The 288,358-nt window shown below is 47.6% G+C and overlaps 2 protein-coding genes and 1 long non-coding RNA gene across 6 annotated transcripts; 2 read left to right on the forward strand and 1 right to left on the reverse strand.

Moving 5' to 3' along the window:
• Positions 1-116,077: 116,077 nt before the first annotated feature.
• LOC134970410 (uncharacterized) lies at positions 116,078-183,025 on the reverse strand. Its single transcript, XR_010189772.1, has 3 exons — positions 182,912-183,025; positions 153,771-153,913; positions 116,078-116,365 (listed from the first exon to the last, which is right to left on the reverse strand). It is a non-coding gene; the product is annotated as an uncharacterized LOC134970410 (long non-coding RNA).
• On the forward strand, positions 140,621-167,501 carry PSMA1 (proteasome 20S subunit alpha 1). 4 transcript variants are annotated; one of them, XM_063946482.1, is made up of 10 exons: positions 140,621-140,749; positions 153,402-153,446; positions 155,653-155,754; positions 158,298-158,401; positions 158,635-158,723; positions 158,880-158,950; positions 159,710-159,839; positions 159,938-160,017; positions 160,755-160,859; positions 167,236-167,501. In XM_063946482.1, exons 1-10 carry the CDS (start codon positions 140,747-140,749, stop codon positions 167,293-167,295), a joined length of 789 nt encoding a protein of 262 aa, XP_063802552.1. In that variant the 5' UTR covers positions 140,621-140,746; the 3' UTR covers positions 167,296-167,501. The 4 variants fall into 4 exon arrangements, with proteins under 4 accessions (XP_063802552.1, XP_063802551.1, XP_063802550.1 ...); XM_063946481.1 differs by lacking the exon at positions 140,621-140,749 and adding an exon at positions 153,180-153,204; XM_063946480.1 differs by lacking the exon at positions 140,621-140,749 and adding an exon at positions 153,192-153,214.
• A 19,420-nt stretch (positions 183,026-202,445) lies between the features above and the next one.
• COPB1 (COPI coat complex subunit beta 1) lies at positions 202,446-225,577 on the forward strand. Its single transcript, XM_063946483.1, has 22 exons — positions 202,446-202,546; positions 203,231-203,377; positions 204,169-204,398; positions 205,865-206,034; positions 206,171-206,285; positions 208,811-208,903; positions 209,517-209,654; positions 210,903-211,022; positions 212,000-212,107; positions 212,531-212,677; positions 213,270-213,415; positions 213,645-213,741; positions 213,824-213,984; positions 215,917-216,037; positions 216,533-216,760; positions 217,045-217,224; positions 217,955-218,099; positions 221,100-221,219; positions 221,410-221,555; positions 221,758-221,847; positions 224,516-224,671; positions 225,292-225,577. The coding sequence occupies exons 2-22, from the start codon at positions 203,287-203,289 to the stop codon at positions 225,349-225,351; spliced, it is 2,862 nt and encodes a 953-aa protein (XP_063802553.1). The 5' UTR covers positions 202,446-202,546; positions 203,231-203,286; the 3' UTR covers positions 225,352-225,577.
• The last annotated feature ends 62,781 nt before the right edge of the window (positions 225,578-288,358 follow it).

Raw genomic sequence — 288,358 nt, forward strand, 5'->3', positions numbered from 1 at the left:
AAACCTAGCGGGAAAACAATGGCGACCGCACCACCACCACCATATATTGTTGGGGAGAAAATGGCTACAGGCAATGATACATTGGTACAGAATAGAAGTGTAATTGCAGAATGTACTAACGCTAACCCTTGCCAGTTGTACCCTGTTTTAAATTCTCCCCAGGACTGCGAACAAGAAGATGAGCCCAGCACGATATCGGCACTCTCTCTAGCAGCCACCATACAAGACACTCAGGTGGGCACGGCCCAACCAGCAAGAGCAGTAGTCAGGCCCCCTAGTGGAGGGATAAGTGAGCTCGTGTCCACAGGTAAGTACGGTACCGTACATTATGCAGAAACCATAGCACCTCACATTGTAGAGTCAAATCAAAATGATGTAATTGAATTAAATCCTGTCAGGGTGATCGAGTCCCCAATGGGAAGACTGACGCTCAGGGAGTAACTCCCGTCAGGAACATTGCCATGCATTGTCCCTGGTCCCGGACAGAATTAAGGTCAATTATGTCAGAATTTCCCGATCCCAGAAAAGATCTAGTCGCATGCCAGAGGTTCATTAAAGAGTTAGGTAATGCCTCCGAACCCACAAACAAAGATTGGCGAACAGTGCTACGGGTATGCTTACCCTCAAATATTGACCCCGCGAAATTTATAACTGATTGCAACTTAGACGCAGAAGTACCTCTCACTGATGAATACACTCAGGAGACTGTACGACAAATCAATCTGCAATTAGGAATATATTTCCCTACTGTTGTTAAGTGGAGTAAAATCTTTTCCATAAGACAAAAGGAAGGTGAAACGGCATCCGAATATTTCCATCGAGCACTGCAGGAAATGGCTAGATACACTGGGATCGAGGACATTAGAGACAATGTACATCACAGGGAGGTAGCTGTTTCAGTATTAATGGACGGGTTGAAGGAGGCACTCAGAACAAGGGTACAGACCTCTCTACCAAACTGGAGAGGTATCTCGGTGGCTGCATTGAGAGAGTCCGCTATCGAGCATGATAGGAACATCATTAAACACAGGGAGTCACAGGGGGAAAAACTGATGACGGTAAGTATACAGGCCCTTACTGCAAAACCCCATCAGCCGAAAACCTGGACCCCTGTTGTTTGGGACAGACCTAGAACATGTTACACTTGTAGGAAGGAAGGGCATTTTGCCAAAGACTGTAGGAGTAGTAGAGCGCATAGCCAAGATAGACCCCTAGACAGAGAATACGAACCACACCACTACTCACATAATTGGGATCAGGGACCACATAGGAGAAGTTACGAGCAACATGCACGGGAAACCGGGAAACAAGGAGGTACCCACCAAGGAGAGATGGGCAGACCTCCGAAAATTCTCAGCTACCTCCCCCACATATCGTAGCTGCCAATGCGCTGCGGGAGGGTCTCACCACACAATAATGGTTGGGCCACACCTGTAGTCTGCAGCCAGTGAAGTTGATTGTTAGCCTTGGTAGTGAACCTGAGGTCACGGTTGATGTAGCTGGTGTACCATTACCTTTTCTTGTAGATACAGGGGCAGCCAGGTCAGTGCTAAATTCGACTGTAGGTATAAAAACCACGGGTAAAACAATTTCGGCAATGGGAGTAACAGGAACGGTGCAACACTACCCTTTGAGTAGACCGGCAGAGATTACGATAGGGCCCCTGCAGACCAAACACTCTTTTCTGCTGGCTGCATCGGCTCCGACTAATCTGCTCGGCAGAGATTTATTGTGTAAAATGCGGTGTGTCATATATTGTACTCCTGAGGGTGTCTTCTTGGATATACCCGAGAATCACGTTCAAGAAGTGCAAGATATACTAGACACCCCTCAAAGGCTAATGTCGCACTCTGCTGTTATAGACAAGTGTCCATCAAAGGTAGAGGAAATGATCTCACAAATACCGGGTTCCCTTTGGACCAAAGATGGACAAGACACTGGATTGATGGCGAATGTAGCTACAGTAGTAGTACAAGTAAAAGATGGTAGGATAGCTCCAAAAATCCCTCAGTATCCTCTGAAGCCAGAGGTGGAATTAGGAGTGTACCCAGTCATAGAGCGCTTGCTACAACAGGGCATCCTAGTCAGGACGTCCAGCACTGCCAATACTCCCATCTTCCCTGTGAAAAAGAGTGGGGGGAGGGGTTACAGGCTAGTGCAGGATCTAAGGGGGATAAACAAGATAGTTGAGAGCCAATTCCCTGTAGTGCCCAATCCAGCTGTCATCCTCATGCAAATTCCCCCTACTGCAAAATTTTTCACTGTTATTGACCTCTGTTCTGCTTTCTTTTCTGTCCCTCTGCACCCTGACAGCCAATACTTGTTTGCATTTACATACAGGGGAGTACAGTACACCTGGACTCGTCTTCCCCAAGGCTTCATTGACAGCCCGAGTATTTTCTCCCAGGCCTTGCATGACAGTTTACAATCCTTTCAACCTGAGAGTGGATCAGTACTAATACAGTATGTCGATGACTTATTGTTGTGTTCTGACTCACTCGAATCATCCTTGAAAGACACGAAACAGCTTCTGTTTCATCTTTCCCAAACGGGACACAAGGTTTCAAAGGATAAGTTGCAGTTGTACCGGACCAGGGTAAAATATTTGGGACATTGCTTGACTCAAGGACTTAGACACCTCACCGCTGATAGAATACAGGCAATTCGCGACATGACTCTGCCACAAACGCAACAACAGATCTGCACTTTCCTTGGAATGTGTGGGTACTGCCAAAACTGATTTCCAGGGTTCTTTATACTGGCTTTACCTTTGCAAGAAATGGTCTCTTCAAACAAACCTGAACGGGTCTCACACACAGATGTGTCCGAACTGGCCTTTGAGAGACTCAAACAGTGCCTATCACAGGCACCTGCATTAGGTATGCCAGATTATGGGAAGCCCTTTGAATTATACGGTACAGAAGTGCTGGGTGCGCAGCAGGAGTTTTAACCCAGAGACATGGTAATGCCAGCAGGCCGGTAGCTTACTAAAGTGCACAGTTGGACACCGTAGCGCTGTTTCTCCCCACATGCTTGCGAAGTGTTGCAGCGATAGCTTTGCTAGTAAGTAAAAGCGAAGACGTAGTGTTAGGACACAACCTGACCATCCATACACCTCATGCTGTATCAGCCTTACTGAACTCCGCCCAAACCAGACATGTCTCGTCCGCGTGGTTTACAAGGTGGGAATTATCACTGATGGCCACTGTAAACATCACCATTAAGAGATGCAGCGCACTAAATCCTGCACTTACTTGCCAAGTGTGCCTGGACAGGCACAAAGGGTGGAGGATGAGAATGATGGTGAAGGAGGATTTAGTGCAGACACTGATACGCATGACTGTATGGAATACCTGAATCAGACTTTCACTGCGAGACCTGACATTAGTGACAACCCACTGGAAGTCGTAGATTTTACCTTTTACCCTGATGGTAGTTGCCACAGACAGATGGACTCGGGAGACTTGTGCACTGGGTACGCAGTTGTAGACGACAGAGGTATCATAGAAGCTGAACCCCTGGGCCCACCGCACTCAGCACAAGTTGCTGAGCTGGTCGCCCTAACCAGAGCGTGTGAATTGGCCAAGGGTAAGTCAGCCAATATATACACAGATTCTAGGTATGCCTTTGGAGTAGTGCATGATTTCGGGGCCCTATGGCACCTCAGAAATTTCATGACGGCAGCTGGCACACCTGTAGCGCATGCGTCCCACATAAAAAGGCTCCTAACAGCGATACAGGAACCAGACAGAGTGGCTGTTATCAAGTGTAAAGCACATACTTACAACCAAGACCCAATTTCACTTGGTAACAGCCGGGCAGACGAAGCTGCTAAATCAGCAGCCAGCACCCCCATACAAACGAACATCACATCACTGATGACATTTAACATGATCAATACACAACTATTAATTGAAATGCAAGATTTGTGTTCTTCACAGGAAAGGGCAGTCTGGAGGTCAAAGGGATATGGCGAGGAACCCTCGGGACTGTGGACAGGTGGACAAGGTAAGCCAGTAGCCCCCAGAGCATATCTTCCAAGCTTAGCTGAGGCGGCACACGGTCTGACTCATCTGGGTAAAGAGGGTATGTGTAAGCTGGTGAGAGCCTACTGGTGTGCGCCAGGATTCTCTTCTCATGCAGGTAAGAGAGCAATGACATGTTTTACTTGCTTGAGGAAGAATATTGGAAAGTCAATACCAACAGAGCCATCCCATATCCCTCCGACAGACGGTCCTTTTCAGGTAATACAAATCGATTTCATACAGTTACCACCCTGTAGGAATTTAAAATATGTGTTAGTTTGTATTGACGTATTTTCAAATTGGGTAGAAGCGTTCCCTGCTGCCACAAATACTGCTACGTTCACTGCAAAGAAAATTGTGCAGGAATTTGTGTGTAAATATGGTATCCCTAAAATAATTGAAAGTGATAGGGGTACCCATTTTACAGTTGAAGTCTTTCAGGTCATGTGCAAGCTGATGGGAATTAATAGCAAGCTGCATACTCCGTACCGTCCACAGGCAAGTGCAAAGGTGGAGAGAGCGAATAGCACTATTAAGAACAAGCTGAGCAAATTAATGGTTGAAACTGGATTGTCATGGCCAGAAGCTTTGCCACTAGTGTTGTACAGCATCAGAACCACTCCCAGGTCTCCCCTTAACCTATCACCCTTTGAAATTCTTTTTGGTCGACAACATCATGTAATGATAGACCCCCAGGATGATTTGAAATGTAATAATGAAGTGACTGTGAAATATTTGGTTGGGATGAGCCAGCAGCTGAGAAATCAACAAAGAAATTTAAAGCTGGTGATTCCTGACCTACCGAACAGTAATTGTCATGACATTGAACCTGGGGATTATGTGATGATTCGAAATTTCTTACGCTCAGGTTGCCTCATAGACAGGTGGGAAGGACCATATCAAGTCTTGTTAACCAGCACAACAGCATTGAAAGTCGCCGAAAGAGAGACGTGGATCCACTCGTCCCACTGCAAGAAGGTCACTGACCCGGAGAGAGAACTCATGACAAAGAGCAGAGTGTAGAGAATCTCGTATCACTGGAGTGTCTGTTCCGGGAAAGTTGAGAGGCAGGACTGTTGAAAGGCATCTGAGCACAGAGAGTAACAAGAGCTAGAACGGTTGTCGTACCACTTTCTTTTTTCACCTCCCCCTACATTTTTCCTTTCTTTTCTCCTTCTTATTTTCCTCCTTTCCCCTAACGAAATGGATCGATCACAATAGACTGCGTTTCGGGTTCTGTTAGTAATTCTGGTTTTGATAAGGACAGTTTGTTTTGGTAAGAGTCCCAGAGAGGTCGAGCAGGGATCTGGAATGGGTTCTGATGGCAAGTACGAATTTGTAGGATCTCAGGATCAGCACATCATTTTGGTAAAGGCTGGCATCAGTAAGCGCTCTGGTAGTCAAGGAGCTCGGAGTCACTGTGAGGGGTTATTGTCTGATGAATATTGTATTTGTAGGAATTGTGAGAATATAGTTGAGGATGGGTGCATCCAGAGATGTCAGTCCAACCTTAATATCAACATGGACCGGCATCCGTTGAGTGATTACCACTCACTAGTGGGTAAGGTCTTAAACCAGACAGAATGCTGGGTGTGCTCACAGGTACCTCAAGGTCAGAGCAAGTCAGGATTAGTACCATACCCTTTAGCAATAGATGAGGTACTCGAATTACGGGGTGGGAGACCAGTGGACAAGAAATTTAATATTTCTAGGCCCCCTAGTTTGAAGCTCAACCAGTATCATGTAGATAGATCCTTATTATGTTTTAATATTTCCAATTTCCCGAAAACCGGGAAATTGGGAAGTGATGTGGAATAACCAGACACTGACCTTTTCACACACAGCTGATAGGATACCCATAGACTCTGAACTTGTACGCCAAATAGCCAACAGTGGGAGGTATTTTCGGTATAGGTATACTCGTGGAAGCAAGACCATGTGGGTTGGAAAAGTATCACCAGGGTATTGTGCTCATATCATCCAGCCCGATACTTGTACTGAGCAGATGGGAGAACTAGGGATGGGTTTCTTTACTTGGAAAGTTTGTAATATGGTGATGTTATATTTTGTCCCCTATGTTCTCCCAGATGATGCCTATTTCATATGTGGGAGGAAGGCGTACAAGTGGCTTGCCCCGAGCTCAGAGGGATTGTGTTATATTGGGAGAGTACTGCCAGAGGTCATGACCATAACCCATGATAAGATGAAAGACGTTCACCGCAGTGCTCAGGCTCCTTATACTCATGCTCACTATGAACACATCGTCAAGAGACACCTCATAGATAGGACAGAGCACGCAGCCTCTGATTGATCCACGAATCCACCGGGATTCAATTCCTTCTCGCATTAGACATCACCCGTACTGCCAGAGGAATTATAAATTATAGGTATATCCATGCTCTAGCGAGCTTGTTAGATAATATCACTGAGATGTATGATGACACCTTCAGGTATACGGGAAGTGAGTTACAAGCTTACAAGAAGGAACTGATTCAGCACAGGATGGTCCTAAATTATATCACAGCCATGACAGGTGGGTACTGTGTTACTCTGGCAACTCAATATGGTGTGAAGTGCTGTACGTATATTACAAACAGCACTGATGACCCAACGGAGATTATCGATCAAAAGATGGACGATATCTTACAGTTGAATTGGGAGTTCAGGAGGAAACACAACCTTACCTTGGCGACTGTGAGTAATGAACTGACCAGCTGGGTCTCATAGTTGAACCCACGAAATTGGTTCTCAGGTTTAGGAGAGTGGGCTCAAAATGTTATTATGAGTGTAGGGAAATTTCTCCTTTGTATCCTGGGAGTCGTCATAATTATTGGTTTGATATTTAGGTGTGTTCGAATTCTGACGCTGCGCAAGCACGGCACAAAATTGATGAGTCTAAGGAGCAAGAGCGCTGTTATAGCAGCAGCTTTAATTTATGACCCATCCATGGAGACAGTGTTATGATTAGGATTGTAAATTAATTTCATGGCCTGTATCTTTCACCCGTTTCTCTTGTGTTTCCCCCTCTGCCCAGATACATCCATCCGGAAAAGACATCTGCCCTACCCAAAATGTTTATGTGAATGTATTTTAGATATGAGTCTTATCTTCATCTCTGCAACCTCCAGTTAATAGCACACATAGTCGACAGGTGATATCCACATGTACTAGCACTCACATATGTCTCCCCTCCGTGTATCATCAACTAAATGTGCACCCCATTTGTTGGAACAATCCGACAAGAGCTCGGTAGTGTTTGTTGGCCCATTTACAGACCCTTAGTACGGGTTGAGAAGGATTTAATGTATACTTCGCAATACCTCGAAGCTTATTTAGAACATATACGGCACGATGATACATGCCCCTCAGACACGGATTCATACATACATGCTTTTTACTATCCCACTAGGTTATACATTTCCTACCTACCACTCTCTCCCGACTATCCAAACTTCTGTAGATATTGTGTAGATATTTTTCTGTTTAGTGATTAGATAGTGGCAGTTATTGGTGACTGCCAAAGGGTGGACTGTCAAAGTCGAAAAATATTGCAGTACACACATCACGTACAAACTACACACAGATGGCCTCTGCGCGTGTACTTGTTCTGCCGTGCGTGCACATATCCGCAATTTGCGTATGGTCGCTCCCGCGGTCCTGTGCATCAGCGCGTGGTATGGGTATTTACGGTAGAGTTTGTGAACGCATGGAGAGCTATCAAAACACATTACATATTTAATCCAAATAGTGCACAATGTACACATAGTCCCCCTGCACCACATATGAAATTAACAGCAGTTTAAATGGTTTCAGAACAAAGGGATTCGCCTTTACAGAATAGGAGGGGACAGAACAAGGTCATAAGGTGGTGTTTGGTATCCAGCTGTAGGGTATTTTAAGGGTAACATTCCGGAGTTGGTGTGAGGAAGATCGCATGTTCCTGCGGATAGTTATGTGCAGAAGCAGAATATAGATATAAACTGTATTTACTGTACATTATGTATGCGGCGGGAATCCAGAGGAGACCACCCACAAGAGCAGTTGGGAAAGACATCGCCTACCTATTCAAACCGACCTATGACCTCTCCTGTACTGTAAATGTGCATCCCTGTGTCCAATGGACAAAGAGATTACAGTATCTATTGTATTGCTTTTTGGAAGAATTGTATAAAGAGAGCTGCTGCTGGCCTGGTCAGACACAAGACTCACAAAGTTATCTATTTGATGACCGAGGACCGGACCGGGAAGCGCAAGCGAATCTACTCAAGTATGTACCATTGAATGTAGCCATTTACTCTGTTATATTGTATTGTATTATTTGTATTGTAACCCCCTTTCAGCAATAATCCACTGTGGTGTCGGAACCCAGCGGTAAAATCACAATTGGTGTCGTGTCTTCATTGCCCTGCTAAGGTTTAAAGTGTTTTATCATTGCATTGCATTACTGTGAAGGTTTAAAGTGTATCTCTGGGTGTGTGCGCGCTGTGTGTACTTTGTACCCCCATCGCAGCGTTTGTACGCTAAGTCCGTACAGTGATACGGGACTCCGTACGCAAACAGTGTATAAAGTACGTAGCATCTGTACTAAGTTTAGCGGCCGCAGCGGCTCCATGGTAAAGTACATTCTAAGTGTGTATAAGGTATAGCTTTCATTCCTGTAAGATAATCAACATTATCACCTCCTACGGCACCTTGGGATCTTAACGTGATGTTGCAGTTCCTGCAGTCAGATTAGTTCGAGCCTTTACAGGAGGTTGAGATCAAGTTTCTCACTTGGAAGGCGGTCACACTGTTGGCATTAGCTTCGGCTAGGCGTGTGTCTGAATTGGGGGCATTGTCCTGCAAGAGCCCCTACTTGATTTTCCATGAAGATAGAGCTGAGTTTAGGACGCGTCAGCAGTTTCTTCCAAAGGTTGTGTCGGCTTTTCATCTCAACCAACCTATTGTGGTGCCAGTGGCTACTGACTCCTCACTTACCTCAAAGTCCTTGGATGTTGTGAGGGCTTTGAGGATTTATGTGAAGAGGACTTCACGATACAGAAAGTCGGACTCTCTGTTTGTCCTTTATGATCCCAACAAGATTGGGTGTCCTGCTTCTAAGCAGACGATCTCTCGCTGGATCAGGTTCACTATCCAGCATGCTTATTCTACGGCAGGCTTGCCGTGTCCAAAATCTGTTACGGCCCACTCTACTCATAAAGTGGGTTCTTCCTGGGCGGCTGCCCGGCGTGTTTCGGCTTTATAGCTTTGCCGAGTGGCTACTTGGTCGGGGTCGAACACGTTCGCTAAGTTCTACAAGTTCGATACTTTGGCCTCTGAGTACCTAAAGTTTGGTCAATCAGTTCTGCAGGAGCCTCCGCGGTCTCCCTCCCGTACTGGGAGCTTTGGTATATAACCATGGTACTAATGTGGACCCCAGCATCCTCTAGGACGTAAGAGAAAATAGGATTTTAATTACCTACCGGTAAATCGTTTTCTCTTAGTCCGTAGAGGATGCTGGATGCCCACCCAGCGCTTCGTTTCCTGCTGTTTTTACTTGATTCAGTACTGCCTTGTTACTTGGTTGAGTACTGCTTTATTACTTGGTTAAGTAATATTCTTCAGCTGTTGCTGATTTTTCAAGCTGGTTAGCTTGGTTTGCCTTGTATGTGTGAGCTGGTGTGAATCTCACCACTATCCGTGTATTTCCTTCTCTTGAAGTATGTCTGTCTCCTCGGGCACAGTTTCTAGACTGAGTCTGGTAGGAGGGGCATAGAGGGAGGAGCCAGCCTACACTATTAAACTCTTAAAGTGCCCATGGCTCCTAGTGGACCCATCTATATCCCCATGGTACTAATGTGGACCCCAGCATCCTCTACGGACTACGAGAAAAGGATTTACCGGTAGGTAATTAAAATCCTATTTTTAAGTACACATAATACATTAAAATACACCAATCATTGGGTATTGAATTACTACACTATGAGCCTCTTCCTGTTCTGTGGTTTTATATTTTTTATGTACATTGCTGGCTGGGTTCTTTCAGGAAGAGTAGCTTTTTCATCTATATTTCTCTAACGTTCTAGTGGATGCTGGGGACTCCGTAAGGACCATGGGGAATAGACGGGCTCTGCAGGAGACTGGGCACTCTAAGAAAGATTTAGTACTACTGGTGTGCACTGGCTCCTCCCTCTATGCCCCTTCTCCAGACCTCAGTTAGAATCTGTGCCCGGAAGGAGCTGGGTGCATTTTAGTGAGCTCTCCTGAGGTTGCTATTAAGAAAGTATTTAAGATAGGTTTTTTATTTTCAGAGAGCTTCTGCTGGCAACAGACTCTCTGCTACGTGGGACTGAGGGGAGAGAAGCAAACCTACTAACTGCGGCTAGGTTGCGCTTCTTAGGCTACTGGACACCATTAGCTCCAGAGGGATCGAACACAGGAACTTAACCTTGGTCGTCCGTTCCCGGAGCCGCGCCGCCGTCCCCCTCGCAGAGCCAGAAGACAAAAGCCGGCGGGTTGAAGCAAGAAGACGTCAAAATCGGCGGCAGAAGACTCCTGTCTTCACATGAGGTAGCGCACAGCACTGCAGCTGTGCGCAATTGCTCCCACACTAACCCACACACTCCGGTCACTGTAGGGTGCAGGGCGCAGGGGGGGGGGGGGCGCCCTGGGCAGCAATTGAGTACCTCCTGGCAAAAAGCAGCATATATACAGCTGGGCACTGTAATATGCATGAGCCCCCGCCATTATTTTTACACAGAAACGCAGGACAGAAGCCCGCCGCTGAGGGGGCGGGGCTTCTTCCTCAGCACTCACCAGCGCCATTTTCTCTCCACAGCTCCGCTGAAAGGAAGCTCCCCAGGCTCTCCCCTGCAGACTCACGGTAGAAAGAGGGTGAAAAAGAGAGGGGTGGCACATAAATTTGGCGTAAAAACAATATATACAGCAGCTACTGGGTTAACACTAAGTTACTGTGTGATTCATGGGTCATATAGCGCTGGAGTGTGTGCTGGCATACTCTCTCTCTGTCTCTCCAAAGGGCCTTGTGGGGGTTCTGTCCTCATATAGAGCATCTCCTGTGTGTGTGGTGTGTCGGTACGTGTGTGTCGACATGTCTGAGGTAAAAGGCTCCCCTAAGGAAGAGATAGAGCAAATATGTGTGTGTGAGGGTGTCTCCGTCGACAACGCCGACACCTGTTTGGATATGTGTAAGTGCTAAGGTGAATTTATTGCACAAAAGATTAGAGAACAGACAGGAAATCTACCCATGTCTGTCCCTATGGCGCAGAGACCTTCAGAGTCTCTCAATGCTCACTATCCAAAATAATAAACACTGATATCGACACGGAGTTTGACTCCAGTCAACTACGATAATGCAAAGTGACAGCCAAAATGGCAGAGAAGTATTCAATATATGATTATTGTAATAAAAGATGATTTGCATATCACTGATGACTCATTGGCCCTGACACAAGGGTACACATAAATTTCCTTCCTCTCATGAGGAAAAAGAGCAGGAATCTCCAGACAAGAGACTGCAGCTTCCCACAAAGAATTCTCAGGCAATGGGGGTCATTCCGAGTTGTTCGCTCGCAAGCTGCTTTTAGCAGCTTTGCACACGCTAAGCCGCCGCCTACTGGGAGTGAATCTTAGCTTCTTAAAATTGCGAACAAACGAAAGATTCGCAATATTGCGAAAAGATATCTCTGTGCAGTTTCTGAGTAACTTGAGACTTACTCGGCATCTGTGATCAGTTCAGTGCTTGTCGTTCCTGGTTTGACATCACAAACACACCCAGCGTTCGCCCAGACACTCCTCCGTTTCTCCAGCCACTCCCGCGTTTTTCCCAGAAACGGTAGCGTTTTTTCACACACACTCATAAAACGGCCAGTTTCCGCCCAGAAACACCCACTTCCTGTTAATCACATTACGAACACCAGAACGAAGAAAAAACCGTGAGTAAAATTCCTAACTGCATAGCAAATTTACTTGGTGCAGTCGCAGTGCGGACATTGCGCATGCGCACTAAGCGGAAAATCGCTGCGATGCGAAGAAATTTACCGAGCGAACAACTCGGAATGACCCCCAATATCCTTTCCCCACTAGGGCCAGGATGTGATGGGAATCTTCCCCTAGGGTGTCACGTTTGCACAGAAGGTAGCCCTAGCTATTCTCAGGGATCCTGCAGATAGCGTGCGCATTCTGGTACACTACTCAGACCGGCGATTGTGTCGGCATGGGTTTATAGCGCTGGGGCGGCGTGGAGGTACCTTATCAGCAGAAATTGAGACCCTAGTATATATATATATATATATATATATATATATATAGAGAGAGAGAGAGAGAGATATGTATATATATTAAAGATGCTGTCTTAAGAGATATATATAATCAAACATGCCCAAAGAGACATGAGTATACTGGGTCCTAGAGTCAAAGCTATGTTGATTTCTGCTTGACGTGTCCTGTAGAATATGCAATGGACAGATGATGCCAACTTAAGTGGCATATGGAAGGCTGAGGATTGTGTGGAGAAGGGTTCTCGGACCTGGTCTCCACGGCTATAGCTGGTAATTCGGATATTTTGCCTTATATTCCTGCACAGCCTAGGAAAGCACGTCATTATCAAATGCAGCTTTTGGAACAAAGAAACAAGAAAGTCCGAGGTGCGTCCTTTCTTGCCAGAGGCGGGGCAAGAGGAAAGAAGCTGCACAGCACAGCTAGTTCCCAGGAACAGAAGTCCTCCCCGGCCTCTATGAAAATCCACTGCATGTCGCTGGGGCTCCACAGACGGAGCTAGGCCCGGTGGGGGCACGCTTTCGTAAGTTCTGCAACAAGTGGGTTCACTCCCTGTTAGATCCCTGGGAAATAGATATTGTGTCTCAGGGATACAAGCTGGACTTTGAGAAGATGCCTCCTGACTGCCGGCCCTACCGGCTTCCCCCCACGAGAGGGAAACAGGGTTAACTGCAATTCACAAATTGTATCTTCAACAGGTGGTGGTCAAGGTTCCCCTCCTTCGACAAGGAGGGGGTTATTATTCGACCATGTGGTAGTCCCGAAACCAGACGGTTCGGTCAGACCCATATTGAATTTAAATCCCTGAACATATACCTGAAAAGGTTCAAGTTCAAGATGGAACCGCTAAGAGCGGTCGTTACAAGCCTGAAAGGGGGAGTTTTTATCGTGACTCGGGACATAAAGGAGGCATACCTTCATGTCCCCATTTATCCACCTCATCAGGCGTACCTCAGAATTGCGGTACAGGATTGTCATTACCAATTTCAGACGTTGCCGTTTGATCTCTCCACGGCCCCGAGAATATTCACCAAGGTAATGGCGGAAATGATGGTGCTCCTGCGGAAGCAAGGTGTCACTATTATCACGTACTTGGACGATCTCATAAAAGCGAGATCAAGAGAGCAGTGGCTGAACAGCGTATCACTTTCTCTGGAAGTGTAACGGCAACACGGCTGGATTCTATATATTCCAAAGTCGCAGTTGGTTCCTACAGCTCATCTGCCTCTCCTAGGCATGATCCTAGACACAGACCAGAAAAGGGGTTTATCTCCCGATAGAGAGAGCTCAGGCGCTCGTGACACTGGTCAGGAATCTATTAAAACCAAAACAGGTGTCAGTGCATCACTGCACTCGAGTCCTGGGAAGGATGGTGGCATCATACGAGGCCATTCCTTTCGGCAGGTTCCATGAGAGGACCTTCTAATGGGACTTACTGGACAAAGTGGTCCGGATCACATCTTTAGATGCATCAGTTAATCACCCTATCCCCCGGGGCCAGGGTGTCTCTTCTGTGGTGGCTGCAGAGTACTCACCTTCTCGAGGGCCGCAGGTTCGGCATTCAGGACTGGGTCCTGGTGACCACGGATGCAAGCCTCCGAGGGTGGGGGGCAGTCACTCAGGGAAGAAGTTTCCAAGGGCTGTGGTCAAGTCAGGAGACTTGCCTTCACATCAATATCCTGGAACTAAGGGCCATATACAACGCCCTAAGTCAAGCGGAGACCCTGCTTCGCAACCAATCAGTGCTGATCCAATCAGACAACATCACCGCAGTGGCTCATGTAAACCGCCAAGGCGGCACAAGGAGCAGGGTGGCGAGAAGCCACCAGAATTCTTCGATGGGCGGAGAATCACGTACGAGCACTGTCAGCAGTGTTCATTCCGGGAGTGGACAACTGGAAAGCAGACTTCCTCAGCAGGCACGACCTACACCCGGGAGAGGGGGGACTTCATCAAGAAGTCTTCGCGCAGATTGTGGGTCGGTGGGAACTGCCACACGTGGACATGATGGCATCCCGCCTCAACAAAAAGCTACAGAGGTATTGCGCCAGGTCAAGAGACTCTCAGGCGATAGCTGTAGACGCACTGGTGACACCGTGGATGTTCCAGTCGGTTTATGTGTTTCCTCCTCTTCCTCTCTTACCCAAGGTGCTGAGAATCATAAGGAAAAGAGGAGTGAGAACAATACTCATTGTTCCGGATTGGCCAAGAAGGACTTGGTATCCAGAGCTGCAAGAAATGCTCACAGAGGACCCATGGCCTCTGCCTCTAGGGCAGGATCTATTGCAGCAGGGACCTTGTCTGTTCCAAGACTTACCGCAGCTGCGTTTGACGGCATGGCGGTTGAACGGCGGATACTAGTAGAAAAAAGGGATTCCGGATGAGGTTATTCCTACGCGGATAAAGGCTAGGTAGGACGTGACGGCTAAACATTATCACCATATACGGCGAAAATATGTTGCTGGGTGTGAGGCCAGGAATGCCTCTACAGAGGAATTCCAGCTGGGCCGTTTCCTTCACTTCCTACAGTCGGGAGTGACTTTGGGCCTAAAATTGGGGTCCATTAAGGTCCAGATTTCGGCCCTATCCATTTTCTTTCATAAAAAAACTAGCTTCTCTACCTGAAGTTCAGACGTTTGTAAAGGGAGTGCTGCATATTCAGCCCCCTTTTGTGCCACCAGTGGCACCTTGGGATCTTAACGTGGTGTTGAGTTTCCTGAAATATCACTGGTTTGAGCCACTTAAGACCGCAGAGTTAAAATATCTCACGTGGAAAGTGGTCATGCTATTGGCCTTAGCTTCGGCTAGGCGTGTGTCTGGATTGGCGGCTTTGTCACGTAAAAGCCCCTATCTGGTTTTCCATATGGACAGGGCAGAATTACGGACTCGTCCGCAATTTCTGCCAAAGGTGGTGTCATCTTTTCATTTGAACCAACCTATGGTGGTGCCTGCGGCTACTCGTGACTTGGAGGATTCCAAGTTACTAGATGTAGTCAGGGCTTTGAAGATTTATGTAGCCAGAACGGCTGTAGTCAGGAAAACTGACTCGCTGTTTATCCTGTATGCATCCAACAAGCTGGGTGCTCCTGCTTCAAAGCAAACTATTGCTCGCTGGATCTGTAACACGATTCAGCAGGCTCATTCTGCGGCTGGATTGCCGCCTCCAAAATCAGTAAAAGCCCATTCCACAAGGAAGGTGGGCTCTTCTTGGGCGGCTGCCCGAGGGGTCTCGGCATTACAGCTTTGCCGAGCAGCTACTTGGTCGGGTTCAAACACCTTTGCAAAGTTCTACAAGTTTGATACCCTGGCTGAGGAGGACCTTGTGTTTGCTCATTCGGTGCTGCAGAGTCATCCGCACTCTCCCGCCCGTTTGGGAGCTTTGGTATAATCCCCATGGTCCTTACGGAGTCCCAAGCATCCACTAGGACGTTAGAGAAAATAAGATTTTACTCACCGGTAAATCTATTTCTCGTAGTCCGTAGTGGATGCTGGGCGCCCGTCCCAAGTGCGGACTTTCTGCAATACGTGTATATAGTTATTGCTTAATAAAGGGTTATGTTATGTTGGCATCCGTGGTTGATGCTTTGTTGTTGTTCATACTGTTAACTGGGTATGTTATCACAAGTTATACGGTGTGATTGGTGTGGCTGGTATGAGTCTTACCCTGGATTCCAAAATCCTTTCCTTGTAATGTCAGCTCTTCCGGGCACAGTTTCCTTAACTGAGGTCTGGAGGAGGGGCATAGAGGGAGGAGCCAGTGCACACCAGTAGTACTAAATCTTTCTTAGAGTGCCCAGTCTCCTGCGGAGCCCGTCTATTCCCCATGGTCCTTACGGAGTCCCCAGCATCCACCACGGACTAAGAGAAATAGATTTACCGGTGAGTAAAATCTTATTTTTAATACTCTATATTATTAATAATGGATTGAAGGTTTGTTGCATTTGCCCCTGAGATAGAAATTAAATGCATGAGATAGCAATCTATCTAATAATAAAAGCATATTATTAGAACTGTAGTCAAGAGGCTCTGGGATAAACTCAGATAAATAGTATCTAAGGGGCTAATTCAGACCTGATTGCTTCCGTGCGAAAGGTCTGAACTGCGCATGCTCCGGCGCCGCAGTGCGCCGGCGCATACCAAACAGCCAACGGCTGTCTTAGCCCTGCAATCGCGTCTGCCTGATTGACAGGCAGAAGCGGTCGCTGGGTGGGAGGGGGCGGGCCGGTAAGGGGGCACGATCCGGGCATCGTTGGGGGGGCGGGCCGCATCGGCTGCGTGACGTCACATGCAGCTGCTGCAACTCGAGCAGTGACGAGTAGCTCCTGCCAGCACGCAGTAGCTGTGCAGGCTGGGAGCTACTCTTCCAGTACAAAAGCCTAGCCGCCGTGCAATGCTTTTGTACTTGTGCGGCAGGGCCGGGCCGGACATGCGGGGCGGACAGTTAGGAGCTTGTTTGTTGGTACTTTCCATAAATAGTATATACAAAAAAAACAGTATACAGGGTAATACTCAAATACAGTAAGAGCTACTCCATGCAATATCTGTGCGTAATACAATACAATGGGAACCTGTGACGAGAGCTTCAGGAGCAGGAGTGAAAGTAATAATAGGATTTTGATACCTACCGGTAAATCCTTTTCTCCTAGTCCGTAGAGGATGCTGGGGACGACATCAAGACCATGGGGTATAGACGGGATCCGCAGGAGACATGGGCACTCTAAAGACTTTTCATTGGGTGTGAACTGGCTCCTCCCCTCTATGCCCCTCCTCCAGACCTCAGTTGTAGGAACTGTGCCCAGGGAGACTGACATTTCGAGGGAAAGAATTACTTAAACTAGTGGTGAGATATCTAGCAACTCACACCCTCAACCATGCCGCACACATGGCATTCAACATAACACACGCCAACAGGCATGAACCAATTGCAGCAACATGCTGAAACCAAGATAACACAACTTGTGTAACTGTAATAACTAAACTGCAGGTAAAGTACGCACTGGGACGGGCGCCCAGCATGCTCTATGGACACAAGAATCAGTGTCCGTGTCGGTATCAGTATTCACAATATTCGCAAATGGTCTCTTATGTGACCCAGAGGGGTCGCCTGCGGATGGAAGAACAGAGCCCTGAAAAATCACATCTTCCACAGATTTTCTCCAGCACTCAGCATGAGATTCAGACTTATCTAATATCCTATTGATGTGATGCATACTATCACGTATTTCTTTCACCTATGCAGGCTCTTGGTGCGCCGGCAGCGCCACCACGTTACACTTCTGTGTCCCTAAAATGGTTTCCTCCGGGGAAGAACTCCCTGCCTCAGACATGTCTTACAGATGTGTACAACACACACACACACACACTGGGACTTAAAGGGGACAGACACACAGTAAAATCTGTCAGAGGGACACAGTTTAGGAGCAGCCAGTTCACAACCCCAGCGCCAGTATCTAATGCCTGTGAACACAGAATGCCCACCGACATGCAGCGCATTTTACACAGTAAAACACACTTGTAAAGCACCAAATTCGCTTGTGCACCCCCCCCCCCTCTGTTTTGCACCCTGATACTTGTAGTCAGAAGTGAAGGAGGACCAGCGATTTCTCTGCAGCCTGAGGAGAGAGAACATGGCACTGAGCAGTGTGCTGGTTGCCTGAGGAAGAAGCTCCGCCCTCTTTACCTCAGAAACTTTTCATAATATTTATACTGGCGGGGGTAGGGCTGTGCCTGGGCATCTTATCGGCATCGTACGTGTACAAAGCAGATCGGTGCTGGGCGATGGATTTAACGAAGAATCCATTCGCACAGCAGATCGCAAGAAGATTGACAGGAAGAAGGCGTTTATGGGTGTCAACTGACCGTTGTCAGGGAGTGGTTGGAAAAATGCAGGCGTGTCCAAGCGTTTGCAGAGCGGGTGTCTGACATCAATTCCGGGACCGGACAGGCTGAAGTGATCGTAAGCGGCTGAGTAAGTTCAGACCTACCCAGAAACTGCACAAACTGTTTTTGTACCGCTCGGCTGCCCAAGCATTTGGACACTTGCAAAGCGAAAATACACTCCCCCATAGGTGGCGACTATATTCTGATCGCAGCGCTGCAAAAAGTAGCTAGCGCGCAATCAACTCGGAATGACCCCCCATGTCTTTTCAGTCAGGAAACAACTTTCTCTGCTAGTTGTAACCACAATTGTAGATGCCCAGCGGCTGACCAGAAATTGGGTAAGTGGGCACTGCCAGTTTCTGTGTGACAGATGGGAGGTCAACGCATGTTCTTAAATAAAATCTACGGAAGTGTACACTGGGGCACAGACATGTATAATGATCCCAAGCACTGCTATAGGCAGGAATATAGCTTGGAGGAGAAGGGACACCTACAATTTTTTGATTGGCTCCAGTAATGCCTGGTTATGCCCTGAAGTCACATTTTTAGGCATATGCATTTCCAGCTGGACCCAGGAACTGGAGTAAGGTCTCATAAACTTCTTTTCTTGGCCGCGTTCATAAAAAGGATGATTTTGGAGCGCCCTTTGTTATGCACATGGCCAGGGCCGGACTGGGACCAAAAATAGGCCCTGGCATTTTTGAAGCACACAGGCCCACCTCGGTGTCAGCATCTGACTCCTCCCCTTACTATTCCCGACTCCTCCTACTTCTTAGTCTATGCTCTTACAAATATAATGAATATTATAACAACATACAAGTGTACATCATTCTGTATTAAAATACACACAACCATTGGTTGAAGTGGAAACGTTGAAGTGGGGGTATGGAAAAATAAAGGTTGTAACTAAGCGCGCACGCTCCAGAAAAGGGGCGTGGACACGCACGCGCCCCATTCACTAGAATAAGAGCGTCTGTGTGCACTCCCGGCGGGGCTAAGCGGTGACCAATCAGACAGAGAGTGTCCCATAGAGGTACTGTGTGCGCGCGCCGAAGGCGCTTGTGCGCCGAAAATATGGGTGTGGACAATTAAAATGGGACGTGATACACAGACATATGCCCCCAATAGTGCCAGATCCACAATTGCCCCCACAGTGCCAGGTATACAAATGCCCCCACAGTGCCAGCCAGTTGCCCCCACAGTGCCAGGTATACAAATGCCCCCACAGTGCCAGCCAGTTGCCCCCACAGTGCCAGGTATACAAATGCCCCCACAGTGCCAGGTAAACAATTGCCCCCACAGTGCCAGGTATACAAATGCCCCCACAGTGCCAGCCAATTGCCCTCACAGTGCCAGGTATACAAATGCCCCCACAGTGCCAGGTAAACAATTGCCCCCACAGTGCCAGCCAATTACCCCCACAGTGCCAGGTATACAAATGCCCCCACAGTGCCAGGTAAACAATTGCCCTCACAGTGCCAGCTAATTGCCCCCACAGTGCCAGGTATACAAATGTCCCCACAGTGCCAGGTAAACAATTGCCCCCACAGTGCCAGCCAATTGCCCCCACAGCAGTGCTGCAGCTGCTTACCGCTGCTGCTGCTCCTCAGGCTGGGGTGTGACTGAGGCTGTCAGGAGCTGAGAGTGCGCCAGCACGGCTATGTCTGACGGCGTGTAGCGGACTTCAAACCAGCCGCCGGTTCGTGAGCCAATCAGAGCTCATGGACCGGCAGCGGCGGCTCCTGATTGGCTGCCGGTCCGTGAGCTCTGATTGGCTCACGTACCGGCGGCTGGTTTGAAGTCCACTATACGCCACCAGACATAGCCGCGCTGGCGCGCTCTCCTCCCCTGACAGCTGAGACACGCTGCCGCCGGACTGAGCGGCAGTGTGTCTCAGTGAGCTCTGGACCGGCCCACGTGGCCATCGGCCCTTCTGGCATTCGCCAGAAGTGCCAGATGGCCAGTCCGGCCCTGCACATGGCAGACATTTGCACGAGATGAAATGGTCTGTGCACCAGCATACAGTATTTTGTGCCATGTATACAACCTTTAATGACCCATGATGGAATTATTACAAGATTGTTCGTCAGGGTCACAAGTCTTGCTGTAGGCACATTTACACAGAGCTAAGATCTCCCTCGTTACCTCTCGCCATAGACTGCAACTTCAGTTCCAGACAGATGTGAAGCTCAGGTTAAATAGAAAATCGTTTGAAGTCAGCCATGTGTTTTCCCCGCAGCCCTAGCAGTGCAGCCAGCTGGATGTCATAAGTAAAGGTTCCTCCTGTTCTTCATTTGTACTCTAGCATAGAAGTATATAGCAATGGGGAGACTGCCCACAGCATAATAAACATCTGAGGAATTTATTTGCTCCAACAAGCTGAAACCACAGTTACAATAGATTGGATGACCTACGCATAAGTTAATATTTATTTATTAACAGTTTCTTATATAACGCAGCAAATTCTGGTGCGCTTTACAACTGGATATTGGTTAATGGAAGAAACGTCTACAGCAGGGATGGAGGCAGGGGGCACAGCAGAGGATGGGGGGGACACAGCAGAGGATGGAGGCGGGGGGCACAGCAGAGGATGGGGGCGGGGGGCACAGCAGAGGATGGGGGGGACACAGCAGAGGATGGGGGCGGGGGGCACAGCAGAGGATGGGGGCGGGGGGCACAGCAGAGGATGGGGGGGGACAGCAGAGGATGAGGGCGGGGGCACAGCAGAGGATGGGGGCAGGGGGCACAGCAGAGGATGGGGGGGACACAGCAGAGGATGAAGGCGGGGGCACAGCAGAGGATGGGGGGGACACAGCAGGGATGGAGGCGGGGGCACAGCAGAGGATGGGGGCGGGGGGCACAGCAGAGGATGGGGGGGACACAGCAGAGGATGAAGGCGGGGGCACAGCAGAGGATGGGGGCGGGGGCACAGCAGAGGATGGAGGTGGGGGGCACAGCAGATGATGGGGGGGACACAGCAGAGGATGAAGGCGGGGGCACAGTAGAGGATGGGGGCGGGGGGCACAGCAGAGGATGGGGGTGGGGGGCACAGCAGAGGATGCAGGTACACAGCAGGGATGGGTGGCGGGGGGAAAAGAAGAGGATGGGCGGGCTCAGCAAAGGATGGGAGCTGGGGGCACAGTAGAGATGAGGGCAGTGGGCACAGCAGAGAATGGGGGGGCACAGCAAAGGATGGGGTGGGGGCACAATAGAGATGAGGGTGGTGGGCACAGCAGAGAATGGGGGGGCACAGCAAAGGATGGGGGTGGGGGCACAGCAGAAGATTGGGGCACACAGCAGGGATGGGGCGGGGGCACAGGAGAGGATGGGGGGGCTCAGCAAAGGATGGGAGCTGGGGGCACAGCAGAGAATGGGGGGGCACAGCAAAGGATGGGGGCAGGAGGCACAGCAGAGGATGGGGCGGGAGGCACAGCACAGGATGGGGACGGGGGGGGGGCAGATGGGAGTGGGTGAGAATCATTTCATTTTCTACAGATGTTGGGCTAAATGTAATAGCCTGTGAGAAGCCAGAGGTGCAGATCTCTGTGTGAGAATGCCTGTATTTTTAAGGTATCAATCATTTACTAGGCAAAACCAGATTGGTTTTGCCTTGTAAATGATTTCCGCTTTAAAAATACAGGCATATGTGGTTCTAAAACAACAAAGGCCCCCACATTAATGTCCCTAAATAGGTCAATAATAGAATTATTTTCCATGGTGCCCAAGAGTCCTAAGTGTCCTGTTTGGCCACCCACTCAGATGGCAGAATTGCTTTATAAAGCTGTTTGTCTGGAGGGCAGAATTCCCTTGTAGCAGGTGATTATTCTCATATACAATCAGCCCCAGAATATGTCCAGATGCCCACTCTAAAAGAAAGCCAGGTGGTCTTGTTGTAGGACCAGAATTATAATGATCATAGCAATCAAAAAGGAAAAGCAGAAATGTCGGAGATTGTAAACACTCCAACAACGATGGCACCAGCGATGTTTGCAGTAACCGACAGTCTACCCTAGCTACTGTCCACAGATCCATCGAATTGTGGCCCCTGAAGCAGTGGATTTGCTATTGGGAATGCAGCAATGTTCTAAGACACTCCCATTACAAGCCCTTGAAAAGCCCCCCTTTTTGCCATCACTTTGCGTCACCTCCCAGTCTTCACCCTGATTGCAAACCCCTTCTCAGCATGGGTTCACCCGGGTGCAGTAACGGTTTTCAGTACTTTTTGCGCACAAGCTGTAGTAACAAATTGATCAATTCCGGAAACATTGACACTGCGTCCGTCTTTTAATCAGATCCATTATATCACCACCACTGGCATATACAGGTGTGTGCTACACTACAGTGCACACCACCTGCATTAGCCCCATATGTTCTTACACCTGGACATACTGTTGTACATATTGTATGTCTGCAATGTGTGCCTGTTGCATACCTGGGGTCCCGGGCCCTTACAGAGAGGGGCCCCACCCCTGGCTCCTACCACCAATACCTGGAGAGCTGTACCAGTCTGCGCAACAACTGTGAGCTGAAGCCCAGGAAGGACTTCTTAAAACATGCCTTCCCTGTGCATCAGCCCTCTGTTAATCATTCTTGATGGTACGCAACACTTCACCTGTATGTAACATCACAATGCGTGACATCACATAGGGGTGGAGTGGTGCGGTAGAACCCTTTTTTTTTTTGGGTGGGGGGGGGGCTGTCTGTTTTGTCAGTACCGGGCCCCACAATTTCTGATGGAAGCCCTGCCTGCATTAACCCTGTGTTGCCCTGCGCCTGTTTTCTACTGGTTTGTACACCAGTCAGTCTGGAAAAGTTATCTAACATACGGAGTCCATCGCACACATGTTATAGGTTCTGCCTATAACAAGGCCAAAACACCCGCAAATCTGCTAAATCTCACTGCACCAGTCCCCACATTATTGTATCACCTAGGGATGGACATTAAAAACCGATCGTTAGAAACTATCAAAGGGGGTTATGGTTGGAGTGGCTTCCTGCCCCGCCAAGTACCTGCGCATGTGTAAACGGGTCCTGCGACAAGATGCAGGGCAGCAGCAGATTGACAGTGACTAGCAGTCTGTTGCCGCCTGGAGGGAAGGGGGTGGCGACAGCCTTTATTTCCCAAAACAGAGGCTTGTCGCCGCCGTTTACGGGGAGGGTAGAGGCCAAGGATCTCTGTAGGACAGAGATTCCCTGACCTCTGAGACGGCGCGGCTTGACTGTTTAAATTCAGCTGGAAGTGGTATCTGCAGCTCAGCTAAGGTATGTATGCGCAAAGCTCCGGCTGCTTCTGCACATAGTATAACCATCGATGATTATATCATTGTATGATTATAAATGGAATAGCACGACAACTGTTCAGTGCTTCTGATGTCACTCCCTAATATCTCACAGGGGGCTGGATGTATCATGCATCACATATTCTATGTATGCCTGCATTGTGTACCTGTTGCATACCTGCATTAACCCTGTGTTACCCTGCACCTGTTTTCTACACAGCTGGACCAACCAGATCCATATTATTATTGCATCACCGCATTGCAGGATCACACAGCTGGAGCAGACAGCTTTATATTATTATATCACCGCATTGCAGGATCACACAGCTGGAGCAGACAGCTCTATATTATTACATCACCACATTGCAGGATCACACAGCTGGAGCAGACACTCCTATATTATTACATCACCACATTGAGGCATCACACAGCTGGAGCAGCCAGCTCTATATTATTACATCAACACATTACAGGATCACACAGCTGGAGCAGACAGCTCTATATTATTACATCACCCGCATTGCAGCATCTCACAGCTGGAGCAGCCAGCTATATATTATTACATCACCGCATTGCAGGATCACACAGCTGGAGCAGACAGCTCTATATTATTACATCACCCGCATTGCAGGATCACACAGCTGGAGCAGACAGCTTTATATTATTATATCACCGCATTGCAGCATCACACAGCTGGAGCAGCCGGCTCTATATTATTATATCACCCGCATTGCAGGATCACACAGCTGGAGCAGCCAGCTCTATATTATTACATCACCCGCATTGCAGCATCACACAGCTGAAGCAGACACTCCTATATTATTACATCACCGCATTGCCGCATCACACAGCTGGAGCAGGCAGCTCTTTATTATTACATCACCCGCATTGCAGCATCACACAGCTGGAGCAGACAGCTCTATATTATTACATCACCCGCATTGCAGGATCACACAGCTGGAGCAGACAGCTCTATATTATTACATCACCCGCATTGCAGGATCACACAGCTGGAGCAGACAGCTCTATATTATTACATCACCCGCATTGCAGGATCACACAGCTGGAGCAGGTAGCTCTATATTATTATATCACCCGCATTGCAGCATCACACAGCTGGAGCAGACAGCTATATATTATTACATCACCACCACATTGCAGCATCACTGTTAGGCGCCGGGGTCCGCTTGATGGTCTGCGCGGCCCGGCGCCTAGCAACTAGAGACGCCGTGCACGTACAGCCGCCGGCTCCCTAGCAACGCTAGACGCCGGGCGTGCTGAGCCGCACGGACCCTAGCAACGGGGACGCCACTGGCGGACCGCGTTCCCCGTTGCTAGGCTTTAGGAAATTAAGATATTCACCTGCTCTCTGGCCGTGCAGCAAGGCAGCTGCACGGCATTTATTCTAATCAGCCTTTAGCAGCTGATTGGAGGACTCCTTGTTAAATACGCTCCCAGGGCTTCTCACAGACGCCGGTAATAGCTTCCTGCATGCTGCCTTTGTTTGCTGAGAGTCTGTTTCCCGTCCTGCTGTATCCGGTCATTCCAGTCCTCAGAAGTCCGGTATTCGGGAGTTGTCATCTCATCCCAAGAGGTCGTTTGGTTCCCTGGAGTCCTGACTGATCACCGTTTTATATCCAGTGGTGTTCGTGAGTTGCGGCTCTGCCGTGTGTTGCGGCTCAGCCGCTTTACCTTTTATATTTTGTGTTTGGAGCATTTGCGGAGGGTTCCGCTTCCACAAGTCCTCTCTGGTACTCGGCGGTGCCGGGTAGGAGAATTGGACAAGTGGATATTTTGGTTGTCCTTTTCCCTGGCGGTTTCTCCGCACATATTATAGTTTTGAGTTTGCTTAGCCCCTGGCCTGGTTGTTTAGTTAGAGGGCCTCTTGTTATCACCCTGTCTCGGGTTTCCCTTTGTCTCTCATTAAGACCGGGGGGCATCGAAGTTGGGCAGACATAATCCGCCCTTCAAACGCGGCTGCCAAGGGCTCAAGAAACCATAGTCTCGCAGGAGATTTCTGACAACACAGGTGAGACAACAGAGGGGCTATTTTCCTGTCCTGCTCCCTTCCCCAGCATTCCGTTCCAGTGCTCCGGTCCTTGCCATAAGATCTCCTCTGACCAGAGTGCTGGAATCATAACATTGTTACCGGCCATACCAAAACTTAAAATTAAACGGGGTTTAATTTTTTCTCATTCAGTTTTGTGAGAGTTTATCGGCCTCATGAATCCAACAGGTTTAGGGCCAAATCCTGGTCAGCTCTTAGTCAGCCAGATTCAAGAACTTACTCAGATGGTTCAGGATCTTTCTCTTCGGGTGAAGTCGCAGGAAGATCTTTTGCGAGCTTCCCCAAGGGTAGTCCCTGAACCAAAGATGCATTTGCCTGACCGTTTTTCTGGTGATAGAAAAGAGTTTTTTAATTTTAAAGAATCCTGTAAACTTTATTTTCGTTTAAGACCGACTTCCTCGGGTACTGAATCTCAGCGGGTCGGGTGTATTATTTCTTTACTCCAGGGGGATCCTCAGACCTGGGCATTTGGTTTAAGAGCAGAGGATCCGGCATTGTTGTCAGTTGACGCTTTTTTTGAGTCTTTAGGGCTCTTGTATGATGACCCTGATAGAGAGGCGTCCGCTGAAAGTCAGTTGCGCGCTCTCAGACAGGGTAGAAATCCTGCGGAGGTTTATTGTACAGAGTTTCGCCGTTAGTCGAACGACTGTGGCTGGAATGACCCAGCCCTGCGCAGTCAGTTTCGCCTCGGCTTATCAGAGTCTATAAAAGACAGTCTCCTTCAGTACCCCGCTCCTGAGACTCTCGATAAACTCATGGAGCTTTCTATTAAGATTGATCGTCGTCTCAGAGAGCGGAGGGCTGAAAAAGGAGCACCTGTAAGGTCAAGTCCGTGTGTATATTCCATTCCTGAAGACGTAGAGGAGCCCATGCAGATGGGTCTCTCCCGGCTGTCTCCTAAAGAAAGAGCCAGAAGGCAAAATTCTGGTCTTTGTCTGTACTGTGGGGGTAAGGGACATTTTGCTCGTAATTGTCCGAACAAGTCGGGAAACGCTTTGACCAGGTGAATTGTGAGGGGGTTCACCTAGGTCTGCAGCTTATCTCTTTCGAATAACTCCCTTTTAGTCCCAGTTAAAGTTTCCTTTGGCAGCCTCAGTTCTTCGGTGTCGGCTTTTGTTGACAGTGGAGCTGCAGGAAACTTTATGGATTTAACTTGGGCTAAGGCCTTAGGCATTCCTCAGTTACCTTTGGGTAGGTGTGTCACCATGCATGGCTTAGATGGGAGTCCGCTGTCTAATGGGATTATTTCTCTCCGTACACCCCCTGTACTACTTACAGTAGGAGCTCTACATTCCGAGAAAATCGAGTTCTTTCTTACACATTGCCCAGCAGTTCCAGTTGTTCTGGGTCACCCTTGGCTGGCCTTTCATAATCCCACCATTGATTGGCGGTCGGGGGAGATTTCACATTGGGGTACTTTTTGTGATAAGGAATGTATCACGTTTCCAGTCAGAGTAGCAGCTATCATTCCAGAACTTATTCCGGTGGAATACCAGGAGTTTGCTGATGTTTTCTCCAAAGGCAATGCGGACATTCTGCCTCCCCATCGTCCTTATGATTGTGCTATTGAGTTAATTCCTGGTGCCGCATTGCCAAAGGGAAGATTATATGCTTTATCCGGGCCAGAAACTGCGGCTATGAATGATTATGTAAAGGAGAGCCTTGAGAAAGGATTTATTAGACCATCAAAATCTCCTTTAAGTGCAGGCTTCTTCTTTGTGGAGAAAAAGGATGGCTCGCTTAGACCTTGCATTGATTTTAGAGCCCTGAATAAGATCTCAGTTAAAAACACCTATCCTTTGCCGTTGATTTCTGTACTCTTTGATCAGTTACGTTCTGCTGTGATTTTTTCTAAAATTGACCTTAGAGGAGCGTACAACCTCATCCGAATTAAATCTGGAGATGAGTGGAAAACGGCCTTCAGTACTCAGTCGGGTCACTACGAATACCTGGTGATGCCGTTCGGCCTGTCCAATGCTCCGGCAGTTTTTCAAGACCTCATCAAATTTGTGGTCGTTTACTTAGACGACATCCTGATTTTTTCTGAATCAATGGAACAACATGTTACCCAGGTGCGTCTGGTTCTTCAAAAGTTACGTGAGAATCATTTATATGCCAAGCTGGAGAAGTGTGAGTTTCATGTCACGGAAGTATCTTTTTTAGGGTACATAATTTCCACTCAGGGATTTTCCATGGAACCAAAGAAACTCCAGGCCATCCTTAGTTGGGCGCAACCCACCAATTTAAAAGCAATTCAGCGCTTTTTAGGGTTTGCGAATTATTATAGGAGGTTCATTCTTTCTTTTTCTGACCTGGTTGCTCCCATTGTAGCTCTGACAAAGAAAGGAGCGGATCCTACCAACTGGTCGCGTGAAGCTGAGTTGTCCTTCCGGGCCTTGAAACAAGCCTTTGTCTCGGCTCCAGTCCTCAGACATCCTAATCCGGAATTGCCCTTTGTGGTGGAGGTTGATGCCTCGGAGGTTGGAGTGGGGGCTATCCTTTCTCTGAGCGATTGGAAGACCGTCACCTGAACCAAGTCCCACTCTGCTACCAAGCATAGAACCCATTGGATGGAGGATTGCCTTAACTGACAACCAACACAAGCTGCCACCTAACAAGGAACTGCCTTTGCGGACGCTGTTTTCGCTTAATACCTTGCCAATATCGGTGGTAAATATATTTCTTCGAACTGTGTTGTATTACCCTCCTATGGAACTGCTTTGGGACTAATCTTAATGGAACAGGTTTTTTGAATCTTCCAACATCTAATACTAGTATACCTAGTGGGAGTTACGCTCTTTTACATTTACAGGAAATTATTCTTTTTATCAAGTGCACAATATGTTGTATACTAATTTTTGCTCCTTTTAATTAAATTGTGTTGTTTTTATGACCTTCTATTCTCATTTATGACCATTAGCGCTACCTTGTTGTTTTCTTGTGTATAGGGCCTTGAAACAAGCCTTTGTCTCGGCTCCAGTCCTCAGACATCCTAATCCGGAATTGCCCTTTGTGGTGGAGGTTGATGCCTCGGAGGTTGGAGTGGGGGCTATCCTTTCTCAAAAGGATCCGGAGTCTCTGGAGTTACATTAGAGATGAGCGGGTTCGGTTCCTCGGAATCCGAACCCGCCCGAACTTCAGTTTTTTTTACACGGGTCCGAGCGACTCGGATCTTCCCGCCTTGCTCGGTTAACCCGAGCGCGCCCGAACGTCATCATCACGCTGTCGGATTCTTGCGAGGCTCGGATTCTATCGCGAGACTCGGATTCTATATAAGGAGCCGCGCGTCGCCGCCATTTTTCACACGTGCATTGAGATTCATAGGGAGAGGACGTGGCTGGCGTCCTCTCCGTTTATAGAGATTCGAGAAGAGAGTGAGACAGAGAGAGACACAGTAGTAATTTTGGGGAGCATTAGGAGTACTACTACTACTACTAGTACTTGCTGAAGTGATAGAGAGAGATAGTGTGACTGTATTATCTGACTTGTGGGGGAGACACTGACAGTGGGGAGCAGTTAGAGTCTGAGAGCAGGACTCAGGACTCAGGAGTACATATAACGTACAGTGCACACTTTTGCTGCCAGAGTGCCAGCCACACTGCCATTGTTTGTGACCACACTGACCACCAGTATAATATATATTGTGATTGTCTGCTTAGGACTCAGGAGTACTACTTGCGTTGCAAGTTGCTGATAGTGTGACCAGTGACCTGACCACCAGTTTAATAATCACCACCAGTTTATGAGTTTAATATATATATATATATATATATATATATATATATATATATATATATATAATTGTATATAATATATATATAATATTGTATACCACCTAGCACCTACCCGTGTTTTTTTTTTTTTCTTTCTTCTTTATACATACTACTATAGTAGCTTACTGTAGCAGTCTGCGGTGCTGCTGAGCTGACAGTGTCCAGCAGGTCCGTCATCAGTCATTACATAATAAATATATAATATATACCTGTCCGGCTGCAGTACTAGTGATATTATATATACATATATATTGATTTCATCTCATTATCATCCAGTCTATATTATCAGCAGACACAGTACGTTAGTCCACGGCTGTAGCTACCTCTGTGTCGGCACTCGGCAGTCCATCCATAATTGTATACCACCTACCCGTGGTTGTTTTTTTTTTCTTTCTTCTTTATACATACTACTATAGTAGCTTACTGTAGCAGTCTGCGGTGCTGCTGAGCTGACAGTGTCCAGCAGGTCCGTCATCAGTCATTACATAATAAATATATAATATATACCTGTCCGGCTGCAGTACTAGTGATATTATATATACATATATATTGATTTCATCTCATTATCATCCAGTCTATATTATCAGCAGACACAGTACGTTAGTCCACGGCTGTAGCTACCTCTGTGTCGGCACTCGGCAGTCCATCCATAATTGTATACCACCTACCCGTGGTTGTTTTTTTTTTCTTTCTTCTTTATACATACTACTATAGTAGCTTACTGTAGCAGTCTGCGGTGCTGCTGAGCTGACAGTGTCCAGCAGGTCCGTCATCAGTCATTACATAATAAATATATAATATATACCTGTCCGGCTGCAGTACTAGTGATATTATATATACATATATATTGATTTCATCTCATTATCATCCAGTCTATATTATCAGCAGACACAGTACGGTAGTCCACGGCTGTAGCTACCTCTGTGTCGGCACTCGGCAGTCCATCCACAATTGTATACCACCTACCCGTGGTTGTTTTTTTTTTCTTTCTTCTTTATACATACTACTATAGTAGCTTACTGTAGCAGTCTGCGGTGCTGCTGAGCTGACAGTGTCCAGCAGGTCCGTCATCAGTCATTACATAATAAATATATAATATATACCTGTCCGGCTGCAGTACTAGTGATATTATATATACATATATATTGATTTCATCTCATTATCATCCAGTCTATATTATCAGCAGACACAGTACGGTAGTCCACGGCTGTAGCTACCTCTGTGTCGGCACTCGGCAGTCCATCCATAATTGTATACCACCTACCCGTGGTTGTTTTTTTTTTCTTTCTTCTTTATACATACTACTATAGTAGCTTACTGTAGCAGTCTGCGGTGCTGCTGAGCTGACAGTGTCCAGCAGGTCCGTCATCAGTCATTACATAATAAATATATAATATATACCTGTCCGGCTGCAGTACTAGTGATATTATATATACATATATATTGATTTCATCTCATTATCATCCAGTCTATATTATCAGCAGACACAGTACGGTAGTCCACGGCTGTAGCTACCTCTGTGTCGGCACTCGGCAGTCCATCCATAATTGTATACCACCTACCCGTGGTTGTTTTTTTTTTCTTTCTTCTTTATACATACTACTATAGTAGCTTACTGTAGCAGTCTGCGGTGCTGCTGAGCTGACAGTGTCCAGCAGGTCCGTCATCAGTCATTACATAATAAATATATAATATATACCTGTCCGGCTGCAGTACTAGTGATATTATATATACATATATATTGATTTCATCTCATTATCATCCAGTCTATATTATCAGCAGACACAGTACGGTAGTCCACGGCTGTAGCTACCTCTGTGTCGGCACTCGGCAGTCCATCCATAATTGTATACCACCTACCCGTGGTTGTTTTTTTTTTCTTTCTTCTTTATACATACTACTATAGTAGCTTACTGTAGCAGTCTGCGGTGCTGCTGAGCTGACAGTGTCCAGCAGGTCCGTCATCAGTCATTACATAATAAATATATAATATATACCTGTCCGGCGGCAGTACTAGTGATATTATATATACATATATATTGATTTCATCTCATTATCATCCAGTCTATATTATCAGCAGACACAGTACGGTAGTCCACGGCTGTAGCTACCTCTGTGTCGGCACTCGGCAGTCCATCCACAATTGTATACCACCTACCCGTGGTTGTTTTTTTTTTCTTTCTTCTTTATACATACTACTATAGTAGCTTACTGTAGCAGTCTGCGGTGCTGCTGAGCTGACAGTGTCCAGCAGGTCCGTCATCAGTCATTACATAATAAATATATAATATATACCTGTCCGGCTGCAGTACTAGTGATATTATATATACATATATATTGATTTCATCTCATTATCATCCAGTCTATATTATCAGCAGACACAGTACGGTAGTCCACGGCTGTAGCTACCTCTGTGTCGGCACTCGGCAGTCCATCCATAATTGTATACCACCTACCCGTGGTTGTTTTTTTTTTCTTTCTTCTTTATACATACTACTATAGTAGCTTACTGTAGCAGTCTGCGGTGCTGCTGAGCTGACAGTGTCCAGCAGGTCCGTCATCAGTCATTACATAATAAATATATAATATATACCTGTCCGGCTGCAGTACTAGTGATATTATATATACATATATATTGATTTCATCTCATTATCATCCAGTCTATATTATCAGCAGACACAGTACGGTAGTCCACGGCTGTAGCTACCTCTGTGTCGGCACTCGGCAGTCCATCCATAATTGTATACCACCTACCCGTGGTTGTTTTTTTTTTCTTTCTTCTTTATACATACTACTATAGTAGCTTACTGTAGCAGTCTGCGGTGCTGCTGAGCTGACAGTGTCCAGCAGGTCCGTCATCAGTCATTACATAATAAATATATAATATATACCTGTCCGGCTGCAGTACTAGTGATATTATATATACATATATATTGATTTCATCTCATTATCATCCAGTCTATATTATCAGCAGACACAGTACGGTAGTCCACGGCTGTAGCTACCTCTGTGTCGGCACTCGGCAGTCCATCCATAATTGTATACCACCTACCCGTGGTTGTTTTTTTTTTCTTTCTTCTTTATACATACTACTATAGTAGCTTACTGTAGCAGTCTGCGGTGCTGCTGAGCTGACAGTGTCCAGCAGGTCCGTCATCAGTCATTACATAATAAATATATAATATATACCTGTCCGGCGGCAGTACTAGTGATATTATATATACATATATATTGATTTCATCTCATTATCATCCAGTCTATATTATCAGCAGACACAGTACGTTAGTCCACGGCTGTAGCTACTTCTGTGTCGGCACTCGGCAGTCCATCCATAATTGTATACCACCTACCCGTGGTTGTTTTTTTTTTCTTTCTTCTTTATACATACTACTATAGTAGCTTACTGTAGCAGTCTGCGGTGCTGCTGAGCTGACAGTGTCCAGCAGGTCCGTCATCAGTCATTACATAATAAATATATAATATATACCTGTCCGGCTGCAGTACTAGTGATATTATATATACATATATATTGATTTCATCTCATTATCATCCAGTCTATATTAGCAGCAGACACAGTACGGTAGTCCACGGCTGTAGCTACCTCTGTGTCGGCACTCGGCAGTCCATCCATAAGTATACTAGTATCCATCCATCTCCATTGTTTACCTGAGGTGCCTTTTAGTTGTGCCTATTAAAATATGGAGAACAAAAATGTTGAGGTTCCAAAATTAGGGAAAGATCAAGATCCACTTCCACCTCGTGCTGAAGCTGCTGCCACTAGTCATGGCCGAGACGATGAAATGCCAGCAACGTCGTCTGCCAAGGCCGATGCCCAATGTCATAGTACAGAGCATGTAAAATCCAAAACACCAAATATCAGTAAAAAAAGGACTCCAAAACCTAAAATAAAATTGTCGGAGGAGAAGCGTAAACTTGCCAATATGCCATTTACCACACGGAGTGGCAAGGAACGGCTGAGGCCCTGGCCTATGTTCATGGCTAGTGGTTCAGCTTCACATGAGGATGGAAGCACTCAGCCTCTCGCTAGAAAAATGAAAAGACTCAAGCTGGCAAAAGCACCGCAAAGAACTGTGCGTTCTTCGAAATCCCAAATCCACAAGGAGAGTCCAATTGTGTCGGTTGCGATGCCTGACCTTCCCAACACTGGACGTGAAGAGCATGCGCCTTCCACCATTTGCACGCCCCCTGCAAGTGCTGGAAGGTGCACCCGCAGTCCAGTTCCTGATAGTCAGATTGAAGATGTCAGTGTTGAAGTACACCAGGATGAGGAGGATATGGGTGTTGCTGGCGCTGGGGAGGAAATTGACCAGGAGGATTCTGATGGTGAGGTGGTTTGTTTAAGTCAGGCACCCGGGGAGACACCTGTTGTCCGTGGGAGGAATATGGCCATTGACATGCCTGGTGAAAATACCAAAAAAATCAGCTCTTCGGTGTGGAAGTATTTCAACAGAAATGCGGACAACAGGTGTCAAGCCGTGTGTTGCCTTTGTCAAGCTGTAATAAGTAGGGGTAAGGAAGTTAACCACCTCGGAACATCCTCCCTTATACGTCACCTGCAGCGCATTCATAATAAGTCAGTGACAAGTTCAAAAACTTTGGGTGACAGCGGAAGCAGTCCACTGACCAGTAAATCCCTTCCTCTTGTAACCAAGCTCACGCAAACCACCCCACCAACTCCCTCAGTGTCAATTTCCTCCTTACCCAGGAATGCCAATAGTCCTGCAGGCCATGTCACTGGCAATTCTGATGAGTCCTCTCCTGCCTGGGATTCCTCCGATGCATCCTTGAGTGTAATGCCTACTGCTGCTGGCGCTGCTGTTGTTGCTGCTGGGAGTCGATCGTCATCCCAGAGGGGAAGTCGTAAGCCCACTTGTACTACTTCCAGTAAGCAATTGACTGTCCAACAGTCCTTTGCGAGGAAGATGAAATATCACAGCAGTCATCCTGCTGCAAAGCGGATAACTGAGGCCTTGACAACTATGTTGGTGTTAGACGTGCGTCCGGTATCCGCCGTTAGTTCACAGGGAACTAGACAATTTCTTGAGGTAGTGTGCCCCCGTTACCAAATACCATCTAGGTTCCACTTCTCTAGGCAGGCGATACCGAGAATGTACACGGACGTCAGAAAAAGACTCACCAGTGTCCTAAAAAATGCAGTTGTACCCAATGTCCACTTAACCACGGACATGTGGACAAGTGGAGCAGGGCAGGGTCAGGACTATATGACTGTGACAGCCCACTGGGTAGATGTATGGACTCCCGCCGCAAGAACAGCAGCGGCGGCACCAGTAGCAGCATCTCGCAAACGCCAACTCTTTCCTAGGCAGGCTACGCTTTGTATCACCGCTTTCCAGAATACGCACACAGCTGAAAACCTCTTACTGCAACTGAGGAAGATCATCGCGGAATGGCTTACCCCAATTGGACTCTCCTGTGGATTTGTGGCATCGGACAACGCCAGCAATATTGTGTGTGCATTAAATATGGGCAAATTCCAGCACGTCCCATGTTTTGCACATACCTTGAATTTGGTGGTGCAGAATTTTTTAAAAAACGACAGGGGTGTGCAAGAGATGCTGTCGGTGGCCAGAAGAATTGCGGGACACTTTTGGCGTACAGGCACCACGTACAGAAGACTGGAGCACCACCAAAAACAACTGAACCTGCCCTGCCATCATCTGAAGCAAGAAGTGGTAACGAGGTGGAATTCAACCCTCTATATGCTTCAGAGGTTGGAGGAGCAGCAAAAGGCCATTCAAGCCTATACAATTCAGCACGATATAGGAGGTGGAATGCACCTGTCTCAAGCGCAGTGGAGAATGATTTCAACATTGTGCAAGGTTCTGATGCCCTTTGAACTTGCCACACGTGAAGTCAGTTCAGACACTGCCAGCCTGAGTCAGGTCATTCCCCTCATCAGGCTTTTGCAGAAGAAGCTGGAGACATTGAAGGAGGAGCTAACACAGAGCGATTCCGCTAGGCATGTGGGACTTGTGGATGGAGCCCTTAATTCGCTTAACAAGGATTCACGGGTGGTCAATCTGTTGAAATCAGAGCACTACATTTTGGCCACCATGCTCGATCCTAGATTTAAAGCCTACCTTGGATCTCTCTTTCCGGCAGACACAAGTCTGCTGGGGTTCAAAGACCTGCTGGTGAGAAAATTGTCAAGTCAAGCGGAACGCGACCTGTCAACATCTCCTCCTTCACATTCTCCCGCAACTGGGGGTGCGAGGAAAAGGCTCAGAATTCCGAGCCCACCCGCTGGCGGTGATGCAGGGCAGTCTGGAGCGACTGCTGATGCTGACATCTGGTCCGGACTGAAGGACCTGACAACGATTACGGACATGTCGTCTACTGTCACTGCATATGATTCTCTCACCATTGAAAGAATGGTGGAGGATTATATGAGTGACCGCATCCAAGTAGGCACGTCACACAGTCCGTACTTATACCGGCAGGAAAAAGAGGCAATTTGGAGGCCCTTGCACAAACTGGCTTTATTCTACCTAAGTTGCCCTCCCACAAGTGTGTACTCCGAAAGAGTGTTTAGTGCCGCCGCTCACCTTGTCAGCAATCGGCGTACGAGGTTACATCCAGAAAATGTGGAGAAGATGATGTTCATTAAAATGAATTATAATCAATTCCTCCGTGGAGACATTGACCAGCAGCAATTGCCTCCACAAAGTACACAGGGAGCTGAGATGGTGGATTCCAGTGGGGACGAATTGATAATCTGTGAGGAGGGGGATGTACACGGTGATATATCGGAGGATGATGATGAGGTGGACATCTTGCCTCTGTAGAGCCAGTTTGTGCAAGGAGAGATTAATTGCTTCTTTTTTGGTGGGGGTCCAAACCAACCCGTCATTTCAGTCACAGTCGTGTGGCAGACCCTGTCACTGAAATGATGGGTTGGTTAAAGTGTGCATGTCCTGTTTATACAACATAAGGGTGGGTGGGAGGGCCCAAGGACAATTCCATCTTGCACCTCTTTTTTCTTTAATTTTTCTTTGCGTCATGTGCTGTTTGGGGAGTATTTTTTGGAAGGGCCATCCTGCGTGACACTGCAGTGCCACTCCTAGATGGGCCCGGTGTTTGTGTCGGCCACTAGGGTCGCTTATCTTACTCACACAGCTACCTCATTGCGCCTCTTTTTTTCTTTGCGTCATGTGCTGTTTGGGGAGGTTTTTTTGGAAGGGACATCCTGCGTGACACTGCAGTGCCACTCCTAGATGGGCCCGGTGTTTGTGTCGGCCACTAGGGTCGCTTATCTTACTCACACAGCTACCTCATTGCGCCTCTTTTTTTCTTTGCGTCATGTGCTGTTTGGGGAGGGTTTTTTGGAAGGGACATCCTGCGTGACACTGCAGTGCCACTCCTAGATGGGCCCGGTGTTTGTGTCGGACACTAGGGTCGCTTATCTTACTCACACAGCTACCTCATTGCGCCTCTTTTTTTCTTTGCGTCATGTGCTGTTTGGGGAGGGTTTTTTGGAAGGGACATCCTGCGTGACACTGCAGTGCCACTCCTAGATGGGCCCGGTGTTTGTGTCGGCCACTAGGGTCGCTTATCTTACTCACACAGCTACCTCATTGCGCCTCTTTTTTGCTTTGCGTCATGTGCTGTTTGGGGAGGGTTTTTTGGAAGGGACATCCTGCGTGACACTGCAGTGCCACTCCTAGATGGGCCCGGTGTTTGTGTCGGCCACTAGGGTCGCTTATCTTACTCACACAGCTACCTCATTGCGCCTCTTTTTTTCTTTGCGTCATGTGCTGTTTGGGGAGGGTTTTTTGGAAGGGACATCCTGCGTGACACTGCAGTGCCACTCCTAGATGGGCCCGGTGTTTGTGTCGGCCACTAGGGTCGCTTATCTTACTCACACAGCTACCTCATTGCGCCTCTTTTTTTCTTTGCGTCATGTGCTGTTTGGGGAGGGTTTTTTGGAAGGGACATCCTGCGTGACACTGCAGTGCCACTCCTAGATGGGCCCGGTGTTTGTGTCGGCCACTAGGGTCGCTTATCTTACTCACACAGCTACCTCATTGCGCCTCTTTTTTTCTTTGCGTCATGTGCTGTTTGGGGAGGGTTTTTTGGAAGGGACATCCTGCGTGACACTGCAGTGCCACTCCTAGATGGGCCCGGTGTTTGTGTCGGCCACTAGGGTCGCTTATCTTACTCACACAGCTACCTCATTGCGCCTCTTTTTTTCTTTGCGTCATGTGCTGTTTGGGGAGGGTTTTTTGGAAGGGACATCCTGCGTGACACTGCAGTGCCACTCCTAGATGGGCCCGGTGTTTGTGTCGGCCACTAGGGTCGCTTATCTTCCTCACACAGCTACCTCATTGCGCCTCTTTTTTTCTTTGCGTCATGTGCTGTTTGGGGAGGGTTTTTTGGAAGGGACATCCTGCGTGACACTGCAGTGCCACTCCTAGATGGGCCCGGTGTTTGTGTCGGCCACTAGGGTCGCTTATCTTACTCACACAGCTACCTCATTGCGCCTCTTTTTTTCTTTGCGTCATGTGCTGTTTGGGGAGGGTTTTTTGGAAGGGCCATCCTGCGTGACACTGCAGTGCCACTCCTAGATGGGCCAGGTGTTTGTGTCGGCCACTAGGGTCGCTTATCTTACTCACACAGCTACCTCATTGCGCCTCTTTTTTTCTTTGCGTCATGTGCTGTTTGGGGAGGGTTTTTTGGAAGGGACATCCTGCGTGACACTGCAGTGCCACTCCTAGATGGGCCAGGTGTTTGTGTCGGCCACTAGGGTCGCTTAGCTTAGTCATCCAGCGACCTCGGTGCAAATTTTAGGACTAAAAATAATATTGAGAGGTGTGAGGTATTCAGAATAGACTGAAAATGAGTGGAAATTATGGTTTTTGAGGTTAATAATACTTTGGGATCAAAATGACCCCCAAATTCTATGATTTAAGCTGTTTTTTAGTGTTTTTTGAAAAAAACACCCGAATCCAAAACACACCCGAATCCGACAAAAAAAATTCGGTGAGGTTTTGCCAAAACGCGGTCGAACCCAAAACACGGCCGCGGAACCGAACCCAAAACCAAAACACAAAACCCGAAAAATTTCAAGTGCACATCTCTAATTATTACATCACCCGCATTGCAGCTTCACACAGCTGGAGCAGCCAGCTCTATATTACTACATCACCCGCATTGCAGGATCACACAGCTGGAGCAGCCAGCTCTATATTATTACATCACCCGCATTGCAGGATCACACAGCTGGAGCAGACAGCTCTATATTATTACATCACCCGCATTGCAGGATCACACAGCTGGAGCAGACAGCTCTATATTATTGCAGCATCACACAGCTGGAGCAGACAGCTCTATATTATTACATCACCCGCATTGCAGCATGACACAGCTGGAGCAGCCAGCTATATATTATTACATCACCACCACATTGCAGCATCACACAGCTGGAGCATCCAGCTCTATATTATTACATCACTGCATTGCAGCATCACACAGCTGGAGCAGCCAGCTCCATATTATTACATTACCCGCATTGCAGCATCACACAGCTGGAGCAGCCAGCTCTATATTATTACATCACCACATTGCAGGATCACACAGCTGGAGCAGACAGCTCTATATTATTACATTACCCGCATTGTAGTATCACACAGCTGGAGCAGCCAGCTCTATATTATTACATCACCACATTGCAGGATCACACAGCTGGAGCAGACAGCTCTATATTATTACATCACCAGCATTGCAGCATCACACAGCTGGAGCAGCTGGATTTATGTTATTACATCACTGCACTACAGGATCACACAACTGGAGCAGACAGCTCTATATTATTACATCACTGCATTGCAGGATCACACAGCTGGAGCAGCCACCTCCATATTATTACATCACTGCATTGCAGCATCACACAGCTGGAGCAGCCAGCTCTATATTATTACATCACTGCATTGTAGCATCACACAGCTGGAGCAGCCAGCTCTATATTATTACATCACCAGCATTGCAGCATCACACAGCTGGAGCATCCAGCTCTATATTATTACATCACTGCATTGTAGCATCACAAAGCTGGAGCAGCCAGCTCTATATTATTACATCACCACATTGCAGCATCACACAACTGGAGCAGCCAGCTCTATATTATTACATCACTGCATTGTAGCATCACAAAGCTGGAGCAGCCAGCTCTATATTATTACATCACCCGCATTGCAGGATCACACAGCTGGAGCAGACAGCTCTACAGTATATTATTACATCACCCGCATTGCAGGATCACACAGCTGGAGCAGCCGGCTCTATATTATTACATCACCCGCATTGCAGCATCACACAGCTGGAGCAGTCGGCTCTATATTATTACATCACCCGCATTGCAGGATCACACAGCTGGAGCAGGCAGCTCTATATTATTACATCACCCACATTGCAGGATCACACAGCTGGAGCAGCCAGCTCTATATTATTACATCACCACATTGCAGGATCACACAGCAGGAGCAGCCGGCTCTATATTATTACATCACCCGCATTGCAGCATCACACAGCTGGAGCAGTCGGCTCTATATTATTACATCACCCGCATTGCAGGATCACACAGCTGGAGCAGGCAGCTCTATATTATTACATCACCCACATTGCAGGATCACACAGCTGGAGCAGCCAGCTCTATATTATTACATCACCCACATTGCAGGATCACACAGCTGGAGCAGCCAGCTCTATATTATTACATCACTACATTGCAGCATCACACAGCTGGAGCAGACAGCTCTATATTAATACATCACCACATTGCAGCATCACACAGCTGGAGCAGTCGGCTCTATATTATTACATCACCCACATTGCAGGATCACACAGCTGGAGCAGACAGCTCTATATTATTACATCACCCACATTGCAGGATCACACAGCTGGAGCAGCCAGCTCTATATTATTACATCACCCGCATTGCAGGATCACACAGCTGGAGCAGCCAGCTCTATATTATTACATCACCACATTGCAGGATCACACAGCTGGAGCAGCTGGCTCTATATTATTACATCACCCGCATTGCAGCATCACACAGCTGGAGCAGCTGGATTTATGTTATTACATCACTGCACTACAGGATCACACAACTGGAGCAGCCAGCTCTATATTATTACATTACCAGTATTGCAGAATCACACAGCTAGAGCAGCCACTTCCATATTACCACAAGAAAAAAAGCGCTGACAGAATATATTTTAAAATAAATTTATATTTTTATTTAGCTGTTTTAACTTGCTATAGTAAGATATATACTGTTTAAATAGCTCACTGTGAACCAATTACACTAACAATAATTAAAACAATAAAAACAATATTTAATTGTTCTCTAGCTCAATGCATCCTATACCTTTACCAATCATCACAGAAAAAACTGTTATTTAGAAAATACCAGCATGGTGTCATTATACTGTTAATATAACAACCAATTCCTAACCTAATTAACTTGCGGCATGCAGATACTTATATCTTACTAGCAAACAATTATTTAATGCAGATAGTCCATACTTTCAAGATCCAAATTGCTATAGGACCTTTCTTGCCAGGTTTAATTATTTTGCAATTTGCCAAGCAAAAGGAAGATTGTTGATTAGTTTGCCAAGCGTTGAAAAATTAGTATGCAATTCAGTTTGAAACAGTTCCTGTATGTATTTAGCAAATGTTATTTTGAGCATGCAGATAAAGGTGATTAGTATGCAGGATTTTTTATAAGGTGCAATTGCAAATAAGCATGGCCATGCTTTTTTAATAGCAGATAATTTACCGCATCCTCACTGTGGGTAGTATGCTTCCATTCTCTCCCGGCTCTGGTGCTTTAAACCTATGGTATGAGCCTTATCAGGAGTTGTAGCCCGTCCCAGTAGTGTGAGGTATTGCAGCGAATTCTGTCAGTGAGGTCCCACCAAGCAGTTAGATTTGAGACGCGTTTCCCCACCTTACAGGCAGCTCTGTAATTCAGTGGCTTCCTCAGTCAGTGTCCGTACGGCTCTGCCCAGCTGTTTTTATTTCAAAAGACCGCACATGCGCGCTTGCGCCCTCCATTTGCGGTCCATGACTCGCTTTCAGAGTATGATGTGCGGCTGGATGGTAATCGTCATCTAATTTACCCAGCCGCATAGTGTCAAATTTCCAAGATATATTGTTAGCAGTTCCTGCTGCAATCCTTTACTGAAACATCCACTGAATAACAATGTTTCATTACGGGAACACAGTATCTTATTACTTACAGCTCCCTTATAACTTATACTAGGCATGCCGCAATATATAACTTACATTCTTTAATAATTATTACCAGTATATAATCACATATATTACTTCATGGCCCTCATTCTGAGTCGTTCGCTCGGTAATTTTCATCGCATCGCAGTGAAATTCCGCTTAGTACGCATGCGCAATATTCGCACTGCGACTGCGCCAAGTAATTTAACAATGAAGATAGTATTTTTACTCACGGCTTTTTCTTCGCTCCGGCGATCGTAGTGTGATTGACAGGAAATGGGTGTTACTGGGCGGAAACACGGCGTTTTATGGGCGTGTGGATAAAAACGCTACCGTTTCTGGAAAAAACGCGGGAGTGGCTGGAGAAACGGGGGAGTGTCTGGGCGAACGCTGGGTGTGTTTATGACGTCAAACCAGGAACGACAAGCACTGAACTGATCGCAGATGCCGAGTAAGGTTGAAGCTACTCAGAAACTGCTAAGTAGTTTGTAATCGCAATATTGCGAATACATCGGTCGCAATTTTAAGAAGCTAAGATACACTCCCAGTAGGCGGAAGCTTAGCGTGTGTAACTCTGCTAAAATCGCCTTGCGAGCGATCAACTCGGAATGAGGGCCTGTATAAACTGAGCACATTCAAAAAAAAATTAATAACCATAAATGAACACATATACTTAAAAAATAGAAAATAAAAAATGGCTTGCTGTAAATAGCCAATATCCAAAAGGTCCCGTATATATCCCATTCTAATATACATATTTTTATAGTGGGTGATATAGTTCAATTAAATATATTTTAGATTCCTTTGTTCCAAGAGTCAGTATCTTCCGTCACTTATATCTTAAATCAATCTTTTTAATATTAATAATTATTCCATATGATTTATGTGAGTGCTACAATCCATAAATAGCCATTATTTACTATTTTATATGCCATTTAAAAATATGCATGTACATACACATGTATAGAAAGCCCTATTTCCCTATTCTTATCAATTTCCCTACAATATACTCCCTCCTCCAGTTTACTCCCTCCATAATCAATACTGTATATATGTATGACCCCGACAAAATATCCCATATTCTCTACATATAACCAATATAACCGCTAACAGACATTTTCAATATATCAGGCCTATTTAATTAATGTGGTTAAGTTCCACCAGGTCGTTCAGACCATTTGGACATAATGTATTTAGTTGATATATCCAGAATGCCTCACAACGGCATAAGGTGTTAAATCTATCTCCACCACGTGGAGTGATTTTAATTTGCTCAATGCCCATTAGTTTAATATCCTCAATTGCATGTTTTTTACACTGTGCAGTGTGGCTCGACAGTGGGTGGGAACTCAACCCCCTATGTATATTATTACATTATTATTACATTACCCGTATTGCAGAATCACACAGCTAGAGCAGCCACTTCCATATTATTACATAACTACGTTACAGGATCACACAGCTGGAGCAGTCAGCTCGATATTATTACATCACCAGCATTGCAGCATCACACAGCTGGAGCAGACAGCTCTATATTATTACATCACCGCATTGCAGCATCACACAGCTGGAGCAGCCAACTCTATATTATTACATCACCGCATTGCAGCATCACACAGCTGGAGCAGCCAGCTCGATATTATTACATCACCCGCATTGCAGGATCACACAGCTGGAGCAGCTGGCTCTATATTATTACATCACTGAATTGCAGCATCACACAGCTGGAGCAGACAGCTTTATATTATTACATCACCCACATCGCAGGATCACACAGCTGGAGCAGCCAGCTCGATATTATTACATCACCAGCATTGCAGCATCACAGCTGGAGCAGCCAGCTCTATATTATTACATAACCACATTGCAGGATCACACAGCTGGAGCAGGCAGCTCTATATTATTACATCACTCGCATTGCAGGATCACACAGCTGGAGCAGCCAGCTCTATATTATTACATCACCCGCATTGCAGGATCACACAGCTGGAGCAGGCAGCTCTATATTATTACATCACTCGCATTGCAGGATCACACAGCTGGAGCAGGCAGCTCTATATTATTACATCACCCGCATTGCAGCATCACACAGCTGGAGCAGGCAGCTCTATATTATTACATCACTCGCATTGCAGGATCACACAGCTGGAGCAGGCAGCTCTATATTATTACATCACCCGCATTGCAGGATCACACAGCTGGAGCAGGCAGCTCTATATTATTACATCACTCGCATTGCAGGATCACACAGCTGGAGCAGGCAGCTCTATATTATTACATCACCCGCATTGCAGCATCTCACAGCTGGAGCAGGCAGCTCTATATTATTACATCACCCGCATTGCAGCATCACACAGCTGGAGCAGGCAGCTCTATATTATTACATCACCCGCATTGCAGCATCACACAGCTGGAGCAGGCAGCTCTATATTATTACATCACCCGCATTGCAGGATCACACAGCTGGAGCAACCGGCTCTATATTATTACATCACCCGCATTGCAGCATCTCACAGCTGGAGCAGACAGCTCTATATTATTACATCACCCGCATTGCAGCATCACACAGCTGGAGCAGCCAGCTCTATATTAGTACATCACCCGTATTGCAAGGTCACACAGCTGGAGCAGCCAGCTCTATATTATTACATACCCCATGTTGCAGCATCACACGGAGCAGCTGGTTTTATATTATTACATCACCGCATTACAGGATCACACAGCTGGAGCAGCCAGCTTTATATTATTACATCACCACATTGCAAGGTCACACAGCTGAAGCAGCCAGCTCTATATTATTACATCCCCCATGTTGCAGCATCACACGGAGCAGCTGGCTTTATATTATTACATCACCGCATTTCAGCAGCATCACAGCTGGAGCAGACAGCTCTATATTATTACATCACCCGCATTGCAGGATCACACAGCTGGAGCAGCCAGCTCTATATTATTACATCACCGCATTGCAGTATCACACAGCTGGAGCAGCCAGCTCTATATTATTACATCACCACATTGTAGGATCACACAGCTGGAGCAGACAGCTCTATATTATTACATCACCCGCATTGCAGCATCACACAGCTGGAGCAGACAGCTCTATATTATTACATCACCCGCATTGCAGGATCACACAGCTGGAGCAGACACTCCTATATTATTACATCACCGCATTGCAGCATCACACAGCTGGAGCAGCCAGCTCTATATTATTACATCACCACATTGTAGGATCACACAGCTGGAGCAGACAGCTCTATATTATTACATCACCCGCATTGCAGGATCACACAGCTGGAGCAGACACTCCTATATTATTACATCACCGCATTGCAGCATCACACAGCTGGAGCAGCCAGCTCTATATTATTACATCACTACATTGCAGGATCACACAGCTGGAGCAGCCAGCTCTATATTATTACATCACTACATTGCAGGATCACACAGCTGGAGCAGCCAGCTCTATATTATTACATCATCACATTGCAGCATCACACAGCTGGAGCAGACACTCCTATATTATTACATAACCACATTGCAGGATCACACAGCTGGAGCAGCCAGCTCTATATTATTACATCACCACATTGCAGGATCACACAGCAGGAGCAGCCGGCTCTATATTATTACATCACCCGCATTGCAGCATCACACAGCTGGAGCAGGCAGCTCTATATTATTACATCACCCGCATTGCAGCATCACACAGCTGGAGCAGACAGCTCTATATTATTACATCACCCGCATTGCAGGATCACACAGCTGGAGCAGACAGCTCTATATTATTACATCACCATATTGCAGCATCACACAGCTGGAGCAGCCAGCTCTATATTATTACATCACCCGCATTGCAGCATCACACAGCTGGAGCAGACAGCTCTATATTATTACATCACCCGCATTGCAGCATCACACAGCTGGAGCAGACAGCTCTATATTATTACATCACCCGCATTGCAGGATCACACAGCTGGAGCAGCCAGCTCTATATTATTACATCACCGCATTGCAGCATCACACAGCTGGAGCAGCCAGCTCTATATTATTACATCACTACATTGCAGGATCACAAAGCTGGAGCAGACAGCTCTATATTATTACATCACCCGCATTGCAGGATCACACAGCTGGAGCAGACACTCCTATATTATTACATAACCACATTGCAGGATCACACAGCTGGAGCAGCCAGCTCTATATTATTACATCACCCGCATTGCAGGATCACACAGCTGGAGCAGGCAGCTCTATATTTTCTCTATCGTCCTAGTGGATGCTGGGGTTCCTGAAAGGACCATGGGGAATAGCGGCTCCGCAGGAGACAGGGCACAAAAAGTAAAGCTTTTCCAGATCAGGTGGTGTGCACTGGCTCCTCCCCCTATGACCCTCCTCCAGACTCTAGTTAGATTTTTGTGCCCGGCCGAGAAGGGTGCAATCTAGGTGGCTCTCCTAAAGAGCTGCTTAGAAAAAGTTTAGCTTAGGTTTTTTATTTTACAGTGAGTCCTGCTGGCAACAGGATCACTGCAACGAGGGACTGAGGGGAGAAGAAGTGAACTCACCTGCGTGCAGGATGGATTGGCTTCTTGGCTACTGGACATCAGCTCCAGAGGGACGATCACAGGTACAGCCTGGATGGTCACCGGAGCCGCGCCGCCGGCCCCCTTGCAGATGCTGAAGTCAGAAGAGGTCCAGAATCGGCGGCTGAAGACTCCTGCAGTCTTCTAAAGGTAGCGCACAGCACGGCAGCTGTGCGCCATTTTCCTCTCAGCACACTTCACACGCAGTCACTGAGGGTGCAGGGCGCTGGGGGGGGGCGCCCTGGGAGGCAAATGTAACCTATATAAAGGCTAAAAATACCTCACATATAGCCCCCAGAGGCTATATGGAGATATTTAACCCCTGCCTGGATTCACTAAATAGCGGGAGACGAGCCCGCCGGAAAAGGGGCGGGGCCTATCTCCTCAGCACACGGCGCCATTTCCTCTCACAGCTCCGCTGGTCAGGACGGCTCCCAGGTCTCTCCCCTGCACTGCACTACAGAAACAGGGTAAAACAGAGAGGGGGGGCAAATTTATGGCGATATTTTGATATATATAAAGCAGCTATAAGGGAGCACTTATTATAAGGCTATCCCTGTTATATATAGCGCTTTTGGTGTGTGCTGGCAAACTCTCCCTCTGTCTCCCCAAAGGGCTAGTGGGTCCTGTCTTCGTTAGGAGCATTCCCTGTGTGTCTGCTGTGTGTCGGTACGTGTGTGTCGACATGTATGAGGACGATATTGGCGTGGAGGCGGAGCAATTGCCAAATATGAGGATGTCACCCCCTAGGGAGTCGACACCAGAATGGATGCCTTTATTTATGGAACTACGGGATAGTGTCAACACGCTAAAGCAGTCGTTTGACGACATGAGACGGCCGGACAATCAATTAGTGCCTGTCCAGGCGACTCAAACACCGTCAGGGGCTGTGAAACGCCCTTTGCCTCAGTCGGTCGACACAGACCCAGACACAGGCACTGACTCCAGTGGTGACGGTGACGAATCAACCGTATTTTCCAGTAGGGCCACACGTTATATGATTTTGGCAATGAAGGAGGCGTTACATTTAGCTGATACTACAGGTACCACTAAACAGGGTATTATGTGGGGTGTGAAAAAACTACCTATAGTTTTTCCTGAATCAGAAGAATTAAATGACGTGTGTAATGAAGCGTGGGTTGCCCCTGATAAAAAGCTGATAATTTCAAAGAAATTATTGGCATTATACCCTTTCCCGCCAGAGGTTAGGGAGCGCTGGGAAACACCTCCTAGGGTGGACAAGGCGCTAACACGCTTATCTAAACAAGTGGCGTTACCCTCTCCTGAGACGGCCGCACTTAAAGATCCATCAGATAGGAGGATGGAAAATATCCAAAAAAGTATATACACACATGCAGGTGTTATACTACGACCAGCTATAGCGAGTGCGACTGCCTGGATGTGCAGTGCTGGGGTAGTTTGGTCAGAGTCCCTGATTGAAAATATTGATACCCTGGACAGGGACAATATTTTACTGTCGTTAGAACAAATAAAGGATGCATTTCTTTATATGCGTGATGCACAGAGGGATATCTGCACACTGGCATCACGGGTAAGTGCTATGTCCATTTCGGCCAGAAGAGCTTTATGGACGCGACAGTGGACAGGCGATGCGGATTCAAAACGGCATATGGAAGTTTTGCCGTATAAAGGGGAGGAGTTATTTGGAGTCGGTCTATCAGATTTGGTGGCCACGGCTACAGCCGGGAAATCCACCTTTCTACCTCAAGTCACTCCCCAACAGAAAAAGGCACCGACTTTTCAACCGCAGCCCTTTCGTTCCTTTAAAAATAAGAGAGCAAAGGGCTATTCATATCTGCCACGAGGCAGAGGTCGAGGGAAGAGACAGCAACAGGCAGCTCCTTCCCAGGAACAGAAGCCTTCCCCGGCTTCTACAAAAACCTCAGCATGACGCTGGGGCTTCTCAAGCGGACTCGGGGACGGTGGGTGGTCGTCTCAAAAATCACAGCGCGCAGTGGGCTCACTCGCAGGTAGATCCCTGGATCCTGCAGATAATATCTCAGGGGTACAGGTTGGAATTAGAGACAGATCCACCTCGCCGTTTCCTGAAGTCTGCTTTACCAACGTCCCCCTCCGAAAGGGAGACGGTTTTGGAAGCCATTCACAAGCTGTACTCTCAGCAGGTGATAGTCAAGGTACCTCTTCTACAACAAGGGAAGGGGTATTATTCCACTCTTTTTGTGGTACCGAAGCCGGATGGCTCGGCAAGGCCTATTCTAAATCTGAAGTCCTTGAACCTGTACATAAAGAAGTTCAAGTTCAAGATGGAGTCACTCAGAGCAGTGATAGCGAACCTGGAAGAGGGGGACTTTATGGTATCCTTGGACATCAAGGATGCGTATCTCCACGTTCCAATTTACCCCTCACACCAGGGGTACCTCAGGTTCGTTGTACAAAACTGTCACTATCAGTTTCAGACGCTGCCGTTCGGATTGTCCACGGCACCTCGGGTCTTTACAAAGGTAATGGCCGAGATGATGATTCTTCTTCGAAGAAAAGGCATATTAATTATCCCATACTTGGACGATCTCCTAATAAGGGCAAGGTCCAGAGAACAGCTAGAGATGGGATTAGCACTGTCGCAAGAAGTGCTAAAACAGCACGGGTGGATTCTGAATATTCCAAAATCCCAGTTAATGCCGACAACTCGTCTGCTGTTCCTAGGGATGATTCTGGACACGGTTCAGAAAAAGGTTTTTCTCCCGGAGGAAAAAGCCAAGGAGTTATCCGAGCTTGTCAGGAACCTCCTAAAACCAGGAAAGGTGTCTGTACATCAATGCACAAGAGTCCTGGGAAAAATGGTGGCTTCTTACGAAGCAATTCCATTCGGCAGATTCCACGCAAGAATTTTCCAAAGGGATCTGTTGGACAAATGGTCAGGGTCGCATCTTCAGATGCACCTGCGGATAACCCTGTCTCCAAGGACAAGGGTGTCTCTTCTGTGGTGGTTGCAGAGTGCTCATCTATTGGAGGGCCGCAGATTCGGCATACAGGATTGGATCCTGGTGACCACGGACGCCAGCCTGAGAGGCTGGGGAGCAGTCACACAAGGAAGAAACTTCCAGGGAGTATGGACGAGCCTGGAAACGTCTCTTCACTTAAACATTCTGGAACTAAGAGCAATATACAATGCTCTAAGCCAGGCAGAACCTCTGCTTCAGGGAAAACCGGTGTTGATCCAGTCGGACAACATCACGGCAGTCGCCCATGTGAACAGACAGGGCGGCACAAGAAGCAGGAGTGCAATGGCAGAAGCTGCAAGGATTCTTCGCTGGGCAGAGAATCATGTGATAGCACTGTCAGCAGTGTTCATCCCGGGAGTGGACAACTGGGAAGCAGACTTCCTCAGCAGACACGATCTTCACCCGGGAGAGTGGGGACTTCATCCAGAAGTCTTCCACTTGCTGGTAACCCGTTGGGAAAGACCAATGGTGGACATGATGGCGTCTCGCCTCAACAAAAAACTGGACAGGTATTGCGCCAGGTCAAGAGATCCGCAGGCAATAGCTGTGGACGCGCTGGTAACGCCTTGGGTGTACCAGTCGGTGTATGTGTTTCCTCCTCTGCCTCTCATACCAAAAGTATTGAGAATTATACGGCAAAGAGGCGTAAGGACGATACTAGTGGTTCCGGATTGGCCAAGAAGGACTTGGTACCCGGAACTTCAAGAGATGATCACGGAAGATCCGTGGCCTCTACCTCTAAGGAGGGACTTGCTTCAGCAGGGTCCCTGTCTGTTTCAAGACTTACCGCGGCTGCGTTTGACGGCATGGCGATTGAACGCCGGATCCTAAAGGAAAAAGGCATGCCGGAAGAAGTCATTCCTACTTTGATTAAAGCAAGGAAGGAAGTAACCGTGCAACATTATCACCGAATTTGGCGAAAATAGGTTGCGTGGTGCGAAGATCGGAGTGCTCCAACGGAGGAATTTCAACTGGGTCGATTCCTACATTTCCTGCAATCAGGATTGTCTATGGGTCTCAAATTGGGATCTATTAAGGTTCAAATTTCGGCCCTGTCGATTTTCTTTCAAAAAGAATTGGCTTCAGTCCCTGAAGTCCAGACCTTTGTTAAGGGAGTGCTACATATACAGCCTCCTGTGGTGCCTCCAGTGGCACCGTGGGATCTCAATGTGGTTTTGGACTTTCTAAAATCTCATTGGTTTGAACCACTAAAGAAGGTGGATTTGAAATATCTCACATGGAAAGTGACCATGCTTCTAGCCCTGGCTTCGGCCAGGAGAGTGTCAGAACTGGCAGCTTTATCTTACAAAAGCCCATATCTGATTTTCCATTCGGACAGGGCAGAACTGCGGACTCGTCCGCATTTTCTCCCTAAGGTGGTGTCAGCATTTCATCTGAACCAGCCTATTGTAGTGCCTGCGGCTACAAGTGACTTGGAGGACTCCAAGTTACTGGACGTTGTCAGAGCATTAAAAACATATATTGCAAGGACAGCTGGAGTCAGAAAATCTGACTCGTTGTTTATATTGTATGCACCCAACAAGATGGGTGTTCCTGCGTCTAAGCAGACGATTGCTCGTTGGATCTGTAGCACAATCCAACTTGCACATTCTGTGGCAGGCCTGCCACAGCCTAAATCTGTAAAGGCCCACTCCACAAGGAAGGTGGGCTCATCTTGGGCGGCTGCCCGAGGGGTCTCGGCATTACAACTTTGCCGAGCAGCTACGTGGTCAGGGGAGAACACGTTTGTAAAATTTTACAAATTTGATACTCTGGCTAAGGAGGACCTGGAGTTCTCTCATTCGGTGCTGCAGAGTCATCCGCACTCTCCCGCCCGTTTGGGAGCTTTGGTATAATCCCCATGGTCCTTTCAGGAACCCCAGCATCCACTAGGACGATAGAGAAAATAAGATTTTACTTACCGATAAATCTATTTCTCGGAGTCCGTAGTGGATGCTGGGCGCCCATCCCAAGTGCGGATTATCTGCAATAATTGTACATAGTTATTGTTAACTAATTCGGGTTATTGTTGAAGGAAGCCATCTTTCAGAGGCTCCGCTGTTATCATACTGTTAACTGGGTTTAGATCACAAGTTGTACGGTGTGATTGGTGTGGCTGGTATGAGTCTTACCCGGGATTCAAAATCCTCCCTTATTGTGTACGCTCGTCCGGGCACAGTACCTAACTGGAGTCTGGAGGAGGGTCATAGGGGGAGGAGCCAGTGCACACCACCTGATCTGGAAAAGCTTTACTTTTTGTGCCCTGTCTCCTGCGGAGCCGCTATTCCCCATGGTCCTTTCAGGAACCCCAGCATCCACTACGGACTCCGAGAAATAGATTTATCGGTAAGTAAAATCTTATTATTACATCACCCGCATTGCAGCATCACACAGCTGGAGCAGACAGCTCTATATCACCCGCATTGCAGGATCACACAGCTGGAGCAGACAGCTCTATATTATTACATCACCCGCATTGCAGCATCACACAGCTGAAGCAGACAGCTCTATATTATTACATCACCCGCATTGCAGGATCACACAGCTGGAGCAGGCAGCTCTATATTATTACATCACCGCATTGCAGCATCACACAGCATGAGCAGCCAGCTCTATATTATTACATCACCAGCATTGCAGCATCACACAGCTGGAGCAGGTAGCTCTGTATTATTACATCACTCGCATTGCAGGATCACACAGCTGGAGCAGGTAGCTCTGTATTATTACATCACTCGCATTGCAGGATCACACAGCTGGAGCAGCCAGCTCTATATTATTACATCACCGCATTGCAGCATCATACTGCTGGAGCAGACAGCTCTATATTATTACATCACCGCATTGCAGCATCACACAGCTGGAGCAGACAGCTCTATATTATTACATCACCGCATTGCAGCATCACACAGCTGGAGCAGACAGCTCTATATTATTACATCACCACCACATTGCAGCATCACACAGCTGGAGCAGACAGCTCTATATTATTACATCACCACATTGCAGCATCACACAGCTGGAGCAGACAGCTCTATATTATTACATCACCGCATTGCAGCATCACACAGCTGGAGCAGACAGCTCTATATTATTACATCACCACCACATTGCAGCATCACACAGCTGGAGCAGACAGCTCTATATTATTACATCACCACATTGCAGCATCACACAGCTGGAGCAGACAGCTCTATATTATTACATCACCACCACATTGCAGCATCACACAGCTGGAGCAGACAGCTCTATATTATTACATCACCGCATTGCAGCATCACACAGCTGGAGCAGACAGCTCTATATTATTACATCACCACCACATTGCAGCATCACACAGCTGGAGCAGACAGCTCTATATTATTACATCACCGCATTGCAGCATCACACAGCTGGAGCAGACAGCTCTATATTATTACATCACCACCACATTGTAGGATCACACAGCTGGAGCAGACAGCTCTATATTATTACATCACCGCATTGCAGCATCACACAGCTGGAGCAGACAGCTCTATATTATTACATCACCGCATTGCAGCATCACACAGCTGGAGCAGACACTCCTATATTATTACATCACCCGCATTGCAGTATCACACAGCTGGAGCAGACAGCTCTATATTATTACATCACCCGCATTGCAGCATCACACAGCTGGAGCAGACAGCTCTATATTATTACATCACCACCACATTGCAGCATCACACAGCTGGAGCAGACAGCTTTATATTGTTACATCACCCACATTGCAGGATCACACAGCTGGAGCAGCCAGCTCTATATTATTACATCACCCGCATTGCAGGATCACACAGCTGGAGCAGCCAGCTCTATATTATTACATCACCCGCATTGCAGGATCACACAGCTGGAGCAGCCAGCTCTATATTATTACATCACCCGCATTGCAGGATCACACAGCTGGAGCAGCCAGCTCTATATTATTACATCGCCGCATTGCAGGATCACACAGCTGGAGCAGCCAGCTCTATATTATTACATCACCACATTGCAGGATCACACAGCTGGAGCAGGTAGCTCTGTATTATTACATCACCGCATTGCAGCATCACACAGCTGGAGCAGACAGCTCTATATTATTACATCACCACCACATTGCAGCATCACACAGCTGGAGCAGACAGCTTTATATTGTTACATCACCCACATTGCAGGATCACACAGCTGGAGCAGCCAGCTCTTTATTATTACATCACCCGCATTGCAGGATCACACAGCTGGAGCAGCCAGCTCTATATTATTACATCACCCGCATTGCAGGATCACACAGCTGGAGCAGACAGCTCTATATTATTACATCACCACCACATTGCAGCATCACACAGCTGGAGCAGACAGCTTTATATTGTTACATCACCCACATTGCAGGATCACACAGCTGGAGCAGCCAGCTCTATATTATTACATCACCCGCATTGCAGGATCACACAGCTGGAGCAGCCAGCTCTATATTATTACATCACCCGCATTGCAGGATCACACAGCTGGAGCAGCCAGCTCTATATTATTACATCACCCGCATTGCAGGATCACACAGCTGGAGCAGCCAGCTCTATATTATTACATCACCACATTGCAGGATCACACAGCTGGAGCAGCCAGCTCTATATTATTACATCACCACATTGCAGGATCACACAGCTGGAGCAGGTAGCTCTGTATTATTACATCACTCGCATTGCAGGATCACACAGCTGGAGCAGACAGCTCTATATTATTACATCACCACCACATTGCAGCATCACACAGCTGGAGCAGACAGCTTTATATTGTTACATCACCCACATTGCAGGATCACACAGCTGGAGCAGCCAGCTCTATATTATTACATCACCCGCATTGCAGGATCACACAGCTGGAGCAGCCAGCTCTATATTATTACATCACCCGCATTGCAGGATCACACAGCTGGAGCAGCCAGCTCTATATTATTACATCACCCGCATTGCAGGATCACACAGCTGGAGCAGCCAGCTCTATATTATTACATCACCACATTGCAGGATCACACAGCTGGAGCAGGTAGCTCTGTATTATTCACTCGCATTGCAGGATCACACAGCTGGAGCAGACAGCTCTATATTATTACATCACCACATTGCAGGATCACACAGCTGGAGCAGGTAGCTCTGTATTATTCACTCGCATTGCAGGATCACACAGCTGGAGCAGGTAGCTCTGTATTATTCACTCGCATTGCAGGATCACACAGCTGGAGCAGGTAGCTCTGTATTATTCACTCGCATTGCAGGATCACACAGCTGGAGCAGCCAGCTCTATATTATTACATCACCGCATTGCAGCATCACACAGCTGGAGCAGCCAGCTCTATATTATTACATCACCGCATTGCAGCATCACACAGCTGGAGCAGGCAGCTCTATATTATTACATCACCCGCATTGCAGCATCACACAGCTGGAGCAGGTAGCTCTGTATTATTACATCACCGCATTGCAGCATCATACAGCTGGAGCAGGCAGCTCTATATTATTACATCACTACATTGCAGCATCACACAGCTGGAGCAGACAGCTTTATATTGTTACATCACCCACATTGCAGGATCACACAGCTGGAGCAGCCAGCTCTTTATTATTACATCACCCGCATTGCAGGATCACACAGCTGGAGCAGCCAGCTCTATATTATTACATCACCCGCATTGCAGGATCACACAGCTGGAGCAGACAGCTCTATATTATTACATCACCACCACATTGCAGCATCACACAGCTGGAGCAGACAGCTTTATATTGTTACATCACCCACATTGCAGGATCACACAGCTGGAGCAGCCAACTCTATATTATTACATCACCCGCATTGCAGGATCACACAGCTGGAGCAGCCAGCTCTATATTATTACATCACCCGCATTGCAGGATCACACAGCTGGAGCAGCCAGCTCTATATTATTACATCACCCGCATTGCAGGATCACACAGCTGGAGCAGCCAGCTCTATATTATTACATCACCCGCATTGCAGGATCACACAGCTGGAGCAGCCAGCTCTATATTATTACATCGCCGCATTGCAGGATCACACAGCTGGAGCAGCCAGCTCTATATTATTACATCACCACATTGCAGGATCACACAGCTGGAGCAGGTAGCTCTGTATTATTACATCACCGCATTGCAGCATCACACAGCTGGAGCAGACAGCTCTATATTATTACATCACCACCACATTGCAGCATCACACAGCTGGAGCAGACAGCTTTATATTGTTACATCACCCACATTGCAGGATCACACAGCTGGAGCAGCCAGCTCTTTATTATTACATCACCCGCATTGCAGGATCACACAGCTGGAGCAGCCAGCTCTATATTATTACATCACCCGCATTGCAGGATCACACAGCTGGAGCAGACAGCTCTATATTATTACATCACCACCACATTGCAGCATCACACAGCTGGAGCAGACAGCTTTATATTGTTACATCACCCACATTGCAGGATCACACAGCTGGAGCAGCCAGCTCTATATTATTACATCACCCGCATTGCAGGATCACACAGCTGGAGCAGCCAGCTCTATATTATTACATCACCCGCATTGCAGGATCACACAGCTGGAGCAGCCAGCTCTATATTATTACATCACCCGCATTGCAGGATCACACAGCTGGAGCAGCCAGCTCTATATTATTACATCACCCGCATTGCAGGATCACACAGCTGGAGCAGCCAGCTCTATATTATTACATCACCACATTGCAGGATCACACAGCTGGAGCAGCCAGCTCTATATTATTACATCACCACATTGCAGGATCACACAGCTGGAGCAGGTAGCTCTGTATTATTACATCACTCGCATTGCAGGATCACACAGCTGGAGCAGACAGCTCTATATTATTACATCACCACCACATTGCAGCATCACACAGCTGGAGCAGACAGCTTTATATTGTTACATCACCCACATTGCAGGATCACACAGCTGGAGCAGCCAGCTCTATATTATTACATCACCCGCATTGCAGGATCACACAGCTGGAGCAGCCAGCTCTATATTATTACATCACCCGCATTGCAGGATCACACAGCTGGAGCAGCCAGCTCTATATTATTACATCACCCGCATTGCAGGATCACACAGCTGGAGCAGCCAGCTCTATATTATTACATCACCACATTGCAGGATCACACAGCTGGAGCAGGTAGCTCTGTATTATTCACTCGCATTGCAGGATCACACAGCTGGAGCAGACAGCTCTATATTATTACATCACCACATTGCAGGATCACACAGCTGGAGCAGGTAGCTCTGTATTATTCACTCGCATTGCAGGATCACACAGCTGGAGCAGGTAGCTCTGTATTATTCACTCGCATTGCAGGATCACACAGCTGGAGCAGGTAGCTCTGTATTATTCACTCGCATTGCAGGATCACACAGCTGGAGCAGCCAGCTCTATATTATTACATCACCGCATTGCAGCATCACACAGCTGGAGCAGCCAGCTCTATATTATTACATCACCGCATTGCAGCATCACACAGCTGGAGCAGGCAGCTCTATATTATTACATCACCCGCATTGCAGCATCACACAGCTGGAGCAGGTAGCTCTGTATTATTACATCACTCGCATTGCAGGATCACACAGCTGGAGCAGCCAGCTCTATATTATTACATCACCGCATTGCAGCATCATACAGCTGGAGCAGGCAGCTCTATATTATTACATCACTACATTGCAGCATCACACAGCTGGAGCAGACAGCTTTATATTGTTACATCACCCACATTGCAGGATCACACAGCTGGAGCAGCCAGCTCTTTATTATTACATCACCCGCATTGCAGGATCACACAGCTGGAGCAGCCAGCTCTATATTATTACATCACCCGCATTGCAGGATCACACAGCTGGAGCAGACAGCTCTATATTATTACATCACCACCACATTGCAGCATCACACAGCTGGAGCAGACAGCTTTATATTGTTACATCACCCACATTGCAGGATCACACAGCTGGAGCAGCCAGCTCTATATTATTACATCACCCGCATTGCAGGATCACACAGCTGGAGCAGCCAGCTCTATATTATTACATCACCCGCATTGCAGGATCACACAGCTGGAGCAGCCAGCTCTATATTATTACATCACCCGCATTGCAGGATCACACAGCTGGAGCAGCCAGCTCTATATTATTACATCACCACATTGCAGGATCACACAGCTGGAGCAGCCAGCTCTATATTATTACATCACCACATTGCAGGATCACACAGCTGGAGCAGGTAGCTCTGTATTATTACATCACTCGCATTGCAGGATCACACAGCTGGAGCAGCCAGCTCTATATTATTACATCACCGCATTGCAGCATCACACAGCTGGAGCAGACAGCTCTATATTATTACATCACCACCACATTGCAGCATCACACAGCTGGAGCAGCCAGCTCTATATTACTACATCACCACCACATTGCAGGATCACACAGCTGGAGCAGCCAGCTCTATATTATTACATCACCCGCATTGCAGGATCACACAGCTGGAGCAGCCAGCTCTATATTATTACATCACCCGCATTGCAGGATCACACAGCTGGAGCAGCCAGCTCTATATTATTACATCACCACATTGCAGGATCACACAGCTGGAGCAGCCAGCTCTATATTATTACATCACCCGCATTGCAGGATCACACAGCTGGAGCAGGTAGCTCTGTATTATTCACTCGCATTGCAGGATCACACAGCTGGAGCAGGTAGCTCTGCATTATTCACTCGCATTGCAGGATCACACAGCTGGAGCAGCCAGCTCTATATTATTACATCACCCGCATTGCAGGATCACACAGCTGGAGCAGCCAGCTCTATATTATTACATCGCCACATTGCAGGATCACACAGCTGGAGCAGCCAGCTCTATATTATTACATCACCACATTGCAGGATCACACAGCTGGAGCAGGTAGCTCTGTATTATTACATCACCGCATTGCAGCATCACACAGCTGGAGCAGACAGCTCTATATTATTACATCACCGCATTGCAGCATCACACAGCTGGAGCAGCCAACTCTATATTATTACATCACCGCATTGCAGCATCACACAGCTGGAGCAGACAGCTCTATATTATTACATCACCACCACATTGCAGCATCACACAGCTGGAGCAGACAGCTTTATATTGTTACATCACCCACATTGCAGGATCACACAGCTGGAGCAGCCAGCTCTTTATTATTACATCACCCGCATTGCAGGATCACACAGCTGGAGCAGCCAGCTCTATATTATTACATCACCCGCATTGCAGGATCACACAGCTGGAGCAGACAGCTCTATATTATTACATCACCACCACATTGCAGCATCACACAGCTGGAGCAGACAGCTTTATATTGTTACATCACCCACATTGCAGGATCACACAGCTGGAGCAGCCAGCTCTATATTATTACATCACCCGCATTGCAGGATCACACAGCTGGAGCAGCCAGCTCTATATTATTACATCACCCGCATTGCAGGATCACACAGCTGGAGCAGCCAGCTCTATATTATTACATCACCCGCATTGCAGGATCACACAGCTGGAGCAGCCAGCTCTATATTATTACATCACCCGCATTGCAGGATCACACAGCTGGAGCAGCCAGCTCTATATTATTACATCACCCGCATTGCAGGATCACACAGCTGGAGCAGCCAGCTCTATATTATTACATCACCACATTGCAGGATCACACAGCTGGAGCAGCCAGCTCTATATTATTACATCACCACATTGCAGGATCACACAGCTGGAGCAGGTAGCTCTGTATTATTACATCACTCGCATTGCAGGATCACACAGGTGGAGCAGCCAGCTCTATATTATTACATCACCACATTGCAGCATCACACAGCTGGAGCAGACAGCTTTATATTGTTACATCACCCACATTGCAGGATCACACAGCTGGAGCAGCCAGCTCTATATTATTACATCACCCGCATTGCAGGATCACACAGCTGGAGCAGCCAGCTCTATATTATTACATCACCCGCATTGCAGGATCACACAGCTGGAGCAGCCAGCTCTATATTATTACATCACCCGCATTGCAGGATCACACAGCTGGAGCAGCCAGCTCTATATTATTACATCACCACATTGCAGGATCACACAGCTGGAGCAGGTAGCTCTGTATTATTCACTCGCATTGCAGGATCACACAGCTGGAGCAGACAGCTCTATATTATTACATCACCACATTGCAGGATCACACAGCTGGAGCAGGTAGCTCTGTATTATTCACTCGCATTGCAGGATCACACAGCTGGAGCAGGTAGCTCTGTATTATTCACTCGCATTGCAGGATCACACAGCTGGAGCAGGTAGCTCTGTATTATTCACTCGCATTGCAGGATCACACAGCTGGAGCAGCCAGCTCTATATTATTACATCACCGCATTGCAGCATCACACAGCTGGAGCAGCCAGCTCTATATTATTACATCACCGCATTGCAGCATCACACAGCTGGAGCAGGCAGCTCTATATTATTACATCACCCGCATTGCAGCATCACACAGCTGGAGCAGGTAGCTCTGTATTATTACATCACTCGCATTGCAGGATCACACAGCTGGAGCAGCCAGCTCTATATTATTACATCACCGCATTGCAGCATCATACAGCTGGAGCAGGCAGCTCTATATTATTACATCACTACATTGCAGCATCACACAGCTGGAGCAGCCAACTCTATATTATTACATCACCGCATTGCAGGATCACACAGCTGGAGCAGACAGCTCTATATTATTACATCACCACCACATTGCAGCATCACACAGCTGGAGCAGACAGCTTTATATTGTTACATCACCCACATTGCAGGATCACACAGCTGGAGCAGCCAGCTCTTTATTATTACATCACCCGCATTGCAGGATCACACAGCTGGAGCAGCCAGCTCTATATTATTACATCACCCGCATTGCAGGATCACACAGCTGGAGCAGACAGCTCTATATTATTACATCACCACCACATTGCAGCATCACACAGCTGGAGCAGACAGCTTTATATTGTTACATCACCCACATTGCAGGATCACACAGCTGGAGCAGCCAGCTCTATATTATTACATCACCCGCATTGCAGGATCACACAGCTGGAGCAGCCAGCTCTATATTATTACATCACCCGCATTGCAGGATCACACAGCTGGAGCAGCCAGCTCTATATTATTACATCACCCGCATTGCAGGATCACACAGCTGGAGCAGCCAGCTCTTTATTATTACATCACCCGCATTGCAGGATCACACAGCTGGAGCAGCCAGCTCTATATTATTACATCACCCGCATTGCAGGATCACACAGCTGGAGCAGACAGCTCTATATTATTACATCACCACCACATTGCAGCATCACACAGCTGGAGCAGACAGCTTTATATTGTTACATCACCCACATTGCAGGATCACACAGCTGGAGCAGCCAGCTCTATATTATTACATCACCCGCATTGCAGGATCACACAGCTGGAGCAGCCAGCTCTATATTATTACATCACCCGCATTGCAGGATCACACAGCTGGAGCAGCCAGCTCTATATTATTACATCACCCGCATTGCAGGATCACACAGCTGGAGCAGCCAGCTCTATATTATTACATCACCACATTGCAGGATCACACAGCTGGAGCAGCCAGCTCTATATTATTACATCACCACATTGCAGGATCACACAGCTGGAGCAGGTAGCTCTGTATTATTACATCACTCGCATTGCAGGATCACACAGCTGGAGCAGCCAGCTCTATATTATTACATCACCGCATTGCAGCATCACACAGCTGGAGCAGACAGCTCTATATTATTACATCACCACCACATTGCAGCATCACACAGCTGGAGCAGCCAGCTCTATATTACTACATCACCACCACATTGCAGGATCACACAGCTGGAGCAGCCAGCTCTATATTATTACATCACCCGCATTGCAGGATCACACAGCTGGAGCAGCCAGCTCTATATTATTACATCACCCGCATTGCAGGATCACACAGCTGGAGCAGCCAGCTCTATATTATTACATCACCACATTGCAGGATCACACAGCTGGAGCAGCCAGCTCTATATTATTACATCACCCGCATTGCAGGATCACACAGCTGGAGCAGGTAGCTCTGTATTATTCACTCGCATTGCAGGATCACACAGCTGGAGCAGGTAGCTCTGCATTATTCACTCGCATTGCAGGATCACACAGCTGGAGCAGCCAGCTCTATATTATTACATCACCCGCATTGCAGGATCACACAGCTGGAGCAGCCAGCTCTATATTATTACATCGCCACATTGCAGGATCACACAGCTGGAGCAGCCAGCTCTATATTATTACATCACCACATTGCAGGATCACACAGCTGGAGCAGGTAGCTCTGTATTATTACATCACCGCATTGCAGCATCACACAGCTGGAGCAGACAGCTCTATATTATTACATCACCGCATTGCAGCATCACACAGCTGGAGCAGCCAACTCTATATTATTACATCACCGCATTGCAGCATCACACAGCTGGAGCAGCCAACTCTATATTATTACATCACCGCATTGCAGGATCACACAGCTGGAGCAGACAGCTCTATATTATTACATCACCACCACATTGCAGCATCACACAGCTGGAGCAGACAGCTTTATATTGTTACATCACCCACATTGCAGGATCACACAGCTGGAGCAGCCAGCTCTTTATTATTACATCACCCGCATTGCAGGATCACACAGCTGGAGCAGCCAGCTCTATATTATTACATCACCCGCATTGCAGGATCACACAGCTGGAGCAGACAGCTCTATATTATTACATCACCACCACATTGCAGCATCACACAGCTGGAGCAGACAGCTTTATATTGTTACATCACCCACATTGCAGGATCACACAGCTGGAGCAGCCAGCTCTATATTATTACATCACCCGCATTGCAGGATCACACAGCTGGAGCAGCCAGCTCTATATTATTACATCACCCGCATTGCAGGATCACACAGCTGGAGCAGCCAGCTCTATATTATTACATCACCCGCATTGCAGGATCACACAGCTGGAGCAGCCAGCTCTATATTATTACATCACCCGCATTGCAGGATCACACAGCTGGAGCAGCCAGCTCTATATTATTACATCACCCGCATTGCAGGATCACACAGCTGGAGCAGCCAGCTCTATATTATTACATCACCACATTGCAGGATCACACAGCTGGAGCAGCCAGCTCTATATTATTACATCACCACATTGCAGGATCACACAGCTGGAGCAGGTAGCTCTGTATTATTACATCACTCGCATTGCAGGATCACACAGGTGGAGCAGCCAGCTCTATATTATTACATCACCACATTGCAGCATCACACAGCTGGAGCAGACAGCTTTATATTGTTACATCACCCACATTGCAGGATCACACAGCTGGAGCAGCCAGCTCTATATTATTACATCACCCGCATTGCAGGATCACACAGCTGGAGCAGCCAGCTCTATATTATTACATCACCCGCATTGCAGGATCACACAGCTGGAGCAGCCAGCTCTATATTATTACATCACCCGCATTGCAGGATCACACAGCTGGAGCAGCCAGCTCTATATTATTACATCACCACATTGCAGGATCACACAGCTGGAGCAGGTAGCTCTGTATTATTCACTCGCATTGCAGGATCACACAGCTGGAGCAGACAGCTCTGTATTATTACATCACCACATTGCAGGATCACACAGCTGGAGCAGGTAGCTCTGTATTATTCACTCGCATTGCAGGATCACACAGCTGGAGCAGGTAGCTCTGTATTATTCACTCGCATTGCAGGATCACACAGCTGGAGCAGCCAGCTCTATATTATTACATCACCGCATTGCAGCATCACACAGCTGGAGCAGCCAGCTCTATATTATTACATCACCGCATTGCAGCATCACACAGCTGGAGCAGGCAGCTCTATATTATTACATCACCCGCATTGCAGCATCACACAGCTGGAGCAGGTAGCTCTGTATTATTACATCACTCGCATTGCAGGATCACACAGCTGGAGCAGCCAGCTCTATAATATTACATCACCGCATTGCAGCATCACACAGCTGGAGCAGACAGCTTTATATTGTTACATCACCCACATTGCAGGATCACACAGCTGGAGCAGCCAGCTCTATATTATTACATCACCCGCATTGCAGGATCACACAGCTGGAGCAGCCAGCTCTATATTATTACATCACCCGCATTGCAGGATCACACAGCTGGAGCAGCCAGCTCTATATTATTACATCACCCGCATTGCAGGATCACACAGCTGGAGCAGCCAGCTCTATATTATTACATCACCCGCATTGCAGGAACACACAGCTGGAGCAGCCAGCTCTATATTATTACATCACCACATTGCAGGATCACACAGCTGGAGCAGCCAGCTCTATATTATTACATCACCACATTGCAGGATCACACAGCTGGAGCAGACAGCTTTATATTGTTACATCACCACATTGCAGCATCACACAGCTGGAGCAGCCAGCTCTATATTATTACATCACCCGCATTGCAGGATCACACAGCTGGAGCAGGTAGCTCTGTATTATTCACTCGCATTGCAGGATCACACAGCTGGAGCAGGTAGCTCTGTATTATTCACTCGCATTGCAGGATCACACAGCTGGAGCAGCCAGCTCTATATTATTACATCACCGCATTGCAGGATCACACAGCTGGAGCAGGTAGCTCTGTATTATTCCCTCGCATTGCAGGATCACACAGCTGGAGCAGGTAGCTCTATATTATTACATCACCGCATTGCAGCATCACACAGCTGGAGCAGCCAGCTCTATATTATTACATCACCGCATTGCAGCATCACACAGCTGGAGCAGCCAGCTCTATATTATTACATCACCGCATTGCAGCATCACACAGCTGGAGCAGACAGCTCTATATTATTACATCACCGCATTGCAGCATCACACAGCTGGAGCAGACAGCTAAATATATTATTACATCACCGCATTGCAGCATCACACAGGTGGAGCAGACAGCTTTATATTGGGGGTCATTCCGAGTTGTTCGCTCGCAAGCGGATTTTAGCAGATTTGCTCATGCTAAGCCGCCGCCTACTGGGAGTGAATCTTAGCATCTTAAAATTGCGAACGATGTATTCGCAATATTGCGATTACACACCTCGTAGCAGTTTCTGAGTAGCTCCAGACTTACTCGGCTTCTGCGATCAGTTCAGTGCTTGTCGTTCCTGGTTTGACGTCACAAACACACCCAGCGTTCGCCCAGATACTCCTCCGTTTCTCCGGCCACTCCTGCGTTTTTTCCGGAAACGGTAGCGTTTTTTCCCACACGCCCATAAAACGGCCTGTTTCCGCCCAGTAACACCCATTTCCTGTCAATCACATTACGATCGCCAGATCGAAGAAAAAGCTGTGGGTAAAAATCCTAACTGCATAGCAAATTTACTTGGCGCAGTCGCAGTGCGGACATTGCGCATGCGCATTAAGCGGAAAATCGCTGCGATGCGAAGATTTTTACAGAGCGAACAACTCGGAATGACCCCCTTTGTTACATCACCACATTGCAGGATCACACAGCTGGAGTAGCCAGCTCTATATTATTACATCACCCGCATTGCAGGATCACACAGCTGGAGCAGCCAGCTCTATATTATTACATCACCCGCATTGCAGGATCACACAGCTGGAACAGCCAGCTCTATATTATTACATCACCGCATTGCAGCATCACACAGCTGGAGCAGACAGCTCTATATTATTACATCACCGCATTGCAGCATCACACAGCTGGAGCAGACAGCTCTATATTATTACATCACCACCACATTGCAGCATCACACAGGTGGAGCAGACAGCTTTATATTGTTACATCACCACATTGCAGGATCACACAGCTGGAGCAGCCAGCTCTATATTATTACATCACCCGCATTGCAGGATCACACAGCTGGAGCAGCCAGCTCTATATTATTACATCACCACATTGCAGGATCACACAGCTGGAGCAGCCATCTCCGTATTATTACATCACTGCCTCACAATGCTATCTTTTTTTCAAGTGCACATAGGTTTATAAGGGGTCTATTCAGGAGCTGCTGTGTGAATGCAGTGTGGACCAGATGTACTGATGTTCAGTACTTTGTACCGGACCCATATTGTGCAAGTGCAGTACAGGTCCCCCAACCCCTGCACTAGATTTACAATCTGCAGCCACTCAGGGGGAGGGGGGGCGGGGGGGGGGGGGGGGGAGATCAGTGATGGCCTTCGTTTCGCCAACATTTTGAGGGAGTGCCAAGGCCAGGATCTCAGTGATGGACTTCGTTTCGCCACCATTTTGAGGGAGTGCCGAGGCCAGGATCTCAGTCGAAAGATGGAGATTTCATGTCCTCTGTGTAATCACTGCGGCAGCCGGCTTGGGTGACCCCATTAGCCACACACCCGGCCATTGATGTCGCAGGTAATCCGATGATGCATCCTGGGATGCAGCACCGATCACTAATGCAAGCAGGAGGCGTCTACTTATATCCATTGCCTCCTCCTGTATTAACATAGGTGGTCATTCCGAGTTGATCGCTCGTTATTTTTTTTCTCGCAACGGAGCGATTAGTCGCTAATGCGCATGCGCAATGTCCGCAGTGCGACTGCGCCGAGTAAATTTGCTATTAAGTTAGGTATTTTACTCACGGCATTACGAGGTTTTTCCTTCGTTCTGGTGATCGTAATGTGATTGACAGGAAGTGGGTGTTTCTGGGCGGAAACTGGCCGTTTTATGGGAGTGTGTGAAAAAACGCTGCCGTTTCTGGGAAAAACGCGGGAGTGGCTGGAGAAACGGGGGAGTGCCTGGGCGAACGCTGGGTGTGTTTGTGACGTCAAACCAGGAACGAAACTGACTGAACTGATCGCAGTGTAGGAGTAAGTCTCGAGCTACTCAGAAACTGCAAAGAAATTTCTAATCGCAATTTAGAGAATCTTTCGTTCGCAATTTTGATAAGCTAAGATTCACTCCCAGTAGGCGGCGGCTTAGCGTGTGCAAAGCTGCTAAAAGCAGCTAGCGAGCGAACAACTCGGAATGAGGGCCATAGTGCATCGCTGCTTCCAAGTAGTACCTCCAAGCACATCTGAATGAGGCCCTGTATTACAGCCAGCACCCACTGAGTAGGGGTTGGGTTCCCGTCGGCTAGCTTAGTGCAGTACTGTAAGTCACCGGAAACTCATTTCCAGCAAGTTTCTCATTACTGCCGCTTCCACAAAGATGCCGAATGCTGGAGATTCGGAAACATCCTGACATCAGTGGAATTTCCTCACCATCCAGGCATCCTCAGCAACCTGTCAAGACGATTATGGGGGTTTAGATATAGCCGTGTCCTGACCTCAGCGATCTCATGTCAGGAGCTGTTAGCATTTCTTTCCGACATTTTGCTGCAAAAGGAAGAAGTGTCAGACATCGCCCGCATCTCAAACCCCAGAACAAGAGCAGAAGCGTCAGAATAAAGGCTCAGCAATGCCCCAGGTACTGTAAGGACAACAAGGACTGGTGAGAGGGCTCACTGCTGCCCCCACCTGTCAGGTGCTTCTATCATTTCATGATGACAATCCGTGGTATTGGCAAAGTAAGTGTGTAAAGATCAAAGAGAAAACTCCTGTCGGCTGTATTTGGCGGGGATAGATGGGGGGGGGGGGGGAGAGATATATCAAAGCTTGGAGGGAGATAAACTGGAGAGAGATAAAGTGCAAACTAATCAGCTTCTAACTGTCATTTTTCAAACACATGGGCAGGTGCACTAAGCCTTGGAGAGATAACGTGGAGAGAGATAAAGTACCCACCAACCAGCTGCTAGCTGTCATTTTTCAAACACAGGGGGAGATGTACTAAGCAGTAATAATAGGAAGTGAGCCAGTAGAGAAGTTGCCCATGGCAACCAGTCAGCATTGATGTAACATTTATAATTTGCATACTATAAAAGTATACAGAGCAGCTGATTGGTTGCCATGGGCAACTTCTCCACTGGCTCACTCTCCAGTTTTATCACTGCTTAGTACATGTCCCCCACAGACGGTAACATGGCAGTTAGGAGCTGATTGGCTGGTACTTTATCTATCTCCACTTTATCTCTCTCCATGGTTTAGTACATCTGCCTCACAGCCTGTAAAATGGAAGTTAGGAGCTGATTGGTTGGACCTTTAGCTCTCTTGACTTTATCTCTCTCCAAAGTTGGATACATCTCCTCCTGGGTTCCATCCGTTCATGCGTGTGACATGGATTTGCCACGTCATACAGGAGCTATGGCAGTGCTTAAAGTGGTCCTAGAGAGGTGGTGGAACTCACCGCCCCCCTCCCCACGGCACCCATGTAATAAAGGTATTGCACTCGCCGCAAAAAAGGGGGCGTGGTCTCAAAAAGAAAGGGGCGTGGTCACACAATAGTAATAATGCCCACAGTAGTAGCACCCCGTAATACACATAATGCCCACTGCAGTAGCGCTTTTTGTACAATGCCCACAGTAGTAGTGCCCCTTATGCAATGTCCACTATACTGGTAGTGCCCACAGTGGTAGTGCCCCTTATATAGAGCCCATAGTAGTGGTGCCTCTTATGCAATGCCCCCCCCCCAGTAGTAGTGCCCCTTATGTCCCCAGGAGTGATGCCCCTTATGAAGTGCCCCCTTTACAATGCCCTCATTCGTAGTGCCCCCAGAAGTAATGCCCTTAATGGTAATGCCCCTGTGTAGTATTGCCCCCAGTAGTAATGTTGCTTGTAGTAATGCCTCCAGTCGTTTAGCCCTAGTAGTTATGCCCCCAGTGGTAATACCCCTGCAGTTATTACCCCAGTAGTTTACCCCCCCCCCCTTGGCTTCCCAGTGGTAATGCCCCCAGTAGTTTAGCCCTCATGTAGTTTGCCCCATGTAGTTTAGCCTCCCAGTGGTAATGCCCCCAGTAGTTTAGCCCCAGTAGTTTGCCCCCTTGTAGTTTAGCCCCTGTAGTTATGCCCCCCTTGTAGTTTAGCCCCCAGTAGTAATGCCCCCATGTAGTTTGCCCCCAAGTAGTAATGCCCCTGTAGTTATGCCCCCAGTAGTAATGCCCTCCTGTAGTTTGCCCCCAGTAGTTAGCCCATTTGTAGTTTGCCCCCAGAAGCTTACCCCCTTGTAGTTTGTCCCCAGTAGCTTGCCCCCTTGTAGTTTGCCCCCAGTAGCTTGCCCCCTTGTAGTTTGCCTCCAGTAGCTTGCCTCCTTGTAGTTTGCCCCCAGTAGCTTGCCCCCTTGTAGTTTGCACCCAGTAGCTTGCCCCCTTGTAGTTTGCCCCCAGTAGCTTGCCTCCTTGTAGTTTGCCCCCAGTAGCTTGCCTCCTTGTAGTTTGCCCCCAGTAGCTTGCCCCCTTGTAGTTTGCCCCCAGTAGCTTGCCCCCTTATAGTTTGCCCCCAGTAGCTTGCCCTCTTGTAGTTGTCCCCCAGTAATAATGTCCCCCAGTAGATGCTCCTCAGTAGTAATGCATAGTTTGTCCCCAGTAGATGACCCCCCCAGTAGTAATGCCCCCCAGTAGTTTGCCCCTTTGTAGATGCCCCCAGTAGTAATGCCCCCAGTAGTTTGCCCCCCCTGTAGTAATGCCCCCAGTAGTTTGCCCCCTGTAGATGCCCCCCCAGTAGTTTGCCCCCCAGTAGATGCCCCACCCCCAGTAGTTTGCCACTAGTAGATGCGCCGTTAACAAAGGAAGAAAACAAAAATCACAATACTCACTGAGCCCCGCTCCCGCTTCCAGACCGCTGCAGTCCTCTCTTGGCGCTCACTCCTCGGCACTATGGGAGAGACGTCATGACGTCTCTCCCATAGCGTACAGTGACAGCGCCGGAAGCCGGAGCTCAGTACTGAACTCCTGCCGCCGGCTTCCGCTATAGAGAGGGAGACAGGCGCCCGCTGGTAACTCAATCTCAGCGGGCACCCGTCATCTCCCTGCGGCACCGGGGACACATCGGGTTAGGTGAGCCGGAGGAGGCGGAACTGCATTCTGTCTCCAAGTGGAACTGACGGAACGCAGTTCTAAAAAAAATAATACATTTTTTATATACTTAAAATAACAAAAATTATTTATTTTAATAAGAAAGCATTGTCTCTTACTTCTTACACCTGCCAGAGCAGTATCAATGTCTAATACAGTTACAGAGCCTCAAATCCATTGTAAGGTAATGAAAACTATTACTGTGGGGGTGTCACCAAAATGCCAGTTCATCTGCCGTGACTGGGAGCCGAGTGCTGCAGTGTGATATTATCCTACAGTGGCCGGCTCCTGACACTGAGAAGGAGCCGACAGTGCAGCCAGAGTCCCAGAGGACAGCCCAGCATCTCCGGGGAAGCTGGCCACACCCCCAGAGTGATGCAACTGGGAGCGCTTATCGTGAGGCCACACCCCCATAGTGATGTAACATAGGGGTTTATTCATGAAGCAGAGAAAAGAGAGGCAACCAATCAGATGCTACGTATAATTTTATCGAATGCACTTGATAAATGTTACTTCAATGGTGAGTGGTTGCCATGGGCAACTTTTCCAATGGCTCATTTTTCCACTCTTTACACTGCTTCAATAATAGACCCCATAGAAACAGAAATTGACGGCAGATAAGAACCACTTGGCCCTTCTAGCCAATTAACCTACCAGTATATTTTTGGACTGTGAGAGGAAACTGGAGTACCCAGAGGAAACCCACGCAAGCACGGGGAGAATATACAAACTCCACACAGTTATGGCCATGGTGGGAATCAAACCCATGACCTCAGTGCTGTGAGGCAGTAATGCTAACCATTAAACCATCTGTACTGCGACATGTAAACAGGGGACTTCCATGAGGTCATGCCGTCTGCTAGTAAAGCCACGCCCTTTTTGGCGATGCGCGTCAAAGGCTATTCGCTGCATCAACCCCGGTGCTGCCACTGACACTATGTGCATGCTAGACATCTGGGGACCCAGCCTACTTCATGAATGCAGGACATGGCTTATAAAGGAGTGGAGCTAAAAAATGCTAGAATATTAAGAAGACACAGAACAACACAAGGAGCTGTCCAGCAGCCAGAGAAGCAGCCTTCAGAGACAGCAGTTGCCCTGTGAGGGGACGTCACGCGAGAGAGAACCCTGTGAGGGGACGTCACGTGAGAGAGAACCCTGTGAGGGGACGTCACGTGAGAGAGGACCCTGTGAGGGGACGTCACGTGAGAGAGAATCCTGTGAGGGGACGTCACGTGAGAGAGAACCCTGTGAGGAGACGTCACGTGAGAGAATCCTGTGAGGGGACATCACGTGAGAGAGAACCCTGTGAGGGGACGTCACGTGAGAGAGAACCCTGTGAGGGGACGTCACGTGAGAGAGAACCCTGTGAGGGGACGTCACGTGAAAGAGAACCCTGTGAGGGGATGTCACGTGAGAGAATCCTGTGAGGGGACATCACGTGAGAGAGAACCCTGTGAGGGGACGTCACGTGAGAGAGAACCCTGTGAGGGGACGTCACGTGAGAGAGAATCCTGTGAGGGGACGTCACGTGAGAGAGAACCCTGTGAGGGGATGTCACGTGAGAGAATCCTGTGAGGGGACGTCACGTGAGAGAGAACCCTGTGAGGGGACGTCACGTGAGAGAGAACCCTGTGAGGGGACAACACGTGAGAGAGAACCCTGTGAGGGGATGTCACGTGAGAGAGTACCCTGTGAGGGGACGTCACGTGAGAGAGAACCCTGTGAGGGGACGTCACGTGAGAGAACCCTGTGAGGGGACGTCACGTGAGAGAGAACCCTGTGAGGGGACGTCACGTGAGAGAATCCTGTGAGGGGACGTCACGTGAGAGAGAACCCTGTGAGGGGACGTCACGTGAGAGAACCCTGTGAGGGGACATCACGTGAGAGAGAACCCTGTGAGGGGACGTCATGTGAGAGAGAACCCTGTGAGGGGACGTCACGTGAAAGAGAACCCTGTGAGGGGATGTCACGTGAGAGAGTACCCTGTGAGGGGACGTCACGTGAGAGAGAACCCTGTGAGGGGGACGTCGCGTGAGAGAACCCTGTGAGGGGACATCACGTGAGAGAGAACCCTCTGAGGGGACATCACGTGAGAGAGAACCCTGTGAGGGGATGTCAAGTGAGAGAGAACCCTGTGAGGGGACGTCACGTGAGAGAGAATATAACCTATGGTGAGCCCGCAAGGGGCTTTCTAGCGCTCACCCCTCTGCCGGCATTCTGGCCCACGGGATCCCCCTGTTGGGATCATGACAGCCTGCATCCCTTCCGCTGGTAAATCGTACATATCCCGTTTGTACCATACCCATCGGCAGATCAGTCAGGAGCTGGGGTAAGTCAGGCAGGAGGCAGGTGAGATAAGCTGCTGGCGCAATGTGTCAGAAGTTCAGGCGTCTGTGGTTAGAGAAATATCAGGGTCAGTGTTGCATTCTTCCAGCGGGTGTAGTATGGTATGCGGCTGTCAGGGTGCTGGCGCACAGCATACCGGCGCCGGAATCCTGACCGCCAGCATACCGACAGCTGGGCGAGCGCAAATGAGCCCCTTGCGGGCTCGCTGCACTCGCCACAGTGCGGGCACGATGGCGTGCGTGGGTCATGGATCCCCAAGAGGTAGAAAAGGTGTTGGTATGCCGGCTGTCAGTATGCCGGCTGTCGGGATTCCGGTGCTGGTATACTGTGCGCTGGGACCTCAACAGCCGGCAAACTGAAGACCACCCCTTCCAGCAATGCACTGTTTCTTCTTCTAATACTGATAGGGGTCTATTCATGAAGCAGTGAAAAGAGTGGAGAAGTGAGCCAGTGGTGAAGTTGCCCACAGCAACCAATCAGCTGCTCCGTATAATTTTATAGTATGCAAATTATAAATGTTACACCAATGCTGATTGGTCGCCATGGGCTACTTCTCCATCGGCTCACTTCTCCACACTTTTCACTGCTTCATGAATAGGCCCCTTATTCTTGTATTTTGTTTTGTTGAGTGCCAGTTGGAATCCTACGTTCTCTCTGCATCCTGTATCACATGATTACGTTGCATGCTGAAGACCATAACCTGTGTTACAGCTTAGGCCCATACAATAGATTAGCTCATGTATGTGATACGGCAGGACATACACATAGCATCGGCTGCCCAGTCACTGGGAGGAGCAGAGTTGGCCGTCACTGTGCTGGGATTTGAACACTGTGTGACGGGCGGAGAAGGAAGTGACCCATCTGATGAGGTGTGAAGAACATTGGAACTACTCCCTCTAGAAATCAGCAAACACATTATGTACATTACAGCCTTTCCTGCCATGTCACCCCGCAGCAGATGGAATTATTTCTTCTTAGGTGCGTAAACAGAATGTGCTACAGCAGAGGTCGCATGCTACAGGGTAATGATTCTGGGAAACAGCTATCAGTCATTGGAGGAGCTACACGCAACTTCTCCACTATGGGGGTCATTCCGAGTTGTTCGCTCGCAAGCTGCTTTTAGCAGCATTGCACACGCTAAGCCGCCGCCTACTGGGAGTGAATCTTAGCTTCTTAAAATTGCGAACGAAAGATTCGCAATATTGCGAAAAGACATCTCTGTGCAGTTTCTGAGTGACTCGAGACTTACTCGGCATCTGCGATCAGTTCAGTGCTTGTCGTTCCTGGTTTGACGTCACAAACAAACCCAGCGTTCGCCCAGACACTCCTCCGTTTCTCCAGCCACTCCCGCGTTTTTCCCAGAAACGGTAGCGTTTTTTCACACACACCCATAAAATGGCCAGTTTCCGCCCAGAAACACCCACTTCCTGTCAATCACATTACGATCACCAGAACGAAGAAAAAACCGTGAGTAAAATTCCTAACTGCATAGCAAATTTACTTGGCGCAGTCGCAGTGCGGACATTGCGCATGCGCACTAAGTGGAAAATCGCTGCGATGCAAAGAAATTTACAGAGCGAACAACTCGGAATGACCCCCTATATCGCTATCTACGGTTTGCCACATCTCCCCCATTAAGTAAAAACTGAAACTCCAGCATGACAGGAAGTTTAGTTACACTATGTATATCAGAATCTTTAACACAGGAAGAAACCATATATGGGGATAGATGCATCATCGCTTGGAAAGTGATAAAATGGAGAGTGCAAAAGTACCAGCCAATCAGCTCCTAACTGCCATGTCACAGGATGTGTTTGCAAAATGGCAGTTAGGAGCTGATGGTTTGTACTTTTTCAATCTCCATTTTATCACTTTCCAAGCGTATAATGGGTCTAATTCAGACCTGATCGCTAGGTTGCGTTTTTTGCATTCTTGCGATCAGGTAGTCGCCGCCTACGGGGGGAGGGGGAAATCGCTGTGCAGGTGTGCGATCGCATGTGCAGGAGAGCTGCACAAACAGAAGTTTGTGCAGTCTCTGCACAGCCCAGGACTTACTCTTCCAGTGCGATGATCGGGGCCGGAGCTGACATCAGAAACCCTCCCTCCAAACGCCTGGTCCCTCCTGCATTTTTCCGGACACTTCTCTAAAACGGTCAGTTTCCACCCACAAACGGCCTCTTCCTGTCAGTTACCTTGCGATCGCCCTTGCAATCGTTTTTCTCGCACCATCCCATCACTGCCCGACGCTCCCTGTCGCTGCAGACCGACGCGCCTGCGCATTGCGGTGCATACGTATGCGCAGTTCAGACCTGATTGCAGGCTGTACGAAAACGCAGCCTAGCGATCAGGGGGTAAATTTACTAAGGTGGGAGATTTTTAGAACTGGTGATGTTGCCCATGGCAACCAATCAGATTATATCTATTATCTGCTAGAAGCAGCTAGATAAATGGTAAGTAGAATCTGATTGGTTGCCATGGGCAACATCACCAGTTCTAAAAATCTCCCACCTTAGTAAATTTACCCCCAGGTCTGAATTAGGCCCAATGTGACATCTGTATAATTCAATTGCAGAGTCTGGTATCTAATATCTAGAGGTGGACCCATAGACAATGCGGCCGACGGGGATTTCCCTTTACCCATGTGGGCCAGTCCAACCCAGAGGAGTTATGATTAATAAATCCCTTATACTGCAAGGCAACACTCATTTTTCAGAAATGAAGATTGATTTATGCACAATTCGGGAAGGAGTATCCTGCACATATATTTCTAAGTGCTAAAAAAAAATATTGAATATTTACACCTGTTCTGCAGAGGAATTCAGATTCTCCAAACAGCTTTGGTTCTTTCCGGCCATTATGGTGGTCATTTCGAGTTGATCGCTAGCTGCATTCGTTCGCTGTGCAGCGATGAGGCAAAAAACGGCACTTCTGCATATGTGGCGCAATGTGCACGCGCGTCGTACTATTACAAAGAACGATGTAGTTTCACACAGGGTCTAGCGAAGCTTTTCAGTCGCACTGCTGGCCACAGAGTGATTGACAGGAAGTGGGCGTTTCTGGGTGTCAACTGACCGTTTTCAGGGAGTGTTCGGAAAAATGCAGGTGTGCCAGGAATAACGCAGGGTGTGGCTGGGCGACCACAGGGCGTATTTGTGACGTCAAAACAGGAACTGAACAGTCTGAAGTGATCGCAAGCGCTGAGTAGGCCTGAAGCTACTCTAAGACTGCACAAAACAACTTTGTAGCCGCTCTGCGATCCTTTCGTTTGCACTTCTGATAAGCTAAAATACACTCACAGTGGGCGGCGGCATAGCGTTTGCACGGCTGCTAAAAACTGCTAGCGATCGAACAACTCGGAATGACCCCCTAACTTCAATATATTTCCATTGTGTGGTGCAACTTGTTGCATTATCTGCACTGTCTCCAGTCTCATCTCAGTCAGGTACGACAGGGGGAAGGAGTCGCAGCTCTACATTTCCATATGTATTTTTTATAAAGAAAATTGCAAATTGCATCTGACTCAGGGCCCGATTCAGACCTGATTGCTGTTGTGTGAAATCGCACAGCGGGCAATTATCAAATGACTGCACATGCGTATGCACCGCAATGCGCAGGCCAGGGCCGTAACTACGTGTGTGCCAAGTGGGCTTGGCACACAGCGCAGTTGCCCTGAGGGCGCACGGCCAGCGGCATGTAATGAGTCAAATTGACTCATTACATGCCGCCTCTGAAGTCTGCGCCGTGCGCCGCCGCCGCGCTGTGGAGGTAGAAGAGAGCAGCGCCGGACAGGTGAGAAGGAGGAGGAAGGAGAGGGACTGGAGCCGCAGCAGCGCTATTTCATTGGTAGTAAGCGCCGCTGCAGCATCCCCCTCTCCTTCCGTATTGGCTGCCCGGCGCTGCTGTGGATGCTGGGATGCGGTTCCTCCATCCCAGCATCCACAGCAGCGCCGGGCAGCCAATATGGAAGGAGAGGGGGATGCTGCAGCGGCGCTTACTACCAATGAAATATCGCTGCTGCGGCTCCTGTCCCCCTCCCTCCTCCTCCTTCTCACCTGCCTGCACCGAGGGAGCTGCACGAGGAGCCTGTCAGCGGGGAGATGGTAAGTATGTATCTCTCTCTCTCTCTCTCTCTCTCTCTCAGGGGGACACCGTCTGCCATAATGTGTAAAAAGGGGGCCTGGCTGCCGCAATGTGTAAAAGGGGGACTGGGGACTGGCTGCCGCAATGTGTAAAATGGGGGACTGGCTGCCGCAATGTGTAAAAAGGGGGACTGGCTGCCGCAATGTGTAAAAAGGGGACTGGCTGCCGCAATGTGTAAAAATGGGGACTGGCTGCCGTAATGTGTAAAAAGGGGGACTGGCTGCCGCAATGTGTAAAAAGGGGGACTGGCTGCCGCAATGTGTAAAAAGGGGGACTGGCTGCCGCAATGTGTAAAAATGGGGCCTGGCTGCCGTAATGTGTAAAAATGGGGACTGGCTGCCGTAATGTGTAAAAAGGGGGACTGGCTGCCGCAATGTGTAAAAATGGGGACTGGCTGCCGCAATGTGTAAAAATGGGGACTGGCTGCCGCAATGTGTAAAAAGGGGGACTGGCTGCCGTAATGTGTAAAAAGGGGGACTGGCTGCCGCAATGTGTATAAAGGGGGACACCGTCTGCCGTAATGTGTAAAAACGGGGACGCTGTCTGCTGTAATGTGTAAAAAGGGGACGCTGTCTGCCGTAATGTTAAAAAAGGGGACGCTGTCTGCTGTAATGTGTACAAAAGAGGACGCTGTCTGCCGCAATGTGTAAAAAGGGGGACTGGCTGCCGCAATGTTTTAAAAGGGAGACTGTCTGCTGTAATGTGTAAAAAGGGGGACGCTGTCTGCTGTAATGTATAAAAGGAGCTCTACCTGGTGTAGTGGCGCTACTGTGCAGCGTAATTTGAATAATGTAGACTACTGTGCACCGTAGTATGAATTGCTATTATTTTGTGGCCACGCCCCTTCCCCATGAAGCCACGCCCCTATATATTTTTCACGCGCCTACGGCGCGCACTGCCCCTATCTTACATAGGGGGGGGGGCGCCACTGTCGTTTCTTGCACACAGCGCTAAAATGCCTAGTTACGGCACTGGCGCAGGCGCATCACCAAACAGCGACTGAATTGTGCGGAAATTTTGATCGCACGGGCATTCGCAAGTTGATTGACAGGAAGCGGACATTTGGGGTTGGTAACTGCCCGTTTTCTGGGAGTGTCAGGAAAAACGCAGGCGTTCCCAAGCGTTTTCAGGGCGGGTGAGTGACGTCAGCTCTGGCCCCGATCAGCCTGTTTGTATCGCACTGTAGGAGTAGGTCCTGGGCTGCGCACAGACTGGAAAAATCATTCACTGGTGAGTGAGCTGCGAACGGATTTGCAGATGTCCGCTGTCTGGCGGAATTTTTGCACGGCGTACACATGCACACACTTGCACGGGGCGGGTTTTCACTCTCCCTGGGTGGCGACTAGCTGCACAGCGTTCAGGTCTGAGTTAAGCCCTCTGTAATGCTCAAAATTCGTGAAGGAAACAATTGCGTGTCTGATTACTCCTAATAAGGCTGAAAATGAGAAGCTGTTTTTTGGGGGTGTGGTATGTTAGACTATTATTATTATTAAATTTTATTTATAGGGCGCCACAAGTGTTTCGCAGCGCCGTACAAAGGACAGTACAGGGAGACAAAACTTAGCATAACAATAAATAACAAAAATGGAGTGCAGGTAACAAAGAGCAACACAATTCTCAAAACATAATACAGCTTAGATGTAAGTAGCGAAGGAGTAATCATTGTACTACTTGGGGCTGGCGGCCATAGATAGAGATGAGCCTTTACCAGCAGGAGAGAAAGCAGGTAAAGATGGTCGCTGAGTGAAATGTGTCAAGAAGAGGGTTTAGACAAGAGGAAAGAGGGCCCTGCTCTGAAGAGCTAACAATCTAGTGGGGAGGGGCAACAGACAGATGACATGAGGTGCAAGCAGGTAAGCCTGATGGTGGTATGCGAGCAAAGCAGAGATGTCCAAGGCATGGGGCAGGGGGATGGAGGAGCAACCTAAGGACTAGGTTATGCATTGGAGGGGTACGCTTTGATGAATAGGTGGGTTTTCAATGCCCGTTTGAAGCTTTGCAAGGTCGGGGAGAGTCTAATGGAGCGGGGGAGCGCATTCCAATGAAGGGGTGCAGCACGGGCAAAATCCTGAACTCGTGCATGGGAAGCAGTGACCAAGGCAGAGGCTTAGGTCGACAGTGTCTAGGTCGACCACTATTGGTCGACAGTAAGTATGTTGACATGGGTTCTAGGTCGAAGGGGACTCTATGTCGACATGAAAAAATGTTGACATGAGTTTTTTAAAAAATATATATTTTCTATTTGTTCTAGAACGTGAAGTTTGACTATATAAAAATCAAGAAGAGCAGGATACAATATATTTATTTTTGTATCTGCAGCAAAAGTTTTGAGGCGAAACGTTGTAAAATGACAAAGTGCTAATTTCCTATGGATAAATGAAGAAGAAAGATAAGGACTTTAATAAGATGGGAAAGTAGGACTAGAAGAATAAGAAAAGGGAAAGGGAATTAGGAATCATCTCTGCCATCGATGTAAAAACAGACAACTACATGTGTCGGAACGGTCAGCAATGCTGACTGTTCATACATTGCCCCCTCATATCGGCATGCTGTCTGTAAGAGCATAGCGCCCCTGCCACTGAGCCAGCACCGCCAGTGTCTTACATGGGGGAGAAGTGGTATCAGCGCCAGGGCTGGTCCGAGCCTAATTTTTTTGGTAAGCGAATATATTTTGTGGCGTCACTTGGAATATATAGGGGCGTGTCTTCATGGGGAAGGGGCGTGGCCACATAATAGCATCAATACACAGCACAGTAGATAGGTCACACTATGCTTATATAGGTCACACCCCAGTAGAGACGCTTATACACATTACGCCACAGAGGAGACGCTTATACACATTACGCCACAGAGGAGACGCTTATACATGTTACACCACAGAGGGGAGGCTTATACACGTTACACCACAGAGGGGAGGCTTATACACATTACGCCACAGAGGAGACGCTTATACGCGTTCCACCACAGAGGGGAGGCTTATACACATTACGCCACAGAGAAGACACTTATACACATTACACCACAGAGGAGACGCTTATACACGTTACACCACAGAGGAGACGCTGATACACATTACACCACAGAGGAGACGCTGATACACGTTACGCCACAGAGGAGACGCTTATACACGTTACACCACAGAGGAGACGCTTATACACGTTACACCACAGAGGAGATGCTGATACACATTACACCACAGAGGGGAGGCTTATACACATTACGCCACAGAGGAGACGCTTATACACGTTACACCACAGAGGGGAGGCTTATACACATTACGCCACAGAGGAGACGCTTATACATGTTACACCACAGAGGGGAGGCTTATACACGTTACACCACAGAGGAGACGCTTATACACATTACGCCACAGAGGAGACGCTTATACACGTTACACCACAGAGGGGAGGCTTATACACATTACGCCACAGAGGAGACGCTTATACACGTTACACCACAGAGGAGACGCTTATACACGTTACACCACAGAGGAGACGCTTATACACATTACACCACAGAGGAGACGCTTATACACATTACGCCACAGAGAAGACACTTATACACATTACACCACAGAGGAGACGCTTATACACGTTACACCACAGAGGAGATGCTGATACACATTACACCACAGTGGAGACGCTTATACACGTTACGCCACAGAGGAGATGCTTATACACGTTACGCCACAGAGAAGACACTTATACACATTACACCACAGAGGAGACGCTTATACACGTTACACCACAGAGGAGATGCTGATACACATTACACCACAGAGGAGACGCTTATACACGTTACGCCACAGAGGAGACGCTTATACACATTACGCCACAGAGGAGACGCTTATACACGTTACACCACAGAGGGGAGGCTTATACACGTTATGCCACAGAGGAGACGCTTATACACATTACGCCACAGAGGAGACGCTTATACACGTTACACCACAGAGGAGACGCTTATACACGTTACACCACAGAGGGGAGGCTTATACACGTTATGCCACAGAGGAGACGCTTATACACGTTACGCCACAGAGAAGACACTTATACACATTACACCACAGAGGAGACGCTTATACACGTTACACCACAGAGGAGATGCTGATACACATTACACCACAGAGGAGACGCTTATACACATTACGCCACAGAGGAGACGCTTATACACATTACGCCACAGAGGAGACGCTTATACACGTTACACCACAGAGGGGAGGCTTATACACGTTATGCCACAGAGGAGACGCTTATACACATTACGCCACAGAGGAGACGCTTATACACGTTACACCACAGAGGAGACGCTTATACACGTTATGCCACAGAGGAGACGCTTATACATGTTACATAGATTGTATAGGGGGCACACTGACACACACATTGTAAAGGACCAGGGGCACAGTGAAACACATATACATTGTACAGGGGGAGTTGCCTCTACCATGAACATACCTTCCATCTGTAGGTCATAGCTCCAGCTGCCCCTGCACTGTCTCCCTCCCCCTGTTACCTGGCATCAGGGGAGGGCTGTGGAGACAGAGCAGTCACTTGATAGGCAGATCAGGCAGTTCCAGGTCTCCTCTGTGCGCTTGTCGGAGGAGCCTGGCTGTTCTTGTGCAGGGCAGGCGGCGGGCGGTGCTGTTGTGCAGGGCGGGCGGTGAGCGGCGTTATTGTACAGGGTGGGCGGTGAGCGGCTGGCGGCGGGTAGTGGTGTGTGGCGGGCGGCAGAGAGACTGATGCTGATTTCAGCAGAGCCCTCCGCAGTCCGGCGCTCTACGCCGCTTCGTAGCCGGCGTATCCATCGGGCCGGGCCTGATCAGCACACATAACGTGCGCTGATACTGCTTCTCCCCATAACGGAGGGTAATACATTTACCCCTTTATTCTTAAATTTATGGAGATGAATTGAAAAGTGTTTATCACCTGGAATATTGTGTTTTATTAGATTTTCCTTTTATTGGATTACTATTTCACAACAGAAGAGATATATATTATGGCAGAATGATCTGCAAGCATTGACCAACTTTATCTCACCTAAAAAGGTGAGGAATGCACACTTGTGTTTATCAACAAATTTCACACGTGTACACAAGGGGGCCGACCCCAATAGGCGCAAGCAGAAAATTGCCTAACGCGGGATAAAAAAACAGCTACAGTGTCTTTTTTGCTATTCAATTAGAAATCCATGTTAACGTGTCTCGACGGTAATTAACATGGATTATAGTTTGCCAACTGGGTGAAAAATATATTGTATATATGTATTTCAAGGTTTGTAAATAGGAAAATATGGCCAATAAAGGCATCAGGCCATTTTCTCTGAACAGAAGTTTCTTCACTCCCCCTGTCACCCGGCTCCATAGCACTGCATGCTAATATGGACAATCTCGTCCATATTGGCCTGCATGCATAAGCAACGGGGCACCAACGATTAACGAGCGCGGGGCCGCGCATTGTTAATCGCTGGTGCCTACACACTGCACGATATGAAACGAGTTCTCGTCCATTAATGAACGAGAACGTTCATATCATGCAGTGAGATCTGCCAGGGGTTCTAACCAAACCCTTATTACGTGCAGCTGAGGTGGATTAATGCACTCTTAGGGGGAGATTCAAATGTTTGAAAAGTCGGTTGGGTGTCTGTTTTTTCCTGTCTATTAGATAGGAAAAAACAGACTCCCAACTGACTTTTCAAACATTTGAATCTCCCCCTTAGAGTGTGAATATCTATTTCCATCTATATTTGTAGAATTACTTATCACAGCGCCAGGAGTGTCAGTGTTGGGGCTGCCTTTTCTGAAATATATAGTGTAAACCAAATACTGACAACATCAAACCCACAATCGAGATACTGAAATGGACAAATGATCGACAATCCACATATCAACGTTAACAATACACTGATAGAACAGCATACCGACAACAACAAAATACAGATACTTTAAAAATACCAAGTGGAAACCTGAGCAACAAAATACCGACAAGTGATAATACCAACACGGACCTAATACCGATAATTTATATCACTGACACCCTATAAATTGAGACATATAAGAATACAGATAAAGAAAAATACCGACAATCACAATACCGACATCCTGAATCCCAACAGTTTCAATCCCGACAACAGAAATAGACAGCCACAATATCATAACCAACCCAAATGTTGTGTGTTGTATTGATGGGAAAGGGGTTACAAGATGTGGGATCTGTATGATGAGGTGTAATGATATGGGACATATTCTGCGGTGTTGTATTAATGGTACCGGAGTAACATGTTGGATCTCTATGGTGAGGTGTAATGATATGGGACATTATATATTGGGTGTTGTATTGATGGGAATGGGGTTACAAGATATGGGATCTGTATGATGAGGTGTAATGATATGGGACATATATTGAGGTGTTGTATTGATGGTAACGGAATAACATGATGGATCTCTATGGTGAGGTGTAATTGATATGGGACATGTATGTTGCGTGTTGTATTGATGGGAAAGGGGTTACATGATGTGGGATCTGTATGATGAGGTGTAATGCTGCAGCGCAAGAAGCGTCTGGTAATTTCTTCTCTCTAAAAGCAACTCCTCTAACGTCCATATGTCTGGTCAATGGGCCTCATATAGATGTGGACAGATTAGCTTTTGCTGCTGCTTACATGGAAGCAGCAGTGATAGCACTAATATGGTAATGCAGCAGGGGGCGCCACACCTCCTGTTTGCATTAGTGATCGGATCATCTGCAACACCATCGGCCCGGCTGTGTGACCCATGGGGTTGCGCAAGCCAGCCGCCGCAGATGCAACCAAGAGGCCAGTAAATCTCTGTCCCTCCCCCACAATGACGCTGCCTAGGGTGGCCAATCCCAGGCCATTTTTTTCAATCCTGGGTATCGGGATTGAAAAATGGTAAATTCCGGGATTCCCGGGATTGGCTTGTTTCCTGTGTGACCGCCTCTGCCCCACCCCGCACACATAACTCACAATACCACACGGGTGGAGGGTGGGTCACTTCCTCCAGGTGCGGCGGGTGACGGGCGGCTAGCTGCACACACTTCCTCCGGGTTCAGTGATGTCCATGCAGCGGGTGACGGGTTTGTCCCAATCCCGGGATTGGCCATCCTAGCGCTGCCCCCTCCCCGGTAGAAGACTGTCAGTCACTGACAGAGTCTGATGCCGTACTACATCCTACGTCTCAGATGTGTACGTAAATGCGTAATATGGGTCCACTGCAAGTGTAAAGTACAGGTAATCGCATGTTTGCAACACGCACCTTCTACCACATCTGAAGGCCCAATGTTCTGAGTTCTCGGCAGCTACACGATGAATAATGCATTATTTCACTAGGCATAAAAGTCAAATAATTCATTTCTTAAGGGTGTTGCCCGGCTGCGGTTCTAAGCTGCACTTTGAGATAAGGTAGTACCCTTAATGGTGGTCTGCATTTCAGGCCTGGACCAAACACTTTCCCTCAGATAGACCATAAAGGTATAACGGGGCAGTGTGTGGTGAAATAAGTCTTATTGGACTTCTGTGGTTTGTACATGACCCCCGATGATTTATGCATTCGGCACATTTTCACAACCTGGGCACTTTCCACCAATCTGAGCGCTACGCGGGTCATGACACGTCGCTGGATGGGAACACTGATTTAAAGAGTGCTTGAAAATCTACATCATTTGCTCTCCAGCCACAAAATACATTGTCACGTTTGGTCGTCCCGTGGGTGGATAGATGGCGACGAGGCTGTTGCGGCCTGTGTAGCTGTTAGTGATGGAAATGACAGCTTGTGTGACTCTCTCCTCTGTCTATCCTGGCAGGGTTCTCCATCCCTGTCATGCTAAGGGATATTACACAGAGGTCCTGGCTGTTGGGTGGGGGCTGCTGAGGGGGCTTCCTTGGAAATAACTCAAATGTGATTATTCACTAAAAATAATGAGCCTAGATACTACTAAAAAAACACTCCATAAGCCAAAAACCAGTACTTGGTTACTGTCTTCTGATCTCACGCGTGGGTATATTAATATTTAGGATTTACGTGTGACCAGCTGATCATCGGCATGCTGTCACGATGATGCGTATATATCTGCAAAGCGGACATTTATTTTTTCACTAACTGAAGTACCTGGCATTGCCTGGGTTTAAATTTTCCTTAAGATATCAATTACTTGGATGTCACTGTCAACATATTAAAAATAATTAGTAGCTTAGCAGTTCTTCCAACACGCCCATGAGGTGGCTGCCCAGAGTTGTTTTTGTTTTTGGGGTGTCACCAGTAGTCATGATCCCCAGCTCTCCTTTCTGTTCAGTTTTATAATCACTTTTCCATTGCAAGATGGGTTTGAAGTTTTCCTTCTGTTATCAATGTTGCTATTCCAAGGCTTTTGGATACACAATGTTTTTTATCTTCCCACCTTCGTTTCTGTTGGTTATTTTAGTTCATTAATTTATGGTTATTTCAGTCCGGTATTACACTTCATTAAAGTTTTCATCTATATCCATTCAGTGGCATTACTAGAACAGGCTCTCCGGGTCAAAGTACACCAACGGGAGGTCCAACTGGGACCCCAACACCCTAGTATGTCTTATTGGATCAAATGTTACCAGTTTGTAATGTTTTTTTCCAAATCCATCCACTGGAAGGCCCAGAACAGGCTCCCTGGGTCACAGTTCTTCCCAGTGCATTCTGCGGTAAGGTACAACCGACCCCAACCCCCTAGTATGTCTTCTGGGATGCAATGTTACCACCCTGCTAAGTTTTCTTTCAAATCCATTCAGTGGCAGGCCCACAACAGGCTCCCTGGGTCAAAGTTCTACCCAGCATACACCAACAGGAGGTCCAACTGAGACCCCAACCTTCTAGTATGTTTTCTGGTATCCAATGTTACCACTCTGTGAAGTTTTCTTGTAGGAAAATAAAAACCTGATGGTTCTGCACCATCGATGGCAACGGTATTTAACATGGGGCATAGACCAGTGATGATTTTGAACCATCAATGGTCAATGGCCATCCCTATCTCACAATAATTGTAGAACATTAAACTAAAGAGTCAATATGTACTTGTGAGCTAACTATATTAAAATAATTCTTCCTCAATGCCAAAAACTTGCTTCTAAATGGAGAACACAGTGCCAGAACATGACTCATTGCAGTCAGTGTATTTTTCCAAACGCTCTTGGAGCTTTGTGCCGTTACGGTAGTTGGGTTACCTGGAGGGCACAGCCAGTTAGGCCAACGCTTTGTGTTTAGGAAACACCTTCTCCACACATTGTGTTTTTGGGACTTCACAAGTAAAAACACTGTCCCAGGAGATTGTTACATAAAGTCTACGCATACCAACACTAATTCATTCCGACAGCTCATCCATACCAGGTTTAAAATTGGCAAAATTATATTTTGGGGTTTTTATAGCATTATAGAATGTCAGAGATTACCTCACAATGTCAATGACATTGGGGGTAATTCCAAGTTGATCGCAGCAGGATTTTTTTAGCAGTTGGGCAAAACCATGTGCACTGCAGGGGGGGGCAGATATAACATGTGCAGAAAGAGTTAGATTTTAGTGGGTTATTTTGTTTCTGTGCAGGGTAAATACTGGCTGCTTTATTTTTACACTGCAAATTAGATTGCAGATTGAACACACCACACCCAAATCTAACTCTCTCTGCACATGTTATATCTGCCTCCCCAGCAGTGCACATGGTTTTGCCCATTAGCTACGATCAGATCTGAATTACCCCCCAAATTTGTTTAAATTCATCCCTGACTTGACAGCTAAAGCAACCAATCAGAGAGGTGATTCTCTGCATCACTGCTTAAAGTGGTCCTAGAGAGGTGGTGTAACTTCCCCCACCCCTCCCCCCGGCGCCCATGCAATAAAGGTAATGCGCGCGCCATAAAGGGAGCATGGTCTCAAAAAGAAAGGGGCGTGGTCACACAATAGTAATAATGCCCACAGTAGTAGCACCCCTAATACACATAATGCCCACAGTAGTAGCACCCCGTAATACACAATGCCCTCAGTAGTAGTGCTCCTTATGTAATATCCACTGTACTGTTAGTGCCCACAGTGGTAGTGCCCCTTATATAGAGCCCATAGTGGTGGTGCCCCTTATGCAATGCCCCCAGTAGTAGTGCCCCTTATGTCCCCAGGAGTGATGCCCCTTATGAAGTGCCCCCTTTACAATGCCCTCATTAGTAGTGCCCCCATTAGTAATGCCCTTAATGGTAATGCACCTGTGTAGTATTGCCCCCAGTAGTAATGTCGCCTGTAGTAATGCCCCCAGTCGTTTAGCCCCTGTAGTTTAGCCCCATGTAGTTTGCCCTAAGTTGTAATGCCCCCGGTAGTATAGCCTCTGTAGTTATGCCCCCAGTAGTAATGCACACCTGTAGTTATGCCCCTGGTAGTAATGCCCCCAGTAGCTTGCCCCCTTGTAGCTTGCCCCTGTAATTTAGCCCCATGTAGTTTGCTCCCAGTAGTTTGCCCCAAGTAGTAATGCCCCTAGAAGTTTAGCCCCCTTGTAGTTTAGTCCCCAGTAGTAATGCCCCCCTGTAGTTTGCCCCCCTGTAGTTTAGCCCCCAGTAGTAATGCCCCCCTGTAGTATAGCCCCCTGAAGTTTAGCCCCCCTGTAGTCATGCCCCCAGTAGTAGTCACACATGTTTAAAAAAAAAACACCATAAAAACCACCATAATTACCAAGCCCCGCTCCCGCGTCCAACCGCTGTGATCCTCCTGGCGTCCGGCTCACCAGCACTATGAGAGAGACGTCTCTCTCATAACGCGCACTGACAGAGCCGGGAGCCGGAAGCCGGAGCTCAGTAGTGAGCTCCTGCCACCGGCTTCTGCTGTGCAGGGAGAGCCGGGCGCCGTTGGTAACACAATCTCAGCGGGCACCCGGCATCTCCCTGCGGCGCCAGCACACATCGGGTGAGGTGAGCCGGAGGAGGCGGAACTGCGTTCCGCTCCAAGTGGAACTGACAGAACGCAGTTCCGCCCAGTTCCGGCTCACTTTAACCCCTGCTCTGCATGTTACGCAGGGAGTTTGGGTAAAATACCCCCAACATCAAAGGAGCAAAGCAAAACAGGTAAGTAACTTTGGGGGTCATTCCAAGTTGATCGTTCGCTAGCTATTTTTTGCAGCGCTGCGATCAGATAGTCGCCGCCTATGGGGGAGTGTATTTTCGCTTTGCAAGTGTGCGAACGCTTGTGCAGCCGAGCAGTACAAAAAAGTTTTGTGCAGTTTCTGAGTAGGTCTGAACTTACTCAGCCCTTGCGATCACTTCAGCCTGTCCGGTCCCGGAATTGACGTTAGACACCCGCCCTGCAAACGCTTGGACACGTCTGCGTTTTTCCAACCACTCCCTGAAAATGGTCAGTTGACACCCATAAACGCCTTCTTCCTGTCAATCTTCTTGCGATCGGCTGTGCGAATGGATTCTTCGTTAAATCCATCGCTCAGCACCGATCCGCTTTGTACCTGTACGACGCGCCTGTGCATTGCGGTGCATACGCATGCGCAGTTTTGCTGAATTTTGACCTAATCGCAGCGCTGCAAAAAATACCTAGCGAGCGATCAACTCGGAATGACCCCCTTTGTATCTAGAAACACATCATGCTGCACTGCAAGGGGTGCAACTACATTTATTTATGTGTTTTGTATGCAGGGTAAATACTGGCTGCTTTTGCATGTAGCCCACAAATACTGGACAGCTTAATTTTTACACTGCAGTTTAGATTTGAGTTTGGACATGCCCTTCTCACAGCTAATTGGACACACCTCTCTCACAGCTAATTGGACACACCCCTCTCACCGATAATTGGACACGCCCCTCTCACAGCTAATTGGACACGCCCCTTCCAAATCCAGATCTCTCTGCACATTTTAAATCTGCCCCACCTGCAGCATGGTTGTACCAAGGTGCAAAATTACAGGATGCAATGGTCTCCGAGATCGCCGGACATGAGTGATGCTGCCCGATCTCAGATTTTTTTTTTAAAGTGGCAAAAGTGGAGAAAGATAAAGTACCAGGCACTCAGCTCCCAACTGCCGTGTTACAGGCTGTATTTGAAAAATGACAGTTAGGAGCTGATTCGTTGGTGCTTTATCTCTCTCTTCTTCTTTATCACTCTCCAATCTTTGATAAATCTGGGTCACATCCACAAAACAAATATATTTATTTAAAGCAAATGGGTATTATATGTCGACAAGCAGATTGTCTACGTGTTCAAAATGCTAAAATGCAGACGTCCCCGTAATTATAAGAATGTTTCAGCGCCAAAAATATTTCTGCTGTAAGATTTACTTTGTGTTTAAAGTTTGTGACTCTCTGCCAAACTCTGTGCAGTGATTGTATGGTATGATCGAACTTCAATCACACAGCAACACATAGCGGATGAATGTACTATTCATTTGTGCTAGATATATTGTAGCCCCAGGACCTGTCTTATCTGTTATTGAAGTGTTTATTCAGGACAGCCACAATTGTCAGCTGGTAGTTTGTATCATGCCCTGAAAAGGAGGAATGGATCTACAAGGTCTGCACAAAGGCTGAACACCCACGCCTGCAAATGGGAGAAATCTGGAGGCCAAAACTTCAACAAAATCATCAAACCATACATCAACAGCAAATGTATACACACACACACACACACACACACACACACACACACACACACACACACACACACACATATACACAGTATATCTACCTATATATAAAATGTATATATAGGTATATATTGCTGCATCTAAAAATATACACATAAGTGTATACTTGCCTAGGAATGGCCATCGTCCATCGATTATTCAAGATCACCGATGGTCTATGGCCGATGTGGAATAGTTTTCCCATTGATGGGGGAGAACCAGATGGTTCCCCGCCATCGATGATACACAGCTACCGAATATATATATATATATATATATATATATATTTATTTTTTACAAGGTGTCGGGATTCGGTGTAGCTCCACCCCCTAACACTCCCACAAAGCTCCGCCCCTGGCTGGCCTATAGCATAGTAAGGCAGGGGTGACCATCTGTGGGTGAGACTATCGATGGTTCCCATGCAAAAAGGTTCACATCAGCAATGTTAACAATCGATTATACCACCGATGGCTATCCCTATACTTCACTACGTTGAGCACTTTGGGGGTAGGGCTGGGCTCTCACGCCATTAGGCCCTGCCCACAGTCGCTGCAGAATGCAGTGAATCGCGGGTCTGTGGGGTAAGGGCTGATTCTGAGCAAAGCAAAAAGAAAAAGTAAGTAATTTGGCATCTGGAACAAACCATGCTGCAATGCAAGGGGTGCAACAATTTTATTGTTTTTGCAAGTAGGGTAAATACTGGCTGCTTTTGAATGTAGCCCACAGATGCTGCACCGGTTTATTTTTACACTGAAATTTAGATTTGAGTATGGAGTCAGATACGCTCCTCTCAACTCTAAACCTCTCTGTATATTTTACACCTGCACCCCTTGCATAGCAACATGGTTTTATCAAGGTGTGTTACCTCCAATTCTGCCATATCAGTGGGCACTCACAGATCCTGAACGGTTCCGGAGCTTGGTAAATCTGACATCATAGAAGCCCCCATAGAAACCTTTGGGGGCTGCTTCTACTGATGCAAATAGAGGGACCGCATCCAGGAGATCCTTATTTATACAGGCATCCCCCCCCAGCAAGTGTTATTTAATAAATAGGACCCTAAGTGTGAGTCTGACATTAGAGCAGCCTTCTTCCACAATGGGGGTAATTCTGAGTTGATCGCAGCAACAAGTTTGTTAGCAATTGGGCAAAACCATGTGCACTGCAGGGGGGGGGGGGATATAACGTGCAGAGAGAGTTAGATTTAGGTGGGTTATTTTGTTTCTGTGCAGGGTAAATACTGGCTGCTTTATTTTTGCACTGCAATTTAGATTGCAGATTGAACACACCCCACCCAAATCTAACTCTCTCTGCACATGTTATATCTGCCTCCCATGCAGTGCACATGGTTTTGCCCAACTGCTAACAAAATTCCTGCTGCGATCAACTTGGAATTACCCCCAATGTCTCAACCACTTGGAAATATGCAAGTGAGTTGAAATGATGGTAACTTAGACATAGAAAGTGAGGAAGCTACATTGGAAGTTGTCATTCTGGAACAGGATGAAGGGGTAATATTGGATGTGACAATAATGAGAAGAATGATGATGAGTGAGTTGTACTCTAGATAATGAGGATGATGTTGACTGTTCCAAAGTAAGTCTGCCCCAGTGGTTCCACTGCATGCCCGTGACACAGTAAGTGCATTGCCATGCCTGGGCAAAAACATATAACCCCCAACCCAGACGTTTGTCAAGGCATATGCATACCTTCCAACATTTTGCACATAAAAACCGGTACAAATTTAAAAAGGCCACGCCCCCTTTCCTATACTTTCAATGTTAATTTGGAGAGTGAAAAATCGGTACAAAGCTCTTTTTGGCAGGTACAGACCATAAAAAAGGTACTGTACCTGCCAAAAAGGTACAGTTGGAGGATATGCATATGTAGCCCACACATGTACCAAATTCTGGTTGCTTAGTACCCGCTGTCATATCTCCTGAAGTTCCCACTCACAAAGTGACAGCATAATGGGAGGTATTCAATTGTTTGAAAAGTCAGTTGATAGACAGGAAAAAAAAGACACCCAACCGACTTTTCAAACAATTGAATTCCACCCAATGTATGAATTAGCCCATATAGATCCACCGTCATGATTGCAGATTGTAAGTGTACAGGGATCTCTCATGTCTCAAGAAGATCAATGTCATAAGGAACCACACTTACGTCTGTACTGTGCTATCCCAATACATTTTCAGGCAGAATACTCTATATGGAAGAAAAGGGCCAATCCATCTGGAAAGTCCAGAGATCCTTGAGGAGGTGGGGGTTTGATCAATCAAGTTTATGCCCTCTTAATATAATTTATTTTAAAAAAATGTTTAAACAATCTGAAGTTTACCTAATTGTTATAATAACTTACCAATACAAATTCAATTAAAAGACCCTAGAAACAGTAAAATTGTTTGTTGTCAGTTTTTTGTTCTTACAGATCACCACCCTCTAGAGCAGTGGTCAGGGAACAGGGGTAAATTACCCCAAATGGGGTAAAAATGAAATTCCTGGGGGTAATGGACGGTCGCGCTGCCGAGACAGCCCCATCCAGCACTGTCCAGCTCACGATGTGACGTGCTGACGTCACACCGCGCTCCCTCCTGTCCGCCCTGCGCTGTGCTCCTGGCTGCCCTGTGCTGCGTTCCTGGTCACGGTGTGACGTGCTGATGTCACACCGTGCTCCATCGTACCCGCCCGTCCTGTGCTGTCCTGTCCTCCCGCCCGCGTCCCGCCAACCCACACACAGAACTTGAAGTGTTCTGTGGCTGACCGCTGATGGAGTTCCGCAGGATCAGACAGTGGCCACATAACAGTGGGAAATTCCCACTGACATTACCGAGGTGAGGATGTGACCCTCTGTCTCCTAAAAGTCGTATCCCCCCCCTTCCCACCTCATCCATCTTTCTTACATTCATTCTGGTGTTTGGGAAGAAAGTGTTAATTAACCCACTCATTACCAAAAAATAATTGGCGAAAACAGTATATATATATATATATATATATATATACAGTATCTCAGAAATGCCATATAAACAGTGATAACCAGTATATATGCACAATAATATATGATTTCCTTACTTTCAAATCAAAGGGGTTCCGTCGGTGTACCTAAATAAATTTTGGGGTAAAAGGTAATAAAGTTCCCTGACCCCTGCCCTAGAACTATATAAAGCAGTGACACCAATCGTCTTTCTCAAACCATTTAATTTTTGGGCAAGACCTGCTTTTAGTGGGTAATACTTCTTTTTTTACCAAAGAATCCACTGCTATGTCGCTATATATATATATATATATATATAAAACCTGTTGCCCATCCAATCAAATTGGTACCTAATAAAAATGAAAGATGTTAACTGTCTTTCTCAAACTAAAGAACACTCGGGCCACATTGCTCTGCATGTAAAACATGTTGCTGAATAACTATCCAAGGCACAAAGTAAGTACTGAATAAAATCAGTATTATCTAATCAAAAATCAAAATGAGAGGAGACAATTATTTTCTCAAACTATTTCACTTTTGGGCTTTTTCCGCCAGGGGTGTATCTAGGAGTCCGAGCGTCCCTGGCAAAGTAAGAGGATGGGCGCCCCCCCCCCCCCATATTTGAAATAGGGAAGGCGTGTGTGCTGAAAACATGGCATGGCCACAAAATAGTACCACAAATTCAAATTACAGCACACAGTAGTGCCCCTTACTCATGTTATGCCACACAGTAGTGCCCCTTGTACACATTATGCCCCACAGTAGTACCCCTTGTACACATTATGCCACACAGTAGTGCTCCTTACAGTGTGAGCCTAATTCTGACTTGATCGCTGTGCTACAAATTTGGTTGTCCTGCGATCAGGTAGCCGCCGCCCAAGGGGGAGTGTTAATTCGCCCGTGCAAGTGTGTAATTGCATGTGTAAAATATCCCTCAGTCAGCGGACAGCTGCAAATCCGTTTACGACTCACTCACCACTGAATGTTTTTTCCAGTGTGTGCAGTCCAGGACTAACTCCTACAGTGCGAAAAGAACAGGTTGATCGGGTTAGGAGCTGACGTCACACACACGCCCAGAAAACGCTTGGGAACGCCTGTGTTTTCCCTGACACTCCCAGAAAACGGCCAGTTACCACCCACAAACGTCCGCTTCCTGTCACTCAGCTTGTGAATGGCTGTGCAATCAACATTTTCGCACCAGCTTGTTGCTGTTTGGTGACACATGTGTGCATTGTGGTGCATACCCATGCTCAGTCAATCGATAATTGCCCGCTGTGCCCACAGCAGCAACCAGGTCTGAATCAGGCCCTGTGGACAGTATTTAGCAGCAGCGATTTACCATGATTTGGAGAACGAATTGACAGAGTAGGAGAGGAGTGGGTTAAACCTCAGCTAGTCTGGGGGCAGGACGGTAAGGCATTATGGGAGTTTTATTGTTAGCCAATAGGAATGAATGTTGGGGGTAGGTGGAATGGGTTCTTAAGCCTGAGAAAGGCGCTGGGTCAGCCTCTTCTGCTTTTCTCCTGGCACCAAGGGCTGCTGGGAGCTGTAGTTTTAGAGCATCCTTACTGTAGTGCGGTACTGTGAACCGGCGGTGTTAACAGTAAGTAGATGCGGTGCGAGTCTCCGTCCTGGCCAGGCACTGCTCAGAGGGACTGGGGCACACTAGGTTCTACCCCTGGCCGCAGATGACACTTCCGGGTGGCGCCCCTGGCAAGTGCCATCTTGGTCAATGGGTAGATACTAGAGATGAGCGCCTGAAATTTTTCGGGTTTTGTGTTTTGGTTTTGGGTTCGGTTCCGCGGCCGTGTTTTGGGTTCGAACGCGTTTTGGCAAAACCTCACCGAATTTTTTTTGTCGGATTCGGGTGTGTTTTGGATTCGGGTGTTTTTTTCAAAAAACACTAAAAAACAGCTTAAATCATAGAATTTGGGGGTCATTTTGATCCCAAAGTATTATTAACCTCAAAAACCACAATTTACACTCATTTTCAGTCTATTCTGAATACCTCACACCTCACAATATTATTTTTAGTCCTAAAATTTGCACCGAGGTCGCTGTGTGAGTAAGATAAGCGACCCTAGTGGCCGACACAAACACCGGGCCCATCTAGGAGTGGCACTGCAGTGTCACGCAGGATGGCCCTTCCAAAAAACCCTCCCCAAACAGCACATGACGCAAAGAAAAAAAGAGGCGCAATGAGGTAGCTGTGTGAGTAAGATTAGCGACCCTAGTGGCCGACACAAACACCGGGCCCATCTAGGAGTGGCACTGCAGTGTCACGCAGGATGTCCCTTCCAAAAAACCCTCCCCAAACAGCACATGACGCAAAGAAAAAAAGAGGCGCAATGAGGTAGCTGACTGTGTGAGTAAGATTAGCGACCCTAGTGGCCGACACAAACACCGGGCCCATCTAGGAGTGGCACTGCAGTGTCACGCAGGATGTCCCTTCCAAAAAACCCTCCCCAATCAGCACATGATGCAAAGAAAAAGAAAAGAAAAAAGAGGTGCAAGATGGAATTGTCCTTGGGCCCTCCCACCCACCCTTATGTTGTATAAACAAAACAGGACATGCACACTTTAACCAACCCATCATTTCAGTGACAGGGTCTGCCACACGACTGTGACTGATATGACGGGTTGGTTTGGACCCCCCCCAAAAAAGAAGCAATTAATCTCTCCTTGCACAAACTGGCTCTACAGAGGCAAGATGTCCACCTCATCTTCACCCTCCGATATATCACCGTGTACATCCCCCTCCTCACAGATTATCAATTCGTCCCCACTGGAATCCACCATCTCAGCTCCCTGTGTACTTTGTGGAGGCAATTGCTGCTGGTCAATGTCTCCGCGGAGGAATTGATTATAATTCATTTTAATGAACATCATCTTCTCCACATTTTCTGGATGTAACCTCGTACGCCGATTGCTGACAAGGTGAGCGGCGGCACTAAACACTCTTTCGGAGTACACACTTGTGGGAGGGCAACTTAGGTAGAATAAAGCCAGTTTGTGCAAGGGCCTCCAAATTGCCTCTTTTTCCTGCCAGTATAAGTACGGACTGTGTGACGTGCCTACTTGGATGCGGTCACTCATATAATCCTCCACCATTCTATCAATGTTGAGAGAATCATATGCAGTGACAGTAGACGACATGTCCGTAATCGTTGTCAGGTCCTTCAGTCCGGACCAGATGTCAGCATCAGCAGTCGCTCCAGACTGCCCTGCATCACCGCCAGCGGGTGGGCTCGGAATTCTGAGCCTTTTCCTCGCACCCCCAGTTGCGGGAGAATGTGAAGGAGGAGATGTTGACAGGTCGCGTTCCGCTTGACTTGACAATTTTGTCACCAGCAGGTCTTTCAACCCCAGCAGACCTGTGTCTGCCGGAAAGAGAGATCCAAGGTAGGCTTTAAATCTAGGATCGAGCACGGTGGCCAAAATGTAGTGCTCTGATTTCAACAGATTGACCACCCGTGAATCCTTGTTAAGCGAATTAAGGGCTGCATCCACAAGTCCCACATGCCTAGCGGAATCGCTCCCTTTTAGCTCCTTCTTCAATGCCTCCAGCTTCTTCTGCAAAAGCCTGATGAGGGGAATGACCTGACTCAGGCTGGCAGTGTCTGAACTGACTTCACGTGTGGCAAGTTCAAAGGGCATCAGAACCTTGCACAACGTTGAAATCATTCTCCACTGCACTTGAGACAGGTGCATTCCACCTACTATATCGTGCTCAATTGTATAGGCTTGAATGGCCTTTTGCTGCTCCTCCAACCTCTGAAGCATATAGAGGGTTGAATTCCACCTCGTTACCACTTCTTGCTTCAGATGATGGCAGGGCAGGTTCAGTAGTTTTTGGTGGTGCTCCAGTCTTCTGTACGTGGTGCCTGTACGCCGAAAGTGTCCCGCAATTTTTCTGGCCACCGACAGCATCTCTTGCACGCCCCTGTCGTTTTTTAAAAAATTCTGCACCACCAAATTCAAGGTATGTGCAAAACATGGGACGTGCTGGAATTTGCCCATATTTAATGCACACACAATATTGCTGGCGTTGTCCGATGCCACAAATCCACAGGAGAGTCCAATTGGGGTAAGCCATTCCGCGATGATCTTCCTCAGTTGCCGTAAGAGGTTTTCAGCTGTGTGCGTATTCTGGAAAGCGGTGATACAAAGCGTAGCCTGCCTAGGAAAGAGTTGGCGTTTGCGAGATGCTGCTACTGGTGCCGCCGCTGCTGTTCTTGCGGCGGGAGTCCATACATCTACCCAGTGGGCTGTCACAGTCATATAGTCCTGACCCTGCCCTGCTCCACTTGTCCACATGTCCGTGGTTAAGTGGACATTGGGTACAACTGCATTTTTTAGGACACTGGTGAGTCTTTTTCTGACGTCCGTGTACATTCTCGGTATCGCCTGCCTAGAGAAGTGGAACCTAGATGGTATTTGGTAACGGGGGCACACTGCCTCAATAAATTGTCTAGTTCCCTGTGAACTAACGGCGGATACCGGACGCACGTCTAACACCAACATAGTTGTCAAGGACTCAGTTATCCGCTTTGCAGTAGGATGACTGCTGTGATATTTCATCTTCCTCGCAAAGGACTGTTGAACAGTCAATTGCTTACTGGAAGTAGTACAAGTGGGCTTACGACTTCCCCTCTGGGATGACCATCGACTCCCAGCGGCAACAACAGCAGCGCCAGCAGCAGTAGGCGTTACACGCAAGGATGCATCGGAGGAATCCCAGGCAGGAGAGGACTCGTCAGAATTGCCAGTGACATGGCCTGCAGGACTATTGGCATTCCTGGGGAAGGAGGAAATTGACACTGAGGGAGTTGGTGGGGTGGTTTGCGTGAGCTTGGTTACAAGAGGAAGGGATTTACTGGTCAGTGGACTGCTTCCGCTGTCACCCAAAGTTTTTGAACTTGTCACTGACTTATTATGAATGCGCTGCAGGTGACGTATAAGGGAGGATGTTCCGAGGTGGTTAACGTCCTTACCCCTACTTATTACAGCTTGACAAAGGGAACACACGGCTTGACACCTGTTGTCCGCATTTCTGGTGAAATACCTCCACACCGAAGAGCTGATTTTTTTGGTATTTTCACCTGGCATGTCAACGGCCATATTCCTCCCACGGACAACAGGTGTCTCCCCGGGTGCCTGACTTAAACAAACCACCTCACCATCAGAATCCTCCTGGTCAATTTCCTCCCCAGCGCCAGCAACACCCATATCCTCCTCATCCTGGTGTACTTCAACACTGACATCTTCAATCTGACTATCAGGAACTGGACTGCGGGTGCTCCTTCCAGCACTTGCAGGGGGCGTGCAAATGGTGGAAGGCGCATGCTCTTCACGTCCAGTGTTGGGAAGGTCAGGCATCGCAACCGACACAATTGGACTCTCCTTGTGGATTTGGGATTTCGAAGAATGCACAGTTCTTTGCTGTGCTGCTTTTGCCAGCTTGAGTCTTTTCATTTTTCTAGCGAGAGGCTGAGTGCTTCCATCCTCATGTGAAGCTGAACCACTAGCCATGAACATAGGCCAGGGCCTCAGCCGTTCCTTGCCACTCCGTGTGGTAAATGGCATATTGGCAAGTTTACGCTTCTCCTCCGACAATTTTATTTTAGGTTTTGGAGTCCTTTTTTTACTGATATTTGGTGTTTTGGATTTGACATGCTCTGTACTATGACATTGGGCATCGGCCTTGGCAGACGACGTTGCTGGCATTTCATCGTCTCGGCCATGACTAGTGGCAGCAGCTTCAGCACGAGGTGGAAGTGGATCTTGATCTTTCCCTAATTTTGGAACCTCAACATTTTTGTTCTCCATATTTTAATAGGCACAACTAAAAGGCACCTCAGGTAAACAATGGAGATGGATGGATTGGATACTAGTATACAATTATGGACGGGCTGCCGAGTGCCGACACAGAGGTAGCCACAGCCGTGAACTACCGCACTGTACTGTGTCTGCTGCTAATATATAGACTGGTTGATAAAGAGATAGTATACTCGTAACTAGTATGTATGTATAAAGAAAGAAAAAAAAAACACGGTTAGGTGGTATATACAATTATGGACGGGCTGCCGAGTGCCGACACAGAGGTAGCCACAGCCGTGAACTACCGCACTGTACTGTGTCTGCTGCTAATATATAGACTGGTTGATAAAGAGATAGTATACTCGTAACTAGTATGTATGTATAAAGAAAGAAAAAAAAACCACGGTTAGGTGGTATATACAATTATGGACGGGCTGCCGAGTGCCGACACAGAGGTAGCCACAGCCGTGAACTACCGCACTGTACTGTGTCTGCTGCTAATATAGACTGGTTGATAAAGAGATAGTATACTCGTAACTAGTATGTATGTATAAAGAAAGAAAAAAAAACCACGGTTAGGTGGTATATACAATTATGGACGGGCTGCCGAGTGCCGACACAGAGGTAGCCACAGCCGTGAACTACCGCACTGTACTGTGTCTGCTGCTAATATATAGACTGGTTGATAAAGAGATAGTATACTCGTAACTAGTATGTATGTATAAAGAAAGAAAAAAAAACCACGGTTAGGTGGTATATACAATTATGGACGGGCTGCCGAGTGCCGACACAGAGGTAGCCACAGCCGTGAACTACCGCACTGTACTGTGTCTGCTGCTAATATATAGACTGGTTGATAAAGAGATAGTATACTCGTAACTAGTATGTATGTATAAAGAAAGAAAAAAAAACCACGGTTAGGTGGTATATACAATTATGGACGGGCTGCCGAGTGCCGACACAGAGGTAGCCACAGCCGTGAACTACCGCACTGTACTGTGTCTGCTGCTAATATAGACTGGTTGATAAAGAGATAGTATACTCGTAACTAGTATGTATGTATAAAGAAAGAAAAAAAAACCACGGTTAGGTGGTATATACAATTATGGACGGGCTGCCGAGTGCCGACACAGAGGTAGCCACAGCCGTGAACTACCGCACTGTACTGTGTCTGCTGCTAATATAGACTGGTTGATAAAGAGATAGTATACTACTAATATTATATATACTGGTGGTCAGGTCACTGGTCACTAGTCACACTGGCAGTGGCACTCCTGCAGCAAAAGTGTGCACTGTTTAATTTTAATATAATATTATGTACTCCTGGCTCCTGCTATAACCTATAACTGGCACTGCAGTAGTGCTCCCCAGTCTCCCCCACAATTATAAGCTGTGTGAGCTGAGCAGTCAGACAGATATATAATATATATAGATGATGCAGCACACTGGCCTGAGCCTGAGCAGTGCACACAGATATGGTATGTGACTGACTGAGTCACTGTGTGTATCGCTTTTTTCAGGCAGAGAACGGATATATTAAATAAACTGCACTGTGTGTCTGGTGGTCACTCACTATATAATATATTATGTACTCCTGGCTCCTGCTATAACCTATAACTGGCACTGCAGTAGTGCTCCCCAGTCTCCCCCACAATTATAAGCTGTGTGAGCTGAGCAGTCAGACAGATATATATAATATTATATATAGATAATAGATGATGCAGCACACTGGCCTGAGCCTGAGCAGTGCACACAGATATGGTATGTGACTGAGTCACTGTGTGCTGTGTATCGCTTTTTTCAGGCAGAGAACGGATTATAAATAAAACTGGTGGTCACTATCAGCAAAACTCTGCACTGTACTGAGTACTCCTAATGCTCCCCAAAATTAGTAAATCAAGTGTCTCTCTAATCTATTCTAAACGGAGAGGACGCCAGCCACGTCCTCTCCCTATCAATCTTAATGCACGTGTGAAAATGGCGGCGACGCGCGGCTCCTTATATAGAATCCGAGTCTCGCGATAGAATCCGAGCCTCGCGAGAATCCGACAGCGTCATGATGACGTTCGGGCGCGCTCGGGTTAACCGAGCAAGGCGGGAAGATCCGAGTCGCTCGGACCCGTGAAAAAAAACATGAAGTTCTGGCGGGTTCGGATTCAGAGAAACCGAACCCGCTCATCTCTAGTAGATACTAGAGATGAGCGCCTGAAATTTTTCGGGTTTTGTGTTTTGGTTTTGGGTTCGGTTCCGCGGCCGTGTTTTGGGTTCGAACGCGTTTTGGCAAAACCTCACCGAATTATTTTTGTCGGATTCGGGTGTGTTTTGGATTCGGGTGTTTTTTTCAAAAAACCCTAAAAAACAGCTTAAATCATAGAATTTGGGGGTAATTTTGATCCCAAAGTATTATTAACCTCAAAAAACATAATTTACACTCATTTTCAGCCTATTCTGAACACATCACACCTCACAATATTATTTTTAGTCCTAAAATTTGCACCGAGGTCGCTGTGTGAGTAAGATAAGCGACCCTAGTGGCCGACACAAACACCGGGCCCATCTAGGAGTGGCACTGCAGTGTCACGCAGGATGTCCCTTCCAAAAAACCCTCCCCAATCAGCACATGATGCAAAGAAAAAGAAAAGAAAAAAGAGGTGCAAGATGGAATTATCCTTGGGCCCTCCCACCCACCCTTATGTTGTATAAACAAAACAGGACATGCACACTTTAACCAACCCATCATTTCAGTGACAGGGTCTGCCACACGACTGTGACTGATATGACGGGTTGGTTTGGACCCCCCCCAAAAAAGAAGCAATTGATCTCTCCTTGCACAAACTGGCTCTACAGAGGCAAGATGTCCACCTCATCTTCACCCTCCGATATATCACCGTGTACATCCCCCTCCTCACAGATTATCAATTCGTCCCCACTGGAATCCACCATCTCAGCTCCCTGTGTACTTTGTGGAGGCAATTGCTGCTGGTCAATGTCTCCGCGGAGGAATTGATTATAATTCATTTTAATGAACATCATCTTCTCCACATTTTCTGGATGTAACCTCGTACGCCGATTGCTGACAAGGTGAGCGGCGGCACTAAACACTCTTTCGGAGTACACACTTGTGGGAGGGCAACTTAGGTAGAATAAAGCCAGTTTGTGCAAGGGCCTCCAAATTGCCTCTTTTTCCTGCCAGTATAAGTACGGACTGTGTGACGTGCCTACTTGGATGCGGTCACTCATATAATCCTCCACCATTCTATCAATGTTGAGAGAATCATATGCAGTGACAGTAGACGACATGTCCGTAATCGTTGTCAGGTCCTTCAGTCCGGACCAGATGTCAGCATCAGCAGTCGCTCCAGACTGCCCTGCATCACCGCCAGCGGGTGGGCTCGGAATTCTGAGCCTTTTCCTCGCACCCCCAGTTGCGGGAGAATGTGAAGGAGGAGATGTTGACAGGTCGCGTTCCGCTTGACTTGACAATTTTGTCACCAGCAGGTCTTTCAACCCCAGCAGACCTGTGTCTGCCGGAAAGAGAGATCCAAGGTAGGCTTTAAATCTAGGATCGAGCACGGTGGCCAAAATGTAGTGCTCTGATTTCAACAGATTGACCACCCGTGAATCCTTGTTAAGCGAATTAAGGGCTGCATCCACAAGTCCCACATGCCTAGCGGAATCGCTCCGTGTTAGCTCCTTCTTCAATGCCTCCAGCTTCTTCTGCAAAAGCCTGATGAGGGGAATGACCTGACTCAGGCTGGCAGTGTCTGAACTGACTTCACGTGTGGCAAGTTCAAAGGGCATCAGAACCTTGCACAACGTTGAAATCATTCTCCACTGCACTTGAGACAGGTGCATTCCATCTCCTATATCGTGCTCAATTGTATAGGCTTGAATGGCCTTTTGCTGCTCCTCCAACCTCTGAAGCATATAGAGGGTTGAATTCCACCTCGTTACCACTTCTTGCTTCAGATGATGGCAGGGCAGGTTCAGTAGTTTTTGGTGGTGCTCCAGTCTTCTGTACGTGGTGCCTGTACGCCGAAAGTGTCCCGCAATTTTTCTGGCCACCGACAGCATCTCTTGCACGCCCCTGTCGTTTTTTAAAAAATTCTGCACCACCAAATTCAAGGTATGTGCAAAACATGGGACGTGCTGGAATTTGCCCATATTTAATGCACACACAATATTGCTGGCGTTGTCCGATGCCACAAATCCACAGGAGAGTCCAATTGGGGTAAGCCATTCCGCGATGATCTTCCTCAGTTGCCGTAAGAGGTTTTCAGCTGTGTGCGTATTCTGGAAAGCGGTGATACAAAGCGTAGCCTGCCTAGGAAAGAGTTGGCGTTTGCGAGATGCTGCTACTGGTGCCGCCGCTGCTGTTCTTGCGGCGGGAGTCCATACATCTACCCAGTGGGCTGTCACAGTCATATAGTCCTGACCCTGCCCTGCTCCACTTGTCCACATGTCCGTGGTTAAGTGGACATTGGGTACAACTGCATTTTTTAGGACACTGGTGAGTCTTTTTCTGACGTCCGTGTACATTCTCGGTATCGCCTGCCTAGAGAAGTGGAACCTAGATGGTATTTGGTAACGGGGGCACACTGCCTCAATAAATTGTCTAGTTCCCTGTGAACTAACGGCGGATACCGGACGCACGTCTAACACCAACATAGTTGTCAAGGACTCAGTTATCCGCTTTGCAGTAGGATGACTGCTGTGATATTTCATCTTCCTCGCAAAGGACTGTTGAACAGTCAATTGCTTACTGGAAGTAGTACAAGTGGGCTTACGACTTCCCCTCTGGGATGACCATCGACTCCCAGCGGCAACAACAGCAGCGCCAGCAGCAGTAGGCGTTACACGCAAGGATGCATCGGAGGAATCCCAGGCAGGAGAGGACTCGTCAGAATTGCCAGTGACATGGCCTGCAGGACTATTGGCATTCCTGGGGAAGGAGGAAATTGACACTGAGGGAGTTGGTGGGGTGGTTTGCGTGAGCTTGGTTACAAGAGGAAGGGATTTACTGGTCAGTGGACTGCTTCCGCTGTCACCCAAAGTTTTTGAACTTGTCACTGACTTATTATGAATGCGCTGCAGGTGACGTATAAGGGAGGATGTTCCGAGGTGGTTAACGTCCTTACCCCTACTTATTACAGCTTGACAAAGGGAACACACGGCTTGACACCTGTTGTCCGCATTTCTGGTGAAATACCTCCACACCGAAGAGCTGATTTTTTTGGTATTTTCACCTGGCATGTCAACGGCCATATTCCTCCCACGGACAACAGGTGTCTCCCCGGGTGCCTGACTTAAACAAACCACCTCACCATCAGAATCCTCCTGGTCAATTTCCTCCCCAGCGCCAGCAACACCCATATCCTCCTCATCCTGGTGTACTTCAACACTGACATCTTCAATCTGACTATCAGGAACTGGACTGCGGGTGCTCCTTCCAGCACTTGCAGGGGGCGTGCAAATGGTGGAAGGCGCATGCTCTTCACGTCCAGTGTTGGGAAGGTCAGGCATCGCAACCGACACAATTGGACTCTCCTTGTGGATTTGGGATTTCGAAGAATGCACAGTTCTTTGCTGTGCTGCTTTTGCCAGCTTGAGTCTTTTCATTTTTCTAGCGAGAGGCTGAGTGCTTCCATCCTCATGTGAAGCTGAACCACTAGCCATGAACATAGGCCAGGGCCTCAGCCGTTCCTTGCCACTCCGTGTGGTAAATGGCATATTGGCAAGTTTACGCTTCTCCTCCGACAATTTTATTTTAGGTTTTGGAGTCCTTTTTTTACTGATATTTGGTGTTTTGGATTTGACATGCTCTGTACTATGACATTGGGCATCGGCCTTGGCAGACGACGTTGCTGGCATTTCATCGTCTCGGCCATGACTAGTGGCAGCAGCTTCAGCACGAGGTGGAAGTGGATCTTGATCTTTCCCTAATTTTGGAACCTCAACATTTTTGTTCTCCATATTTTAATAGGCACAACTAAAAGGCACCTCAGGTAAACAATGGAGATGGATGGATTGGATACTAGTATACAATTATGGACGGGCTGCCGAGTGCCGACACAGAGGTAGCCACAGCCGTGAACTACCGCACTGTACTGTGTCTGCTGCTAATATATAGACTGGTTGATAAAGAGATAGTATACTCGTAACTAGTATGTATGTATAAAGAAAGAAAAAAAAAACACGGTTAGGTGGTATATACAATTATGGACGGGCTGCCGAGTGCCGACACAGAGGTAGCCACAGCCGTGAACTACCGCACTGTACTGTGTCTGCTGCTAATATATAGACTGGTTGATAAAGAGATAGTATACTCGTAACTAGTATGTATGTATAAAGAAAGAAAAAAAAACCACGGTTAGGTGGTATATACAATTATGGACGGGCTGCCGAGTGCCGACACAGAGGTAGCCACAGCCGTGAACTACCGCACTGTACTGTGTCTGCTGCTAATATAGACTGGTTGATAAAGAGATAGTATACTCGTAACTAGTATGTATGTATAAAGAAAGAAAAAAAAACCACGGTTAGGTGGTATATACAATTATGGACGGGCTGCCGAGTGCCGACACAGAGGTAGCCACAGCCGTGAACTACCGCACTGTACTGTGTCTGCTGCTAATATATAGACTGGTTGATAAAGAGATAGTATACTCGTAACTAGTATGTATGTATAAAGAAAGAAAAAAAAACCACGGTTAGGTGGTATATACAATTATGGACGGGCTGCCGAGTGCCGACACAGAGGTAGCCACAGCCGTGAACTACCGCACTGTACTGTGTCTGCTGCTAATATATAGACTGGTTGATAAAGAGATAGTATACTCGTAACTAGTATGTATGTATAAAGAAAGAAAAAAAAACCACGGTTAGGTGGTATATACAATTATGGACGGGCTGCCGAGTGCCGACACAGAGGTAGCCACAGCCGTGAACTACCGCACTGTACTGTGTCTGCTGCTAATATAGACTGGTTGATAAAGAGATAGTATACTCGTAACTAGTATGTATGTATAAAGAAAGAAAAAAAAACCACGGTTAGGTGGTATATACAATTATGGACGGGCTGCCGAGTGCCGACACAGAGGTAGCCACAGCCGTGAACTACCGCACTGTACTGTGTCTGCTGCTAATATAGACTGGTTGATAAAGAGATAGTATACTACTAATATTATATATACTGGTGGTCAGGTCACTGGTCACTAGTCACACTGGCAGTGGCACTCCTGCAGCAAAAGTGTGCACTGTTTAATTTTAATATAATATTATGTACTCCTGGCTCCTGCTATAACCTATAACTGGCACTGCAGTAGTGCTCCCCAGTCTCCCCCACAATTATAAGCTGTGTGAGCTGAGCAGTCAGACAGATATATAATATATATAGATGATGCAGCACACTGGCCTGAGCCTGAGCAGTGCACACAGATATGGTATGTGACTGACTGAGTCACTGTGTGTATCGCTTTTTTCAGGCAGAGAACGGATATATTAAATAAACTGCACTGTGTGTCTGGTGGTCACTCACTATATAATATATTATGTACTCCTGGCTCCTGCTATAACCTATAACTGGCACTGCAGTAGTGCTCCCCAGTCTCCCCCACAATTATAAGCTGTGTGAGCTGAGCAGTCAGACAGATATATATAATATTATATATAGATAATAGATGATGCAGCACACTGGCCTGAGCCTGAGCAGTGCACACAGATATGGTATGTGACTGAGTCACTGTGTGCTGTGTATCGCTTTTTTCAGGCAGAGAACGGATTATAAATAAAACTGGTGGTCACTATCAGCAAAACTCTGCACTGTACTGAGTACTCCTAATGCTCCCCAAAATTAGTAAATCAAGTGTCTCTCTAATCTATTCTAAACGGAGAGGACGCCAGCCACGTCCTCTCCCTATCAATCTTAATGCACGTGTGAAAATGGCGGCGACGCGCGGCTCCTTATATAGAATCCGAGTCTCGCGATAGAATCCGAGCCTCGCGAGAATCCGACAGCGTCATGATGACGTTCGGGCGCGCTCGGGTTAACCGAGCAAGGCGGGAAGATCCGAGTCGCTCGGACCCGTGAAAAAAAACATGAAGTTCTGGCGGGTTCGGATTCAGAGAAACCGAACCCGCTCATCTCTAGTAGATACTAGAGATGAGCGCCTGAAATTTTTCGGGTTTTGTGTTTTGGTTTTGGGTTCGGTTCCGCGGCCGTGTTTTGGGTTCGAACGCGTTTTGGCAAAACCTCACCGAATTATTTTTGTCGGATTCGGGTGTGTTTTGGATTCGGGTGTTTTTTTCAAAAAACCCTAAAAAACAGCTTAAATCATAGAATTTGGGGGTAATTTTGATCCCAAAGTATTATTAACCTCAAAAAACATAATTTACACTCATTTTCAGCCTATTCTGAACACATCACACCTCACAATATTATTTTTAGTCCTAAAATTTGCACCGAGGTCGCTGTGTGAGTAAGATAAGCGACCCTAGTGGCCGACACAAACACCGGGCCCATCTAGGAGTGGCACTGCAGTGTCACGCAGGATGTCCCTTCCAAAAAACCCTCCCCAATCAGCACATGATGCAAAGAAAAAGAAAAGAAAAAAGAGGTGCAAGATGGAATTATCCTTGGGCCCTCCCACCCACCCTTATGTTGTATAAACAAAACAGGACATGCACACTTTAACCAACCCATCATTTCAGTGACAGGGTCTGCCACACGACTGTGACTGATATGACGGGTTGGTTTGGACCCCCCCCAAAAAAGAAGCAATTAATCTCTCCTTGCACAAACTGGCTCTACAGAGGCAAGATGTCCACCTCATCTTCACCCTCCGATATATCACCGTGTACATCCCCCTCCTCACAGATTATCAATTCGTCCCCACTGGAATCCACCATCTCAGCTCCCTGTGTACTTTGTGGAGGCAATTGCTGCTGGTCAATGTCTCCGCGGAGGAATTGATTATAATTCATTTTAATGAACATCATCTTCTCCACATTTTCTGGATGTAACCTCGTACGCCGATTGCTGACAAGGTGAGCGGCGGCACTAAACACTCTTTCGGAGTACACACTTGTGGGAGGGCAACTTAGGTAGAATAAAGCCAGTTTGTGCAAGGGCCTCCAAATTGCCTCTTTTTCCTGCCAGTATAAGTACGGACTGTGTGACGTGCCTACTTGGATGCGGTCACTCATATAATCCTCCACCATTCTATCAATGTTGAGAGAATCATATGCAGTGACAGTAGACGACATGTCCGTAATCGTTGTCAGGTCCTTCAGTCCGGACCAGATGTCAGCATCAGCAGTCGCTCCAGACTGCCCTGCATCACCGCCAGCGGGTGGGCTCGGAATTCTGAGCCTTTTCCTCGCACCCCCAGTTGCGGGAGAATGTGAAGGAGGAGATGTTGACAGGTCGCGTTCCGCTTGACTTGACAATTTTGTCACCAGCAGGTCTTTCAACCCCAGCAGACCTGTGTCTGCCGGAAAGAGAGATCCAAGGTAGGCTTTAAATCTAGGATCGAGCACGGTGGCCAAAATGTAGTGCTCTGATTTCAACAGATTGACCACCCGTGAATCCTTGTTAAGCGAATTAAGGGCTGCATCCACAAGTCCCACATGCCTAGCGGAATCGCTCCGTGTTAGCTCCTTCTTCAATGCCTCCAGCTTCTTCTGCAAAAGCCTGATGAGGGGAATGACCTGACTCAGGCTGGCAGTGTCTGAACTGACTTCACGTGTGGCAAGTTCAAAGGGCATCAGAACCTTGCACAACGTTGAAATCATTCTCCACTGCACTTGAGACAGGTGCATTCCATCTCCTATATCGTGCTCAATTGTATAGGCTTGAATGGCCTTTTGCTGCTCCTCCAACCTCTGAAGCATATAGAGGGTTGAATTCCACCTCGTTACCACTTCTTGCTTCAGATGATGGCAGGGCAGGTTCAGTAGTTTTTGGTGGTGCTCCAGTCTTCTGTACGTGGTGCCTGTACGCCGAAAGTGTCCCGCAATTTTTCTGGCCACCGACAGCATCTCTTGCACGCCCCTGTCGTTTTTTTAAAAATTCTGCACCACCAAATTCAAGGTATGTGCAAAACATGGGACGTGCTGGAATTTGCCCATATTTAATGCACACACAATATTGCTGGCGTTGTCCGATGCCACAAATCCACAGGAGAGTCCAATTGGGGTAAGCCATTCCGCGATGATCTTCCTCAGTTGCCGTAAGAGGTTTTCAGCTGTGTGCGTATTCTGGAAAGCGGTGATACAAAGCGTAGCCTGCCTAGGAAAGAGTTGGCGTTTGCGAGATGCTGCTACTGGTGCCGCCGCTGCTGTTCTTGCGGCGGGAGTCCATACATCTACCCAGTGGGCTGTCACAGTCATATAGTCCTGACCCTGCCCTGCTCCACTTGTCCACATGTCCGTGGTTAAGTGGACATTGGGTACAACTGCATTTTTTAGGACACTGGTGAGTCTTTTTCTGACGTCCGTGTACATTCTCGGTATCGCCTGCCTAGAGAAGTGGAACCTAGATGGTATTTGGTAACGGGGGCACACTGCCTCAATAAATTGTCTAGTTCCCTGTGAACTAACGGCGGATACCGGACGCACGTCTAACACCAACATAGTTGTCAAGGACTCAGTTATCCGCTTTGCAGTAGGATGACTGCTGTGATATTTCATCTTCCTCGCAAAGGACTGTTGAACAGTCAATTGCTTACTGGAAGTAGTACAAGTGGGCTTACGACTTCCCCTCTGGGATGACCATCGACTCCCAGCGGCAACAACAGCAGCGCCAGCAGCAGTAGGCGTTACACGCAAGGATGCATCGGAGGAATCCCAGGCAGGAAAGGACTCGTCAGACTTGCCAGTGACATGGCCTGCAGGACTATTGGCATTCCTGGGGAAGGAGGAAATTGACACTGAGGGAGTTGGTGGGGTGGTTTGCGTGAGCTTGGTTACAAGAGGAAGGGATTTACTGGTCAGTGGACTGCTTCCGCTGTCACCCAAAGTTTTTGAACTTGTCACTGACTTATTATGAATGCGCTGCAGGTGACGTATAAGGGAGGATGTTCCGAGGTGGTTAACGTCCTTACCCCTACTTATTACAGCTTGACAAAGGGAACACACGGCTTGACACCTGTTGTCCGCATTTCTGGTGAAATACCTCCACACCGAAGAGCTGATTTTTTTGGTATTTTCACCTGGCATGTCAACGGCCATATTCCTCCCACGGACAACAGGTGTCTCCCCGGGTGCCTGACTTAAACAAACCACCTCACCATCAGAATCCTCCTGGTCAATTTCCTCCCCAGCGCCAGCAACACCCATATCCTCCTCATCCTGGTGTACTTCAACACTGACATCTTCAATCTGACTATCAGGAACTGGACTGCGGGTGCTCCTTCCAGCACTTGCAGGGGGCATGCAAATAGTGGAAGGCGCATGCTCTTCACGTCCAGTGTTGGGAAGGTCAGGCATCGCAAACGACACAATTGGACTCTCCTTGTGGATTTGGGATTTCAAAGAACGCACAGTTCTTTGCGGTGCTTTTGCCAGCTTGAGTCTTTTCAGTTTTCTAGCGAGAGGCTGAGTGCTTCCATCCTCATGTGAAGCTGAACCACTAGCCATGAACATAGGCCAGGGCCTCAGCCGTTCCTTGCCACTCCGTGTGGTAAATGGCATATTGGCAAGTTTACGCTTCTCCTCCGACAATTTTATTTTAGGTTTTGGAGTCCTTTTTTTTCTGATATTTGGTGTTTTGGATTTGACATGCTCTGTACTATGACATTGGGCATCGGCCTTGGCAGACGACGTTGCTGGCATTTCATCGTCTCGGCCATGACTAGTGGCAGCAGCTTCAGCACGAGGTGGAAGTGGATCTTGATCTTTCCCTAATTTTGGAACCTCAACTTTTTTGTTCTCCATATTTTATAGGCAGAACTAAAAGGCACCTCAGGTAAACAATGGAGATGGATGGATTGGATACTAGTATACAATTATGGACGGACTGCCACGGTTAGGTGGTATAAAAAAACCACGGTTAGGTGGTATATATTATAATAATAATACAATTATGGATGGACGGACTGCCTGCCGACTGCCGACACAGAGGTAGCCACAGCCGTGAACTACCGCACTGTACACTGGTTGATAAAGAGATAGTAGTATACTCGTAACAACTAGTATGACACTATGACGACGGTATAAAGAATGAAAAAAAAACCACGGTTAGGTGGTATATATTATAATAATAATACAATTATGGATGGACGGACTGCCTGCCGACTGCCGACACAGAGGTAGCCACAGCCGTGAACTACCGCACTGTACACTGGTTGATAAAGAGATAGTAGTATACTCGTAACAACTAGTATGACACTATGACGACGGTATAAAGAATGAAAAAAAAACCACGGTTAGGTGGTATATATTATAATAATAATACAATTATGGATGGACGGACTGCCTGCCGACTGCCGACACAGAGGTAGCCACAGCCGTGAACTACCGCACTGTACACTGGTTGATAAAGAGATAGTAGTATACTCGTAACAACTAGTATGACACTATGACGACGGTATAAAGAATGAAAAAAAAACCACGGTTAGGTGGTATATATTATAATAATAATACAATTATGGATGGACGGACTGCCTGCCGACTGCCGACACAGAGGTAGCCACAGCCGTGAACTACCGCACTGTACACTGGTTGATAAAGAGATAGTAGTATACTCGTAACAACTAGTATGACACTATGACGACGGTATAAAGAATGAAAAAAAAACCACGGTTAGGTGGTATATATTATAATAATAATACAATTATGGATGGACGGACTGCCTGCCGACTGCCGACACAGAGGTAGCCACAGCCGTGAACTACCGCACTGTACACTGGTTGATAAAGAGATAGTAGTATACTCGTAACAACTAGTATGACACTATGACGACGGTATAAAGAATGAAAAAAAAACCACGGTTAGGTGGTATATATTATAATAATAATACAATTATGGATGGACGGACTGCCTGCCGACTGCCGACACAGAGGTAGCCACAGCCGTGAACTACCGCACTGTACACTGGTTGATAAAGAGATAGTAGTATACTCGTAACAACTAGTATGACACTATGACGACGGTATAAAGAATGCAAAAAAAACCACAGTTAGGTGGTATATATTATAATAATAATACAATTATGGATGGACGGACTGCCTGCCGACTGCCGACACAGAGGTAGCCACAGCCGTGAACTACCGCACTGTACACTGGTTGATAAAGAGATAGTAGTATACTCGTAACAACTAGTATGACACTATGACGGTATAAAGAATGAAAAAAAAACCACGGTTAGGTGGTATATATTATAATAATAATACAATTATGGATGGACGGACTGCCTGCCGACTGCCGACACAGAGGTAGCCACAGCCGTGAACTACCGCACTGTACACTGGTTGATAAAGAGATAGTAGTATACTCGTAACAATTAGGATGACACTATGACGGTATAAAGAATGAAAAAAAAACCACGGTTAGGTGGTAGGTATATAATAATAAATAATACAATTCTGGTCGGACGGACTGCCTGCCGTGTGCCGACACAGAGGTAGCCACAGCCGTGAACTACCGCACTGTACACTGGTTGATAAAGAGATAGTAGTATACTCGTAACAATTAGGATGACACTATGACGGTATAAAGAATGAAAAAAAAACCACGGTTAGGTGGTAGGTATATAATAATAAATAATACAATTCTGGTCGGACGGACTGCCTGCCGTGTGCCGACACAGAGGTAGCCACAGCCGTGAACTACCGCACTGTACACTGGTTGATAAAGAGATAGTAGTATACTCGTAACAATTAGGATGACACTATGACGGTATAAAGAATGAAAAAAAAACCACGGTTAGGTGGTAGGTATATAATAATAAATAATACAATTCTGGTCGGACGGACTGCCTGCCGTGTGCCGACACAGAGGTAGCCACAGCCGTGAACTACCGCACTGTACACTGGTTGATAAAGAGATAGTAGTATACTCGTAACAATTAGGATGACACTATGACGGTATAAAGAATGAAAAAAAAACCACGGTTAGGTGGTAGGTATATAATAATAAATAATACAATTCTGGTCGGACGGACTGCCTGCCGTGTGCCGACACAGAGGTAGCCACAGCCGTGAACTACCGCACTGTACACTGGTTGATAAAGAGATAGTAGTATACTCGTAACAATTAGGATGACACTATGACGGTATAAAGAATGAAAAAAAAACCACGGTTAGGTGGTAGGTATATAATAATAAATAATACAATTCTGGTCGGACGGACTGCCTGCCGTGTGCCGACACAGAGGTAGCCACAGCCGTGAACTACCGCACTGTACTGTGTCTGCTGCTAATATAGACTGGTTGATATTTAAAGAGATATTAGTAGTATACAACAATACTATACTGGTGGTCAGGCACTGGTCACCACTCCTGCAGCAAAAGTGTGCACTGTTAATTAATATAATTGTACTCCTGGCTCCTGCTAACAACCTGCAGTGCTCCCCAGTCTCCCCCACAATTAATTATAAGCTTTTAATTTATACATTGATGACTGTGCAGCACACTGGGCTGAGCTGAGTGCACACAGACTGAGTCACACTGTGTGACTGACTGTGCTGTGTATCGTTTTTTTTTTCAGGCAGAGAACGGATATAGCAGAGAGAAGTGAGCGGATATATTATATTAAATAAAAGTTAACTAGCAACTGCACTGGTCACTGACTGTGGTAAACTAACTCTGTCTGCGACTCTGCACAATCTCTCTCTATCTAATCTATCTATCTCTATTCTAATGGAGAGGACGCCAGACACGTCCTCTCCCTATCAATCTCAATGCACGAGTGAAAATGGCGGCGACGCGCGGCTCCTTATATAGAATCCGAGTCTCGCGATAGAATCCGAGCCTCGCGAGAATCCGACAGCGTCATGATGACGTTCGGGCGCGCTCGGGTTAACCGAGCAAGGCGGGAAGATCCGAGTCGCTCGGACCCGTGGAAAAAAAAGTGAAGTTCGTGCGGGTTCGGATTCAAAGAAACCGAACCCGCTCATCTCTAGTAGATACGCCCCTGTTTTCCGCCTTGGTGTAGCTTTTTCTAAAACGACCATTCTATCTGCTCATCCGTTTTATAGGCGTGATATCTTTAATTAAACTGCCATGGGTTTGTGTCATAGGTCTGTCATTCATTTGAGCATGCAAGCTCGCTGCAGACTTATCCGATATTGGTGAAAATATTGACCGTTGTGAGTTGACTGTAAATGTATCTAAATGCTAAAATGACGTAAATATTAATTGAGGAACAAAAACAGCTACAAATTACAGTATATTACCTGTTTTGATGATTAAACAAAATGAAAAACACATCAGGGTGGTTTTGCCAAAACACGCCTGTGCACACCTCTGGTTACAATGTTTATGTCAAGTAACAATAAAGCTTTCAAAGCAAAGACAAACGGAATTTTCCAAAACGTAATCATTTTTAGGTCCGGTGATACTGAGAAATTATGATCTGCAATTTGGAACTCATGGGCTGATGACTTCCCTGATTTTGGCCAACCTGACCGTCTCTTGCATTTACTGCCTGCGTCCTTAAAATACCTACGATCTGTGAGACTGCAGGAAATGCATATTACATTTTTAAATAGGGCATATTTCTCACAGGCTCAAAGGAAGCATGTTGTGACGGAAGAATCTGGGCTTTGCCCAAAGTGCAAAACTCAGTCGGCCACATTTGCACACAATGGGGTATATTTACTAATATTTGTATTTGTGACAATTTGGTGGGAGTTTAATCTCGAATAGCATCGTTCTTGGTTGTTGTTTTTTTCAACTTTTTGAATAAAGTGCATGTAATTTACTAAGCAGCCGAGATTTTATTTTTTGTGTTTTCCGATGTCGATGTAATTCGTATTTTACACATTGCTTTTACGGCCAATTTGTGTGTTTCCGTACGTAATTTTCTGATTTTAATTACGGATTGGTACTTACCATTCGCGGCAGTGTTTTGATTACTTTCGCGGCCGTATTTTTTACTACTTTCGTTTTTGTCACTCGAACGTGATTGGTTGGGTTTGTGATGGAGGAGTGTCTGTGCTGCTTAGTATATAAATATGCCCCAAACCGGACGGACCTCGTGGGTTTAGCTAGTGGAGAGGGGAGAGGTAGTGGTGTGTGCTGCTGGAGAGTAGTAAAGTGGTTTTGGTGAGTTTAATTGATTGCTGAGTGCTGTATTATGTTTGGAAGTCGTCTTGTGATTATTGTTGTCTGGTTATTTAAAAGTTTGTCTATTTTTTTGTGGTTGTATTTTTTTTTCCAGTCTATTGTCCTTGTTTGTGTGTGTGTGTGTGTGTGTGTGTGTGTGTGTGTGTGTGTGTGTGTGTGTGTGTGTGTGTGTGTGTGTGTGTGTGTGTGTGTGTGTTGGTGTGTGGTGTGTAGTGTTAGTGGAGGAGTGTATTATTTTTATTTTTTTTATTACTGTTAATTATTGTTTGTGTCTATTATGTCACAGTCAGACGTCAGTGAGGCGGAGGGGGTGAGTGAGAGGGAGGAGGTGAGTGAAGCTGAGGGTGTTAGTGAGAGGGAGGAGGTTACCACAGGGACGCGTGGTGAGCTAAATGGCTCAGGAGGCACTGGCTAGCATCAGAGCCAGATTTACATGCAATATATGATCCAAAGGGTACATCTGGGCATTATACACAGGTACAGCAGTATAAACTCCTGGAAATTTGGTGAGTTTTGATCATAGATGTGCGGAAAAGATAGACAGGTGAGGCACTGCCTCACATGCCATAGACTTTTTACTCCAAAGTTTTGGCTATAAAAATTATTAGAATAATACAAAGAAGATATTTCAAACAAATTCTTTGTATTTTTCATATACTTTATACAATCAAAACTCTGGCACAAACGTTAGTATGACAGGAAAGGCTCTGCCTCACCTGCCTCACCCCACCACACGTCACTGGAGGTTAGTGAGGCGGAGGGGGAGAGTGAGGTTGAGTAGGAGGGTGAGGTTGTTGCTGCGGCCTCTAGTGAGAGTGACAGTGATGGTGCTGTTGCTCTGCAGCCACGCACCACTACGAAGACAGAACGCAACGTTAAATTTAGTTACGCAGAAAATGTTGCGTTGGTGCATGAGCTGATGCGCCATCATCGCCAGCTCTTTGGCCGTGAGTCCTCCAAGGTCACATCTCGCTGAAAGAGTGTTCTTTGGGGTAAAGTTGTTGTTGCTGCTGTGAACAGCGAGGGTATGGTGAGAAGGACCGAGGACACGTGTCGTAAATGCTTTTACAACATAAAGCGCCGTGTCAAGGCAAAGATGGCCAAGGAGGCAAAGTCGGCCCGCCAAACCGGGGGAGGCCATCCGTTTATAGCAACATATTCTGAGTGGGAGGAGCCCGTGCGGTCCTTAATTCCTTCCGAAGTGGTTGGTGCCACTTATGTGCGGGATTCCGATGGTCCCAGGCCGGATGGCGAGTTATGTAATATATTTTATTCAAACATTTTCAATTTTATTGTTTTCATTTAGAATCAGTAAAGTACCGTTTTGCAGAATATTTGGCATATGCTTGTTTAGCGTGTCTTAGTTAGTGCTATTGTGCCTATCAGTGTTGTTTTTGTAAATTTCCCAGTATGTTTAGAATGTCTGCTGCAAATTGTGTTATTAGCTTGTTTGTTTGGCTTGTGAAATGACACTTATTTAGCTATGTTTGGTGTGGATCATGGGGCCAAACCTCATTTCTCTTAAAATGTTTAAGAAGGTTTTTGCTTTTTGTATTAAGGACACATGATCGCATGTTTTTTTTTTTTTATGGGGATGTGATTTGTCTAGGTTTGTTGAAAAAATATCCAGGTGATGTACATTGGCCATTTATGTACTATGGGGGTCATTCTGAGTTGTTCGCTCATTGCCGATTTTCGCAACGGAGCGATTAAGGCAAAAATGCGCATGCGCATAGTATTTTAGCACAAAACTTAGTAGATTTACTCACGTCCGAACGAAGAATTTTCATCGTTGAAGTTATCGGAGTGTGATTGACAGGAAGTGGGTGTTTCTGGGCGGAAACTGACCGTTTTCTGGGAGTGTGCGAAAAAACGCAGGCGTGCCAGGGAAAAACGCGGGAGTGTCTGGAGAAACAGGGGAGTGGCTGGCCGAACGCAGGGCGTGTTTGTGACGTCAAACCAGGAACGAAACGGGCTGAGCTGATCGCAGTGTAGGAGTAAGTCTCGAGCTACTCAGAAACTGCTAAGAAATTTCTATTCGCAATTCTGCTAATCTTTCATTCGCAATTCTGCTAAGCTAAGATACACTCCCAGAGGGCGGCGGCTTAGCGTGTGCAATGCTGCTAAAAGCAGCTAGCGAGCGAACAACTCGGAATGAGGGCCTATGTGCTTTGCATGTAGGTGTTTTGATTACAAAGAGGTTATTCTTGGTGATGGTTGTATATTTTAACAATAGTGGTAGTTTTCCAAAATACATATTTGGTTAATGAATGATGCATTTGGTATGTAGTCTGTTATTGTTGTATAATTGTATGTGTCTAAAGTTGTGATTGTAACATTCATCTGTGTGGCATTGTAAGCTACGCACGTGTGTCCATGTGTGTTGCATTGTTTTTTTTTCAATTGTGCAGAAGTGGCATTACACAATATAGACCTAATGGAATATCGATGTTGGTTTTGGGTTAGGTATGTGCTTGTCATTCATAATGGATAAATGTTGACTGTTTGTTTTGTTTTTTGCAATTACATTTGTGTGTACAAACCTCAAACTTAATGTTTTTACAGTAGCAACCAAAACAACACGCCACACTACTACCACAAATGTCGCACATGAGGCTGCTGGTACTGCAGGTAATGTATTATTGAAATGACGCTTAAGGTGGCTGCAAAGTATTTTTACAAAATAATAATGTACAAATTTTGCAAATAGGTTCATCCCGTCATCACCCGACTGTGCAAATGCGCACAAGCCACGGAACAGCCACGCAGAAACACGTGGCACATAAAAGACACTGTCCAGATCTGCCGACACCACAAGCTGCATCTCCACCAAAGCGACGCATATCTATGGTCTCATCAAGGCCACCGTCCGATTCGTTGGCGCCTTCACCAACCCGTGAACCACAGTCCCCTCATCTTCCTGGTGAGTACAAAAAAAATAACATTACAACACATAACACACTGAACATTACACATATTTAGCTAATAAGCAAACACACACAGTAATCCGATGACATTACCAAATAATAAAAGGATGGTTAGGAAATGTACAGCCCTTTAAACCACCTTAATACATCTAGCTATTTTTCTGTGTGAACATTTGAAGCCTACACTAGCATATTTAGCTCAAGTATCCAAACAAATCCGAAATACAAGATTATACACAATATAATTTTGTCCCGTTGTATATTGTAAACTTTAGTTAAAGCAGGGTGTTTGTAGTGTATTACCATCATAGATGTATTCTAAACTACCCACATAGTGATTTATGTGGATTTAGACTTCCACAGGGATTGGCCTTTTTTTGGGGAAATATTGCTTCCTGTTTGGCCTTTAGCTTGTGGCCTAAAAAAATGTTAAAAATAAAAAATAGGGCATGCCGTAATGGTAAGGATGAATTTTGGCTTATGTAGTTAAGGTATTGGCATCAATGCGTTTCTGGCATGTTGTAACACAAATATGCAAAAATTAAAAATAACATTTGCAAATAATAATAAAACTTTCTCACATTAAACCACACACAGATGATGCCAGCATGACACCGGCCCACCAGCCAGCTGATATGGAGGCTACTTTTTTGCTTGACCTGCAGCCACTAGACATTACCAGACCAAGCACACCACCTATGTCTCTGCATCCTCCAACAACTCCACGAATGAGCCCCGCCACACCACAGCCACACCACAGCCACAAAACCCAGAGCAGGCATTTTGGTACAGCTGGGCAACACAACAGTCGCACGATTTAGACTGTCTTCGCAGACAAACTCAACTGCTCTCAAGTCTGCCACATTACCTGCCGAGAATCAGTCGCACTATGAGCCGACAAAATTCAGAGATGAGTAGAATAGCCAGTGTCGGACTGGGGCATGAAGGGCCCACCGGGGGAATGCAGTTATAGGGGACCATACTTAGGGGTGTAGCGAGCCTACAAAGGTGGTGTGGCCAGTCTCCACAGAGGCCTGAAATACACAATAGTTCAGTGTAGTGTAATGTATTATACATGGTAGATATATTGCAAGTGCACAGTCTGGAGCCTGATCCCCAGAGGAAGGAGTGGGCCCTCTGGCAGTGGGGCCTACCGGTGGTTTCCCTGGTACCCCTGTAGGCCAGTCCGACCCTGAGAATAGCTACTTGTATGGAGCAAATGCGGGCTGATATCAGCCACATGATGAACACTTTGGCACGTATTATGGATGGCCAAATGAGGCAGCACCAAAACTACCTCAATCTGCTGAGAACAACACGGCATCAAATACTCAACTTAACGCCACACTTACCTCAGCCACAATATACCTTTATTAAACACACAACAAGCGAGCACCAGCTCCGAAACAACCACCCCTATAAATACTCCAGTTACCTCCTCAGTAAGGAGATCAGTCAGAAGAAGATCAAATGTGCCTGGGCCACACTCTGCCGGCTCTAAGGGATCTAAAAAAAATGAAGTAGTCCGCATCAGGTGTTATTTTGTTAGAGGGGTAAACAATGTCAGGTTGACATAAAATTTTGGATATTTTTCACTAAAGTTTAATAAACATATTTGTTTAAACATGAGTTATCTGTTTTGTGTCCGCAAAAAATATTGGCCCTCATTCCGAGTTGATCGCTCGCTGACGATTTTCGCAGCACAGCGATCAGGTGAAAAAACGGCATTTATGCGCATGCGCATGGTACGCAGCGCGCATGCGCTAAGTACTTTCACACAGAACTTAGTAGTTTTACACAAGCTCTAGCGATGCTTTTCAGTCGCACGAGTGTTCGTTGTTTGATTGACAGGAAGTGGGTGTTTCTGGGCGGCAACTCAGCGTTTTCAGGGAGTGTGCTAAAAAACGCAGGCGTGCCTGACAAAAACGCAGGAGTGGCTGGAGAAACGGGGGAGTGGCTGGCCGAATGCAGGGCGTGTTTTTTGTGACGTCAAACCAGGAACTAAACAGACTGAGGTGATCGCAATCTAGGAGTAGGTCTGGAGCTACTCAGAAACTGCAGGGAAAGATTTTCGAGCAATTCTGCTAATCTTTCGTTCGCACTTCTGCTAAGCTAAGATACACTCCCAGAGGGCGGCGGCCTAGCGTGTGCAATGCTGCTAAAAGCAGCTAGCGAGCGAACAACTCGGAATGAGGGCCATAGTTAGAATGAGTAAATTTAGATTATGTCATTATTTCGACAATGTTGCTCACACAAATTTAAAAACTTACTGTCTTTACATAATGGCTTGGATAGAATAGGCCACATATGTTGAACAGATTCTAGGCCACAAATATTAAGTACCTAATGAGCATCATCATCCTTATTTGCTAGAATAAGTCTCCATTACTACAAATATACTGTCTGGCCCTAGGTGGATTATGCTCAATGTGTGTTAAAACTATGTCACCTGTGCATATTGGCCATGCCGCCAAGCGCATAGAAAGCTTACATGACTGTATGCCAATGATACTCCAGACTGCGTAGGTCATGTAATATGGCCGAAACAGCATAAACTCACCGGCTGGGCTTGCGGCACGCCTCTTAATGCATCACTTTGGCTCGGAAGGGGTTACAGTTTCTGTGGGAGGAACGTAAGGAAAACTGCCTGGATTGTGATTGGCTGGATTCTGTATAGGGGCTGGTCTGACATACATATCATCTTCAGACCTAGGACATCCTGCCTCTTTACAATTTTTTCCGTGAACTGCAAGTACTACTGAATTAATCATTATCTGTTCATTTTCAATTATTCTTTTCCTTTCCTAACTCTCTTCTCTCTTCCCCCTCTCTTGTTCCTTCCCTATTCTTCCTTCTAGTCACCTCTGCGGTCTCCTATCCCTGTTCCTTTTCTTCTTTCTATCTACTCTTGCTCTGTTTTATGGCTTAGGCGGCCTCAGCCTGACCCAGACACAGCGCGTGGCCTCCCCATCTGGCTCATGGACTCCACTGAGGTCCGGCCGGCCGGGGTAGACCTGCTGCGGCTGCTGTACGGGAGACTCAGGGCGTGCGCGGCAGGGCTCGGCCGCCCGCCCCTGCTCCCCTACGTCCGTGCTCTCCTCTCTGTCCCCGCCGCTAGCTGCGGCCGTGGACGGAGCGCCGGGGGTCCGTATGAGGCGGAAGTTGCCTGACAGGGACGGTGTCGCGCCGTCCCTGATCCCGCACTTAGGCTGCTGGCGGCTGCTCGAGTCATGTGGGGTCGGGACAGCGCTCCCGCCCTGCTGCTCGGCGGCTCTCGCCCACCAGGGGGGGCAGCCCCCATACTTATACAACGGCACTGGCTCAGTGGACAAGTAAGTGAGCTACGTGTACGGTCGCCGGTTCAGTGCCAGCCAGGGCACACCCAACTTGTCTCATCTTACACCGGGGAAAACACGCTCCAGCGGGCTGCTGGGGGGCACGCGGCTGACGGACCCGAGGGGTCCGAAGGCGCACGCGAGCCGGCGTTTCCTGCAGTCACCAGGGGGGCCCATATGAGGCTTACTCTCGCTGGTGCTGTTTTCCGTGGGCAGCCTCAGGTCCGGGTAGCGCCCTCCAGCAGCAGGGCGGGGCGACGCTCCCGCTCTGCGGCTGCGGATGGCCTGTTGCCGCCATTGGACCTGGCAGGGCCCGACGGGCGGGGTCTTTCCGGGTCCGCCGCGGTGGGACGGGCCTCTCCTGCCGAGGTTGGACCCGTGGCGCCAGCCCCTTTCCGGGTTGGCTCGAGTAGCTATTATTTCTGCCGCCAGACGTGGCCGTGCGGCCCCTGCCGGTCATAAGCTGGCGTCCCAGCTGCTGGTCACTCCCCCATGGGGGGTGGAATGCGCAGGCGGGTGGCGAGCGATCTGGCCCTCCCTGTGTCCAGGTTCCTACTATGCCAATGACACTCCTGGTTCCACCACTATATTATAAAATCTAGGTTGGTTTGCAATGCAGACAACACAAGTGTGTATATTTTTCACAATAATGTGAGCGAGGTCAGGAATATTATTTTATAAACTGTGTTAAGTCACATTACACATGGCATATTTGAATAAAATAGAGTATATTTAGAACAATTCAACAAATGACACTTTTGGCCAAGGTGGACTGTGCGACTGAATGGACATCGACACACACAGCCTGAAAACTGGCATTTTAAGGTAAGTTCAACTTATAGTGAGGAGTGTGGTCAAGGCTAAGACAGAGTGAGAGTGTGTTGTTTCAGGTTGTAATTCCAAATTGTCAAGGTCACACACACGGTTAATGTGTATTCTATGTAGTCTGAATCAGCTGTATGGTCTCTTAATAGGCAACATAAACCAAAAAGCCCTGCTAACCATCATCAGTTTCATGGCCCTGGTTTATGGTTAAATGATGGAGCAGTGTCAGGAATAGATTTGAACACATAAATTTACAGCAACACAGGCCAGCAGCCATTTCTGAGTGTGGGATTGTAATTATGTGCTTATGTTCTTTTTTATGTTGCCAAAAATGTAGGAGTAATTTATGTTTAAGATGAAACACATCTAAACACGCTTTTCAAAAGCAGGTCTATTTTATTTTCGTATTTTTTTACGATTCTCTAATTTTCACGGACGCAATGATCATTTTACGGTGGTAATAACAAATACGAATTTTTGGTAAATTACCGTGTTCAATACCTAAACAGCCGTGTTTGGCCGATGGTGTATTCATTCGTATTTGAAAACTCTGCCGTAAAATACATTACGAATACTCTCATCACTGCCGAGATTTCTGTTTAGTAAATTCCCGAGATGACAATTTGAAAAAAAACACAAAAAAAAAAAACGGTCAAAATCGGGAGCTTAGTAAATATACCCCAATGTCTGGTTCTGCCCATATATTCAGCAAAATTGGTTTAAACTTCATTCCTTTATTAAGCGAATTATAGGGCTTTATATACCTTTCATCTGGGAACCCTTTCTATTGGCAGATTTCACTAACTGATCCCTCATGTCCCTCCATATTCCATTTTTGACAATTCTGGTTACTGTGGCTAGGAAGGTGCTTTTGCAGAAATGGATATCTAAACAATCCCCTATGCTGAGCACTGTTACACAAAAATTGCTTTCTGTTCTATATTTTGACAGACGCCTAGCCATGACAGATTTTGAAAAAGGAGTGACTACCTTTCATAAACGCTGGGGTCTTTATTTATATTACTTACCAAACTCACAATCTGAATCAGTAATGCAGGTTTTTAAAATACTTCCTAGTATATGCTCTATACTCTTGGGGTCATTCTGACCGGATCGCACGCTGCAGTTTATCGCAGCGCAGCGATCGGGTCAGAACTGCGCATGACAGGCAGAGTCGGTCGCTGGGCGGGAGGGGAGGGGACGAACGGCGCCGTTTGGCTGACGTTTCGTGGGATCAGTCCGGCCAACGCAGGCATGGCCGGACCGTGCGGGGGGCGGGACGCTGCTGCGTGACGAGTATCTCCCGGCCAGCACGCTAAAGCTGCGTTGACCGGGATCTACTCCTAAAGTGCAAAAGCATTGGATGCTTTTGCACTTCTGCGGGGGGAAGGGGAGGGGCCGGCACTGACATGCGGGGCGGGATAGCCCTGTGCTGGGCGTCCCCCCGCATGTCTATTGTCATGATCGTAGCCCTGCAATACGATAATTATAACGTATTACAGTACTTTTATGTGCTTAATTTTCTTGGGTTTTGTCGGGTTCTGTGGAAATCTAGTTTTTTTCCCACTTGAACCCTGTGACGTGATGACTGGACTTCCTCTTTCCTGCCTCTTCCACTCCTTTCTTTTCTTTCTTCTCTTCTCTTTCTCTCTTTTTTCCCTGGGTTTTCTGTCCTTGAGTTTCTCTGTTTTAGTTTTGTGTTTCTTCCTCATTGTGTTGTTTTCATTGTTTCTCTTGACGAAAATGAAGAATGAAGTTGTGAAATATCTGTCAATAATGCCCTGCACATTTCTTTTGCAATTCTTGATTCGTCTGACTATTATTATGTACCAGTACCATGGATTTTGCTCTGTTATACCTATGTTTATTGCATTATTATTGATGCCTCTGTGTTTTATTTGACTTCTCAATAAAATTGTTTTGGAAAAAAAAGAAAAGAAAGGAGGGGTCCCATGTGCAGTCGCTCTCCGGGCCCCCAAGTCTCGAGTCAGCAGCGCATACTCTGAGCATTAGGGTAACTTGTAGACCCTAGCGTTGTAACAGGGTCTAATGCGCAAAATGCCAGGAAAATGTCCTCTGCGCCATTTTCCCAGTGATTTTTGTAGCATTGCTGCCACCAAATGGGGACTCCGGAGGGGTAAGTATTAGAAAAAATGGGTAGATATCCCACTATGTTAATGTCAATTCTCAATGATACCCCTTTAACACTAAATATGCGCGGGAGCCTGACACGGGTGCTACCCGGCTGCGACCCACGTCATCCCCTTTTCCACTGCAGTCACCAACCCGGCAAATTGCGGTGACACGGTGGGGGCGGCCCTTGGAGATCACATGATCTCCAAGCACCGCCCTTCCATCCACTGTGAACGGGAGCCGTGTCGCATCGACCTGGCTTCCGTTTATACAGCACAACTTGCCGGGTTGAACCCGTGTTCAACCCTGCAAGCTACCCTAGTTGGAATAGCGGGTCACTGGACCCGGATTATTCCAACTCGGCCCTTTTACACCAGCCAGCAACACGGGTTATGCGCGTTTATCTGCAATAACGCGTGTTATATGCTGGCTGGTGTAAAAGGGGTATGAATGAAAACAGAATCATACTGTGAAGTGTCCAACAGTTTTACTTTCCTATGTAACAACCTCAGCTTTATATTACAGGCATGGAACGACTTTTATAAAACCAGTGCAGAGGGAAACTAGTAAGAGCGCCTCGGAGAGTGTTTGCAATTTGTCTTTTCATACTGGTTTTGCTGTCTTTGAGCTGGAGTGATCCCAGTGATGTAAAAAGTGCCCTTTGCAGTGCAGTATTTATAATGTAGCGATGGTGTTTGAGTTGGACTTGTTCCGTTACAGACAGCCGTAGAGGTGTTTGCTGACACCGCTGACAGCAGCCTGCCGTACTCTGCATGACATTGTATAACACATTGCTTTGCAGGACATTAATAAAAACAGCACCTGGCGCTCAGAAAGTTCAAACTATGACTTTCACTTACTTTCCCCTTCATAAAATATATACAAAATTGCTATCAAATAATACAGCATGTGTGAGTCTTAATATATATATATTGTGCATAGTTGCCGGCTCTTTGGCTGCCTGGGACGGGGCAGTGAGGTCGGCGGTGCGGGGCGGCGTGAAGCTGTGCTTGCGTCATCATTACTTCACTCCTAGCTATACCATGCAGTGATTAATGGCATTGTGAAGCAGGGGGGGCGGGGTGACGATAACACAATTCAGCACGAGTCGCATATTGGGCTGCCCGAACCGGCAAGCGGCCTCCAGGAGACTTGCACACTCGATTGAGCATCCGGGAGAGCCATCCGAGATTGGCAAATCTCCCGGATGTTCCAGGAGAGAAGACAAGTATGATATTATACCAATGTGCAAAACCCCACACTGCTACATTTTGAAGCGTTGCAATACACCTCATTTAAATGTAGCTTCTACCATCCACGGCTACAGGGCCCTCCCTTACGTCTGGGCCCCCTGGGTGCTGCACACTATTCAATGGTGATGGTTTCAATTTAGTGCATATTAGTTCTTATTCACTGAAATATAATCCAGTTCAATCTTTGAAAAGTATGAAAAATCCTGCAAATGGTGCAATGAATAAAATGCAGTATATAAGGCCTAATTCACACCTGATCGCTGCTCTGTGTTTTTGCAGATAGCCTCCACCCATAGAGAGTAAAAACCCGCCCCGTGCAAGTGTGTGAATGCATGCGTACGCCGTGCGAAAACGCAGCCAGACAGCGGCCATCTGCAAATCCGTTCACAACTCACTCACCATCTAATGATTTTTCCATTCTGTGCAGTCTCTGCACAGCCCAGGATTTACTCCTACAGTGCGATAAAAACAGGCTGATCGGGGCCGGAGCTGCCGTCACACACCCGCCCTGAAAACGCTTGGGTACGCAGGCGTTTTTCCTGACACTCCCAGCTACCACCCACACACGTCCGCTTCCTGTCAATCACCTTGCATACTTCTAACGAACAAAATTTTCGCACCATCCTGTCGCTGTTTGGGCTTGCGCCTGCGCATTGCAGTGCATACGCATGCGCAGTCATTCGATAATCGTCCTCTGTGCGATTTCGCACAACAGCGATCGGGTCTGAATTAAGCCCCATACACACTAGACGAGATTTTGAAAGATCTCACTCAGAATATCTTTAACAATCTCGTCCAGTGTGTACAATAAATGTCGTTAACGATGCGCGCTCCCGTGCATCGTTAATGACCCCCTCCCTCGTCCGAACATGTGTGGACGAGGGAGGTCCTCGTTAACGACAGCCATACTGCAGATGCTGCATGGCTGTCCCCCCCCCCTTCCCCCGCCGAACCTTACCCCGCAGTTGCTGCCTGTCTTGGCCGCATCGGCAAGTGTCTATGCCGCCCCCCCTCGCCAGGTCCCTGCTGCCAATATCGGCGTCGGCGGGGATCGGGTAGTGTGTAGGGCCCTTTAGTCCCATAATCACTATTTCTGCAACACAGTGAAATAAAATTTTGCACAGTACCAGCACCCAACATTGGAGAGACACACGCTCAGCGGCGCTGGTTTCATAAATGTGTCTCATTGTCTTACTGAAAATTCCCGAGCTGCACAACGTGATCTTGATATTATAATTATTGGCACAGAGCGGTCACCTCCACACGACAGTTGTGAAACACTAAGTATCAGTTCCAAAACACAGAAATAAAGATATAATAGGAAACCCAATCTATCACTGGAGGAAAATACAGTTGCAAAGGTTACAAACAAAACATGTTCTGTTATTCATAATACTGGTTTGGTTACAAGTATCAACAGTTAGGTAACATTTAAATGTCAAAGCTTTGTCCCACAGCGAGCCCTACAGCATGTTGTGATTACAGTTTATTACACAGTATGGGGCTTTACGCAACATGGGAAACAATAACAGCCGCAGTCTATTCATAACAGAGCATTCCCTACCTGTTGGAAACTTTCATCTGTACGGCTGCCGTATCATCCTAAATCGCTACCACAGCGTCCTAGTGTGTCAGGTAGTGTGTCCATTCACCGAGCAGTTCACAATAGATGACAATTGTCATATGCGCTGTTCTATATATAGCGGATTGTCTACACAGTGGAAAAAGATACCAAGAGGCAGTAACCATGCCACAACCTCAACCTTGGTGCCAGGTGTATGCCAGAAGAGAGTAGCAGTACATGCGACTGGGTTACACCAGGAGAGAGCAGTAGTATATGTGCCTGGGTTACACCGGGAGAGAGCAGTAGTATATGTGCCTGGGTTACACCAGGAGAGAGCAGTAGTATATGCGCCTGGGATACACCAGGAGAAAGCAGTAGTATATGCGCCTGGGTTACACCAGGAGAGAGCAGTAGTATATGCGCCTGGGATACACCAGGAGAGAGCAGTAGTATATGTGCCTGGGTTACACCGGGAGAAAACAGTAGTATATGTACCTGTGATACACCAGGAGAGAACAGTGGTATATGTGCCTGAGTTACACCAGGAGAGAGCAGTAGTATATGTGCCTGGGTTACACCAGGAGAGAGCAGTAGTATATGCGCCTGGGATACACCAGGAGAGAGCAGTAGTATATGTGCCTGGGTTACACCAGGAGAGAGCAGTAGTATATGCGCCTGGGATACACCAGGAGAGAGCAGTAGTATATGTGCCTGCGTTACACCAGGACAGACCAGTAGTATATGCGCCTGGGTTACACCAGGAGAGAATAGTAGTATATGCGCCTGGGTTACACCAGGAGAGAGCAGTAGTATATGTGCCTGGGATACACCAGGAGAGAGCAGTAGTATATGTGCCTGCGTTACACCAGGACAGAACAGTAGTATATGTGCCTGAGTTACACCAGGAGAGAGACTAGTAGTATATGTGCCTGAGTTACACCAGGAGAGAGCAATAGTATATGTGCCTGGGATACACCAGGAGAGAGCAGTAGTATATGTACCTGGGATACACCAGGAGAGAACAGTAGTATATGTGCCTGGGTTACACCAGGAGAGAGCAGTAGTATATGTGCCTGGGTTACACCAGGAGATAACAGTAGTATATGTGCCTGGGTTACACCGGGAGAGAGCAGTAGTATATGTGCCTGGGTTACACCAGGAGAGAACAGTAGTATATGTGCCTGGGTTATACCAGGAGAGAACAGTAGTATATGTGCCTGGGTTACACCAGGAGAGAACAGTAGTATATGCACCTGGGTTACACCAGGAGAGAACAGTAGTATATGTGCCTGGGTTACACCAGGAGAGAGCAGTAGTATATGTGCCTGGGTTACACCGGGAGAGAGCAGTAGTATATGTGCCTGGGTTACACCAGGAGAGAGCAGTAGTATAAGTGCCTGGGTTACACCGGGAGAGAGCAGTAGTATATGCGCCTGGGCATGTTTTTATTTATGCACAGCTTCCATTTTATAACAAAATATAAACATTATAATCATATTTACAATTATATACATAATAAATAAATAAATAGAGATCATTACATCATGATATTTACCGTTTACATAACTCAAATATGTTTTCCATCACTTTATCATACTTTCATTTTAAACATTTTCCTTGATCCACATAATTTCTGTGAATCCATTTCAGGGCACTTCCCCAACATTTCCCACTTAGCTGACTCAACATTTAACACACATTTATCCATCTATCATAAACCCTCCACCTCCATACACTCCCACATTTATCCACAATCCTACCTTCATTCATACCTTTCACCCTCCATACATGCCGGACTACCAACAAATAATTATAACTAGAGTGACATATTTGCATATTTTAAGGTGTATGCAAACCCCTTCTTTAAAAAAAAAAGAAACTACAAAACCTAATCAGCTGAGAAAAAGTGACCAGGACAGAAAAGCACCTGAGACTGAAAAGAGGAAATCTTCCACTACCCACTAAGGGGGTTTCAACTGGCGCCACAATGTGGACCAGCTGACAGTGTCCAATCTCTTCTTCTCCAGATCCATCATCCGACTCACCTCATGAAGAATACGACCCACCACCTCTTCACAGGGAAGGACTTTTCCTCTCAAACTAACCAGACACCGTGCCTGCCACGTGTGGAACCTAACCGCTAAGCTGACTAAAAAAATTGTGCCTAAATCAAAGCCCCCATACCCTTTGAATGCCCCGTAGACCCATTCCGGGTAACTGAGCCCCGAAAGGCAAGGGATGCCTATGGCACCCGACACTGTTTTGTAAACCTTTATGTTAAAGGGACATCTACAGAAGAAGTGGTCCATGGTCTCCTCCTCCCCTTGACATTCCTCCCGTGGGCAAACACGTTCATCGGCACTTCTAAATTTGATGTTTACCCTAACATAAAGCTTCCCTTGAAAAGAGAACCAGGCAATATCCCTAAACTTCAGAGGCACCCTCTGGGAATTTACCAGATTCAATCCTTCTGTGAGAACATTACCTGGGCAGTCTTTCAGGGCCAATGGGACATAAAAGTGGGAACACAAGACCCTCTTCCCCAACTCCTTTCTCGAGAGATCTCTTATATCACCCACCTGCAGGCCCCATCGCCTAATCACTTTCAGACACTGGATCACATAGATCGGGAGGTAGCCTCTCTGAGCCCGAAAAATTCTCAGTCTGCCATCCTGTAACCATACTCTAATAAAGGGAGACACCCATTCCCTAAAGCCATTTACCCACCGAGGGGGCGTCTCTAAGCAGAGACCACCGACATTTAGCTTTAAAAAAGCTGTTACAAAGAAGACTACGGGGTTTACCATATCCAAGCCCCCTTCTGTCCTCGGTCTGTAAGTTATACCTCTTTTCACAATGTTCATCTTGTTCCCCCACAAAAGTAGAAAAAACAAGGAATTCATTCTAGTCCACAAAGATTGCGGCAAAAAACATACATAGCTGACATACAAAAACATTGGGATCAGGTAAGTTTTACACAGGTCCACCCTTTCCCTCAGAGAGAACTTCCATCCTATCCAGCTCTTTACTTTACGGGTTGCACCATCCAGTTTCCCGACCCAATTTGTACTTGCATAGTCACCATGATCAAATTTGATGCCCAAGATTTTTATACATTGACTGGCCCTGGGGAGGCTGTCCGGAAGATCAAACTCGTTGCCTTCCTCCCCCATCCAGAAAGCTTCACACTTGTCCTGATTGATTATGGAACCCGAAGCACTTGAATATTCCATGATCAGTTGGTCTACATCACGTGCCTCTGCCACCGATGACAGGACTACTGTGACATCATCAGCATAGGCTACTACACTCAAAGGAAACTCTGGGTTCAGCTGTACCCCTTCCAACATGCCGCCCTCAACCCTTCTTATAAAAGGATCGATTGCAAACACGTACAAAAGAGGGCTCAGGGGACACCCCTGACGAACACCAGAGTCTACCGGAAATGCAGGCCCTACCCAACCATTCACAAGCGGGAAGCTCTCGGCCTTTTTATATAAAACTTTCAACCAATTTACCACCCTTATAGGGAAACCATACCTTTCAAGTAAGGCCCACAGGTACTCATGATTGACCCGATCAAAAGCCTTAGACTGATCCAATGCCAGCAGAAACTTATTCAACTTTCCAGCCCTGCACCTTTCAAGAGCCTCCCGGACACCAAGGACAGCAGTAAAGGTACTGCGGCCCTTTACAGTACAGTGCTGGGAAGGCGAAAGTACAAGCTCTGAAAATTCCCTTAGCCTGTTGAAAAAGATTTTTGCCAGAATCTTTCTGTCCGTATTGAGAAGAGCGATGGGGCGCCAGTTCTCAATATGGACCGGGTCCTTACCTTTGGACAGCAAAAGAAGAGCTGACTGTCTCATGGAAGGAGGGAGTTCACCCTCACCCAGGCTAGTATTATATACTTCCGTAAGACGAGGAGCCAGGATATCTGAGAATTCTTTATAGAATTCAGCTGTTAAACCATCTGGTCCTGGAGATTTTTTGGGAGTTAACCCGCCAATTGCCTCTCTGACCTCCTCCACACCTATTTCGCTGTTCAAACAGTCAAAAGAAGCATCTGGCTCCACAAGACCAGGTGTCTCCCTCAGAAATGCCTCCATCGTTTCTCTGTCAAGTGCCTTCGCAGACAAGAGTTCAGCGTAATAGGACCTGATGACTTTTAGGATGCCTTCCTCACCCTTCTGAAGCACACCCTCTCCATCAACAAGCCCTCTTATCTCTTTAACATCAATCCCCCTTCTACAACTTTGGTAGGGATCCGGGGAGTGGTACTTTCCGTAATCCCTCTCCAAAATCAAAGAAGATAGACGGCTATACTGATGTTCTCTCATCTGTGATTTCACCTGGGAAATTTCCCCACTATCCCCCTGTTCAGAGATCAGGAAATCTAATCTCCTTCTTAGAGTATAGTAGGTATTTTTTTTAACCAAGTTTCTTTTGACTACTAGCCTCCTGAAAAGACTTCGGGCTCTCTTTTTTACTTCCTCCCACCACTCCGATCTACTCCAACCAGCCTCCAACAGTGACTCCTGCGCCTGAAAAAACTCCCTGAAAGACTGTCTCACTTCCTCTTCCTTGAGAAGCTCAGCATTCAGGCGCCACAGACCCCTTCCTTTCTGGAAGGATTGCGAGGCATTCAAAACAAAACTTAAGTACCCGTGATCAGAGAACTCTACAAACTTTACCTCTGAAGGTAAAGTGCTTGAGGACTCCTTAGCAAAAAACCTGTCTATTCTAGATCTGCGCTGACCACAAAAGTAAGTGTACCCCGTGAGGTCTGGTTGATGTTTAACGTGTACATCAACCATACCTGCCTGACTAGCCATACTAACTAAAAAATTCTCATCATAGCCCAGCCTCAGTCCTCTGGAGCCTCCCCTGTCTTTTGGCCTAATGATGGCATTGAAATCGCCCCCAAAGATGACTTGCTGGGCCGTGAAAAGAAAGGGTTTAACCATTTCAAAAAGACATTTCCTATCCCAGCGAGACTGGGGGCCATAGATATTGATAAGCCTAAGGTTATGTCCTCTTAAAGTGACATCGAAAATCATACACCTTCCCACTTGTAACTCAACAACCTTGCGCACGGTTACCATGTCGGTAAAAAGTACCGCCACCCCACCGTACGGCTCAGCAGCAAGAGACCAAAAAGAGGGCCCGCGCCTCCACTCACTTTTAGCTTTGTGAAGGGCTGCTAATCTGTTGATCCGGGTCTCTTGTAAGAACAAGATGTCCACGTTCTGGTTGTCAAAAAACTCAAAAGCCAGATACCGAGCACGTACGGATAACACGGAAGCCACATTCATTGTGGCACATCGAATAGGATGGGGATCCATGGTTCCAGATTGTTGAAATGGGCTATGCACATACATTACTCTAGTTATTATCACCACCCCCACCACCAACACCACAATCCATACATGCCACCCCATTCACTTCCTCAATCACAACCACATCCACACCCGCACCAGCCACTTTAGGACCAGGGTCAGGGGGTTCCCTTGCATCCAGTGACCCAGGGCCAGACACATTATTTTGATTGCTCTGACTCTCAGATTCACTCTCTGCCTCTTTCCCTATCACCATCACTTCCTCCTCAGCAGCAACCACCTCCAAACCTACCTCCTCATCCTTAAACAGTGGCTTCCCAAACTCCTCCTCCTCTTTTCTTTGCTCCAATTCAATCCCTATTGGATCCCACTCTAAACTTTCTGCTGCAACATCCTCTATTTCACTGTCTGCATTCCCTTCTCCATTCCTCCCTCCTTCTCTTCCCTACCATCTTAATTACTTCTTTCCTTTCTTTGTTCTTTCTTCTCTGTCTTCTAGGTTTAAGTCTTGGTTCCCCTTTTTCTAGAACCACTTCTCCCTCATCTTCCTCATCTGTCAATATGCCAAACCTATTTGAAAGAATCACCTCTTCCTCCACTTTCCTCTTTGTTGTTTTTACACCTTTTTTTCCCACCTGAAACCAGGATTTGGACTGGGATTGAGGCTGTGATTGGGCCTGAGGCTGAACTTTGCTTCCTTCTGACACTATTTTTCCAATTTCCCATGACATTTCTTTCTCTTTGTTCACTTTAACTACTCCACCCCTAGTAATTCCCATTTCTGAACTACTACCTTCCTCAAAATTCATGCAACCCCTGTTGTTATGATTTGCCATGGGGCAACGACTGTAAGGATGTCTCATCTCCCCACAAAGGTTACATTTCACCTTATTACATGTTCTAGATGTATGTCCACTCTCCCCACACATCGAACATTTCACACCCCCACAGTCACCACTGAGGTGGCCAGCCTCACCACACTTAAAACATGTCCTTGGTTGACCAGTATAAAATATCTGCACCCGGTCTCGACCTATGTACGCAGCAGATGGAATATGACGCACACCGGTCTCCCCAGGATACAGACGTACACTGGCCAACCAAGCACCTCCCCACACTCCCATTGTGTGGTCCGTTTTCCTAATGTCAGATTGCAATTCACATTGCCTGCTTAACCAAAACCTGATATCTTCCACAGGTATGGATTCATTGCGGACCAGGATGGTCACTTTTATGTCATTTTGCTTCTCCATCAAATCCGCCTCATACTTACAGTAACCATTCTTGTCCTTGTTTACAGACCACTCTCTCCAAAAAATAAACAATGTTTCCTTATTATAAAAGCTGACATCATATTCAACAGATTTTATAGGGTGAATACAGGCATATAAATCCCTGTAAGTAACCCCAAGAGAAAAAAATTAACCTTAGAAAATCAGTCTTAGGTGGGGGGTCACCATCACCCACCCACCTAAACTGTACTAGGTTCCGTCTCACTCTCTGGCCACCACTACCACCACCAAATCTTGTATCCTTATTTCCAGAATTTTTCCCCATATCTGCCGCCTTCTGTGCATAAGACATTTCTTCAGGGTTAGGCTTACCCGCACTCCCTCCACCCTCTGTCACTGAAAAAGAAACAAGAGGAGCTAAATTTACATTTTCACTTTGCAGTTTCCCCCCCACATTTTTATCCTTTCCTTCTGGAATGTCTTTAGAATTCTTTTTCTTTACTTCTGCACTGATTAATGACAATGCTTCCATCACCCTGGCAGGAGCTGGAATGTTCCCATACATTGACTCTGCAACTACTTTCTCACCAGCATCCAAAGTCTCTGGATCTAGAGATGGCAGACCTTGAGCCAAACCATCAGTTATTACAGTTTTCCTCACTGCCATTCCCACACCTCCCTGCACTTCTTTGGACACAGCCTGCACAATTACACTAGGACCTGCATCAGATTTAAGCAAAATGTTAACAGGCTCATCCTCCATGCCACCCTGCGCCCTGCATAGACCCAACGCCGGATCCTGCCCTCTGGTCCTCACCGGCCTGTCACCTATAACAGCATTTTCATTACTGCTACCATTGCCCGGCACCTTGGAAGCCACGGGTAACCCCCGGGAATCCCCTCCTGACAACACCTGCACAGATCTTACCTTGCTTGGTGCACCACCAGGGATTCCCGAGCCGCCGTCTGCTCCCCTCGCCTCTGCTTCCATCTCCATAGCAGCCGATGATGCTGTATCCAGAAAAACCACAGCCTCTTCCTGGACAGGCACACTCTGGAGCTCATCAATAGCTGGGGATTCCTCCATCTCCACACCCTCTTCCTTCTCCAGGTGAATCAACTCATTTGATAAGGGTGTAACCTGATTTCTATGCACTGCAGTTAACTCCTTCCCTGCAGGTATGGAAACTTTTGGCTTTTTTTTTTCCTTCAGATTCCTTCAGAGATGTTATTCTGGCCTTTATATTGCACATGGTTGCTTGTATTTCATCCATTTCACCCTGGATCCTGACCCGCTCCAAATGACCAATTGTATTACACTTTCTCTTGCGAGCATAATACCGGGATTTAAGTTTAGCAGCTTCTGCCATTAATTCCTTTAGGCCTAAATGGACCCAGTAATCTTCCTCTGAAATATCATCATCACAGTCTGAGTCCTCTGTATCTGAGATATCTTCTGTTACATTGACATTAACCCCTTCCTTGCCTGGAGGCTCAGACGCTGTGGCGACTGTACCGTCCCCACCAGTAATCTTACTGGCAGAGGTGCCTTCCACAGGCTTAGGGGTACACAATCTTCCTGCCGATCCCTGCTGCTTCACAGGGGCTCCGGCAACACTGCTGGTACTCCTTGTAATCTGTGGCTGGCTGACTGATTCCACCATCCCTTCCTGTCCCCCAACCCCTACAGCTGGGGAAGGGGGGGGGCGTGAGGGATGCCTGCCCCTTCTTCATACCTCTGGGACCCGAAGGCAGCAGCCCCGGGCCCGGGCCTTCCACCTGCTGAAACTTCCACTCTCCCCCTGCTAAGAGCAGCAACTCCTGCCCAAGAATCCTGCAGGGGGCGGGCACTCTCACTCTGCTGCACTGCTAGGCTCTGGAGCTCAGAAGCTCCTGCACATATGTCTGCACACCAGGAGAGAGCAGTAGTATATGTGCCTGGGTCACACCAGGAGAGAACAGTAGTATATGTGCCTGGGTTACACTGGGAGAGAGCAGTAGTATATGTGCCTGGGTTACACTGGGAGAGAGCAGTAGTATATGTGCCAGGGTTACACCAGGGGGTATATTTACTAAAATTCAATTTTGAAAGCCATTTTAGGAATCTTCAAAATCAATTCCATTTGAGTTTCTAACATTTTTAAAAAATCCCTTATTTACTAAAAAATCAATTTTACATTTAATTTCCAAATCGAATTTGATGTTGGTCGATGTTGGGAAGAGATTTTGAGTTGAAATTATGAAATTCTTTACCAAATTGAACCTCAAATCCCCATTAAAATCCCCAGCAAAATAAATTCGAAAGCAAAATTGAACAAAACTTCCTCATTGTTTCCTATTGGTCAAAACGTATCACATGCACACTAATGAAAGGGGTAGCTCTCTCATTACTGTTTTATACATGAAAACCTAATACCCCTTTCACACCGCAGCTTGTACCCGGTATTTTGCCGTTTTAACTGGCTTCCTAAACGGGTCAAGCTGCGATGTGAAAGGGTCACCTTCAATTTACCGTTTTCAAAATACCTGTATTTTGAAACGGTAAAAAAGAAGGGTCCTACCCGTTTCAGTCCCATTTCACTGTGCAGTGTGAAAGGGTCTGAAACGGTATTTGCAAGCCCCAGCAGGTCATAGGCTGTCTCCATGTGTGATGTCAGCAGCCACAACCAGGAAACAGCTTGGAAAACACAGGAGACACATGTGAGAGTGATGATTTAAAAAAAATAAAAAATACAGCTGAAATAGTTAACAATAAGCTTAGCCCTAATCTGTCTTCCTGCCTGCCTTCCACTTTCTGTGCACACATAGTTGTTGCTTGCTCCCTGTTTATTGCATAATCTGGGAGGAGTGGTTTATTTAATGCGTGATTATGCAATAGATGGCAGCAGAGCACAATATCAAACATTTTTGCCAAATGACATAATGAAATGCCTTCTGAATAATAAAAAATACAAAAAAAACAAAGGTGCACTTTGTCATGGGTTGGGTGGCTATAGTGCCTCTTTATACTTATGCACAGCAGGAGTTTGTGGATTTGACAATGGGATCAGAAGCCAAGAGCAACAGCCATAGCCTAAATAACCTTTTTCGGTGGTGGGGGAACAAATTAGAACAATATAGTAACAATTACTATTAGCTGCTTTATTAGCACATACTGGTATCTTACTCAACAACCATCCCTCTGGCATTTGTCCCACAAGAACTTTTGCAGACAGGGATAGATTGCTGAGGATGTAGGCATCATGGGACAAACCAGGATAGCCAGTTACAACACTCATGATTTTAAAATTAATTATATCATCCAGTCAAATTGCCCAATATTGTGCTCTGTTGCTATCTATTGCACATTCATGGAAAAAGTATGATGTCTGTAAGTATAAATATGTGCACTAGTCAACTCATGAAGCTGCTGATGGTGCTCTGATTGATCTTGCAGGGTTATCTCAGTCAGATGGTGATTTGCATTGTGCAGATAGGTGCACACAGAGCCGGCCTTAGGCATAGGCAAACAAGGCAATTGCCTAGGACATTTAGGGGCACAAGCAGCTTCTGCTGATTAAAATGATATGCGGCATGCCTATATTCTGTGTGTGACTGCGGCTGTTTCTGCATACAAAATGAAATGTTAGTGTATTCCTGGAAATCAATGTAACATAGCATTTCGTATGCAGATACATCCACAGTCACACACAGAGTATAGGCATGCTTTATATCATTTTAAACAGCAGAAGCTGCTTGTCATCCTAGCCACATAGCAATGCAAATAAGATGCCTTTTTTTTAATCAAAAATGGTGCCCGACGTTAGCAGAGCTGCCTGCTGACTCATGCCAGGAAACTCCTGCTTCATGCCATATTGAGGCAAGATGTATGTGGACACATCTGTATCCAAGCAGAGGCAGAGGTCACAGTGTCAGCGGTCAGGTGAGTGCTGTGTATGGGAGGGTTGGTTGTGAAGCAGTGTTCCGCATATGTGTGATGGGCACTATGTGTGTCATTATGTGTATAAGGGCATTCATAATGTGCGGCTTAATTTGTAAGGCGCATTATGTTTATAAGGACATTAGTAATGTGTGTCATATGTGTAAGGGGCATTACTGTGTGGTATTATGTGTATAAAGGCATTACTCATGTGTGGCATTATGTGTATAAGGTGCTCTACTGTGTGGCGTAACATATACAGTAGAAAGGGCACTACAGTGTGGTCTAATGTGAATAAAGAGCAATATGGTGTGATGTAATGTGAATAAGGAGCACAACTGTGAGGAGTAACGTTTATAAGTTTAAGTGGTACTACTTTGTAATGTAGCGTGAAGAAGGGACACTATCGCATGATATAATGTGAGTAAAGTTGCAATACTGAGTGACGTAATTTGAATTGGGGATACTTTTGTGTGGCCATGCTCCTTCCTAGCAAGAACACACTCCTTTTTGAGCTGTGTGCCGAATGTCAGCACTGCTCCTATTTAAAATATATGGGGTAGGAACACCAAAATGAGTACTGCTATGGGTGAGGGGTGATGGTTGTGGGAAAGGAACGCAGGCTCAGAGGCAGAACTAGCGGTGGTGCTTGGGGGCACCAGCAAAAATCTTGCCTAGGGCATCATATTGGTTAGGGCCGGCTCTGGGCGCACAACATACCATAACCTTGGGCATCCATTATTACTACTTCCACACTGCCCTACATGCTTTTGGGTACTTAAAAAGTAATCACTATCGATTTCCTACCATTAGAATGGAGCTTAGAAGTCAAAATCGAATGTGCAACATTGAGGTTCGATTTGGAGTTCGATTTCAAATCGAATTTTACTAAACGAGGGGATTTTATGTTGGGCTATGGGAAAACATTGATGTTTTTCAGAAATTCGATTTCTATTGGGATGTGTATATTAAATATATTGTATAAAAGATGTATGGTATATATATAACAGTGTACAGTAAATATATATTATGTGTCAAATAGATATATTGTATATTTGATATAGGGACAGATTCAATTAGCCGTGAGACTTCATGTGCAGCTGCAGCCGCCGGGTTTAACCTCTGCATCTATTTAATTATTTGGCAATTTCCATGCCAGTAAGCCCACCGCTGATGTACCTTAACTAGGGTCTACTACGATAGGGCACCGGGATCCTGACTGCTGGAATGCCAGCAGGGGGGTGAGCACAAAAGAGCCCCTTGCGGGCTTGCTGCGCTCGTCACGCTGCGGGCACAGTTGCGTGCTACGCTATTTATTCTCACTCCAGGGGTGTCATGAACACCCCAAGACGGAGAATAGTTGTCGGTATCCCGGCGGTCGGGATTCCAGCGCTGGTATGCAGAGCGCCAGGATCCAGACAGCCGGGATAGCGAGCGCCTCCCCTTAACTCATAGCTCCCGGGTTAAGGGCCTAATTCAGATCTGATTGCAGCAGCAAATTTGTTAGCTAATGGGCAAAAACATGTGTGCTGTAGGTGGGGCAGATGTAACATGTGCAGAGAGAGTTAAGTTTGGGTGTGTTTTTTTTGTTTCTGTGCAGGGTAAATACTGGCTGCTTTATTTTTACACTGCAAATTAGATTTCAGTTTGAACACCCCCCACCCAAATCTACCTCTCTCTGCACATGTTACATCTGCTCCCTCTGCACTGCACACGGGGCGTAATTCAGATATGTTAGCAAATGGGCAAAACCATGTGCACTGCAGGGGGGGGGAGATATAACATGTGCAGAGAGAGTTAGATTTGGGTGGGGTGTTCAAACTGAAATGTAAATTGCTGTGTAAAAATAAAGCAGCCAGTATTTACCCTGCACAGAAACAAAATAACCCACCCAAATCTTACTCTCTGCACGTTACATCTGCCCCACCTGCAGTGCACATGGTTTTGCCCATTTGCTAACAAGTTTACTGCTGCAATCAGATCTGAATTAGGCCCTAAGTGCCATGAAATGACCCTGCGTGTTAGGCACCAGAGGCTGCCAGGAAAAATCTGCTTTATGTGCATCCTCTGTGCTTACAGCATGGGGTAGTGGGCAGCAACTGAACAGCTCCGGGCAGAGTAGCTAATTGAATCTGCCCCATAGTGTACATTGGGGGTGATTCCGAGTTGTTAGCTCGCTAGCAGATTTTAGCAGCATTGCACACACTAGGCCGCCGCCCTCAGGGAGTGTATCTTCGCTTAGCAGATTTGCGAACGACAGATTAGCAGAATTGCGAATACATATTTCTTAGCAGTTTCTGAATAGCTCCGGACCTACTCACGATCAGTTCAGTCAGTTTGGTTCCTGGTTTGACGTCACAAACACGCCCTGTGTTCGGCCAGCCACTCCCCCGTTTCTCCAGCCACTCCAGCGTTTTTCCCTGGCACGTCTGCGTTTTTCCACAAACGCCGTGAAAACGCTGAGTTTCCGCCCAGAAACACCCACTTCCTGTCAATCACACTACGATCACTTCAACGATGGAAATTCTTCGTTCTGCCGTGAGTAAATCTACTAAGTTTTGAGCTAAAATACTTAGCGCATGCGCACTGCGTACCATGCGCATTTTCGCATTAATCGCTCCGTTGCGAAAATCGGCAACGAGCGAACAACTCGGAATGACCCCCATTAGATATATGATAAAATAGATATATTTGGGCTTTCCATACTATCCCTTTAAACTTGGACACTCATGAATGACAGTTTCTATGGCTGGCCTAATTCAAGCCCGCATTGCACCTGGTTGAAATCATCCATAGAATCTTTGTAATCAGCAGTGGCTCCTACCTTCAGTCTTCAGGGGGGGAGGGGGGTGCGGCACCTTCTTCTGCTGGCACATTACTGCTGCCATGGAGAACCTGCATATGCGCGCTAGCACCTTGTTCTCCTATGTGGCTTGTGCGGACTGTATATGCTGCAGTCTAATGCTGGATACACACTTGTAGGTATATCTGCAGATATATCTACAGACGGACCCATCATGAACTGACGTCACGAACTGAGCAGCCATTTACATGCGCCTGCCCAGTTGTGTTGTCAATCACCGCCGGCGTCTGCAGCAAGTGTACGGGTGGTCGGCTGACCGCCCGTACACACAGCCCGTTGCGCCACTATATCGTTAGCTATATTGGCCGTCAGCAGTGCTGCAGGGCTGACGCGATATCTTTGTGAACAACGGCGTTCACAGAAATATCGCTTGTACACACTGGCCGACGGACCTGCGATACATCGACCAGTGACCCCTAGGTAGAATCCGCCACTGTTTGTAATTCAGTTGTGTCCCAGTTTAAAGGGATAGTATGGTAAGCCTAGATATATTGGGCTACATGCAATAGCCTCCGAGTCGCTGGAGGTACGGGACGCTGTGCAAGTCTGCAAACCAATGAGATATATGGTACACATGCTCCCACAGGGTGCGGGCAAGGCAGGGTGCAGAGGGCAGAAAGTGTGTGCTCGGTGGCATGGCCGGCCAAGGAAGGGGGTGCTGCCCCATCAGCGTCACCAGTGGGGACATGCCCCATCCGTCCGCGTACCTAATGGGGGCATGCCCCATCCGTCAGCATACCTAATGGGGGCATGGCCAGCACTTACAGAGGTTAAGATACCTGTGGTCAAGCAGCAATATACTTAAAACTTTGATTGTAATAGCGGAGTTTGGGAACCTCTGCATTAGCTTATATAGCATAATGGTTCTCAAATCCCAGCAGGCCATGTTTTCTGGCTGTCTGTAATCAGGCACAGGTGACGGGGCAGTAATCATCCCACCTGCTGCCACAGACTTGAATCCTCAGAGCAGGACCTGTTGGGAGTACTTGTGGGAGCAGGGAGCCAGTGGTAGGTATTATACACTGTGCAATTACATGTCTTCCCTCCTCCCTGATAATGGTGGTCATTCCGAGTTGATCGCAGCAGGAATTTTGTTGGCAGTTGGGCAAAACCATGTACACTGCAGGTGGGGCAGATGTAACATGTGCAGAGAGAGTTAGATTTGGGTGGGGTGTATTCATACTTGCCTACCTGACCCTCTCCATGAGGGAGAAAATGCTCTGTTCCTGGACTTCCCTGGTAATGTATGATTGCCATCACCTGTGGTGAAACACCTTTCTTATCAATTAACTAGCTCACCACAGGTGATGGCAATCATACATTACCAGGAAAGTCCAGGAACAGAGCATTTTCTCCCTCATGGAGAGGGTCAGGTAGGCAAGTATGGCGTGTATTCAAACTGAAATCTAAATTGCAGTGTAAAAATAAAGCAGCCAGTATTTACCCTGCACAGAAACAAAATAACCCACCCAAATCTAACTCTCTCTGCAAATGTTATATCTGCCTCCCCTGCAGTGCACATGGTTTTGCCCAATTGCTAACAAACTTGCTGCTGCGATCAACTCAGAATTACCCCCCATATCACCAGCATGAAGACCTATCTACTAATCAGGGTGAATGAAAATTTTACCAGTTGTACACACTTTTATCTGCATGATATTTGATGAGCGCTATTTTTCAAGTGTAATTATCTTTTCCACTATTGCAATGCAATGCATGGCAAGAAGCTGATTGCACTCATTGTTGCGAACAATAAAGTTGTTACAAAAAGGAAACGCGTGAACTGTAAACTGCCTGGGTTTTCACACTGAGATCAACTACTCCGGCCTGGTAGGGGCGGGGCTTGTACTCACCAGACACGATTGTCAGAGCATCGAGTTCCGGCATTATTCAGCAGTTGCGGTTCCGGTCACCATGGTGAGTACGGGTTCGGGGCTCTGTGTACCGTATGGGACCGGGAGTCTGTCATCTGCCGCCCGCTATGTCGTGCCACTGCTCCCACATGGCCGGCGTGGGACCTCTGGGTATCTGCCGGGGTGCAGCTGTGCGCATGTGGGGTGAGGGGCTCAGGGTGTGCGGGAGCCGGGATGGTGGGCTCAGACATCACTACTGACCCCGGTACTGGGAGCCAGGCCGGCTGGTGTGGATGGTGCAGGGATAAAGTGGGGAGTGCGGAAAAGAGGGGTGTCAGATGGGGTGGGAGAGCAGGGATGAAGGGTGTCAGTTGGCGTGGGGGAGCAGGTATGAGGTGTGTCAGGTGAGATGGGGGAGCTGGAGTGACGTGTCAGATGGGGTGGGGGAGCAGGAATGAGGGGTGTCATGGTTGGGGGTAGGAATGTGGGGTGTCAGATGGGGTGGGGGAGATGGAGTGATGGGGCAGAGATGAAGGGTGTCAGAAGGGGTGGGGGAGCAGGGATGAGGGGTGTGGTGGGGGTGCAGGAATGAGGGGTGTCATGGTTGGGGGCAGGGATGAAGGGTGTTGGATGGGGTAGGGGAGCGGGGATAAGGGGTGTCAGATGGGGGAGTGCAGAGTTGATGGGTGTCTTATGGTGTGGGGGATTAGGGGGGTCAGGTGGGGGTGGTGGAGCTGAATGGTGTCAGATGGAGTAGGGATAAGGGGTGCAGAGCTGAAGAGTCAGCTTGGGGGAGCAGGGATGAAGGGTGTCAGATTGTGGGGGTGCAGGAGTGAGGGTGTGAGATGGTGGTACAGGGATAAGAGTGTGCTAGACGGGGAATGAGGGGTGTCAGATTATAGGGAGGGGATGAGATGATGGTCAGAGTGTAAAATGAAGTTAGTGTAATAATAATTGTGTGGCCTTATTGACAATTGTCCTTTTTATCAGCTGTGAGTGAGTCAGAGGTTGTGCTACGTTGTTTCCGTTACACATCTAAACATTTTACATTCATTTGTATTAAAAAAGGAATATGGCGTCACATCTGTATTTCAGTATACAGCATATTAGGAGCCAGTAGTAACCCCTCTGCTGGAGAGTTTATTGGTGGGGGAGCAGCAGACAGGGCCTGACCCCTCTCATGTATTAATGGGGCAGATGTATTAACCTGGAGAAGGCATAAGGAAGTGATAAACCAGTGATCTGTGCAAGGTGATAAAGGCACCAGCCAATCAGATCCTAACTGTTCATTTACATATTGGAGCTGATTGGCTGGGGCCTTTAACACCTTGCACATCTCACTGGTTTATCACTTCCTTATGCCTTATCCAGGTTAATACATCTGCCCCAATGTGCAGTACCAACCCCTTACATGACATCTTTACATGTATTCATGGAGTGGCGGCTTTTGGGGTATAGTTGTGGACAGGATCAAAACTTCATTATGTATATAGCTGACGGTCTCCCGACCGCTGGTCCCTTTGAAACAGGTGGAATTACATAAAATAACATATACAGACTGATCATTGGGCTAGGGAATTCTATATGACAGTGTTCCAGACGGTAAAGTATCCTAATAATAAATATTAAGTTATTGTACCAAAATGACGTACACGCTCCCTGTTCTGTTTACCAGCCCTCATCTTTACAGTTCTGAAACTTTCGGATTCTCTGATGTCATTAAAATTGTTAAGAAACCTGATCATTTCCAAGCGGTTGGTTCTAAATCCAAGTTGGGTAAGGGACCTCTGACGTCACCAGGGAGCGGAGCCACATCACCAGGGGAAGGAGCCACGGCCAAACAGGGTACCTGAAATGTACCCTCGCTGTCTCGCTTCGCTCGCCACAATCTGGGGCTCGCATCTCTCGCCACCGGGTTACTAAAGGTAGTAGTTAGTGGTGTGGATAGTAGGGAAACTATCCCGCTGGTCTAGCTCCTCCCCCTGACGTCATAGGGCCTTAAGGCCACTTTGATCTAGCATCTACCTCCCAAACGGTTGGTTCTAAATCGGAGTGGGAGAAGGGACCTTCTGACATCACTAGGGGAGAAGACACGTCACCAGGGGGAGGAGCTACAGCCGAACAGGGTACCCGAAAAGTGGGCTCGGTGGCGAGCGAAAGGTAATAGTTGGTGGCGTGGATAGTAGAGAAACTATCCTACCTCCTCCCCCTTGTGTCGTGACTCCTCCCCCTGATGTAAAAGGTCCCTTAGGCTACTTGAATCTAGCATCTACCATTCCCAAACTGCTGTTACTTTCACTTTTGCTTTGTGACTCATCATGAGATTGCTGTTGTGCAGAAGTTATCCTGTGCCTGAGATTTCCCTGCTACCGGCAGAGCGTTAACCCCACATATTGTTCTGCATCCTGTCCTCCCCGGGATCCGGTCTGAAGATCGACACTGTCTAGGACGTCGACAGTCACTAGGTCACCAGGGTTTCTAGGTCGACATGTGCTAGGTTGACAGGTCAAAAGGTCGACATGAGTTTTTCACCTTTTTTTTTTTTTTTTTGTGTGGAATTTTCATACTTCCTTAATGATCCACGTGGACTACGATTGGAACGGAGCGGAGCGAGACACCTTGCCTGAAGCATGGCGAGCGAACACGGTGCACTAATTCAGCTTTCCGGTCACTGTATGCAGAAAACGACACACAAAAAAACTTGTGTTGATCGAGCACATGTTGACCTTCCAACCCTGTCGACCTTCCAACCCTGTCGACCTAGTGACTGATGACCTATAGTGGTCAACCTAAACATTGTCGACCTAGGCACTGTCGATTTGATGATCCACACCCGTCCTCCCCACTAGCAGCTCTTCACAGAACCGGCATGAAAATATTTTCGTGTGCCCTTCCTTTTATAGCAATGTGTCATTCAGTTTTCCTATTATACTACAATGTTTCTCCTCTGCCCTTCTGGGGCCGCCATGTGATGTGGTTGTCACTTGGACAACATATTCTTACATAACTTTGTAACACAAGTTTTGTATTGCAGTGTGAAAGGTATAAAATAAGATTTTACTTACCAGTAAATCTATTTCTCGTAGTCCATAGAGGATGCTGGGGACTCCGTAAGGACCATGGGGATAGACGGGCTCCGCAGGAGACATGGGCACTTTAAGAAAGACTTTAGTTCCTGGTGTGCACTGGCTCCTCCCTCTATGCCCCTCCTCCAGACCTCAGTTAGAGAAACTGTGCCCAGAGGAGACTGACAGTACAAGGATAGGATTTTGGTAATCCAGGGCAAGATTCATACCAGCCACACCAATCACACCGTATAACTTTTGATGATAACCCAGTTAACAGTATGACAATAACATAGCATCAGTTCACGCCCGATGCAACACTAACATAACCCTTATTGAAGCAATAACTATATACAAGTATTGCAGAAGAAGTCCGCACTTGGGACGGGCGCCTTGCATACTCTACGGACTACGAGAAATAGATTTATCGGTAAGTAAAATCTTATTTTCTCTAACGTCCTAGAGGATGCTGGGGACTCCATAAGTACCATGGGGATTATACCAAAGCTCCCAAACGGGCGGGAGAGTGCAGATGACTCTGCAGCACCGATTGAGCAAACATGAGGTCCTCCTCAGCCACGGTATCAAACTTGTAGAATTTTGCAAAGGTGTTTGAACCCGACCAAGTAGCAGCTCGACACAGCTGTAGTGACGAGACCCCTCGGGCAGCCGCCCAAGAAGAGCCCACTTTCCTAGTGGAATGGGCCTTGACCGATTTAGGTAACTGCAATCCTGCCGTAGAATGCGCCTGCTGAATCGTGTTACAGATCCAGCGAGCAATAGTCTGCTTTGAAGCAGGGCCGCCAAGCTTGTTGGCTGCATACAGAACAAACAGTGTTTCTGTTTTCCGGACTCTAGCCGTCCTGGCTACATAAATTTTCAAAGCCCTGACCACATCAAGGGACTCTGAATCCTCTAAGTCCCGTGTAGCCACAGGCACCACAATAGGTTGGTTCATATGAAAGGATGAAACCACTTTTGGCAGGAACTGAGGACGTGTCCGCAATTGCGCTCTATCCATATGGAAAACCAGATAGGGGCTTTTATGTGATAAAGCCGCTAATTCCGACACTCGCCTAGCCGAAGCCAGGGCTAATAACATGACCACCTTCCACGTGAGATATTTCAACTCCACCGTTTTAAGTGGTTCAAACCAGTGTGACTTTAGGAAGCTCAACACCACGTTAAGGTCCCAAGGCGCCACCGGAGGCACAAAAGGAGGCTGAATATGCAGTACTCCCTTTACAAAGGTCTGAACTTCTGGGAGAGAAGCTAATTCTTTTTGAAAGAAAATGGATAGGGCCGAAATCTGGACCTTAATGGAGCCTAATTTAAGGCCCAAATCCACTCCAGTTTGTAAGAAGTGAAGGAAATGGCCCAGATGGAATTCTTCCGTAGGAGCATTCCTGGCCTCACACCAAGAAACATATTTTCGCCATATACGGTGATAATGTTTTGCTGTTACTTCCTTCCTAGCCTTTATCAGCGTAGGGATAACCTTAACCGGAATGCCTTTTTCTGCTAGGATCCGGTGTTCAACCGCCATGCTGTCAAACGCAGCCGCGGTAAGTCTTGGAACAGACAGGGTCCCTGTTGCAACAGGTCCTGTCTAGAGGAAAAGGCCACGGATCTTCTGTGAGCATTTCCTGCAGATCTGGATACCAGGTCCGTCGTGGCCAATCTGGAACAACGAGGATTGTTCTCACTCCTTTTCTTCTTACTATTCTCAACACCTTGAGTATGAGAGGAAGAGGAGGAAATACATAGACTGACCGGAACACCCACGGTGTCACTAGGGCGTCTACCGCTACTGCCTGAGGGTCTCTGGACCTGGCGCAATACCTCTGGAGCTTTTTGTTGAGGCGGGACGCCATCATGTCTATCTGTGGCAGTTCCCACCGACTCACAATCTGTGCGAAGACTTCTGGATGAAGTCCCCACTCTCCCGGGTGTAGGTCGTGTCTACTGAGGAAGTCTGCTTCCCAGTTGTCTACTCCCGGAATGAACACTGCTGACAGTGCGCTTACATGATTCTCGGCCCAGCGAAGAATCCTGGTGGCTTCCGCCATTGCCACTCTGCTCCTTGTGCCGCCTTGGCGGTTTACATGGGCCACTGCGGTGATGTTGTCTGACTGGATCAGAACTGGTTGGTCGCGAAGTAAGGTCTCCGCTTGACGTAGGGCGTTGTATATGGCCCTTAGTTCCAGTTTGTTGATGTGCAGACAGGTCTCTTGACTTGACCAAAGACCCTGGAAATTTCTTCCCTGCGTGACTGCTCCCCAACCTCGGAGGCTTGCGTTCGTGGTCACCAGGATCCAATCCTGAATGCCGAATCTGCGGCCCTCGAAGGTGAGCACTCTGCAGCCACCACAGGAGTGACACCCTGGCCCTGGGGGACAGGGTGATCAACCGATGCATCTGTAGATGTGATCCGGACCACTTGTCCAGCAGATCCCATTGGAAAGTCCTCGCATGGAACCTGCCAAAGGGAATGGCCTCGTATGAGGCCACCATCTTTCCCAGGACTCGAGTGCAATGATGCACTGACACCTGTCTTGATTTCAAAAGGTTCCTGACCAGAGTCATAAGTTCCTGGGCTTTTTTCTATCGGAAGATAAACCCTTTTCTGGGTCGTGTCCAGAATTATGCCCAAGAAAGGCAGACGAGTCGTAGGAACCAACTGCGACTTTGGAATATTGAGAATCCAGCCGTGTTGTTGTAACACTTTCAGTGAAAGAGATACGCTGTTCAGCAACTGCTCTCTTGATCTCGCTTTTATGAGGAGATCGTCCAAGTACGGGATAATTGTGACACCCTGCTTGACCAAACGGCAACGTCTGAAATTGGTAATGACAGTCCTGTACCGCAAATCTTAGGTACGCCTGATGAGGTGGATAAATGGGGACATGAAGGTACGCATCCTTTATGTCCAGTGTAACCATAAAATCCCCCCCTTCCAGGCTTGCGATGACCGCTCTTAGCGATTCCATCTTGAACTTGAACCTTTTCAAGTATAGGTTCAGAGATTTTAAATTCAATATGGGTCTGACCGAACCGTCCGGTTTCGGAACCACAAACATGGTCGAATAATAACCCCTTCCCTGTTGAAGGAGGGGGAACCTCAACCACCACCTGCTGAAGATACAATTTTTGTATTGCATTTAACACTATCTCCCTCTCTAGGGGGGAAGACGGTAGGGCCGATTTGAAATACCGGCGAGGAGGCACCTCTTCGAATTCCAGCTTGTAACCCTGAGACACAATTTCTATTGCCCAGGGATCCACCTGGGAGTGAACCCACATGTGGCTGAAATTCCGAAGACGCGCCCGCACTGGCCCCGACTCTGCCAGTGGAGCCCCAGCGTCATGCGGTGGATTTTGCAGAGGCCGGGGAGGACTTCTGTTCCTGGGAACTAGCTGTGTTGTGCAGCTTCTTTCCTCTGCCCCTACCTCTGGCAAGAAAGGACGCACCTCGGACTTTCTTGTTTCTTTGTGAACGAAAGGACTGCATTTGATAATGCGGTGCTCTCTTAGGCTGTGAGGGAACATAAGGCAAAAAATTTGACTTTGCAGCTGTGGAGACCAGGTCCGAGAGACCTTCTCCGAACAATTCCTCACCCCTGTAAGGTAAAACCTCCATATGCCTTTTTGAGTCGGCATCACCTGTCCATTGCCGAGTCCACAGGAACCTTCTGGCAGAAATCGACATAGCGTTTATTCTAGAACCCAGTAGACTAATGTCTCTTTGAGCATCTCTCATATAAAGGACAGCGTCTTTAATATGCCCCAGGGTCAATAAAACAGTACCCTTAACTAGGGTATCAATCTCCTCTGATAAGGTATCTGTCCATGCCGCTACCGCACTACAGACCCAGACCGACGTGATTGCTGGCCTAAGTAAGGTACCTGAATGTGTATAAATGGACTTCAGGGTACCCTCCTGTTTGCGATCAGCAGCATCCTTGAGGGTAGCCGTATCCTGGGACGGCAGGGCTACCTTCTTGGATAAGCGTGTTAAAGCTTTGTCCACCCTAGGGGAGGATTCCCATTGTAACCTGTCCGTTGGCATACACCATAAGAATCCGTTTGGAAAAATGCAGTTTTTTATCTGGAGATTCCCAAGCTTTTTCACATGACTCCTTCAGTTCGTGTGAGGGGGGAAAAGTTACCTCGGGTTTCTTTCCCTTATACATATACACCCTCGTGTCAGGGACAGGGGTTTCCTCTGTGATGTGCAAAACCTCCTTAATTGCTATAATCATATATCGAAGGGATTTAGGCAATTTTGGCTGTAACTTTGCATCATCGTAATCGTCACTGGAGTCAGAATCCATGTCGGTATCTGTGTCAACAATTTGGGATAGTGGGTGCTTATGAGACCCTGACGGTCCCTGCGACATAGGATCAGGCACGGGTTGAGACCCTGACCGTCCCAATGCATCAGCCTTGTCTAATCTTTTATGCAAGGAATTAACATTATCATTTAAAACCTTCCACATGTCCATCCAATCAGGTGTCGGCGCCGTCGGCGGAGATACCACATTCATTTGCTCCCGCTCCTCTCCCACATAGCCTTCCTCATCAGACATGTCGACACAAGCGTACCGGCACACCAGACACACACAGGGAATGTCCTTTCTGAAGACAGTTCCCCCACGAGGCCCTTTGGAGAGACAGAGAGAGAGTATGCCAGCACACACCCCAGCGCTATATAACCCAGGAATAACACAGTAACTTAATGTTAACCCAGTAGCTGCTGTTTATATCTTTTTTGCGCCTAATTATGTGCCCCCCCTCTCTTTTCAACCCTCTTCTACCGTGTATCAGCAGGGGAGAGCCTGGGGAGCTTCCTCTCAGCGGTGCTGTGGAGAAAAAATGGCGCTGGTGAGTGCTGAGGGAGAAGCCCCGCCCCCTCGGCGGCGGGCTTCTGTCCCGCTTAAATTGTAATTCTTTGGCGGGGCTCATACATATATACAGTGCCCAGCTGTATATATGTGGTCTTTTGCCAATATGAGGTCCCAAATGCTGCCCAGGGCGCCCTGCACCCTTACAGTGACCGGAGTATGTGAGGTGTGTTTGGAGCAATGGCGCACAGCTGCAGTGCTGTGCGTTACCTCCAGTGAAGATCACGAAGTCTTCTGCCGCCTGTGAAGTCTTCTTGCTTCTCATACTCACCAGGCTTCAGTCTTCCGGCTCTGCGAGGGGTGCGGCGGCGCGGCTCTGGGATCGGACGACGAGGGTGAGATCCTGTGTACGATCCCTCTGGAGCTAATGGTGTCCAGTAGCCTAAGAAGCAGGACCTAGCTTCAGAGAGTAGGGCTGCTTCTCTCCCCTCAGTCCCACGATGCAGGGAGCCTGTTGCCAGCAGAGCTCCCTGAAAATAAAAAACCTAACAAAATACTTTCTATCAGCAAGCTCAGGAGAGCTCACTGAACAGCACCCAGCTCGTACGGGCACAGATTCAAACAGAGGTCTGGAGGAGGGGCATAGAGGGAGGAGCCAGAGCACACCAGGAACTAAATTCTTTCTTAAAGTGCCCATGTCTCCTGCAGAGCCCGTCTGTCCCCATGGTCCTTACGGAGTCCCCAGCATCCTCTAGGACGTTAGAGAATAAATGTGCTGCTGAGCCCCAGCTGTAAGTTGTGCGTCTTATTCCCATAAATGACACCACTGAAAGCGGCAGAATTGCACTGCTAGCATGCACTGATCAGTGGGATGTGCCACATTTGTACATCTGTCTGTCTCAGTGTAACAAGGCCTCTGATTGGCTCTGCACTGCTTTTCCTCTCGCCACGTGTGTTATACTAGGTCCTGTGCGGTTTAAGACGCAGGCCAGTGTCTCTAATACACTGTGGGCAGCTTTTCGCTGCATCTGCCACAAATACGATCTGATTCTCGTTTTGGAGTGTCTCAGCCGCGCTGGGTATCTCGCACCGTATAGCGTAAAGAAACCACGTGTATGATGACACATCTGCAGTTTGCAATAGCTAGTGAGCTGAAAACTGTCTATGTCCTCATTGCGGCACTGAGGTGGTGGGTAGGGGAGGGAGAATTTATGCAGCGAGCTCCTTAGTTCTGGCCCACTGAACATCTAGGTCCTGCATCATTGATGTACTTGATAGATATACCGAAGCCCACCAGCCATCGTAACTCTACCCACCCTCCTGGTACTCCCCCCTGTTCTCTCTTCCCATCATTATACCGTTAGCTCTTACGCATATTTTTCCCTAGTCGCTGTTTCCCCCCTGTGACTATTCTCCTGCCTGTCCATTCAGTTAGGGGGTGCAGGCTCATTGAGTGCTGTTTGCGCCCATCTCCCCCACTCTGCATCCCGTCATTGCCAGCTTCTATAAGCCCCTAGTGCATTTCTCTATCCTGCTCTCTACTTACCCCCCACCCCACCTGCCCCACACACAATGGGGGTCATTCCGAGTTGATCGCTAGCTGCCGTTGTTTGCAGCGCAGCGATCAGTCAAAAAATCGGCACTTCTGCGTATGGCGCGCAATGCGCACACGCGACGTACTTTCACAAAAGCCGAAGCAGTTTCACACAAGCTCTAGCGACGCTTTTCAGTCGCACTGCTGATCGGTGAGTGATTGACAGGAATGGGGTGTTTCTGGGAGGTAACTGACCGTTTTCCGGGAGTGTGCTGAAAAACGCAGGCGTGTCAGATACAAACGCAGGCGTGCCTGGGGAAACGGGGGAGTGGCTGGCCGAACGCAGGGCGTGTTTGTGTCTTCAAAACAGCAACTAAACAGACTGTTAAGCTAAGATACACTCTCAGAGGGCGGCGGCTTAGCGTTTGCACAGCTGCTAAAAGCAGCTAGTGAGCGATCAACTCGGAATGAGGGCCATTGTCTGTAGTGTTTTGGGTGTATGGTTACCCTATGTATTTTTGCAGCGTAATTGTGTGGTCACTTTACAGCGCTACGAGCACCTTTTGTGTATTGTTATAAATAAAACAACATATATTGCTAGAAAATGCTTTTAGAACAGAGTATAACTACAGTTTATTATGAACATTATCATGTCGGTGTGATGCAGTCTTAGTATATGAACTGTGAGGTATGTTACATAGTGCACACAGAAGTCCATACACTTGTCCTTCACATCATCAGAGAAGGGTGTTTTTATTTATACTAGAGAGAGAGTATTCTGTAATTACATTTACTCAGCAGAAAGCTGACATTTCTGTGTCTAGGATGTTCAGCCACAATATTACAGCCAGGAGGGGGAATTACACAGTAAGCACTCGATTCAGGTGGTGGCGATGTAGTGCGCACACCAGCCACACTTACGTCCCATGTGGTAGCAGTGGCAAACGCAGGATTTGCATTGGGGGGTTTCCATAACTGGGCGGAGCCAATCACGGGGGTGGGGACTGAGGTGACCCAGTATATGCTGGGTCCGTAAAACTAGTGTGTGTGTGTGTGTGTGTATATATATATATATATATATCTACACACACACATACACATATACATAGCATATTAAACATGTATGTATATATATATATATATATATATATATATATATATATATATGTACACACACATACAGTACACATATATTTACACGTGTGTGTGTGTGTGTGTGTGTATATATATATATATATATATATATATATCATATGTGTGTGTGTGTGTGTTTATATGTATGTATGTATATACATGTGTGTATATATGTATGCACATGGATATATATGTACTATAATTAAAATAAAGTAAACTTTTATTACACTTACAAGTGCCACCAGGAAGACAGCAGGCTGCAGAGGACGCTAGTCAGCCATTAATAATACTCATGCAGTATTATTATATTATAGTGGAGGGGGGTTTCTGGGTGCTCGGAACCCCCCCCCTGGGTGCGCCACTGGGTAGCCCCTATTGCATAATTTTGGGGTGATATTGGGGCAATTTAGTATTCCAGTGCCGGTGGTTTAACCCCATGACAACATCACATTGCAGGCATCACCTGCAATTCACCTCTATTTGAATGGACCCCTTTCAGTAATACGCTGTAGATGTAGAATCCGTTATTGGTCCAGCTCATAATTTATTCCAGATCTGTAGGATGCTGATATAAGTAGCAATGAGAAGACTGTAGGATCTGCTAGAATGGAAAACTGCTTTACTCATGTCTGTAGATTCACCAGTCAGTAGACTGTCCTGTTCCTTAACGATGGATGATTGAGACACTTTCTCTGACATACTGGACAGATAGCTTCCTGGACTCGCGTCTGGTCACTTCCACTCATGTTATTTCCAAGATTTCTCCCGCTGTGCCCCCCTCTGCGGAACTTTCTTTCTTGACAAGTCTGACTTTCTTCCACTCACCCAGGCTTTAAACATTCCTTCAAGATGCACCTTCTTCAGTAAAGCCACCAGCCGACCTCCAAACTCCTGTCTCCCTCCCAGTTTACCCTCCAACTGTTTATAACACCCCCCCCCACCCCACCCCACCCCCAGAAAAGAAAAAGAAAGTAAGCTCTTGGGCATGGCTGTCTTCTCTTGCACTAACTATTCTTACCACATGTGTGATTTTTGCCGCCGCCTCCTCCTCTTCCTCCCTTTCTGTAACTGGCACTGTCTGCTCGCTGGTATGATGGGTACAGCTTCATTGTGAGCTGTTGTGCCTTCCTCTGCAACACTCCACTGTCTACTGACCAGCTACAGCAAGTTGTGTCTCTCTCTCTCTGCTGTGGTGCTACTAGCACACTCTGGTCTGTATCTCAGTGCTGAGATACAGACCAAAGTGTGCTAGCAGCACAAAAGCGTAAAGCAACACCACAGGCAGGAAAGAGGAACTACACGAGTTTTGAAAGGTGCAAGGTTTTAGAATGAACACTAAGGGGGTCATTCCAAGTTGCTCGCTAGCTACTTTTAGCAGCCGTGCAAACGCATAGTCGCCGCCTATGGGGAAGTGTATTTTAGCTTTGCAAGTGTGCGAGCGTGTGTGCAGCCGAGCGGACGAAAAAGTTTTTTGCAGTTTCTGAGCAGCTCTGGACTTACTCAGCCCTTGCGATCACTTCAGATTTTTGGTGGCGGAATAGACGTCAGGAACCCTCCCTGCAAACGCTTGGACACGCCTGCGTTTTTCCAAATACTCGCTGAAAACGGACAGTTGACACCCATAAACGCCCACTTCCTGTCAATCTCCTTGCGGTCGGCTGTGCAAATGGATTCTTCGTTAAATCCATCGCCCAGCAACGATACACTTTGTACCCGTACGACGCACCTGCGCATTGCGGTGCATGTGCAGTAGTAACCTGTTCGCTGCAAAAAAACGGCAGCGAGTGATTAACTCGGAATGACCCCCTGATTCTGTTGTTTTGGAGCTTTGGTCATGTGACACCAGCACGTCACCCAGATCGTTGTGTAATCTGCCTCTGACCTCCTAGCATAGATCACATGGGCGTTATGCAGCTGCTGGAACTGTAAGGAGTAAAGCAGTGTAAGTTATGGTGAGAGTTCCGGATTGTGTCCTCTCTCCGCAAGTTGTACAGTATGAGCCGCTGGCACCTTCGTCCTGGCTTCCCTGTAACCAGATCCTACCGTGTCTTTAATGTGCAGTCATTTGTTCTCTTCATGTAGCATTATCGGTATATTTATGTTATTGGTAACCATGGTGCATTTTGTTTCCATTGGCAGTTTCGCAACCAGTATGATAACGATGTGACTGTGTGGAGCCCCCAGGTAAGTGTCGGCTCTATGTACTAGTTTTGTAGATTGCGCACCCCCCCCCGTCCTCAGCTGAACACACGGGATTGTATATTAGTTACACAATCAGCCCTCCCTTCCTCCCATCTCCTTAGAAACTTTTATGTAAACTTTTAAAAATATTCCCTTAAAGACATGATTTTAAGCAGATGCCTTGTGATCCTTCCAACATGAAACGGTTGGCCAAATAAACCACCAGAGGGAGTGTTCCGCGAGCAGCGGCGGCCCTGGATGTTGCACGGAACGAGAGAGTGCAGGATAGCCAGGCATCGCTCGTTTTGTACTGCGCTGCCCACATACCTTCACCAGTTGCTTGGGAGAAGTGGCCGTAATGACTGGTAGCACACCGTTGCTTTCCTTGTCAGCCTCTTTCAGCTCCTTGAAACCCATATGTTGAACTGTTGTTGAGAAACTTGGAATGTTCTTATTCATTTATCCTTTGTCTATGAAAGAAAGGAAATTGAAAATAAACAACTTATGAAGACATGGCTGAAAAGCACAGAGCCCAAAAGATAAAATAATATAGCAGTAAAAGTTTGGCAATGCGTATAGAAGCCAGTATTAAGTCACCTGTCGATGGAAATCTGTACTGTTATGTGCGCTATAAGTTGTGAATTTTCTTACCATAGTTTTACTTTTTAATGAATGAAATAAACTTGTTCTGGGGGAGGGGGTTATTGTAACTGGGTTTAAACACACCCCAGAGAACAGATTACAATATCCTCTATATAACAAAAGGAGCAATGAGGTGTTCTTGCCAGCAGGGGGCATCTGACAGAAGTTGTTAGCATGTGCACCAAGCGTTCCTTTCTTGAGAAGTCTCCCAACGACTGTTTATTTAAAATAATGATGGGAGCAATTCCGTTGTTTTTGGCGCCCATTAATTAACACGCTGACGCCCAAAAGCATCGGGTTTAGCCGTGTATAGCAAACACATTAATTCCTGCGCTAATTAATTCTACAAAATGATATGGCTCAGAGTTTGCTTGACTCAATAAAAACAAAACAAAAGGATAATTAAATATATTTTATATGATTCTTTTTTATTTTTATCACACATACATACATGTATGTTAAGAATTAATTAAGAATAAATTGATTAGACCGGTTTAAATAAAACATTAATCAAAAAAAGCAAAAAACAGAACATAATAATAAGCTAATAATAAGCTAAAGGAGGTGGATCATAGATAAACTACTGTGCACAGAAAAATCAATAAAATTGCTAAAAATCAGTCCATATATAGGATCGTGCAGATAATTAAACCAGCTATAAATTGCAACAGCGTCTCGTTGTGTTTTGTAGTGTTAGACACTCTTCATCAAATTGCCACTCAGCCAAAATGCAATAGGTATGTGCAACAAACGCTCCACAACGGAGCTTTACATATGGTTCGCACCTGAAGCTGACATGCGGAACAGGAAAATAATATATGAGACGGTCTCGGGCTGCGGGAAGGCGCTTCGCTGGCGCCTGATGTGTTGTTATTATTAATTACCCCGACTTCCAGGCTCTGTGAGTCCGCGTCTCCGGGTGCCGTATGCAGACACCTACGTCCCGTTGGTGAGCACACATTCACCGTTGATTCTCCAGATAATGCCGCTGAAGCCCGACTTCCAGGCTCTGTGAGTCCGCGTCTCCGGGTGCCGTATGCAGACACCTGCGTTTTAGTGGTACTCACACGTTCACCATTGATTCTCCAGATAATGTCGCTGGAAATGATATGCTGTAAAAGTGCAATATAGCTGGTGCAAAAAGGTCCAAATAGGCTGCTTCTCTGACGCGTTTCGCTCCTCTTATGGGGGCTTCCTCATAGAAGTGTAGCCGTGTATAGCGCCTAAACCTGGCTATAGTACTGGTTGGAGAGGCCAAGCCACTGACTTTAGTACTATCCTGGCTCTATAACGTCTGCGATCTGTTACCAGGGGTTTAGAGTAAAACTGATCATTATATGTATGGTAAACTCATACAATGATATTTTACATTTGAGGTGTGTCTGACTAATTAAAGCCGCTTGATTTAACATATCACCTTGATCAGTAATAATGGTAGTGAACCGTGCTTTCAGATTAAATGTTTTAGTAGAAAGGGACAAGAATAATTAGGTAAACATTAATAGTGAGAACATAGAGAGATCCAGCTGTTTGCATAGAATAATGGGTTTTATTATTTGTTACCTAGGGGCGAATCCATCAGATTGAGTATGCAATGGAAGCCGTGAAGCAAGGATCTGCAACCGTAGGACTGAAGTCTAAGACTCACGCAGTGCTCGTTGCATTAAAGGTAAATTCCCTATTCTGCATGTGATGTATAGGCTGTTATTCCTGCTGTGAATAGAGTAGCGGAATGTCTTGTGGCACCTTATGAATATTAGAAACAGGCGACTTTGCACATATAAATCTACACACGTTCTAGAATGTAATTCCCTTTTTGATAACAGTTGAACATGTTTTGTTCTGTTGAGCGCACAGTTCCCACAAGTAGTGTATTCCTCCTTCATACTTCCCGGCAGTTGGATATAAGGTCATTCTATATGAGTAGATACAGGTATGGTATATAATGGAGCTCCTCCTCTTTCCCTTTGTCATTTCCTGTCTCTAGCTTAGGGCAGGCGGGTAGGACTTCTTATTTTCTGTGTACACAGTGGAGGGCACCACCAAGCTGCACATCTGAGGTCAGGGCTGGCTATTCTGGATGCTACAGAATTGCTTCCTGGATGCTTCCTCACGATTGTAGTACAGGGGTGGCCAACCAGTCAGAGGGAAAGACATACCTGCAATAAGGGCAGTGTGGAGATCAGTCCAGCTACAGCTCAGAGGAGAACACATCGGAATAGAACTGAATGGAGAATGTAATTGCCTTCGTACACAACAGTCGCTAGAAGCAGAGCAGTGATGACTTAAGTGGCAAAATCTGTACTCTGGGCAGAAACAAATCTGAGGTCACGCTAAGTGTTCCATGTGGCAGGCAAGGAGCGTGTAGAGACTCTTTTTATATGAGCAGAAGACAGGTGACTGCAGGAGAATGGTCTCTAAAGAAAGAAGTAGTTTCCTACTTCCTGATACACCGGTTCGGCCTTCCAGCGGTGGACACAAAGGGACCAAGGTTATTCTCTAGACCAGGGGTGGGGAACCTTTTTTTCTACCAAGAGCCATTTGGATATTTATAAAATCCTTTGGTGGCCATACAAAAGTTATCAACGTCAGTCAGTTGTTATGCCCTCAGTCAGTTATTATGGCCCATTAGATTTGACCCCAGTCACTTGTTATGCCCCATTAGATATGCCCCCAGTCACTTGATGTGCCCCCTCTAGTAGCGCTGCTTACACACACATTAAAAAAAACACAATACTCACCATCCCCGGTCCTGCTTCCGGACCGCTGCACTCCGCCTGACCGCCCGCTCCTCGGAACTATGGGAGAGACGTCATGACGTCTCTCCCATAGCGCACAGCCGCACACTGTCAAAGCCGTTCGGCTGCCGCTGAGGGGAAGGAGCCGGCGCCGCTGGTAACACACTCTCAGTGGGCGCCCGGCATCTACCTCGGTTAGGTGAGCCTAGCCGGGCCGGATCAAGTGGCTTTGCAGGCCTTGTATGGCCCACGGGCCAGACTTTCCCCACCCCTGCTCTAGCCACAGCAGGAGGTTTCCGTTATCTTATACATTTCCTCTCCATTCACTTCTGTGACACATGAAGGCAAGAAAGTGGAACTAATAATGCTTTTCGTTTGGGCCCATCACCCTTGCTTTTCAATGTCCTGGGAGATGACACTGTGCCCCTTACTGTTATTTCTGGGCCCAAGCCTGTGTGGTTTCACTCTGTTTGGGAGTCCTGTTCGCCAAACAGCCAAAGAATAAATGTGATGTGCATATAATGTAACAGGTTGAAGAAATAAACTCATGACAGGTAGGTTCACGGTGAAACCGTGTTTTTGTAATTATATCAGACACTGACCTTTGACATTCACAGACATAAGCCTGGACAAACAGGCCCATTAGACATGTGAAAGTGAATGTCTCAGCTTTAAAGTCTAATGTTCAGTCTGCTGCAATGGCATGCAGCCACAGTCTGCTATGCTTCTCTGGCACAGCTAATATAAGTTCCTGGCACTAAGAAGACTCCGGCCTACTCACTGGATGCTATTCTGCATCATTACCCAGAGCACTGGGTGTTTGAGAGTTTTAAACCGTTCCTGTCTTTCTATAATGAGTTCCAACTGGGTCTGTGCAACCGAGAAAACCCGGAGTTCCAAACCACTACTGCAGGCTTTGCTTTAGTCTCCCTTGGAGGGAGCTGATCTCACAGGAATGTGGGTATTTCAGGTGAGACAACCCCTCTCGCCACAAAATATACAAGGAATATACGTGCAAACATGTCGTGATGGTTTAAAGCTGCCTGTTAGGATACATCCTGCACTTTCTTCATCTGAAAGGTACAACTGTGTCCCATTTGGCCCAATTAATGCTGTCTGGTAGGTCTTTCCTGCAGTCCCAAACAGCTTGTCGAGCTCAACAGATCCTCTTGCCCCCACAAGCAGAAGTATGGGGTTAATGTATTTTAGTTTGCACCAGTTGGCCTCCAGATGCCTGTAGCTGCAGAATAGGGAGACTGTGCGATTATTTATCAGGTAGTGTAAATGTGTGTGTGAAATGTGGGGAATGGACAGTTTTGTGTGTGTAAGCCAAATTACTGATAAAAACGATATATCTGTGCCAACAAGTTGGACTTAATAGAAGGGAGTAGAAAATCCTTGGTTGCGGTGTGACGGGTACAGCTTGAGGTTTGTGTTGGAGGTTGTTTATGTGTAACATTGCTGTATTGTACAGAGAGCCCAGTCGGAGCTGGCCGCTCATCAGAAGAAGATTCTCAATGTGGACAATCACGTCGGCATCTCCATTGCTGGGCTGACTGCCGACGCGCGTCTGCTGTGGTGAGTACCCGTCCTTCCTTTTGTCCTTGAAATCAGGATCACCTATTTGTGTTTTCTCTAGAAAAAGTGCAATTTATGGTAATAAGCATTTCCCGTACCACAAACTGAAACGTCAACAATTTTGAGCTCTTTAAAAATGTTACTCTGATGAATCACACACAGAGTTTATTCTCCTGTTCCGGGCATAGAATGTTGCGCTTGTTAATCGTCACGCTGTCTGTTGTTCTTTGCAGTAATTTCATGCGGCAGGAATGTCTGGATTCCCGATTCGTCTTTGACCGCCCACTGCCAGTGTCCCGACTCGTCTCTCTGATCGGAAGCAGTATCCTTTCAGCAGCTGGATGTTTGTAGTACTTTGGTTTTAAAGGTCCTTTTCAGCAATTACACAGTGAAGTATTGACTGTGCTCTTGTGGGTCACTTATTGGGATGTGATTGTGCTACCTGCTGTTATTGTGCTTGTTCCTTAACCATGTTCAGAAACCCAAGTCCCAACTCAGCGCTATGGGAGGCGGCCATATGGAGTAGGACTACTCATTGCAGGATTTGATGTAAGTGCTCAGACACCTAATCAGTAGTTTCAATTACCCTAATGGGATGGTGCAGCTTATCTCTGTGCTGACTACAATCTCCCAATCGTAATTCTGCTGCTACAATTCACCAGCCAACCGGATACAGGGGGTCATTACGAGTTTATCGCTAGCTGCTTTAGTTTGCTGTGCAGCGATGAGGCAAAAAAACAGCACGTATGCGGCGCAATGCACACGCGCGACGTACTATTACAACGAGCGATGTAGTTTCACACAAGATCTAGCGAAGCTTTTCAGTCGCACTGCTGGCCGCAGAGTGAGTGACATGAAGAGGGCGTTTCTGGGCGTCAACTGACCGTTTTCAGGGAGTGTTAAAAAAAACGCAGACATGCCAGGAAAAACGCAGGCGTGGCTGGGCGAACGCAGGGCGTGTTTGTGACGTCAAAACAGGAACTGAATAGTCTGAAGTGATCGCAAGCGCTGAGTAGGTTTTGAGCTACTCTAAAACTGCACACGCAAAATTTGCCGCCGCTCTGCGATCCTTTCGTTCGCACTTCTGCTAAACTAAAATACACTCCCAGTGGGAGGCAGCATAGCGTTTGCACGGCTGCTAAAAACTGCTAGCGAGCGATCAACTCTGAAAGACCACCACAATCTCATGGCTGAACTTCTGTGGGAGCACCGGGAGAATATAGGAGGGGAAATATTACTAGGAGCGGTATATAATGGGTGTTAATCTCCAGTGATTTTAATCTCGTTCCCTTTATCTCCCCTCTCCAGGATATGGGACCCCACATATTCCAGACCTGCCCTTCAGCCAACTACTTCGACTGCAAAGCGATGTCTATTGGGGCACGTTCACAGTCCGCTCGCACGTACCTGGAGAGACGCATGACGGAGTTCAGTGACTGTGAGTCTGACTTACTGGTAGTGTGTGATGCAGTGTGCCGGTGTGGTACACACGGTGGAACTGTATGAGCTCAAATGTGAATAACGCTCTCCTTCCAGGCAATCTGAATGAACTGGTTAAACATGGACTCCGAGCCTTACGAGAAACACTTCCTGCAGAGCAAGACCTGACCACAAAGGTAAGAGCGCGCGCTATGGGGAAGACTCATCAAGCAGTGGAAAGGGTGTGGTTGCTACGGGCAACCTCTCCACAGGTCCACTTTGCCAATGCTTGATGCATCTACCCCTATATGCTAAGCTCCATGTGACCTTTGTCCGCTAGCAAGTACAGATGTCGCCACGCCCATCAGGGCGACGCCTAGGCACAAATGTGGCTCATTCGCCACGATGCGTGCGCATTCCACCATGCAAGTGCGTTTTGGTCGGCCCGTGCCCCATTGCAGTAAAATACGCAGACACGCTTGCATGTCTAGTTGCGCCGGGACTGCACGTGCGGCCGTTTCCCAGCCACGATGAGCGTAGCTGCAACTGTATGTATCGCCAACGTATAAGAGAAGATATAGACCTATCTATATGGATAGATATCTATGATAAAATTGCATTTAGTGTTAGCAGACAAAATATATTATATATTAGGTAAATCTGTTCAAGTGATTTTAATTTTCAATCCAATAATAAACACATCAGAATGGTCTCACTGCGCGAATGCGTCACTCTGACCTTCCACCCCCCCCCCCTCTCTCCGCAAAATGTGTTAATGCATTCCTGTGGGTAATCCGTATAAGGGATAGGGCTGGCGTATTCCCTGTCTTACTCGCATGCAGGAAGCCAGAGCTCAGTGAATGTTTCCTACCATCTAGCATCAAACTGTAATAAACCGCTTTAGAGGAAATGGCTTTTACGTTGTATTCTGCAGAATGTTTCTATCGGTATCGTGGGGAAAGAATTGGAGTTCACCATCTATGATGACGATGAGGTCGCCTCGTTTCTGGAAGGCCTGGAAGAGCGACCGCAGAGGAAGGTGGGTGACCGCATTCTAAGATAAGTTGCACTTTGGTGATGCCCATGTAGAAGTCTGTGGGCTTCCTAGCAACTGTGTTGGAGAAATGACACGTTAAGTGATGACCAATCACTGTCATGTTTATGGACAACACGAGAGAAGTTCTAAAACATGGAATGGGTTTGCTAGATGTAAAGAAAACTTTCTGAATAGATTAAGTGAATGTGTCCTTTTGGTGAAGAAGTAGGAATAGAACGTGGTGAGTTGTTGTCTTCATCCAAATGTAAACATTCAGTTGATCTATTGGGAGCGTTTCCTTCTAGAGTGCTGATCCCTACGTGTGTACAATTGCTACACCCGGAGTCCAGAGTGATGCTATGAACTCCATACGTGACATTAACCCACACGTGTGCAGTTGGTGACTATAGTTTTGCAGAACTATTATATATTATTCATATTTATTTACGCAGCCCCTACACAGATAACGCGTTTCTCCCTTAGCAGCCAAAACCGATTGATGCTTATATTTCAGATGACCTGTTTACTAATTTCTTAACCTCAACACATGTTATAGATTGTAGTTTTGTATTTGATACAAAATAGTTACAAATTATCTTAGTTTTCAGATACGCATTTATTTTATTAACAAACGTGTTGCGTCATCGCAACACCAAAATGGTCAGGAGCCGCTGCTTTAAGCAGAGCAGTGTTCCATAACATTAGCCTCCCCCTCCCATGAGGTGACCTTAGCTTATGGCGAATGTGTCTTCTCACGCTATAGGCAACAGTTGCTTCTTATCTAAATCCTGCGTCCTTCTTTATATGTGTCATGGGTAACCAGATTTCTCTGACGTCCTAGTGGATGCTGGGGACTCGGTAAGGACCATGGGGAATAGACGGGCTCCGCAGGAGACTGGGCACTCTAAAGAAAGATTTAGGACTATCTGGTGTGCACTGGCTCCTCCCCCTATGACCCTCCTCCAAGCCTCAGTTAGATTTTGTGCCCGGCCGAGGTTGGATGCACACTAGGGGCTCTCCTGAGCTCCTAGGATGAAAGTATATGTTAGGTTTTTTATTTTCAGTGAGACCTGCTGGCAACAGGCTCACTGCATCGAGGGACTAAGGGGAGAAGAAGCGAACCTACCTAAGTGGTGGTAGCTTGGGCTTCTTAGGCTACTGGACACCATTAGCTCCAGAGGGTTCGAACACAGGCACCGATCTCGTCGTCCGTTCCCGGAGCCGCGCCGCCGTCCCCCTTACAGAGCCAGAAGCAAGAAGAGGTCCAGAAAATCGGCGGCTGAAGACTTCTGTCTTCTCCAAGGTAGCGCACAGCACTGCAGCTGTGCGCCATTGCTCCTCATGCACACCACACACTTCGGTCACTGATGGGTGCAGGGCGCTGGGGGGGGGACGCCCTGAGCAGCAATACTGACACCTTGGCTGGCAAACTGGCACCATATATAGCCCCAGAGGCTATATGGGTGCTTTTTAACCCCTGCCAGAATCCATAAAAATGCGGGAGAAAAGTCTGCGAAAAAGGGGCGGAGCTATCTCCCTCAGCACACTGGCGCCATTTTCCCTCACAGCTCCGCTGGAGGGAAGCTCCCTGGCTCTCCCCTGCAGTCAATACACTACAGCAAGGGTTAAAAAAGAGAGGGGGGGCACAATTTAGGCGCAGTATACAAAATATATATATATATATATATATATATATATATATATATATATATATATATATATATATATATATATATATATATATAGGCAGCTATAAGGGAAAACACTCTTTTTATAGGTGATATCCCTGTGATATATAGCGCCCTGGTGTGTGCTGGCATACTCTCCCTCTGTCTTCCCAAAGGGCTTTGTGGGGTCCTGTCCTCTGTCAGAGCATTCCCTGTGTGTGTGCTGTGTGTCGGTACGGCTGTGTCGACATGTATGAGGAGGATAATGATGTGGAGGCGGAGCGAATGCCTGTAAATGTGATGTCACCCCCCTGCGGGGTCGACACCGGAGTGGTTGGACTTATGGAAGGATTACGTGAAAGTGTCAACTCCTTACACAAAAGGTCGACGACACAGAACAGCCGGCTACTCAGCTTGTGCCTGTTCCAGCGTCTCAAATGTCATGGGGGGCTCTAAAAACGCCCGCTACCTCAGATGGCAGACACAGATGTCGACACGGATACCGTCTCCAGTGTCGACGACGATGAGACTAGTGTACCCTCCAAATAGGTCCACCCGTTACATGATTGAGGCAATAAAAAATGTATTACACATTTATGATAATACCCCAGGTACCACATAAAAGGGTATTATGTTGGTGAGAGAAAACTACCAGTAGTTTTTCCTGCATCTGAGAAATTAAATGAGGTGTGTGAGGAAGCGTGGTCTTCCCCCGGTAAGAAATTGATAATTTCTAAACGGTTATTGGCAGCGTACCCTTTCCCGCCAGAGGATAGGTCACGTTGGGAAACACCCCATAGGGCAGATACAGCGCTTACACGCTTATCAGAAAAGGTGGCACTACCGTCTCCGGATACGGCCGCCCTGAAGGAACCTGCTGATAGAAAGCAGGTGGTTACCCTAAAAGATATAGTCACACACTCGGGCATTATATTGCGACCAGCCATTGCTTCGGCATGGATGTGCAGTGCTCCCGCTGCGTGGGCAGTTTTCCTGTCGGAAAATAACTATGGATAGGGACAATATTTTGCTGAAAATAGAGCATATAAAAGACGTGGTCTTATACATGCGTGATGCACAGAGGGATATTTGCCGGCTGGCATCAAAAATAAGCGCTAGGTCCATTGCCGCCAGACGGGGGTTATGGACTTGGCAATGGTCAGGCGATGCCGACTCGAATCGGCACATGGAAGTTTGCCCTATAAGGGGGTAAAACTGTTTGGGGATGGTCTTTCAGACCTCGTTTCCACAGCTATTGCTGGGAAATCGACTTTTTTGCCACAGGCTACCCCACAACAAAAGAAAGCACCGTATCATCAAGTACAGTCCTTTCGGCCCCAGAAAAGCAAGAGGGCTGGAGGCTCATCCTTTCTGCCGAGTGGCAAAGGTAGCGGAAAAAGCTGCAGCACACAGCTAGTTCCCAAGAGCAGAAGTCCTCCCTGCGTCCGGAAGGTCCACAGCATGGCGCTGGGGCTGCTCAGGCGGACCCGGGTACGGTGGGGGCCCGTCTCAGAAATTTCGGCGCCCAGTGGGCTCTCTCACATGGATCCCTGGGTCCTTCGAGTAGTATCTCAGGGGTACAGGCTGGAGTTCGAGACGTTCTTCCCCCCGCCGTTTCCTAAAATCTGCCTTACCGGCACCTCCCTCTGCCAGGGAGGCGGTGTTGGTGGCTATTCAACACTATAATCACAACAAGTGATTGTCAAGGTGCCCCTCCTTCAGCAAGGAAGGGGTTACTATTCCACAGTGGTTGTGGTACCGAAACACAACGGTTCGGTGAGACCCATCTTAAAATTAAAATACTTGAACTTTTATATCAGAAGATTCAAGTTCAAGTTGGAATCGCTCAGGGCGGTTATTACGAGCCTGGACGAGGGGGATTACAGGGTCTCCCTGGACATCAAGGATGCGTTCCTGCATGTCCCCATTTACCCTCCTCACCAGGAGTACCTCAGATTTGTGGTACAGGACTGTCACTATCAGTTCCAGACGCTGCCGTTGGAGTTGTCCACGGCACTGAAGGTCTTTACCAAGGTAATGGCCGAAATGATGATACTCCTTCGCAAGAAGGAAGTTTTTATTATCCCGTACTTGGACGATCTCCTGATAAAGACGAGGTCCAAAGAACAGTTGGTAGTGGGGGTAGCACTTTCTCGGGAAGTGCTACAACAGCACGACTGGATTCTCAATATTCCAAAGTCACAGCTGGTCCCGACAACACGTCTTCTGTTCCTGGGAATGATTCTGGACACAGTACGGGTCCCATCTACAGATGCAACAGCGGATAACCCTATCGTCCAGAACCAGGGTGTCGCTGCTGTGGTGGCTGCAGAAGGCTCATCTACTAGAGGGCCGCAGATTCGGAATACAGGACTGGGTCCTGGTGACCACGGATGCCAGCCTTCGGGGCTGGGGGGCAGTCACAAAGGGAAGAAATTTCCAAGGACTGTGGTCAATTCAGGAGATTTCTCTTCACATAAATATCCTGGAGCTAAGGGCCATTTACAATGCCCTAAGCCAGGCAAGACCCCCTGCTTCAAAACCAGCCGGTACTGATCCAGTCAGACAACATCACGGTGGTCGCCCATGTAAACAGACAGGGCGGCATGAGAAGCAGGATGGCGATGGCAGAAGCCACAAGGATTCTCAGATGGGCAGAGAATCATGTGTTAGCACTGACGGCAGTGTTCATTCTGGGAAGCAGACTTCCTCAGCAGGCACGACCTCCACCCGGGAGAATGGGGACTTCATCCAGAAGTCTTCCAAATGCTGGTCAACCGGTGGGAAAAACAACAGGTAGACATGATGGCGTCCCGCCTCAACAAGAAGTTGAAAAGATATTGCGCCCGGTCAAGAGACCCTCAGGCGATAGCGATGGGCGCTCTAGTGACACCATGGGTGTACCAGTTGGTTTATGTGTTTTCCTCCTCTACCTCTCATACCCAGGGTACTGAGAATAATAAGAAGGCGAGGAGTGAAAACCATACTCGTGGTTCCGGATTGGCCAAGAAGAGCTTGGTACCCGGAACTTCAAGAGATGCTTGCAGAGGACCCTTGGCCTCTGCTGCTCAGACAAGACCTGCTGCAGCAGGGACCCTGTCTGTTCCAAAACTTACCGCGGATGCGTTTGACGGCATGGCGGTTGAACACCGGATCCTGAAGGAAAAGGGTATTCCGGAGGAAGTCATCCCTACCCTGATCAAGGCCAGGAAGGATGTCACCGCAAGACATTATCACCGCATTTGGCGGAAATATGTTGCTTGGTGTGAGGCCATGAAGGCCCCGACGGAGGAATTTCAACTGGGTCGATTCCTGCACTTCCTGCAAGCAGGGGTGACGTTGGGCCTCAAATTGGGGTCCATAAAGGTCCAGATTTCGGCTCTGTCGATTTTCTTCCAGAAAGAACTGGCTTCACTGCCTGAAGTTCAGACTTTTGTCAAAGGAGTACTGCATATTCAGCCTCCTTTTGTGCCCCCAGTGGCACCTTGGGATCTCAATGTGGTTTTGGCATTCCTGAAATCACATTGGTTCGAACCACTTAAGACTGTGGATTTAAAATATCTCACGTGGAAAGTGGTCATGCTGTTGGCCCTGGCGTCAGCCAGGCGGGTTTTCAGAATTGGCGGCTTTGTCTTGTAAAAGCCCTTATCTGATTTTCCATATGGTTAGGGCAGAATTGAGGACTCGTCCTCAGTTTCTCCCAAAGGTGGTCTCAGCTTTTCGCTTGACCCAACCTATTGTGGTGCCTGCGGCTGCTGGGGACTTGGAGGATTCCAAGTTGCTGGACGTAGTCAGGGCCCTGAAAATTTCTGTTTACAGGACGGCTGGAGTCAGAAAAACTGACTCGCTGTTTATCCTGTTTGCACCCAATAAGCTGGGTGCTCCTGCTTCTAAGCAGTTTATTGCGCGCTGGATTTGTAGCACTATTCAGCTGGCGCATTCTGCGGTAGGCTTACCGCAGCTTAAATCTGTAAAAGCCCATTCCACATGGAAAGTGGGCTCGTCTTGGGCGGCTGCCCGAGGGGTCTCGGCTTTACAACTTTGCCGAGCAGCTACTTGGTCAGGGGCAAACACGTTTGCAAAATTCTACAAATTTGTTACCCTGGCTGAGGAGGACCTGGAGTTCTCTCATTCGGTGCTGCAGAGTCATCCGCACTCTCCCGCCCGTTTGGGAGCTGTGGTATAATCCCCATGGTCCTTACGGAGTCCCCAGCATCCACTAGGACGTCAGAGAAAATAAGATTTTACTCACCGGTAAATCTATTTCTCGTAGTCCGTAGTGGATGCTGGGCGCCCGTCCCAAGTACGGATTGTCTGCAATACTTGTACATAGTTATTGTTACAAAAATCGGGTTTGGTTGTGAGCCATCTCTTCAGAGGCTCCATTTATTATCATACTGTTAACCGGGGTTCCTATCACGTGTTATATGGTGTGATTGGTGTGGCTGGTATGAGTCTTACCCGGGATTCAAAAATCCTTCCTTATTGTGTACGCTCGTCCGGGCACAGTGTCCTAACTGAGGCTTGGAGGAGGGTCATAGGGGGAGGAGCCAGTGCACACCAGATAGTCCTAAATCTTTCTTTAGAGTGCCCAGTCTCCTGCGGAGCCCGTCTATTCCCCATGGTCCTTACGGAGTCCCCAGCATCCACTACGGACTACGAGAAATAGATTTACCGGTGAGTAAAATCTTATTTTTATTTCCTCTCTGCAGACTGCACCACCTGCCGCTGAGGAGCCAGTGGAAAAACCGGAGGAGCCGATGGAGCACTAGATTTAATGGGGGGATTTTTGTACACCATTATTTTTGTTTTTGAAAAAGGAGTCCTCTTCTCCAGTCTCCAGTTAGTGGGATTTTTCTGCAGATGACATCTATAGACCCGTCTGCTGGGGGCAGGTTCGCAAATAGTGTTTTCTATAATTCTGCATTGTCCTTTATCACGACTGAAGGCGAATGAAATAAAATTGTTTTTCCTTGAAGCAGCGTTTAGTAGAATCTTTGTACATACAACCAGCTGTTTTAATCAGTTTGAGGTGATAAAGGTGCTCTACAACCTAGGAACATAGGTGGTCATTCAGAGTTGATCGCTAGCTGCATTCGTTCGCTGTGCAGCGATGAGGCACAAAAATCGGCACTTCTGCGCATGCTGCGCAATGCGCACACACTGAGGGTCTGGCAAAGCTTTTCAGTCGCACTGCTGGCCGCAGAGTGATTGACATGAAGTGGGTGTTTCTGGGTGTCAACTGACCGTTTTCAGGGAGTGTTCGAAAAAACACAGGTGTGCCAGGAAAAACGCCGGCGTGACTTAGCGAACGCAGGGCGTGTTTGAGACGTCAAAACAGAAACTGAACAGTCTGAAGTGATCGCAAGCGCTGAGTAGGTTTTGTGCTACTCTAAAACTGCACACAAAAATTGTAGCCGCTCTGCGATCCGTTCGTTCGAACTTCTGCTAAGCTAAGATACACTCCCAGTGGAAGGCGGCATAGCGTTTGCAAGGCTGCTTAAAAACAGCTAGCGAGCGATCAACTCGGAATTATAGATCTGATCATAGATCTGAAGTTCTGCAGGACTGGCAAAATAAGTTTGTTAACCATAACTGAATAGTGGACAGGGGTGGGGATTTTGCAAAGTGGGATTGACACACACCTATCCCCTGGTTTTGACTATGGGAAGGGCTCTACTTCGTCCAGAGCGGCTTTACGGAACACCAGTACTTTTTAATTTTTACATTGCACTTAGTTAGATTTGGGTGGGTTATTTTGTTTCTGTGAGGGTAAATACTGGCTGCTTTATTTTTACACTGCAATTTAGATTTCAGTTTGAACACACCACACCCAAATCTAACTCTCTCTGCACATGTTCTATCTGCCCCCCCCTGCAGTGCACATGGTTTTGCCCAACTGCTAAAATTTGAATTACGGCACCCTGGAGTATCACAATGTTTCTCACGGCGCCCCTAGGCCAAAAGTTTCTTACTGAGAAATTTAGAAAGAGATATTAAATTAAGAAAATCCTTAGGGTCGATTGTGTGGTGAGAGGGACAGGATTTGCTTCAGTTTGTCCACATAGTTTGATAGGCAAAACCAGTGCTTGTGGCTGCCAGTTACATTGACCATAAATAATCTGAATATGGTCCTGGACCACCAACCTGAGGCACCCCAGCAAGTGTCTCACGGCACCCCTGGGTGGCACGGCACACAGTTTCAGAACCACTGCCCTAACCTTTGCCTGGACAGTCCAGGAATCGGCAAATCTTGTCAGTGTTCAGGGGTGATCTGACCGATCTGTGCGTCCCGCAGGAAACGTGGTGCCCCCCTACAGACCAATGTTTAGCTCACTCAAATGATTCTTTATGTGAACCTTGCTCACAGCTCTTCATATAAACCTGTCCTTTCATTATACTTGGTCTTCCTGTAACTTGCTGAGCATACAGCCTCTGGCAGGACATCTCCCGGGGCCTCGGCTGGAAGGAAGTGGTCTGACGAAGAGTCTGGCAGCGCCTCTAATTGTGCTGTAATTACTTCTGGAAGGGGAAGCAATAACTTTTAGAAGGGATCACTACATCCTCTTAGAAAACATCCAGTCTTTATATACGAGTTTGTCCCTTGATCCTGATTTGGACAATGCTTCCATAGTAGACATGTGTGATGGCCCAGTGCCCAGGTAGGAGAAGTGTGTGTGTGTATATAGCGTATCTTGCACTCATCCTCCCACTGCCGGCCCCGTCTGTCATACGTGGACAGTGCACATCGGACGCTAGCGCAGAAACGGCGATGTGGGATAACGCTCGGAATGTTACAGTTTGGATATGGAACAGGTATCCTGAAGGGGAAAAGTAATTGGGTAGGTAGAAATTGTTGGGGAAATGTTACTAAAGCTTCTAAAACAGAATTGTTATGTAGGCCGTATCAACCAATCAAATGCGATCTTTTTCATTTTCTAAAAGGCAATAGAGAAATTATAGACCTCATCTAATTGGTTGCTATGGGCAACAAAACCAATTCTCTAGAAGCTTTAGTAAATTTACCCCTTGTCTATTATCTCATAATCACCTGGAGCAAAGACTTTATGGACAATGGGAGGAGTTTTAATTCCGCAGCTACAGGGATCGTTGATCCCTATAAGAAAAAGATTTGCGGTATATAGGAGAATGGCCGGTAATGGGACATCTGTCATGATTTACTATCTTTATAGAGCAGCATCCCATGTGGAAAAATATCCCACAAACCTGTGTAATGGCATCACTGTGTCTGCGCTATATAATGTGTGATAGAAACTCCAGTTACCACGCCATTCCCTCGCCTCGTTGGCATGGCGTGAGTCCTGCATACACATTTGTCCTGCCACCACCAACACACAGTGTAATGATTTGGGAGAGATGTAGGAATACCACACTGCAGAATGTTCGTAAGACTGCTACAGAGACTAGGAGCAACTGATAGAGAGGCATTCAAAGGATTGATATAAGACCAGCTAAGCATGTGCTGCACTAAACTGGCAGCTATTGTAGTGTTACGTCCTTAATTCCCATTCAAAAGGTTCAAATGGAAAAAAAAAAAGTATAACTCAGGCAGGTTGAGCCACAAAATGCCCAGAATGTATGGGGAAGTACAGGATGGGCCACGGAATGAAGGGGAAGTACAGGATAAGCCGGGGATTGAATGGGCAATAAAAGGGCTGTGGCGTGAGGGGAAGGTGCAGAGACCAGTACAGGAGGAGCCGCGGTGTGAGTGGAAGGTGCAGAGACCAGTACAGGATGAGTGGCGGTGTGAGGGGAAGGAGCGTAGACCAGTGCAGGGGGAGCTGAGGTGTGAGGAGAAGGTGCAGAGACCAGTACAGGATGAGTGACGATGTGAGGGGAAGGTGCAGAGACCAGTATAGGAGGAGCCGCGGTTTGAGGGGAAGGTGCAGAGGCCAGTACAGGAGGAGCCGCGGTTTGAGGAGAAGGTGCAGAGACCAGTACAGGATGAGTTGCAGTGTGAGGGGAAGGTGCAGAGACCAGTACAGGAGGAGCCGCAGTGTGAGGGGAAGGAGCGTAGACCAGTACAGGAGGAGCCGCAGTGTGAGGGGAAGGAGCGTAGACCAGTGCAGGGGGAGCTGAGGTGTGAGGGGAAGGAGCGAAGGCGAGTAGAGGATGAGTTGCAGTGTGAGGGGAAGCAGCAGAGACCAGCGCAGGATGAGTTACAGTGTGAGGGGAAGGAGCAGAGATCAGTACAGGATGAGTCGCAGTGTGAGGGGAAGAAGCAGAGACCAGTACAGGATGAGTTGCAGTGTGAGGGGAAGGAGCGAAGGCGAGTAGAGGATGAGTCGCAGTGTGAGGGGAAGAAGCAGAGACCAGTACAGGATGAGTTGCAGTGTGAGGGGAAGGAGCGAAGGAGAGTAGAGGATGAGTCGCAGTGTGAGGGGAAGAAGCAGAGACCAGCGCAGGATGAGTTACAGTGTGAGGGGAAGGAGCGGAGGCCAGTAGAGGATGAGTTGCAGTGTGAGGGGAAGGAGCAGAGACCAGTACAGGATTGGTCGCAGTGTGAGGGGAAGAAGCAGAGACCAGTACAGGATGAGCCGCGATGTGTGAGGAAGGTGCAGAGACCAGTACAGGAGGAGCCGCGGTGTGAGTGGAAGGTGCAGAGACCAGTACAGGATGAGTTGCAGTGTGAGGGGAAGGTGCAGAGACCAGTACAGGAGGAGCCGCAGTGTGAGGGGAAGGAGCGTAGACCAGTGCAGGGGGAGCTGAGGTGTGAGGGGAAGGAGCGGAGGCCAGTAGAGGATGAGTTGCAGTGTGAGGGGAAGGAGCAGAGACCAGTACAGGATTGGTCGCAGTGTGAGGGGAAGAAGCAGAGACCAGTACAGGATGAGCCGCGATGTGTGAGGAAGGTGCAGAGACCAGTACAGGATGAGTGACGATGTGAGGGGAAGGTGCAGAGACCAGTACAGGAGGAGCCGCGGTTTGAGGAGAAGGTGCAGAGACCAGTACAGGATGAGTTGCAGTGTGAGGGGAAGGTGCAGAGACCAGTACAGGAGGAGCCGCAGTGTGAGGGGAAGGAGCGTAGACCAGTGCAGGGGGAGCTGAGGTGTGAGGGGAAGGAGCGAAGGCGAGTAGAGGATGAGTCGCAGTGTGAGGGGAAGAAGCAGGGACCAGTACAGGATGGGTCGCAGTATGAGGGGAAGGAGCAGAGACCAGGGCAGGATGAGCCGCAGTGTGAGGGGAAGGAGCAGAGACCAGTACAGGATGAGTTGCAGTGTGAGGGGAAGCAGCAGAGACCAGCGCAGGATGAGTTACAGTGTGAGGGGAAGGAGCAGAGATCAGTACAGGATGAGTCGCAGTGTGAGGGGAAGAAGCAGAGACCAGTACAGGATGAGTTGCAGTGTGAGGGGAAGGAGCGAAGGCGAGTAGAGGATGAGTCGCAGTGTGAGGGGAAGAAGCAGAGACCAGCGCAGGATGAGTTACAGTGGGAGGGGAAGGAGCGGAGGCCAGTAGAGGATGAGTTGCAGTGTGAGGGGAAGGAGCAGAGACCAGTACAGGATTGGTCGCAGTGTGAGGGGAAGAAGCAGAGACCAGTACAGGATGAGCCGCGATGTGTGAGCAAGGTGCAGAGACCAGTACAGGATGAGTCGCGGTGTGAGGGGAAGGAGCGTAGACCAGTGCAGGGGGAGCTGAGGTGTGAGGAGAAGGTGCAGAGACCAGTACAGGATGAGTGACGATGTGAGGGGAAGGTGCAGAGACCAGTACAGGAGGAGCCGCGGTTTGAGGGGAAGGTGCAGAGGCCAGTACAGGAGGAGCCGCGGTTTGAGGAGAAGGTGCAGAGACCAGTACATGAGGAGTTGCAGTGTGAGGGGAAGGTGCAGAGACCAGTACAGGAGGAGCCGCAGTGTGAGGGGAAGGAGCGTAGACCAGTACAGGAGGAGCCGCAGTGTGAGGGGAAGGAGCGTAGACCAGTGCAGGGGGAGCTGAGGTGTGAGGGGAAGGAGCGAAGGCAAGTAGAGGATGAGGCGCAGTGTGAGGAGAAGAAGCAGAGACCAGCGCAGGATGAGTTACAGTGTGAGGGGAAGGAGCGGAGGCCAGTAGAGGATGAGTTGCAGTGTGAGGGGAAGGAGCAGAGACCAGTACAGGATTGGTCGCAGTGTGAGGGGAAGGAGCAGAGACCAGTACAGGATTGGTCGCAGTGTGAGGGGAAGAAGCAGAGACCAGTACAGGATGAGACGCGATGTGTGAGGAAGGTGCAGAGACCAGTACAGGATGAGTGACGATGTGAGGGGAAGGTGCAGAGACCAGTACAGGAGGAGCCGCGGTTTGAGGAGAAGGTGCAGAGACCAGTACAGGATGAGTTGCAGTGTGAGGGGAAGGTGCAGAGACCAGTACAGGAGGAGCCGCAGTGTGAGGGGAAGGAGCGTAGACCAGTGCAGGGGGAGCTGAGGTGTGAGGAGAAGGTGCAGAGACCAGTACAGGATGAGTGGCGATGTGAGGGGAAGGTGCAGAGACCAGTACAGGAGGAGCCGCAGTGTGAGGGGAAGGAGCGTAGACCAGTGCAGGGGTAGCTGAGGTGTGAGTAGAAGGTGCAGAGACCAGTACAGGATGAGCCACAGAGGGCGGGATGTATTAAAATACATTGCCGGCCACCGCAGCGATGCTAATTGCATATGTACTAACATATGCGATTAAGATCGCAATGCGTTTCCAGAGGCCCCCACGGTTGATGCGAGAAGGTGTGCCCCAGGAGGTGACGTCAGCAGTCAGTCACGGGCTCCTCCCCCTCCTCCCTGCAGCCAAAAGGATCTCCGGCTGTGTTGCTGGGGGAGGAGGAGTTTGGATTCCAAGATCACGGGCTGCCTGCACACAGGCAGCGTTGGACAGGCCTACAGGGGAAACCACCGGTGGGCCCCACTGCCTGGGGGCCCACCTCCTCCTTTAGGGATCAGGTCCCGGACTGTGCAATGAAATTATACATATGTTACCTTATACTGCGCATAACTATGGTGTATTTTCTGCAGTGCATTGCTGTTTTTAATCTGGTGCGTTATCATGCATGGACTAACAGTGTTTACTATATATATTTATCAAGGGGCCCAGACTGTTCACTCTCTAATGCTTAGGCCTTAGGCAAAGCAATGTAGTGGCTGACCACACCCACTCTGGCGACTGACCAAATCCCTAAACATGGACCCCTACTATTGCATTTTCCTGGTGAGATCTTTATGCCCCAGTCCGACACTGCACACCGTTATGCCGGAGGAAGGGGGGTGACCAGGGTGGGGGGTTAGTACACTTGAAAATGCTGTAAAACTCTCAAAAAGTGTGGTTTTACCGCATTTTTTCTTTAATACATCCCACCTAGATTGAGAAGATACAGTACTAAGCAAGCAAAGGATGTTATTAGGGACAGTAGGGCAGATGTATTAAGCCTGGAGAAGTGATAAAGCTGGACAGTCACGTTTTAAATTAATAAAGGATTGAAATTGAAGCAGATGGTCTGGTGCATATTTACTAATCTCTGTGATAAATACTGTACCCAACACCATACCTCCCAACATGACCCTCTCCAGGAGGGACATAATACTCTGCTCCTGGACTTCTCTCTTCATTTACGATTGCCCTCACCTGTGCTGAAACACCTTTCTTATCCATTAACCTGTTAAAAACAGGTGCCGGCAATTATAAGTTAAGAGAAAAGTCCAGAAGCAGAGCATGGTGTCCCTCCTGGAGAGGGTCATGTTGGGAGGTATGCCCAACACCCATACACTGCTTCTCATACCGACAAGTGCCGCGGCACTTTCTAAAGCTCAGCCCGGGCTACAGGACAGACTTGACTGACTGACCTGGCCTGGGGAAAGGAGGTAGGTACATGTGTGGGGAGCACCACCACCCACAGGTGTAAAAGGGACACTTATATCCAATTTCCCACCAGAGAAATGTTGCTTAAAATGATGGTAGGTAAGAAATTCAGTACATAGCAGGGCATGCTGGGATTATTAGTCCCACAACAGCTGGGGGTTGTTCCCTTTTGCACCGGTTCTCGAACTTTGTCCTCAGGACCCCAAACAGTTCATGTTTTCCGGTTCTCCTCACAGAATCACAAGTGGAATAATTAGCTCCACCTGTGGATGTTTTAAAATGTGTCAGTAAGTAATGACTGCACCTGTGCACCTGCTGGGTGACATGGAAAATGTGAACTGTGTGGGGTCTTGAGGACCTAAGCCCAGATGTATTAAGCCTTGGAGAGCATACCTCCCAACATGACCCTCTCCAGGAGGGACACAATGCTCTGCTCCTGGCCTTTTCCCTTTCTCTATGATTGCCGGCACCAGTTTTGGACAGATTACTAGATAAGAAAGGTGTTTCAGCACAGGTGATGGTAATTAAGAGAGATGTCCAGGAGCAGAGGATTCTGTCCCTCCTGGAGACGATCATGTTGGGAGGTATGGGAGAGTGATAAATTGCACAGTGATATAGCATATCTCCCAACATGACCCTCTCCAGGAGGGACACAGTGCTCTGCTCCTGGACTTCACTCACACTAGGGTATTCAATTATCCGCAAATTCGCGGCAATTTTCCGCCTGAAAATTTTTCGCAGCAGTCGGCCGAAAATTGCCGCAAAAACGCTCCGTTTTTCGACCTATTCAAATCCGACCGGGTTTCACGTGAAAATTCTTGCAGTGAAAAGTGCAGGTGAAAATGGGGAAATCAGCCTGTACCCCAAAAAATGCTAAACTAACAGGAAAACAGAAGAGAAGTGTGTTAGAGATCACATTAGAGCGTTTTGGGGGACTTAAATTGTGTGAAATGGCTGTTATATGCATTTTTTTTTAAATGCAAAAAAATTATAGAAAGCAAGTTTTTTTGAGCAAAATAAATGCTCTCATTAAATTTGGGGTACATGAAAATGGGTATAAGTATATATTTGGGTCATTTTAGGGTACTTTAAAAAAAAAAGTGGAAACAGACCGATTACTCCCATCTGCAAGCCTAAAAAACACCTGTCCCACTCATAAAGCACCCCAATATACCTGTCCCATACCTTGAACCCCAATTTCCATCACTTTTTACTTTTTCACCCCAAAAATGACATGTCATTATTGGCCAACTAAAAATAATTAAAAACTTCAACGTGCCTAATTAGTCATTAAGGGGGGTGTCCCAGGAGTACTGTACCATATCCAAACATTTTTACCTTAAAATAGTGACTTTTCCCAACTTTTCACCTGCTTCAGAGAAGGTGAAGTGAAATTAGTGAAAAAATGATCACCGATAAATTTTCCAGGATAATTGAATAGGCTGTAATTGCGTTTCACGTGAAAAGTCCGTTATCACTGCTAATTGAATATACCCGTTAATGTATGATTGCCATCACCTGTGCTGAAACACCTTTCTTATCCATTAACCTGTTCAACACAGGTGCCATCAATCATAAATTAACAAATAAAGTCCAGAAGCAGAGCATTGTGTCCCTCCTGGAGAGGATCATGTTGGGAGGTATGATAAATCTGGGCCCAAGTTTGAGAACCACTGCCCTACTGCAAACAAAATGCTCTGCTCCTGGACTTCCCTCTTGATTTCTTATAGCCATCACCTGTGGTGAAACACCTTTCTTATCAAACAGTGATGGCAAACGTTTATTAAGATTGAAGTTCGGGAACAGAGCATTTTGTGCCTCCTGGAAAGGGTCATGTTGGGAGATATGCACTTATATAGGCTGACCATATTATCCCTTTAACCTGGGACAACTCATGAATTACACAGGTTCTATGGCTGCTTAAAACCAGGTGAAATGCAGTCTTGCAGTCAGACAGTCATAGAACCTGTGTAATTCATGAGTGTCCCAGGGAAAAGCATACCTTCCAACTTTGGTGGGCGTCAAGGAGGGACATTGGCGCGGCGTAGCCCGCTGCAAAAGGGGTGTGGCCTCCAGAAGGGGGCGTGGCTTCACTGAAGTGCCCGCGATCGCGAGCACGCCCTCGGTTTTCGTCACTTTGGGGGCATGCCCAGCGCTCTGTGAGCCGCTGGCATGCCCCCTCTCCCTCTAGTTAATAGACGCTGTGCGCATGCGATTGCAGGAGACTCCCAACTGCCCCACCCCCCCACCGTGGGACACTGTGGCCCGTGGGTGGGACAGCCCAAAAAAAACGGGACTGTCCCGCAAAAATCGGGACAGTTGAGAGGTATGGTAAAAGGGATAATATGGTCAGCCTAAATAAGGTAAGAAGACCTCTCGTGTGTAATGTTCTCTATTTCACCAGGCCAGAGCAGGTAGACCACGGCTTCCCCCTCACGACCATTACATTGTGCCTCACAGTCATACTGTCCCAGCATCAGGTATAAGATGACAGGGGTGGTGGCGGAAACATGGTCACACATTGAGGTGCGTAGTGCATACTTGCCTACCTGACCCTCTCCATGAGGGAGAAAATGCTCTGTTCCTGGACTTAACTGGTAATGTATGATTGCCATCACCTGTGGTGAAACACCTTTCTTATCAATTAACTAGCTCACCACAGGTGATGGCAATCATACATTACCAGGAAAGTCCAGGAACAGAGCATTTTCTCCCTCATGGAGAGGGTCAGGTAGGCAAGTATGGCGTAGTGTGATCAGAGTGCTGCATCTAAAGGACACATCAGCAGCTGAGATTCATCATCAACTTGTCCAGGCGTACGGCGTTAACGTCCTGTCACGGAAACAGGTTTGGTGCACTGGCTGGGCAAGCTGGGACTTGGAGAACCACAAGTACAAGCGTTCCCTGGTACCTGTACTTTAGTATCTCCAGTAGTGATTTTTTCTTTCTTTCTTTTTTTATTCAAATTGTTAAAATGTCCCTTTTGGACTACTTACTGGGCATTTTTAAGTGTTTGTTTTTGTTTAAAAGGTGTCTTTTTTTTTTTCTTTCAGTTTTTGTTTAAAAAGTGTCTGGGGTTTTTTTTCTATCAGTATTTGTTTGTCGAACTACATTTGGCCTGGTGTCAGTGCAAGCTGCCACTTATGGCTCTGCAAGCGCCAGCAGTCCATGCTAGCCACTTTTCACTGATGACCCATGCTGAGACTTGTAGTTTTCCAATGACAAATTGTTTTGCCTCCGTAGCCGCTGCTGAAATGATTTATTTAAAAAAAGTTCTGTTTAGGGTAATTGTAAAGGCTGCACTCTGGTGTGTTGTGTCTGGCCAGGCCCGGCGCTACCCGCTCAGCGAAGGGATGCAGTGCAGGGAGGCGCTGGGACAGAGAGGCGCTTTCCCTGCTCTGAATCCCTTCACTGCTGCGCCGTCCTGTCCCCCCTGCTGCTGCTGCTGCTGTGTCTGTCACTGTATGACAGTCACTGGCAGCAGCGCCTGCAGAATCAAAAACCTCCTGCCTCCCCTCCCCGTGTGACAGCGGCTGAGTACGGGACAGAAGGGGGCGGAGCTAAACGGGACAGAAGGGGCGGAGCTACACTGACCAGGCTGCAGTACAGAGGGAGACTGGCTTAGGTAAGTGGTGTGTGTGTGTGTGTGTGTGTGTGTGTGTGTGTGTGTGTGTGTGTGTGTGTGTGTGTGTGCATATGGTGGGTGGGTGTGTATGTGTGTGTGTGTGTATATATGTGTGAATTGTGTGTGTGAGGTATGTCTGCGTACGCGCACTTTATGGACGCTAGTACTGGGGGGAGCATTACGTATAATGACGCTACTACTGGGGGAGGCCATTACATGCAAGGACGCTACTACTACTGGGGGGGCATTACGTATAAGGACGCTACTACAGGGGGGGCATTACGCGTAACAACGCTACTACTGCTGGGGGGGGCATTACTTATAAGGACGCTACTAGTACTATGGGGGAATTGCATATAAGGAGGCTTCTACTGGGGATGCATTATGTATAAGGACGCTACTACTACTGTGGGGCATTACGTATATGGACGATACTACTATTATGGGGAATTACGTATAAGGACGCTTTTACTACTGGGGGTGCACTACGTATAAGGACGCTACTACTGCTGGGGGGAGCATTACGTATAAGAACGCTACTACTACTTGGGGGCATTATATATAAGGACGCTACTATTACTCGGGGAGCATTACGTATAACAATGCTACCACTACTAGAGGGGCATTACGTATAAGGATGCTACTACTGGGGGGGCATTATGCATAAGGACGCTACTACTACAGGGGGGGGGGCATTACATGTAAAGATGCTACTACTGGGGGGGCCATTACGTATAAGGACGCTACTACTACTAGGGGGAATTACGTACAAGGACGCTTCTACTACTGGGGGTGCACTACGTATAAGGACGCTTCTACTACTGGGGGGGGCATTACGTATATAAGGACGCGTCTACTACTGGGGGTGCACTACGTATAAGGACGCTTCTACTACTGGGGGGGGCATTACATATATAAGGACGCGTCTACTACTGGGGGTGCACTACGTATAAGGATGCTACTACTACTCTGGGTGCATTATGTATAAGGATGCTACTACTACTACTGGGGGGGCATTACGTATAAGGATGCTACTACTACTGGGGGGGCATTACGTATAAGGACGCTACTACTACTAGGGGGGAATTACGTACAAGGACGCTTCTACTACTGGGGGTGCACTACGTATAAGGACGCTTCTACTACTGGGGGGGGCATTACGTATATAAGGACGCGTCTACTACTGGGGGTGCACTACGTATAAGGACGCTTCTACTACTGGGGGGGGCATTACGTATATAAGGACGCATCTACTACTGGGGGTGCACTACGTATAAGGATGCTACTACTACTCTGGGTGCATTATGTATAAGGATGCTACTACTACTGGGGGGGCACTACGTATAAGGATGCTACTACTACTGGGGGGCATTATGTATAAGGATGCTACTACTACTGTGAGTGCATTATGTATAAGGATGCTACTACTACTGGGGTGCATTACATATAAGGACGCTACTACTACGGGTGGGGCATTACGTATAAGATTAATAAGATTGTGCTACATTTTGGCGTAATTTTAAATGGGGGTACTATTGTGTGGCCATGCCCCTTAGTTGTGAGACCACACCCCTTTTCCCGGCGCACGCCAACGGAATATGGGAGGGCGCAATTTTATAGTTTGCAGGGGGGCGCCGAACACCCTAGCACCGGCCCTGTGTCTGGCTCCACTTTTCACACCCCAAGAAAGATTGTCTGTTTACAACTGTGATCCTGTCTGCAATGCAACACCTCCGTGTTAATTAAATCAGACTGCTGCACATACTGATCAGACACAGCCGTGTACCTGCCTGCCATTGTAAAGGAAGTTGTTCCAAGCATACAGGGGCCTATTTATCAGCATAAAATCGTCTGAATCCACACTGCGATAACTGATCACACCGCAGGGATGTAGCCATTAACGCATGCAGTGACCTCGGTGTCCTGCTGCCCATGCTCCAACATCGCTGCTACCACCGCCGCCGGGTCAACCCCCATCGCGACAACCCCCCCTCCCACAGTAAATACACTTACCAGTCCAGGGAGCCAGTGATCGCTGCTACTGCAGGGCTGCTGGCCGCCGGGTCCCGTGCGCTGCCGTGACCCCCAGTGCTGTAAAGTGAGTTGCCACTTTTCAGCAACACTTCACTGGGGGGTCAGAGCGCAGCACACGGAGGGCCCGGCCGTCCACACCGAACAGTAGCGGATCTTGCTACGGGCACACAGGATTTTTGCCCGGGGCGCCGCCTTCTGGAGAGCGCCACCGCCGTGGCAAGATCCGCTACTGGTGGTGCCCCGCGGTGCTGTCTGTGCTGTGCGCAATGAAGTCATTGCGCACCACACTGCATTGTGGGAGCAGCACATAGACACTAGAGATCATGATTGACCTCTAGCTACTACTGGGGGCACAAACTAGGGGGCACAACAACTCTACTGGGGGCAATACTACCACGTCCCTTCACTAAGCCACGCCCCTATTTTTTCGCCCGGGGCGCCACAAGAGCTAGATCCGGCCCTGACACCAAAGCACCGGCTCCCTGTACTGGTAAGTATGGGTTTTTTATTTATTTATTTTCCTTTTAACAAGTCATCAGCTTGTGTGTCCACCGGACATACGGAGCTGCTCACACTGACCGGTCCCCGCACAGCTTTCTCTGCCAGGGGGCACAAACAGCTGGGCAGAAGTAGGTTCTCGCAGTGCTGCCCTGTCATTTCGCCTGAAAAAAAATGACAATTAAAGGGTTTGGATAGTTTTTCATGAAAACTGCTCCAAAAGCCCTTTAATACATTTCAGTGATACTAAAATAATGTGAAAAGGGTGTGATAACAGACACCCTTTTCCACATTATTTAAGTAAAAAATCATGTTAATAAATAGGTCTCATAGAGTTTTCCTGTCATTTTGAAGGACCTTGGGGGTCATTCCGAGTTGATCGCTCGCTAGCTGTTTTGAGCAGCCGTGCAAACGCTATGCCGCCGCCCACTGGGGAGTGTATTTTAGCTTAGCAGAAGTGCGAACGAAAGGATCGCTGAGCGGCTACAAAAAACTATTGTGCAGTTTCAGAGTAGCTCAAAACCTACTCAGGGTTTGCGATCACTTCAGACCATTCAGTTCCGTATTTGACGTCATGAACACGCCCTGCGTTCGGCCAGCCACGCCTGTGTTTTTTCGAACACTCCCTGAAAACGGGTAGTTGACACCCAGAAACGCCCACTTCCTGTCAATCACTCTGCGGCTGCCATTGCGACAGAAAAGCGTCACTAGACCTTGTGAAAAAATACATCGGATGTTGTGAAAGTACGTTGCGCGTGCGCACTGCTACGCATACGCATGCGCAGAAGTGCCGCTTTTTCACTTAATCGCTGCGCTGCGAACATTTTTCACTAGCGATCAACTCGGAATTACCCCCCTTATTCCAAGCATACAGAGGCCCAGCTCTATCAAGCATTGGGGAGTGATAAAATGCACCAGCCAATCAGCTCCCAACTGTCACGTTACAGGCTGGGTTTGAAAAATGACAGTTAGGAGCTGATTGGTTAGTACTTTATCACCGTGCAATATATCACCCTCCAAGAGCTGATACATCTGGGCCTCAGTTTTCAAATCTCATCTCATTTCATCACAGGTAAAACCATCTGCACCTTATACTGTATATCTAGGTTGTTCATTCCCGCATAGCGTCTAGTTCCCTTCAGGAGGCGGACGGGGATGGGGACGGGGACGGCAGCGGAGGCGGACAGGGACACAGCGGGCAGCAGTGGCGGATCTTGCTACGGTGCGGCGCCCTCCGGATGGCGCCAGCGCCCTCCGGAAGGCGGCGCCCCGGGCAAAAGTCCTGCTTGCCCGTGGCAAGATCCGCCACTGGCTCCTGTAATTGGTTTTGCAAGCTCAGTGTTACCGCATTCAGATCGCAAATGCCGGATCCCACCCGGTAAGAGAAACGTGTCCTTACCGGGTGGGATCCGGCATTTGCGCTACTTTGGTGGATATCCGACTCTGCAATATACCGGGTCGGTTGCCATAGCAGCGGCGGGGCACAGCAGCAGCAGGGGCGGGTGTGGAGGCGGCGCTGGGAGATAAGCTCATCTCCTGCGCCGCCTCTCCCTATGCTTTGGGAGCCGCGTCGCATCGAAACGGCTCCCATTCACACTGCACCTGACCTGGTATTCAACCCGGTAATAACCCTTCTTTTTTACCGGGTTGAATTACCGGGACAGGCGACCCGCTAATTCGGCGAAAGTGCTTTCACATCGCACACTGACCCGTTTCGACACGGCAATATACCGTGTCGATACCAGGTTATTTGTGCGATGTGGAAGGGGTATATGTCAGTGATTCCTAACCTCGACCATCAAGGTACACTTACAGTCCAGGTTTTAGTGATCGCCATGCTTGAGTACAGATGGGTAAATCAAAAATAACAGATACTAATTAAGTCACCTGTGCTCAAGTATGGCTTTCCTGAAAACCCGGACTGTTAGTGTGCCTTGAGGACCGTGGTTGGGGGGACCTCTGGTGTATATACTGCATCTATCACAGTATTGATAAATCACATAATCTGGCATGAAGAGCGCACAGTAACATCTGAACTTGTAAAGATGATCAACAGCAATAGGCTTGGAACGGAATACATACGATATCCGGAGCCCAGGATTCCGGCTGTCACCATACCGTCAGCTGCATACTGAAGGTGAAAATTACGACAGTCCCCCAAAACCTAAGCTAACCCTGATCCCCCGCCCCCCCCCCCCCACACACCTTTCCTGCAGCCTAACCATCCCTGGGGGTGCCTAACCCTAACTTCTTCTACCCCTGGTGGTGCCTAACCCTTACCGTCCTGTCCCCGCAGCCTAATCCTAACCCTCTCCCCGCAACCTAGACCCAACGCCCCCCCCCCCCCCCCCCCCCCACCCCCCACCCCCCACCCCCCCCCATCCTCCTCCTCATCCATGGCTTACCAGTAATGGATTCCGGTGTTCAGCATCCCCGCAGTACTTGATGTCGGGATACCATAGTTAGATGGAATTTTTCAATCTTCAAAACGTTCTGCGATAGATAACCATTCTTCTGATGTGACTGTAGAGAGATGGAAAAAAATATCTGTTAAGGAAAATGTGAACTTTGAACTGGTCTTATTAGTTTTCTACTTCTTTTTTTTAGGCAGCATCTTCATCTTCTAGAACGAAGACGCCAACTGATGCCCAACATCACAACCAAAGTACTATGCAAAATAAGTTGCATAAAAGACAACGTGACGTAAGCGTGGAGGAGGAGGCGGAGTTACTCCTTCTTCATAAAGCTGCAAGTCTACTTAATCAGCCAGTGGATGAATATCATGCCGTAGAGGCCATTTGGGCAGCAAAGCTGCGACGTATACCCGCGCAACATCAACACCTCACAGAAAGACTTGTGAATGAGATATTACATATGGCCTCCATGGGAGAAGTTGATGCTTATACCTTCATATCAAATTTGCCTTCCCATAGGCCACAACTTGATGGCTATCCCAGGCCGCAGGCTGCAAACGTGAATAAGGCGCACCCTGATAACGCTCATGAGCCACAGCCAGGAACATACTATAGTGTGCCGCGTCATGCGTCACACCTCTCTAGCGTGTATGGTAGCTCTGTCTGCCCCCCTCCTGTACACAGGGCATCTGCTCCTATACATGGTGGTGCCAGGCATAGTTTGTCTTCCGACCCTAGAGATATTCATAATTAGGTCAATTTATACAAATTCTGTAGAACAGTTTAGTGCCTAAACATTTGTCAACAATATTTTTGTAATGTAATTTCTTTGATATAAAACGTGTTCACAGTATTTTTTAATCAATGTTAATACTTGGTTTTTGTATTAATAAACTTTTAGAAACAAACTTATTGTTCAAATGACTTACCTTAAAGTACTCCCCGTTCAAAACTTGAGTAATGGCTCTACATGTGTCTGGTATAATGTTACCAATAAATAGCGGCAGAAAGTTTCAAGTGTTCAAATCGCCATCCAGTGGCCAAAAGTACAGATTCGCCAGTGGCAGGGCCGGTGCTAGGGTGTTCCGCGCCCCCCCCCCCCCCCTGCAAACTATAAATTTGCGCCCCTTCCATACTTTACAACAGGACAGCGCACATAATGCTTTTACACATAACGCCTCCTGCAGTAGTGATGCTAAAGGTGTGTACACACGGTGAGATATTTTCTTTCGATTTTGACTATATAGTCAAAATCGCAAGAAAAGTTAGTGCAAATCGCAAGGTGAAAGTCACCTTGCGATCCCGATGCGCGGCCCCGCCAGGTCAGCATCGCAAGAAAAGATAGACTGTGCAGGCAAGTCAATCCTTGCTAGATCGGTGTACTATCTAGTTCTTCTCACATGTCAATGACATCTCACATAAGGCAAAATCGTAAGCACACATAGTCCATATCTCAAGAAAAGTTAGTCAAAATCTGTCCTATCTGGGCTCCGGGGAGTTCAACAGAAATCGCAAGTGAAAATCGGCCATAGCAAGGATCTCACCGTGTGTACACACCCTTACACACGTAACGCCCCCTGCAACAGTGACGCTTACAAATGTAACGCCCCCAGTACTAGTGCCGCTTATACAAGACGCATGGGCACTTACACGCGTAACGCCCCCTGCAACAGTGACGCTTACATACGTCATGCCCTCTGTACCAGTGATGCTTTCACATGTAACGCCCCCTGCACCAGTGACGCTTACACACGTAACTTCCCCTGTACCAGTGCCGCTTACACACGTAACGCCCTCTGTACCAGTGACGCTTACACACGTAACGCCCTCTGTACCAGTGACACACATGTAACGCCCTCTGTACCAGTGACACACATGTAACGCCCTCTGTACCAGTGACGCTTACACACGTAACGCCCCCTGTACCAGTGACGCTTACACACGTAACGCCCTCTGTACCAGTGACACACATGTAACGCCCTCTGTACCAGTGACACACATGTAACGCCCTCTGTACCAGTGACGCTTACACACGTAACGCCCTCTGTACCAGTGACGCTTACACATGTAATGCCCCCTGTACCAGTGACGCTTACACATGTAATGCCCCCTGTACCAGTGACGCTTACACACGTAACGCCCTCTGTACCAGTGACGCTTACACACATAACGCCCCCCTGTACCAGTGACGCTTACACATGTAATGCCCCCTGTACCAGTGACGCTTACACATGTAACGCCCCCTGTACCAGTGATGCTTACACATGTAACGCCCCCTGTACCAGTGACGCTTACACATGTAATGCCCCCTGTACCAGTGACGCTTACACATGTAACGCCCTCTGTACCAGTGACGCTTACACACGTAACGCCCCCCTGTACCAGTGATGCTTACACACGTAACGCCCCCTGTACCAGTGACGCTTACACATGTAACGCCCCCCTGTACCAGTGACGCTTACACATGTAACGCCCCCTGTACCAGTGACACACATGTAACGCCCCCTGTACCAGTGACACACATGTAACGCCCCCTGTACCAGTGACACACATGTAACGCCCCCTGTACCAGTGACGCTTACACACGTAACGCCCTCTGTACCAGTGACGCTTACACATGTAACGCCCCCTGTACCAGTGACGCTCACACATGTAACGCCCCCTGTACCAGTGACGCTTACACATGTAACGCCCCCTGTACCAGTGCCGCTTACACACGTAACGACCCCCTGTACCAGTGCCGCTTACACACGTAACGACCCCCTGTACCAGTGCCACTTACACACGTAACGACCCCCTGTACCAGTGCCGCTTACACACGTAACGCCCCCTGTACCAGTGCCGCTTACACACGTAACGCCCCCCTGTACCAGTGACGCTTACACATGTAACGCCCCCTGTAGCAGTGCCGCTTATACAAGACACAACGCCCCTGTAGCAGTGACGCTTACACACATTATGCTGCAGTCACATACACATATATACACACACATACTGTACATACATTACCCACGTACAGTACAATCACACATACACACACACACACACACACACACAGATACTGTGTATATATATATATATATATATATATATATATATATATATACACCAATATGTAATGTCCGCACTCACAGCAGTCAAAAGTCACCATAGGGGTGCTCCTCAGGGAGGCCCAGGTCAGGACATCCACATATATCGGGTGTTTTTCCAGACAACAAATCCAGAATAGAGGGCACTCACCAGTTCAATTTCAATATAAAGGATTTAATGGTACATCAGAGCCAATTCATAATGTCGACGTTTCGGCTTAAACAAGCCTTTCTCAGTTTAAGCCGAAACGTCGACATTATGAATTGGCTCTGATGTACCATTAAATCCTTTATATTGAAATTGAACTGGTGAGTGCCCTCTATTCTGGATTTGTTGTCTGGAAAAACACCCGATATATATATATATATATATATATATATATATATACACACACACACACACACACACACACACTGTATACATATACACTCACACACACTTTCACTCACTCTTTCCATTCCAGCCACTTACATAAAGAAGTCTGGCAACTCGTCCTTCTGTGTTGCAGGCCTGGCCCTGTGTAGCTCCGCCCCTTATTCCTGTGTAGCTCCACCCCCTTTGGATCCACCCAGCACACTGCACTGTGTGTGAGGTGAGTCTGTGACGGGAGGGGGAGAGGAGGCTTCATGATGTCGGTGTCGCTGCCTTTCACAGAGTGTGGCAGGCGCAGCAGCCAGCATCAGCAGGGGAACTCGGCAGTGGGGATGCAGAGCAGGGAGAGCGTCTCTCTAGCCTGGCACTTACCTGCACTGCATCCCTTTTGCTGAGCGGTAAGCGCCGGGCCTGGCCACTGCTATCTGCTTGGCTGGATTTCTGGATTTGGTGTCTTGTTTTTGGAAACTAATTCGCGTCACTCCTGGAAGGTGCTCTTGAATATTCTTACATATTTTTTTATAGTCCTCTAGGTTATTTTCTCTAATTTATTTTAATAGCTCCATATAAGACAAACAGAGCCAGCCCCAATCAATATGATGCCCTAGGCAAGATTTGGGCTGGTCCCCCCTAGCACTGCTGCTAGTTCCACCTCTGACCCTGCACCCCTTTCCCAGCACCATCACCCATAGCAGACCTCATTTTGGTGCTCCTACCCCCTATATTTTAAATAGGAACAGTGCGCACATTCGGCGCGCAGCCCAAAAAGGGGCGTGTTGTTTTGGGAAGGGGCATGGCCACACAATAGTGCCCCCAATTCAAATTACGCCACACAGTAGTGCAACTTTATTCACATTATATCATGCGAGTGTCGCTTCTTCACGTTACATCACACAGTAGAGCACCTTATACACATAATGACACACATTAGTAATGACTTTATACACATAATACCACACAGTAATGCTGCTTTCACATGACACACATTAGTAATGTCCTTATAAACACAATGCATCTTACACGTATGCCAACTTTTATTAATGCCCTTATACACATAATGACACACATAATGCCCCTTACACGTCACACATTATTAATGCCCTTATACACATAATGACACACATAATGCCCCTTACACATGTCGCACATTATTATTGCATTTATACACATGACACACATAATGCCCCTTACACATATGATGAACACTATTGCACAACGAACCTACCCACACATCACTCACATGGCTGCTGACACTGTGACCTCTGCCTCTGCTTGGATACAGATGTGTCCTCATACATCTTACCTCAATATGCCATGCAGCTCCCGTCCAGCCCTGCTAACGTTGGGTGCTTTTTTTCCCCCAGAAAAATAAGATTTTACTCACCGGTAAATCTATTTCTCGTAGTCCGTAGTGGATGCTGGGGACTCCGTAAGGACCATGGGGAATAGACGGGCTCCACAGGAGACTGGGCACTCTAAGAAAGAATTAGTACTACTGGTGTGCACTGGCTCCTCCCTCTATGCCCCTCCTCCAGACCTCAGTTAAGGAAACTGTGCCCGGAAGAGCTGACATTACAAGGAAAGGATTTTGGAATCCAGGGTAAGACTCATACCAGCCACACCAATCACACCGTATAACTCGTGATAACATACCCAGTTAACAGTATGAACAACAAACGAGCATCACTCAACGGATGCCACATAACATAACCCTTTATTAAGCAATAACTATATACACGTATTGCAGAAAGTCCGCACTTGGGATGGGCGCCCAGCATCCACTACGGACTACGAGAAATAGATTTACCGGTGAGTAAAATCTTATTTTCTCTAACGTCCTAGTGGATGCTTGGGACTCCGTAAGGACCATGGGGATTATACCAACGCTCCCAAACGGGCGGGAGAGTGCGGATGACTCTGCAGCACCGAATGGGCAAACACAAGGTCCTCCTCAGCCAGGGTATCAAACTTGTAGAATTTTGCAAAGGTGTTTGAACCCGACCAAGTAGCAGCTCGGCAAAGCTGTAATGCCGAGACCCCTCGGGCAGCCGCCCAAGAAGAGCCCACTTTCCTTGTGGAACGGGCTTTTACTGATTTTGGATGCGGCTAGCCAGCCGCAGAATGAGCCTGCTGGATCGTGTTACAAATCCAGCGAGCAATAGTCTGCTTTGAAGCAGGAGCACCCAGCTTGTTGGATGCATACAGGATAAACAGCGAGTCAGTTTTTCTGACTCCAGCCGTTCTGGCTACATAAATCTTCAGAGCCCTGACTACATCAAGCAATTTGGAATCCTCCAAGTCACGAGTAGCCGCAGGCACCACAATAGGTTGGTTCAAATGAAAGGGGGACACCACCTTCGGCAGAAACTGCGGACGAGTCCGCAATTCTGCCCTGTCCATATGGAAAACTAGATAGGGGCTTTTACATGACAAAGCCGCCAATTCTGACACACGCCTAGCCGAAGCTAAGGCCAATAGCATGACCACTTTCCACGTGAGATACTTTAGCTCCACGGTCTTAAGTGGCTCAAACCAGTGGGATTTCAGGAAACCCAACACCACGTTGAGATCCCAAGGTGCCACTGGTGGCACAAAAGGGGGCTGAATATGTAGCACTCCCTTAACAAACGTCTGAACATCAGGAAGAGAAGCCAGTTCTTTTTGAAAGAAAATGGATAGGGCTGAAATCTGGACCTTTATGGACCCTAATTGTAAGCCCATAGTCACTCCTGACTGCAGGAAGTGCAGGAACCGGCCCAGCTGGAATTCCTCTGTAGGGGCCCTCCTGGCCTCACACCAAGCAACATATTTTCGCCATATACGGTGATAGTGCTTTGCTGTCACGTCCTTCCTAGCCTTTATTAGCGTAGGAATAACTTCATCCGGAATGCCTTTTTCCGCTAGGATCTGGCGTTCAACCGCCATGCCGTCAAACGCAGCCGCTGTAAGTCTTGGAACAGACAGGGTCCCTGTTGCAACAGGTCCTGTCTGAGAGGCAGAGGCCATGGGTCCTCTGTGAGCATTTCTTGCAGTTCCGGGTACCAAGTCCTTCTTGGTTAATCCGGAACAATGAGTATTGTTCTCACTCCTCTTTTTCTTACGATTCTCAGCACCTTGGGTATGAGAGGAAGAGGAGGAAACACATAGACCGTCTGGAACACCCACGGTGTTACTAGTGCGTCCACAGCTATCGCCTGAGGGTCCCTTGACCTGGCGCAATACCTTTTTAGCTTTTTGTTGAGGCGGGATGCCATCATGTCCACCTGTGGCAGTTCCCATTGATTTGCAATCTGCGTGAAGACTTCTTGATGAAGTCCCCACTCTCCCGGGTGGAGGTCGTGCCTGCTGAGGAAGTCTGCTTCCCAGTTGTCCACTCCCGGAATGAACACTGCTGACAGTGCTTGCACGTGATTCTCCGCCCAACGAAGAATCCTGGTGGCTTCCGCCATTGCCACCCTGCTTCTTGTGCCGCCCTGGCGGTTTACATGGGCCACTGCGGTGATGTTGTCTGACTGAATCAGCACCGGTTGGTTTCGAAGCAGAGGCTCCGCTTGACTCAGGGCGTTGTATATCGCCCTTAGTTCCAGGATATTGATGTGCAGACAAGCCTCCTGACTTGACCACAGCCCTTGGAAGTTTCTTCCCTGAGTGACTGCCCCCCATCCTCGGAGGCTTGCATCCGTGGTCACCAGGACCCAGTCCTATATGCCGAACCTGCTGCCCTCGAGAAGGTGAGCACTCTGCAGCCACCACAGAAGAGACACCCTGGCCCTGGGGGATAGGGTGATCAGCCGATGCATCTGAAGATGCGATCCGGACCACTTGTCCAACAGATCCCACTGAAAGATCCTCGCTTGGAACCTGCCGAAGGGAATGGCTTCGTATGACGCCACCATCTTTCCCAGGACTCGCGTGCAGTGATGCACCGACACCTGTTTTGGTTTTAGGAGGTCTCTGACCAGAGTCACGAGCTCCTGAGCCTTCTCCGCCGGGAGAAACACCTTCTTCTGGTCTGTGTCCAGAATCATGCCCAGGAAGGGCAGACGCGTCGTAGGAATCAGCTGCGACTTTGGAATATTCAGAATCCAGCCGTGCTGTTGCAACACTTCCTGAGAGTGTGCTACGCTGATCAGCAACTGCTCCCTGGACCTCGCCTTTATGAGGAGATCGTCCAAGTATGGGATAATTGTAACTCCTTGCTTTCGAAGGAGCACCATCATTTCCGCCATTACCTTGGTAAATATTCTCGGTGCCGTGGACAGGCCAAACGGCAACGTCTGGAATTGGTAATGACAGTCCTGTACCACAAACCTGAGGTACTCCTGATGAGGTGGATAAATGGGGACATGCAAGTAAGCATCCTTGATGTCCAGAGACACCATAAAATCCCCCTCTTCCAGGCTTGCAATGACCGCTCTGAGCGATTCCATTTTGAACTTGAATTTCTTCAGATAAATGTTCAGGGATTTTAAATTCAAAATGGGTCTGACCGAACCGTCCGGTTTCGGTACCACAAACATTGTGGAATAGTAACCCCTTCCCTGTTGAAGGAGGGGAACCTTTACCACCACCTGCTGGAGATATAACTTGTGAAATGCCGCTAACACTACCTCCCTTTACCTGGGGGAAGCTGGCAGGGCCGATTTTAGGTAACGGTGAGGGGGCATCACTTCGAATTCCAGCTTGTATCCCTGAGACACAATCTGTATAGCCCAGGGATCCACCTGTGAACGAACCCACTGGTGGCTGAAATTTCGGAGACGCGCCCCCACCGCTCCCGGCTCCACCTGTGGAGCCCCAGCGTCATGCAGTGGATTTAGTGGAAGCCGGGGAGGACTTCTGTTCCTGGGAACTAGCTGTATGGTGCAGCTTCTTTCCTCTACCCCTGCCTCTGGCAAGAAAGGATGCCCCTCTGACTTTCTTGCTTTTTTGTGAACGAAAGGACTGCATTTGGTAATACGGTGCTTTCTTAGGCTGTGAAGGAATATATGGCAAAAAATTTGACTTCCCAGCCGTAGCTGTGGAAACTAGGTCCGAGAGACCGTCCCCAAACAATTCCTCACCCTTATAAGGTAAAACCTCCATGTGTTTTTTAGAGTCGGCATCACCTGTCCATTGCCGAGTCCACAGGACCCTTCTGGCAGAAATCGACATTGCGTTTATTCTAGAGCCCAGTAGGCAAATGTCCCTCTGGGCATCCCTCATATATAGGACAGCGTCTTTGATATGCCCCAGGGTCAGTAAAATAGTCTCCCTGTCCAGGGTATCTATTTCCTCAGACAGAGTATCTGTCCATGCTGCTACAGCACTACACATCCAGGCCGAAGCAATTGCTGGCCTCAGTAGAGTACCGGAATGTGCATAAATAGACTTCAGGATACCTTCCTGCTTCCTATCCGCAGGATCCTTTAGGGCGGCCGTATCCTGTGACGGCAGGGCCACCTTCTTGGATAAGCGCGTCAACGCTTTGTCTACCCTAGGGGAGGATTCCCAGCGTAACCTGTCCGTTGGCGGGAAAGGATACGCCATAAGTAATCTTTTGGAAATCAGCACTTTCCTATCAGGAGAATCCCACGCTTTTTCACATAATTCATTTCATTTATGTGAAGGGGGAAAAGTCACCTCTTGCTTTTTCTCCCCAAACATATAAACCCTCTTGTCAGGGACAGGGTTTTCCTCTGATATATGCAACACATCCTTCATTGCTATAATCATGTAGCGGATGGCTTTAGCCATTTTAGGCTGCAATTTTGCGTCATAGACATCGACACTGGAGTCAGAATCCGTGTCGATATCTGTGTCAACAATTTGGGATAGTGGGCGCTTTTGAGACCCTGCCGGCCTCTGAGCTGTAGGATCAGGCATGGGTTGAGACTCTGACTGTCCCAAGGCTTCAGCTTTATCCAACCTTTTATGCAAGGAATTAACACCTTCCACATATCCATCCAATCAGGTGCTGGCGCCGTCGGCGGAGACACCACATTCATCTGCACCTGTTCTGCCTCCACGTAGCCTTCCTCGTCAAACATGTCGACACAATCGTACCGACACACCGCACACACACACAGGGGATGCTCTAATTGAGGACAGGACCCCCACAAGGCCTTTTGGGGAGACAGAGAGAGAGTATGCCAGCACACACCCCAGCGCTATATAACCCAGGGATTACACAGTAACTTAGTGTTTACCCAGTAGCTGCTGTATAACTGATTTATGCGCCTAAATTTATGTGCTCCCCCTCTCTTTTTACCCTCTTTCTACCTGGAGACTGCAGGGGAGAGCCTGGGGAGCTTCCTCTCAGCGGAGCTGTGGAGAGAAAATGGCGCTGGTGAGTGCTGAAGAAGAAGCCCCGCCCCCTCAGCGGCGGGCTTCTGTCCCGCTTTCTGTGTAAAAATAATGGCGGGGGCTCATAAATATATACAGTGCCCAGCTGTATATATGTGACTTTTGCCAAGAGGTATCATAATTGCTGCCCAGGGCGCCCCTGCGCCCTGCACCCTACAGTGACCGGAGTGTGTGGGTAGTGTGGGAGCAATGGCGCACAGCTGCAGTGCTGTGCGCTACCTCATGTGAAGACAAGAGTCTTCTGCCGCCGATTTTGACGTCTTCTTGCTTCTGCCGGCTTCTGTCTTCTGGCTCTGCGAGGGGGACGGCGGCGCGGCTCCGGGAACGGACGACCAAGGTTAAGATCCTGTGTTCGAACCCTCTGGAGCTAATGGTGTCCAGTAGCCTAAGAAGTGCAACCTAGCCGCAGTTAGTAGGTTTGCTTCTCTCCCCTCAGTCCCTCGTAGCAGAGAGTCTGTTGCCAGCAGAAGCTCTCTGAAAATAAAAAAACCTAACTAAAATACTTTCTTATCAGCAAGCTCAGGAGAGCTCACTAAAAGCACCCAGCTCTGTCCGGGCACAGATTCTAACTGAGGTCTGGAGGAGGGGCATAGAGGGAGGAGCCAGTGCACACCATTAGTACTAATTCTTTCTTAGAGTGCCCAGTCTCCTGCGGAGCCCGGCTATTCCCCATGGTCCTTACGGAGTCCCCAGCATCCACCAGGACGTTAGAGAAATTAGTCTTATTTGCATTGCTATGTGACTAGGATGCACAAGCAGCTTCTGTTGATTAAAATGATCTGTAGCATGCCTATATTCTGTGTGCAACTGTGGCTGTATTTGCATATGAAATGCTACATTACAGTGATTTCCAGGAATACACTGTAACATAGCATTTCGTATGCAGATACAGCCGCAGTCACACACAGAATATAGGCATGCCGCATATCATTTTAATCAGCAAAATCTGCTTGTGCCCCTAGGCATTTACCTAGTTTGCATATGCATATGGCCGGGTCTGAAGACAAATAATCTATCTTTAAGCATCCTTTGGTCCAGCCGCTTCTTTTACGATGCTTTCTTCTATGTAGAACTACTTTTACAGCAGCTATAGCAAATGCTGCTCCTGCACTATTTGGATTGACCTTTATTTTATTTTTCCTAGTTTTTGAAGAGAAGGTGGTGTTTCTACCAAATGGATGTTTGTTTGTTTTTTCATATCATTGAGCGTTCTATAACAAAAACCTTATTGTGTGTTAAATAAAAGTATGTATGTATGTGTGTGTGTGTGTGTGTGTGTGTGTGTGTGTGTGTGTGTGTGTATATATATATATATATATATATATATATATATATACACTGCTCAAAAAAATAAAGGGAACTATCACATCCTAGATCTGAATGAATGAAATATTCTTATTAAATACTTTGTTCTTTACATAGTCGAATGTGCTGACAACAAAATCACACAAAAATTATCAATGGAAATCAAATTTATTAACCCATGGAGGTCTGGATTTGGAGTCGCACTCAAAATTAAAGTGGAAAAACACACTACAGGCTGATCCAACTCTGATGTAATGTCCTTAAAACAAGTCAAAATGAGGCTCAGTAGTGTGTGTGGCCTCCACGTGCCTGTATGACCTCCCTACAACGCCTGGGCATGCTCCTGATGAGGTGGCGGATGGTCTCCTGAGGGATCTCCTCCCAGACCTGGAATAAAGCATCCGCCAACTCCTGGACAGTCTGTGGTGCAACGTGGCGTTGGTGGATGGAGCGAGGCATGATGTCCCAGATGTGCTCAATTGGATTCAGGTCACGGGAACGGGCGGGCCAGTCCATAGCATCAATGCCTTCATCTTGCAGGAACTGCTGACACACTCCAGCCACATGAGGTCTAGCATTGTCTTGCATTAGGAGGAACCCAGGGCCAACCGCACCAGCATATGGTCTCACAAAGGGGACTGAGGATCTCATCTCGGTACCTAATGGCAGTCAGGCTACCTCTGGCGAGCACATGGAGGGCTGTGCTGCCCCCCAAAGAAATGCCACCCCACACCATTACTGACCCACTACCAAACTGGTCATGCTGGAGGATGTTGCAGGCAGCAGAACGTTCTCCTTGGCGTCTCCAGACTCTGTCACGTCTGTCACATGTGCTCAGTGAGAACCTGCTTTCATCTGTGAAGAGCACAGGGCGCCAGTGGCGAATTTGCCAATCTTGGTGTTCTCTGGCAAATGCCAAACGTCCTGCACAGTGTTGGGCTGTAAGCACAATCCCCACCTGTGGACGTTGGGCCCTCATACCACCCTCATGGAGTCTGTTTCTGATCGTTTGACTAGACACATTCACATTTGTGGCTTACTGGAGGTAATTTTGCAGGGCTCTGGCAGTGCTCCTGTGATAGCCGGGCAGCAGCCGGTCCGTCAGTCATTTTAAAAAGATTGCACACCAGGCCATGTCATCACATAAGCAAGCAGTTTATTCACAGTTCAGACAGGGTTATCACGACAGTAACATTTAACTCCTTGTTCTCCTCTCCAGCGCAATATTCACATGGGTTACATCAAGTTACATCTCCTTTCATTTGCTTCACGGGCAATAACAGCATTTACAGTGATGTGATGTGATGTGAATCAGTAGTGCGACTTTCGCAAACTGAAATTCATTTTAGTGTGCTCTCCCCCATTCGCTAGGGGCTCCATCTAAACGGGATCTCATGTACACGTTACTGGGGGCCTTCCGCCAAACGTGGTTCCTACCACTCACCCAGCTCGTCCTATCCCGCAGACTCACACCTCCCGTCCTGCTTCTTGGGTACCCCTGAAGTTCCTTTGTTCCTGGTTCCTTCCACTGTACTCTGCATACTGTGGCTCTCACACTGCACTCTCCATCTCTCGCTGAAGCTGCTGGCTCTCCTGTCACACTGCAGATATGGGCTCTCCCTCTCTTCATAGCAACACCCACACGCTGCTCTTCTTTCCATCATGCCAGGGACTGTGGAGTGCCATTCTTGTTCCACAGTCCCCAGCCTGTGTTTCTCCTGGACACTTAGCCTGTGCCTTCCATCCTCAGTCCTCAGCTCACACTGCACTGTCCTGTGCTTTGTTCCTTCTACTAAAACCCCCTACACTTCCTGTCCTAACCTCTTACATGTCACAGGGTCTGCAAGTAACTGGTTGGGGCCATAAAACTCCCCCACTCACTGATAAGAATTAAAAGGCTTTTGGAACTTTCCGATATCTCTTGTCTACTAACATTCCAGTATGCCACACTCCTCCTGTTCCTCCTTGCACAAAGGCAGGAGGTAGCGGTCCTGCTGCTGGGTTGTTGCCCTCCTACGGCCTCCTCCACGTCTCCTGATGTACTGGCCTGTCTCCTGGTAGCGCCTCCATGCTCTGGACACTACGCTGACAGACACAGCAAACCTTCTTGCCACAGCTCACATTGATGTGCCATCCTGGATGAGCTTCACTACCTGAGCCACTTGTGTGGGTTGTAGACTCCGTCTCATGCTACCACTAGAGCGAAAGCACCGCCAGCTTTCAAAAGTGACCAAAACATCAGCCAGAAAGCATAGGAACTGAGAAGTCGTCTGTGGTCACCACCTGCAGAACAACTCCTTTATTGGGGGTGTCTTGCTAATTGCCTATAATTTTCACCTGTTGTCTATCCCATTTGTACAACAGCATGAGAAACTGATTGTCAATCAGTGTTGCTTCCTAAGTGGACAGTTTGATTTCACAGAAGTGTGATTGACTTGGAGTTACATTGTGTTGTTTAAGTGTTCCCTTTACTTTTTTGAGCAGTGTATATATATATATATATATATATATGTATGAGAGAGATATTATAGTGAGTGATAGGGAAAGTATCACATATTTGTTGCCTATGGGGGTGATTCAGACCTGATCGCATGCAGGCGTTCCTTTGCAGTGCTGCGATCAGGTAGTTGCCGCCTACAGGGGGAGGGGGTAGTTGATGTGCAGGGGTGCGATCGCATGTGCAGAGAGCTGCACAAACAAAAGTTTGTGCAGTCTCTGCACAGCTCAGGACTTACTCAGCTGCTGCGATGATCCGGCCAGGAGCTGATGTCAGGAATCCTCCCTCCAAACGGCCGGACACGCCTGCGTTTTTCCAGAAACTCCTTAGAAACGGTCAGTTGACACCCACAAACGGCCTCTTCCTGTCAATCTTCTTGCGATCGCTCTCTTTATTAAATCCGTCGCTGTCCGGCGATCCCCGTCGCGCCTGCGCATTGCGGAGCATACGCATGCGCAGTTCAGACCCGATCGCACCGCTGCAAAAAAAGCTAGCGTGCGATCGTGTCTGAATGACCCCCTATGACTGTTGCACATCCATGCACTAATGGTCACAGGGGGCACTGGCAGGGCTTAAATGGTGATGAATGACTGTCTGCAACAATCATCTTCCCAGGCCCTGGAGCACGATGGGGTCACCAACGGAATATTACTCTTGCACAGCCCCCTCTCTCTCTGTGCTACAGCAACAGAACAGCAGCTTAGAGCTACCATGAGTCAAAGACAAGGGGGGCTATTCCGAGTTGATCGCATGTAGCAACTTTTTGCTGCCCGTGCAATCAACTAGACGCCGCCTATGGGGGAGGGCATTTTTGCATAGCAAGGATGCGAACGCTTGTGCAGCCGAGCTATGCAAAAACATTTTGTGCAGTTTCTGAGTAGCTCTGGAGTTACTCACCCGCTGCGATGTCTTCAGCCTGTCCGGTCCCGGAATTGACGTCAGACACCCGCGCTGCAAACACCTGGACACGCCTGCGTTCGCCGCACCACTCCCAGAAAAGGGTCAGTTGACCCCCCCCCCTCCCCTGGAACACCTCCCTCCTGTCAATCTTCTTGCGATCGCGATCGCTTTCTTCATACTCCTTGTCGTTGCCCAGCGACGGCCGTCACTGGGCAACAACGCGCCTGCGCATTGTGGCACACCGCGCATGCGCAGAACCCACCCGTTCGCACCGCTGCGAAAAACAGCAGCGTGCGAACGGGTCGGAATGACCCCCAAGGGCTCCATGGTGACTTCAGTGCATTCAGGATAGGCTGTTCCTATAAAGAGTTACTTATATAGCGGTGGTGCACTTTACAACTGGGAGCTACACAACAGTAATAATCCAAGACTGGGTAATAACAGAGAAACAAAGAGGTAAGAGGGCCCTGCTCGCATGCTTACAATCGGCTGGTGGGAACATTATCTTTCTAGTGTATGGCCAGCTTTAGTCCTCACCAGTTACTTTGCGTATATATATGTTGGCAAACTTCTGTAAATCAGTAAGATGGCTGCCAGGTGTCTGAAGAAGCCCCAGCTCCACGTCTCCTAATCCAGCTAAGATTTGTGGCCATCAAGACTTTGCTCATCACAGCTTTCCTCACCTCTGCTGACTTGCCCATGGGCACCCACTTGTCCTGTGTGCACCATGTCTGAATGCCCTCGCACCCAGATAAACAGCGTTGACGATGCTGAACATGCTTGACAGAGGTCTGCTGCCAGCTCAGGACTCAACTCGCTCCTGCCCATTGGGTACTGGGGGTGTCCCAAGTTTTATAACATACGGCAGTAATTCATTTTATGCCCCATAATAGTGCCCTAGTTCATTTAATAATAATAATAATGTTATTTATATATCACTTTTCTCCTAATAGGACTCAAAGTGCTTTACGTTTGCCTTTACAGAATACAAAACAAGCTTATCCGTAGATGTTAGTGACATAATTGAGAAAATAGATAAGTCTTTAGTCTATTTTTGAAGGATTGTAGAGTGGAGACTTCTTGCACTGTGCGGGGAAGAGAGTTCCATAGGTAGGAGCCACAAAGTTGAAAGCTTGACCTCCAGATGAATTCAGGGAGAGTCTATTGGGGTCATTCCGAGTTGATCGCTCGCTAGCAGTTTTTAGCAGACGTGCAAACGCTATGCCGCCGCCCACTGGGAGTGTATTTTAGCTTAGCAGAAGTGCGAACGGTTGTATCGCAGAGCGGCTACAAAAAAATGTAGTGTAGTTTCAGAGTAGCTTCACACCTACTCAGCGCTTGCGATCACTTCAGACTATTCAGTTCCGTATTTGCCGTCACAAACACGCCCTGCGTTCGCCCAGCCACACCTGCGGTTTTCCGCACACTCCCTGAAAACGGTCAGTTGCCACCCAGAAACGCCCACTTCATGTCAATCACACTGCGGCCACTAGTGCGACTGAAATGCATCGCTAGACCCTGTGCAAAACTACATCGTTCATTGTGCCTGCACGTCGTGCGTGCGCATTGTGACGCATATGAATGCGCAGAACTTCCGTTTTTTTGCCTGATCGCTGCGCTGCAAACAAATTCAGCTAGCGATCCACTCGGAATGACCCCCAGTGTTACTTTTAGTAGTCCTTCATCTACAGATCGCATTTCCTTAGTTTACATTTTGTTACATTATAGTGTTACCAGTACGCATTATGCCACACAGTATCCCCAATACACATTATGACATAGTGTCCCCAGTTCACATTTTGCCACACTACAGTGCCCCTAGTGCATACTGTGCCACATCAGAGTGCCCTCCAGTTCAAATGATGCCACATTACAATGCTTCCCTATCCTAATATCCACTACACACTCCTCTCACTGACAATGTAATGTCGCACAAGTCAGTCTGGGCAATTGGTATGGAACTTTATAACCTGGGTCCAGGCCCCTCTAATCCTCTGGCTCCCTTAGCAATGGCACCTCTTGCACCCACTATAGTTACACCCATGGGTATCATCCTATATAATTGGTAAAGATTGTACTCTCTTCTTTAAGTGGTATTTTAAAGTGAAAACCTCTTTTGGACATAGGGCCTAATTCAGATCTGATCGCTGCTGTGCGATTTCGCACAGCGTGTGATCAGATCTGAACTGCGCATGCGTATGCACCGCAATGTGCAGGCACGTCAGACGGCTACAACGGGCATCGGCGGTCAGAGATGGGATGGTGCGAAGGATCCATTCGCACGGGCGTTCGCAAGGTGATTGACAGGAAGAGGCCGTTTCTGGGTGGCAACTGAGCGTTTTCAGGGAGTGTCCGGAAAAACTGTAGGCAGGCTCAAGCGTTTTCAGGGAGGGTGTCTGACGTCAGCTCCGGGCCCGATCAGCAGGATTCAGTCGCACTGTAGGAGTAAGTCCTGGGCTGCGCAGAGACTGCACACACTGATTTTAGCAGATCGGCTTACACATGGGATCGCACACTTGCACAGCGATTTTATCCTCCCCCTGTAGGCGGCGACTATCTGATCGCAGGGCAGCAAAAAACGCAGCCCAGAGATCAGATCTGAATTAGATGCTCAGTGACTTTATATAATGATTGTGTTACAGAAACAACGCAGATACATTTATTCTTTTATTATTTAAGTTATTTTATCAGTTTTCTGTGTTTTTTTGTTTGTTTTAGTTTAGTATTGTCTTACTGTAACTCTTGATTCTATAGCTCAGTGGTTCTTAGCGTGGGGTACTAGTACTCCCAGGGGTACTCGCTGTGATGCTCAGGGGTAATTTTCTTTAATGGTCGGGTGGCGTATCCAGCTTATAATTATGGAAAACATTATCCTGGGGATCCATAGCCCGAGGGTCAGACTGGCCCATAGGGGTACAGGGGAACCCACCGGTGGGCCCCACTGCCTGGGGGATCCTCCTCCTCTAGGGATCAGATTTTGCACTTGAATTACACATTATGCATATGTTACATTATACTGCACAGGACCATGGTGTACTTTCTACAGTGTTGTTAATCTGGTACATTATCATGCATGCACTAGCGGTATTTGATATATATATCAAGGGGCCTAGAACATGCACTACTGGTTAGCCAAGCCTCTAAGCATGGGCCCCTATCACTGCATTCCCCCGGTGGGCCCTCCATGCCCCAATCCGACACTGCATAGCCCCGTGCATCACAGAAGGACCCAGATAACAAAATGATAAAGTCTATCTCTGTAAAAGAAAGTAGATGAGAGCTAAAGCATACCTCCCAACATGACCCTCTCCAGGAGGGACACAATGCTCTGCTTCTGGACTTTTCTATTAATTTATGATTGCCAACAGCTGTTTTGAACAGGTTAATGGATAAGAAAGGTGTTTCAGCACAGGTGATGGCAATCATACAGTAAGAGGGAAGTCCAGGAACAGAGCATTCTGTCCCTCCTGGAGAGGGTCATGTTGGGAGGTATGTTAGCCTACCACACTGCCTCCTCCTGGGGAAGGGTGCAGCAAGGTAGGCAACCATGCATAAAATATGTGGACAAACAAAAGCAACTCTTGTCCCTCACCACACAATTGAACCTAAGGATGACATATAAACACAACTTCATTTACTACGTCATTCTTAATGTCTCAATAAGAAACTTTTGGCCTAGGGGTGCCGTGAAAAACATTCTGATAATCTAGGGTGCCGTGATTCAAAAAGTTTGTGAACCACTGGCATATAGCATTGCTATTAGATACAGCATACTTACCTAATTTGCTGCCCCCTCCTCCGGGAGGAGGCAGCCTTGTAGGTGCATGGGGGCGTGGCCGGCAGCAGGATGGCCATTCCGGGGGCGTGGCCAACAGGGTAGTGGACAGTCCAGGGGCGTGGCATCAGGATTGTGTCATCGTGGCTCTGCCCCTCGCTATGTAGTGCAGAGAAGAGGTGCTGTATAGCGGGGGGCGGAGCTACGATGACGCGAATCGCGTCCTCTGACCCCCTCAGACCGCCTACTTGTTCTCTGCTGCGGGCGGCCGAGGAGGTTCGTGGAGGGGCAGCACGGAAAGTGGGAGGCTTGCCCACCTTCCCGGGGGTCGGGAGGGCCACCCAATTTTCGGGAGCCTCCCGGCCATTCCGGGAGGGTAGGCAAGTATGAGATACAGTGTTTAGGGGTCGCTAAATGTAAAAGCAATACATGTGCTATACACAAACTCTTTTTAATGTGACACAATAGAATTACCTGTACATATATATTTCTCACGTGTTGCAATTTATGCAACATGTAAACCTGACCAAAAAAACTTTAGCATACCTCCCAACATGATCCACTCCAGGAGGGACAGAATGCTCTGCTCCTGGACTTCCCTCTTAATGTATGATTGCCATCACCTGTGCTGAAACACCTTTCTTATCCATTAACCTGTTCCAAACAGGTGCCATCAATCATAGATTAAAAGTCCAGAAGCAGAGCATTGTGTCCCTCCTGGAGAGGGTCATGTTGGGAGGTATGCAATGACCATGAATAATTTGAATTGGTTCTGGCCAACCAATCCAAGACAACCCTGCAAGTGTCCCAAGGCACCCCAGAGTGATAAGGCACACAGTGTGAGAACCACCGCTATATGCATTATAAATGTATTGCTTTGCAAATGTTGGGATACAAACAAATAGGCAGCCTGTGGGAAAATGAGAACCACTGATACAGACGAGGAGGACAGTATAAGGACATATGCAGGATATCATGTAGTGGATGGCATTATACAGGGGAGGAATGTCACTGTAAGAAGGGGCAGGTCAGTATATAGGGAACACATCATTACACAGAGATGCTGATACCATATAGGGGACACAATGATTTTTGAATCAACACAGTCAGGAACATAGTCACATCCGGGACATTAGGTTACCGACTTCCGGTACTGTGCAGCACACAGGAACACGTTTCCGGCGCACTTCCGCATTGCGTTTCACCACCATGAATCCTTCCGGGTTATTGCGTTCCATTCTGCGGAAGTGCTCTGGCCCTGCCTGGCTTCCGTACTATTGAGGTGGCCTCAGCTCTTCCACGTCACCGAGCGAGCGATCCTCTGACACCCGGCCGAGAGCAGGTAACCTCACCCGGCACCCTCTCCCTGGTACACCCGCACCCCCTGCCCACCCCAGCTGGTGTCCCCAGATATCCTGTGACCCTCACAGGCTGCCTGTTACCCCGTATCTGGGTCCCCACTCCAGTACCTCCAACTGAGGGTCTGAGCTCTCTGCCCCCCTCTGACTCCTACCCCCCTGTATATCCGGGTACTCACCCTCCCTGCAGCCCCCTGATACAGCTCTGGTGCAGACAGCCCCCATTACATCTGCAGGCAGCCCCCTCCCCTATCAACGGGCACCCCTGTTATATCTCCAGGTACCCCACTCCCCTCTTATTTCCATGGGTTGCCCACTTTATTTTCAGACACTTCCTAGTTATATCTCCAGATGCCCCCCCTACCCATTATATCTCCAGATGCCCACCCGCCTCCCGTTATATCTCCAGGTCTGTCCCCCCAGTAATGTCTCCAGGTGTCGTCTTCCCCCGTTATATCTCCACTGTTAACCCAGGGTCTGCTCTTTAGTGACCTGTATGAATGTGGTGGATGAAGTGGTGGTCCACAGAAACGTACCATTGGGGTCTCTGTTGTACTGTAGATTGACCCGTCCCTCCTCCCCGTTTGTAGGGACTGGTGTCACTGCAATGGTACTTGTCTAATGGATCTCATGGCTCTCATGCTGACCAAATGATCACTGTTCCATAGGGCCAGAAACCTGCCGGAAACCAAGCACCGTCTGGAGACCCCAGCCAGTGGCAGCCATGACAGCCGCTGAGAATGTCTGTTATACCCTCATCAATGTCTCCATGGACTCGGAGCCTCCATCGGAGATCACCCTGAAAACTGACCTGGGTAAGACGTCTCCCCTGTGTTACTAAGTTGCATCTATGTCCATAAGTGATGACCAGGTGATGAGTGTGAAAGAGAGGAAAGGATAATGTATTCTGTCCTATAAGATGAGCCGTCACGGTGCCTCTGTGATTCTTTCCTGGGGGGGAACACAGCAGTATTTGGAGAGAGACCCTCTGGCTTTGACGTTAAATTTGATAGATGCAAAAAAAAAAAAAAAAATTCCAATCATATAATTATTGTTGCTGGACCTGGTAAGTTCTGCACACAGGACAATGCAACACACAGTCATATCTCATGCAATCTGGCCACCTACCTGCATAGCCACAGAAATGAAGCCGGTGGCCACATGGGGCCCGTTTATGATTATTGGAGGAAACGACCTTTCTTACTAAAATTGCAGTTAAGTAACAGTAATTAGCTTCAGTTACACTTTACTCTTGTTGGCGTAATAAGATATGTTTACTTTGCACCTATATAAAGTGTACAGGTCTTGCAGGTTAAGATGGAGATATACTAATGTCTTACCTGATGTATGGAACACTGGAGCAGATGTATTAACCTGGAGAAGGCATAAGGAAGTGATAAACCAGTGATAAATGCAAGGTGATAAACATACCAGCCAATCAGCTCCCATATGTAAATTAACAGTTAGGAGCTGATTGGCTGGTGCATTATCACCTTGCACTCAACACTGCTTTATCACTGGTTTATCACTTCCTTATGCCTTCTCCAGGTTAATACATCTACCCCCTTGTATGTTGATTGTGCAACGTTGTCCTGTTTGCCCGCAGAGAAGGGGGATGTGAAATCGAAGACTGAGGCTTTGAAGAAAGTGATCATCATGATCCTGAATGGGGAGAAGCTGCCGGGACTCCTCATGACCATCATTCGCTTCGTGTTACCCCTTCAGGACCACACCATCAAGAAACTTCTCCTCGTCTTCTGGGAGATCGTTCCCAAAACCACTCCGGACGGGAAGCTGCTGCAGGAGATGATTCTTGTGTGTGATGCCTACAGGAAGGTAGCGCCTCTCACCTTTCTTATGTAGCGGTGGGGTTTTGTTCTTGTCCTGAGTCTGACGTTCCGTCAGTTTCAGATATTTACTGTACGGCATGTCCTGCGATAACGGGAAGAGCCCTTGGTTTCTCTCTGTGGGGGAGATGTACTAAACTTTAGTGAGTGATAAAGTGGAGATAAACATAGCCTTTAACACAGCAGTTGGGAGCTGATTGGAGAGAGATAAAGTACTAACCAATCAGCTCCCAACTGCCGTGTTAAAGGCTATGTGGCCCTGGGGATGAGAGGAAATAAATCTCAGGTTCTGCAGAAGAAATACAGAAGTTACTATGGAGCAATATGTCAGTGTTTTTATCTAAGTCAGGGAATGGGGAACCTTCGGCCCTCCAGCTGTTGTTGAACTACACATCCCAGCATGCCCTGCAACAGTTTTAGCATGGCCAAATAGCAAAACTGTAGCAAGGCATGCTGGGATGTGTAGTTCAACAACAGCTGGTGGGCTGCAGGTTCCCCATCCCTGATCTAAGTGATATTTGTCTCTTCCCAATGAGTGAAATCTGTTTCTAGTAGGATTCTGCTTCTGTCCTTTCCCATTCCCTCTGCCTGAAAGCCCTGCGTCCATCAGCCAGTGCGGCATCCAGTTGATCATCCAGGATCATAACTGTTTATTAGGCCACTTATTGGTATTGAGGGATGTTTTTTATTTGGGGCGGCTGGTGGGTTGTGGCAATCTTAGTTCTAGAGGAGCTTGTTATTGGTACCTCTTCATAGACCGTTATTCCTGCAGTCAATGTGGAATTATGGGGTCATTCCGAGTTGCTCGCTTGCTAGCAGTTTTTAGCAGCCGAGCAAACGCATTGTCGCCGCCCATCGGGCGGTGTATTTTCGCTGTGCAGAAGTGCGAACACTTGTGCAGCAGAGCGCCTGCAAAATAATTTTGTGCAAAACAAGACCAGTCCTGTAGTTACTCTTCGTGTGCGTTGATTCTAACAACGGAAGGACCGCTTTTGGCGTCACACACCCGCCCAGCGAACGCCCAGTCACGCCTGCGTTTTTTTAAGCACTCCCTGAAAACGGTCAATTGACACCCAGAAACGCCCACTTCATGTCAATCTTCCTGCGTTCGGCCGTGCAAGTGGAATGTTCGTTACACTCTGTGCAAACCCACGATGCTCATTGTTCCCGTACGACGCGCCTGCGCATTGCGGTGTATGCGCAGAAATTCCGATTTTTATCCTGATCGTTGCGAACAACGGCAGCTAGCGATCAACTCGGAATGAACGCCTATGTGCCCAAGCTCCTTTTCCATTCTTCCTGTCTCTGTGATTTCCCTGTGAATAAATTCTAAGCTCCTAACACTGATTTACAAAGAGCAGAAGGCAGGAGATGAGTCTGCGCCAATCTGTATGTTTATTGGCTGACCTGAACCATTAAAGACTTTTTATATGTTTGTGAATTTTGTCTTCCAAGGATCTCCAACATCCCAATGAGTTCATCCGGGGCTCCACCCTGCGCTTCCTGTGTAAGCTGAAGGAGGCCGAGCTGCTGGAGCCGCTAATGCCCGCGATCCGAGCGTGTTTGGAACACCGGCACAGTTACGTCAGGAGGAATGCGGTGCTTGCCATATACACTATATACAGGTGAGCAGTGAGTGCTGACGCACGGATGTACCTTGGTAGTGTAACGGTAAGATTCCTGGTCACTGCGTAGCTTGTGTTTTCTGTCCGCAGAATTTATCTGCTGTTTCCAGTATGTCACCTTCATTTCTCTCTCCAGAAACTTTGAACATCTCATCCCGGACGCCCCAGAACTCATCCATGACTTCCTGGTGAATGAGAAAGACGCAAGCTGCAAGAGAAACGCTTTCATGATGCTGATCCACGCTGACCAGGTACAGGCGTCCGCCTGGGACACCTAGATTAAGACGCGGAATGATATCGAGGATTATTAAAATGATTTTAGTCTTCCTTATGCAAATAATTCATAATAAAGGATTCATTGAACTCAGAACATTAAAAAAAAAATTACCAATCCAAAATGAGCTTTTACTGGCGTAGTGCAGTGAGATATTTGAAATCTGGCATTTGATTGGCTGCAGGGAGCGATGTTGTTTCTCCTCTTATTTTATAATGGATGATCTTGATACCTGGAAAATTTGTCCTATTATTACTTTTCGAGCAGCTTGTGTGGTTATAATGAGAATTGTATGGTATTGTCTCTTTATATGACCCCATTAGAGAGTATGACTGATCCCGACAGTACTTTGTAGTTTTCATACATACCTTATATTTTGGAAATGTTATCCGTGTTGTACTATACGTGTATTATTATGCAGTACCTGTAATTATATATAATGTTCCTTATATGTTGCTGCATTTATACATATACGCTTGGTGTTTGGTTCAACGCTACTGCCTCACAGCACTGAGGTCTTAGGGTCGATTCCCTCCAAGGCTCTATTTGTGTGGAGTTTGTATATTCTCCCTGTGCTTGCATGGGTTTCCTCCGGTTACTCTGGTTTTCTCCAAAATTCCAAAAACCTCTGTTAGGTTAATTGACTTCTGACAAAAATTAACCTTAGTTTATGTATGTGTATAATCTCCTATATAATAGCCCAGATCTGTCACTCTGTGACTGTGTGGCAAACGCTGGGCGTGGCTAGGAGCTCTCATTGGGTAAACGCCAGGGTAGATCCTCCCCCTGGTGATGTCAGAGGTCACTTCACGAACTTGGTTTTAGAAATAACCTTAGCCACAGGTCTGTCACACCCTAGGAACTAGGGAGGGTAAATGTGTGTACAGTGCGACTCTTCCACGTGTGAGTGGCGGGGAGAGGTCAGTGCGCGGTGGCCGAGGTGCGGCGGTGGGGGCCTGGTCACCAATTTTCTGTGCCTTTGCTGTGTGTGTTCTCCCTGCGGCCATGGTCTGGTTCGGATGCAGCCACAGTGCTCCTGTCAGGCGTGTACATTCCAGTGGCGGATATCGCTGTTGCGCCTGTGTGTAGGGCACGCGCCTCCACCGCCAGAGGAGGGGATATAACATGAATGTTCTGTGGGGCTCCGGGCCGGTGTTTAGCCTTTGCCAAGTTGCTGCCGCTGCCTTGAAGCGGTGCTGCAGAGGAAGCGCCGTAGCGTGTCGCTACAGCACCGAGGAGAGGGGGCGGTTCCACAACGGAGAGTACCGGCTGTACTTCAGTAAGTAGCGCGGCTACATCAGCGGGGGGCTACAGGAGGCCGGCAGTGTGCTGCTGCTCTCCCCTTTCCTGCCGTGCTCAACACATGGCCCGGCTCAGCGCTGCCTGTCTCCGGGAGAGCTCTGCTGCTGTGTCCAGGCTCTGCTGGTCATGACCTTGCACCCCCATCTGTCACCTATGCTGTGCCTGTGTCCCCTATACTGTCACCTCTGCAATATCCCGGCAGGATGCACCTCACGCAACCCCTCACCTCCCTCAACCGCAGCACCACCGCACCCTCCCCTCCTACTGCACCCCTGCAACCGCCCCTCCCCCACCCGCGGCAACTCTGCAACCACCTCTACCACCCCCAGGCACCCTACCCCATCCGCGTCTATCCCACACCCCCCACTTCCCCAACCACAGCACCTCCGGCCCCCTCCCCCATCTGCCAACTCCACCTGCAGCTTCTACAGACACCCCCCTTCCCCCTCCCCGAAGCACCCGGACCCCCCTCCCCACCATCCGCGTCTATCCATCACCCTCCACTCCCCCAACCACAGCACCTACTAGGTGATTCATCGTGCCCTGCGTGCGCTGTTGACACCGTCACAAGGGGCTATGGCCCCTTAACCATCGCACGCCCTTTGTCCGTGCAATATTTAACCAATCACAAAATTATGTTTGGAGGTAATACTCCATATAATAAAAATATTGCATGCCCCAAGGCCGTGCAAGGATTATGGGGGCGTAGCCCCTTGCGATGGTGTGAAGAGCGGCCGTATGGCGCAATGAGCCACCTAGTCATATATAATATGTAATAAGAATATAGAGTGTGAGCTCCACTGGGACAGGGACGGATGTGAATGGCCAAATATTCTCTGTGTGTGCTGTATACATGGGATGTAGTCAGAATCCCTGCGTTCAAAATACCGACGCCGGAATCCCAACCGCCAGAATGCCGGCAGCAGCGCCACAGCTATTCCCTCTCCTGGGTGTCCATGAGCCCGTAGTGTGGCGGGTGCAGTGAGCCCGCAAGGGGCTTAGTTGCAATTGCCCCCCCCCCCCCTGTCGGCATTTTGGCGCTTGGGATTCTGTTGTCGGAATTTTGATTGCCGGGATTTCTACAGCCGGGTTCCTGTACCCATGGCGTATACATAGCTGGTAATAAAGTATTTAGCAGTAGCGAGTATGTATGTTGTTCTGGGCACAATTGATGTGATGTCTGTCTCTGACCCCCCGCAGGACCGGGCTCTGGATTATCTCAGCACCTGCATTGATCAGGTTCACACGTTCGGGGACATCTTACAGCTGGTGATTGTGGAGCTGATCTACAAGGTGCGTATATGTAACGTCACCATCTCTTGTTGTGTCACAGCCCTTTCTCAATGTAATGACTCTTATAGTCGTTTCCCGGTGTAGTCTCTGATGTTCAGGTGAGTGTGGCCCTCTGACCCCAGTGTCCTTATATCCGAGTGCGTGTATCCCAGATCCGGGAGACACCGCAGTGCCGCAGCCAGTATTAAGTCACACGCTAAACTGACTTTCAGTAACTAGAATATAAATGTCTTCTCGGATATTTCAAAGTCTTTCAGGGGAGGGGTATCAAGCCTTGGAGTTAGATCAAGTGGAGAAGTTGCCCAAAGAAACCAATCAGCATCTAACTGTCATTTCATGGAGTGTGCTTGATAAACGACAGCTAGAAGCTGATTGGGCAACTTCTCCTCCACTTTATCCCTCTCCAAGACTTGATACATTTCCCCCCCTATATCAATGGAAAGCAAATTGCAAAACTTTTATTAAAGAAATGGAAAAGTTACAACACCATACAAAGGGGGTTGCATGGGCGCTGTGCTATTTGCAAAAGGTAGCGTAATAGCCGTCTGGGTGTTGTGCCCTGGTAAGCCACGCTCCCAGCCTTTCCTGTAACCTTACATTTGTATCCCGCTAGGTGTGTCACGCCAACCCCTCAGAGAGAGCCAGGTTCATCCGCTGTATCTACAACCTCCTGCAGTCATCCAGCCCGGCCGTGAAATACGAGGCAGCTGGGACACTGGTGACACTGTCCAGCGCACCAACCGCCGTCAAGGTGAGACCTGCCTTACAGATTGTATTGTCTAGTTTAGTCCCTATAAGAAGTATATATTACAGAACATTACTCACAGCCATGTTAAAGTTTATGCCTTTGGATCCATTGTTTTATCGTGTGTGATTATTAATAGACAGTGATGGGGTGAGAGTGGATATTTGGGCAGGGTTGGGATTCTTACCACAGATTAGCACCGAAGGCGTTTGAGAACCTCTGTTTAGACAATAAATGATCACGGATGTATTTGCCGGTTTATATAATACTTTACACCTCTTTCTGCAATGACATTTGTGAATCTATTTGGGTCTCTACCAGCTGTCTATATCTGGACGCTGCAGATCTCACCAACTTAGCTTTGTGATATTAGTCGCGTTCCAGCAGTTTGGATGGCGTGGCGATCCCCGGTTACCAGCGGCCCTTACGTTGAGCTTTTTGTTGGTCCATACTTTTGGCTTGTACCTATCACAATCGTTTGGTGCCTGGTCCCTCTACTGGTTTACCTTCGGGGCATAAGTATAGGATGGGTATAATATTTGATACCTTGGCAAGTATTTTTTAATCCAGGGAATCTGACCTTTACTAATGAAACAGCATATAACTTCACATGAATGGCACTTCTCACTAAACAAGATGCACCACATATCCTACAGTAGTACAACAAATATACATATAGCATTCCACGGTATGCTAGTCAGGCACTTAGGATTCATGGCTCCTTCTTAAAGAATATTCACTCTGTTCAATCTCGGTTTAGTTTCTTCTGCCATCAAGACGGTTATCGTGTCTTAATCACAGATACTTGTTGCAGGATCATAGAATTAATAGGTGGCGTATTACAGCTGTAATTGCATTATAGTTGCTGATCTCTGTATGAGTGCCGTTTTTGTATAGGGTGTTAAATATACATTTTGCACATAACATTTTTCTTTTTATGTGACTTGTAGAGCTCTTGATAAATCCTGGGGGTTGTATGGTACAGCAGTTATTAAATAATCAGCCCAAGCCGACTTGTACTGTCATAGTTTAGCCACTGTGGGGCAGTGTTGCACTGGAATCGGGATCATATTGGTCTTTATTTGTGGAATGATATGTATATTTCTCACCTTAATTATATAGATTAGGATGAGGTTCTCTGTGTAGAACGACTTCTGCTTCTGTGAGTTATTGAACGTTTCTGGATGGGTCTTTTTATGAGCGGTGTATTAATCTGATAACTCCTGTATTAATCACTGCGTCCTGCCCAACTAGGCTGCAGCCCAGTGCTACATTGACCTGATCATTAAGGAGAGCGACAACAATGTAAAGCTGATTGTGCTGGATCGTTTGGTGGAGCTGAAAGACCACCCATCCCACGAGCGTGTTCTGCAGGTGAGGTTCCCTGTGGTTTTTAGTATAATGTAATTCACAAGAAAATCTGCCGCTCAGTATCTCTCAGATGCCGGTTCTGCACTGTGGGAACTTAAAGGGTTAAAGTAGATGTCACAGGACTGTAGTATCCCCACTGCTTTCATACTCTCGGGTTGTGCAGGTGTGGATTAGTCTGTGGCCTCCAGAGTGTGATCACCAGGTAAAATATGGCAATGTTACACAACCAACTCTTAAAGCAGGGGGAAGGCAACTGGTGGAACTACACATTCCAGCATGCCCTGCCACAGTTTTGTCATGCACTAACACCAAAACTGTGACTGGGCATGCTGGAGTGTGTAGTACCACAGCAGCTGAAGTGCCACAGGTTGTCTGCCTTTGTTTTAACGGATGCTCCAGAGTGGTTTTCATTTACAATCCCACAATTGGTGGTTTTTTGTTTGTTTTTTAAATTAAGTTATTACCAACTTTTAATCTGATTGGAAAATAAGCACGTAATTAAATTGTGTCTAACATATCTACTTGTGAGCGCTAACATATCTACTTTTCAGCCAATGTGTAAAGTCGGTATAGAAAGAGGATAATCTGAGCTCTCTGATCCACCTGTCGCCACTACAAATAGTCACTGTTACGCCATAGTTATTTCCTGTATGGGAGATATTGCTGATCTGTATATTAGCCTGTGCTACTAGAGACGAAGTGATAGGTTCCAGTGCTGCGTATTAGCTATAGGGTAGCAGAAGGAATATAAAATAATCCCAGCGTATGAGATCTGTGGACTTTCCCACGGAGACTCCCTCTTACGTCCTCATGTGTTAGAGCATGGAACTCTCCCAGCATAACATGTCTCATACTGGCTACATTTTTTTGGGGGGGGGATAATCCTTTAATTATATCTTTAGGTAGATTGTTATTAATATTGTGACAGCGAGTCACTCATGTGCTCTGTATCCATATTAATGTCTGTATCTCACACACAGGATCTGGTCATGGATATCCTGAGAGTCCTCACCACCCCGGACCTGGAGGTGCGCAAGAAAACCCTTCAGCTGGCACTGGACTTAGTGTCCTCGAGGAATGTGGAAGAGGTATAATCTACTGTCCTCTAAGTATACCCAGCTGTCTTTATGGAGAGCTTTGGGGGGGGCTCACAGAACGGTCTCTTTACAGATAGTTTTGGGCGGGGGGGGGTCACAAACTGTCTCTTTAATGAGGGGGGGGGGGCTTGTCAATGAATAGCTGTTATATGGAGTGCCGGGAGATTGCTACAGAACAATCTTTATATGGAGACCTGAGAGTTCAGCCCAGAATGGTCTTTATACGCAGAGCTTGGTGGGGGATGTCATAAAATAGTCTTTTTTTTTTTTTTTTTTTTTTATCTGAGGGGGTGGGTTACAGATCTATAATGAAGTGCTGGGAGGGGCTCAGAACTGCCTTTTTATGGAGATTTGGTGGTGCGTCACAGAACTGTATATAGAGAGCTGTTTGTCACACATTTGTCTGTGTTCAAGTTGGTGATTGTCCTGAAGAAAGAAGTAATAAAGACTAACAACGTGACAGAGCACGAAGACACAGATAAGTACAGACAGCTCCTGGTCCGCACCCTCCATTCCTGCAGTGTCCGCTTCCCGGATATGGCCGCCAACGTCATTCCTGTGGTGCGTAGGATGTCTCTGAAGTGTGATTTCTATATCACTTACTGGTCTTTTATTAATCTTAAATGTCAAATTACCATTTTTTATGTTAAACACATCACTTTCTGGATAACATGTTATCAGTCTGTGCCCTTTGTTGGTGGCATGTTATACAGGGGAGGACAGGGGTTCGGCAGCTTTCTGCAGCACAGAAAACCTGCGCTCTGCATCAGTAACTGGGAGGAGGAATTAATTTTGTCATTTACGTTTTCGTACAGTCCTCTGAATTATATTGCGGTCATATATTTTTAAGCCTGCACTCTGCTTTAGTGATAATAATGATCATTATCAGTAATATTGTAATGATTATAGTAATGATACTACGGCCACATTTCCAAAAACATCTCGCAATACAGCTGCTTCCGCTGTGTACAGGTCATCGGCGCATGTTATAGTCACCACTGTAGTTTCTGTGTGTCCGAACGTTTCCTAAAGCCTCATCGGTGGTGACCGTAGCTGATTTGTAACATTAGGAATGGTGTCGGCTGTTATTGCTGGGTTTGCGTTGCTCCTTTGGGTTAGCGCTGTAACATGTGACATCGCGTTCTCTTGCCAGCTGATGGAATTCCTGAGCGACAGCAATGAGGCAGCCGCCGCAGATGTCCTGGAGTTTGTGCGAGAAGCCGTTCAGAGATTTGATCACCTGCGGACGCTGATTGTGGAGAAGATGCTGGACGTTTTCCACGCCATTAAGTCCGTCAAGTAAGTTACCTGCCCCCCACTGTAACTTTTGGGCTTGTTATTTGGATGGTACAAGTTCTCCCAATGCCATCAGTGCGGTGAATTATGCATTTAAATTCCTTTTGCCATCTGAGGACTCATTGATGGCTTCCTGTCTGCTCATTATCGATTTGTAAATAATGAACATCACAGCAGACAGAGGAGTAAAGAAAAGACTCCCGGAATAAGAGGAGGATAATCTGTTTTTCAGGATTTACCGGGGGGCGCTCTGGATTCTAGGAGAATACTGCAGCACCAAAGACGACATTCAGAGCGTGATGACGGAAGTGCGGCGGTCTCTCGGAGAGGTGGGTGCCGCAGCGACCTGATACAGACCATCTGACTCTCTGTATGGAAACTTGTCATCGTTCTGTCCTGTTTTTTCTGCAGATCCCAATTGTAGAGACGGAGCTTAAGAAGGAGTCTGGGGAAACGAAGGCGGAGGAGGAAGTTACTGTTGGCCCAGCCCAGAAACTGGTGACAGAAATGGGCACCTATGCCACTCAGAGTGCCCTCAGCAGCTCCCGGACCACAAAGAAAGAGGAGGAAAGGTTTGTTGCAGCATTTTTCTCTTTGTTTTCTTTTGCCTTCATATTAGGTTTTTAGGTATGGTGCCCGTACAACACCTGGAGAGCAGCAGGTGTGAGAACCAAACTGGGCCTGGGTTCCAGAGTAACGCGTATCATGCACACCAGTGTATACACAGCAGGCTTTGTCCTGGTAAATGCTGGCCGTTCTAGAGATCACTGTCTTTATGGAATGTGCATCCTCTGTATACACGTCGGTGATGTATACCACGTTCCACCTTACCGCCCTCATTGTAGGATTAGGACACCGCTATATAGGTCAATGGCGATACGACGGCAGCCATACAGGCTTTGTGTATGAAGGGGGTCACAGCGCTTTATTGTATTCATTCATCATTTCCGGTTTGTCCCCCAAGTTCAGTTTTGATACTGGTGGAAATAGAACAACCTGTAGTTCCTCAGATCATCAGACTCTTTACAGCAGCACAGATAGTTTCAGGACATGTTCGAGCTGATCTTGCGGGCTGGGAGCGGCCTGTCCACGGTTTCCGTTTGGATCGTCGACCATGTTAAGGTCGACAGTCATTAGGTCGACCACTATTGGTCAACATTGACATGGTAGACACATGAAAAGGTTGACATGGCTTTTTTTTAAAAAAAATAAAAAAATTAGATTTTTAACTTTTTCATACTTTGCCATCCACGTGGACTACGATTGAGAATAGTAACCTGTGCCGAGCGCAAGGCGGTAGCGGAGCGAGGCGCCTTGCCCGCAGGGGACGGGGTACACTATTTGGGGTTCCTGGTCATGTTACGGAAAAAATGACATCAAAAACAGTTCAAAGGGCCATGTCGACCTTTCAATGTGGCGACCATTTGTATGTGTCAACCGTTTGTCCATGTCGGCCATGTCAGTGTCGATCAATAGTGGTCGACCTAATGACTGCCGACCTTAATATGGTCTACCATTCATACCGGAACTGCTGTCCACTCGTCTTGTAGAGGACTGCATGTGATGGGGGTACATCCGATTCCAGTGGGAACCTTCTCCTTTCTGAGTAACGGTTCTTCTGGATAACTCAGTACAGATGTGTCCATGTACATCTATCCTCAAATCACTCCAAAGTTGGGGAAGAGGTACACAATCCAGGTTAATAAAAACGGTTCCGATACAAGTGACATCATTACGCTTATTCCTTTGTGATAAAAACAATCCTAATTACGCAATTGCACACAATTTGCAAACTAACATGCAAAGTTGAGGAAACAATGGGGGATATCCAATTAGCCCTGATAAGCCGGCGCGTGGCGCGGCTTATCAGGGATTTTGTTTCACCTGCCTCCGGCAGGCGAAGCAGAGTCCCCGGAAACAGCCCCGTTTTTGTCTGAAAACGGGGCTGTTTCACACGAAAACACACAGGTTTCACTGAACTTGTGTGTTTTCGGGAGAAGGGTTTTTTCTTCTTTTTTACAGGCGATCCATCTGGATAGCCTGTAAAAAAAAAAAATATCGGTGAAACATCGGAAAAAAGTCAGAAAAACGCTAGTTTTTCGGACCCGATGTTTTACCGGGGATAATTGGATAACCCCCAATGAAGGAAAAAGCTGCAGGAACAAGAACGCAGCACCGGATTCATGCCAGACACCTCGCAGCGTATGGCACTAGAGGGTAGGTGGATGAGGACACAGCTGTACAGTATGAAACAGACATTTATTGGCTTTCTATACAATTGTGTTCATAATATTGCCTAGTTACGCTTCTTGTACCGGCGGCTCACAGTCAGGTCATGCTGTGTAGATCCCGTATTAGAACCAGAGCTTGTATCAGACTAAATGACCTATTGACCATTTGTGCCCCTGCTGGAGAGAGGTGTTAGTGCAGCATAAGTGATAGAAGCCTGATGGAAAGTGCATAGAGCAGTTGTGGTATAATTGCCCTTCTCCTTTCTCCCCCAGGCCGCCCCTTAGAGGATTTCTGCTGGACGGGGACTTCTTTGTGGCTGCCTCTCTCGCCACCACGCTGACCAAGATCGCACTGCGATACGTGGCTTTGGTTCAGGAGAAGAAGAAACAGAATGTAGGCATAACATGAATGACCCTGATCAGCTGAAGAAATGCTGTGTACTAATGGGGGATTGGGGGGGTGACCAGGCTGAGACAGGGGCACGTGGATGGAACTACTGGACTGGTTTTAATAGTTTTTCATAATGCTATTCTCACCTGTTGCCTTATGGCTGAAATACAGCATTTACATGTTTACTTTTCCCTGCAGTGTTAGCAGTCATCTGTTCTACTGTGACTAGAACGGAGTGATAACTGCTAGTCTGTTGTAAAGAGAGAACTTAAGGGGTGAAGATCTTGGACTAATATTTACCTTACCACGAGCAGATATGGTAAATTGCGCCTATATGCTGTATTTCAGCCATAAGACGGTATAAAAATGCTTAATAATCGTGAATTTCAAATCATCTCATCAAATGGGAATGGGAACCAGAAGTCCAATGAGTGCCTTTGCTGCGTATATCTGATACATACATGCACTCAATCCTAATGTTCGTCTCTGGTCCCTTAGTCCTTTGTCGCCGAAGCGATGCTTTTGATGGCCACCATCATCCACCTGGGCAAGTCCTCTCTCCCCAAGAAGCCCATCACCGATGATGATGTGGACAGGATCTCATTGTGTCTGAAGGTTCTCTCGGAATGTTCTCCTCTGATGAACGAGATCTTTAATAAGGAGTGCCGCCTGTCGTTGTCCCACATGCTCTCCGCCAAGCTGGAGGAGGAGAAGCTCTCGCAGAAGGTGACTCCAGCCAACTTGTTTCTCAATATCAAATATAAACCTGGTTTTATACCTGAGATAGGAGAAATGGAGGTACTCCGGGTCCTAGATGTTTTTCATTATCTCCATTGGTTATCAGAGTAATCGGCTGTAGAAGAGAGGGTTGGTGAATACGTTTGTAGGGGGTTATGCACTAAGGGCAGCTCTAGAGGAGTTTCTCTGATTATTTAGTGTGATTTTCTAATTTCTGTCATTTTATTTATTTCTTCAAATAATAACTACATCTGCGTTCTAAACGTTAACAGAAGGAATCCGAGAAGCGGAATGTGATGGTCCAGCCAGATGACCCCGTCTCCTTCATGCAGCTGACGGCTAAGAGCGAGATGGCGTCGAAGGAAGATCAGTTCCAGCTGAGTTTACTGGCCGCAATGGGAACCACGCTGAGGAAGGAGGCCGCAGATCCTCTGGCATCCAAACTAAATAAAGTACGACTCGCACTTAGCCCTGTATAACGCGTACAGAGAGAGTAACATAAGAAGTAGTCCTGTGCCATTAAGTGGTGTTCTACAGGTCCTGGTAGCGCTTTATTCCCTCCGGTATGGGGGTTGTTTATTATTGTATTATATTTCTCTGTTTAACAATGTATTTATATGAGAGAAAGGAAAGATGTCCTAAGACTCAGTGACTGAGTAGCTGACTCTGGGTCTTGTGTGGCGCTGGAAATACTCAGTGCGGTGTAAGGTGTGGCGCTGGAAATACTCAGTGTGGTGTAAGGTGTGGTGCTGGAAATACTCAGTGCGGTGTAAGGTGTGGTGCTGGAAATACTCAGTGTGGTGTAAGGTCTGACGTGTGGCGCTGGAAATACTCCGTGCGGTGTAAGGTCTGACATTTGGCGCTGGGTATACTCCGTACGGTGTCAGGTCTGACGTTTGGCGCTGGGTATACTCCAGGATTCGGTAAGTAAGAGGAGGTTTAAGTGGGTAACAATCCTAAAACTGAACGTGGGGTGCGCCCAGCAGAGCTGAGTTATGATGCCGGGCCATCTATAAGTGGAGAATGGTGGAGACGACCTCGCCAATCATCCAGTTTACGTTACAGTGTTATTTGGTGTGTCAGTAAAGCAATCAGCATGTTTGGTAGCCAGTGACTAATAATTTACTGCTGGTGCTGGGTGGCCCCTGTAGAAGGTGAGATGATGTGTTGTGTCCTGCGCAGGTGACTCAGCTGACGGGGTTCTCCGATCCGGTATACGCAGAAGCCTACGTACACGTCAACCAGTACGACATAGTCCTGGATGTCTTAGTGGTAAATCAGACCAGCGACACCCTGCAGAACTGCACGCTGGAACTCGCCACACTGGGTAAGGATTGGGATGGTTCAGATTAACCATCAGCTATGGAATTGTTAAAACCTGCCCTGTTTCATGCCAGGTTTTGTATCCATCTTTTGCATTGCACTTTGTCATGAACAGTTTGTCTGTATCGGTTACTATCAGTGGGAGCTGCCGCCTTGTTTTCCACATGAAGCATAAATCTTGTTTCACTAGCATCCATATGGGATACTGGGGATACTTAGTCCGATGGGGTATAGATGGGGTCCAAAGGAGCCGGTGCACTTTAAATTTATAGACTGCTAGGTAAGTAAGCTGTATAAACTAGATATGAGCGGGTTCGGATTTACTTGGTTCAAGTTCTGTTTTCTGGATTTTTCTTATTGGCTATCCAAAACACGTGACACCCGTGAGCCAGTAAGATGCCATTTTGAGATCTAAGTAAAACCGAACGACACTCATTTCTAGTATAAACGTTGCTTCTTCCCGCACCTGAGTGACAGGAGCCTTAGATCACTACTCTGTGGTGCTGGTGATCCTACTCCTCCCACTCTATGGGGTGAATTCAATTCCGGGCGAAGGATGCGAATTGCTGTTGCCACGGTGTTTAAACACCAGCAGTGGCGCCCCATCTTACACACTTCATCCGCCCAAATCCAGAATTTGCACTGAAGTGCTTGTTGCTCTATGGGGAATCAAACACTTTTGTGTGAGATCAGTCTGCCATAAAGTGTGGCTATTGCTGTACTAATTCAGAAGGGCGAATGGATTCGCCCACAGTTGAATTCCGTCCTATAACTCAGTCTGTGGCTTCCTGCTGCCTCCATTCCTCTCCTCTCATCATGTCTCTGCCCCTGTCACATGCAGCCCTGTCCTCACTGACACATCACTCATCTCCTGATATACTCTGTGCTGCTGGGGACCCTGCTCCTCCCACTATATAACTCAGTCTGTGGCTTCCTGCTGCCTCCATTCCCCTCCTCACATCCTGTTACTGCCCCTGTCACATGCAGCCCTGTCCTCACTGACACATCACTCATCTCCTGATATACTCTGTGCTGCTGGGGACCCTGCTCCTCCCACTATATAACTCAGTCTGTGGCTTCCTGCTGCCTCCATTCTCCTCCTCACATCATGTCACATGCAGCCCTGTCCTCACTGACACATCACTCATCTCCTGATATACTCTGTGCTGCTGGGGACCCTGCTCCTTCCACTATATAACTCTCAGCCTGTGACTTCCTGCTGCCTCCATTCCTCTCCTCACATCATGTCACTGCCCCTGTCACATGCAGTCCTGTCCTCACTGACACATCACTCATCTCCTGATATACTCTGTGCTGCTGGGGACCCTGCTCCTCCCACTATATAACTCTCAGCCTGTGACTTCCTGCTGCCTCCATTCCTCTCCTCACATCCTGTTACTGCCCCTGTCACATGCAGCCCTGTCCTCACTGACACATCACTCATCTCCTGATATACTCTGTGCTGCTGGGGACCCTGCTCCTCCCACTATATAACTCGGTCTGTGGCTTCCTGCTGCCTCCATTCTCCTCCTCACATCATGTCACATGCAGCCCTCTCCTCACTGACACATCACTCATCTCCTGATATACTCTGTGCTGCTGGGGACCCTGCTCCTCCCACTATATAACTCTCAGTCTGTGGCTTCCTGCTGCCTCCATTCCCCTCCTCACATCATGTCACTGCCCCTGTCACATGCAGCCCTGTCCTCACTGACACATCACTTATCTCCTGATATACTCTGTGCTGCTGGTGCACCCTGTTTTTCACCATTATATTACTCAGTCTGTGATTTCCTGCTGCCTCCATTCCCATATTTGGGTTTGGCTTCTAGTGACCCCTCAATGTCTCGGATGCTACAAATGGCACAAGAATAACCGAATATTTCTTGGAGTCATAAGGGGAAGGGGGATTCAGTTCTGCACAATAGACCACAATGTCTTAGTGAACCTTTTCGGCCAGTTACTATCGTGCAGTCATCAAGTTTTCCCTCGCACCCCATAGAGGAGATCTTGCCGTTCCGGAACGGCATGTTGAATTGAATTGGGCCCCAAAGAGGATAAATGTGCGCAGTATGGGGGTCATTCCGAGTTGATCGCTCGCTAGCAGTTTTTAGCAGCCGTGCAAACGCATTGTCGCCACCCACAGGGGAGTGTATTTTCGCTTTACAGAAGTGCGAACGCTTGTGCAGCAGAGCGCCTGCAAAAACATTTAGTGCAAAACAAGACCAGCCCTGGACTTACTCTTCGTGTGCGTTGATTCTAACGACGGAGGGACGACTTTTGACGTCACACACCCACTCAGCGTCCGCCCAGCCACGCCTGCGTTTTCCTTGGCACCCTGCGTTTTTCCAGACACTCCCTGAAAACGGTCAGTTGCCACCCAGAAACGCCCCCTTCAGGTCAATCTTCCTTCGTTGTGCCGTGCGACTGAAAGCTTCACTAGAACCTGTGCAAAACCTCGATGCTCTTTGTACCCCTATGTTGCGCATTGCACTGCATATGCATGCGCAGATTAGACGTTTTTTTCACTGATCGCTGCACTGCCAACAATGGCAGCTAGCGATCAACTCTGAATGACCCCCTATGTTGTTATATGGTGTGTGTGTGTGTGTGTGTGTGTGTGTGTGTGTGTATGTGTGTGTGTGTGTATATATATATATATATATATATATATATATATATATATATATATATATATAATATACTTCCCCAGTTGTCAATACCCATTGCTGACAGCAGATGGCAGTACTGTGCTGCTCTGACAGTACAGTGATGGATGTTACAGAGCTTCTGGGGCAATTTGTGATCAGTACATTCTTCTAGTGCTTTGACGCAGCGGTCTGATGTCTGACGCAGCGGTCTGTCTTGCACAGGTGAATACACCGAGGCGCTGCTGTGTGATGTAACTAGCACCCTTGAAATGATTTCCATGTATAAGTGTTTCCGGTGAGTCCGCTCTGCAGTGCTCCGACCACTTACTTGTCCTACCGTCTTCTCTCCCCAGGTGACCTGAAGCTTGTAGAAAAGCCGTCGCCTCTCACCCTCGCGCCGCACGATTTTGCAAACATCAAAGCTAATGTGAAAGTTGCTTCTACAGAGAACGGGATCATTTTTGGTAACATAGGTGAGTCCCGGTATCCTTGCAGCGTCACTCATAAGATTGTGCATTAGGGGGCAGCACTGAGAGCAATCCAGGGTCTGCCCCAGGTACTCTTCCTGCATGGAGGGTGCTGCTGTCATATGCTGCCTACCTGTGCGTACAGCGCACACAGTAATGTGCAGGGAGTAACATCCGGTCTTGCTGTGTGTTACAGTGTATGATGTGTCCGGTGCGGCCAGCGACAGGAACTGCGTGGTCCTCAGCGACATCCACATTGATATCATGGATTACATCCAGCCCGCGGCCTGCACAGACACAGAGTTCAGGCAGATGTGGGCAGAGTTTGAGTGGGAGAACAAGGTAAGTGATCGTACTCGCTTTTGCTTTTCCTCCCCATAATAGTAATTGCTCAGCGGATCTTCCGACGGGAGCCTCTGCCTGCCTTCAGTACTAACGGCTGCATATCCCCATTTTGGTGTATGAATTATATGGGGCGGGGGGGGTCTCGAATGTATTAATCCCAAGGTGGACACCGGGTGATGATCCTCTGCTCTCCTTCCAGGTCACGGTCAACACCAACATCATAAATCTGAACGAATATCTCCAGCACATCCTGAAGTCCACAAACATGAAGTGTCTGACGCCGGAGAAGGTGGGTTCTGTTCCCCAGTCTTATCCTGCTGCCCGCCCCAGACTGCTGTGTCCTGGAGTCCGGGTCTGGTGCCCAATCATTATAGTCTACTATAAGGACTAGTTCTGTATGTGACTTTACAACCTTATGGTACCAGTAGCCGATCGTAACTGTATGTATTTATACTGTATGTATTTATACTGCTGGGAACTGGCCAGAAGGTACTTAATTCCATGTTGCTATGGGCACAATGCACCCTGAATTAGTGATGTTGGCTCCCATATGCCTCCGTCTAATACGTCCTCTTTCATTACTCTTAAAGAGAAAATGCAGTGCACACTCTAAACACTAAAGGGCCCCATACACTTATGCGACATGTCCGTCTGACACGTTGCGGGCGATCACCCTCGGCAGCCTTCCGGAGATCAGGATCGCCCAAGATACATAGTATGCTGTCCTGTTGCATACGATATATCGTGGGCGATCCCAGCCATGCCTCCGGGGTCGGACATGATTGAATGTGCAGCACGGTCAATCTGGAGGATCCAATCCGATGCTCACGGGAACGCATCGGATCGGAAACGCCTCCAAAATGCCCGATTTCATCCGATATATCAGGCCGAATGCCCGAAATCGGATGAAATCGGGCATTATCGTCCTAGTGTATGGGGCCCTTAAGAACACTAGCAATCAGCACTATTAGAATAAACTCTGCAATTTAATGTAGAGTGAAATTCTTAGCATCATTTTTGGCCTCAAAAATACAGGCCCATCTACTATGGCCAGGTGACCTCATCAGGTGGTTCCCTAAAGTTCAAGTCCAGAGCATGGGAACCCCCAGGCCAGCACAGCCCAACTCCCCCCAAGGTATCACACTAGTGAAAAGCAACAGTTTAGGTGTTAAGTGTGCACCTGCATTTTCTTTTTTCTGTATGGCACTACAAGTTTCAGAATGGTAGCACCACTTATTATCTGTAGAATTAGGCTGGTCAGTCACATCTGTTTTAAATAAATAGCATACATGTTATTGGGAAAGGAAACTGAACGTGTCACCAGTTCCATACTGCAATATGCCCATTACCAGTATCAGCAGGGTAGGTTTGCAGGATGTCCCTGTATGGGCACAGATAAGCTACAGCAGGAGTGGCCAGACTTTTTGAGTCGGTGATCTACTTTGAAAGCTGAAAAGCTTTTGTGATCTACCTAGGTGGTATAACAAAAAGGGGCGTGGCCTTGCTGCACAGGATGTAATGACTGTCTCGCACAAAATCACGCATTGGCCCCCTCAGGTAAAAACCTCAAACACATATGCCCCCACAGTGCCAGATACACATATGCCCCCACAGTGCCAGATACACATATGCCCCCCACAGTGCCAGATACACATATGCCCCCACAGTACCAGATACACACATGCCCCCCACAGTGCCAGATACACATATGCCCCCACAGTGCCAGATACACATATGCCCCCCACAGTGCCAGATACACATATGCCCCCACAGTGCCAGATACACACATGCCCCCCACAGTGCCAGATACACATATGCCCCCACAGTGCCAGATACACATATGCCCCCACAGTGCCAGATACACATATGCCCCCACAGTGCCAGATACACACATGCCCCCACAGTGCCAGATACACATATGCCCCCACAGTGCCAGATACACATATGCCCCCCACAGTGCCAGATACACATATGCCCCCACAGTGCCAGATACACACATGCCCCCCACAGTGCCAGATACACATATGCCGCCACAGTGCCAGATACACATATGCCCCCACAGTGCCAGATACACATATGCCCCCACAGTGCCAGATACACACATGCCCCCACAGTGCCAGATACACATATGCCCCCACAGTGCCAGATACACATATGCCCCCCACAGTGCCAGATACACATATGCCCCCCACAGTGCCAGATACACATATGCCCCCCACAGTGCCAGATACACATATGCCCCCCACAGTGCCAGATACACATATGCCCCCACAGTGCCAGATACACACATGCCCCCACAGTGCCAGATACACATATGCCCCCACAGTGCCAGATACACATATGCCCCCCACAGTGCCAGATACACATATGCCCCCCACAGTGCCAGATACACATATGCCCCCCACAGTGCCAGATACACATATGCCCCCCACAGTGCCAGATACACATATGCCCCCCCACAGTGCCAGATACACATATGCCCCCCACAGTGCCAGATACACATATGCCCCCACAGTGCCAGATACACACCGTTTTGCTGCTGTGGTGAGGAGAGCACAGCGTGTGCCTCTCCTGCCTGCCACCAGGCGCCAGTCCGCGAGCTCTGATTGGCTAACGAACCGGTGCCTGATTTGAGATATACACTCCGCCGTCATCGCCGGAGACCAGACTGAGAGGCATGGCGGCAGACAGAGGTGCGCGCTGCGCTCTCCTCACATCTGTGGATGGGCGGCGGATCACGATCGACTGTTTGGCCACCCCTGAGCTACAGTATTATGAATCTGCTTAATCCAGCTCACCTTGATAAAGGGCGCTCCTGATATGTTACCACACCTAATATATACTCTTACCTTGCGTGGTCAGTTTTAGCTAAATGTCAGGTGTCTACCTCCACTTATTATATTTATGTACCTAGGGAGATGAATAGGTGTCATTAGATGTTCTGTCTCCCCCTGCAGGCACTGTCTGGTTACTGCGGGTTTATGGCAGCCAATCTCTACGCCCGTTCCATATTTGGTGAGGATGCGCTAGCCAATGTTAGCATTGAGAAGCCAGTTCACCTCGGACCAGATGCCCCAGTGACTGGGCACATACGAATCAGAGCCAAGAGCCAGGTGAGTGGTAACTGCAAGTTCTGCCTCAGTAATGTGATGATTGCGACCGGAGGAGGATATTGAGGGGGGGGGGGGGGGGGGGGGATTATAATGGTGGTAGTAGCCTTGTTCTCTGGGGTAGTAGCCTTGTTCTCTGGTGCCCTGCTTCCTGTTGGGAACATAACCCAGCCTTGGAGAGCCATTAATTAACAAAACCCATAAATGCCCTTGTTGCCCTGTTCTGCCAAAGTCACAATATACATCGGTAATGAGGATAGAAGATACATAATCCACCTTTGCATGCTAAGATGTATGATAGTTGTTTCCTGCAGGGAAAAAGTGGTCACTGCTGTAATTTATTTAAGGTACCCTCAGTAACGAGAACGGTGTGTTGGAGAATGGAGTACAGATATTATCTGTGTCCTCTCAGGGGGTAATTAGAGACTTGAGTTTTACGCTAATGCAGATTCCTGATAATCGCTCAACTGAGAAATCATCGCCATAGCGCACCTTTCTGAATCAGGCCTTTAATAACATAAGACGGACTCACTGGTCTATAAATGAATGGCTCCTGAGAACCGCCAAAAGATATATCTTCATGACGTCCCAGATGTGTGACCATGTTTCCTCTTTCCCTCCAGGGGATGGCGCTGAGTCTGGGAGATAAGATAAATCTGTCTCAGAAGAAATCGAGTGTATAGACGAAGGTCCTACCCCTCCCCGGGCAGCTTGTCATCAGAACCTGGACCCCCCCCCCCCCCATGTTGTGCTGTCCTTCTCCTCCTCCAACCCAGAGACCCATCTTTATATATTTCATTTTATCTTCTATCAGTACTGTTCACTAACACACCTGAGGCTCTTAATGAAGTGATTGCACGTCTGTGCTTCCCGACCAGTGATATCAACAATAAAAGTGTCTTTTCATTAGTCTGTGGCCAAGAACCGTTCCTGCGCCTTGTTGTAGACCCTACAAAGACGGAGCCCTCTTATTCTCCATCTTTAGCTGTGGATATGAGAGTAGCGGTCTGTGATCCGTTTCCAATACTTTATCCCTATTTAGGTCCAGTGGGGCTGTCATTGTAATTATAGGGGTCTATTTAGGGGTGTGGTATGAGTAGCCGGTGGCCGGGTCCCTGGCGGCCAGCATACCAGCGCTGGGATCCCGACCGCCGGCTTGCCAACAGTGGGGTGGGCGCAAATGAGCCCCTTGCGGGCTTGCCACGCTTCTGTTCTCCCTCCAGGGGGGTCGTGGACCCCCAAGAGGGAGAAAAGGTGTCGGTATGCCGGTTGTTGGGATTCCGGCGCCGGTATACTGTGCGCCGGGATCCCAACAACCGGTATACTGAATACCACCCCTATTTACTAAGCCTTGGATGGAGATAAAGTGGATGGAGATAAAGTACCAGCCAATCAGCTCCTAACTGTCATTTTTCAAACACAGCCTGTGACACGGCAGTTAGGAGCTGATTGGCTGGTACTTTATCTCCAGCGACCAAGGCTTAGTACATAGCCTCCATAATCTGTATCCGTGCGGGTGATGGTTCCATACTAGATCCTGTTACTTTATAACCTGACCCACACGGTCCTGAAAACCTAAAACGGTGAGGGATGGCACAGAATCGTGTTCTGCCATGGCCATTTAATCGTAGTATACCCAGAGGGATGCGGTTAGTATCACAGCGGGCGGGATGCCAGCGTTCATGTGACAGACACCAGTGGGAATCCCGGTACCAGAACACCAACTGCTGACATTCCATAGGTAAGTATCGGGGTGACGATTAGGGTTAGGGACCGGGGTGAGGGGATTAGGTACTGGAGAGAGGGGGAACCCCAGCCCCCGAGTCTTAGCTCTAGCCGCCAATGTCTTAGGCCTGGGCACCACCCCCTGAATCTTAGCCCTAGTCGCCACCCCAGGTGAGTTAAGGGAGGGGCAAAATAATTGCCCTGTTCCGTGTGGGCATTCTAATTGTTGGGATGCCGGTGCGGTCATATGACCGCTGGTATTATGTATCGCACCCAGCGCACGTGCATCTTCCAGTTATATAGAATGTATACACCGTGAGGTTTAAGCACAAACCGACTTTTAGCAGATCTCAAGATGACACATGCCGGACACTTTATAAATGAAATCTGCTCTTTATACACATACCGACAGATTCATAAACAATATTTCTCTAACGTCCTAGTGGATGCTGGGGACTCCGAAAGGACCATGGGGAATAGCGGCTCCGCAGGAGACTGGGCACAAAGTAAAAGCTTTAGGACTAGCTGGTGTGCACTGGCTCCTCCCCCTATGACCCTCCTCCAAGCCTCAGTTAAGATTTTGTGCCCGAACGAGAAGGGTGCACACTAGGGGCTCTCCTGAGCTGCTTAGAGTAAAAGTTTAAATAGGTTTTTTTATTTTCAGTGAGACCTGCTGGCAACAGGCTCACTGCATCGAGGGACTAAGGGGAGAAGAAGCGAACTCACCTGCGTGCAGAGTGGATTGGGCTTCTTAGGCTACTGGACATTAGCTCCAGAGGGACGATCACAGGCCCAGCCATGGATGGGTCCCGGAGCCGCGCCGCCGGCCCCCTTACAGAGCCAGAAGAGTGAAGAGGTCCGGAAAATCGGCGGCAGAAGACGTCCTGTCTTCAATAAGGTAGCGCACAGCACCGCAGCTGTGCGCCATTGCTCTCAGCACACTTCACACTCCGGTCACTGAGGGTGCAGGGCGCTGGGGGGGGGCGCCCTGGGACGCAATGAAAATACCTTAAATGGCTAAAAATACATCACATATAGCTCCTGGGCTATATGGATGTATTTAACCCCTGCCAGTTTTCCACAAAAAAGCGGGAGAAAGGCCGCCGAAAAAGGGGTGGAGCCTATCTCCTCAGCACACAAGCGCCTCCGTTGGAGGAAGGCTCCCTGACTCTCCCCTGCAGTCCTGCACTACAGAAACAGGGTAAAACAAGAGAGGGGGGGCACTAAATTGGCATATTAATATATACAGCAGCTATATTAGGGAAAAACACTTATATAAGGTTATCCCTGTATATATATAGCGCTCTGGTGTGTGCTGGCAAACTCTCCCTCTGTCTCCCCAAAGGGCTAGTGGGGTCCTGTCCTCTGTCAGAGCATTCCCTGTGTGTGTGCTGTGTGTCGGTACGCTGTGTCGACATGTATGAGGAGGAAAATGGTGTGGAGGCGGAGCAATTGCCTGTGTTAGTGATGTCACCCCCTAGGGAGTCGACACCTGACTGGATGGTCTTATGGAAAGAATTACGTGATAGTGTCGGCACTTTACAAAAGACTGTTGACGACATGAGACAGCCGGCAAATCAGTTAATACCTGTACAGGCGTCTCAAACACCGTCAGGGGCTATAAAACGCCCGTTACCTCAGGTCGATACAGACACTGACACGGACACTGACTCCAGTGTCGACGGTGAGGAAACAAACGTATTTTCCAGTAGGGCCACACGTTACATGATCACGGCAATGAAGGAGGTTTTGAACATTTCTGATACTACAAGTACCACAAAAAAGGGTATTATGTGGGGTGTGAAAAAACTACCCGTAGTTTTTCCTGAATCAGATGAATTAAATGAGGTGTGTGATGAAGCGTGGGTTTCCCCCGATAAAAAACTGCTAATTTCTAAAAAATTATTGGCATTATACCCTTTCCGGCCAGAGGTTAGGGCGCGTTGGGAAACACCCCCTAGCGTAGATAAGGTGCTCACACGCTTATCAAAACAAGTGGCGTTACCGTCTCCTGATACGGCCGCCCTCAAGGAACCAGCTGATAGGAAGCTGGAAAATATCCTTAAAAGTATATACACACATACTGGTATTATACTGCGACCAGCAATCGCCTCAGCCTGGATGTGCAGTGCTGGGGTGGCTTGGTCGGATTCCCTGACTGAAAATATTGATACCCTGGACAGGGACAATATATTATTGACTATAGAGCATTTAAAGGATGCATTTCTATATATGCGAGATGCACAGAGGGATATTTACACTCTGGCATCAAGAGTAAGTGCGATGTCCATTTCTGCCAGAAGAGGATTATGGACGCGACAGTGGTCAGGGGATGCGGATTCCAAACGGCATATGGAAGTATTGCCGTATAAAGGGGAGGAGTTATTTGGGGTCGGTCTATCGGACCTGGTGGCCACGGCAACGGCTGGAAAATCCACCTTTTTACCCCAAGTCACCTCGCAGCAGAAAAAGATACCGTCTTTTCAGGCTCAGTCCTTTTGTCCCCATAAGGGCAAGCGGGCAAAAGGCCACTCATATCTGCCCCGGGGCAGAGGAAGGGGAAAAAGACTGCAGCAAACAGCCTCTTCCCACGAACAGAAGCCCTCCCCCGCTTCTGCCAAGTCCTCAGCATGACGCTGGGGCCTTACAAGCGGACTCAGGCACGGTGGGGGCCCGTCTCAAGAATTTCAGCGCGAAGTGGGCTCACTCGCAAGTGGACCCCTGGATCCTGCAGGTAGTATCTCAGGGGTACAAATTGGAATTCGAGACGTCTCCCCCTCGCCGGTTCCTGAAGTCTGCTTTACCAACGTCTCCCCCCGACAGGGAGGCGGTATTGGAAGCCATTCACAAGCTGTATTCCCAGCAGGTGATAATCAAGGTACCCCTCCTACAACAGGGAAAGGGGTATTATTCCACGCTGTTTGTGGTACCGAAGCCGGACGGCTCGGTGAGACCCATTTTAAATCTGAAATCCTTGAACACTTGCATAAAAAGGTTCAAGTTCAAGATGGAGTCACTCAGAGCAGTGATAGCGAACCTGGAAGAAGGGGACTATATGGTGTCTCTGGACATCAAGGATGCTTACCTCCATGTCCCAATTTGCCCTTCTCACCCAGGGTACCTCAGGTTTGTGGTACAGAACTGTCACTATCAGTTTCAGACGCTGCCGTTTGGATTGTCCACGGCACCCCGGGTCTTTACCAAGGTAATGGCCGAAATGATGATTCTTCTTCGAAGAAAAGGCGTCTTAATTATCCCTTACTTGGACGATCTCCTGATAAGGGCAAGGTCCAGAGAACAGTTAGAGGTCGGAGTAGCACTATCTCAAGTAGTACTACGACAGCACGGATGGATTCTAAATATTCCAAAATCGCAGCTGATTCCGACGACATGTCTGCTGTTCCTAGGGATGATTCTGGACACAGTACAGGAGTTATCCGACCTAGTCAGGAACCTCCTAAGACCAGGCCAAGTGTCAGTGCATCAATGCACAAGGGTCCTGGGAAAGATGGTGGCTTCTTACGAAGCGATTCCATTCGGCAGATTCCACGCAAGAACTTTTCAGTGGGATCTGCTGGACAAATGGTCCGGATCGCATCTTCAAATGCATCAGCGGATAACCCTGTCTCCAAGGACAAGGGTGTCTCTCCTGTGGTGGTTACAGAGTGCTCATCTCCTAGAGGGCCGCAGATTCGGCATTCAGGATTGGGTCCTGGTGACCACGGATGCCAGCCTGAGAGGCTGGGGAGCAGTCACACAGGGAAGAAATTTCCAGGGCTTGTGGTCAAGCATGGAAACGTCACTTCACATAAATATCCTGGAACTAAGGGCCATTTACAATGCCCTAAGTCAGGCAAGACCTCTGCTTCAGGGTCAGCCGGTGTTGATCCAGTCGGACAACATCACGGCAGTCGCCCACGTAAACAGACAGGGCGGCACAAGAAGCAGGAGGGCAATGATGGAAGTGGCAAGGATTCTTCGCTGGGCGGAGAATCATGTGATAGCACTGTCTGCAGTGTTCATTCCGGGAGTGCACAACTGGGAAGCAGACTTCCTCAGCAGACACGATCTTCACCCAGGGGAGTGGGGACTTCACCCAGAAGTCTTCCACATGATTGTGAACCGTTGGGAAAAACCAAAGGTGGACATGATGGCGTCCCGCCTCAACAAAAAACTGGACAGATATTGCGCCAGGTCAAGGGACCCTCAGGCAATAGCTGTGGACGCTCTGGTAACACCGTGGGTGTACCAGTCAGTGTATGTGTTCCCTCCTCTTCCTCTCATACCAAAAGTACTGAGAATCATAAGAAGGAGAGGAGTAAAGACTATACTCGTGGCTCGGGATTGGCCAAGAAGGACTTGGTACCCGGAAATTCAAGAGATGCTCACGGAAGACCCGTGGCCTCTACCTCTAAGAAAGGACCTGCTCCAGCAGGGACCATGTCTATTCCAAGACTTACCGCGGCTGCGTTTGACGGCATGGCGGTTGAACGCCGGATCCTGAAGGAAAAAGGCATTCCGGATGAAGTCATCCCTACCCTGATCAAAGCCAGGAAGGATGTAACCATACAACATTATCACCGTATTTGGCGTAAATATGTTGCGTGGTGCGAGGCCAGGAAGGCCCCTACAGAGGAATTTCAACTGGGTCGTTTCTTGCATTTCCTGCAAACAGGACTGTCTATGGGCCTCAAATTAGGGTCCATTAAGGTTCAAATTTCGGCCCTGTCAATATTCTTCCAAAAAGAACTGGCTTCTGTTCCTGAAGTTCAGACGTTTGTCAAGGGAGTACTGCATATACAGCCTCCTTTTGTGCCTCCAGTGGCAACTTGGGATCTCAATGTAGTTTTGGGGTTCCTAAAATCACATTGGTTTGAACCACTCACCACTGTGGACTTAAAATATCTCACATGGAAAGTGGTAATGCTGTTAGCCCTGGCTTCAGCCAGGCGTGTCTCAGAATTGGCGGCTTTATCCTATAAAAGCCCTTACCTAATTTTTCATACGGACAGGGCAGAATTGAGGACTCGTCCTCAATTTCTCCCTAAGGTGGTTTCAGCATTTCACTTAAACCAGCCTATTGTGGTGCCTGCGGCTACTAGGGACTTGGAGGATTCCAAGTTGCTGGACGTAGTCAGGGCCCTGAAAATATATGTTTCCAGGACGGCTGGAGTCAGGAAATCTGATTCGCTGTTTATCCTGTATGCACCCAACAAGCTGGGTGCTCCTGCTTCTAAGCAGACGATTGCTCGTTGGATTTGTAGTACAATTCAGCTTGCACATTCTGTGGCAGGCCTGCCACAGCCAAAATCTGTAAAAGCCCATTCCACACGGAAAGTGGGCTCATCTTGGGCGGCTGCCCGAGGGGTCTCGGCTTTACAACTTTGCCGAGCAGCTACTTGGTCAGGGGCAAACACGTTTGCTAAATTCTACATATTAGATACCCTGGCTGAGGAGGACCTGGAGTTCTCTCATTCGGTGCTGCAGAGTCATCCGCACTCTCCCGCCCGTTTGGGAGCTTTGGTATAATCCACATGGTCCTTTCGGAGTCCCCAGCATCCACTAGGACGTTAGAGAAAATAAGAATTTACTTACCGATAATTCTATTTCTCATAGTCCGTAGTGGATGCTGGGCGCCCATCCCAAGTGCGGATTGTCTGCATTACTTGTACATAGTTATTGTTACAAAAATCGGGTTGTTGTTGTGAGCCATCTTTTCAGAGGCTCCTTCTGTTATCATGCTGTTAACTGGGTTCAGATCACAAGTTGTACGGTGTGATTGGTGTGGCTGGTATGAGTCTTACCCGGGATTCAAAATCCTTCCTTATTGTGTACGCTCGTCCGGGCACAGTATCCTAACTGAGGCTTGGAGGAGGGTCATAGGGGGAGGAGCCAGTGCACACCAGCTAGTCCTAAAGCTTTTACTTTGTGCCCAGTCTCCTGCGGAGCCGCTATTCCCCATGGTCCTTTCGGAGTCCCCAGCATCCACTACGGACTATGAGAAATAGAATTATCGGTAAGTAAATTCTTATTATATTCTTTTATTAACTTCTATTTAGACATCATGAATCAAATATACATTGAACAAATTGTACTTTGCATCAAAGTTATGGTGCAGATTATTTGCGAAAGGGAACACAATATTATTGTTACAGTCAAGCTGTGATAACCAATAGTAGAGCCATAGTCGTGTCCAAAATAACTATTGGAACGTACCCAATGAAAAACATTGTTTGTTGCCATGTCACACCCCATTATAGAGCCTGGACACCGGGTTACTTCCCCTCCGTCAACTTATACCGCTTTCACAGCGCCAATGCCGGATCCCACCCGGGAATTGGAAACGGGTCCTTCCCGCGTGGGATCCGGCGTTGGACGCTGCTGCTGGCTTCCTCGACCCGGCAATATGCTGGGCGGTTGCCATAGCAGCGGTGGGTGGAGGCGGCGCTGGGAGATGAGAGAATCTCCGCGCCGCCTTTCCCTGTTGTAGTAAAAGGGTCCTGGGCAACCTGGCCGACATGGCGCTTTCACACCGCGCGCTGAACCGTGTTGACCCGGCATTATGTCGGGTCGATACCGGGTTATTTGTGCGGTGTGAAAGGGGTATAAGTGAGACGGATGGGTCATTGCCAGTTGTGTAAGATACCAAGTAGTGTTTTTCAGGCTATGGTGGATCTGACGCCTGGTAGTAAGGGGAAGGGTGTCTATATATGACTGCCACAATGTGAAAAAAACGTTCCACCAGTTCTACTATAGCTTCCACCCAATCCATTTTAAACAAGAAATTGAGTTTTGCTAAAAATAAAGGTATCCGTTGCGGTGTACTTTCAATCCATCCTTGAAGGATCGTTCTCCTGCCGGGTGCGCTTAGGGCCCGTAGCAGTTTTTTACTCTCCGGGGTCAGGCGTTGGTTTGGGCCAAAGACCCCTAAAATCGCCCACTCAGGGATGAAAAGGTACAAAAGTTACTGATTTGGTCTCCGCGTACCGGCGAATTAGGTGACAAAAATACTGGGACAAGCCCAAAGGCAATGGTAAGTATCTGCTCCACCCTGGTGACATTTTGGGCAGGAATGAGTCTCTGATGAAAACGCCGAAATGGGGAAAGGTAAGTATTATGATAAATGTAAAAAAAAAAAAGAAGTTGTGTACACACTGGCTGGTAACGCCTTTCGGGAAAATAATAAGGCCTTTTCCAGAGCAGGAGTGGATAGGTTAGGAAAGTGGGTCAGGCACTTGGACATATGGATGGATTTATTTCACTATGGTCTATGTTTTTCCTTAAGAAAGTGTAGCAGAAACAATATTTAACATTCTACTGAAATGTGACTTAGAGGGGAATTCAGTTACCTGCTGTGAATTACCGCAAGTAAAAATGGGTGGTAGCCCCGAGGCTATTCAATTCCAGCCCCTTTTTCACCCAAACCACCTGTCAACGCCCGTAAACTTGACGTGTTAATGGGCGTTAACACACAGAATCTGCGAAAAGTTCACAGATTCGTGTGTTAGGGTCGCAGCACCCGTTATCCCCCTATTTATAAGGGATTTGTTTTTGCACCTGTTCGAACACGTAAAAAAAATCCCCGGTAAGTGTTATCGGCCGTCTCGCCTCAGGGCTAATTGAGTAGCCCTGGGGGATTAATTAGCACACTGTAAATTACCATGGCTAATTCCCCCCATGTCCCCCATAGTTATTTAACTTGTAGAATATAATATCCATACTCTGATGCCTGAGACATTTCAGTACGCTACTGATTTTGCCAGTAATCTATATATAAGGTCTAGAACAAGGTTGTATGGTGGTGATGAAGGATGTGTTTTGTGTATCTGTATAGGGTGCATTTATTTTATTATAATGTCAGCACATGAGCGGAATGTACTGTAAATGGGAGACGCTACCTCTGGGATACAATGTAATCGCGCAGTTTGCTAATTATTTATACATGAGCCTATATAGTTATCGTGTGCCCATCTTGTGCAGAAAAGGGCTACTAGAAGTCACCCAATATGTAGCCATATACATATCTGGGTGCGAAGTTAGCTTCTAATGATATATACGGGGATCCATTACTTGGATCCTCTGTTACAGGTTTGATGGAGAAAGTAAACCGTCCATAGAACGCAGAACATCGGCTGTGGAGTGTAAGTGAATTACAGGGGTAACCGGAGCCGCCTCAACTTCCTGATGTCATTTGCTTCTCAGAACGGGAACGTTTTATGCTGTTGTATCACCCGCAGGAGTTGTTAGAACGCGAGATCTGTGTAATTTCATCCTCCATGATATGATTAACATAATGTAATGAAATGTTCAGATCAATGCTGGTGCATTCCCCTAGGGCGATACATTTCGGGTGTTGCTCCACTGTCTGAATCAGCAGAGTTTTTGTTTTTTAATAATCATACGTCTGCGCTATTAAGCAGCATAAGTATTGCCATAAATACCTGCACTTTATTTCTAGCATGGCAGAGGTTACCCATTTCTGAATCATACTACTTGGTATTACTTACAGCAGGTAGAAGGCCAGTCTATTAGGGTTACAGTGGGGAGAAGGGCAGCCTAATAGGGTTTCAGTGGGTAGAAGGACAGCCTAGTAGGGTTACAGTGGGTAGAAGACCTGCCTAATAGGGTTACAGTAGGTAGAAGGCCAACCTAATAGGGTCTCAGTGCGTAGAAGGCCAGCCTAGTAGGGTTGCATTGGTTAGAAGGCCTGCCTAATAGGGTTACAGTAGGTAGAAGGCCTGCCCAATAGGGTTACAGTAGGTAGAAGGCCAACCTAATAGGGTCTCAGTGGGTAGAAGGCCAGCCTAGTAGGGTTGCATTGAGTAGGAGGCCAGCCTAGTAGGGTTACATTGGGTAGAAGGCCAGCCTAGTAGGGTTGCATTGGGTAGGAGGCCAGCCTAGTAGGGTTGCATTGGGTAGGAGGCCAGCCTAGTAGGGTTGCATTGGGTAGAAGCCAGCCTAATAGGGTTACAGAGGGTAGAAGGCCAGACTAGTAGGGTTGCATTGGGTAGGAGGCCAGCCTAGTAGGGTTGCATTGGGTAGAAGCCAGCCTAATAGGGTTACAGAGGGTAGAAGGCCAGACTAGTAGGGTTGCATTGGGTAGAATTCAACCTAATAGGGTCACAGTGTGTAGAAGACCAGCTTAATAGGTTTACAGCGGGTAGAAGACCAGCTTAATAGGTTTACAGCGGGTAGAAGGCCAGTCTAATAGGGTAGATACAGGTAGTATAAAATATGCCCCCAGGATGGTTTATCCTGGAGCAGCTTTTCTTCCCCTGTGCGTTCCTGTCTAGAGCAAGCAGGTAAGTTTATGCAGAGGATTATCTACTTTCTATGGTCCTGGGGACCCCAGTGTTATGCTGTAGATCCGAGGATAGGGCGGCTGCTACATACAGTTGCCGTACTGTTAGCTACAAATGTCACATCTCCCACTTTGGAGGTGGGAAATCTTACTGCGCATATGCATGGTATTACAATCATTTATACAGTACTTCGAGGTCAGGCCAGGAACGTTCTAAACAAGAAACAAATATCATTCAGATTTCCCAGAGTCGATGAAGCCACAGTACAGGCAGCCTAGGCCCAAACACCTGAAGGACACCTGCCTGAGATAACCCCTAAAGTTAGGGGTGTACTGTTTATTTAAATCTGCAAACCTTTAAGCTTACTACACAGTTTGGAGACGGTTTATCTCCTGGGGGTTTATTTACTAAGCGTTCACTGCTTTCCAGCATGTTCAAGCCTGACCTGTAACAGGGCAATGTGTTTCATATCATGTGTTTTGCTATTAAAATCAATGGGGGACATTTACAAAGCAGTGATAAGAGCGGAGAAGTGAGCCAGTGGAGAAATTGCTCCATCAACCAATCAGCAGCTCTGTATTTTATAGTATGCAAATTATAGATGTTACTTCAGTGCAGATTGGTTGCCACGGGCAACTTCACTGGCTCCCTTCTCCGCACTTATCACTGCTTAGTAAATGTCCCCCTATGTCTTTTAAATGAAAGACCGTGTTGGGTGTGTTTTTATATATTGTTTTCTAGGGGCCACATTGACTTTGGAAGAGTTGCTTATTTGTTTATTTCAGACGGCTGAAGAAATACGCCAATGTGTTAGGTCATCTGCGGCTGCGTGGGACCGAATTTAGCTTTTGTAGCTCTCGCAGAAGCCCCGTTTGAACCAGTGCTGGAACTGTCTCTGAGATGAATGACATTAAAGTAGTATTGCCAGTGGCAATGACTTCAGCCATGGAGATTAGGAGAGCTGTAGGTGCTTTGCTGCTACAAACCCTTATTGAAGATAAATTGGTCCTGAGAGACAACCGAAGGTTTCCGCCTAAAGTTGTATCGTTCTCTCCACAGCCAGTGACCGAAGAGTGCAATAGTGTATAATAATCACCAACAGTCAAAAATGGCTGAAGTGAACCCGTACAAAGGGGGTCATTCCGAGTTGATCGCTCGCTAGCTACTTTTTCCAGCTGTGCAAACGCATAGTCGCCGCCCACAGGGGAGTGTATTTTCGCTTTGCAAGTGTGCGAACGCGTGTGCAGCCGAGCAGGACGAAAAAGTTTCTGAGTAGCTCTGGACGTACTCAGCCCTTGCGATCACTTCAGTCTTTTTGGTCCCGGAACTGACGTCAGACACCCGCCCTGCAAACGCTTGGACAAGCCTGCATTTTCCCAAACGCTCCCTGAAAACGGGCAGTTGACACCCACAAACGCCCTCTTCCTGTCAATCTCCTTGCGATCGGCTGTGCGAATGGATTCTTCGTTAAATCCATCGCCCAGCTACGATCCGCGTGTGCATTGCGGTGCATACGCAGTAGTAGCAAGATCACTGCGCTGCGAAAAAAGGCAGCAAGCGATCAACTCGGAATGACCCCCAAAGTAATAATAATTTCTTGCTTATCTGAAGTCCACAAAGATTCCACAACAGTAATGTAAAGGTGGGTACATACTAGGCAATGTGCTCTTTGATTCGTAATGTTTCCCCTCCCGGGCCAGGGCACCCGACGGCGGGCATGCACAGTGTGAGATATCACTAATGATATCGCACAGTGATGTCATGCCGCGGCCGGCCGGAGCATGTAGCTTTGGATGAGGAGTCCAAATGGAGCTGCATGCACGGCTGAGAATGAGAGTCGTTAACGACCCACAGGGCCGAGCATTGCTCGTCGGTGGCAGCAGCATACACACTGGGCGATATCGTAAATTATATCGCTCAGGAGGGGGAAAATGAGCGATATAGTTCATTATGGGGTCTATTCAATGCTTGTCGAATCCTTTCCAACGGAAAGTATTCAATATGCAGTTAAATCCGACAAGATTTGGCCTCCTGGACGTCAATCCAACTTTTTTTAAAGTCAGATTGACAGTCGAAAATGGGGCTAAAAGCTGTCGTATTTGTTCGCAAATACGACAAAACACGTGGATTTGCAGCTAATCCGCCGTTCCACGTGTTTTCCGACAAGTCAGAATTGCCGACCTGTCGGAAGAAAGGCAATCCCATTAAATAGGTTAAATCACTATTCGACCTAAAAAAAGTCGGAAACTGACGTCTTTCCGACAAGACGGCAGATCTGACTACAATTGAATACATCACTATATCGTTAAGTTTGGACCTACCTTCAGTCTTTTTTTGATGGCCTCATAAAATAGCAAAACAGAAGAAAACAAAAGTACATGGTGATTCTGTTTAAAAATACATAAAAAACATGATCATGCTTGTACAATTTTAGATGAGATATTTGTGAAGCCAACCAGCAGGTTTTCCAACGCATTTCGTCACATCAGACCTGTGTCCTATCACTCAGACTTCCGCAGGGGTAATCGGAACAATTGTGGTTCTGATGGGACCTAGGTAATGTCATGCCTCGTTCAAAACGATGAGAGACCCAATCACACGGGTATAATACAAGGAATATTAAAATCCCAGCTCTACTCCAGCAGTTCCAACCTTTAGGATACAGACGGATCAGGTCGGGCGTTTGCAGGATGGGCGTCTATCTGAACCATTTTTCAGCATTATCAGTTGGATGTTAATCTTCTACTGACTCTCAGTTTGGGGGGACATTTTGCTGTGAGCAGCTCCACATGTCCACTCTTTAGAAGCTTATGATACACCCCCCCCCCCCCCCCCCCCATCTACATCTACATCCTTAGAACTCAGGTATTACATGGAATGGATGACTTGTACGATGTCTACAAGAGAGCTTGACCAGCGTTGTATCGCACGCAAGGCCTGATGGATTTACATTGGGGCAGGACAATCCTACATTGGAAACAAAAGGGGGCATTACCCCAGACCAGAACTTGTTAGCATTGTATTGTTCTAGTTGTTCTGTTCCTTTGGGCTTTGATAGCAAAATATGCCCCAGATGCAGCCAATAGGAGTATAGAGGGGAGGGGCTTGTGCTTTCTGAGATAAGAAAAGGTAAAGCTTACCTGCATTCCTATGGCCGCACTCTGTGCCCCCTTCCCCCCAATTGTGCCAGCGGTTCCTATCACCGTTCTACAGTCATGGCAATCACGGTCCCCCAGCAGAGTCAGGGGTCTATTCATGAAGCAGTGAAAAGTGAGCAAGTGGAGAAGTTGCCCATGGCAACCAATCATACTATACAATTGTACGGAGCAGCTGATTGGTTGCCATGGGCAACTTCTCCACAGGCTCACTTCTCCACTCTTTTCACTGCTTCATGAATAGCCCCCTCAGAGAAAAAGATTTAAGGTAATTACAGAATCACGTTTTTGGTATGTTAAGTAATTATTATTTTTTAATCTTTAGAATCTTATTTTCTGCAGCGGGGTACACTGGTATTCCACAGGGAATAACATCGGGCTGTAGAGTTGGATCTTGATCCGTGGCACCAACAGGCTAAAGCTTTGACTGTTCCCAGGATGCACTGCCTCCTCTATAGCCCCGCCTCCAAGCACTGGAGCTCAGTTTGTAAGTTGGTGCCTGCAGCGCAGGTCACTAACAGGGGGGCTGCGCTAGGCAGCCCTGAAAAGAGCTTTGTAAGAAGACTTCAAGGGCCGCAGCATTTTTTATGTCATTCTGACATACTGTGCTGCGGCTCCATCACCTCCCTCAGCGGCGCTGCATACTACCTCGACCTTGTTCCCGGGTACTTGCAGCAGGGACGCACCGGTTTCTAGGCACACCACCGCTGCTGCTCTCCTGGATCGCGTGGCTGCATGACAGGGAGGAGGTAAGAGGGTCCACTAGGTGGGACCCGCCGGTAAATCGCGATCCAGTCGCGGTCCCAGGAGACGTACCGTGCCGCTGGCGTGGACACTGTGGCCATACAGGGACCCCACTATATCCACCAAGGCAGGGAGCACAGGTCGGATTTACTAAAAATCCGATTGTAATAGGCTCCATAGTACCCGGTGAAGAAGTCCAGCAGAAGGGATAAGGCGCTGACCTGTAGCCCCTCCCCCAGCTCTGGGCGCCATCTACTACTGGTGTTCCCGCCCTGGAGCTGCATTTCTCTCTCCCTCACTGCCTGCTGAGATTTTGGCGCCATCTTCACTACTGGTTGGGCTGATCTCTGGGACTGCTGGGCACTGTCTCCTCTGTAAAACCGCCTGTCTTGTCAGCGCTGTGTATTTACAGACACTTAAGTATTCTACATGTCATTTTAGACAGTGTTAGTTAAGAACAAGTGCACTGCTATATGAATATTTAGTACAAGTATTCTGTGATATACATCCAGTGTTTAATGTGCATTGTTATATCTGTATACATAAATATCTATGGGGGTAATTCCAAGGTGATCGCAGCAGGAATTTTGTTAGCAGTTGGGCAAAACCATGTGCACTGCAGGGGAGGCAGTTTTAACATGTGCAGAGAGAGTTAGATTTGGGTGTGGTGTGTTCAATCTGCAATCTAATTGGCAGTGTAAAAATAAAGCAGCCAGTATTTACCCTGCACAGAAACAAAATAACCCACCCAAATCTAACTCTTTCTGCATATGTTATATCTGCCTCCCCTGCAGTGCACATGGTTTTGCCCAACTGCTAACAAAATTCCTGCTGCGATCAACTTGGAATTACCCCCTATATGTAGATTTACTGGTCCAGTGCAGTCTTATTGTTTATATGTAATAATTTCTGCATTGTACCTGTGACTGTGTGTGCCTATAGCTGCTGTGTGGATTCTATTTTGTGTATCACACGTATTGCTATTACTATATTCTGTACCCTGGGAGGCTAAGTGTGTCAGGGTCTCATATAAAATATAGTGTTCCACAGGATATACTGTTTTGTATTTTTCACTGTGTGTTTCAGACACCTCACACCGCTTAAATCCTCTATTTGTGCGCTGCATTTGCGGTCACATAACACATGTTGTTTTTTTGCAGGTATTGTGTTTGTCTGGCTATATTGTACTGGTGCGCCCTAAGGCTACATTCCCAATAATGTCTGCTACACAGGGTGGGAAATCCGCAGACGCTCCTGCATCATGCAGTGCTGGCGCCACGGATTTGACTGAGGAAAAGGTTTCAGCTGAGGGTTCAGGTACTGGGTGCAGCACCTGTAGCAAATCAGGACCCACCTTGGGCTGCAGTTTCAAATATGCTGACTACCCTTGTAACACGGCTTACACCCCCTGTGGGATCTCCTGTGCCATTGCAGCCACATATTGTCCCTGTAGTTACCCCGCCTTGGGCGGATACTCTGTCTACCCAGTTACAACAATTAAATCAGTCTTTGGTTAGACAAAAACCTACCCCTCGCCCTGCTGGGGCCAAAGGGTCATCTAAGCGGGCCATTTCTTCCTTGCAATCCACTAATATTTCGGATGATTCTTCCGATGAGGATGGGGATTATACTGATCTGTCAGACACTGATACAGTTGCTTCTGATGAGGACTCTACAACTCAAGTTGATGTTCCTGACCTTAGTTGATGCTATCAAACTGATTCTCCAGATTGATGATGAGATTGATCCTCCTGTTACGTCTAAGAAACCTGATCAGTTCAAACGTCAGAAGGTTGCTAAAGTAGTTTTACCACATTCTGACCTCTTAATTGACATACGTCAAGAATCCTGGTCATCTCCAGGAAAGAAGTTTTCCCTGTCTAGAAAGATGCTAGCTCGATATCCTATCCCTGCGGAGTTGAGCAACAAGTGGGAAACTCCACCTCCGGTGGACTCTAATGTCGCCCGTCTTGTGGTGTCCTCTACTCTGCCTGTCACCACTGTCACCTCACTGAAGGAACCGACAGATAAGCTTCTGGAGGGATGCCTGAAGTCTATTTACACTCTTACCAGTGCTGTACATAGACCCACTATGGCTGCCTCTTGGGTTGCAAAAGGAATTGAAGCATGGGTTCAGGCAATTGAGGAGGAGCTACCTCAGAATTTTTCTGACCCTGCCAGACAATATCTGTCGTATATTACCACAGCCTCTCATTATATTCAGGAGGCGGCCTCTGATGCAGGGGTCATGGCGGCCAAGGCTTCTACTACATCTATCCTGGCTCGCCGAATTCTGTGGTTAAGGTCCTGGAAAGTGGACCTGGACTCTAAAAAGACCTAGGAGGTACTCCCTCCAAGGGAGACATCCTGTTTGGGGAAGATCTGAATAAGATTGTGACCGACTTGGCGACTGCCAAGACTGCTTTTCTCCCAAGTACTAATCCTTCTGTTCAGAAGGCTAAGAGTACCACTTTTCGTTCCTTTTGACCTCTAAGTAAAGCAAAAGGTCAGGTGTACCCGAGACAGGCTCGTACTTCCAAAACCACTAAGCCCAAATCTAAACAATCCTGGGCCGCCCGTCAGCCTGCTTCCAAACAAGACAAGCCTGCTGCATGATGGGGTGAGCCTCCCCCTGGGGGACCCCAGGGTGAGAGGCCGACTTCTGCAGTCCGCCCATGCCTGGTTAAAGACCACTTCAGGCGCCTGGGTACGAGAAGTTGTCTCTCACGGGTACGCAATCTCTTTCAAGTGACGTCCCCTTCGCCAGTTCTGCACCTGGAGTTCCCTTCAGTTCCGTTGAGAGCGCAAGCTCTACACCTGGTTGTACAATCCCTCCTGGAAACAGGAGTAGTAGTGCCGGTACCTCTGTCCCAGAGAGGCAGGGGATACTATTCGACCCTGTTTCTAGTTCCGAAACCGAATGGGTCTTTCCGGCCTATCCTCAACCTCAAATCATTGAACAAGTTTGTGAGAGTGTCCAAATTCCATATGGAAACTCTGCGCTCTATTGTGCTGGCCATGGAACCTGAAGACTATATGCTATCCCTGGACATACAGGATGCTTTCCTGCACATACCTATTGCCATTTTGCATCAGCAATATCTGCGGTTTGCTATTGGCAACCTTCATTTTCAATTCCAGGCTCTGCCATTTGGACTGGCCACGGCACCTCAGATTTTTACCAAGGTCATGGCCGTGATAACTGCTTTTCTCCATCGTCAGGAAATCAGAATCCTGCCATATCTGGATGACTTGCTGATTCTGGCGAACTCCCAAGATGTCCTCCTCAGTCAACTGGAGATGTCGGTCAAATTCTTTCAAGTCCACGGGTGGCTCATCAATTTGAAGAAGTCCTCGCTGGTCCCTGCTCGGAGAATGGTGCACCTGGGGGCGCTGTTGGACACACACAGCCAAAGACTGTTTCTGTCCCCGGAAAAGGTCCTGAAACTTCAGGACAAGATCAGATGCTTCCTCTCTCACCAGAGAGTGTCGATACACTCGGCGATGCAAGTACTAGGCCTCATGGTGTTGGCTTTCGACGTGGTGGAGTACGCTCAATTTCATTCCTGCCCTCTGCAGAGGTTAATACTTTCCAAATGGGATGGCCTGCCTCACCGGATCAGATCTCAAATGATGTCCTTGACTCCGGAGGTTCGTCTGTCACTGAGCTGGTGGCTACAGAACCAACAGTTGAGCAGGAGCCGTCCCTTCTGGATCTCCATCTGGGTCCTCCTGACAACGGATGCCAGTCTGCGATGTTGGGGCACGGTGTTGGAGCAACACTCTCTCCAGGGTCGGTGGACCAGGGAGGAATCTCTACTCCCGATAAATATTCTGGAATTGCGGGCAGTGTTCAATGCGTTGACACTGGCCCTGCCTCTGGTACAGAACAGGCCTGTTCAAGTACAATCACCACGGTGGCATACATAAATCATCAAGGCAGCACTCAAAGCCACATGGCAATGATGGAAGTGTCAAAAATCCTCCAATGGGCGGAATGCCATCTGCCAGCCATATTGGCAGTGTTCATTCAGTCCTCAACTAGGAAGCGGACATCCTCAGTCGTCAGGATGTGCACGCCGGAGAGTGGAGTCTTCATCCCGAAGTCTTTCAACTCCTAGTGGACAGGTGGGGCCTACCAAATGTAGACTTCGGAGCAAGGACAAGGGATCCTCAAGCAGTGTTCATGGATGCACTGGCAATTCCATGGAACTTTCGACTGCCATACGTGTTCCCTACAGTGTCACTCCTGCCCAGGGTAATACGGAAGTTCAAGCAAGAAGGAGGAATACTACTTCTAGTCGCTGGCCAAGACGGCATTGGTTCTCAGACCTGCAGGGTCGATCGATCGAGCGTCTTCTTCTACTTCCTCAACGCCCAGACCTCCTCGTTCAGGGCCCTTGTGTCTACCCGGACCTGGCCTGACTGGCTTTGACGACGTGGCTCTTGAAGCATCACTCCTGAGAGCAAAAGGATTTTCTGAGGCGGTTAAAAGCCCGTAAACCAGCTTCAGCTTGGATTTATTACAGGGTCTGGAATTCTTACTTCACATGGTGTGCTGCTAAGATAAGAATTATGATGCATATATGTTCAAACCTTCTAGACTTGTGACGTGTGATGATGTCGCTCTTCAGTGTGTCATGTGTGTGGATGTCCCTCTTCAGTGTGTCACGTGTGTAGATGTCCCTCTTCTGTGTGTCACGTGCAGATTTCCCTCTTCAGTGTGTGACGTGTGTGGATGTCACTCTTCAGTGTGTGGATGTCTCTTCAGTGTGTCACGTTTGTGGATGTCACTCTTCAGTGTGTCACGTATGTAGATGTCACCCTTCTGTGTGTCACGTGTGCAGATTTCCTTCTTCAGTGTGTCACGTGTGTAGATGCCCCTCTTCAGTGTGTCACGTGTGTGGATGTCGCTCTTCAGTGTGTCACTTGTGCAGATTTCCCTCTTCAGTGTGTCACGTGTGTGGATGTCGCTCTTCAGTGTGTCATGTGTGTGAATGCCCCTCTTCATTGTGTCACCAGTGTTGATGTCACTCTTCAGTGTGTCACGTGTGTGGATTCCACTACTCAGTGTGTCACGAGTGCCGATGTCCCTCTTCAGTGTGTCACGTGTGCGGATGTCCCTCTTCAGTGTGTCACATGTGTGGATGCAGCTCTTTAGTGTGTCACGTGTGTGGTGGATGCAGCTCTTTAGTGTCACGTGTGGATGCAGCTCTTCAGTGTGTCACGTGTGTGGATGTCCCTCTTCAGTGTGTCAGATGTGTGGATGTCCCTACCAAGTGTGTCACGTGTGTGGATGCCCCTCTTCAGTGTGTCACGTGTGCATATGTCCCTCTTCAGTGTATCATGTGTGTGGATGCATCTCTTCAGTGTGTCACGTTTGTGGATGTCACTCTTCAGTGTTTCACGTATGTAGGTGTCACTCTTCTGTGTGTCACGTGTGCAGATTTCCCTCTTCTATGTGTCACATGTGTGGATGTCGCTCTCGTGTGTCACGTGTGTGGATGCCCCTCTTCATAGTGTCACGTTTGTGGATGTCACTCTTCAGGGTGTCACGTGTGTGGTTGTCACTCTTTAATGTGTCACATGTGTGGATGGGATGCCACTATTCAATGTGTCACGAGTGCCGATGTCACTCTTCTGTGTGTCACGTGTGCGGATTTCCCTCTTCTGTGTCACGTGTGTATGTCAGCCTTTAGTGTGTCACATGTGTGTATGTCCCTCTTCAGTGTGTCACGTGTGTGAATGTCATCCTTCAGTGTGTCACATGTGGATGTCACTCTTCTGTGTGTCACGTGTGCGGATTTCCCTCTTCTGTGTGTCACGTGTGTATGTCAGCCTTTAGTGTGTCACATGTGTGTATGTCCCTCTTCAGTGTGTCGCATGTGTGAATGTAATCCTTCAGTGTGTCACATGTGGATGTCACTCTTCAGTGTGTCACGTGTGTGGATGTCACTCTTCAGTGTGTCACGTGTGTAGATGTCACTCTTCAATGTGTCACGTGTGTAGATGTCAATCTTCAGTGTGTCACGTTTTTTGGATGTCGCTCTCAGTGTGTCACGTATGTAGGTGTCACTATTCTGTGTGTCACGTGTGCGGATGTCCCTCTTCAGTGTGTCACGTGTGTGGATGTCACTCTTCAGTGTGTCACGTGTGTAGATGTCACTCTTCAGTGTGTCACGTGTGTAGATGTCACTCCAGTGTGTCACGTGTGTAGATGTCACTCCAGTGTGTCACGTTTTTGGATGTCACTCTTCAGTGTGTCACGTTTTTGGATGTCACTCTTCAGTGTGTCACGTATGTAGGTGTCACTATTCTGTGTGTCATGTGTGCGGATGTCCCTCTTCAGTGTGTCACGTGTGTGGATTTCCCTCTTCAATGTGTTATGTGTATGGATGTCACTCTTCAATGTGTCACATGTATGGATGTCGCTCTTCAGTGTGTTACATGTGTGGATGCCCTCTTCATAGTGTCAAGTTTGTGAATGTCACTCTTCAGTGCGTCACGTGTGCGGATATCCCTCTTCACTATGTTGTGTGTGCGGATGTCCCTCTTCAGTGTGTCATGTGTGTGGATGTCCCTCTTCAGTGTGTCATGTGTGCGGATGTCCCTCTTCAGTGTGTCACGTGTGTGGATTTCCCTCTTCAGTGTGTCATGTGTGTGGATGTCACTCTTCAATGTGTCACGTATGTGGATGCCACTATTCAGTGTGTCACGAGTGCCAATGTCACTCTTCTGTGTGTCATGTGTGTGGACCTCCATCTTCAGTGTGTAACGTGTGTGAATGTCACTGTTCAGTGTGTTGCACGTGTGGATGTCATCCTTCAGTGTGTAATGTGTGTGGATGTCCCTCTTCAATGTGTCATATGTGGATGTCTCTTTTCAGTGTGTCACATGTGTGGATGTTGCCTTTTGGTGTGTCACAATTGTGGATGTCACTCTTCAGTGTGTCACGTGTGTGTGTGTGTGTGTGTGTGTGTGTGTGTGTGTGTGTGGATGTCACTCTTTAGTGCGTCACGTGTATGGATGTCCCTCTTCAGTCTGTGATGTGTGTGGACATCGCCATCAGTGTCTCATGAGTGTAGATGTCGCCCTTAAGTGTGTCACGTGTGTGGATGTCGCTTTTCAGTGTGTCACGTGTGTGGATGACGCTTTTCAGTGTGTCACGTGTGTGGATGCCCCTCTTCAGTGTGTCACGTGTGTGGATGTCGCTTTTCAGTGTGTCACGTGTGTGGATGTCGCTTTTCAGTGTGTCACGTGTGTGGATGCCCCTCTTCAGTGTGTCACGTGTGTGGATGTCGCTTTTCAGTGTGTCACGTGTGTGGATGTCGCTTTTCAGTGTGTCACGTGTATGGATGTCCCTCTTCAGTCTGTGATGTGTGTGGACATCGCCATCAGTGTCTCATGAGTGTAGATGTCGCCCTTAAGTGTGTCACGTGTGTGGATGTCGCTTTTCAGTGTGTCCCGTGTGTGGATGTCGCTCTACAGTGTGTCACGTGTGTGGATGACGCTTTTCAGTGTGTCACGTGTGTGGATGCCTCTCTTCAGTGTGTCACGTGTGTGGATGTCGCTGTTCAGTGTGTCACATGTGTGGATGACGCTTTTCAGTGTGTCACGTGTGTGGATGCCCCTCTTCAGTGTGTCACGTGTGTGGATGTCGCTTTTCAGTGTGTCACATGTGTGAATGTCACTCTTCAGTGTGTCACCAGTGTGAATATCCCTCTTCAGTGTATCACGTGTGTGGATGTCACTATTCAGTGCGTCACGTATGTGGATGTCACTCTTCAGTGTATCACGTGTGTGGATGGCACTCACAGCAGAAACACGTTTGAGAGCCACTGTTCTAATGACCCCATCCGCCAGCACTGATATATTACATAACACAGTAATGCAGAATAAATGTGTCTGCAGCTCGACGGTGAAGGTGAAAGCGACCAGCACGCACAATACAAGCCGTCTAGACAGCTGCTCAGACTTCCAGTGTAATTATGTAAAATTCTGGTGACAGATTCAACATTTTCGTTAATGTTATTTAAATGTTTAATTACAATTCTCTGCTAATCACATTTCATTTGCAAATGTAAATAAATCAATAATGGATGAACCACTTTCCCCATCTCCATCAAACCTCCTGCAGGTTGCACAATGCAGAGCATTTACATCTTATTATTCCATCCCTGTGATGGAGCTGGAAGAAGTCTGTCAGCCGTCTGATTAATGGCGCCTCCCCAGGTAAGTGACACAGGTGAGTAGGTCGTCAGGTGATTTACCCACCTCTGATCTTGTCACTGTTCCTTTACCCTCCCGGATAATTAGCACTCCCAGTTTTCCCATTGCTTCAGTGTGAGATGTCTGGTTGGTATCAGTGAGTGTTATATTTTTATTATTATACAGCAGATGCCGCCATTGCGGGAAATTCTACACATCACCGTCTGCAGGTTAAATACCCTCTTTTGTGCGATTTTGGAGTAACATTTAGTAGAAAGTGCCAATATTTATGGGCAATTGTTTTCCTCCTCCAGCATCAGATTGGGTGATACATTGCTCAATATTTATATACTGTAGATTAAGTTTTTGGCAGAATTATCCTGACAGTAGATCATTTATCATGAAACTTAGGGGTAAATTTACTAACGGTTGAGTTTCATCGATTTTAATCGATGAAAAATCGTTTTTGTGTTTGAGGGTCTACATTGCACATTTACTAACACTTCATAATCAATGTACAAAAATAATCTGTTAGTAAATGTGATATTTAGCTCCTGAAACGCAACACCAATATTTGATAGTTTTTCATTGATGTTAAATCAATTAAAATCAACCCTTAGTAAATATGGGGTCTATTTACTAAGCCTCGGATGGAGATAAAGTGGACGGAGATAAAATACCAGCCAAAAGCAGGGGGCTTCCCCGGGTATTCGCTCTCGTCATTTTCCAAATGGTTACTTTAACGATTATTCTGGAGCGAAGGCTAGGGGTGTTGCCATTCTTTTTGCCAAGCATCTGAGACTGCTAGATGTTTCCGAAATGTTGATAGGTGATGGGAGGGGGATTCTGGTTAGAGCTTCCATAGCCCATCAGACATTCACCTTTGTGAATCTCTACCTTCCTAACCGAGGACAATCTCGGTTTCTTATGGAATCATTAGAACTAATAGAGCAAAACTTGATGGGTACCTTGGTAGTGGGAGGAGATCTTAATTGGGTCCTTGGATTCCTCCTCTGGCTCCCCACGGAATACTCTTAGAGAGTCCAGACGATTTAGAGCTGTTCTGCATGATTTTCAATTGGTTGACGCTTGGCGTCTTTTGTACCCTTCAGATAGAGACTTTACTTTTTACTCACCCCACATAACTCATATTCACGAATAGATTGCCTCTGCGTGAGCCATGCCCATCTGGATCTATTGATTGATGCAACTATCGGCCAAATAACAATATCAGACCATGCCCCAATTACACTCACACTTTCTCTCCGCCATCCCCCCCCCCCCCCCCCCAAACACTGGCGCTGGCGGTTCAATGAACAACTCCTTCGAGACCCTGTTTGCCGAGCCCAAATTGAGACGGCAATAGACGACTACATCTCTTTGAATACGACTGATGATGTATCCCCGGTTACATTATGGGAGGCACATAAATGTGTGATTAGAGGCCAGTGCATACAACTAGGCTCGCGCCTGAAAAAACAGAAGGTTGAGTGTAGAAACGCCTTACTAGAGAAAATAAAAAAACTGGAACTGACCCATAAGTCCACGTTGGCGTCGGATACATTTGCTGAACTCCAAACAGCGAGGCAAGCTCTTGCTACTTTACTCAGCGACGGAACCCGCAGGGCGTTCCGTAAATGTCCACATAAATATCATAGATGGGGAAACAAACCCGGTAGACTTCTGGCACGTGTTCTTAGAGTTCAGAGATCTCTAACGTACATACCTAAACTCACGGGCGCTGACGGGGTATCCCGGAACTCTGATACAGAGATAGCGGAGATTTTCCATAACTATTACTCAGCCTTATACAACCTGACCTCTACGCGGACATTAACTGCACGCAAAGAGCACAAATATAACATACAGAAGTTTTTGGAGGAAGTCACTTTCCCGACTCTTCCAACGGACATTGCTCGGGCCCTAGATGACCCTTTTACTGGGGAAGAATTGCAGGCTGCTCTAAAGTCGTCTCCTAACGGTAAGAGCCCAGGGCCGGACGGTTTCCCAGTCACATATTATAAGGCCTTTCAAGATAAACTCGTTCCCCTTCTCCTGCAGGCCTGCAATGCCATATCATCGGCGGCTCCTTTATCGAGCCAGTCCTTGAGCGCCCATATTACTGTCATCCCAAAGGACTCTAAAGACCCGACGCTCCCTTCCAGCTATAGGCCGATATCGCTATTAAATGTAGATGTTAAATTATTTGCAAAACTCATGGCTAATCGCCTTAGGCCATTACTGCCAGATATACTCCACCCTGATCAGGTTGGCTTTGTTATGGGCAGAGAGGCAAGGGATAATACTATTAGAGTCATTGATCTGATAGCACACGCGCAGATAACTGATACGCCTCTCATGCTCCTTTCAACAGACGAAGAAAAGGCCTTTGATCGGGTGGATTGGGATTTTATGGAGGTAGTGCTTCGGCGCTTAGGTCTGGGAGATGTTTTCCTGCAGAGGATTCTCTCATTATATAGAGCCCCGTCTGCTCGGGTTAGGGTGAATGGCGTCCTCTCTGAACCCATATCAATCTCCAACGGCACACGCCAGGGTTGACCGCTATCACCCCTAATTTTTGTTCTATGCATGGAGGCCCTGGCTCGTGCAATTAGATGCAACCCTAACATTGCGGGCCTGCAGGTGGGCAAAACTGACCATCGTCTGGCCCTCTTTGCAGATGACTTATTGGCGGTCATAACAAATCCTTTGATTTCACTACCCAACCTTATGAAAGAGTTCGCACGGTTCGGAGACATGTCGAACTTTAAAATTAATTATTCGAAATCCATGGCAATGAATGTCACGCTCCCACCTGCCACGGCATCCCTCTTGTCGCAATCATTCCAATTCACATGGCAAAAATCCCATAATCACATATGTAGGAATTCAAATCCCATCGGCACTCACCACTATAGCTAATATCAATCATACCCCTCTACTTTGCAAACTGAGACAGGAGATGAGGCACAGGCTCACGCAGAGGTTCTCATGGCTAGGCCGTATAAATATAGTGAAGATGAACGTTCTCCCCAGGTTGCTATACCTTTTCCAAACCGTCCCTTTGAAACTTCCCCCTCAATTCTTAGCTGAAGCTCACAAGGCGATAAGCCATTTCATTTGGGGCGGTCGGAAGCCTAGGTTTAAGCATATCCATTTATCTAGGCTGAAATCTCAAGGCGGACAACAATTACCTATGATTACTACATACTACCATGCCACACTATTACATAGAATTGTGGACTGGTCCCGCCCCACTTCACATAGGAAGCAGTGGGTTGACCTGGAGTTTTCTTCCACCAATCTTAACCTACAGGCAGTGCCCTGGTCCCCTAGAGTTGGTCGCTCATCACATCCCACTGTGGGGCCCACCTTAGATTTATGGCGGACGCTTCGCTACAAGATGGGAATCTCATCTAAACGAACATCCCTTATGCCTATTTTCGACAACACGATATTTCCCCCGGGAAGGTCTACTAAGATTGCTTCTAGATGGGGGGGGGGGGGGGGGGGGGATGGGGCGGGTGTGACTAGGGTAGTTCACTTGCTTGCACATGGCAAACTCAAAACGTTCTCTGAAATACAGAAAACGGGCGATATACCCGCTAAAGATTATTGGTTCTACCTTCAGGTACACCACTTTGTTACCTCACAGCGAGAGGCGATAGACCTTTATAAGGCTCTCACTCCCTTTGAATCCATGTGCAGTCAAGAGATGGCCCCCTCACATGTAGTGTCGGGTACCTACAAGATTCTTCAACAGGGTTCCTTTCCTACGGCCCCTTCTTTTTGTGATGCCTGGGATAAAGATTTAATACATCGGGGAATCAAGATCCAATGGGACACACACTGCAGGGTTATGGCACAATGCTCCACTAGCCTAGACGTTGTGGAAACACAATACAAATTACTGACGAGATGGTATAGATGCCCGTCTCTTCTACATAAATTTTACCCCTCAGTTTCCCCTCTGTGCTGGCGATGTAGTAGGGATACTGGTACACTGATCCACATATGGTGGGACTGCCCGTCAATTGCCCCATTTTGGAATACAATTATGGATCTATCAACAAATATTTTGGGAGGCCCAGTTCCACCGGGTCCGGACTTTTGGCTATTATCACATTCAGATATACCCCTGTCCCGCTACAAGAAGTCCCTCCTTAAGCACTTAAATAACGCGGCAAGAGCTGTACTCCCGGTGCACCGGAGATCCACCAACCCACCGACAATATGGGAATGGTTCCAACGCATTGATTTTTACATGCATATGGAAGATGTTTATTCTGCCGTCTTAGACAAACACTCAGACTATATAGCTACCTGGTTTCTTTGGATTGACTTTGAAACCACTAAGATCTATGCTGAATATGCACCCTGAATACACACTAATGATGGAGGTTGTTGGGGCCCCCGCGGTGCCCTCTAAATGTTTTACGTTTGTGGCCTATATACTCTTCCCCCCCCCCCCCCCATCTCTCTTCTTCCTTTTCCCTTCTTCCCCTTGTCCTCCTCTCTTTTGTTTGTTTCCAAATGTTTACTACCTCACACTTTGTTTAAATACTGTGTTACTAAGCGATATTGTTACGGGGTTGCTCTTTATTTCAGATTCTGTGACTTCTACTGAACGCTACGCAGTTTGAGATAATATATATGAATCTGTTAATCGTTCCTTTTCGCAACCATTTATTGATGTTTTATAACTACAGTTGATAAGATATGAGACTGTTGTCTACGTTCTACTTTTGATATGTTTGTTGACATATTTGGAAAATGTTCTATATTGCAAAATGAAAATAAAGAATAAAAAAAAAAAAAAAATACCAGCCAATCAGCACCTAACTGCCATGTCACAGCTCTGTTTGAAAAATGACAGTTAGGAGCTGGTTGGTACTTTGGTGGTCATTCCGAGTTGTTCGCACGCTAGGTGCTTTTAGCAGCATTGCACACGCTAAGCCGCCGCCCTCTGGGAGTGAATCTTAGCTTATCAAAATTGCGAACGAAAGATTAGCAAAATTGCGAATAGACACTTCTTAGCAGTTTCTGAGTAGCTCCAGACTTACTCGGCATCTGCGATCAGTTCAGTCAGTTTCGTTCCTGGTTTGACGTCACAAACACACCCAGCGTTCGCCCAGACACTCCTCCGTTTCTCTGGCCACTCCCGCGTTTTTCCCAGAAACGGTAGCGTTTTTTCACACACTCCCATAAAACGGCCAGTTTCCGCCCAGAAACACCCACTTCCTGTCAATCACATTACGATCACCAGAACGAAGAAAAAACCTTGTAATGCCGTGAGTAAAATACCTAACTGCATAGCAAATTTACTTGGCGCAGTTGCAGTGCGAACATTGCGCATGTGCATTAGCGGCTAATCGCTCCGTTGCGAGAAAAAAATAACGAGCGAACAACTCGGAATGACCACCTTTATCTCCATCCAAGGCTTAGTAAATAGACCCCTTAGGGAAACATGTACTAAGCAGTGATAAGAGTGCAGAAGTGAGCTAGTGGAGAAGTTGCTCATGCTAGCCAATCAGCTGCTCTGTATACTTTTATATTACGCAAATTATAAATGTTACATCAATGCTGATTGGTTGCCGTGGGCAACTTCTCCACTGGCTCACTTCTCCACTGCTTAGTACATCTCAGAGGTGTAATTATGCTGTGACTTGTAGTGCCAAGCAGGAAAAAGAAAATGCATGCATTAAGAATACTGGTAGTCAAAACAATTATGATAAACTCTACAATTAACATGGAATATAAATGAGGCTGTTAGCAGGTTTGGTTGAAAATGTGTGGCCATCTACCACATCAAGGTGGGGGAGTATTCAATTAGCCATGGGCTTTACCCCGTGACTAATTGTCGGCATAAATCACTGCGGCTCAAGGAAAAGCTATTCAATTAAATAGGCTTTTTCCCGCAACTAAAAATCCGGATTCATGTGTGGAAACTCATTGGTTCCTTGTACACTGCGGAATCAATGTTTTTTTTTCTTCGCGCACAAAATCTTATTTCGTAGACTTCAGTTCAACTGCAGGGACTCGCACACGGGGTAGTAACCACTCATTGTATTCACTCGGCGTAGCAGTTAGCCTTGGGTAATTATATATACTTTCTTTAAATACAGAGATGATGCATTTGGATAAAAGAATAAAGGTGTTTTCCTCTTGTGTTAGCCTTAAAGGGTTAATCTGCTTGGCTAAGAGGACGTGGTGTCTGTGTCATAGTTGACGTCATTGCGCCGTCTGGAGACACTGCCCGTCATCTCTCATTTTCTTGGACACAAAGGAAGAAAGGTCAGTGCTGCCTTATACATTTACATGAAGCCGATGCTGGATCCATCCGTCTAATTCATCCGTGTGTAATGACCCGACACTGGCACTGGCCCCAGAGACTGGCACATGGACAGACTCCGTCTATCCTGTCTGGTCCAATCAGCAAATATTCTCTAGGAGATAAGACCTCACCAGTACATGGAAGACCTTACTGGGGACAGTGTGTATTTGTTATGTATTACCATTAGAGAGCACCAGCCTATCCCTTTGCACTTTACAATTGGGAACAAAACCATAATAAAAGAAGGCTGGCGAATAACTAATAGAGAAGTACGAGGGCCCTGCTCGCCAGCTGGCAGCCTATAAGCAATACCGATGATTATGGGAATAATACAGAGTACTAAATAATAGATGAAATTAAGCATCAGTTAAGTGAGACGTTGGGTCCGACATAGAGCTGGACGTAGTGTCGCTGCCGCAGCAAATTGGGAGATGGTGTAAGTCTGCTCATGGGTCCAGATTGTTACCACTTACAGATCCAGGTGAAGGGTGTATGGATTTTAGTTGGCACCTCCAGGTGGAGGTGGCTGAGCTGAGCCAGGCGCGTTGCTGAAAGCAGCAGCTGACGAAGATGCTGACGTGATCACGCAGGAGGCCATACTCAGATGGAGGAACTGCAGCTGCAATAGGGCTGGAGCAAGCTGTGCTGCTGTGACTGATGGTTCTCAGAGACAGAAATGCACCGCCGCAAAATGCTGCAAGTGAGCGTCCCTGTTTGCAGCTTCAGCATAAGGCACGGATGTGACTGCAGCAAAAGACACGTCCCCATCCGCCTGCGGCTCAGAATCAGCCCCTTAGATACGAGTGCAGATGAGCTGATGTACTGTCAGTGGCATCCAGTCTTCTTACAGTGATCTGGGGGGTGCGTTATAGAAAATCTACAGTATTTAGGTCAACAGGGACAGAAGGTAGAAAAATAGAAGGTCAACAGAGGTTAAAGTCGACAGGTAAAGAAGGTTAGCATGACAATAGTTAACAACCAAATGGTCGACAAAAGCTTTTTTTTAAAAAATTTGGGTCGAATCTTGTATGTTTGGTAATATGTAATTGCCATCAGTCCAAATATCGACCCTTGCGGGCCGCTGTGCTCATCAAAGGATACTATTCCTAATCGTAATCCACGTGGACAGTACATCAAGCAAATGTTGGGAAAACACGCGTCGACCATTATCACATCGGCCTGTCAACTTTCTGTACCTGTCGACCTTAAGCACTGTTGACCTTTTGTAACTGTCGAACTATAGACTGTCTATACTGTAGATCAGGGCCGGTTCTTGCCCTTTTGGCACCCCGGGCGGGAAATAGGGGCATGGCTTCATACAGGGGGCGTGGTCAGTTACGCCCCCTGTACAGTAGAGTAGCGCCGCTGAAAAGGAAAAAGAAATAATTAATACTTACTATCCCCGCTCCCGACCGCTGCAGACCTCCGCCGGCGCCGCTCCTCTCCTCGGATCTGGCATAGACAGACACTAGAGGTCAATTATGACCCCTAGCGTCTGTGTCAGTCCCACAATGCTGTGCGGGGCGCAATGACGTCATCGCGCACCGCACAGCAAAGGTCCTCTCCGCGAAGGGAAACTAGACGCGTCTAGTTCCCTTCACAGCGGGGGGACACAGCGGGCAGCGGGGGGCACAGCAGTAGCGGATCTTGCCATGGTGCGGTGCCCTCCGGATGGCGCCGGCGCCCTCAGGAAGGCGGCGCCCCGGGCAAAAGTTCTGCTTGCCCGTGGCAAGATCCGCTACTGCTGTAGATCTATCATCCAGATACCGTTGTTGAAGGGGAAAGGGGCGGGGCTGCACTATACAGCCTGTAATTAATTAATTAATTAATTAATTAATGGAAACAATATGAATAGTCATTGCCCTTTTATGTTAATGTAGGATGAAAATGAAGTCTTATAGGAGCACATAGGGTAGAAACTACATCACCAAGCTTCATAGAATATTTCATAGATTTCTATTGGGTATGTCCAGGTGTGGGGGGTTGAAATGGGGGGTAAGGGTGATACCAACCCATTTTCTAGCATTTCCTGCCCTACCCTTCCACACCAGCCGAGGCCACTGTCAGCGCAGAAAGCTGATTTATCACAGACGAAAAGTTAAGCCGCTGGCAAATGCCGGTGAACTCTGGCTTTTTCTAGTGGTGTTCCCCCCTTCCCCCGTGCTGGTATGAGCCACTAATGTTGGCTCCTTATGCGTTTCCTAAACCTCTGCAGGCAGAGGCGGATTGGCCGTAGAGTTTACAGGGAAGATCCCCGGTGGGCCGATGCACCCATGGGGCCTGTTTTGTTTGAGGACATGTGGTCCTTTTTATAGACATAATGAATAAGATGTAAAATAATTTGCATATATGAAAATTACTTTGCCACTTAGCCTGTGATTGCAGATGATCTAGTGCAGGGGTGGCCAACCAGTCATAGACGAAGAGCCAAAAAATCTTGTTAGGTACATCTAAGAGCCGACATCGAACCAAACTTGCGTGTACAAAAATGGGGTGTGGCCTTGTGCCTGCTAGGCCACACCCCTGGTAAAAAAAAATAAGAATTTACTCACCGGTAATTCTATTTCTCGTAGTCCGTAGTGGATGCTGGGTACTCCGTAAGGACCATGGGGGTATAGACGGGCTCCGCAGGAGACTGGGCACTCTTAAAAGAAAGATTAGGTACTATATCTGATGTGCACTGGCTCCTCCCTCTATGCCCCTCCTCCAGACCTCAGTTAGGGAAGCTGTGCCCGGAAGAGCTGACATTACTAGGAAAGGATTTGGAATCTAGGGTAAGACTCATACCAGCCACACCAATCACACTGTACAACTCGTGATAACTATACCCAGTTAACAGTATGAACAATAACTGAGCCTCTCTCAACAGATGGCTCATACAATAACCCTTTAGTTAAGCAATAACTATATACATGTATTGCAGAGAGTCCGCACTTGGGACGGGCTCCCAGCATCCACTACGGACTACGAGAAATAGAATTACCGGTTTGTAAATTCTTATTTTCTCTGACGTCCTAGTGGATGCTGGGTACTCCGTAAGGACCATGGGGATTATACCAAAGCTCCCAAACGGGCGGGAGAGTGCGGATGACTCTGCAGCACCGAATGAGCAAACTCAAGGTCCTCCTCAGCCAGGGTATCAAACTTGTAGAATTTTGCAAAAGTGTTTGAACCCGACCAAGTAGCAACTCGGCAAAGTTGTAAAGCCGAGACCCCTCGGGCAGCCGCCCAAGAAGAGCCCACCTTCCTCGTGGAATGGGCTTTTACTGATTTAGGATGCGGCAGTCCAGCCGCAGAATGTGCAAGCTGAATGGTGCTACAGATCCAGCTTGTTGGGTGCATGCAGGATAAATAGCGAGTCAGTTTTTCTGACTCTAGCCGTCCTGGAAACATAAAGTTTCAGGGCCCGGACTACGTCCAGCAACTTGGAATCCTCCAAGTCCCTAGTAGCCGCAGGCACCACAATAGGTTGGTTCAAATGAAACGATGATACCACCTTAGGGAGAGATTGGGGACGAGTCCTCCATTCTGCCCTTTCCATATGGAAGATCAGATATGGGCTTTTACATGACAAAGCCGCCAATTCTGACAAACGCCTAGTCCAAGCTAAGGCCAAAAGCATGACCACTTTCCACGTGAGATATTTTAGCTCCATGGTCTTAAGTGGCTCAAACCAGTGGGATTTTACGAATTCAACACACGTTAAGATCCCAAGGTGCCACTGGAGGCACAAAAGGGGCTGAATATGCAGCACCCCTGTAACAACGTCCGAACTTCAGGCAGTGAAGCCAGTTCTTTTTGAGAGAAAAAGGGATAGGGCCGAAATATTGGCCTTTATGGATCCTAATTTTAGGCTCATAGTCACTCCTGACTGTAGGAAGTGCAGGAATCGACCCCCCTGGAATTCCTCTGTAGGGCCTTCCCGGCCACACACCAAGCAACCTATTTTCGCCATATACAGTGAAAAAGTCTTGCTGTCACGTCTTTCCTAGCCTTTATCAGCGTAGGAATAACTGCATCCGGAATGCCCTTTTCCGCTAGGATCCGGCATTCAACCGCCATGCCGTCCAACGCAGCCGCGGTAAGTCTTGGATCAGACAGGGTCCCTGTTGCAACATGTCCTGACTGAGAGGCAGAGGCCATGGGTCCTCTGAGAGCATTTCTTGCAGTTCCGGGTACCGAGTCCTTCTTGGCCAATCCGGAGCAAAGAATATTGTTCACACTCCTCCGTTTATTACAATTCTCAGCCCTTGGGTCTGAGAGGAAGAGGAGGGAATATATAGGCCGACTGGAACACCCACGGTGTTACTAGTGCGACCACAGCTATCGCCTGAGAGTCCCTTGACCCAGTGTAAAACCTTTTTTATCTTTTTATTGAGGTGGGACGCCATGTAGTCCACCTGAGGCAGTTTCCATCAATTTGCAAAACTGCGTGAAGACTTCCTGATGAAGTCACCACTTTCCCGGGTGGAGGTCGTGTCCATTCCCGGAATGAACACTGCTGACAGTGCGCTTACTTGATTCTCCGCCCAGCGAATAATTCTGGTGGCTTCTACCCTCGCCACCCTGCTCCTTGTGCCGCCCTGGCGGTTTACATGAGCCCCTGCGGTCTGACTGGATCAGAACCGGTTGGTCGCGAAGCAGGAACTCCGCTTGACTTAGGGCGTTGTATATGGCCCTTAGTTCCAGGATATTGATGTGAAGGCAAGTCTGTTGGCTTGACCACAAACCTTGGAATTTTCTTCCCTGTGTAACTGCCCCCCACCCTCGGAGGCTTGCATCCGTGGTCACCAGGACCCAGTCCTGAATGCCGAATCTGCGGCCCTCGAGAAGGTGAGCACTCCGCAGCCACCACAGGAGAGACACCCTGGCCCTGGGGGATAGGGTGATTAACCGATGCATCTGAAGATGTGATCCGGACCACTTGTCCAGTAAGTTCCATTGTCCTTGCATGGAACCAGCCGAAGGGGATGGCCTCGTATGATGCCATCATCCTTCCCAGGACTCGAGTGCAGTGATGCACTGACACCTGTTTTGGTTTTCAATGGATTCCTGACCAGTGTCATGAGCTCCTGAGCTCTCTCTATCGGGAGATAAACCCTCTTCTGGTCTGTGTCTAGGATCATGCCTAGGCGAGGCAGATGAGCTGTAGGAACCAACTGCGACTTTGGAATATATAGAATCCAGTCGTGTTGCCGTTTCACTTCCAGAGAAGGTGATACGCTGTCCAGCAACTGCTCTCTTGATCTCGCTTTTATGAGGAGATCATCCAAGTATGTGATAATAGTGACACCTTGCTTCCGCAGGAGCACCATCATATCCGCCATTACCTTGGTGAAATTGGTAATGACTTTCCCGTACCGCAATTCTGAGGTACGCCTGATGAGGTGGATAAATGGGGACACGAAGGTATGCATCCCTTATGTCCCGATTCATTTCAGGCATGCAATGACCGCTCTTAGTGATTCCATCTTGAACCTGAACCTTTTCAGGTATATGTTCAGGGATTTTAATTCAATATGGGTCTAACCGAACCGTCTGGTTTCGGGATTATAACATGGTCGAATAATAACACCCTCTTGTTGAAGGAGGGGACCCTTGACCACCACCTGTTGAAGATACAATTTACGAATTGCAGTTAACACTGGCTCCCTCTCTTGGGGGGAAGCCCGCCGGGTCCTCGGTGAGGGGGCATCTTCTCACAGTCCAGCCTGTATCCCTGCGATACAATTTCTATTGCCCAGGGATCTAACAGGGAGTGAACCCACTTGTGGCTGAACTTACGAAGGCGTGTCCCCACCGGGCCTAGCTCCGCCTGTGGAGCCCCAGCGACATGCAGTGGATTTTTGTAGAGGCCGGGGAGGACTTCTGTTCCTGGGGACTAGCTGTGTTGTACAGCTTCTTTCCTCTGCCCCCGGCTCTGACAAGAAAGGACGCACCTCAGACTTTCTTGTTTCTTTATTCGAAAAGCTGCATTTAATAATGTTGTGCTTTCCTAGGCTGTGCAGGAATATAAGGCAAAATATCAGAATTACCAGCTATAACTGTAGAGACCAGGCCCGAGAACCTTTCTCCACACAATCCTCAGCCTTCCATATGCCTCTTAAGTCGGCATCATCTGTCCAATGTATATTCTACAGGACACGTCAAGCAGAAATCGACATAGCTTTTGTCTCTAGGACCCAGTATACTCATGTCCCTTTGGGCATGCTTTATAATTATATATCTATCACTTAAGACAGCATCTTAAAATATTTATATGCATACTAGGGTCTCAATCTCTGCTGATAAGGTACCTGTCCACGCTGCCACAGCGCTATAAACCCATGCCGACACAATCGCCGGTCTGGGTAGTATACTAGAATGTGCACGCTATCTGCAGGATCCCTGAGAATAGCTAGTGCAAACAGGACACCCAAGGGGAAGATTCTCAACACATCCTGGCCCTAGTGGGGAAAGGATACAGCCTGAGAATTCTCTTGTGGGAAGCTGCCGTCTCTTGTCTGGAGATTCACGCTCTTTTTCCTCATGAGAGGAGGGAAATTTACCTCAGCATTCTTCCCCTTAACATGTGTACTCTCGTGTCAGGGACAGATGAGTCATCAGTGATATGCAAATCATCTTTTATTCCAATAATCATATATTGAATATCTTTTAGCCCTCTTGGCTGTAACTTTGCATTATCGTAGTCGACAGTGGAGTTAAACTCCGTGTCGATACTTTGTTATTTTGGATAGTGAACATAGAAAGACTCTGAAGGACTCTGTGACATAGGGACAGACCAGGGTAGATTTCCTTTCTGTTCCCTAACCTTTTGTGCAATAATTTTACCTCAGCACTTACACATATCCAAACAGGTGTTGACGGAGACACCCTCTCACACACTTATCCGCTCTATCACCTCCTTAGAGGAGCCTTTTACCTCAGACATGTCGACACACGCGTACCGACACACCACACACACAGGGGATGCTCTATTTGAAGACAGTTCCCCCACCAGGCCCTTTGGAGAGACAGAGAGAGAGTATGCCAGCACACACCACAGTGCTATATAATACAGGGATGTACACTATACTGAGTGATTTTTCCCCTATAGCAGCTTATATACACAGTTTTGCGCCTAAATTTATGTGCCCCCCCCTCTCTTTTTTACCCTTTGTGTACCAGGATACTGCAGGGGAGAGCCTGGGGAGCTTCCATCCAGCTGAGCTGTGAAGAGAAAATGGCGCCGGTGTGCTGAGGAAGAAGGCCCGGCCCCCTCAGCGGCGGGCTTCTGTCCTTTTATGTACTTTAATGGCGGGGGTTAATGCACATATACAGTTTATCAGACTGCTTTATATGCTTTTCGCCAAGTAAGGTAATCTAATTGCTGCCCAGGGCGCCCCCCCCCAGCGCCCTGCACCCATCAGTGACCGGAGTGTGTGGTGTGCTAAGGGAGCAATGGCACACAGCTGCAGTGCTGTGCGCTACCTTAATGAAGACCGGAGTCTTCAGCCGCCGATTTTCAACTTCTCTTCGTTCTTCTGGCTCTGCAAGGGGGACGGCGGCGCGGCTCCGGGACCGGACGAGCGAGGACTGGGCCTGTGTTCGATCCCTCTGGAGCTAATGGTGTCCAGTAGCCTTAGAAGACCAAGCTAGCTGCAAGCAGGTAGGTTCGCTTCTCTCCCCTCAGTCCCACGTAGCAGTGAGTCTGTTGCCAGCAGATCTCACTGAAAATAAAAAACCTAACAAATACTTTCTTTCTAGGAAGCTCAGGAGAGCCCCTAGGGTGCATCCAGCTCTGGCCAGGCACAGATACTAACTGAGGTCTGGAGGAGGGGCATAGAGGGAGGAGCCAGTGCACACCAGATATAGTACCTAATCTTTCTTTTAAGAGTGCCCAGTCTCCTGCGGAGCCCGTCTATACCCCCATGGTCCTTACGGAGTACCCAGCATCCACTAGGACGTCAGAGAAATACATTTATAAAGCTAGATCCACATAAAATACATTTAAAAACCAGATCCACAATCAAATATATTGAAAAAGATTCACATAATACACTTCAGCTCCAACATGTGTCACTCCAGCCAGCTCCACCCATGTGTCACTCCTGCCAGCACCCTCCTGTGTCACTTCAGCCAGCTACCCATGTGTCACTCCAGCCAGCTCCACCCATGTGTCACTCCTGCCGTCACCCTCCTGTGTCACTCCAGCCAGCACCATCCTGTGTCACTCCTGCCAGCTCCACCCATGTGTCATTCCTGCCAGCACCCTCCTGTGTCGCTCCATTTAGCTCCCCCATGTGCCACTCCAGCCAGGACCCTCCTGTGTCACTCCTGCCAGCTCCAACAGATGTCACTTCAGCCAGCTCCCCCATGTGTCACTCCTACCAGCACCATCCTGTGTCACTTCAGCCAGTTCCCCATGTGTCACTCCTGCCAGCTCCCCATGTGTCACTCCTGCCAGCACCATCCTGTGTCACTTCAGCCAGTTCCCCATGTGTCACTCCTACCAGCACCATCCTGTGTCACTCCTGCCAGCTCTCCCATGTGTCACTCCTACCAGCACCATCCTGTGTCACTTCAGCCAGCTCCCCATGTGTCACTCCTGCCAGCACCCTCCTGTGTCACTCCTGCCAGCTCCCTCCTGTGTCACTCCTGCCAGCTCCCCCATGTGTCACTCCAGCCAGCTCCACCCATGTGTCACTCCTGCCAGCTCCACTCATGTGTCATTCCTGCCAGCACCCTCCTGTGTCGCTCCATTTAGCTCCCCCATGTGCCACTCCAGCCAGGACCCTCCTGTGTCACTCCTGCCAGGACCCTCCTGTGTCACTGCAGCCAGCACCCTCCTGTGTCACTCCTGCCAGCACCCTCCTGTGTCACTCCTGCCAGCTCTCCCATGTGTCACTCCTGCCAGGACCCTCCTGTGTCACTTCAGCCAGCTCCCCCATGTGTCACTCCTGCCAGCACCCTCCTGTGTCACTTCAGCCAGCTCCCCCATGTGTCATTCCTGCCAGCACCCTCCTGTGTCACTTCATCCAGCTCTCCCATGTGTCACTCCTGCCAGCACCCTCCTGTGTCACTCCAGCCAGCTCCCCCATGTGTCACTCCTGCCAGCACCCTCCTGTGTCACTCCATGTGTCACTCCTGCCAGCTCCCCCATGTGTCATTCCTGCCAGCTCCCCCATGTGTCATTCCAGCCAGCTCCACCCATGTGTCATTCCTGCCAGCTCCCCCATGTGCCACTCCAGCCAGCTCCCCCATGTGCCACTCCAGCCAGCTCCCCCATGTGCCACTCCAGCCAGCTCCCCCATGTGTCACTCCTGCCAGCATCCTCCTGTGTCACTCCAGCCAGCTCCCCCATGTGCCACTCCTGCCAGCACCCTCCTGTGTCACTTCAGCCAGCTCCCCCATGTGTCATTCCTGCCAGCACCCTCCTGTGTCACTCCAGCCAGCTCCCCCATGTGTCATTCCTGCCAGCTCCCCCATGTGTCATTCCTGCCAGCTCCCCCATGTGTCATTCCAGCCAGCTCCACCCATGTGTCATTCCTGCCAGCTCCCCCATGTGCCACTCCAGCCAGCTCCCCCATGTGTCACTCCTGCCAGCACCCTCCTGTGTCACTCCAGCCAGCTCCCCCATGTGCCACTCCTGCCAGCACCCTCCTGTGTCACTTCAGCCAGCTCCCCCATGTGTCACTCCTGCCAGCACCCTCCTGTGTCACTCCAGCCAGCTCCCCCATGTGTAATTCCTGCCAGGATCCTCCTATATCACTCCAGTCAGCTCCCCCATGTGTCACTCCAGCCAGCACCCTCCTGTGTCACTCCAGCCAGCACCCTCCTGTGTCACTCCAGTCAACACCCTCCTGTGTCACTCCAGTCAGCTCCCCCATGTGTCATTCTTGCCAGCACCCTCCTGTGTCACTCCAGCCAGCTCCCCCATGTGTCATTCCTGCCAGGATCCTCCTATATCACTCCAGTCAGCTCCCCCATGTGTCACTCCAGCCAGCACCCTCCTGTGTCACTCCAGCCAGCACCCTCCTGTGTCACTCCAGTCAACACCCTCCTGTGTCACTCCAGTCAGCTCCCCCATGTGTCATTCTTGCCAGCACCCTCCTGTGTCACTCCAGCCAGCTCCCCCATGTGTCACTCCTGCCAGCACCCTCCTGTGTCACTCCAGCCAGCTCCCCCATGTGTAATTCCTGCCAGGATCCTCCTATGTCACTCCAGTCAGCTCCCCCATGTGTCACTCCAGTCAGCACCCTCCTGTGTCACTCCAGCCAGCTCCCTCATGTGTCATTCCTGCCAGCTCCCCCATGTGCCACTCCTGCCAGCACCCTCCTGTGTCACTCCAGCCAGCACCCTCCTGTGTCACTCCAGCCAGCACCCTCCTGTGTCACTCCAGCCAGCACCCTCCTGTGTCACTCCAGTCAGCTCCCCCATGTGTCATTCCTGCCAGCTCCCCCATGTGCCACTCCTGCCAGCACCCTCCTGTATCACTTCAGCCAGCTCCCCCATGTGTCACTCCAGCCAGCACCCTCCTGTGTCACTCCAGTCAGCACCCTCCTGTGTCACTCCAGTCAGCTCCCCCATGTGTCACTCCTGCCAGGACCCTCCTGTGTCACTCCATTTAGCTCCCCCATGTGCCACTCCAGCCAGGACCCTCCTGTGTCACTCCAGCCACGACCCTCCTGTGTCACTCCTGCCACGACCCTCCTGTGTCACTCCTGCCACGACCCTCCTGTGTCACTCCAGCCACGACCCTCCTGTGTCACTCCAGCCACGACCCTCCTGTGTCACTCCAGCCACGACCCTCCTGTGTCGCTCCTGCCAGGATCCTCCTATGTCACTTCAGCCAGCTTCCCCCTGTGTCACTCCAGCCAGCTCCCCCATGTGTCACTCCAGCCAGGATCCTACTATGTCACTCCAGTCAGCTCCCCCATGTGTCACTCCCGCCAGCACCCTCCTGTGTCACTCCAGCCAGCACCCTCCTGTGTCACTCCAGCCAGCTCCCCCATGTGTCACTCCTTCCAGGATCCTACTATGTCACTCCAGCCAGCTCCCCCATGTGTCACTCTTGCCAGGACCCTCCTATGTCACTCCAGTCACCTCACCCATGTGTCACTCCTGCCAGGACCCTCCTATGTCACTCCAGTCACGACCCTCCTGTGTCACTCCTGCCAGGACCCTCCTATGTCACTCCAGCCAGCTCCCCCATGTGTCACTCCTGCCAGGAACCTACTATGTCACTCCAGCCAGCTCCCCCATGTGTCACTCCCGCCAGCACCCTCCTGTGTCACTCCAGCCAGCTCCCCCATGTGTCACTCCTTCCAGGATCCTACTATGTCACTCCAGTCAGCTCCCCCATGTGTCACTCCTGCCAGCACCCTCCTGTGTCACTCCAGCCAGCTCCCCCATGTGTCACTCTTGCCAGGACCCTCCTATGTCACTCCAGTCACCTCACCCATGTGTCACTCCTGCCAGGACCCTCCTATGTCACTCCAGTCACGACCCTCCTGTGTCACTCCTGCCAGGACCCTCCTATGTCACTCCAGCCAGCTCCCCCATGTGTCACTTCTGCCAGGAACCTACTATGTCACTCCAGCCAGCTCCCCCATGTGTCACTCTTGCCAGGACCCTCCTATGTCACTCCAGTCACCTCACCCATGTGTCACTCTTGCCAGGACCCTCCTATGTCACTCCAGTCAGCTCCCCCATGTGTCACTACTGCCAGGACCCTCCTACAGTATGTCACTCCAGTCAGCTCACCCATGTGTCACTCCTGCCAGCACCCTCCTGTGTCACTCCAGCCAGCTCCCCCATGTGTCACTCTTGCCAGGACCCTCCTATGTCACTCCAGTCACCTCACCCATGTGTCACTCCTGCCAGGACCCTCCTATGTCACTCCAGTCACGACCCTCCTGTGTCACTCCTGCCAGGACCCTCCTATGTCACTCCAGCCAGCTCCCCCATGTGTCACTCTTGCCAGGACCCTACTATGTCACTCCAGCCAGCTCCCCCATGTGTCACTCTTGCCAGGACCCTCCTATGTCACTCCAGTCACCTCACCCATGTGTCACTCTTGCCAGGACCCTCCTATGTCACTCCAGTCAGCTCCCCCATGTGTCACTACTGCCAGGACCCTCCTACAGTATGTCACTCCAGTCAGCTCACCCATGTGTCACTCCTGCCAGCACCCTCCTGTGTCACTCCAGTCAGCTCCCCCTTGTGTCACTCCAGCCCACTCTTATGTGTCACTACAGCCCCCCAACTCTTGCCACTGCAGCAGCGCCTTATTTGTCCTCTGTTTGCCGGTGGGTGTCTCACTTCTAGTATCTGGTTCCCTCAGTTGTCAGTCCCCATAGAGCTGCTGCGTGTCTGGCTGGAGTGCAGCGGTTTCTGGAACTGTTGTGGACCTCGAGTGTCGGGAACCACATTTCAATAAAGAAAGAGCCACATGAGGCTCAAGAGCCACAGGTTGGCCACCGCTGATCTAGTGTATGCTCTGTCTGCCTGCTTGGCTGACATATAAGATTGAGTGAATAGTGATTGGGATACGGTTGGTGTAATAAGCAAGAAAATATATCTTTCTAAAGAATTATATAGTTTCCTAAATTCTGAAGGTGAATCATATAATGTGCTCATAATATTTAATTTTATTTCTTTTTAACTTCCCCCTTGATGCTGGTCATGCCCACTATCTGGAAAGTCTTGGGGGGAGGGTGCTGCTGCCATGTCCCATGGCTAGACCTTACACCTCTGGTGCTGCCCATGTGGGGCCACTAGTACAAATTTTTCCAGGGCCGCTTTTGGGGGAATTCCAAGTTGATCGCAGCAGGATTTTTGTTAGCAGTTGGGCAAAACCATGTGCACTGCAGGGGAGGCAGATGTAACATGTGCAGAGAGAGTTAGATTTGGGTGTGGTGTGTTCAATCTGCAATCTAATTTGCAGTGTAAAAATAAAGCAGCCAGTATTTACCCTGCATAGAAACAAAATAACCCACCCAAATCTAACTTTCTCTGCATATGTTATATCTGCCTCCCCTGCAATGCACATGGTTTTGCCCAACTGCTATCAAAAATCCTGCTGCGATCAACTTGGAATTACCCCCTTTGTTCCCAATCCGCCCCTGTCTGCAGGAGGAGCCTAGCCCAATGGATCAGTGCGTTAACCCTTCCCTCTATCTCTGTGGTGTTAAATTGTAGAATATTAAACAATAAAATGCATTAGACGCAGTAATGATCATTACATCACGCACATTAGGTTACAGAAACAATCAGTTAGAAGTTCAGAACCCTCTCTGGTTCTTCACAAGACAAAAGATCACATTAGCCGCAGACATTAATCACTGTGAGTGGAAACAATAACTCCCCCAGGTTCGTCGCAGGAATCATCATTTCTAAGACCCACATGGTGTGCACCGCCGAGTATTGCCCGGCTGCACCGGCCATATTTGTTTGGGTAAATGGTGATGGTAAGGGATTTCTTTATTAATGCAATAAAAAAAAAAGAAAAAAATTGCCTTCTCACAGGAGAAAGATGTACTTATAAACTAGTTACCAGCCCGTCAAAATGACACACAGGTGTGTGTGTGCGCCCAGATGGAGCAACACTTGAATTGCTCCGTTGAGCGCCATCTACTGACCACCAGTACACCATAGAGGTGAGGAGCAGTGTTAGCCTTTTATTATATAGGATAGGTCCAGTAGAAACACAGGGCTTCATTTGTCAACCATGCTTATTACCAGGCGGCATGTTTAGTTTAGTATCACATTGATACCAAGGAGGTCCGGTAATGCTCCCTCCTTGGTGGGGTCGTCCACTCTGTTGTTGGCAGCCTGCCACTGCCAGTGATAGCCTTCTGCTCATGCGCTTTGCGCTTTCTCCTGGCGGGGACTTAGCAAAGCTAGGAAGGCTTTTGGTGGGTCCTTGTTGCCAACATTGGGCAGAATAGCAGGAGAATCCAAGAGGCGTGGTCAAGGCGGTGTCAAAGGTCTAGCAACAAGAGACAACAGTCCGCCTCACAGCTTGGGAGTACAAGGAGAACGTACTATACTCAAGTGCCAAGAGACAGGGTGGGTTACCTTAAATAAGCTGAGAGGCATCATGGGCATAGATGATAAAAGCCCTAGGTGGCACATATGTGCAGCAGCACCCAGTGTCGGACTGGGACATGAAGGGCCCACCGGGGGAATGCAGTTATAATGGCCCATCCTTAGGGGTGTGGCCAGCCTCCACAGAGGCTTGAAATACACGATAGTTTAGTGCAGTTTAATGCAACATAACTATCATGTATAATACAAGTGCACAGTCTGGAACCTGATCCCTAGAGGAAGGAGTGGGCCCTCAGGCAGTGGGGCCTACCGGTGGTTTCCCTGGTACCCCTGTGGGCCAGTCCGACCCTGGCAGCACCAGAGACTCAGTTCATGGGGCGAGGCTTCGGAACACACTGGCAAGCAATGGCGGCTAACTGTTGTGATCCATTGGCAGGCAAGTCAACCGAAGTCATCTGCATCGGGAATGAGCGGCACTTTCATGGATAGTCCTAAATGACATCACTGGACTGACCGCTGCATGGTGGTTGACACCGCTGCCACACCACTGTAGGTGCCGCTTGTGACGTAGGAGACCACTCAGTAATACTTGTTTCTCAACCTGGCGCTCAGTACCCACTAGCATTGCACTTTTTCCAGGTGTCCCCAAAGCATCACAGGTAACATCATCAGAGCCACTAAAAATCTGTATTCCTGACTAATGATTGACTTGTGTCTCCGAAAGGTAGAAAACATGTCCTGTTATGGTCTAAAGGACCTAGGCCGAGAGACACCACAATAATTTCACGCCAATGAAGGGTTCTGCGCCGAGAAGATTTTCCATTTACCCCAGTCAAAGCCACAATTTGATTGTTCTTGACGATTGTGGACCTGATTTATCGATGGAAGCTGAAGTGGGCGGAGCTGCATCTATTGCCGGTCGCCCATCTGTTACTTTATGCAAATGCTCCTACAACGTCCTGTCCATGTGTACAACCATGCGTCCAGATGTGCAAGGGCTGAGACACCCACTTTCAGCATCCGGACACGCGGTAATCCAGATTTGTGCGTCTATAGATTCCACCATTGGTCGCACTTTCACTGTTAGGCCAAAAAGTAGGGGTGTGTCAATCTGAGGGAACTATGTAAAGCTGAGAACCCGGTGACTATACCAGTGACATGCGGTGCGGTGAGGCAGAGCCTTTCCTGTCATACTAATGTTTGTGCCAGAGTTGTGACTGTATAAAGTATATGAAAAATACAAAGAATATGTTAGAAATATCTTCTTTGTATAACTCTAATAATTTTTAGAGTAAAAACTCTGGAGTAAAAAGTCTATGGCAGGAGAGGCAGTGCCTCACCTTTTTATCTTATCTACACATCTTGATCAAACTCACCAAATTTTCAGGAATTTATACTGCTGCACCTTTGCATAATGCTAACATGTACCCTTTGGCTCATATATTGTGTGTAAATCTGGCTTTGGTACTAGCCAGTGCCTCCTGAGCCTTTTACTTTATCGCACGTCCCTGGACTATACCATTCTAAGGACAACAGGAAGTCTGGTTTTCTAGATAATTATCAGAAGACCTTGTTCCTCTGCAAATCCAGCCCTGGTCAAAATTCCCGAAACTGGCCAATGTGGTCTTTAGAAAGATTTCCCCTGTCTGGGATATGTCAGACTTGATGGACAACAGTGAGGTAAATAATATTTTTACTATATATGAAGACTAATGCAGAGCAGTACTTGTGAGTGACCTCATCTGAAAATGCCTTCTTGGTGTCAGCAATGATGGTTCTTGCAATGAGCAGAGGGATTTATCCTGTCCGCTCAATGTGATTAATGTCTTCTACTAATGTGATCTTTTGTCCTGTGATGAACTAGAGGGGGTTCTAACTGACTGTTTCTCTAACCTAATGTGTGATGTAATGATCATTAGACCTCTAATGCCTTTTATTATTCAAAATGCTACATTTGAACTCCACGGAGTCCAGCACTAGAGAGTGTTTGAGAAGCCCCAATGTGAGCTCGGGGGAAATTGTGTTCCACAAGTGACAACACGTGGCCAGAGAGGAGAAGGTTCTCCAGGGGTCAGTTAAACGGTGGGACTGCAACCACAGGACACCTCCTGTTCTCTGCACTTGTGAACTAATCAATATATGGATCTGTTCTCCTCTGGTTGGGAAATGTCAGTGACTTATGGAGAGTCTGATCCTGAGTTCCAGAAATAGACTTTCCTCCAAGGTCTTGTTATTTATCTGTGACGTGGTGATCTCCATAATGGCATTCAAAGTGTGTTGGGAAGGCTACAGAAATGAGTACTGACATCGTAAAAAGACTACAACACCACACTACACAATGTAACTACCAGGTAATAATGATACTACATGTCACACTACAACACAATGTAACTACCAGATAATAATGATACTACATGTCATACTACAACACCATGTAACTACCAGGTAATAATGATACTACATGTCACACTACAACACCATGTAACTACCAGGTAATAATGATACTACATGTCACACTACAACACCATGTAACTACCAGGTAATAATGATACTACATGTCACACTACAACACAATGTAACTACCAGGTAATAATGATACTACATGTCACACTACAACACAATGTAACTACCAGGTAATAATGATACTACATGTCACACTACAACACAATGTAACTACCAGGTCATAATGATATTACATGTCACACTACAACACCATGTAACTACCAGGTAATAATGATACTACATGTCACACTACAACACAATGTAACTACCAGGTAATAATGATACTACATGTCACACTACAACACAATGTAACTACCAGGTAATAATGATACTACATGTCACACTACAACACAATGTAACTACCAGGTCATAATGATACTACATGTCACACTACAACACAATGTAACTACCAGGCAATAATGATACTACATGTCACACTACAACACCATGTAACTACCAGGCAATAATGATACTACATGTCACACTACAACACAATGTAACTACCAGGTAATAAAGATACTACATGTCACACTACAACACAATGTAACTACCAGGTCATAATGATACTACATGTCACACTACAACACAATGTAACTACCAGGTCATAATGATACTACATGTCACACTACAATACCATGTAACTACCAGGTCATAATGATACTACATGTCACACTACAACACCATGTAACTACCAGGCAATAATGATACTACATGTCACACTACAACACAATGTAACTACCAGGCAATAATGATACTACATGTCACACTACAACACCATGTAACTACCAGGTAATAATGATACTGCATGTCACACTACACAATGTAACTACCAGGTAATAATGATACTACATGTCACACTACAACACCATGTAACTACCAGGTAATAATGATACTACATGTCACACTACAACACAATGTAACTACCAGGTAATAATGATACTACATGTCACACTACAACACCATGTAACTACCAGGTAATAATGATACTACATGTCACACTACAACACCATGTAACTACCAGGCAATAATGATACTACATGTCACACTACAACACCATGTAACTACCAGGTCATAATGATACTACATGTCACACTACAACACCATGTAACTACCAGGTCATAATGATACTACATGTCACACTACAACACCATGTAACTACCAGGTAATAATGATACTACATGTCACACTACAACACAATGTAACTACCAGGCAATAATGATACTACATGTCACAATACAACACAATGTAACTACCAGGTCATAAAGATACTACTACAACTTCACACTACAACACATTGAAAATACCAGGTAATAATGATACTATAACGTCACACTACAACACAATGTAACTATCAGGTCAGAATGATACTACCACGTCACACTACAACACAATGTAACTGCCAGGTAATAATGATACTATATGTCACACTACAACACAATGTAACTACCATGTAATAATGATACTACCAGGTAACAATGATACTACAACGTCACACTACAGCACAATGTAACTACCAAGCAATAATGATACTACAACATCACACTACAACACAATGTAACTGCCAGGTAATAATAATACCACAACATCACTCTACAACACAGTGTTACTACCAGGTAAAAATGATACTACAATGTCACACTACAACACAATGTAACTATCAGGTAATAATGATACTACCACATCACACTACAACACAATGTTACTACCAGGTAACAATGATACTACAACGTCACACTACAGCACAAGGTAACTTTCAGGTCATAATGATACTACCACGTCACACTACAACACAATGTAACTGCCAGGTAATAATGATACTATATGTCACACTACAACACAATGTAACTACCAGGTAATAATGATACTACCAGGTAACAATGATACTACAACGTCACACTACAGCACAATGTAACTATCAGGTCATAATGATACTACCACGTCACACTACAACACAATGTAACTACCAGGTAATAATGATACTACAAGATAACAATGATACTACAACGTCACACTACAGCACAATGTAACTACCAAGCAATAATGATACTACAACACAATGTAACTGCCAGGTAATAATAATACCACAACATCACTCTACAACACAATGTAACTACCAGGTAATAATGATACTACAATGTCACACTACAACACAATGTAACTATCAGGTAATAATGATACTACCACATCACACTACAACACAATGTTACTATCAGGTAACAATGATACTACAATGTCACACTACAGCACAAGGTAACTACCAAGCAATAATGATTCTACAACATCACACTACAACACAATGTAACTGCCAGGTAGTAATAATAATACCACAACATCACTCTACAACACAATGTAACTACCAGGTCATAATGATACTACATGTCACACTACAACACCATGTAACTACCAGGTCATAATGATACTACATGTCACACTACAACACCATGTAACTACCAGGTAATAATGATACTACATGTCACACTACAACACAATGTAACTACCAGGCAATAATGATACTACATGTCACAATACAACACAATGTAACTACCAGGTCATAAAGATACTACTACAACTTCACACTACAACGCATTGAAAATACCAGGTAATAATGATACTATAACGTCACACTACAACACAATGTAACTATCAGGTCAGAATGATACTACCACGTCACACTACAACACAATGTAGTGTTGTCACACTACAACACAATGTAACTACCATGTAATAATGATACTAACAGGTAACAATGATACTACAACGTCAATGATACTACAACGTCACACTACAGCACAATGTAACTACCAAGCAATAATGATACTACAACATCACACTACAACACAATGTAACTGCCAGGTAATAATAATACCACAACATCACTCTACAACACAGTGTAACTACCAGGTAAAAATGATACTACAATGTCACACTACAACACAATGTAACTATCAGGTAATAATGATACTACCACATCACACTACAACACAATGTTACTACCAGGTAACAATGATACTACAACGTCACACTACAGCACAAGGTAACTTTCAGGTCATAATGATACTACCACGTCACACTACAACACAATGTAACTGCCAGGTAATAATGATACTATATGTCACACTACAACACAATGTAACTACCAGGTAATAATGATACTACCAGGTAACAATGATACTACACCGTCACACTACAGCACAATGTAACTATCAGGTCATAATGATACTACCACGTCACACTACAACACAATGTAACTGCCAGGTAATAATGATACTATATGTCGCACTACAACACAATGTAACTACCAGGTAATAATGATACTACAAGATAACAATGATACTACAACGTCACACTACAGCACAATGTAACTACCAAGCAATAATGATACTACAACACAATGTAACTGCCAGGTAATAATAATACCACAACATCACTCTACAACACAATGTAACTACCAGGTAATAATGATACTACAATGTCACACTACAACACAATGTAACTATCAGGTAATAATGATACTACCACATCACACTACAACACAATGTTACTATCAGGTAACAATGATACTACAATGTCACACTACAGCACAAGGTAACTACCAAGCAATAATGATTCTACAACATCACACTACAACACAATGTAACTGCCAGGTAGTAATAATAATACCACAACATCACTCTACAACACAATGTAACTACCAGGTAATAATGATACTACAATGTCACACTACAACACAATGTGACTACCAGGTAATAATGATACTACAATGTCACACTACAACACAATGTAACTATTAGGTCATAATGATACTACCACATCACACTACAACACAATGTAACTACAAGGTAATAATGATACTACCATGTCACACTACAACACAATGTAACTACCAGGTAATAATGATACTGCACCACCACACTACACAATGTAACTACCAGGTAATAATGATACTACAATGTCACGCTACAACACAATGTAACTACCAGGTAATAATGATATTACAACACCACACTACACAATGGGGGTCATTCCGAGTTGTTCGCTCGTTGCCGATTTTCACAACGAAGCGATTAAGGCGAAAATGCGCATGCGCATGGTACGCAGTGCGCATGTGCTTAGTATTTAGCTCAAAACTTAGTAGATTTACTCACGTCCGAACGAAGAATTTTCATCGTTGAAGTGATCGGAGTGTGATTGACAGGAAGTGGGTGTTTCTGGGCGGAAACTGACCGTTTTCTGGGAGTGTGCGGAAAAACGCAGGCGTGCCAGGATAAAATGCGGGAGTGTCTGGAGAAACGGGGGAGTGGCTGGCCGAACGCAGGGAGTGTTTGTGACGTCAAACCAGGAATGAAACTGACTGAACTGATCGCAGTGTAGGAGTAAGTCTCGAGATGCTCAGAAACTGCTCAGAAATTTCTATTCGCAATTCTGCTAATCTTTCGTTCGCAATTCTGCTAAGCTAAGATACACTCCCAGAGGGCGGCGGCCTAGCGTGTGCAATGCTGCTAAAATCTGCTAGCGAGCTAACAACTCGGAATGACCCCCAATGTTACTAACACATAATAATGATACTGCAATTTCACACTACAACACAATGTAACTACCAGGTAATAATGATACTACAACACCACACTACACAATGTAACTACCAGATAATAATGATACTACAATTTCACACTACAACACAATGTAACTACCAGGTAATAATGATACTACAACACCACACTACACAGTGTGACTACCAGATAATAATGATACTATAATTTCACACTACAACACAATGTAACTACCAGGTAATAATGATACTACAACGTCCCACTACAACACAATGTATCTACCAGGTAATAATGATATTACATGTCACACTACAACAAAATGTAACTGCCAGTTAATAATGATACTACAATGTCACACTACAACACAATGTAACTACCAGGTAATAATGATACTACTAATAATGAATGCCGGCCTATATCGGACGTTTTTTTTTAAAGCGGCAATCACAAGTCAAAGCCAGTGATTGCCCCTTTAAAAAATAAACATCTGAGATCGTCCGGCATCCCGCACATCCAGCGATCTCGGACGCCATTACATCCCGCCCAATGTGTTTTGAGACTAGGTAGAAAGTTTTTGAGTAATGTTTTAAAATGTATTATAAGTAGTATCTGTATCCGTATACTGAGAGAGTATAAAAGATGGCTGGAACAAGCTTCCGTTTCAACTTGATCATTTAATTCTGAGATTACGCCTTTAAAGAGGAGCTGAAGAGGTCATGTCACAGTCATTAACTATTTATAGGAAATTAATCAAACTTTGACAGCAGCTCCTGTGAGGATTAATAAAATGACGCTGGCAATTGAGAAACCACATTTTTTTGTCTCATTATTTTGCCGTTCACGTCAACATTTTTGGTCTTATTAGTTATTTCATTTTCTTATGTGTCTGACACCGCGACAAACCACACCGGTGAGGGAGGAGCAGTCCGAGGATTTAAGGGATTGTGTTAATATGAAACCATTACAGATATTTGTAAGTAAAGTCTATAGGAAAGTCCTTCCTAGTGTAGAACAATTTTTACATTGTTACTCCCAACCTCGGCTCCTCATCCTCTATCACCCACCACAGATAGAGCATGCAAAACACCAATTACAGAATCCCCAGTAAGTAGCGCACTTAAAAGTAGCCCTCAAATTGATTCACCACCAATGAACCTCACCAAAAGTTCAAAAATCAACAGCGCTATCTCTAACGCTATCCGTCACTATGACAACGGGGCACAATCTGAATTAATAGTGGGGGTCATTCCGAGTTGTTCGCTCGTTGCCGATTTTTGTAAAGGAGCGATTAAGGCAAAAATGCGCATGCGCATGGTACGCAGTGCGCATGCACTAAGTAATTTAGCACAAAACTTAGTAGATTTACTCACGGCAGAACGAAGAATTTTCATCGTTGAAGTGATCGGAGTGTGATTGACAGGAAGTGGGTGTTTCTGGGCGGATACTCAGCGTTTTCACGGCGTTTGCGGAAAAACGCAGGCGTGCCAGGGAAAAACGCGGGAGTGTCTGGAGAAACGGGGGAGTGTCTGGGCGAACGCTGGGTGTGTTTGTGACGTCAAACCAGGAACGAAAAGGACTGAGTTGGTCGCAATGGCAGAGTAAGTCTGGAGCTACTCAGAAACTGCGGGGTAATCGTTATGAGAAAATTAGCAAATCTTTCGTTCGCAATTCTGCTATGCTAAGATCCCAGTAGGCGGCGGCTTAGCGTGTGCAATGCTGCTAAAAGCAGCTAGCGAGCGAACAACTCGGAATCACCCCCAGTATTTCAACCAATTCATATGGTTAGGCCTTACCTTATTCCCCTGACCAGAGGGGCTATTTTATTTAAAATTTGTAGCACATATTACATTACCTCTCCCTTCACTGACTGACATATTAAACACGGATGTGTGTTTTACCTTGGTTGCCATGGAGACGCCTTGGTAGTAAAATGTATATCTGATTCTGTGTGTTGTTTTACGCAGTTTTTAAGAAACATTTATGTAACCTGTGTAATATGGATGCATATATGTTCTATTGTTTATTTTTCCTATTCAATAATGTAGAGATTATAATGTCCTTAATTTATGATGTCATGGATTGAGGACATTTTGATTGGTTGTTCTCTACCTTTAAATATCTGGTCCCTCCACACTCTAGGCATGTCTTGATAAAGGCCCATGAAGGGCCGAAACGCATTGACCAGCTGAGAGTGTGGACCTCTCTCTATATCTTATAGGTATGAAGTGACATATATATATTTTTCTGCATGTATTGTTTTTTTTTTCTTCTAAGAATAATTATTTCTATTGAGATCCCATAGAGATTTATTACTATCTTCCCAGGACCTGCGAGTCTCGGTGCATTGTTATTTTCTGGACTTTGGCCCTCATTCTGAGTTGATCGCTCACTAGCTACTTTTTGCAAACACATAGTGCAAACACATAGTCGCAGCCCACGGGGGAGTGTATTTTCGCTTTGCAAAGTGTGCAATTGCATGTGCAACTGAACAGAACGAAAAAGTTTTTTACAGTTTCAGAGTAGGCCTGAACTTACTTAGTATAAAAACTTAATTGTGCTAGAATGGAAATATAATAGCAACTCTATTAAAATTATATACTGTGAAACTAGGAATAAAAGAGCGCATACACATATTTTCTTACAAGCGCTCTTTTATTCCTAGTTTCACTGAACTTACTTAGCCCTTGCGATCGCTTCAGCCTGTCCGGTCAGGGCCGTCTTTTCGTATGGGCTCAATGGGCTCTTGCCCAAGGGCCCCAGGAGTATAAGGGCCTTAGGCTGATAGCTGAGAGTCCCCTCTTTCCAGAGGTACCAGAGTTTTGAAAATCGGCCCTGGGGAACCAGAGATATCCAACTTGAAACCACTGGTCCCCATCCAAGCCTGTGAATTGCTCTTCCCAGCCAGATATCTCGGGTTCTGTCTGACTTAGAGTTTTTCTGAGGGTATAATCCAAAAGCTGGGACTCCCCCCTTTCAGTGCACATTGGCAGCTTGTCTCTACTATGTCCAGAACCAGAGATATCAGCCTTCAAGCAGATGGTCCCTGCTCCAGCTCCACATGCCTAATATGCAGTTTTAGATTTTCATTGGTGAATTGCTCTGGCTCCTGAACTCTGAACCCCAAGTCTCCAGAACCATCTTAAAGGTGACCCCAGTACCTCCTGAAAGGTGTCCCCAGTACCTCCTGAAATGGTTGATGCTAGATTCAAGTGGGCTAAGGGACCTTTTCAGTCAGGGGAAGGAGCCACGACACAAGCGGGAAGATCTAGGCCAGCGGGATAGTTCCTCTACTATCCACGCCACCAACTATAACCTTTAGGAATCAGGTGGCAAGCGGAGCGAGCCACTGAGCCCGAAGCGTGGCAAGCTAAATTTTTGGGTACCCTGTTCGGCCGTAGCTCCTCCCCTAGGTACATCAGAAGGTCCTCTCTCCCACTCCGATATAGAATCAACCCTCCTGAAATGTGTCCCCAGTACCTCCTGAAAGGTGGGACTCTCTAGTTTTTTATCCCATTTAAAGCTAAGAAATATATTTTCAGGAACTGGAGATATCTGCAGTCAAGCAAGCTGCCCTCCCACCAAAATTTTTTAAATATTAAGCCCACTCCACTCTCCACCCCTCCCCTACGTATTAAACACCCCCTACCACCCTGAAAGTCATCTACCAAGGCCCCTTCATTCAGCCCAATGTCCCCTTCTACAGTTTAGCCCCATCTGTGCAGTAAAAACGAAATTAGCAGAAATTACTGCGCCAGGTCTTACATGCTGAGCAGAAGACAGAACAACCCCTACCGCCCTTGGAACATCAAAGCTGCCGCTGATAGCATCCCCACCCCTACTGCTGGAGGATGGGTAGGGGGCCCAGCGCATTGCTGTGCCCAGGGGCCTACACTGCTGTTAAGACGGCCCTGCGTCCGGTCCCATGATTTGACGTCAGACGCCCGCCCTGCAAACGCCTGGACATGCCTGCATTTTCCCCACCACTCCCAGAAAACAGTCAGTTGACACCCATAAACGCCTTCTTCATGTCAATCTCCTTGCGATCAACCGTGCGAATGGATTCGTTGCTAGAAGCATTGGCCAGCAATGATGCTGTTTGTACCTGTACGACGCGCCTGCGCATTGCGGTGCATATGCATGCGCAGTAGTAACCTTATCGCTGCGCCGCAAAAATCATCAGCGTGCGATCAACTCTGAATGACCACCTCTGTTCTATCTACCAACCTGTTTTATGTCTGTTTTTTTCAACCCAATTGTGTGGGTTTAAAAAAAACACCACCTTTTTTATGGGAATTTTTTACTGCTGAAATCGTTTGTGGTGCCAATTTTGTGAAGTTCCGCATATGATGGGATGTAGATGTTGATGACCACATATACGTTGAATTTTTTAAAGAAACCCAGATATGCTTGAACACAACTAATTTTCTCGTGAGTAGGGTACGCCCCATTTCTCTGACGTCCTAGTGGATGCTGGGAACTCCGTAATGACCATGGGGAATAGCGGCTCCGCAGGAGACTGGGCACAACTAAAGAAAGCTTTAGGACTACCTGGTGTGCACTGGCTCCTCCCACTATGACCCTCCTCCAGACCTCAGTTAGAATCTTGTGCCCGGCTGAGCTGGATGCACACTAGGGGCTCTCCTGAGCTCCTAGAAAGAAAGTATATTTTAGGTTTTTTATTTTACAGTGAGATCTGCTGGCAACAGACTCACTGCAGCGAGGGACTAAGGGGAGAAGAAGCGAACCTACCTAACTGGTGGTAGCTTGGGCTTCTTAGGCTACTGGACACCATTAGCTCCAGAGGGATCGACCGCAGGACCCGACCTTGATGTTCGTTCCCGGAGCCGCGCCGCCGTCCCCCTTACAGAGCCAGAAGCATGAAGATGGTCCGGAAAATCGGCGGCAGAAGACTTCGATCTTCACCAAGGTAGCGCACAGCACTGCAGCTGTGCGCCACTGCTCCTCATGTACACCTCACACTCCGGTCACTGATGGGTGCAGGGCTCTGGGGGGGGGGGGGCGCCCTGAGGGCAATATTACACACCTTGGCTGGCAAATCTACACCATATATAGTCCCAGAGGCTATATAGGTGTAAATTAATACCCCTGCCAGATTTTCAAAAACGCGGGAGAAGTCCGTCGAAAAAGGGGCGGGGCTATCTCCCTCAGCACACTGGCGCCATTTCTCCCTCACAGCTCCGCTGGAGGGAAGCTCCCTGGCTCTCCCCTGCAGTCTACAAGCTACAGAAGGGTAAAAAAGAGAGGGGGGGGCACTAAATTTAGGCGCAGTATATATATATATATATATATATATATAGCAGCTATAAGGGGATATAATTCAGTTAGTCCCTGTATTATATAGCGCTCTGGTGTGTGCTGGCATACTCTCTCTCTGTCTCCCCAAAGGGCTTTGTGGGGTCCTGTCCTCTGTCAGAGCATTCCCTGTGTGTGTGCGGTGTGTCGGTACGGCTGTGTCGACATGTTTGATGAGGAGGCTTATGTGGAGGCGGAGCAGATGCCTATAAATGTGATGTCACCCCCTGCGGGGCGGACACCTGAGTGGATGGACTTATGGAAGGAATTACGTGAAAGTGTCGACTCCTTACATAAAAAATTTGACGACATGCCAAATGCGGGACAGCCGGCTTCTCAGCTCGTGCCTGCCCAGGCGTCTCAAAGGCCATCAGGGGCTCTAAAACGCCCGCTACCTCAGATGGCAGACACAGATGTCGACACGGATACTGATACCAGTGTCGACGACGAAGAGACTAATGTAATGTCCAATAGGGCCACTCGTTACATGATTGAGGCAATGAAAAATGTATTACACATTTCTGATATTACCCCAGGTACCACAAAAAAGGGTATTATGTTTGGGGAGAAAAAACTACCAGTGGTTTTTCCCCCTTCTGAAGAATTAAACGAAGTGTGTGAAGTAGCGTGGGCTTCCCCCGGTAAAAAATTGGTAATTTCTAAAAGGTTACTAATGGCGTACCCTTTCCCGCCAGAGGATAGGTCACGTTGGGAGACACCCCCTAGGGTGGATAAAGCGCTCACACGCTTGTTAAAGAAGGTGGCACTACCGTCTCCGGATACGGCCGCCCTAAAGGAGCCTGCTGATAGAAAGCAGGAGGCTATCCTGAAGTCTGTATATACACACTCAGGCATTATACTGAGACCAGCTATTGGTCAGCATGGATGTGCAGTGCTGCAGCTGCGTGGTCAGATTCCCTGTCGGAAAATATTGACACCCTAGACAGGGATACTATATTGCTAACCATAGAGCATATAAAAGACGCAGTCTTATACATGAGAGATGCACAAAGGAATATCTGCCGGCTGGCATCTAAAATAAGTGCAATGTCCATTTCTGCCAGGAGAAGGCGCGTCCTTTCTGCCCAGAGGCAGAGGTAGGGGGAAAAAGCTGCAACAAACAGCCCGTTCCCAGGAGCAAAAGTCCTCCCCCGCTTTCTCCAAGTCCGCCGCATGACGGTGGGGCTCCACAGGCGGAGCCAGGTACGGTGGGGGGCCGCCTCAAAAATTTCAGCGATCAGTGGGCTCGCTCACAGGTGGATCCCTGGATCCTTCAAGTAGTATCTCAGGGGTACAAGCTGGAATTCGAGACGTCACCCCAAATCTGCCTTGCCGACAACTCCCTCAGGCAGGGAGGCTGTGCTAGCGGCAATTCACAAGCTGTATTCCCAGAAGGTGATAGTCAAGGTGCCCCTACTTCAACAAGGACGGGGTTACTATTCCACACTGTTTGTGGTACCGAAACCGAACGGTTCGGTGAGACCCATTTTAAATTTGAAATCCTTGAACACATATATAAAAAATTCAAGTTCAAGATGGAATCGCTCAGGGCGGTTATTGCAAGCCTGGACGAGGGGGATTACATGGTATCACTGGACATCAAGGATGCTTACCTGCATGTCCCCATTTACCATCCTCACCAGGAGTACCTCAGATTTGTGGTACAGGATTGTCATTACCAATTCCAGACGCTGCCGTTTGGCCTGTCCACGGCACCGAGGGTATTTACCAAGGTAATGGCAGAAATGTTGATACTCCTTCGAAAAAAGGGAGTTTTAATTATCCCGTATTTGGACGATCTCCTGATAAAGGCGAGGTCCAAGGAGCAGTTGTTGGTCGGGGTAGCACTATCTTGGGAAGTGCTACAACAGCACGGTTGGATTCTAAACATTCCAAAGTCACAGCTGGTTCCTACGACACGTCTACTGTTCCAGGGGATGGTTCTGGACACAGACCAGAAAAAAGTGTTTCTCCCGGAGGAGAAAGCCAAGGAGCTGTCATCTCTAGTTAGAGGCCTCCTGAAACCAAAACAGGTATCGGTGCATTACTGCACGCAAGTGCTGGGAAAAATGGTAGCTTCCTACGAAGCAATTCCATTCGGCAGGTTCCATGCAAGAACTTTTCAGTGGGACCTGTTGGACAAGTGGTCCGGATCGCATCTTCAGATGCATCGGCTGATAACCCTGTCTCCAAGGACGAGGATATCTCTGCTGTGGTGGCTGCAGAGTGCTCATCTTCAAGAGGGCCGCAGATTCGGCATACAGGACTTGGTCCTGGTGACCACGGATGCCAGCCTTCGAGGCTGGGGGGCAGTCACACAGGGAAGAAACTTCCAGGGACTATGGTCAAATCAGGAGATTTCCCTACACATAAATATTCTGGAACTAAGGGCCATTTACAATGCCCTAAGTCAAGCAAGACCCCTGCTTCAAAACCAGCCGGTACTGATTCAATCAGACATCATCACGGCAGTCGCCCATGTAAATCGACAGGGCAGCACAAGAAGAAGGATGGCGATGGCAGAAGCCACAAAGATTCCTAGATGGGCGGAAAATCACGTGTTAGCACTGTCAGCAGTGTTCATTCCGGGAGTGGACAACTGGGAACCAGACTTCCTCAGCAGGCACGACCTCCACCCGGGAGAGTGGGGACTTCATCCAGAAGTCTTCCAAATGCTGGTAAACCGTTGGGAAAGGCCACAGGTGGACATGATGGCGTCTCGCCTCAACAAAAAGTTACAAAGATATTGCGCCAGGTCAAGGGACCCTCAGGCGATAGCTGTGGACGCTCTAGTGACACCGTAGGTGTACCAGTCGGTTTATGTGTTCCCTCCTCTGCCTCTCATACCAAAGGTACTGAGAATAATAAGAAGACGAGGAGTAAGAACGATACTCGTGGTACCGGATTGGTCAAGAAGAGCTTGGTACCCAGAACTTCAAAAAATGATATCAGAGGACCCATGGCCTCTGCCGCTCAGACAGGATCTACTACAGCAGGGGCCCTGTCTGTTCCAAGACTTACCGCGGCTGCGTTTGACGGCATGGCGCTTGAACACCGGATCCTAAAAAAAAGGGCATTCCGGAGGAAGTAATTCCTACACTGATTAAAGCTAGGAAAGAAGTGAACGCAAACCATTATCACCGCATTTGGCGAAAATATGTTGCGTGGTGTTAGGCCAGGAAGGCCCCAACAGAGGAATTTCAGCTGGGTCGATTCCTGCACTTCCTACAGTCAGGAGTGACTATGGGCCTAAAATTGGGTTCCATTAAGGTCCAGATTTCGGCTCTGTCGATTGTCTTCCAGAAAGAACTGGCTTCACTGTCTGAAGTTCAGACATTTGTCAAGGGAGTGCTGCATATTCAGCCCCCTTTTGTGCCTCCAGTGGCACCTTGGGATCTCAACGTGGTGTTGGATTTTCTAAAGTCACATTGGTTTGAACCACTTAAAACCATGGATTTAAAATATCTCACGTGGAAGGTGGTCATGCTATTGGCCTTGGCTTCGGCCAGGCGTGTGTCAGAATTGGCGGCTTTGTCGTGTAAAAGCCCTTATCTGATTTTCCATATGGATAGGGCAGAAGTGAGGACTCATCCCCAGTTTCTCCCTAAGGTGGTATCAGCTTTTCATTTGAACCAACCTATTGTGGTGCCTGCGGCTACTAGGGACTTGGAGGATTCCAAGTTACTGGATGTAGTCAGGGCCTTGAAAATTTATGTTTCCAGGACGGCTGGAGTCAGGAAAACTGACTCGCTATTTATCCTGTATGCACCCAACAAGCTGGGTGCTCCTGCTTCTAAGCAGTCTATTGCTCGCTGGATTTTTAGCACAATTCAGCTGGCGCATTCTGCGGCTGGACTGCCGCATCCTAAATCTGTAAAAGCCCATTCCACAAGGAAGGTGGGCTCTTCTTGGGCGGCTGCCCGAGGGGTCTCGGCTTTACAACTTTGCCGAGCTGCTACTTGGTCAGGGTCAAACACGTTTGCAAAATTCTACAAATTTGATACCCTGGCTGAGGAGGACCTTGAGTTCTCTCATTCGGTGCTGCAGAGTCATCCGCACTCTCCCGCCCGTTTGGGAGCTTTGGTATAATCCCCATGGTCCTTACGGAGTTCCCAGCATCCACTAGGACGTCAGAGAAAATAAGATTTTACTCACCGGTAAATCTATTTCTCGTAGTCCGTAGTGGATGCTGGGCGCCCATCCCAAGTGCGGATTGTCTGCAATGCTTGTATATAGTTATTGCCTAACTAAATGGTTATTGTTATGAGCCATCTGTTGAGAGGCTCAGTTATAGTTCATACTGTTAACTGGGTATAGTATCACGAGTTATACGGTGTGATTGGTGTGGCTGGTATGAGTCTTACCCGGGATTCAAAATCCTTCCTTATTGTGTCAGCTCTTCCGGGCACAGTATCCTAACTGAGGTCTGGAGGAGGGTCATAGTGGGAGGAGCCAGTGCACACCAGGTAGTCCTAAAGCTTTCTTTAGTTGTGCCCAGTCTCCTGCGGAGCCGCTATTCCCCATGGTCCTTACGGAGTTCCCAGCATCCACTACGGACTACGAGAAATAGATTTACCGGTGAGTAAAATCTTATTATCAACAATTAAGAACACTCCTTTGAACACAAAAGAAACCTTTACGTGTTTGAATTTAACTTGTTGCAGTGTGAGTGGGGTATGCCTACCTACCATGTAAGGGGTCTAGTGCATGCTGGTGATTTAAACACAGTGGTGGATAAAGATACCTTTATATGTGCGACACATTTCCTTGAAGTGTGAGTTTGGGTACGCTCCTTGATTGGACTAGTCTACCTCCTTCAGAACATCTTGTGTGTGCGTTTCATAATAAGAAAGACTCTTGTAGGGTTTACTATGATAAAAACTTTACTACATATGTATATTATTGTTTTCCTCACATGTTAACATCGCCTTGAGAGAAGACCCTTAGCCAAGGAAAAAGGTTCCTGAATTGTGCAACTGAGATCCCTTCTATCTACAATCAGAGGGACGTATTTTATATATTTCATTGTTAGAGCGTCTTCTATTTGAGTCCTACAAATTTTTTGTGTTACCCACCACAGATACCATAATGAGTTTACAGCGGTGATCCCTATAATCCCTGCATTATTGACACACTGTAGCATGTTACAATGAACTTATGGGGAGGATCTTCATCCCCACTACCCCCCATTATGTCCATAAATTGGTAGAAATAAAAACAACGGGAAGAAAATGACTGGCGTTGAAATGGTTGCAGGTAATTAGAGATGAGCGGGTTCGGTTCTCCGAGAACCGAACCCCCCCCCCGAACTCCATGTGGTTCACACGGGTCCGAGGCAGCCTCGGTTCTTCCCGACTGACTCGGAAAACCCGAACGAGGCAAAACTTCATCATCCTGCGGTCGGATTCTTGCGAGATTCGGATTCCATATAAAGAGCCGCGTGTTGCCGCCATTTTCACTCGTGCATTGTCGAAAGAGCGAGAGGACGTGGCTACATTCTCTGAGTGGAAAGCTCAATATCATCTGGTGACCAGTATACTACAGTACAATAGTCCAGTGCTGCATCTCGCTGCCCAGTGTCAGTTCTAGTATCCTCATCAGTGCTCAGTATCACTACTCATTGTCTTGTGCTGCATTGTGGTGACCAGTATACTACAGTACAATAGTCCAGTGCTGCATCTCGCTGCTCAGTGTCAGTTCTAGTATCATCAGTGCTCAGGATCAGTGCTCATTGTCTTGTGCTGCGTTGTGGTGACCAGTATACTACAGTACAATAGTCCAGTGCTGCATCTCGCTGCCATGTGTCAGTTCTAGTATCCTCATCAGTGCTCAGTATCACTACTCATTGTCTTGTGCTGCATTGTGGTGACCAGTATACTACAGTACAATAGTCCAGTGCTGTTCTCGCTGCCCAGTGTCAGTTCTCACGTCCCTGAGTTCTAGTATCCTCACTAGTGCTCAGTATCACTACTCATTGTCTTGTGCTGCATTGTGGTGACCAGTATACCACAGTACATTACTAAAAGTCCAGTGTCTTGTGCTGCATTTTGCTGCTGTAGGGTGCTGTGGTAGTGTCCTGTCACTGTGCATAGGTCATCATCATTCCAGTCACAGTGGTATCTGGTATCTATCTAGTGGTATCTAATTCCAGACATTACTGCCGTCTAATTCCAGATATATTACTGGCACATAATTCCACACATTAAAAAATGGAGAACAAAAATTTGGAGGGTAAAATAGGGAAAGATCAAGATCCACTTCCACCTAGTGCTGAAGCTGCTGCCAATAGTCATGGCAGAGATGATTCAATGCCATCAAAGTCGTCTGCCAAGGCCGATGCCCAATGTCATAGTAGAGAGCATGTAAAATCCAAAAACCAAAAGTTCCGTAAAATGACCCAAAAATCTAAATTAAATGCATCTGAGGAGAAGTGTAAACTTGCCAATATGCCATTTACGACACGGAGTGGCAAGGAACGGCTAAGGCCCTGGCCTATGTTCATGGCTAGTGGTTCAGCTTCACATGAGGATGGAAGCACTCATCCTCCTGCTAGAAAACTTAAAAGAGTTAAGATGGCAAAAGCACAGCAAAGAACTGTGCGTTCTTCTAAATCACAAATCCCCAAGGAGAGTCCAATTGTGTCGGTTGCGATGCCTGACCTTCCCAACACTGGATGTGAGGAGGTGGCTCCTTCCACCATTTGCACGCCCCCTGCAAGTGCTCGAAGGAGCACCTACAGTCTAGTTCCTGATAGTCAAATTGAAGATGTCACTGTTGAAGTACACCAGGATGAGGATATGGGTGTTACTGGCGCTGAGGAAGAAATTGACAAGGAGGATTCTGACGGTGAGGTGGTTTTTTAAGTCAGGCACCCGTAGAGACACCTGTTGTCCCTGGGATGAATAAGGCCATGGACATGCCTGGTCAAAATACAAAAAAAATCACCTCTTCTGTGTGGAATTATTTTAACAGAAATGTGGACAACTGGTGTCAAGCCGTGTGTTGCCTTTGTCAAGCTGTAATAAGTAGGGGTAAGGACGTTAACCACCTAGGAACATCCTCCCTTATACGTCACCTGGAGCGCATTCATCAGAAGTCATTGACAAGTTCAAAAACTTTGGGTGACAGCGGAAGCAGTCCACTGACAACTAAATCCCTTCTTCCTCTTGTACCCAAGCTCCTGCAAACCACACCACCAACTCCCTCAGTGTCAATTTCCTCCTTAGACAGGAACGCCAATAGTCCTGCAGGCCATGTCACTGGCAAGTCTGATGAGTCCTCTCCTAACTGGGATTCCTCTGATGGATCCTAGAGTGTAACGCCTACTGCTGCTGGCACTGCTGTTGTTGTTGCTGGGAGTCGATCGTCATCCCAGAGGGGAAGTCGGAAGACCACTTGTACTACTTCCAGTAAGCAATTGACTATCCAACAGTCCTTTGCGAGGAAGCTAACTCAGGCCTTGACAACTATGTTGGTGTTAGACGTGCGTCCGGTATCCGCCGTTAGTTCTCAGGGGCATAGAGAATTGCTTGAGGTGTGTGTCCGGTACCAAATACCATCTAGGTTCCACTTCTCTAGGCAGGCGATACCGAGAATGTACACAGACGTCAGAAAAAGAGTAACCAGTGTCCTAAAAAATGCAGTTGTACCCACTGTCCACTTAACCACGGACATGTGGAGCAGGGCAGACTAAGGACTATATGACTGTGACAGGCCACTGGGTAGATGTATTGGCTCCCGCAGCAAAAACAGCAGCAACGGCACCAGTAGCAGCATCTCGCAAACGCCAACTCGTTCCTAGGCAGGCTGCGCTTTGTATCACCGCT

Source organism: Pseudophryne corroboree, chromosome 11 (genome assembly GCF_028390025.1).
Source record: "Pseudophryne corroboree isolate aPseCor3 chromosome 11, aPseCor3.hap2, whole genome shotgun sequence".
Lineage (NCBI taxonomy): Eukaryota > Metazoa > Chordata > Amphibia > Anura > Myobatrachidae > Pseudophryne > Pseudophryne corroboree.

Excerpts from the sequence above, each read along its gene's own strand:
- PSMA1 (XM_063946479.1), top strand. The coding sequence starts at position 153,258 with ATGAGCCGCTGGCACCTTCGTCCTGGCTTCCCT. Across the intron at positions 155,755-158,297 it reads CAGTGCTCGTTGCATTAAAG|AGAGCCCAGTCGGAGCTGGC; the intron begins GTAAATTCCCTA and ends TGTATTGTACAG. Across the intron at positions 158,951-159,709 it reads TACTCATTGCAGGATTTGAT|GATATGGGACCCCACATATT; the intron begins GTAAGTGCTCAG and ends TCCCCTCTCCAG.
- COPB1 (XM_063946483.1), top strand. The coding sequence starts at position 203,287 with ATGACAGCCGCTGAGAATGTCTGTTATACCCTCATCAATGTCTCCATG. Across the intron at positions 204,399-205,864 it reads TGTGTGATGCCTACAGGAAG|GATCTCCAACATCCCAATGA; the intron begins GTAGCGCCTCTC and ends TTGTCTTCCAAG. Across the intron at positions 206,035-206,170 it reads GCCATATACACTATATACAG|AAACTTTGAACATCTCATCC; the intron begins GTGAGCAGTGAG and ends TTCTCTCTCCAG.